The 288358-nt window shown below is 43.8% G+C and overlaps 2 protein-coding genes across 3 annotated transcripts; one reads left to right on the top strand and one right to left on the bottom strand.

Annotated features, from left to right (window-relative positions):
* Positions 1-64629: 64629 nt before the first annotated feature.
* GNAO1 (G protein subunit alpha o1) lies at positions 64630-239381 on the top strand. Of its 2 annotated transcripts, XM_063109162.1 has the most exons (9): positions 64630-65516; positions 65754-65796; positions 152772-152913; positions 209927-210087; positions 215965-216093; positions 218070-218199; positions 233080-233233; positions 236815-237030; positions 238058-239381. In XM_063109162.1, exons 1-8 carry the CDS (start codon positions 65399-65401, stop codon positions 237000-237002), a joined length of 1065 nt encoding a protein of 354 aa, XP_062965232.1. In that variant the 5' UTR covers positions 64630-65398; the 3' UTR covers positions 237003-237030; positions 238058-239381. The 2 variants fall into 2 exon arrangements, with proteins under 2 accessions (XP_062965232.1, XP_062965233.1); XM_063109163.1 differs by lacking the exons at positions 233080-233233; positions 236815-237030; positions 238058-239381 and adding exons at positions 222268-222421; positions 225048-225235.
* A 2351-nt stretch (positions 239382-241732) lies between these two features.
* AMFR (autocrine motility factor receptor) lies at positions 241733-287334 on the bottom strand. The gene is made up of 14 exons (XM_063111728.1): positions 286952-287334; positions 278935-279027; positions 276212-276376; positions 274755-274907; positions 272844-272884; positions 272544-272676; positions 270262-270395; positions 268841-268951; positions 263639-263829; positions 261052-261155; positions 249052-249186; positions 247514-247597; positions 244448-244632; positions 241733-243596 (listed from the first exon to the last, which is right to left on the bottom strand). The coding sequence occupies exons 1-14, from the start codon at positions 287204-287206 to the stop codon at positions 243449-243451; spliced, it is 1932 nt and encodes a 643-aa protein (XP_062967798.1). The 5' UTR covers positions 287207-287334; the 3' UTR covers positions 241733-243448.
* Between the last annotated feature and the right edge of the window lie 1024 nt (positions 287335-288358).

Here is a 288358-nt window from a genome sequence, read left to right as displayed (position 1 = left end):
GCAACAGAGCACCTGTGGTCACTGCAGTAGTGTTTTCAAGCTTTTGTTTCATTCTCTAGAGTTCCCAGAAATATGGACAAGATGTTCATATGTTTAGAAAATGTAGGATCAATTCTTTTGTTGCTAAATTAAGAACTAAATTGTCCCCAAACTATCCAACTTCACATCTACACTCACAAATTATAATATCATAGTTCAAAGCTTTTAAGTTTAATTACTGTGTCCATATGAGGATTATAATGCACCCCATTCTTGATTACTCAAAGACTAATTATCCAGACCAGGCACTTAAGCTTGTCCCTATTCCCTTGGTTTTTTGCAATTTGGTTATTTTAAGGTTCACTGGCTTCTTTACATTCAAGGCACTAGACATAAAAGAAGATGAAACTCAAGTCAGCAAAGTTTAACTTCCCACATGATCTACTGAAATTATGGGAGAGAGGAGGCAGATGAAATAAAGTTAAAATGAAAATTGAAGTTCACTATGTATTTGATTTATTCATAATGCCCTTTCTCCAGTGATAAACTGACCAGATGTCCTGAATCAAGTAAAGGAAACCTTAATTTTGACTTTTTGACCTTCTATTGTTTCACTTTATTGATTAATTTTGTCTCTCAGTTCTTCCTCCCTTTGTCCTTCCCTCCCCCTTTCCTGTCTCGATGTCAGCAGCAGTTAAATTTATATTCACTAAATGATGGTCTTTTTATTTCTGCTTTTGAAAGGGAATCCCTGGGATTTCCAGGTTTTTCATATCACACTTTTAACTGCCAGCTTTGCTAAGCTAGGCTGTCTGCTCTATATGCTTATATGTCTCCTCTACGAGAGAACGGGGTGCAACCAAGGGACCCCTCTTGGGGCTGCAAACTTTATCATGTCTTTAACCCCATATATGAAATCTTGTCACTTTAGCTACTCATGTGGATATTTAAGATGACTAACTATCCAGTCACACAGCTCTCCCCTCACTCCATTCCTACTATATTCTTCCGCAAATGACAAAATCCTTAGCTAAAAGGATATAAATCAAAGCATTACTTTTTTCAATCCTGTCTCCCCTTCCATTGGTTGTTCACCAGCCAAAGCCACAACAGTTCTTGCAGCTCAAATTGCTAAGGATTTGATCAAAAGCTCAGACCACAGGGAGGAAGGATCCCCAGGGAAGAATATGCCTATATGAGTAAGATCCCCCAAATTCCTAGGATTCATCTTCCATTAGCTCAATGGGGCACCAAAACCCTTGCTAAACCTTTAATTTTCTGTCCATCATTAGAAACCACAGCCTCCTAGATGCAGGCCCAAACACGAACGGTAATGACCAGCTGTCTCCTCCTCCCCTGACAAGGATTATAAAGGTGCATCATGGTTCCAGAATAATGAGGGAAGAGCAGAAGAAGTCCAGTTACAGGTCACAGGCTTATATTCTATCACAGTCTTTCCTAGTCTGGTCCATGTGATGTGATGTTTTATGTTATGACTGACATATCTATATGTCTATATCTAACAGACACTAAGTGTTTTATGTGCATCATCTCTAATCATAACAGCAACCCTGAGATAGGTACTATTAATATCCATTACATGTGAGAAACTGAAGATCAACTTGCCAGGAAATAGCAAATCTGGATTCAAACTCAGACTGTCTGACTCCAAAGTCCATGCTCATTCTACTAAGTTATTTCACCACCCCAGCCCCAGGCTTTTTGCCTATGTATACAGTCTTATTTCCCCATTTTTTCTCAAATCCCAAGCTGCCACCAATTGAATCTTGTTATGAGCCAGTCTGTAAAAAAGCCCTGCCTGTGTTCTTAGCAAGTCCTCATTCCTATGTAACTGACCTAGCCTTCCACTTAAAGCTACTCTAACTCTATCCAGGCCCTGCCAGGGAGGTTTTAGCTCTTGCCCAGGATTCCCCAACCCAAGCCATGGTCCCCATTAGTAAGACCCTCTTACAAGTGGCCTTTTTACAGAGTCTACTATTAAGAGTAAGGGGGAAGAAAATAAAATGGTTTTAGCTGCAGAAATGTAAATAGCATACAAGAGGACGGATGACTAAGAAACAAATAAAGATTAAGATGTCCAGATAGTTGACAGCAATAACAAGAGGCCAGTGAGTAATAAAATACAGTAAAACAATTGATTCAGCAATTAAAATACCTAAAATAAAATATTATATACACACCTGAAAGACACCAGCTAGACTTGAACACATGGAAAGATATCCTCTATTCTCCTCTATTCTTGGATAGGATGATTCAACACCATAAACATGTTGGTACTTTCTAAGTTAATTTATTAAATTTAACTCGATCCCAACAAAAACACCAACAAGCCTATCTATGGATTTGTACAAGTTGAAACTAAAGTTCATATGAAAAATCAAACATGTAAGAATAGCCAGAAAAATGCTGAAAAAGAGAAACTATAAAAGTGGCGGCGGGGGGCGAGGAGTAGCCCTATTAGACATTCAAACATACAGTAAAGCCTGTAAGTTCCTATTTAATCTACAGATTAGAGAAAGGCTTTTAACCATGACTCAAAACCTAGAGGTAATATAAGAAAAGATGAATAAATTTGACTACATAAAAGTGAAAATTTTTTTATGGCAAAAGAAAAAACCCTAAACAAAATCAAAAGACTTTGATTTGACAAACTAGAAAAAAATATATGCATCATATACCATAGACAAGGGGCTAATATCCTTAATATATGAAGACTCTTACAAATCAAAAGATAAACAACTAAAAGCTCAATAGAAAAATGGAAGAATAACATGAACAGACAATCACAGATATACACACACAAACCCACACAATCTAAAGTGGCCCTTAAACACATGAAAAGTGATAAAACGTACTCATAATTAGAGAAATGCAAATTAAAACAGCACTGAGATGCAATGAGATAATTTCTCATTTATTAGACTGATGAAAATTTTCAAATATAGCAACATGTTCTCTTGGCAAGGCTGTGGGAAAACAAGCACTCTCATGCATTGCTGGTGGGAAGGCGAAGTGATACAACCCTTCTAGAGGGGAATTTAGCCACATCTAACTACACATGCACATACCTTTTGATTTAACAATCGCACTTCTAGGAATCTAACCTGAATATACATCTCCAATGATACAAAAATATATATGCACAAGATTATTTATAGCAATATTGTAATTGCAAAATATTGGAGACACTCTAATTGCCTACACAAGAGAGTAGTTGAAAAAACTATTATACATCCACATAGTGGAGTACTGCATTATATGTAGCTGCAATAAAAGAATAAGGAAGATCTCTACAAACATATGGAGCAATTTCCAGGATTATTGCTAAGCAAAAAGAAAAAAAAAAGTGCAAAAGAGTATCTACAGTATTTTGCCCTTCATGTAAGAAGGAAAAGGACATAAGAAAATATATATCTGCTCATCTGTGCAAAAAGAAAAAAAAAATACAGGAAGGATAAACTAGTAATTAATGAACATGGTTTCTTTATAGTTGTGGGTGGGAACCGGGAGGAAACAAGAAGGCATGAGAAAGACTAAGAAAGGGGGAGCAACATTTTGTTGAGTATACTTTTTGCACAGATCCGACCCTTAGAACTAGAGCAGTGTCAATAGTAATGTATAGTTTGTAGATAATGAGAGCAGTTCTCAGACAGTTTTCCACTGTGCAAAAAGCAGTTACAAGTCAGGAAAGGAGAAAGGCCAGAACAAACCCTGTGTTGTTAAATTGTCATTGGAGGCATCATATAAACACAAGGATTTTAATATGTATAGGTATAGATGGATATACACAGAAAAATTTTTAAAGTGTATACATGTATTTGTATGCATATGTATATTTCCTAGTTTTGTTCAGTTGAGAGAGCCTGAAAAAATGACATCCAGTAGCAATAAGAATACCTAGTTCCCAGATCCTGGTTTCTAAATACCATGGTGAAAATTCAGAACAGCAGAGATAAAGAGAAAATCCTAAATGGTACCAGGAGAAAAGGCAGATTACCTACAAAGAAGAAGTCATTTGACTGAAAGCAAGCTTCTCTCATAGATGAATTGACACCAGCAGATGGTGGGGAAATAGCTTCCAAGCCATAAGGGAAAAATAATGAAAATTGTATATGAAGCAAAACCCGTATTTTTCTGACTGCAATGGGTCACGAAAGGGTACAGTTCAGCAAGAAGAAAAATGAACCCAGAAGGAAGGAGTGGGATATAAGGAGTATAATTAGCAAAGAAATTAACAAAATGTATTGGTGAATCTATTTAAGTATCGGTTGCTAATGAAAATAACAACAACCGATTTTGTGCCTTTCAAAATGAGTGAAACTAAATTCTACAAAACATAATTCTTACATAACAGGAAGTGGAAGATTGAAGAAGGAATTCTGTGAGTAATTAAATCCTGGTAAATGTCTTGTCTTGTTCATAAGGAGAAGAGAGAAACTGAAAAACTACAGATTTTAAGTAGAAAATTTAGTGTATATGTTAAAAGTGTTAAGAAAGATGAAATATTAGAATCTAAAATTTTCAGACCACTGGGGTAGAGGTAAGGGAAAGAATGATAAAAATGTATAAATCCAAAAGAAAACAAGAAAAGGTAAAAAAAAGAAGTCGGTAAAAAGCTTGGTAACTCTAGAAAATAACATAAGATGGTAGAAATAAGTCCAACTATGTTGTTAATCATAATCAATGGAAACAGGTTAATCTCAGTTAATCAAGAAAGTTACTGTAACTGTGAACGAAGTTCACATCAACAATTGACTATTTTCAAGAGAAACACCTAAAACAAATATAGAAAGGTCGAAAAGTAAACGATGGAAAAAGATATACCAGGCAAATACTAACCAAAAGAATCCTAGTGAGCAATGCTACTAGCAGATGAAATGGAATTTAAGGCTAAAAGCATTAACAAAGATAAAGAGCTTCACTTTAAAATGATTTTTCAAGTCTACAAGAAAATGCAACGGTTGTGAGCTTGTATGCCTCTACTAATACAGCTTAGGCATATATAAATAAAAAATTGATAGAATTACAAAGAAAATTGGATAAATCCTCATTCATAGTGGGAGATATTAATACTACTCTCTCAGACAGTGATAAATTAATCAGACAAAGAATCAGACAACACAATTAACAAACATGATTTATTGGACATACACATTGAGAACACTACACCCCCAAAATAGACAATACATATTTTTCATGTATATGTGGCATCTTTTCAAAAATTAATTGTTAAGTCACAAAGGAAATCTCAACAAAATTCAAAAAATCCATAGCACACAGTTTGCATGCTCTGATCACAATGCAACTAAATTAGGACCAACAAGAAAAGAGAGTAAAAATAAAAACACCCTTATGTTTGGAAATGAAAATTACACCCTTATATAACCAAGGGTTAAAGAGGAAATTACAATGGGAATTATAAAAGATTTAGAACTGAATAACAATGAAAATACTCATTTCTGAAAGTGTTCTTTCAAAACTTGTTGGATGCGGCAATACCAACCCTGAACCTTCCCCTCTGTCTATCTCCCAAACCACTCACGTGTGGCCAAAGCAAATTTCCTTTCTCCCTACCAGGAAAATGTAGGAGGAGTAGATTTTTTTTCCAATTTACTCACTGTATGGGTCACTTTTCAGAGTCCTAGATTTATCCGCAAGGTTTTTGATCCAATTTCCTACCTTGCTTGGGACCTCAGCTTTGTCTCCTGCTCCCCATTAATGGTCTATTAAAGTTGAAGCTTAAAGTATGATAACAAGGGAATCTGAGGCTTTTCCCTACTTTCTCTCCAAGTTCACAGTTCATTTTAAGATTTTTAAAAATGCTTCGTTCAACATTTTAGATGGCTTGTATTGGGAGGGTTTCTTGGGATATTTGTCTACCATCAGGCAAGTCACCTATCCCCTCTGTGTCTTAGTTTCCTCCTCTATAAAATGGGGATAAGAATGTAATCTACTTTATCAGTTTATTGTGGGGAATCAGTGAGGGATTGCCTGCAAAGCTCCTGGCACTAGTAAGTACTCAACAATGCAGACTACTAGAAGAAGCAGTTGTGGTGTGAACATGATGCCAATAAGTATAAAAAAATCAATATTATAGAGCAGTCTCATCTATGAATATGAGTGAGAAATTCCTAAGTAAAAGAGAAGTTAAACAAATGAAATCCAGCAGGGTTTAAAAGAATGCAAAATGCCCAGGTAGGTTTATCTCAGATGCCAAGGTAGTTCCACATTAAAAACAAACATTAAATCAACAATATGGTAGAATATATGTCAACCATATTGAAAGATTAAAGGAAGAAAGTACATGTTCATCCTAACAGATGTAGTCAAAGCAAAAGAATTTAGTCCTCATTCATTATAATTTCTCTCAGCAAAGTAGGAGTAGAAGACAACCTCCTTAATCTACAGTAAGTACAAAACACCAAGAGAAAACAGAAATAAAGGTGAATCTTAAGAAGGATTTCCATTGAAGTCACAAAACACGAAGTCTACATTCACAATGATTATTCAACATTATACTGGAGTTTCTATCCCAGTGCTCTCCAATAGAAATGTATTAAGTGCTACATATGCATTTTAAAATTTTCTTGTAAGCACATTTAAAAGAGTAACAAGTACCAGAAGAAATTAATTTTAATAATATGTTTTATTTAACCTAGTATTTCCAAATTATTATCATTTCAACATGTAGTCAATACAAAAATTATTAATGAGATATTTTACACTCTTTTTTCATATTAAATCTTCAAAATATGGTGTATATTTTACACTTACAGCACAACTCAGACTAGCTACATTTTAGGTGCTCAGTGAGCACATGTGAAAAATTGCTGAACCTCATATGTAATAAGGGAAATCCATCAGGTTGGCAAAAATTTTTAAATCTGAGAATGCCAAGTATTGGTAAGGATGGAGAAGACTCACAAATTGTTGGTAGAAGCACCATACCATTTGGAGAATAATGTCAAACAAATTGAAAAGGTGGATAATATTCAGTCCCGTAACTCCACTTCTAGATATACATACTCTAGAAAAATTCTCCCCCAAATGTAAATAAATATTTCTCATGGATTTCCTCTTCTGTTTTGTGTGTAATCAGAAAAAAAAAAATGGAAACACTCTAAATGTTCATAGGTAGAAGAAGGAAAGATAAATTGAGGTATACTCAAACAAGAGAATAATATACAGCACTTAAATGTGTATGCACTTAAATGGATCAAGCTCAGAAACAATAATAGAACAATGGAATAATATGATAGCATGTATATAGAATTTGCAAAATGTGTAAAAACAATACTACACATACTTTAGGCATATTCTATATCTAGTAAAAATATAAAAGATACAGTGATGGCTACACAGCAGAATCATAATAGTAGTGCCGCTGGAATAAAACAGAGGGAGGGAAATGAGAATGAGAAAGAAAGGGATAAGAAATTCATGAGTAAAGCATTATTTCTTCAATTTAAAAAATAATCTGAACCAAATATAATAAAGGTCATTTGGAAATTCCATTTGATGGCTACGTAGGTACTACATGGTAGTGTTCCTAGTACTTTTCTGTAGTTTTTAAACTTTTCGTAATTGTAATTATATAATGCTTCTTGCTATCAATGGTATATCGTGGATGAAAAATTCTTACTAGCTACACAGAAGCAGAATATCTGCCATTAAAAGGAAACTTAAAGGAAATGAAGTTCTACACATGAATGATCTGTGTGTACACCTACACATAGATGTACACATGTAAGTGACTGGGGTCCAGTCTAGTATCAGACATGCCTCTACCTGCATCTAGAAGAGTGTCTGGCACATAGCAGGCACTTGATCAGTACTGTTTCAATGAATGCATGAAGCGTGTTGCACTAGTGGCTGAGACCTTCAAGAGTCAATTTGCATGAAGAGAGGTTTGCCACTCATTGTGCTGCTATTGCTTAAGAATGAGGACTTGGTTTTGCAAGTACCTTCAAGGAGTGAACCGGCCATGGCGAGCTGAATACAGTACCTGACCCAGATGTCGATCTTTGATCCAACTGAGGTCTTTGCTTTATGAAAGGAGAAAGGCTGCAGAGGAAGTGACTTCCCCATATTACTCTGAACACAGAAATTCTACTTAAATAGCCCACTTACAGCATGTCGCAAGCTGGATAAGCAGGAGAGTTGGAGGAAGGATATTACCCTTACTTCCTCAAAACCCTCATGGCTCACCAAGAATTCCAGGATACTCTGAATTACTTTGGAACCCTAACAATTTGCCAGAGAAGGCTGTATATATCTCTACCAATAGAGCTCCACGGTAACTTAAGCTACCATTATACAGTTTTCCATGTTTCCAGATCAAACCACTTTTCCACGTAAAATATTTATGTACCGTAAAAGCTGATCTAGCAACAATTTATAGAGATAGATGAAAATATGAAAAATAGATGATAGATGGGTAGATAATTTCCTTTCCCATTTGAGATTTCCACTCTATTAGATAAAATTTAGCTGCTAAGAGATTAAACAAATATGCCAAAACACATGAGAATTCTGTTGAAAAAAAAAAGTAAGATCCTCAGGAATGTTTTGCAATTAACTATACGCCATGTATAACAAACCTAATATGAGAATTGACAAGGAGACCTGCAGACAGTGGAAAGAAGGGGGTTTTGAGCACTTTGCATTGTCTTTTTTGGCTCCAAGTAAAGGGGACCAGGATGTGGTTTCAATTTTGGATGTGCTAATTATGTTTGTCAATTGTGAGCTTTGCTTAATTAATTAGTCATGCAAATTTAACTTGAGTATTTCTTTGCACATCTAAATCATTACTATAGCAATTAAAAAGCTGCTTTGATTAGTTCCTTTCACAGTATGTAGCTCAGCATATTCTTATCAACTACTTTTGACAATCTAGCATTTGGGTACTGTTTAGAGAAAATACATTTAAATGTTTGGGGAAAAATAAAAATCAAGGCAGGTAACAAGAAAGGTGGCCTAACAATAAAAGAAAAGTGAGCAACTATTGGCACCATGAACTCAGTGAATATAGACTGGAAATGGTAATAATAACACATGTTCAGGAGGAGTTTCCATGGGTGGAGAGAGTTTAAGTGCTGAATAAACCAGGAATGTTTCTAAATTAAGGTGGGGAGAAGACAACAGTCAGAGATTTATGCCTTTGGCCCAAAATCAATGTCAAAACCTATAAAACACCATAAAAACCAAGCCTGTCCCTATATGGGAGACCTAGCCTGAGAATCAAAATCATTAACAAATACTGTGACCCGGGAGCTTGTGCCAAGTGACACTCTCTCCAGGGGTAATTTCATACTTTAACAAGTCTTACTGTCAAAACATAGTAAAACATTAGGATGAAGTTCCTTTTAATTGCTAAATAGGTGCTGCATTTACCTATGAACCACCTGTGGATGCTGTTTCACTCTCCTTTCTGCAGAGTGGGGACCTGATGCATAGTGGGATTTAATGTATTTCTCCCATTCCACACTGGAAATTAGTAGCAAATTCAAGAACAAATATAGGTTTTTAGCCCCCCATTCAGAGCTACTTGTCAACTGAATCTTCCCATCCCTTCCCCTAACCACCAGCCCTACAGGCAGGATGATAGCAAGCAACAGCTAATAGGTTATTATATACCCATAATGTTTTTAAAATGCAGAACCAACAGCAACTATTTAGAGAATATGATGCCATTACTCATTTTAAAGTCATCCCTAAGGCTAATAACTTCACACATCTGTTTTGTCTCAGAGGGTCACCAGCAACTCTGATAGAATCCAGCTGTGGAATAAAAAATAATATTTCACTTAAGAAGTGGATCTTAGTTGGCAAATAAAAAATCACTGTTGAATGTTGTAGGAACATTTTTAGACCCATGGAAAACTTAGAGCCAATAAGGATAAAAGAATAAAAAAGGTGAAAGAGGAAAGAGTTTCTTAAGGAGTCTCCAATGATAAAAATCTATGCATTTTTCTGACCACTCCCGAACAGACTAATAAGGTGTCAATCTCAAACAAAGGTGGCTTTGTTATTCATAAATTCTAATGTCCTCAATAAAAAAATTTTAAAAGACATAATTTAGATTTTGAAGTTCCTTGATACTCCTAAATCCTCCAGAACCCTGATAAAACTGAAATTAATTTTCAAACTTTCCTGAATAAATTTGTCCCCCCAAATTATCCCAGATATGTATATATGCAGATATGTACGCATATGTGCTGAACACATTCCGATTAAATTCTCATATTTAGAGATTCTCAATAAAGACCTGTGCTGGTGACTAGTTCCCTCCCACCTCCTCAGCAACCTCCGTTAGCAATTACACACAAACACACACACACCATTTTTTTCAGTTATCTATCATTATGGATTCCTCTTTTGTGCATATTGATAAACTCATGCCTCCCACTCCAGCAATCCTGCTCTCTCCTTCTGCCTTCACAGCCATTCTCCTAAAGGAGATGTCTATTCTCACCATATCTACTTCCTTGCCACTTACTCACTTCTCAGCCCACTACAATCTGGCTTCCACTGAAACTGTTCCTGCTGAAGTCACCCAAGCCTCTCCATTTGCCAAATCAAGTGAAGATTCCTAGGTTTATCTTACGAGGTCTCCCTGAATCACTGGACACTACTAATCTCTGTCTTTTTGAAACTCTGCCCTTGAGATAACACTCTTTCCTGGTCTCTCTCTGTCCATCTCTCTCTCTCTCTTAACCCCCCACCCCACTCTCTCTCTATCCCTCTTCCAAGCCTCTGTCACTGCCTCTTCCTCTTCCAACATGAGGAAGCACCAGAGGTGCTAAATGTGAAAGCACCAGAGGTTGTTCCTTATCCCCCTTCTCTTCCTCCTAGATTCCTTATGGAAGGTACAGTCATCTAAGCCAGAAGCCTGGGACTTATCCTAATTCAATACAATGTTCATCTCCACCTTCAATGTACCTCAAGTCCTATTGATTTTATACTTGCTTTTTTTGCCCAGCCTCTCTGCTCTCTTACCTATTGTCCAAATTGCAGCCAGAGTAAGATTTCTAAGAAATAAATCTGATCATATTACTCTCCTGCTTGCCACCCTACAGTGGTTCCTCATCATCAATAGCTGTAGATTTCCAACTTTTTAGAAGGTGTATTTTCTGCACTGGGAGGTAAGCTTCATGTAAAATATGAATTGAGTATGTCAGCACAATGCCTGGACCGAGCATGTGCTCAGTAGACAATGGTTGAGTTAAATGAAATCTTACTCTGAAGGATTACTCTGAAATCCTGCCTGCTTACCCTGATCACATCCCACTAACACCCTCAGGCACCTCTGAGAATCCCCTGGTGCTCTAGGGCATATCTGGAAAATCAGAGGCTTTTATGATAAAGTTCAGCATCCTAGAATGAGCTATAGGCCCTTGACAAACTGATTGCTACCCACTCACCAACACCATTTCCAACTGCTCTTCATCTTCACCCTTCAGCCTTGCCAAACTGAATTACTCGCCATGCTTGACATGCCAGAGCTTTGTACATGTAGCCTCTTCTACCTAGAATACTCCTACCTTCCTCAACAGCCTAGAAAACTCCAACTTGTTCCTCAAGACCATCTCAAAGGTGAAGCACTTCCAATTTCACATGAAGAATGCATCACTCTCTTAGTGCCATAAATATACCTTGTACATATCTTTATTATAAGCCTTACTACACCCTACTATATCAATTTTTGTTTATAGGTTTATTCCCTCTACTGGGCTATGAAGACAAGGATTCTTTCTGATTTATCTTTGTAACCCAGGGCCTACCAAAGTGCCTAGCACCCAGGAGGTACTCAATATATGCTTGAGTAATAAATGCCATTCTACTGGAGCAAATCATTCCTTTATCTCATATCCTTTTTGTAATGTCATTTTTCGTGTGTCCCATGTTAAAAACTGGACAGCTAATCATTTTACTATGTTTCAGCAGCACTGAATTGGGAATAAGCCTGTGGATTCCCATAAATATTTAGACAGAACGTTAGTTTTTTTAATTGAAATTGAGATGTCTGAGATCTAACAGGTTATATAACTACCCTCCTAAGTATCACTGAAATAATGACTTGCATCTTATGTTTTATATAATGAGATAAATAAGAAAGGAAAAACATGTGGGTCATATTTCTTTCAGTGAAAGTGAGATTAATACAGTACAAGAATCTGATCTCTTAACAGACTCAGATGAGGACCATCTCAATGATATCAAATCGGAAATGAGAAACATCAGATGTACATTAGTTAAAGAAAATTTGATGGCAAAATTTAGCTTAAGCCGTGTAAATGAGACTTTTCCCAGGCAATTTAAAAATGTCCTCTAATTCTCTTCAGTTTGTCACCATAGTCAATGTTTCTGCATCAATTGTTACATCAGTTTCCTTATGATTCTGAAATGTGTGGATTCTAAATGCAAACCAAAGAGCACACCCAGGGTCCTAAGGCAGTAGCTGAGGAAGCAGGCAAGAAAGCACATCTGGGGTCCTAAGGCAGGAGCCAAGGGCAGTCTCCTCCATCTGGAAGCAAGAAAGAGAGCACACCCAGGGGGTCCTAAGGCAAGAGCCAAGGGCAGCATCCCCTGCCTAGAAGCAGGCAAGGAGCATACCAAAAACACCAGTTCTGCATGGGTGGCCCACCAAAGAGACTGCCACAGCCACAGCTGCCACAAAAGCAGCAGATGCCACAGCAGTAGCCACAGCTACTGTGCAGGTGGCCTGCCAGACACTCAACCACATTAACAGAAGGAGAGTCACCAGCAGAGACTGGAAAAAGAAGAGGACACCTCTCTCCTCAAAGCCCACTCCAGAGTAATAGAATAAGAAACTGCTCTACGAAATGAATAGACATCAATGTAGATAGAAATACAAAAACCCAAGAAAATATGACACCACCAAAAGAATACAGTAATTCTCAAATACCAGACTCTAGAGCAGGAAACCTTTGAAATGACTAAAAAGGAATTTTGAGCAATATTAAGGAAACTCACTGAGATACAAAAGACTCGGTTAGACAACATAATGAGAGAAAAATCCAGAATATGAAGGAGGAAATTTACAAAGAGATTAATACCTTAAAAAAGAACGCAGCAGAACTCATGGAACTGAAAGATTCACTCAATGAAATAAAAAACACGACTGATAAGTTAAGCAGCAGGCTAGAACAAGCAGATGAAAGAACTTCTAATCTTGAAGACAGTCTTTTCAAAATAACCCAGGCAGACCAAAAAAAAAAGAAAGAAAGAAAAAAGAATTTTAAAAACTGAAGAAAATCTAAGAGAGCTAGCAGACAACCTTAAGTGCACAAACATTTGAATCATGAGTGTTCCACAAGGGGAGGAGAATGAAAAGGCATGGAAAACCTATTCAATGAAATAATAACAGAAAACTTCCAAGTTATAGAGAGAGACACAGACCTTCAAATCCAGGACGCTCAAAGATCCCCAAACAGATTAAACCCAAAAAGATCCTCTCCAAGACACATTATGGTCAACTGGCAAAGCTCAAAGACAAAGAGAGAATCCTAAAAGAAGCAAAAGAAAACTGTGAACTCACCTATAAGGGAGCCTTTATCAGACTAACAGCAGACTTCTCAACAGAAATTCCACAGGTCAGAAGAAAATGGGATGATATATTCAAAATACTAAAAGAAAAAACTGCCAGCCAAGAATACTATGTCCAGCAGGCTACCCTTCAGAAATGAGGGGAAAATAGTTTATTTTCCAGACAAACAAAAACTGCGGGAGTTCACTACCACATGAAGAGCCCTACAAGAAGTCCTCAAGGAAGTCCTATACCTGGAATATGAAAAACAATCTCTACCACGAAGACACAAGAAAGAACAAAACCCAGTGGTAAAACAAAAATGCAAAGAGCAAGAGAAAGAAACCTAATCTTACCACCACAAAAAAACCATAATGACAATGCCCCTGCTTTATTTCTGATTTTATTAATTTTGATCTTCTTTTTTTCTTGGTCAATCTAGACAAAGGTTTGCAAATTTTGTAGATCTTTTTAAAGAATCAACTTTCGGTTTTGTTGATTTTCTCTATTGTTTTTTAATTCCCTATTTCATATATTTCTGTTGTAATCTTTCTTATCTCCTACTTATACTTTTTGGTTAGTTTGCTCTTCTTTTTCTACTTTTTAAGGTAGAAGTTTATATTACGGGTTTGAGATTTTTCTTAGTTGTAACATAGGTGTTTACAAGTACAAATTTTCCTCTATGCATTGCATGAGCCCTGCATCCTATAAATTTTGATATGTTGCACTTTGATTTTTATCTCAAAGTGCTCTCTAATTTCCTTGTGATATTTCTTTTTAGCCATTGTTTATTTAAGAGAGTGCTGTTTAATTTTCACACATTAGTGAATTTTCTAAATTTCCTTCTGGTATTGTGGTCAGAGAACGTATTTTCTATGATCTTAGTCTCCTTAAATGTATTGACTTGTTTTGTGTCTGATAAATAAATAAATAAATAAATAAATAAATAAATAAATAAATAAATAAATAAAAATGCAAACCAAAAAATAAAATCCAGTGTGTTGGTTTCTTGGTAGATATTTTGTCTTACACTTCTGGGGCAGTCTTGCAATTATGTAGTAGAGAATCATATTCACCTTTGATATATATCTCTCAATCATACGAGTGGTAACGAGTAGGTTACCATATGATTGGTAACAAGTAGGTTACCTACCATCTTATTAACCAAAAATATTCTGTGTGAATCAAGACTTCTACACACATCAACATAATCTACTTGATGTTCACAAAGATGACAATGTAGGACCCTGAAGTATCCTCTGAATCATGGAAGAGAGATGAAATTAATCCCTTGAGTCTAACTTCAAATCCAAGTGTACTTTATTATATTCTAATTCTCTGAAAAATTATGATTCATGTACAGCATATATGGGGGATGGGTTTGCATGTATGGAATATTTGTTTGTAACACACAGTCCACCAACCACAACCCATAACTTACTCCAAATCAGCAGTCCTCAAAGTGTGGTGTAGAGACACTTGAGGAACCTAGAGAATTTCTCAGGAGTTTGACAAGGTCAAAACTATATTTATAATAACAGTAAGACATAATTTGTCTTTTTCATTCTCATTCTCTTGCAAGTTGGAGTTTTCCAGAGGCTACATAACATGTGATACTGGAACAGATTGATGTCGAAAGCAGTTAGGAGAATCCAGCTGTATTCTACTAAGCCAGACATTAAAGAGATTTGCAAAAGTGTAAAACAATGCCATTCTTTGCACTAATTTTTTATTTTGGAAAATCTAGCTATATTTCATTAAAATATGTATGCTAAAATGTATGGGAGAATTTGAGATTTATTGTGCTTCTCACATCTAAGAATTCATATCTTTCATCTATTCTGGAAAAATTTCACCAATTATCTCTTCAAATATTTCTCCCGTTCTCCCACTCTCTTTTATCTATCCTGGAAAATTTTCACCAATTATCTCTTTAAATATTTCTTATATCCTCCCATTCTCTTTTCTTCATCTAGAATGCTAGTATAATGTATGTTTGTCCTTCTCATGCTTACATATTCAACGTCATTTATATTTTTTATCCCTGTAACTATCTGCTGGACTTTGAGTACTTCCCTCAGATCTTCCCACTTCACTGATTCTTTTACAACTGAGTCTAATCTGTTTATTTAACCCTTATTGTATTCTTAGATTTGATTATCATATCTTTTATTTTTAGAAGTTCTACTTCATTCTTTAAAATCTGTCAGGTCTTGTTTATGTTGTGTTCTTAGTTACATCTTACTTCTGATATTATTTCCTTAAACCTTTTAAAAATATAAAAGTCATTTTATACTCTCTATCTGCTCAATTATCTGAAGATCCTAGAGGTCTAATAATCCTTTTTTTCCTACTTACATTCATGAATGAAAATCTGTTTTTTCCTATATGATGTAGTTTTGGATTGGGTTTATGTTCAATCAAGCTTTATATCCATGTGAATCTTATGCAGCCTGGGTTGAAGACATGAGTCTTTGGAGAGGATTTACATTTGCCTCTGCTAGGCCCCTAAAGTGCCTGAAGGTAGTATATCTTAGGAGGGCAGGCCTGTGGTTATAAATTCTCAGGACAAACTTTTTTCATGCTGTACACCCAAGCCAAACCAGACAATTTGCCCTATTATCTCCTTTTGCTGGCTATTTTCTTCTAGCCCATCTTTTCATGGCAGATGCAGTGCCTGAGGATTACAGTTTCATCTGAGCGTCTTGGATCCACTTTCCACCTTGCTGAGTCCAACGTCTCCTCTTCACACAGCTGTTAAACGCCAAACATCTTTGTTTTTTTTTGTTTTTGTTTTTGTTTTTTTTTTTATTTATTTATTTTTGATTTTGTGTTTTTTTTTTTTTTTTTAATTTTATTTTCTCGATATACATTGTGGCTGATTATTGCTCCCCATCACCAAAACCTCCCTCCCTTCTCCCTCCCCCCCTCCCCCCCAACAATGTCCTTTCTGTTTGCTTGTCGTATCAACTTCAAATAATTGTGGTTGTTATATCTTCTTCCCCCCCCCCCCGGTTTGTGTGTGTGTGTGTGTGTGTGTGTGTGTGTGTGTGTATGAATTTATATATTAATTTTTAGCTCCCACCAATAAGTGAGAACATGTGGTATTTCTCTTTCTGTGCCTGACTTGTTTCACTTAATATAATTCTCTCGAAGTCCATCCATGTTGTTGCAAATGGCAGTATTTCATTCGTTTTTATAGCTGAGTAGTATTCCATTGTGTAGATGTACCACATTTTCCGTATCCACTCATCCGATGATGGGCATTTGGGCTGGTTCCAACTCTTGGCTATTGTAAAGAGTGCTGCGATAAACATTGGGAAACAGGTATACCTTCGACTTGATGATTTCCATTCCTCTGGGTATATTCCCAACAGTGGGATAGCTGGGTCGTATGGTAGATCTATCTGCAATTGTTTGAGGAACCTCCATACCATTTTCCATAGAGGCTGCACCATTTTGCAGTCCCACCAACAATGTATGAGAGTTCCTTTTTCTTCGCAGCCTTGCCAGCATTTATCGTTCATAGTCTTTTGGATTTTGGCCATCCTAACTGGGGTTAGATGGTATCTCAATGTGGTTTTGATTTGCATTTCCCGGATGCTGAGTGATGTTGAGCATTTTTTCATATGTCTGTTGGCCATTTGTATATCTTCCTTAGAGAAATGCCTACTTAGCTCTTTTGCCCATTTTTTAATTGGGTTGCTTGTTTTCTTCTTGTACAGTTGTTTGAGTTCCTTATATATTCTAGATATTAATCTTTTGTCAGATATATATTTTGCAAATATTTTCTCCCACTCTGTTGGTTGTCTTTTAACTCTTTTAATTGTTTCTTTTGCTGTGCAGAAGCTTTTTAGTTTGATATAATCCCATTTGTTTATTTTTCCTTTGGTTGCCCGTGCTTTTGGGGTCGTATTCATGAAGTCTGTGCCCAGTCCTATTTCCTGAAGTGTTTCTCCTATGTTTTCTTTAAGAAGTTTTATTGTTTCAGGGTGTATATTTAAATCCTTAATCCATTTTGAGTTGATTTTAGTATACGGCGAGAGGTATGGATCTAGTTTCATTCTCCTGCATATGGATATCCAGTTGTCCCAGCACCATTTGCTGAAGAGGCAGTCCCTTCGCCACTGAATAGGCTTGGTGCCTTTGTCAAAGATCAGCTGACAGTAAGTGTGTGGGTTGATTTCTGGATTCTCTATTCTATTCCATTGGTCAGTGTGTCTGTTTTTATGCCAGTACCATACTGTTTTGGATATTATAGCTTTGTAGTATAGCTTAAAGTCAGGTAGTGTTATGCCTCCAGCTTTATTTTTTTTGCTCAGCATTGCTTTGGCTATGCGTGGTCTTTTATTGTTCCATATAAATGTCTGGATAGTTTTTTCCATTTCTGAGAAAAATGTCTTTGGAATTTTGATGGGGATTGCATTGAATTTGTATATCACTTTGGGTAGTATGGACATTTTCACTATGTTGATTCTTCCAATCCAAGAGCATGGAATATCTTTCCATCTTCTTGTATCCTCTCTAATTTCTCTCAGCAGTGGTTTGTAGTTCTCATTATAGAGATTTTTCACCTCCTTGGTTAACTCAATTCCTAAGTATTTTATTTTTTTCGTGGCTATTGTAAATGGGCAGGCTTTCTTGATTTCTCTTTCTGCATGTTCACTATTGGAGAAAAGAAATGCTACTGATTTTTGTGTGTTGATTTTGTATCCTGTAACTGTGCTGAAATCATTTATCAATTACAGCAGTTTTTTTGTAGAGGTTTTAGGCTGTTCAATATATAGGATCATGTCATCTGCAAACAGGGACAGTTTGACTTCATCTTTTCCAATCTGAATGCCCTTTATTTCCTTCTCTTCTCTGATTGCTCTGGCTAGTACTTCCAACACTATGTTGAATAGGAGTGGTGAGAGTGGGCATCCTTGTCTAGTTCCTGTTCTTAAAGGAAAAGCTTTCAGCTTTTCCCCATTCAGGATGATATTGGCTGTGGGTTTGGCATATATGGCTTTAATTATGTCGAGATACTTTCCCTCTATACCTAACTTATAGAGTCATGAATGAGTGCTGAACTTTATCAAATGCTTTTTCAGCATCTATAGAGATGATCATATGGTCCTTGTGTTTGAGTTTATTAATATGGTGTATCACATTTATTGATTTGCGTATGTTGAACCAACCTTGCATCCCTGGGATGAATCCCACTTGATCGTGATGAATAATTTTACGTATGTGTTGCTGTATTCTGTTTGATAGTAATTTAGTGAGGATTTCTGCATCTATATTCATCAAGGATATTGGCCTGTAGTTTTCTTTTTTGGTTATATCTTTACCTGGTTTTGGTATCAGGATGATGTTTGCTTCATAGAATGAGTTTGGGAGATTTGCGTCCGTTTCAATCTTTTGGAATAGTTTGTAAAGAATCGGTGTCAATTCCTGTTTGAATGTTTGGTAAAATTCTGCTGTGAATCCATCTGGTCCTGGGCTTTTCTTTGTTGGGAGCCTTCTGATAACAGCTTCAATCTCCTCTATTGTTATTGGTCTGTTCAAATTTTCTACGTCTTCACGGTTCAGCTTTGGGAGCTTGTGTGTGTCCAGAAATTTATCCATTTCCTCCAGATTTTGAAATTTGTTGGCGTATAGTTGTTTATAGTAGTCTCGAATGATTCCTTGTATTTCAGATGAATCAGTTGTAATATCGCCTTTTTCATTTCTAATTTTTGTTATTTGAGTCTTCTCTCTTCTTTTTTTTGTTAGCCATGCTAATGGTTTGTCAATTAAATCAAACATCTTTGTTAACGTCCACTTCCCACCCTTGGTTTTCAGCTGCTTCTTCATTTTTGGTCTCTGGGTATTTGCCTTACTTTTTTGCAGTCCTGGCTCTACATGTGAGATATTTATTATATATTGATTAATATTTTAGATGTCTTTTGGGGGAGGGTTTTAAGATTATCTAGTTTGCTATACTACCCAGGAATATAAATTGGTACAACATTTCTGAAAGGTGAAACACATATACCACTGTATTAGTCTGCTTTTGTTGCTTATAATAGAATACCTGAAACAGGGTAATTTATAAAGAAGTAAAATTTATTTCTTACAGTTTGGAGATTGTGAATTCCAAGGTCCAGGGAACATACCTAGCAAAGGTTTTCTTTGGCAGTGATGCTCTACAGTAATGCAGCGTGTTGCGTGGCTAGAATGGGCCGAGCAAGAGTGAGCTAATCTCCCCACTTGCTCTCCCTTTAAAGCCATCAGAACCATATCCATTACTCCATGAATGGATCAACCTATTTACAAGGGTACAGTCCTCACAATCTAATCACCTTTTAAAGGCCCCACCTTTCAAATACCATAATTGGATTTCCCACCCTTTCAACACTTTTACAATGGTGGCCAAGTTTCAAATACATGAACTTTTGGGGGACACATTTAACCCATAGCACCAATTGCCCAAGTAACCCTACTCCAAGCAATTTATCCTTTAGATGGAAACTTGGCAATATCTATAAAAATTTTAAATGTACATAACTTTTAATTCAGTAATTCTACTCTCTAGAAATTTATCCTACATACACTCATATACTCACACTTGTACAAAATGTCATATAAATATTATTTGTTGCAACAGGCTTTGTGAAAGATTGGAAATTGCAAACAACCTAAATGTCCACCATTAAGAGACTAGTTGAGTAAATTAAAATACTTCCCACAATGCTCTGTAATTGTTAAAAAGAATGAACAATTTCTATATTACCTGATATGGAAAGATGTTCACAGTGTAAGTTGCATGACTCCTTTACATAAAAAATATAAAATATGCTTATATATTCATTAAAAGCTTTGGAAAAGATAACTGCTAATTGTTAATAGTATTTCCTCTAGGGATTGGGACTGAACCACTGTTATATAAATACTGCTTCTAAATGACAAATGTGCTAATTTCAGATTATTCTTTACCCGTTTATTAGTATCAACTCTTTACTGTTATATTATCATCATCAGTGTTACTGGAGGCATTTGAAAATAGAGTCCTTCTCCCCAAACTGTTCTGCAACTCTTATCATCTACTTCCTTCTGTCATTCCTTACCTGTCAATTATTATTCCAAGTAATCTGGCTGTCCTCTGCTGACTTTACTAGGATACTTATTACCTAACACTCTCAATATAATTTTACAGACTGAAATAAGTAGATATCTTCTTCCCATCTGCCCTGAGAAGGAATGGTTTACAGTGTACAGGAAGGAGTTATATTTTAAATGCCATACCACTGCAGAGGGAAAGGAAGGGCTCACAGACAATTAAGTGAGAAGCCAGGCCTACTGTTTTGGCTGTGTCACAGTTTGATCAGCAGGAGGGACTGATTTCCACATCTGAGCCCAGATGTAGCTTCTGGCTAGAGCATGAATTTTCAATGAGCTGCTTATTTTCTAAGGACTAGAAGCTGAGTTAGGCATTTATACAGCTGAGAACATCTTCTGGCATAAGCCTGAAGGTTTTCCTTTGAACCTCTTCATTCCTTCATATGATGAACTCCTGGAGATGACAGTGCACAGCTTGAGTTACTTAATTTCCCATTAGATTTAGATATGCAAATACGACAGAGCCCATGTAATTTTACCTAGCCTTTCACATACTAAAATGCAACTTCCTTTACTTCATTCTCTTTGAAATAGGTGTTATGTTAGTGCTACAATGAAAGCTGGCCCAAATATTGTTCTAGATTTGTACTATAATTTTCACCATATTGTGATGCTAGGGCCTAAGTTATTTGTTTAAGATATTTTTGTAGTACTTGGTTGTTTTGTGTATAAGGATTTTTTTGTTGTTTCTATTTTTTGTGATTGATTGAGAAAGAATGAAGAAAAAGATAGGAGAAGAGAGAAATTTTCCTTTTAGGACAATGATTATTTCCCTTTTGAGTTTTTATTCCCATCAAAGTCCAAAGCATTGATGTTGAGCTCTTTGGAGGACACAGGTATGTTTTAATAAAAATAGTAAAGATGGCAGTTTCTGAGATAATGTGATCTATGGGCACCAGAAGAAAATACTGGACTCCTGGCCCCCAAAATATCTTTCATAATAGCCTTCTTCAATGCCACAAGTCTATTCATTCTTTGTATTTCTTAATCCTCTATTAAAACACAAACAGTTTAGAAAGGGCAATCTTTTGGGGCCATGTTCAGTCATTAAATTCTACGTTCATCATGTCACTTTATAGTGTGAGAAGATGAGAAGGACTTAAACACAAGATAATAAACATAAGGGAATAAGAAGGTAGTTGAAAGGCATGACAGGGAGGCCCACTAAGGGGGTGGGGAGGGAGGACAACTCTAGGCCATCAGCAAAAATGGAACAATACCTACACATTCCAAAGGTGTTTTGTTTACAAAATAGAGAAAACAGAGTTACAAAATATTAACATTCAACTATTTAATTTCCTAAATACGGCCAAACGTATAGTGCAACTTGAAATTATATTAGGAATTTTAAAAAATGTGTTTAGAAAAGAAGTTTAGGAATCTGACTCTACAGACATGGTACTCTAAATAGATATAAAATTATTTCTTACTCCAAACACATTCACCTTCTGGGTAGGCTATTACCAAAAAAAAAAAATTTAACACATAGTCAAGATTAAAAGAAAGTGGGAATTCCCCATGTGACAGAAATACATTGGAAATATAAAGCCAGAGCAGCAGGGAGCTGTATGTGAGGTGGTATCAAACCTAGGAACAGGTCCTAGAGGCTGGGAGCTGGGATTCCATACCCACACAAGGCAGGAAATGCTGCTTTGGGGTAGAAGGAGGAAAGGAGCTGGAACTGAGGCTTCCACATAAAGCCAAGGCCCTTGGAGGGCTGCTTAGACTGTGGCAACTGTCTACTGTCAACTAGTAAAACTCCACCTACCAGCTCAACAAATCAGTAAGGCAGTTGTCGTGCACCTAAAACACTGAATAGAGAAAATTCTCCTTTGAGACAGCAAGCCATTCAGATACCCTGACTGAAAGAACTACCTAAGGGTGTACTTCAGGAAAAAAAAGGAAATTGAACCCAGAGGAAAGAATGAGGTATAAGAAACAATGCGGAAACACAAAACTGGTAAAACAACACCACCAACAATAATAATGATAATGTCTCATTTCATGGCTATTAAAACAAGAAAGAACTTCAATACTGGACATGTGGAACTCTTGGGGTGGATTTAGAAAGGAAATCCAGCTATATGCTGATTCACAATTTAACCATAATGACCCAGAAAATTTAATAGATGAAAATATATATCAGAAAATGCTAACCAAAGGAAATTTATATTAATATCAAACAAAAAAAACCCAAAGGGACAAAACAGTATCATTAAGAATACATAATGGTAGAGAATAATTTACCAAAAGACATCATAATTCTAGCAATATAACCTCAAAATATATACAGGAAAAATGGAAGTATAATGATAAATGGAAAAATCCATAACTATGACAGATTTTTTAACATGCCTCTCTTCTTTTTGTGATGAATAGATCAAAAGATGAAAAACAAGTGAGGCTATAAATGATTTGATAACACAATTAACAAACTGCATCTAACAATTAGAGAACTCACATTCTTTTTCATACAAAAATGGAATATTTACAAAAACTCTCCACATATTAGAACAAAGGGAAATCTCAAAAACCACCTGTTTTAGTCCGTTTGTGTTGTATAACAGAAATACCTGAGACTGGGTAATTTAGAAGGAAAAGAGGTTTATTTGGCTTATGATTCTGGGACAGCTGCATCTGGCATGGTCCTCAGGCTGCTTCTACTCATGGCGGAAAGTGGCAGCCAGCCGGAGGGTACAAGGAGATCACATAGCGAGAGGAAGCAAGAGAGAGAGAGGAGGTGCCAGGGTCTTTTTAAGCAATGAGCTCTCCTGGGAACAAATAGAGCGAGAACTCACTCACTAATCCTCCCTCCCCCAGGGAGAGCACTAATCCATTCATGAGGGATCCGCCCCCATGACTCAATCAGTTTCCAACGCTGCCACATTGGGGATCAAATTTCCACATGAGTTTTGGAGGGGACAACACATCCAAACTCCATCACCACCAAAGAAAATATCACACAGACTGTGATATCTACTCAAAATGTAATATGTTTAGAAATCAATAACAAAGAGATATCTAGAATTATTTCATATATTTGGAAATTTTAATGTGCTTCTCAATAACCTATGAGTTTCAAAATACGTGAGGCTAAATGAACTAATTATAAAACAAGAAAAATTGGAAATTAATGACATAGGCATCCACCTCAAGATATTAGGAGAAAGTTGGTAGAATAAAAATATAAATACAAAAGAAGAAATGAATGAAATGGGAAACAAGGAAACAATAAAAACAAACCTTAATGCTGCTTTCTGAAAAGAAATAACATAGATGAACTATTTTATGATACAGACTAACCATGGGCGGAAAACACAAAAACAGATAAATAAATAAAACAGATCTGAAAGTAAAGGGGGATATAATTACAGATAGAGTAGACATTTTTAAAAATCATAAGAGAATAGGCTACATAACCTAATGCCAGTAAATCTGGAAACAAAAAAAATTTGAATCATTCTCTAGAAAAATATAACTTACCAAAACAGACTCATGAAAAATTGGTAAGTTAAACGTATCTATACCCATTAAAGAATTGGAATTGATCATTAAAAATCTACATCACCCCACAAAAATAAAAATCATACTGAGCTGAATGGTTTTACAGAACAGTCAAACCTCCAACAATCATTATCTTAAAGCTTTTCAGACAGTACAAAAACATAGAAACCTCCCCAGCCCATTTTAATGAGACTGACATAACTTGACACCAAAATTTAAAAAGTATAGTCTTAGAAAGAAAATTTATCTCAGCTCATTTATGATCATATTTGCAAAAGTCCTAAATTAAATATTAGTATACAAAAGCTGAAAACTTATACTTTAAAAAAATATATATTATTACCAAGTAGAGTTTATTCCAAGAATTCAAGGCTAGCTTAATATTAGAAATTACTTTAATGTAATTAAAAAACATAATTATCTTATTACATGTGCACAAGGTATTTATTATTAAATTTAATACATATTTATAATTTTTAAAAATCTCAGGAAATCAGGAATAAAAGGAAATTTCCTAAAACTGACAAAAGTATATTTTAAAACCCTACAGAAAATATGATAATCAATCATGAAACTTTATTAACATTTCCTTTAAGGCAAGGAAGAAGAGGAAGATGTTTGCAATCAGCCCAACTATTCCACATTGTTCTGATGGTATCAGCCAATGGAATAAGATAGAGAAAAAAACAACTTAAAGTAATTACATTAAATATATATGTATATATAAATAAATAAATAATTACAAAGTAATCATTGCTTTGTAGCCCTGTCCAAAATTTTTTTAAGGACTTGGGCTAATTTTGACATTTCTGTACAGAGTAAACCTACCCTCATAAACTAGAATCCCCAAAACTACATTTCCTGGACTCAGACTAGTATGCTATTAGGTGTAGATTTGTAACTTAGATTTTCCCAATTGGACATACCCACTAGAAGGCTTTGATCCAGAACACAGTTATGAGTAGGGTGCCCCCTTTCAGACTCAAAAGAGTCCTGATTTGGATGATAAATTGTACATTATATCAATTACATGGGTAAAAAGGCAACATGCAGAGATATGTTTGGCTAATTCAAATTATGACAGAAGTGGCATGGATCTAGAGCCCTTTGCTGTAGAAGCCTGGTTTTAGCAGCTTCTGTATTATGGCAGAGGATATATAGTTCTGGAGCCAGCAACCTGTCTTTTAATAAGCATTTGAGGTGATGCTGATGTGTGCCCATGTTTGAGAGCCACATCTCTAGAAAAATTCTTGCCCACATGCATGAAGAGAAATATATAAGGTATTATGAGGGGTCTTCAAAAAGTTCATGGAAAGATTCATATTATTTTTTAATTCCATTTTCTGAGAACTTTTTTAAGTACCTCGTATTTGTAATATCAAAATAAGTGTAAACAACCTTAGCATCCTCAGTAAGGGAAGGGAATAAATAAACTTGCTTAGTTATACAATTGATTCTGTATATCAGTTCAAATGAATGAACGAGGTCTCCACAGATAAATCTCAAAAACCTAATGCTGAATGGGAAAAACAAGTTGCAAAGGATATATATGGTATGATACCATTTATTTAAAATTTTGAAACAGAAAACCATAGAACACATTATTTATAATATTTACATGTATTTTTTAAAAACACAAAAACATTGAAGGAATCACACTCTAATTTCAGGGGAGTGGTTACTTCTGAGGAGGATGGGAACAAAATGGCTCGAGGGCATTACTTAATATTTTAAAGGGCAAATATGGTAGCATTTTAATATTTACTAATTCTGGATGACAGATTCATTGATTTTTGTTATATTCTCAGTACTTTTCTTCTTGCTTAAAAAATCATAGTTAAACAGTAAAATACATGTTTGCTTTTTAAGTTCACTTTCACTTAGTAAATTTGGTGGATAAAATGATTTTATAAAACATCCAGTAATGTTACAGTATTTCATTTCCAGAGGTCTACTGCCAGATAGAAACTCATAATCAAAGGTAAAACACTATATCAAGCACCTCAGTAAATATGTATTTTTAGGTTCAGTTTGTATTCAACTTGATCCCTGGAATTGCTGGCAATCATCAACTTAGGGAGGACAAAATACATCAATCGCAAATGAAAACTACAGGAGTAACACATATACAGGACTTGATTGCCTTGATATTGCATGAGATCTAATGTTCTTTAAGGAGTCTGAGTAAATCTTTTTGAAAAGTAAATAATTATGTCAAACCTATTTTAAAGTTCCCATTTCCAAATGTTTATTTTCCTGAAATATTACACGTCTATAAAATTTACACAGAAAACTTGGTTTTTCAGAATTGTTAACTTTCTATATCACTGAAGGGGTAAACTGCTTTGGGGAAAAAGAGTCAAAACCTGAGACTAATCTATCTATTTATCTATTTGTTTATATATCTACTATTTTTTTCCACCCATCCATTTATCTGATGCTCAGGTAATCACCTGAGATAACTTTCACATACTCATTCCAGACTGTGTCAGCATTTAGTATGTAAGTGAAAATGCATGAATATTAATTTATAAATTCTACATTAACAAGCAATAGGTAAGAAGTAACTATTCATAAAAATTGTATATATCTTAGGATTTTATTTACTTAATCATGAAAAATCAGCTTAGAATTTCTACTAGGTAACATTAAAATGAATCACCCATGTGAACTTAATAGAGTGCACAAAAGTATTTTTACTAATTTTATGTGTATAAAAAATTTATGTATTGTTAATATTTAGATACCTACTCCAATATTTAAAATTTTGAAGAAATGAAAATTGCTACAATGTTAAGAACTCTAAGAAATTTTAGAAAAAATGCTACATCAGACAAGAGCTCACAAAGACTAGGAGATTAAAATGGAGTTTTAGAAAAAAAGAAGTCAGGGAAGGAAGAAGAAAGGGAACTTATGAAAATGAGAAGAGTGAAGTGCCGAAGGGCTTATCAAAGAAAAGTACCAGATACAAATACTTAACTAGCTGCAAACAGTGAGGACAAGTGTAACAAAAGATGAGAACATTATTTTGCTGACTGTATTTCATGATTCTGGGAACAAAAGTTAAGTGCATCACATAAATATATTAAACATGGTTATGAGGGTATATTTCACAAAAACATCAACTCAGTTATGAGAGCTATTTTCACTGCATAAATGAGAAGCAAAAATATCTAGACAATCGATACATAAAGAGGGCACTAAGATGTAATACTGTCTGTATTTAATAACAAGTCATGTAACTTTCTCAAGTTTAACAATTGTACCAATTAAGTGTTGTATCTAAGATAATTAATTGTGTTTAACATGAAATAATAAATATAAACTAATAAAATATGTTGTTATTTTATGAACAAGAGCTGCTAGAACTACATACATTCAGAAGTTTATGTCAATAATCTCTTAAGATATCAAAAATAATAATGCATACTTTCACAAAGTATCACAGGTTTGAGTCAGAGACAGTAAAACTTCCCAAAACTTTAAAGTAGAAAGAAGACAGTATTATCACAAGTTTATAATCAATGTCTATCAGTAGTTGCATTTTAGCCCTAACCAGATTAGTATGTCCACTTAACTGAGGATATCAACTATGGGCATAACTTCATAGGTTTGACTGTGTAAAAACCTCATCTCCTTGAGTTTCATCCAAGATTAGATGGGAATTGAATGTGAGAGGCTTTGAACCAAGTGAAACATTAGGTTGGTTCACGTACAGTTTGTTTTGGTTTTTGTTTTTTGCCAGTTTAAGCCTTTAACTGCACACACATATTTGTTTGATTTATTAGGTAGATTTTAGTTTTTCTTTTTGTTGGAAAGAGAGTATTATTCAAAAAAACCACACACAAAAAAACTGGGGTTAGGGCCGACCCTGTGGCTCACTCGGGAGAGTGCGGCGCTGGGAGCGCCAATGCCGCGGGTTCGGATCCTATATGGGGATGGCCGGTGCGCTCACTGGCTAAGCGCGGTGCGGATGACACCAAGCCAAGGGTTACGTTCCCCTCACAAAAAAAAAAAAAAAACCCGGGGTTACATTCCACAACCTAGAGGCAAAATTTTTCAAATATTTTAGCTGTTTCTCTTTGTGGTTATCTTCATATCTCTAAATTACATGCTTAAACTGCTATATCTTGATTCATCAATTCTGAACGTTAAGTATTGACTTACTGTACTATTTTGATAAGTGAGAAGGTAGCTCATTTACATCCAGCTTTTTCTTCCCATTTTTCCAACATAAACATATCCCATATTTTCTTTTTTAATTAAAGAAATATTCAGAGTTTCTATTAACTGGACGTTTAAACATCATTCGCTGCTGAGTTAAGTGGTTGACTATAATTACCTCTCCTTTATTGTGTAATTTTTTTGAGTCAATAATTGTTCGTAGAATTGCTGAGATTTTTTGTTGTTACATTGTTCCAGTTTCTAGACCTTACCATATCCTTTAATAGTAATTCAATTCAACTTTCCATTAGTGAAACCAATCAGAAGATCATTTTTCCCTGAAGCCCTCCATCCTCCCCTTGGGCCTTCCATTCTTCCCCTCCAGTCCGGACTAGTTCCTCTCTAGGCCTAACATAGCTGTCATCCTGGGGTTTTCCTTCAGCATCATCCTGAGAATTCCCTGCAAATCTCTTCTGCTTCCTGAATCTGATGCCTCCTCTTTGTTGGTTTAGTGCTGCATTGTGGGGACAGCATCCTGTAGCTTCCTGAGAAAAGACAAATAGAGAAAAGAGGAGGCCTAGGGCACTCGCCATTTAAAATTCACATTTTAACTTGAACCCCGTTTTCAGTCCAGCATCTCACTTCCTGCCCCTCTTCCACAGTTGTTAACTTCTAACTTTCACAATAAATTTAAATAAAAATTATTTTGGAGAAAGTAACTGTTAGAGCTAAAGATTTATTTCATTTGCAAGAGCTAGGATTTGTTGTAGAAAAAAGGAATTTGTAGTCCAAAGCTTGGAGTGGTCAGAGTAAAGGGTCTTTACTATAAGTCATAGAGTAGGAAGGATATAATTTATGAGGTAAGGGCATTTCCCAGTACACAGAGTGGAAGGAAAAGCCCTTTCTGGACTGTAGGAGGGCATTTAGAAAAAAAAAAATTGAGTGAGTGGAGACTCAGTAAGAGCCTACTTTGTGCCATGCTATCTTAGAATCAAAATCCCAGGGGATGGTAAAGACTCAGACAGGTCTTGGGAAATGCGGGTGGGCATGTTTGTGCTCCATTTCTCAGAGCACAGCTCAGGAAGTTGCGATACACAGAGAAGCAAGGCAAAATGTGCTGAGAGAACAGTAGGTCTGAAGAGAGCTATTAATCAGGATGAGAAGGGCACAGTGTGCCGTGGCAGGAATGTCACTGTATGATACTTATGACTACCGATCCCCATCTCACCCAGCAGATGACAACACACAATGTCCAAAGGGAGAAGGGAGACCAGCTGGACCACTTCACTACAATTGGAGGTCAGAACACAAGAACCAGATACTTCTCCCCAGTAGCCAAGACCACTGGAAACCACCACGGAACTTAGATCATCCTGTAGGGATTCAGGGAGACAGAAGGAGAGGAGAGATGGAGAAAGTTCCTCCTCCAAGAAGTCTGAATTAATTTGGAATAGTTTTAATCCAAAAGTGACTATATTATCATAAATGGAGAATTACTAATGCAGAAACATGGGTTACTGGGCCAACTGAGTTCCGCTGTAGAAAAAAAAGAGAATAACATTTCTACACATCTATCTTGCAGTGTGTAAATTGCAAACTGCTAAATAGTATTAGTGGTTTAGGGGTCAGCAAAACGGCACTCTTCATTTCAATTTGTGTCCCTGGGATAGTTATAGGCTGTGTTTTCTTGTACCAGTTCTCTGCCTTTGAGCATGGGACTTTCATTCACAGAAAGGCGGAATGTAATGATGGGACTGCATCCTCTCTCCCTGTCAACCTATTTCTGTACACACTTTGCATCTTCACCAGGTCTGTAATCACCCAAAAGTGGCTGTATTTCTTACATAGCCCTCCCAAACTGAGATGATTACACAGGACTTGGGGTTATTGATAGAGATCTAAAGGGAGAGGCTGGTGGCTGTCCACTATTTTAGGGGGATAAAGGGCTATGAATAAGGTGCCTACATAGCAAATGTTTTAAAACTATGGTTCTCAAGCCTTAGTACGCATGAGAATCACCTGGAGGGCTTGTTAAAACACAGATTATTGTATTACACTCCCAGAATTTCTGATTCAATAGGTCTAGGGTAGAGTTTGCATTTCTGACTCAGGCAATATTGATGCTGCTGGTCTGGGGACCATAATTTGAGAATTACTGTTTTTAAAATATACTTGAGCCTCAGGCCAAAATTTCCCCCACCTATTCTGTCAGACTCCCAAGGCAAAGTGAATACAGTGCATTCTTCCCTTCTCACTTTCTCTGATCAATCAAGCTGCATGTAGCAGTTAGAAATGCATTCAGCTGCAAATAACAGAAAACCCTACTACCAATGTCTAATGCAGATAAGGAGTTATCTAGCAGTTAAGGATGGTACAGTTTCTCGAGGAGATCCTGAAGACCCCAGGTTCCTGCTAAATTTCTGCTCTGCCAGTGGCATGCTGCTATGTTTAAGAACTAGCTCTCTCAGGGCTGGGGGGCAGGGGGAAGCCCTAATCTGTAGCATCTGCCCATTCCCATGGTGTAAATATTCCCACAATGGTGATGTCACAGAAGTTAGAGATAGGAAGAAGTGTGCACAGTACCAGCTCCAACAACAGCTCTGACTTCTTTAGGATATAGCTTTGACTCTCGAGGTCTTCACTTCATCTTCTCAAGATGGCTGCAACAGCTGTTATTATTAGGAAAACCAAAGCTTTCCCAGCAGCCGCACCCACCAAATTATTGCTTATATCTTATTGGCCAGAAGATGGAAGATGGCTTGTTAGCTGGAAGATGGCTAAGGGAAGGGAAGTTATAAACAGAGGTTGGGTCAGCTAACAAACAGTGTCTACTCCACTGCTCTATTATGACTTTTCTCTTCAAGGTTGACCTTAATTTAAATTTGATTTCACTTACATAAATTTAGAGAGGTAAGGAAAACACACAGTGATATGCCTTGGTTTCTATTCCTTCCAGAAGTAGTCTTGGGTTACACACCACCTTGGAACAGCATAGTTACAAGCAATGTATTTCATGATGGTATGGTTAGGCTGAGCCATGGCAGGAAGGTGTGCCTGAGTTGACCATCAGCATTTTGAAGTTCTTGTGAGCTTTTTCAGGTTGATGACACAATACTGATATGCCTGAGGATGTTGAAGCTGAGCATGATTGAAGACTGTTCACAATGGGCCATTGTTCTGTTCAGATGATCCCTTTTTACTCTATCTAGCTAAAGTGAAAACTGAGTTATTCTAGGACACAGTGGGCCAAGAGCAAACCTGTCAGCAGGAATTAGGTAAACAAACTCCTTGCACCCTCCTCAATAAGTCAGACATCCTTTCCCTTTTTCCAGAGCCTGTCTGAGAAGTCTGAGACTCTGAGTGTGGCATCCAGTGATCATCTGACAGCAGAGAGAACACTTGGACTGAAGCTTGCAAGAGTGAGTTCCAATCCCATTCTCTCAATTACTAGCTCTGTGACCTTGAACCAGTCATATCTCTTTCCTCAGCTTCAGTTAGTTCATCTGTAATTTAAGGGGTTGAACGGTGACTTTGTCCTATGGGTCATCTGAGTGCTTAAGCAGGAAAAGCAGCTGAATATTTTTAGGTAGCTGAAATGGATAAAAATTAGATTTCAACCACACTCTGGTCATTATTAAATGGCTACCTAATCAGATCTCTCTTTCATTGCAAATTAATCTGTAATGATTTAAATTATAACTTACAGTTGCAAAGTGCTTGCTTCTACATTTTCCCCATTTTCTCTCTTCAACTCATTTGAGGTAAGTAGGGCAGGCATTATTATCTCCATTATTTTCCTCCTCAGGGTAATGTACAGTTCTCACACTAGGATCCCCATGGTCTATAGCAGCAATTTTCAAAGCATGATCATGGACCACCTGCATGAAATCTCTAGAAGACACCAGTGATAAATTCTTCCTGGACCCTATTCTACTACTAAATCAGAATCTCTGAGATTGAGACCCTGAATATTTGTTTGCCTTTTTTTTTTTTTACAAAACACCTCCAGGTAACTTTTATATAAATTTGAGAGTCACTAGTTTACAGAGAAAGGGTAAAGGGAACTTGTATGAGGCCTTATTATGTGTCAGGCACTATACTAGCTGCTTTATATATGCTCCTTCATTTAATCCTTATAACAACTCTGTGAAGTAGATATTATTTGAAAATAAACATTTTATTTTGGAGTAATTTTAAATTTATGAAAAAGTTGCAAAGATAGCACTAATAACATACCCCTCGCCCGGTTTCAGTTGCCCTATTGCAAAATTAAGAAACCAACATTGGTACATTATTGCTAATTAAACTCTAAAATTTATTCATATTTCACCAGGTTTTTTTTCATTAATGTCTTTTTTCTCTCTCTCTCTTTTAGGATTTAGTATAGCATACTACATTGTGCCTTTAGTTGTCATGTCTCCTTAGTCTCCTCTGGCCTGTGACAGTTTCTCAGTCTTTCCTTGCTTTTCATGACCTTGACAGTTTTAAGGCATAGTGGTTGAAAACTCTGTAGATTGTTCCTCAAATTGGGTTTTTCTGATGTTTTCCTCATGGTAAGACTTAATGTATAGGTTTTTGGAAAGAATACCACGAAGTGGATGTGTCTTCCTCATCACCTAATATCAGAGGGTTCATGATATCCATATTATATCACTTTGTGATGTTAACAAAGTATGTTTGTAATCCCAATTCAACCAAATAGGAAACAGAAGTTTAGCAAGCCTAGTGTTCCTTAACTACCAAGAGACAGAACTAGGGTAAAGTTTAATTTCTTTTTCTGCCATTTTGGTTGCAAGTAACCATCCTAGCTTTATCCTTTCCCCATAGATCTTCCATTTCAGCTCAATTTGTCATTCCCCTGTGATGTTTTATGCTCCACTTAATTCCCCAAGTTTTCCGAGTCCTTCAGTGCTCAGCTCAAATCCAATCTGCTCTTTGAAATCCTCTGTGATCCCCCAAACAGTCTTCTTTCATAAGATTCTAAAGCACTTACTGTCTGCCTCCCTAATTTTCCACTTTGCACATATTGTCTTAGCCTCTGTCTTTCCAAGCTGCAGTGGAGAGAGACCAACCTGCACGTGAATCCATTTGCTCCTGAGCTAAATGACCTTGGCATCCACCACCTGGTATCTTGCCCTCTTTAATCCTCCACGCTGTAGTCAGAGAAACACTTCTAAATTGCAAATCCAATTATAACATTACCTTCCTTAAAACGTTTCAATGACTCCCCATCATTAACAAAACAAAGTCCAAATGTCTGATCATGATATGTAAGGCCCTCATGATCTGAGCCTTGTCTGCTCTATCACTCTATCTCTCTCCATCACCTCACACTCCACTCCACAATATCCTGCATTTCAGTCATGGTGAACTATTGGTGATTTCTACGTGCCCTATGCCTTTCTGAGCCCTATGTCTCTGCACATTCTCTGTTATCAGTGAGTATACCATTACAGAAGACTCCACTTCACACCAGTTGATTCAACAAAGACAATTATAACATCACGTAACAGGAATTGAAAAATAGGAGGGCTGTCCAGCAACTCCACAACATCATCAAAGACCCAGGTTTGTCCAAAAAAACAACAAGACACTGTGTCTTTTTATCTCTTTGCTTTGACAACCTTAGAAAGTTCAATTTGCCCTTAGGTTGGCTTCCCTCATAGTCACAAGATGGCAGTGGTAGTTCCAAGCATCCCTTACAAGCACAGCAATGCCTAGAGACAAAAAAAGGGACTATCTCTTCCAGTGCTTCCCTCTTAAGGCCAAGAAATATTCCCTGAAGCTACTCCCCCCATTTCCCCCAACAGACTTTCTCTTATATCTCATTGGCCAGAATTGGTTCACCCACCCCCAAAATAATCAAACAAGAGAATGGGCCTAACATAATTGGCTTAAACCAATCAGCACTTACTCCTAAAAGTAGGGATAGGGTCACTCTCCCTTGAGTCAAGAAGGGGAGGGGACATCTGAGCAAAATGTCAGCTCTGCCAGAAAGAAGGAAGGTAATGGGTGTTGGGTGGGCAGCCAGCAGTCCATGCCACACTCTTGTTGTTGCTTTATCCTCCCTGCTTCCTAGGCAGACTCCTTCTCATCCTTTAAGACTCGACTGAAGTATTCTTCTGATATCACCTTCTTCTGAAAGCCTTCTCTGATATCACCAGGCAGAACTGAATGCTTCTTCCTCTGAGCCCCCATATTAACAGGTCATACCTCTACTATAGCACTTATTACATAGCTATAATTCTTCCGCCTTTAGAAAAAGTGAAACCTTGAAAGAAAGGCACCGTGTCCTATTAATGTTTGAGTCCAACCTTGTTGAAAGAGAAAAGGAAAGAGGGAGGAAGGTAATAGATCTGCAACATAACCAGCGCCATTTTAGACAAGCCCAAGTACAAAATGGCACCATCCACCTCCTCACCTCCCCTCCCCCGTTCTCTTTTACAAGAAGCCTCATGGTCTTGGAGAAAATGAAACTTTCAGCGTTTCTGCATTTGCAGAACTCTCCATTCCCATGACCTAACTCAATCCCCACCTCGGAATTACATCACCAGCTCTTGGCACCAACACACCAATATAAGTTCCCACCACCCTAGGTTAGCTGCTGCCCTCCATTTTCAGGGCAGCCACAGTCTGCTCCCGCCCCCACTTTCAGCACAGCCTGGCAGATTCTTTTCTCTTAAAGCTTAAACAGTAACTGGCGTCTAGGCTCACTTTTTTTCAGGATGGAGGGAAGAAGGAAGGAAGGAAAGAAGGAAGAAAGGAAGGAAAAGAGGAAAGAACTTAACTTCTCTCTTTGGTTATTCATCTGTAAAATAGGGATAATTTTACTTCCTAATAGTTGTTTTAAAAATTAAATAGATAATATACAACACAGTTCCTAACACAGTGTCTTATATATTTTTGGACAACATTCACCTCACCTTGTATCTTTTAAATACTATTCTACCCTTCATACACATTTCCTAGCACGATGCTTTGTGTAAGCACAGGTACTCAATAAATGTGTTAACAGTTCAATCTAAAAAAAATACAGATTACTGGACAAATTAAACAACCAGCTCAGTTGACCATGTCTTGATTTCCTTTATTAGATTGTCTAAAAGAACTTTTTAATAATATCCTAAATTCTCTATTAAGAGAATTCTTTATAGAGGCTTTCCTACAACCATCCAGAACCTTAAATTTGCACTCTCCCCTTTGGCGACCTTTAACCAGACGCTCTTTTGCTTCTCTGCTCCACTCTCTTCAGTATTCTGGGCTTTATTTCAGATCTGTCCTTCTGAGGTATGCCTCCCTCCCCTTCCTAACACTTCTTTGTTGCTAAAAATAGGTGATGTCCCTTAGGAACAAAAACACTTGGCAAATCATTTAGCTTTTATAGATACAGCTTTATATGGTCTCTGCGAGATTGGGGGATGGATGGATTAAATAAAGGAAGAAGCTTACCACCATCTCCTTCTCTCCTTGTACCCTTCCGTTCCTCAAAGGAGTTTGCAAAACCCACATAAAAATAACAATGCCATACTCATCAAAAATGTACAAGTTAAAGGATGTTAAGTGAGACTGCAGAACTCTAAAGAGTAAATAAAACAGCCAGTTCAAAAGATCACCAGAAAACATTTTGAGGAAGCATTTAATTAAAGGACCTCAGGCCCAACCCAACAAACTGGAGCTGTTGATGATAACAATTTAACAAACACACTTCTTCAAGGAAAATTGGAGCATACAATATGGCCAACTTCCTTTAGATTGTAATGAATATCTTTCAGACTTTTCTTACCTGTACTATCCCATCCCTTGGTATGATACTGTCAGCTTGGGTTCTGCCTGTACTTACTTCCTTATATATCCTGTGAGGCTTTGTGACATTAACCCTGAAAGAAGCATCAGTATATTACCTAAAATATACTTTTCATCCATTAGATATTCAACTGCTTTGAGATACTCTATTTCCCGGCAAATGAGAATTTTCTATTAATACAATATTTAATTCTTCTTACAACTGGTGTATGTGTGAATGAATACATTTACATGGATCGATCCATATCTTCATGGACATCAAGGCATGAACATGCTACATACATGTATACATTCATGCACAAATTTGTATATGTAAATACTTGAAAATAAATTTTTTTTTTGGTACAACTTTGTACTTCTGAAACTCATCTCTGGAGTTGCATTGTCCTAATGTCTTTGAATGAAAGTAGCAGTCTTGCAGCACAAATTAACATTGCTCAGAGGCCTAAACTTAAAGGTAACTAACCCAATTCAGTACTCAATTAAATCCTATTCTTTAATCTACTGGTAACTGTGCTAGCCTGCTTGTCTACTACTATCTTCTGATTCTTCTAACCTCAACTTGAAACTCATTCTACCTTTTCTTTATTCTCTAGAGTTCATGTCAAGTTCACTGCCTGCTATTCAGTATTTCACACATATCCTTAGGGCCACGGTTCTCATAACCTGATTTGTAGGCCTGTGGTCAACTGTCAAAAAGATTCTTTAGGTGTATAAATAGTGCAAAGAGTGAGTCACACAAAAAATGGATATGGGGGGATACATGAAGAATTACAAGTATTTTCTAGTGTAGATTGATATTATCATAGAATCATGAAGCATAAGAGTACATCAACATCCCAACAATATTATCACTGATGGATTATACAGCTATTAACTTAATATCTCCACTGTCGGGGAACTGAGAGCTCCCCAAGCATGCCTTCTAATCATGACAATGCACTCTCATACATCGAGGTTATACCTGTCTTTCTGTAGTTTCTACCATTCAAATATTTATTACAAGCCCTTTAAAGTGGTTAATCCATAGTGGCTAACAATTGAGCAACTGGCCCCTTTGAGAATCTAATGAAAATGGTGAACCCTCTTTATAGAAAACTGCACATGCAAAAAAATTTTTTTTTTCAATTTCAGGGAACTCAAGTCCTGTGAAGCCCCTTATCCATGGACATCCTGGTAAAGAATCCCTCACTACTGTTTTGTAAAGAGTAGAGAAATGGAGAAGAAATAAGCCATAGTTTCTTCCTTCAAGGAGCTTACTTTCTCATAGCAATTGCTTATGAAACAGTTAATAGTAATAAGGCAGTATACGGTTAAATACTAATCATATACTGGGAGACAGAAAACTGACTACATAGCAGCATGGAAGTCCTTGCAAATGACCACCGTGCACTCACATTCTATAATGAGGGCCTTTTGTTGTGCTCTCAGAAGCATCATATGATGGCACAGCACTAAAAGAGCAGAAGAGGGTGTTGGTCATGCTCTGGTACATGGTACTCAATAAATGTTTGGTGAATAAGTAAATAATCTAAGAATAAAATGCTCCCTGACCTTTCAGAGAAGAAAGTTGAAAAGAACAATAAAATTATTTTATTAGTCTCCAACCTTCCTTAGGAATAGCATTTCCATCCACCTCACCACTTAACCCAAAGGTCAAAGCATTTCTAAACCCAAAACAAAATTCTATGTGATATATTTTGGATGAGTTAATAAAGGTTTTTAAAAAATGTGTTCAAGGTTACACAAGCCCAACTGTGGAACAGAATCAAGAAAGTTCTCTATTACAATCAGATCTTAGGAAGGCAGCAGTGATACTTTCATTTTAATTTCTTAATAATATCTTCTGACAGAGCAACTGGACAGCTTTAAGAAGTGATCAATTTTCTTTGAAGTCCAGATGCAACCATGCTTTCTTTTTATGAGGGCAACCTTGGAGGTTCAGTAAGAAAACGTTATCAAATAAGGAAACAGGAAAAAACCTCTTAGCCAGTTCATAATCATTGCTGTTTGCTCTGTAAAATTGCTCTGTAATGAAACACAAAATATTTTTTTCCAGCCAGGACTGTTGTTGGTTAGTTCTTTATATGTATGTTATGTACTATAAGGATGGTTTTGTTTGGTGTGGTTTCTGCTTAAGTAAAAGGATCTTACTTGAAGACAAAATCTTGCAAGAGGGTCAAAGAAGTTAACACACTACCAACTACAAGTGAAATACATAGCTTTGTTAATTCTTATAATGCCTTTTCCCAGATAAATCAAAGAATTAATGTAATATAAACAGGAACCCGAATGTATGAGTTCAGGTCCTAGCTCTACCACCCAATAATTGTGTGGCTGATCGAATCACCTAGCCAATCTGAACTTCAGTTGTGTCACCAGTAAAACTGGAGTAATAAAACTTGCCCAGTCACCCTCTATGGTTGAAATGAGGTCTACATGAGATTAGGAACATGAAGACAGATTTTTAAAAATCTGTATCAGTGTTAAGGCAATATAGTTTCACTCAGAATAGATGCTTATCTGGTGATCACTGGGTCTACCTCCACCTGTGTGGTATTTTAGGGAAAGGTGAGACATTTAATTACTTGTTCCAAAGTCCAATGGCAGAGTAAAAAGTCAGCAACTGAATTCAGAGACTCCAGGGTTCCCAGTTTAACTTGTTACTCAATAGCCAATTAACAGTTATTAATGCATACTAGAACATAAGTACATCCTTAGGACAGAGTTGATAAATGAACTTGATAAAGGAGGAAAACAGTCCTTATTTTTTAAATCAACATATACAGAGTCAGACGAATTCAGAGAAAAAATTCAGAAGTGTAATCCTGAACAGATGGCTGCTCTCTACATGCTATCTCTGAAGGGGATTTTTTTCAAGGTAAATAGACACAAATGTTTTGGTGCATTGTGTACCAAAATATAGATCTAACAAGAAGTATTTTCCAGCATGAGATTAGTTTCTTATTAATCACATTTTTATGACAGAGACAAAAGCTGGTTTGTGAGCTAGTTTAAAGCATTCCATGACATTCCATCATTAAATTACTCTTAATAGACAATATGTCTAGTTACTTCTAAGACATTTCATTTTAAATTTGCCCACTCTATCCCCTCATTCCCTCTCCCCTCCTAGTTAGTTCCCCAAAATATGAAGCCACAAAGGTAGTTTGTCTCTTTTCAAAAATATTCCTCTAATATCCAATGAAATATGATTATGTTTAAGAAAACAATATATACAAGTATTGTTCTTCATTAACTCACTTGTTCAACACATATATTTTAGGGACCTATACTGTGACAGGGAAAAAAAACTTACAAGTCCCAACTGTGTCACTGATAATATGACACTGAAGATATCTCGTAACTACTCCTTGCCTCAGTGAGCCATTGTAATATTTTACTGGCCCATCTGACAAGACATTGTATGAATATGCTCATTCATTCATTCATTCATTCACTCATGTATTCAGGAAATATTCACTGAGTACCTACTCTGTGCTACACACTGGCATGGTGTTACCTATCTGGTAGTAAATGAAACAAACACGAGCCTGACTTCATGAGTTTAATCTATAAGAACAAAAAGAAACAAAACAAAAGGTCTTATTTGAACAGGGAGAGAGAAAGATATTCCAATTTGGAAGACTTTAGCCTGTAGCCTTCTTTTCTACAGAGCTACAGGTGAGGTTCCAGAGAAATGGTATAGATTACAAGAGAAAAATGTCAGCTATGTAAAAAGGGACCACCTCATAAATGGCTCAAAATATGAGCTAAAAATACAATCCAGAAGGTTTCTTCTTTCCTCCAGGTGAGCTTTTTTCCCCCCTAAAACTGCTCATACTGGCTTTGCTTTTTAAGGGAGGTGTTATAAATGTAAATACATGACTTTAAACACAAATGCACAAACAAAAGCATCATTCTAAACAACACAGGATGATGTGACAAATTCTCAATTCCAGAATTTCCCAAAATATGATATGTAGACGACTGAAAGACACAAAATTGTTTTAGGTAATGCATAGATAAAACTTTCTTGGTTATGTGTTTATTTTAATGTGGATCAGAAAAAAAAAACATACCCAGTGATATGGATTGAATTGTGTTCCTAAGTTTTAGTTATTAGCAGCTTGATCTTCATTGTAATTTTGGAAGGTGGGAAATCCTATTATGGTAATTAAAAGCTGGGGCCTTGAAGAAGTGATTAGATTCTGAGGACCATGTCCTAATGAATAGATTAATAATGGTGATCATGGGCACGGTTTTCAGGGCTTTTAAAAGACAGCACGTGAGCATCTCTCTCTTGCTGCTATCACCATCTCGCAATGTGATACCCTGTGTTGCTGAAGCCACCACCAAGGAAGACCCTCATCTGATGTGTTCCCTGGACTTTGGACTTCCCAGCCTCTGAAACAGTAAGCAACAAGTTTTGTTTTCTTTATAAATTACCCAGTTCCAGGTATTTTGTTATAAGCAACAGAAATGGACTAATACACCCAGCACAACGAAACCATGATTTCCCTGATATTTGGGCTTAGTATGAGCCTGAAGAAAGTAGCACTCTAATAGTCCACTTTATGTAGCTCATATGATTTACAAAAGCAGTGCTCAGGAATGCCCATGAATGTTTTCAACCTTCCATCAAACTTTAGAGACACAGGAAGTACAAGTGCTATTAGTACAAGAATACTAACAATTGAATCTCACATCTGGATTTCCACATGTATTGCTACAATCTAGCCTGAGATAGGCTAGGCCATATTGTTCCTGCAAATAACAAGTTTCAGAAGTAGTCTTGAGGAGGGACTCACTAGCTCAGTTTGGGTCATTTGCCCCATTAAAGCAAACGTTGTGGCCAGTGGGATGAGGTTCTTAAATTGTCCAGGCCTAAACTTGATTGCCCCCTCTGGCACCTGAAGCTAGGGGGCAACCCTAGCTGAACTGTATGGATAAACAATAGAGGGGATATGGTTCCACAAAAGAAAACTGAGGAACTGTTCCTCACTTGTATGTATGTGAATAGTAACTCTTACATTCAAGTGTTGTGGTGAAGATTAAGTGAAATAAAGAATGTTTGCCTGACGGAACCAGTGAATGACCCAAAATAAATGTTCAACAAATGGTGGTACTAGTAGTAATAATAGTTCTTATTATTGTTTGTTAATATGATGGTTTTTGCTGTTATAGTAGTGGTTTTCTAAAACAGTTTTAGAGTCATTTCTTATCTTTTTATTTTGTCAACCTACAAATGAAGGATAATTATTTGAATATAATCTTTGCAGAGCCATCAAGTGAAGGTGGCACTTCCTCCAATTATATTCTTAATGTGTTTATCATCTTCATGCATAATCAAGGTACTCTGAATTAGCACAATAAAATTTTCAGTATCTCACCAAATGGCTTTTTGTTTCACTCTTAAGTGACACAGTCTTATCATGACATAATCCTATCTAAATGATTACTGTACCAATAGAGTTAACAGTGCTATATCTGCAACAATAAAGTACAATGTATTTTTCAGAAGAGCCCATACAATTTTGTGAGTTAATTTAATGAAAATTTTATAAGTTTCAAAATTAAAAGTAGTGATAATAATAAAACAACAGTATTAGCAGGAACTTACTAATGTTTGTAGAATATTTACTTTTTAAAAAGCACATTATGTGGTCAGGGAGAAGAGTTAAAACAAACATGAAGACTAAAAAAATATGGACATAAATTCAGTTATCTCTCTGTGGATCAAGGATAGTTCCGTATGCATCCTTTAAATAACACAATTAATTGAGGTCTTATGATAGAGACTGGCATAAATTCAAAAGGTAACCAAAAAATTTCTAGTAAAACAATACGTGAATAAAATATATTTGGCTAATAATTTTATGAGTAAAGATTATCATGAAAAAATACATATAACAAATATAGCAGTTTCTTCAATATATTATGTCCTCAACAAAATATAAAAATAAATTAAATCGTCTTTGAAAATGTAGATACGGTATGTTTATTCTACCTTTATTAGTTCAAACCTTAACAAAGTTCAGGATAAATAAGATAAAGGTATGTGAAATATTATCTAAATATCATAAATAAAAAATATTCTAGAATAAGTTATAGAAGGAATTTTTAAATCCTGAACTAAGTGTGGTGATAACTTCTGATTTAAAAAAAAAATGCAAAAGTGATTTCGAAGGAAACAAAAAATTGAGCTCACCTTAAAGTTAAATCCTGTCCAGACTGTCGAATAAATAAGTGATATATAAGCAGAAATGACCAGTTTCTCATCTTTACATAGTGAAGGCAGCTATAAAGTTCCCCTGGGGCAAAGCCATTTTTGTTTGTGGCTTTTTTATGTTCTAGTGCTTCCTCACTGAATCAGTTTCTTAAGAAGAACATCAAACACCAAAATGTACATCTATAGTATATACTCTCTTAGAAATATAAATGCATGTGGCTTTCTACTAAAAACCTCAACTGAATTCAGAGAGGCATTGGTATTTTGCTTTTTTTTTTTTTAGTAAAGGATTATGAGTTCCTTTTTTAAAAATATTTTTGCATCTATGGTCATGACAGATATTGGTCTGTAATTTTCTTTTATTGTAATTCTTTGTGTGGTTCTGGTATCAATGTAATGCTGGCCCCACAGAATGAGTTGGGAAGTATTCCCTTCTCTTCAATATTCTGGAAGAATTTGTGAGAAACAGTATTATTTCTTTCTTTAGTAGAATTCCCAATGAAGCCATCTGGACTTGCCATTTTCTCCATGGAAAAATTTTTAGCTGCAAATTCAGTTTCTTTACTAGATATAGGATTATTCAGGTTATCTATTTCTTTTTTTTTTTTTTTTTTTTTAATTTTATTTTGTCGATATACATTGTAGCTGATTATTGCTCCCCATCACCAAAACCTCCCTCCCCTCTCCCTCCCCCCCTCCCCCCCAACAATGTCCTTTCTGTTTGCTTGTTGTATCAACTTCAAATAATTGTGGTTGTTATATCTTCTTCCCCCCCCCCCCGGTTTGTGTGTGTGTGTGTGTGTATGTGTGTGTGTGAATTTATATATTAATTTTTAGCTCCCTCCAATAAGTGAGAACATGTGGAATTTCTCTTTCTGTGCCTGACTTGTTTCACTTAATATAATTCTCTCAAGGTCCATCCATGTTGTTGCAAATGGCAGTATTTCATTTGTTTTTATAGCTGAGTAGTATTCCATTGTGTAGATGTACCACATTTTCCGTATCCACTCATCTGATGATGGGCATTTGGGCTGGTTCCAACTCTTGGCTATTGTAAAGAGTGCTGCGATGAACATTGGGGAACAGGTATACCTTCGACTTGATGATTTCCATTCCTCTGGGTATATTCCCAACAGTGGGATGGCTGGGTCGTATGGTAGATCTATTTGCAATTGTTTAAGGAACCTCCATACCATTTTCCATAGAGGCTGCACCATTTTGCAGTCCCACCAACAATGTATGAGAGTTCCTTTTTCTCCGCAGCCTCGCCAGCATTTATCGTTCATAGTCTTTTGGATTTTAGCCATCCTAACTGGGGTTAGATGGTATCTCAATGTGGTTTTGATTTGCATTTCCCGGATGCTGAGTGATGTTGAGCATTTTTTCATATGTCTGTTGGCCATTTGGATATCTTCCTTAGAGAAATGCCTACTTAGCTCTTTTGCCCATTTTTTAATTGGGTTGCTTGTTTTCTTCTTGTAAAGTTGTTTGAGTTCCTTATATATTCTGGATATTAATCCTTTGTCAGATGTATATTTTGCAAATATTTTCTCCCACTCTGTTGGTTGTCTTTTAACTCTTTTAATTGTTTCTTTTGCTGTGCAGAAGCTTTTTAGTTTGATATAATCCCATTTGTTTATTTTTCCTTTGGTTGCCCGTGCTTTTGGGGTCGTATTCATGAAGTCTGTGCCCAGTCCTATTTCCTGAAGTGTTTCTCCTATGTTTTCTTTAAGAAGTTTTATTGTCTCAGGGTGTATATTTAAATCCTTAATCCATTTTGAGTTGATTTTAGTATACGGTGAGAGGTATGGATCTAGTTTCATTCTCCTGCATATCGATATCCAGTTATCCCAGCACCACTTGCTGAAGAGGCAGTCCCTTCCCCAGTGAATAGAGGTTATCTATTTCTTGAGTAAGCATTAGTAGTTTGTGTCTTTCAAAATGAATTTTTCCATTTCATTTAAGTTGTTGAATTTTTGGCATATAGTTGTTTATAATATTCCCTCATTATGCTTATTAATATCAGTATATTTGTAGTAATGTCATTTTCATTCTTGATATTGGCAATCTGTGTCCTATATATTCTTTTTCTTATCAGTCTGACTAGATGCTTATCAATTTAATTTATCTTCATAAAGAACAAGCTTTGGTTCTTAAAGAACCAGCTTTGATTTTTTTCTATTGTTTTTGTTTTACATTTCATTGATATCTGTTCAGATCTGTTATTTCCTTTCTTCTGCATACATTAGGTTTAATTTATTCTTCTAATTTGTTGAGGTGGAAAATTAGGTTATTGATTTGAGACCTTTCTTCTTTTCTAGTTTAGTTATTTTAGTGCTATAAATTTCCCTTTAAGTACTGCCTTAACAGCATCCCACAAATTTTGGTACATTTTTACTTTCATTCAGCTCAAAATATTTTCTAAATTTCCTTTTGATTCCTTCTTTGACCCATGGTGATTTAGAAGTGTGTTATTTAATTTCCAAATATTTAGGGATTTTCCAACATCTTTCTGTTACTGATTTCTAATTTAATACCATTGTGGTTAAAGGATATACTTTGTATAGTTTGAATCTATTTAAATGTATAAAAATATGTTTTATGGCCTAGAATATGTGCTTGAAAAGAGTGTGCATGCCACACCTAGTGAGCAAAGTGTTTTATATCACTTAGGGAAGTCTGGTTGACAGTGGTTTTCAAGTCATTTATATTTTTATCGATTTTCTATCTATTTGCCTTATGAATCACTGAGAAAGGAATGCGGAAATTCCAACTGTAATTATGGATTCTCCTTTTATTTCTGTCAGCCTTTGTTTCATGGATTTTGAAGCTGTGTTATTAGGAGCATAAATGTTTTGAATTATTTCTTCTTGATGCAATTATCCCTTATATTATGAAATGACATTCTTTACCCATGCTGATATTCTTTACTCTGAAATCTACTTTGTCTGATATTAATTAGCCACTCCAGCTTTCTTTTGACTAGTGTTAGTATTGTATAACTTTTTCCATCCTTTTACTTTTAAACCTGTTTGTGTCTTTACATTTCAATTGTGTTTCTTGTAAATGGCATATAGTTTAGTCATGCTTTTTTTTTTTTTTTTTTTTTTTTTTTGTCTTTGTCGTGACCGGCACTCAGCCAGTGAGTGCACTGGCCATTCCTATATAGGATCTGAACCCGCGGCGGGAGCGTTGCCACGCTCCCAGCGCCGCACTCTCCCATGTGCGCCACAGGCTCGGCCCTTAGTCATGCTTTTTTATCCAACCTGATAATCTCTGCTTTTTTTTTTTTTTTTGGCAGCTAGCTGGTAAGGGGGACCGAACCCTTGACCTTGTTGTTACAAGGCTGTGCTCTAATAAACTGAGCTAACAGGCCAGCCTCTGGTTTTTAATTGGAATGTTTAGCCCTCTACACTTAAGGTGATTATTGATATGGTTAAATTTATATCTATCATCTTGCTATATATCTTCTATTTGTCCCACCTATTTTTTTCTCCCTTTTCCTCTTTTTCAGCCACCTTTTGGATTATTTTTTAGTTTTTCATTTTATCTCCTCTGTTTATTAGCTATAAGCCTTGTTTTGCTATTTTAATAGTTCCTTTAGGATTGATAGTATACATCTTTAACTTATCATGGTATAACTTCCAGTGATAGTATACTAATTTACATAAAAGAGCCTTAAATTGTATACTTCTATTGCTCCCTCCTACCCTTTCTTGTCATATATTTTAATTATACATATGCTATAAATCCCACAACACATTATTATTATTTGGGTTTAGACAGTCAATTGTCTCTTAAAGGGATTTAAATAATACAATAAAATCTTACATATTTCCCCATGTAGTTGTCTTTTCTGGTGTTCTTTATTCCTTTTTGTAGATACATATTTCCAATTGGTGTCATTTTCCTTCTGCCTAAAGGACTTTCTTTAGAATTTCTAGTCTATTGCTGATAAATACTTCCAGCTTTTTTATTTCTGAAAAAGTAATTATTTTGTCTTTACTTTTAAGAGTTTTTTTTTCTAGGCATAGAATTCTAGTTTGGCAGTATTTTTCTTTTAGTATTTTTAACATATTGTTTCACTGTCTTAACATTTGCATCATTTCCAAAGAGAAACAAGCTTTATCCTTATCTTTGTTTCTCTGTACACAATATATTGTTTATTCTCTGGCTGCTTTTAGGGTTTTCTTTTTATCACTAGTTTTGAGGAGTTTTGTTATGTTGAATCTTAGTTTTCTTCAAGTTTCTTGTGCTTGAGGTTCACTGTGATTCTTGGATTTATGGATTTGTAGTTTTTATCAAAATTCAAATATTTTTGGTCATTTCTTTATAAATTTTTTCTGATCTCCCTTCAGGAACTCTAATTATATACATATTAGCTGGCTTGAAGTTGTCCTTCATCTCACTGATGCTCTTTTCTTTTTTAAAAGCAGCTTTATTGAGATATAATTCACATACCATAAAATCCATCCATTTAAAGTGTACACATCAATGTTTTTTAGCATATTCAGAAAGCTGTGAAATCATCACCACTATATTATTTTAGAACATTTTCATAACTTCCAAGAAAAATTCCAGTTAGTTTTCTATGGCTGCCACAACAAATTACTGCACTAGGTGGTTAAAGCAGTACAGATGTATTATCTTAGAGTTCTGGAGAAGTATGAAATAGTCTGGGCTAAAATCAAAATGTCAAGGAGTTGCATTTCTTTCTGTAGGCTCTAGGGAAAGACCCATCTCCTTGCCTCTTCTAGAGGGCACCTACATTCCTTAGCTGTGGCCCTCTTCTTCCATCTGAAAAGCCAGCAACACTGAATCTCTCCGATCATTCACATTTCCCTCACTCACCAAATCTGGGAGAGGTTCTCTATTTTTAAAGATTTATATGATTAGATATTCAAGTGGATAATTCTAGATAATCTCTCCATCTCAAATTCTGTACACTTTACCACATCTGCAAAATACCTTTTGTCATGTAAAGTAATGTATTCACAGGTTCTGAGGATTAAAATGTGGATATCTTTGGAGACCATTATTGTGCCTACCACACTCATTAACAGTAACTCCTTCATCATCCTCCTCCCCCACCCCACTCTAGGCAGCCACTAATCTACTTTCTGTTTTTATAGATTTTCCTATTCTAAACATTTCATATAGAAAGAATTATATGATATCTGGTCTTTTGTACCTGGCTTTCACTTAGCATGTTTTCAAGGTTCATCCATGTCGGAGCATGTATCAATACCTAATTCCTTTTAAGGGTAAATAATGTTCTATAGTATGGATATGCCACATTTTGTTCATTAGTTCATTAATTGATGGATGTTTGGACTGTTTCAATTTTGAGGCTATAATGAATATTGCTGCTACGAAGATTAAGTTTTTGTGTGGACATATGATTTCATTTTTCTTGGGTATATAACTAGGAGTGGAATTTTTTAATTGCAAGGAGGAACTTTCTGAGGAACTATCAAACTGTTTTCCAAAGTGGCAGCACTGTTTACATTCCTACCAGCAATGGATGAGGTTTCCACTTTTTCTACATACTCAATAGCACCAATTATTGTCTGTCTTTTTTACTATAGCCATCCCCGTTAAGTGTAAAGTGGTATCTCATTGTGGTCTTTATTTGCGTTTCCCTACTGACTAAGGATGTTGAGCATCTTTTTGTGTCCTTATCGGCTATTTGTATATGTTCTTTGGGGAAATGTCTAATCAGATCCTTTGCCCATTTTTAAATTGATTGTCTTTTTATTATTGAGTTGTAAGAGTTCTTTATATATTCTGGGTACAAGCCCCTTAACACATATATAATTTACAAATATTTTCTTCCATCTGTGGGTTGCTTTTTTACTTCCTTGATGGTGCCCTTTACAGCATGAAAAAATTTAATTTTGATGAAGTCCAACTCACTAATTTCTCTTTTGTCACTTATACTTATGGTATTGTATCTAAGAAACCATTGCACCAAAACCACGAAGATTTAATCCAGTGGTTTCTTATAAAAGTTTTATAATTTTAGCTCTTACATTTAGATCTACGAGCTCATTTCTGTGTTAGCTGTGAGGTAAAGGTCCAATTTATTCTCTTAAATATGGGAATCTCAAGTATTTCTTTCTCTATTTGATTGTCTTGGCACCCTTGTCAAAAATCAATTGACCATAAAGGTAAGCGTTGATTTCTGGACTGTTAATTCTATTCCATTGATCTATATGACTCTATATGTCTATCCTTGTGCCAGTACTACACTGTCTTCATTACTGTAGCTTTCAGTATGTTTTAAAGTCAGGAAGTATGAATCCTCCAACTTTGTTCTTTTTCAGGATTGTTTTGGCTATTCTGGATCCCTTGCATTTTCCACATGAATTTTAGGATGAGCTTGACAATTTCTTCAAAAACAGCCAGCTGAGATTTGATAGGAGTTTCATTGAATATGTATATCAATTTGGGAGTATTGTCTTCTTAACAATATTAAGTCTTCCAATCCATGAACACGGCATATTTTTCCATTTATTCAAATACTCTTTAGTTTCTTTCAACAATATTTTGTAGTGTTCAACGTACAAGTCTTGAACTTGTGCTTTTATTTCTTTAAATTGACATAAAAATTGTACATATTTTCATGGTACAACATGATGTTTTGAAATATGTACACACTGTGAAATGCCTAAATCAAGCTAATAAACATAATACATTAACTCATATCATTTTTGTGTGTAATGAGAACACTTAAAATCTATTCTCTTAGCAATTTTCAAGTATTCAATACATTGTTATTTACTATAGTCACCATGTTGCACCCTAGATCTTTTGTATAAAAGTAATGCACAAAGATCAAGTGGGACTTATCCCAGGAATGAAAGTTTGATTTAATAACTGAAAATCAATACAATGTGCTCTCTTAATAGAACAAAGGACAAAAAGCACATGATCATCTCAATTGATGCAGAAAAAGCATTGCTGGATTTTGTCAAATGCCTTTTCTGCATTGATTGATCAAATCTAACTCGATCATGGCATATCCCTTTTACACATTGCTGGATTAGGTTTTCCAGTATTTTGTTGAGGATTTTTGCATCTATAGTCATAAGGGATATTAGCCTGAAGTTTTCTTTTTTTGTGATGTCTTTGACTGGTTTTGGTATCAGGGAAATACTGGCACCACAGATTAAGTTGGGAAATGTTTCTTTTTCTTCTTTTTTTTGAAAGAGTTTGAGAAAGATTGGAGTAGATTTTCCTCCAATTTTTTTTTATTGTGGTAAAATACACATAACATAAAAATTATCATCTTAACCATTTTAACTGTACAGTTCAGTGGTATTAAATACATTCATAATGTTTACCAACCATCCATCTTCAGAACTCTTTTCATCTTGTAAAACTGAAACTCTACACCTATTAAACAGTAACTCTCCATTCATCCCTCCCTCCAGTCCCTGGCAACCACTATTCTGCTTTCTGTCTCTATGAATGTGACTACTCCAAGTACCTTATATAAGTGGAATTATTCAATATTTGTCTTTTCATGACTGGCTTATTTTGCTTAGAATAATTGTTCTCAGGGTTCATCAATGTTGTAGCATATGTCAGAATTCCATTCCTGTTTAAGACTGGATAATATTCTATTGAATGTATATGCTACATTGTGCTTATCCATTCATCCATCAGTGGATAATTGGGTTGCTTCCACGTTTTAGGTAATGTGAACAATGCTGCTATGAACATGGGTATAAAAACTTCTCTTTAAAACCCTTTCAATTCTTTTGGGTATATACTGAGAAATGGAATTGTGGGATCATATGCTAATTGTATTTTTAATTTTTGAAAAGCTGCCATACTATTTTCCACAGCACTTGTACCATTTTACATTCCCATCAAGAACGTACAAGGGTCCCAATTATTCCACAACCTCACCAACATTTGTTATTTTCTGTTTTTCTTTTAATACTAGCCATCCTTTAGAGTGTGAGGTGGTATCTAACTGTAGTTTCTATTGTATTTTCCTAATGAGTAGTGATGCTAAGCATCTTTTCATATGCTTATTGTCCATTTGTATATCGTCTTTGGAAAAATGTCTATTTGAGACTTTTGCCCATTTTTTAATCAGGGTGATTTTTTTTTTATCGAGTCTTAGGAGTTCTCTATATATTCTGGATATTAATCCCTTATCAGATCTATGATTTGCAAATATTTTCTCCCATTTTATGGGTCGCCTTTTTATTCTGTTGATAATGTCTTTGGATGCACAATTAAAAAGAATTTTAATGAAGTCAAATTTGTCTATTTTTCCTTATGTTGCCTTATCTTTGGTGTCATATCCAAGAAATCACTGCTAAATCCAATATTGTAAAGATTTTTCCTATGTTTTCTTCTAAGACTTTATAGTTTTAGTTCTTACATGAAGGTTTTTAATCCATTTTAATTTTTGTATATGGTGTTAGGTAAGGGTCTAACTTCATTCTTTGATATGTAAATATCCAGTTTCCCAGCAGTACTTGTTGAAAACACTGTCCTCTCCCCATTAAATGGTCTTGGCACCCTTGTCAAAAATCATTTGGCCATATATGAAAGGGCTTATTTCTGGGCTCTCTATTCTATTCCATTCATCTATATGTCTGTCTTTATGGCAGTACCACACTGGTTTGATTACTGTAGACTTGTAGTAAGTTTTAAAATAAGCAAGTGTGAGTCCTCCAGCTTTGTCCTTTTTTTTTCTTTACAAGACTGTTTTGGCTAATTGTGGTCCTTTGAGATTCTATATAAATTTTAGGATGGTTTTTCTATTTCTGCAAAGACTGTCACAGGGATTTTGATAGGGATTGCATTGAATCTATAGATCTCTCTGGATGCTAATATTGAAATCTTGAGAATATTAAGTCTGGAATTCTTTCTTTAAATGTTTGGTAGAATTTACCAGTAAGGCCATTTGGGCCTGGGCTTTTCTCTGTTGGAAATTTTAAATTACTAATTCAATCTCTTTACTTGTTACAGGTCTGTTCAGATCTTTTACTTCTTCTTGAGTCAGTTTCAGTAATTTGGCCATTTTATCTTAGTTATCTCATTTGTTGGCATACAATTATTCAAAGTATTCATTTATACTCTTTTATTACTCTTAGGTTGGTAGTAATGTATGCTTTAAAATGTCTGATTTTAGTAATTTCAATCTTCTTTTTTTCTTGGCCAGTCTAGCTAAAGGTTTGTCTATTTTGTTGATCTTTTCAAAAAACAAACTTTTGATTTTATTGATTTTTCTCTACGGGTTTTCTATGTTCTATTTCATTTTTTCCTAATCTCATTATTTCCTTCCTCTGCTTGCTTTAGTTTTGTTTGTTCTCTTTAAGTTCTTTATTATTCACTTTATATATACTTTTTTTTTTTAAACAGGCATTCACCATTATAAATTTCCCCTTACGTACTGTTTTAGCTGAATTTTTTTTTTTTTTTTTTTTTTGGGATTTGATTTGATTTGATTTTTTTTTATTTTATTTATTTTTTTTTAATTTATTTTTTTTTTAACATTTTGAAATATACTCTTTTTTTTTTTTTTTTTTTAATTTTATTTTGTTGATATACATTGTGGCTGATTACTGCTCCCCACCACCAAAACCTCCCTCCCTTCTCCCTCCCCCCCTCCCCCCCAACAATGTCCCCTCTGTTAGCTGAATTTTGTAAGCTTTGGCACACTGTGTTTTTATTTTCATTTATTTCAAAGTATTTTCTAATTTTCCTTGTTATTTCTTCTTTGGCCCATTGATTATTTAGGAGTGTGTTATTTATTTTTCTACATATTTGTGTATTTCTCAAGTTTCCTTCTGTTATTGGTTTTTAATTTAATTCCATTGTGATCAATACTTTTAAATTTATTGAGGCTTATTTTGTGGCCTACCATTGGTCTAGCCTGGAGAATATTCCATGTGTGTGTGAGAAGAATGTATATCCTGCTGTTATTGCGTGGAGGGTTCCATACATACCTGTTAGGCCTAGTTGATTTGTATATTGTTCAAGTCTTCTATTTCCGGGCCGAGCCCGTGGCGCGCTCCGGAGAGTGCGGTGCTGGGAGCACGGCGACGCTCCCACCGCGGGTTCGGATCCTATATAGGAATGGCCGATGCACTCACTGGCTGAGTGCCGGTCACAAAAAAGACCAAAAAAAAAAAAAGTCTTCTATTTCCTTGTTGATCCTATGCCTAGTTATTCTAACCATTATTGAGAAAGTCATTATTGCTGAATTTTCTATTTCTTCCTTCAGTTCTGTCAGTTTTTGCTTGATGTATTTTGGGGCTCAGTAGTTAGGTATAAATGTTTAAAATTATTACATGTCCAAGGGTTATAAATTATTATATCTTCCTAATATCTTCCTTTTATCATTATAAGTGTCCCTCTTTGTCTCTAGTAATAATTTTTGTCTTAAAATCTATTTTGTCTGATATGAGTATAGCCACTTCAGCTCTCTTTTGATTACTGTTTCCATGGTATATCATTTTCCTCATCCTCTTACTTTCAGTATATTTGTATTTTTGAATCTAAAGTGTGCTCTTGTGGATAGCATATAGTTAGATCATGTTTTTTAAAATCCATTCTCCAAATCTCTGCCTTTTATTTGGCATATTTAATTCATTTACATTTAACATAATTACTGATAAGGTATTATTTATGTCTGCCTAATATAAAAAATTCTGTTTTCTCTTTTCAAATGTGTGTTTAATTTTGGATATCTTGTATTTCTATGCCATCAAGTTCCTAAATCTTTTACTCTTTAACATCTAATGTATTGTTGGTTCAATGTATTGTATTTTTCATGTCAAACATTGTAGTTTTCATCTCCAGAAGTTGAATTTGGGCCTTTAAAACAAAAACATAAACAAAAACAACAACAACATATTTTAAGTCTCTACTTACAGTTATAATGCAGTTCTAATAAGTTATAATGTCCTTGTCTGCTAATTCTAATATCTGTGTCAGTTTTGATTTAGTTTTGATTGATGGATTGGTCTCATTATGGGTCAGATTTTCTTTGCTTTTCTGCATCACTGGAATATTAGCTTGGGTGTTGGACATTGTAAATGTTCCCTTGTTGGATGCTGGATATTTTTATATTTATTTCCAGTACACAGTTAAGAGCCTTAAAAACAGTTTGATCACTTTGAATTTTGCTTATTAGGCAGGATGCATGTAAGATTTAGTCTAGAGTTGATAACTCCCCACTATTGAAGCAAGACCCTTCTAAATACTCTCTCCAATATTCCATGAATTATGAGATGTTCTGATCTGGCTGACAGAAACAGGCAGTATTATTGTACCTGTGTGAGAGCTGTTGCTGTTCCCTCTAACCCTCTTTCATGGTTATGTCCCCAGTCTTGGACAATTTCCTCACATGTATCATGTATGTGCCAATTAGCAACACAAATATTTGTCTTAATGGTTAGTCCTAGCCTATGAATGCTGTAGCTATTACTATAACAGTAAGATAATTCCAGCAGATAATTTTGCAGATATACAAAGTTCTCTCTCTGTGCAGCTCTCTCCTCTTCAGTACTTTATCCTGAGGACTCTAGCTTCCTTGGTCTCCCCAGACTCTCAGCCCCATCTCCTCAATTCAGGAAGTCTGCTAAGTTCCACCTGGGTTCCTCCCTCCCTGCATCACAACCTAAAAACTCCCTCAAGGCAGCTGTGATAATTGTAGGGTCACCTCATTTGTTTCCTGTGTCTTAGGAATCACTATCATTCATTGCCTGATGTCCAGGGTCTTGAAAACCATTATTTCACATATTTTGTCTGTTTTTCCTGGTTGTTTCAGGTGGGAAGGTAAACAGGCAGTAACTGATACTCCACCTTGACCAGAAACAGAAGTTATTCTTTGGGTTTCTTGATGGCTCCCACAGGCTTCAAATGGCTTAGAATTTTTCTAAGCCACTGGGAGCACCTTATGACACACTCAATATATAATAGGAAGCCCACAACAATGCTCTCTGAAGTATTCTTTCCAAAAATGTTTAACCTGAATCTGAGGACTATTGCATTTAGTTCAGGGTAGGGCTCACAAAAGCCACTATCCTACAACAGAGAAAAGTTCTCCTGCACTTGGACTCCTGCCTTCTAAGTTCCCATGTCCAGTTCCCTTCTCTTTATGTCAATATATACATGAATTTATGTTAATCCTATAATGGCATACATAGGCACGTTGATGAGGTCAATATTTAAACATAAATCCAGACCAAAGAGTAAGAAGATACTTTCCTCCATTGTCCTAAAATGCAGTCCAGAGACATTGCTGATGCATGCATTTCTAAGACTTTATGTTATCTTTACCACAGAGAAGACAGAGCCCAAAGCATGAGGCCAAAATAAGGATTCTTAAAATTGTGATATACTTGAATGACTTACTAGCCAGAGTTTAGCTAGCTAGGTATTAGAAACTCTGTAAAGTTTCCACAGTCCAAGAAGCAGAAATATAGAAACAAAAAATATTCTAAAATGTAACAACGATTATGATATTCAAAGATTCCTCATGGAAAAGTGATTTTTCTCATGATCTGTCAAAATCATTTGGTTGGAGATGTGCTGGGCCTGATAAGGAAGGATCAAGCCCCAGAGAATAGATAACTTTCTCAAGGTGTGGTTTTACCCAGGTACCTCAAAATTATTTGGGAGTACAGATTTAAATGCAGATTTCTTTTTTTTTTCCTGGCAGCTGGCCAGTATGGGGATCCAAACCCTTGCTTGGAATTACCAACACCTTGCTCTAACCAACTGAGCTAACCAGCCAGTACTAAATGAGATTTCTAAGCCCCATTTCAGAATTACTGAATCACAATCTCTAAGGGATCCCAAGAACTTGCATTTTTTATAAGCACCCTTGGGGATTTTTATACACATTAAAGTATGAGAATGACTACAGGCAATCCCACTGGGACTAGGCAGGATAACAGGTTCACTGGATAGGCGCCAAAAAGAAATCCAAATATGCGGGCAAGGCAAGCTGTCAAGGAATCTGAGAGTAAGCAAGGGATTCATGTAGGTCATTATGGGGATGGGAAGAAGGTCCCACAATGTCAACAGGTAGAAACCCAGAAGTGGAGAGATGTGTTAGGAGTTAGACATCAGCAATAAGCAAAGTACCAAACAGACCAATGATAGGCATCAGAAATGTGGAATCCTGTCGTAAGGATTTAGTCATGCAGACTTTGGTTTAGGGATTGACTTCTAATTTCCATAAGGTATAAGGATTAAAGTAGAACTCCAATCCCAAAGCAGGGTCAGAAGTGATATAGAAAACCTAAAAGAAGCCTATTACTAGAACTAGTCACAAGGACCAAGGTGAGAGCGTATTCCTTGTGGCTAGAGTAAACTCAAGAAAGGACCAGCACAGAGACTGGATTTGATGCTCAACCATCAAGCAGCACTTGGATTTTCCTTGCTCGTGCCCTAGCTTAGTCCAGGACCTGTGACAAAGGTTAGTGTGCCCTAGGGAGCTAAATGACCCTACTGAAAACACTGGAAAAGACCTATCTGACCCAACTACCCATTCCTTACCTAAACTCGGTTTCAGATGTGAGCCTCAGGACATTGTCATAGGGTGGATGGTGGTTTTTCTCAGCAGTTAAAATTATGGCAACTAAATGTGAAAGAAACTGATTACTAAACAGAGTAGCTCCCTGAGAGAGATGGGATGTGGGAGGGCAGCTGGATTCTGGAACCAACAGCAAATTGTCTCCACCCCTAAGAAATTCTAAAATGTCATAGCTTATTCAGTCTAGGGTAGAGAACCCAGCTCTTCTCTGTGTATCTCCTCTTATCTTTAAAATAGCAGATTACTTCTGTAATGAAATAAAAACTTTAAATTTTTGTGTGTGCATACATTAAGCATTTTATTTTAATCTAGAACATATAAATGTAAATTCATCAACCAGACTTTTGATGTAGAGCAAAGGTTTTTTCCTTGATGTTAAGTTCTCTGATTGGAGTTCTAGCATTCTCTCTAACATATACTACACCCATAACATATATTCTAGAATTTCTAAAAACCCTAATTCTTAACTCACTATTGGATAAACCCATAAATCTTTGGTTCCTTCATCCTTAGAGCACTGGTATCTCTAAAGCTGTGGAAGCATCATGCTGAATTCCTCTATTCCCTCAATGACACCCTTTCAGCAACTAGCAATCACTAAAATAAAGTGAAGAATGAGAAAAACTGTTAGAGCCAATGCCACAGAAAATCATAAGACAGAACTGAATAGATCCAGTAGAGGCTGCTGAGAAAAGGTAAACCCCTTGTCGAGTTCGAGTTCTTCGTCCCTTTTGTTAGTTACCACTGGCTGTCTCACTCCTGGATCTATGTACCTCCCTTGACTATCCTTTCCCAGACCCCTGGGATGTTCCCCAATCATCCTGTTCACCCACAAGGAAATACTCTCAAAATCAATTGGATAGTGATTACAAGCCATTATCTGCCTGCTGTGCTGAAAGGAATACAAGGCAATCTGGAGAAAACCTTTCAGAGTGGATTTTAAAAACTCCAGTATTTCTAGGAGTAGTGTTACTTCTAAGTTAGAAAATCAAAATCAAGCCGCAGTCTTTTCATAATATTGGCTTGGTATGTTTACAAAAGAGTTATATTTCTAAAGCAAATGCCATAAGACGTAATGAAAGGTTCATTCCTGACTTAAAAGGAGGAAAAAAGTAAAGGAAAACATTTTGACAGTGGAATGGACGTACCCAGATTTATAACATTTTTTTGCTTTGCCCTCTGGAGGGACTCCTACCCACTATAACTCTGCCTTCTAAAGTCTCCCCAGGTTCTTTGTCCACGCAACTCAGATTTAGACTTATGGAGTAGAATATAGGTGGCTAAAATTCAGTTCCTTGATTGAGGTCTGGAAAGTGAATTAAGTCTCCCAACATTGGCTGAACAAAGACTACAAGTCTTGTGTCTTTGTTCCAGTACAGTGTTCTTTTCACCCTGCTGCCTTTCTTAATGTTACTTCCCTTAGTTGTGAAAATTACTTTCATTTGTCATTTGTCCAAATCTATTTGGGACTGAAGCTTACCAATATTTTTTTTAGTAGTTGTATATCATCTGCTCCCAATGTCTGGGTGCCACCTTTATGGGGGAGGGCGTGCTGCAAAGTACGGAGAATATTCTGGTATATGTGCACAACAAAGATAATCTATTCTGTTTTAAGAGCTAGGAGCAATTTATTGTAATATATGTCATGGGATTATGAATTTATTAAAGTTCATTTATGATGTTATACAATAATATCTGAGAAAGAAGGGGAAGGATTACTGAGGAAACTAAAAACTCACTAAAATATGAATAACATACTTGGTCTCAGTGCTATTTAAAAGAGCAACTTAGAACCTTTGGATCTTAGGGAAGTGGCATGATGTAGTGCAAAGACCACTGCCTGGGAATTTAGAAAATTAGGGAATCCATCCTGATTACACATCCTATATTTACGAGCTGTGTGATCTTGGATAAATCACTTGAATTTCTCTAAGCTTAATTTTATTACGCATGAAATGAGAATAGAAACCCTGGCTATTTCAAAGAGCTGTTATAAACACCAAATCAAATAATGCATGAGAAATTGTTATAATTCACAGGTCAGACACTATATACACCATGGTGGCAGAGGAACATGTGTGTTATATTTAACTGTGTATTCCCAGCATCTAGCACAGTGTCTGGCACATGGTAAGTACACAATAAATATTAAATAAATTCATGTATTACATAAATGAAGATAATTATAGGGAAAATATCATTCTTATCACTATTTTCTTGCTGGAGAAATGTTTGGGTTGGGGTAGGACGAATAAGGCCAAGTATATGAGTAGAGCAAAAGTGCAGGAGGCAAAAGAGAAGAAGGTGCAAATGGTTGGAATCACTCCCTTCCTAAAACAGAAGCAGAGGTGGTATAATCCAAGAAAGGTTAATCGAATTGGCCAATCCCCAAATGTGCCCTTTTCCTTTCGCTGCCCTATTCACTCCACCTCTCAATCCCACCACTTATTTTTTTTTTTTTAAGATTGCCTTTGGGTTTCTACCTCAATTTCAGTCATGGTTAAACCATTACATTCAGTGTTTTTATTGAGATCTGTATTTGTCTTTTCTTTAGTCATTACCAACAATGCTGTTTTTCATTTATATTGAATATAACTTTTACAGTCCTTCTTTCCTCTTAGCCCTCTGCAAAGGCTACAATGGCTGGGGGAAATAGAGTGGACTTCAGAGACGGACAACTTAAGAAGAAAATCAGTGCAGTTCTTTTCTTTTTACTTCAAGCTCTGAATGATTCTAGCTAAAAGTCCTATGGGATAGGTGTCTGGCTGAAAATGTGTCTCTCCCTGAATTGTCCTTTTTCTATAGATGTGCTCCATCACACACATAGGAATTTCACAAAAATGTATTTCTCTGCTACAGAGGTTAGGGTTTCACAGGCCTTTGGGGAACAGATAGCAAGCCTAAATGTCAGCTCATCTGAAGAACCGTGTTACGTGACTAGAACGCCACATTCTTGGTATTTGGCAGACTCTAGGAAGACCCCAAACCACATGTACTTTAGAGAATACAGAGGAGTCAAAAAATTAAATCAGTTTAGTCTGGCCAAACACCCTCAACCCACTTCTAAGTCTGAACTAATTGATAACCTCCACCTACCTCCAGTCACACTTGTTACAGCCAATTCAAATTGGTTTTAACTGGACTCATAAAATTCACCTATAATTTGCTTTCACAAATATGACTGATAGGAACAACAGCAACAAAAAAAACAGTTCTATTTGTAATGTGGTAATAAGACTTTGGACCTTGAAGCTTACAAAAGACTAATGAGATAATGTCTAAAATGTGTTTGAGCTGCATGTGTGAAAAGCTCTATGGAGATAAAATATATGATAAATAATGCAAGAAACCTTTTTATAAGGAAATCTCCTGTCTTCTAGAGAACGTAATAAATATTAAATAAATACTTTACAAATATGTACCTGCTAATCTTAGCTGTCAATTCTAGCCCAGGTAGGTTGAAAAGTACTTTTATTCCCAAAACAACAAATAAAAAACTTTGTTTCTGATGAAAGATCTTCCAAGAAAATTCCAACAGGAAACCATTACTGTTAGGTAGCACCTTCATATCAAGCCAAGCTTCCAACTTCAATTCCAACTCTTGGTCAATCTTATTATTAACATGAAAGCATTAGTCCTGGCCCCCTCCAACTTTCCACTCTATTCAAACCAAATGCATCCCTGTGGGATACTCTTGCTATCCTAAATTGAGAAAAATCACAAAGCATACCCTCTTTGGGGTTCTTGAACCATCAAAATACACTCAGCAAATGATGCTGTCAACAGTGACCATCTAATAGACTGCAATAACTTAAGAGTTCAATTAAATTACCTACAAGATTTAATCTGCTCCTTCATGCAAGTCTCCCCATTTAAAAGTACACAAAAGTTTTATTTCTTCCCATGGTATCTCTTATCCCTAACAATTATAAATGAGGAAACCAACTTTTTTTTTTCATGACATCTACAGAATAACAAAATAGCAAACAAAATTTTTCAGCAAAAATTTTTCTGATGGGAATGTGAAAAACATTTAGCATACACTCTTCTCACAAGCTCCTATAGGCCAATAAATCTCCCCATTTGTTTGTTTAAAATCAGTATTATTTCATTTTTCAGAACTTTACTTGAAAACAAGTCATTACCTTTTTGAACTTGCCCAATCTTAAACATTTTGTAGAATAATCAAGTAACAAAATTTCTATCAGAAAAATCAAAAAGTCCCAGAGGTGGGAAAAGCTTTGATATATTGTCTGATTTAGCCCTTGCTTATAGACAGGTGAATTTAGTTAACAAATATTAAAATTGATGACCTGTGGGCAGTGGGCCATGCTTGACCTTTTGGAATAGATACAAGGTGATAAGACAACTCCCTTACCTCAAAGAAGTTTACAGTACAGTGATGTGTTTCCCAAAGTACATCAGTAATCACTTGGGGGAGAAGGCATAATTGTAAAATTAAAGATTCCCAGGCTCCATCTGAGAATTACTGATTAAGAAATTCTAGGGATGGGACCCAGGAATCCGCAATTTAAAAAGTATTTCAGGTAAATTTTATGCACAATAACATTTGAGAACTATTACTGTGGTCAATCTGAGAGATGTGCACAAAATATCAGTCAGGAAAATGCTAAATAGGAGGCTTGTCTTTTAGGGTCATAAATAAAATTGATCAGTACCTTCTCTCATTGATGCCATATATTTATCAGAAAACAGGAAGTCATCTCTTTAGCCTAATTCAGACATTCTTCTAAATTACATTCACCACTAAGTTGAATTGCGAGCTATCAATTTTATAATAGAAACAGTGCAGAAACCCAAAATGTCTAGTGATCTACCATTCTCCTTAACATGCCTAACACTTGACATTTAGTTTAGTTTCATTTAGTTCATGAAACACTGTTTAGCCTAGTTTCTTCCCATGATAGTAGTGTTCATAAGGAACAGCAATCTTCATAATTTTTTTCCTTTGACAATACGAAAAACTAGCAAACATAGAGAAAAGTTGAATTCAGAAATATGTGAGATATCTGGACTTTAAGAGTAAGCTCCTAGCAGATTAGCTGGCACATACAGATTCTGGACAAGACCAACAACACTTTGTGTATAGAAAAATCACCTGGGGAGTGGCTATCAATGCAAATTGCAGAAGAGTCTGACTTGGAAGAAGATGGATAACTGATTTTTTAACAAGTACCCCAGCTGAATCTAATGTGAGTGGTTTTGAAAAAACATTTCAGGGGTTTCAAGATTTCAAGATTCCAAGCTTTTATATCTGAACCTCCCTTTGAGTCTAAATCAGTGTATTAAACATAGTAGACTGTCAATACACGCATACTGAATTAAAGTAATAATATAAAAGGGGGCTGGCCGGTAAGCTCAGTTGGTTAGAGCACAGCCTCATAACACCAAGGTCAAGGGATCAGTTCCCCATACCTGCCGGCCGCCAAAAAAAAAAAAATAATAAAAGTAAAAAAATAAAAGGGAACAAATAGGGAAATTCAGTTCACTTAATCAGAGCTTACATTCTGTAAGTCAGAGCTGGGGAACCTTGTTTATATAATGAATTACTGTCCTCCTGAACTAGGAGCCACAAGTAGTAAAGAAGACACTTAATATAGGCTTTGCTGCTGTTCCATTTAGAGAGTATATAAAACATTCTAATTACCTACTTATAATATTAAAAATAGGCTGAAAAGTGTGTGTATAGCAAGGAGTATGGTTGACTGAGGGTGAGGTGAGAGTTATTCTCTGACCAACAGCAATAATCAAAGAAATATAATTCTGAGGATCACATAAAACCAAATGGAATCTGTCCTTGGTCTAAGCATCCCCACACCTAATGTGAGGGCTGTAATTTCCTCGTTCCCACAGGAATTAATTGTGGACAAATTAAACACTTCTGGTGTTATCAAATTACTAATAGTTCACAGAGAACTGAGGTACTCTCACCCTTACTTTGTGGGAACCAGAATATGTCTGTGTTCTGGGATTGTAAGCTTTTTGTGAGTCTGGAGAGCATGCCTTACATATATATATAACATGCTATTTCTCAGTCCACAATCCTGTAAAAGGAGCACTGGATTACTACCTAATGACTTCGTGATCTTGAACAAGTTATTCTTCCCCTCAGAGGCTCAGCTTCCTCAGCTGTAAAATGGGTACCCAGTTCGATCTGTATTCATGGTCCAGGCTCTTTCCACTCAGCCATGAAGCGTCGCACACCACAGTGCCTAACTGAGGTTTATGTGGGAGGATCACCTGAGATAATTTTTGTAAAAGTGCACTGTAAGCTGTAAAGCACTATACAGATGAAGCGGATTATTATTAGTCTTTTACGAAGCCCAGCTATAAAGACGCAAAGTGACCCAGAAAAAAAAACAGGGTAGATAGCCTAAAATACAACATCTATAGTGCCTAGAACATCTCCCCGTGGCCACTCCTCCCATGTTAGGTAGGTGCTTAATAAGTATTGAGTAGGTAAATAAAAACACAAAACACAGGTTTGTGCCTCCACCATACTAGGTCTGATACCAAGAAGTTATAAATACACCTAAAGCCAAAGATAGTTTCATTCAACCATAAAAACCAGAATGCCCAAAAGCCTAAAATCTTAAATTAAATATTACTTGATAAAAAAGAGCACTAAAACATAAAATATGACCCAACATCTGCAATGAAATGGTTATATTCTTACCTCTTCAGTCTTTCAAATGCGATCTTGTAGGAATAGCAGAACCTAGGTGAAGTTGTTGAATTTTTTCCCTACATCTGGTAGATCTGCATAATTGTCCTTGCAACCTCAAGAGGAAATAAATTCTATAGATTGTTGGGTACCTAAGCACTCTGTTTTGTATCTGGAAGGCTGATTTTTAGTAATACCCTGATTTTAAGCCAAACGAGATTTATTCCCTAACACCCCACCTCCAAAACACACAAAAGAAAGTTGTTGGGGGAAGTGGGGAGGTAGGGAAGCAGTCATTTACTTTATAAAACAATTCTCTATAGGGTTCCTTTGTCAGTTTCCCAGAGTATATAAAATGAGATTCAAATTTAAATACTTACATTACATACAACTTGACATAGACAGCTATTTGTAGAATGAGGCAAATCCATGCTGGGAAATACCAAACAAAAAAATTCATGGGAAAAATGTTTTCTTCTGGGTGGCCCTTAACTGCCTCTTTTTTCCTCCATTGCAAATGTATTTTTATGCTGGATAACATTTCCAAAACCGGAGTGTTTTTTCTGTTGTTGAAATGAAACAAACAAGTTTGCTTTCAGAGCCACAGAAATGCCCCACTGTTAGAAAAAACGTTTTCCACTGGCAGTTTGCCTCTCTTATCCCCATGCAACTTTGCTTATTGGCCCCTTTCTCGAGGAGGGCCCCTGGGGCTGTCTGGTGGACTGATTGAAAAACTACTTTGTGCAGTAAGAATTAATTTCTTCAAAATCTCAGAGGCCACCCAGAGCATATCCGAACTTTGGCAAATGTCTACTGGTCTCCTCAGTATTTGATTAGCTGTACACTGAGCAACTGACCAGGGGTTCAGGGTCTTTGAAAAGAGATGAGGAAAAAATGTTCTCAAAAGATGAAGGGAAGTAAACCTCTCCTCTCACCCAAAATCTATTCATAATTCATTTTATGTGTTTGTGCTTTGAGAAGGGGCAGGACAAGAGAAATTCAGTGCAGAGACAACCTCAACCAAGCTAAACCGTCCAACATTTGCAAAAACGTTAAAACTGTGTTCAGGGAGCAAGCTTTTGCTAGAAGCTCCCGGTCGCTTGAAAATCTGTCCCTCCATCTCAGCATCAAAGCCTCCCCAGGGTGGGAACCACGTCCTGCACTGACAGCGGTGGCAGGAATCTGGGAGCAGGGTCGACGACGGCCGAGGGAGCAGAAGCTCCTGGAGAACAGGCCCTGGCTGGGTCTCAGCGGGCTGCGGTTCCTCTCCCCACAGCCTTTGTCTCTCACATACTAGCTGCTCAATAAATGCGGACGCGGGAAGCGAGAAACCCGAATCTGCCCCCGTGCCCCAGAGGCGAATTATGGGGTGCGCGGGTTTATTCCGACCCACTGTCTCCTCACGTTTCCTCCGGTAACCCGGCCTCGGCTGCTCCGGCCCCAGCCGCTGGAGAGCAACCAAGGAGGCAAGCTGCTGGAGACAAGATGGAGAGCAATCCCGAGAGGGAAAGCGACCGCGCGGGGCGCCAGCCGGAGCCCACCTGCGGCAGCGCCGACTGCCCAGCCCCAAGCTCCCATTGACAAGGAGGCCCTCGCAGCCCGCGCGTGAGGCGGAGTGGGGTGGGGCGCCCCGGCGCGCGCCTGGTCCCTGGCTCCGCCCTCGTCAGCCCCGCACGCGCCCACCCAGGGGGAGCCGCGGGCCTGGAGGGCGAGGGCGAGGGGGGGAGGGGAGGTCGCGCCGCGCGCGTCGCCGCCAGCTGACGCGGGCCCCGTTGCGCGCTCCTCCCCCGCCCCCCGCCCTCCCCGTCCCGGGGGCCCGGCGCGCGGCCCTGCTGACGTCAGCGGGAGGCTCGCGGAGCTGTGTGCGCAGAGCCGCTGGCGCACTCGCGCGCTGCGCTCGCCTCCTCCCCCCGCCCGGCTCTGGCGCGCGCGCTCGCGTCCCTTCATTTTTTTTCCCCCCTCCCTCCCTTCCTCTCTCTCTCTCTCTCTCTCTCTCTCTCTCCCCCTCTCTCTCCCTCCAGCTCCCGGCTGGCCGCGGCTCCCTCACGCTCTCCCTCTCCCTCACTCTCCCTCTCTCTCTCTGGTAGGCTCTACCGAGCGATGCGAGCTCTGGGAGACAGCGACGCCGTCTCCCGCTAGAGACCTGCCCCCCGGCCCGGCCCCCTGCCCAGCCCTGCCCAACGCGCGGGGGTCGGCGAAGGCGCCGCGGACGCACCGACGGCTGAGGACCGGCGATGCACATGCACTAGCGGCACCCCCTAACTCACTCCCTCCACACCCCGCGCCGCCGCCGCCGCCTCCTCCACCGCCTCCTCCTCCGCCGCCGCCTCCTCCTCCTCCGGCAGCCGCGGCAGAAGGACCCACCCTGCCCCCCACTCTACCCTCCGCCGGCTCCGGCTGCGGCTCCAGCCTCGACTATTATTTTATTTATTTTGGGTCGTGCACCAGCCTCAGTGTCTGCAGCCCGCGCCTCCTCGGCTCCGGAGCCCCAGGCCCAGACCACCCTTTCTCGACACCCCCAGACTCCTGCCAGCTGCCGCGAGTCTCCGCTGCTGGAATCTTGTTAGCGGCAGTCTTTTCGGGGGGCTCTTGTTTCTCGACATTTTTGTTTCTAGCCAAGGAGAAGATATCGTGATTTCCCCCCCCTTTAAGCCCAGGCTCTGCTCTCTGGGGGGGTGGGGGGCGCGCCGAGCCGGGAAGCCGTGCCAGCCGAGTCGCGCGGGCTGTGGCAAGGAAGGGGCCACCATGGGATGTACTCTGAGCGCAGAGGAGAGAGCCGCCCTCGAGCGGAGCAAGGCGATTGAGAAAAACCTCAAAGAGGATGGCATCAGCGCTGCCAAAGACGTGAAATTACTCCTGCTGGGTAAGGATCGCGGCTACCACCCCCATACCCCGACCCCGGCCACTCTGCATCCCCAGTCTCCAGCTCCCCCACCCCACCTGCGCCTGGGGAGAGACCTGGTCCCCGAGTTGGCACCACCATGTGCCCAGGATCGCCCACCCCCTTGCATGCCTTAACCGCCCTCCCCCTCCGCCCCGCTCCCCCTGTTCCCCTAACCTGACACTCACCAATTTTTCTCCCATATCTGTGTCCTAACAGGGGCTGGAGAATCAGGAAAAAGCACCATTGTGAAGCAGATGAAGTAAGTCCCTGTGGCATTGAGATTTGTACTTTTATTAAGAATTAATTTTTTAAATCATTTTCATTACCTTGCTCACTACACATTGCTATCCAGGCCTGGTTTTTAATTCATGCATACACACTCTCTCTCACACACAGACCTGGATTTGACTCCCATCCCCCTCTCCCTACGTTGGTTCTGGGTCCTCCACCCTAACTCCCTGGCTGGGTGTTTTGGGGGGTTGGGGGGGAAGGGGAGCGCCTGTAGTTGTATGAATGACAGTATCCGCCATATTGATCAGAACATCACACATTATTGGCATGATTATGATCATTACTCTTTGCTCGTGGAGTATTTTGTGTTTTACTGCCTCCATCTCTGTCTCTCTCTGTGTGTCTGTTTCGTTCTGTCTCTATTTCTCTCTCCTCCTTCCTCCATGCCCCCCCCAATCCATAACCCCACTTCCCCCTGCTCTTCTCCTGGGGCAGTGATTTTGAACTTGGCTAAAACATGGAGGGGACCCAGCCCTAGACTGGGGTGGTGGAGGATCAGGTGTCTGCTGTTCATAGATTTGGTGCTGAACTGGAGGCTGTGGTTTCTATGCCCCTCTTCTTCCCCACCCCACCCCCCAAAAAGAGGGCGAGGGTTAGGGGAGGGGGCATTGATAGGGGAAGGGGTGGGTTTCCAAGCGTATGTGACTGGCATAGCTGTATCCAAAGCAGAAATGGAAGGGGGACGCTGGTTGTGAGGCCAAATGCCCCTGCCCGTTGCTGCCCCCCATACCCTCTTTTCCCCCACCCTCCCGGCGTTTGCTCTCCTGACACCGGCAGTTCTCGTTCACTGTGTGGTCTTTATCAATGTATTTATTTACACTCTGCATAGGCCGTGTTCCATGTAATGTACCCACAATGCAGATTTCAGGCCCCACTTGCCACCTCCCCCTTAGATATCAGTTTCCCCTCCTAATTAACTGGAGGTGGATTTGAATGATGGTTGAAAATTCCCTTCCACACTTTCTCAGTAAGGAGCCTCGCCCTTCCTTCCCACTCTCAGGCTCGCTTCTTGCCCCATCCACTTGGCAGTTCCTGGTGAGCCCACAGGCAGCTTTGCTAGGGGTGGGGGTGGGAGGCCCTCGGAGCCTCCCGGCCCTGCTGGTCCTGCCGCTTCCGTTGGCCGTCAGTTCGGGACGGAGGAGTTCGTTAAGACCGTTTAGCCAGGATTCCACGTCACTTTGCTGTGACACCTTCGTGCACACACAGCTTCTAATTAGGGGTTGCTGTGCAGTAAACAAAAATGATTATTTTTCAGCTTGACAGAATAGCCGAAGTAATTGCATCCCGTAGGAAAACAATGGAAAATAAAAACCCCTTCCGTGGGAACGTGGGTGGGAGAAGAAGCATGCTTGCCGTTTCTGAACCAAGATGCAAAAAATCTTGCATGTGTAACAGGCATGACAAGCGGGTTCTAGGCAGCGCCATGATGGTAGGGAGTAGTGACTTGGAGACAATTTCCCCATCTGGTTGACATGTTTTTATTTTTGTTCGAGAGCTCCCTGGGGCTTTCTTCGCAGAGGCCCCCTTGGCTCGCCTCACCCTTCTGAGCCACGGGTAATTTGGCCTGGGACTTCTCTAGAGCTTGCGCAATCCAAATGGATGGGGAGGGGGGCGCTGGGGAATTGCTCTTTGCAACCAGGTGCATGTTGCATCTGCCTAGAGCCCTTGTAGGTCGGTAAATGCGAGTCGCGCCACTCCTTTCTCCCGGGGTGTGGGGGGGGGGCGTTTCAAAACTTCAGAAGTCTGTAGTCTGCAGTGGCGGGCTCGGAGCCCCGTAGAAGCACCAGCCACGGGAGCTAGGTGAGGTTTCAGGCGTTGCGAGTGGTGGACAGCGCCTAGCCGAGGCTGGAAAAGTCGATGGGGCTCAGTTCGGAGGCTCTCGGCTCGGCTCGGCGCGGCCTGGGAGTGGGGCTCGGCAGTGTTCGGAGCTGAGTCGGGGCCCAGATGGAGAGAGCCGAGCTATTTCGGAGGTAGCCGAAGGCATTCGGAAACACTCGGGGTGGAGAGGACACAGGAGGGGAAGGGAGGAGGGGGACAGGGTAGAGTCTGCAAATTAACTTTGCAGGCGCCAAAGCAACTCGTTACCTGCTTTTCCTGAACACTCCCTAAAAATTAGGTTAATTTAATAAGAAGTTTAAAAATATATATTGAGTCTCCCAAAGGGTACCTCTCCTTTTTTATTCAAAGAGAGCTGAGCTCTCTGAGGAGATAAGTGTGCCACTTTAGAATGAAAATTCCTAATTATGTACTGGGTTAGGAAATCTTAAATGAAGGCTATATGAATACTTCCCTGGGAAAGTCCTATGTGTCTTGTATTTGGTTACACTGAGGAGAGGGGGAAAATGAAATGTTTAATGTTTGCGATAGTTAAATTAGAAATCAGAGGATATCTTCTCTTTTCCCTGCAATTCCCCCTTTTCTCACCCCAGGACACCTTTTTGGAGAAAAAAATGTTAGGCAAAACTGAAATATTGTAGGTAAAACAATTAGTATATCTTTTAAAAAGGCCAATACACCAAGCTTCTTTAGGAAATAGGCTAGGTGTGCACAAAAGGTCAGTCAGAAAGATTTTTGGCCCATGTAAATTTTGCCACAAGGGACCCTGGCGTCATGTTCTCCTGAAGCATTCGTGAATGGTAGCTTTTCTTGTAAGCCCTCTTGCTTGGCTTGAAATAAATCAAATCAGGGCCTTCTGCCAAGCTGAATGCAGGACTTGTTTTATTAACCACAAAATGTGGGATTGGTGTCACTGTATCCTTGTGACAAATTCTTTTGAGTCCTCCCTTGCAGAGATGGTTTCAAGATCTCCACTTGACTGAGAGAGTCACTTTGAGTCTTTGAACTGTGGGTGGGGCCAGGCTCGAAAATCTAGGTGGCATTCACAGAAAGCGATTTCTGACTTCCCTGTGTGATATGATTAGTAACAAAACTATCAGGCCATATGTATGAGTTAAGTAGAATGCTGTGTTATTTCACCTGGGCCAATGAAATTAGGAAGTCCTTTGTGTGTGCTGCCCTAGGAGAACCCAGTGATTTCCTAATGGAGATTGGGGTTTAATAGCTCGGCACATTTTAGAGGAAGCCTATTGATATTCAGACATCACCAGATCTCTTTTATTCAGCATTTCCAGAATACCAAAGAGCCATGCCATTTTGCCTGTGTTCTCATCCATATTGTGGTATGCTCACTAGAAGGAGTAGGCTTCCATATATGCCCGTAGTAACTAAAGTAAAATGATGAAGGACTGGCTGGCAGATAGATGCTGCTTAGAACAAAGTGTTAACACCCTCACCAGCCTAGGAACATTGCAAAGAGACTGACCTTTGAATTTCTTCTGCTTGACACATGGTGTAAGGAGAAACTTGCATCTGCTTAAGAGATGCCACAGATTAGATGGTAATTTTAAAAGCCTGATTCTCAACACTTTTATTTAAAATTTTATTTGAACATAGCTTTCCCAGGTTTTTTTCCATTGTGTATGTGACTGTGAATTAGAGTTTGGGAACTCTGTGGTAAACAATCCGAAACATATCAGTACTGAGAAATAAACAATGATAATTGAGACACCACCAATATAATTTCACACATACCATGAGTAATCAGTGGTTCTTTTTTTTTTTTTTTTCTGGCATTTTAAATAATTTTGCTTGTTAGGTGGTCGTGACCTCACCTGTGGCACAGCCTTACCATTTTGCAATCAGTGAGACTCTCAGTTAATTAAATCAAAAATTTTAAAGGAAGAATTTAAAGGAAGTGTCAATTTTATTTAACTACCAAACTCTTACAAAGAGATCTCTTAAAGAATTTATGAGATATAGAATCAACAGAATATCATTTTAAGTGACTTCCAAGTTCTGAACAAATAGTGATGACTGCTTGGACCATGAACCTGATGAAAATGTAAAATGAACTGTGGAGTTGCTCTGGATACTGCAGTTTGCCCTCATTTGAGGTGCCGAATTTTCTGTGATGTCGAGTTCAAGCTACTTGTCTCTGGAGCATTAAGCAGGTTTTTTAGGAAGATAGAGAGTCAGAAGATGGTAATGAGGCATGGCTTGCTGGCTGGTAGGCTTTACCTAAATGGACAGAGTTAACTGGAGCACTCTAGATGTGCATTCATTCCCAAGATACCTGCTCAGTGCTGTTATAAAAAAAAATTTAAACATTCGACTGATGAAGACATCATTGCTCATACAGATATTCTAGTTCTTATAAGTGGGATGTGATTTAGAGGGCAGACCCTACGCTGTCAGGGAAGGTAGTCTTAAAAGGTTAACTGCTGCAAAATACTGGTGGTTTACTTGTCCTAACTGACCCGTAATTTGTAATTAGGGTGTCTACTCTTTGGTTTGGGTGCAGGGCAAGCCTGCATTCTTTCAGCACACCACTGTTGGGCACCTACCAAGTGGCAGATATTAGTGGAGGTGAATGGCAACTTGCAGCCATTACTCCATGAAAGTGCAGCCATCTAAAAGGGCATTTCCCACATGTGCCCAAAGGGTCCCATATTGAGGTAGCATTCCTCTGAGAGCCTCTCTTTTAGATTTGTGGATTTGTTATTTCAGCAATCATCTTGTTAGCTGCTTTGCCTCTCTTCCTCCTGTCTCCATGTTTATTCATATGGATGCACCTTGCTCTCTGGAGACAGCATGAGTGTGAACAGAATGTCAGATCAAGTAGCAGATGAGTTCTCCTTTGCTGATGGATGGTGCGCTCTCCCTCCTTACTGTTCACTGAGCTGTAAATACCAGCAGACCTTCCTGCTGGAGGAGTTATAAACAGTCCACCTGATCTTCTCAGGAATCTGCTGTGGAATTCTTGAACCTCAGTTACCCACTGGATTCTGAAATGGAACCTGGATACTTGTTGAAAAGGTTGTTGCACATTAGATTAAATGGATGAAGCTTCATGTGGATTCATGTGGCTGGAAAGGACTGCAGAATTTCTATGCTGTATGTGTGAGGCTGTATTAGATTTACAACGTCCAGAGCTGGAGCACTGTCTTGTTTCTTTTAGCACAGGAATTCCCAGGTTACATCGTGCTTCTTAGTAATGCCACATCTGCTAAAGATAGGACAAGATCGCTCATGTTTTTCAGCTGTTCACAGTACCCTATCTCTGTTCACACTAGAGATTTAATATGAGTAGAATAAGGTCCTATTTTCCTAACATGTGCTCAACCCATCTGGATGCAGAAACTTGATTCCTTGTCTCCCAGAGTGTTTTTATTCTCATTTCTTATGAAGCCATATAGACTGTTATCATAAGAACACATCATGATCTGAAAGACAACAGACAAGCTGGTGAAAGGGATGATTTCAAACTGGAAAAACATTTTGGAAAGGGCTACCCCCAAAACTGACACTAGCAAAGACCAATTTTTAATTTTGAAAAAAGAAAAAAAAAATGTGTGTGTCTGTATACATGTACCTCATGGCCTTACAAACAGCAGATGCTATGAGAAGGACACTTCACCTCACTTTCTTATTGATCATATAATCATAAGAAGCTTAAAGGTGCTCAAATGAACTCCATTCTAAGAATTTGTTCAAATTTGTATCACATTCTTATTTTATTCCACCCCTCTCATTCACATATAGTTCCGGTAGAAAGGAAACCTCCAACAAATCAGTGATTAACATGGGAAGGAGAGAAAAGAGCAGTGAGTTGTTAACTGGTGCAAAGAAGTAGGTAGTTTCTTATTTAAAGAAGCAGGTTAGCATGCTTCTCTAAAATTGAGAGGTGTTAAAAGCATGGACTCTGCAACCAGGCTGCCTGGCTTCCAATCTTGGCTTTACCAGTAACTAGATGTGTGACCTTAGACAGGTTATTTTTGGTGCCTTAGTTTCCTTGCCTGTAAAATGGGGCTGATAATAAAAATGACTACCTAATAGAGTTGTTGTGAGAATGAAATTAGTTAACATATGAAATGTGCTTATGACAGTTTCTAGAACGTAGAAATCATTATACAAACGTTAGCTCTAGTTTTTATTCCTCTGATTGATTAGTGGGTGTTCCCTTCTCATATGGTGTTCTATTGCCAAGTATGTGGGACTTAGCCGCCCTGAGAGCCAGAAGGGGGGTGCCATGGCTCATGCTCATGGCTTCTTCCCCTTGCCTGCTCTGCAGCACCAGTTATATAACAAACTGTGCTGTCATAACTGATGTGACATTTTTGATGGTGCAGCTGCTTCAGCCCAAGAGGCTGGGACAATATTACAAAGAGTGGGAAAGAGCACTGAATCAGGAGTCCGTGACTGGTAGCTCTGTCTGCCCTTCTGAGGGCTCAGTTTCCTGAAAGGGTTGGGCCAGGAGTGTACTTCAAACTCCATTCCTATTCTAAACAATCTATGAAATTGGGAATTCCCTTCGTTTTCAGGGTCTTGAGGTTCTAAATATAAAAGCATCAGTTATGGTTCCATTCCATGGTGTGTGGTACCCATGAAAGTTCTTATAAGGCTAAGATAATTGCAGAATAGTGGTCTCAACCACAAAGCTTTGTCAGCCAGGAATGTTGTAGTTCTGAGAGGCATTTTGAGAAAACCACCTCTAAGCAAACTTCTCATGCAGACATGGTTCTCAAACCAAAGAGGAGGATTTGAAAGTATCCTGTTAGTAAGGAACAGGATGTATCTGGGAGGAGAGAGCCAGTGACATATTACCAAGAGTAGTGGTTTGTCTGTGGCTCCCAGGATGCTCAGAAATGGACACAGTCCTGCCCTGGCTTCTACAAGGGATGGCTGCATGTAAAGAAACTTTCCTGGGTGAAGGTGCCTGAGCTACAGGGAGTTGGGAGATTTGTAGACTAGTAAAAGGGAAAGATCAGGAGAACTGTGATTTGACTCATCTCTAATTTGACTTTGGGCAGATGATTTAGCCCGTCTGGGCCTCAGTTTTTTCATCCTCTCATTGGGATATGGGCTTTCACCAGAGAACTTCTCAGTACTCTTTCAAGTTTCCAGTTCTAAGATACAGTATATGCAAAGAGAAACCTAGAAGCATTAAGTGCAGTGGGGAACAGTGGGAGTATTTACCACCCACAGCTTTTATCTGCTAAGCCATCTTTAGTTCTAATTTTCTTTACAGAGAAGAGGAAAAACATTGTGCTTTTCGTAGCACCAAAAAACTAAAGTAAAATAAAATCCTGCAAAACTAATAGTCAGTGCCCTATATTTGTTCCCCTTCTCCCTTGATTTGTCAACCATCTTAGAAGCAAGTAAAATGGAAAAAAGAGAAAAGGAGGGTAATATATCGGAAGAGGACTCCATGGCCAAGGATTGATTCTGGACTCTTTACCTATGTCTTAGCCAACAGGTTTTCTGTAGAAATTGTTACTAAAGGGAATAGCTTCCCCGTGCTTTAAAATTGATTCTGGGTTACCTGCACCCTGGATCTCAAAGTACTAATGCATATTACATATTGTAAATTAATTGTTTATGTGTCTGTATCCCTTGATAATCTGGGTGACCCTTCCCAACCAGGGTTCCCTAAAGCTCATAATACTGCACTGAATCCAATGCCTGGCACAAAGGAGGTGCTTAATAAATACAAGTTGAAGAAAAGAGAAAGAAATGAGGTGCAGAAGGACCTTAAGGTGCACCTTACTATTCTACTTAAGCCAGAATAATAATATTGAAAGCTTTCAATAGCCATGAGCTGTGTTTATCATTTTCAGTCCATTATCATCATTTGTTTTTTTCACATAAACCTATGAGGAAATATAGTCATCAGTTCCATTTTATACATGAGGAAGTGAGGCTCAGAGAAGTTAGGTGGCTTGCTCAAGGCCACATAACTTAGTAAGTGACAGCGCTATATTCAGACAGTGATTCCCTAAACCTATGTCCTTTTCCTTGTAACCCAACATAGTTCTTACTAGACCATGACCAGTGTGGGCAGTGGAGAGCTGGCAGTGAGGGACAGTACCCATCAGTAAATGGGATGGCACCAGCCTTGATTAAGGTTGGTAGTTGAAAGAATAGCAAGTGCCTGATTGGTGCTGGGTTAATTCTGGAAGTGGTGGTGAAGGTCATCATCATTTATCACACTGATTTGGACACTAGAGTATTCCCTAGCAAACCTCTTGACAGCCCCTGAAATCATTTTCCATTCCTGCCTCAAAAGTGTGGGCCATTTTTGGAGTGTAACAAAGAGAAGCTGCCACTGAAGGCTCTGGGTTTGGTGAAGGCAGCTGGCTTGCAGAAGACTGGGGAAAGACAGGATAGTAGGAGAGCCATCCATCTATCCATCCATCCACCCACCCATCCACTCATACGCATGGTGTCATTGAGGTACAGAGAAAGGTCTCAGTCCGTGCCCTTGACTTCAGGTCAAGAACTACCATGATGTCTGTATGCACAGTATGCTGTGAGAGAACAGAGGGCACCTTCTCTAGGCAGGTCATTCAGGGAAGTCAACCAAGAGAAAATGGTGTGTGCACTGAGTTTTAAAACAAGTGGTAGTTAGCCAGTGGAAAAAAGGAATATCAGGCAGAGGGACCAACATGTGCAGATGCACTAAGATATGTCACCACATAGAACATATTGGGAATGTAAAATAATTTGGTTTGACAAGAGCAAAATGTAATGAGAAATGAGGGATGAAAGATGAGACAGGAAGCCAGATCATGAAGGGCCTTATCTATTTGTTAAGAACTTTGGATTTTATTCTGAAGATAATGAGATGGTTTTAAGGAAGTGGGTAGCAGAATCAGTTTGATCTTTAGATCACCTAAATGGACTTGAGGTTGAGAGACCAAATGGAAAGTTAATTCTGTGATCCAGCTGGGAAAAGATGAAGAATTAAAGCAGTGGTAATGTGGGTGGGAAAAGTAGACAGATTCAAGAGATATTTGGGCAGTGAAATAATTGAGCTTATTTGATGATCAGTTGGAAGTGCATGGAAGAGAAAATAAATTTCAGATGGTGTAGAAAAGAATAAGTCCAGGATTCCTGGTTTGTGCCCCTGGTGGGATGGTAGTGCCATTCTCTGAGATAGAAAAATGCAAGAGGAAGCAAGAAGACTTGGGGAGAAAAAAGATGCCTTCAATTCGTCATGTTGATAATTCTTGTGAATCATCCAAGTGGAGATCCCTGGTAGACAGTTGGTTATGTGGATTAAGAGATAGGATACACCTGGGGAGAAGAGTCAGTGGGGAATTCTCTGGTGTTTGTGGGCAGTGGAGAGCATGCAAGATGGTGACCTCACCAGGCTGAGTGCGAAGGGGAGGGAAGGCAGAGGATGCATCCCTCACCACATGTGCACACCCAGTTCCAGGAACTAGAACAGTTTAGGAAGAGGAGCCTAGGCAGGAAACTAAGAAGGAGTGATTGGAGAGATGGAAAAGCAAACCAAGGCAGAGCAGCATCATGAAAGCCAAGGAAGGAAAGAATTTCAAGAAGGCGAGGAAGAGGTTAGTTGACTCAGATATTGCAGTAGTCAAGTAAGATGAAGACTGGCAGGTGTCCATTGGGTCTGGGAAGTTGTTGGTGACCTTGGTGAGAGCAGTTTCGGTGGAGTGATGTGAGAAAAGCCAAATGCAAAGGGAGTTAAGAAGTTTGTGGGATTGAGGAAGTCAGTCAAGGCCATGAATGGAGACCCACCCCTGAAAAGAAACCTGGGCTATCAAAAGAAGTGGAGAGAGGTAGGGAGGGAGAGAGGGTGTGAGGTACACCCTCTATTTTTATTGCTTATTTGACTAACATGGAGGGACTTGGATCCATTGAGAAGCTATAGAGCCCTGATGGAGGGAGACATTGACAGTATAGGAAAGAGGAAGTGGTAGAAAGAACAGACCCCTGAAAGGATGGGCAGCTTGGTCTTGACATGAATGTGCAGCTCCTTCCCTGAGACTGACAAAAGGGCAGTAAGGAGGGGAGTGTGGAGAGAAATCTGGGGGTAAAATGGTGGGGACAGGAAGTTGAGGGAACTTCTGCCTTAGCATTTATTTTTCTCTCTGAAGTGAGAAGAATTAAAAAGTAACTGTGCTTGTTTACTGGAACACCAAAGACGGGTATCCTTTATTCTATTCAAACCACTCGTTTATCCATTTATCCAGTATTTGTCTAGCACCTATTATATGTTAGGCACTGTTGCAAGTGCTTGGAGTTTCCATGGTGAACAAATCAAGTCCCAGGGGAATTAGGCAATAACTTCACAAACAAACAATTGGATATAGTAATTGCAGACTGTAAAAATTTTTCTGGAGTTACACCTTTGGGAGAGATCTTATACCAATCACAGAAGGATCCAACACCTGCCTTCAACTCTCTGAATCCAGAATCCAAACAGGAATCCAGAATTCTCAGAGAGCTGAAGCAATTGGAGGAGATCAGTTGGAGCCATGAGGGTGTAGAAGAGGCAATGATGGAATTTAATTTTGACAAGGGCTCAGGATTAAGCTGGGAGGGAGTTAGGTGGAGAAATAAGAGTTCAGTGGACATCCTTTCTTTTACTCTGCCCAGTTTTACTCATTTCAGGTTGTTCAGTGGGGCTGCCTGTCACTGCCTCCTGCTGCTTGAAGATTAGAGGGGGCACATGACTCAGGCCTTGCCATTCACAATATCCTCCTCTCCTGGCCACAGTGATTGGCCCAGCGATGGTCATTTGACTCAAGCCAGGCCAATCGTAGTCCTCTGGAATTTTATAGTCACTATAAGAAAGAAGCTCTTCATCTGGGATCCCAGCAAGGTGCTCACTGGGCTGGAATGATGAAAGCCTGGAGCTGCCTATGGCCGTGTTTTCACATCCCCACTATGCTGTGCAAGGATGAAACTTGCTTATTATGAGAGAGACTGAGCCTTTGAGAGATTGGGGGACAGAGGCAGGAATGGAGAGAAGAGATAGGAATCTAGAAAGACATCTGATAATATTACTATAATCTCTGAAGTTGGCTCTACGGACCTGACAGTTATGTGAATCAATAAATCCCTTCTTTTATGCAAACTAATTTGAGCGGGGATTTTGTCGCTTATAACCAAAATTATGCTGATGAAAAGGATAATTTAGGAAGAACGAATAGTATGGACTAAAGCACAAAAGTAGGACTCAAACATGCTGGGGACTATCAAGGAGTAGTGGGAAGTGTCATGTGACTGAAGAGTTGGGGGTTTGTGGAAATGTGAGGAGAAGTGTTGGGAAAGGAAGAATAGAGTCCCCTGATCATTTTGCTAAGGGAGTATACTTTGAATATAGTAGTGTGCCAAGTTGGGAGAGCCTGGCGAAGGAAGACCAAAGCTGAGGCTTAAGAGCAGGGAGATTTTTGTAGTCTAAACTAGGGAATTGGTAGGAAAGGCAATGAGGAATTGGATGGAGAAGAGCTTTTTAGAGGCAGAAGGGTCAAACCTGGTGTATAGTTGAATGTGGGGAGAAGAGAGTAGATCAGAGAAGTCTTCCCAGGTTTGAACCTGTGTAATAGAGGTTAGTAATGCCATCAAGTTAGGAAGTGTAGGAGCAGGGAAAGAGATAGCAGAGGGCAGATAGCAAGTCGAACCACAAGCATAACTTTCTGGAAATATTCAGCAGTTTGCTTGGGAGGTAGTTCTGGTGTTTAGAGAGGTCTGGACTAGAAGGAAATTAGGCTCAGTTCAGCTGCCCTTCATGGTATGGCCATGAGAGTGAGGCCCCTGAGATGAGTATGCCCTACCATACCATGAGAGTGAGGCCCCTGAGATGAGTATGCAGACAGATAAGAGAGGGAGGGCCCAGAGAAGGAGCTCACCATTGTAGAAGTGAGTAGACCCACAGTTAACTCCAACTGGCAAAAGGGGCTGGAGGCCAGAGGAGCAGGAGGAAAACTTGGAGCACCTTGCCATTCGTGGAACCCCAGGGAGGGAGTGTACTTCAGGAAGTTCTGGATGATAAGCAGGGTTCTATTCCGTGGCAGTACCAAGTTAAAAGACGATTGTATTTGGTGATTGAAGCTATTTTTGGCTTTTGAAAGAGCAGTTTTGAAGAAGAGAGATAGAAGCCAAACTTAAGAAAATTATATGGTAGAAATAAGTCTGGACTGGGAGTCAAGAAACCCAAGTTTTCATCCCAGCTCTGTCCCTCTTTAGCTTGGTGGCCCCAGGCAAGTTCCTTAACTTCTCTAGGACTTAGTATTCTAACATACAAAATTAGGAAACTGGACTGAATGATCTATAAGCTTCTGCTCAAGTCTTGGGGTCATAATTTATATCTTGCTGTACAGCAAAACAGATGTTCTTGTGGCAAAGGAATTCCCTTTCTTCTCCCTTGGCCACCCCCAACTGACAAAATAAATTATAACAAAATTAAGCTTTCAGAACTGTAGTGCTAATTGAGAAAGAAAACTGGGACATCAGCTCAGGGAATTGTGGACACCAGCGCATGTTGCATCCACGTGTACTCTCCACTGAGAGTGTGGAGCCCTGTGAGATAGGAAAATGTCTTGTAATACTGTCAGGGTTACAAGACCGGGATCCTGTACTGCTCTTCCACAGGGAAGAGTTTGAAGATGCTTCCAGAGGACAAAGACAATACAAGTCCTGGGGTCCCCGTCTCTCTGAATTTGTGTGACCTTGGAGGGAAGGCTTGTGACCTTGGTCTGGCTATGTGGGAGAGCTCCAGCCAGGGCAGGCAAAGAAAAGCTGCAGGGACCTAGGCCTTAGGAGATGGACAAGCCTGAAGGACCAGTGGGCAAGGACAGAAGAAGCATCAGCTCTATCTCTTGGGCACTCTGTCACCCCATCAGAAGGGGACTTTGGGGAAGGGATGTTAGAATGACAGTAGGGAGAACCTAGTTCTGAGTTGTCACCATTTCTCCTACCCTCCTCTCACCCACCCTCCTCCAAGTGCTATATAAATATAAGGCCTGTTTTTTCTTTGAATCCTTTCCTTAGAATTTCAGCCACATGGACCTAACTATTCCCTAACTTCTTTGGCACCTGTTTGTTCATTCTACGAATACCAATGGAAGACCAGCCAAATTTTTGCACTTTCTAAGCTTCTAGGAATAGAGCCCTTAGTAAGATAGGCAAGGTCCCTTCCCTCAAGGACCTTACAGTTTTGGAGACAAGAGGTAGTAAGCAAATAAATAAAAGCAAGGTCATTTCATATAGTGGTAAGTGTTCTAAAGGAGGAAATCAGGATTAAATAATGGAGAGTGGTTGGAGGTAAGGGATAAGAAAGCAGGTCAGGAAAGATCTGAGGAAGAGGGAACAGCAGATGCAAAGGCCCCAAGGAAGAAATGAGCAAAAAGGATGCCAGTAAGGCTGGACAACAGGGAAGGAAAAGTGACACAAAATGAGGTTAAAGAGGCAGGTAGGAGACAACATGCAGGGCCTAGTGGCCCTGGAGAGGCATTTGGGTTTCCTACTGAATGCCATGGGTGGTTGAAACACAGCAACTAGACCTGACTTATGGATTAAAAAGATCCCTCTGCATTCTGGAAAAAGCAAAACCACAGGGACAGAAATTACATGGCTTCCAGGGATTGAGGTAGGGTGGGGGTATGACTGCAAACAGGCAGAAGGGAACATTTGTGGGTGATGGACATTTGAGTGGTGCTTTAAAGTTTATAAGCGGCTTCTACATTCATTGTTCCCTTTGAGCCTTACAACAATCTTGTCAGGCTGCACAGACATTACTATATCCCCATTTTATAGATGAAGAAACAGGTGGAAAGAAGTCAGTGTAGTAGTATCAGAGAAGCATGAACTTTGGAGATCTTGGCTTTGCCATTTGTTGGCTACGAGTGTGATTTAGGGAAAATGATTCAATCTCTCTGAGACTCAGTTCCTAATCTTTAACGAGAGACAAATACATTGCAGACACACTGTGAGGAGTAAATGAGGTAACACAGCTAAAAAGCACTTAGCACATAGTTGCCATTCACTTAAGTGGTAGCTAATTGTATCATTTTTACTATCAAGAGAAAAAAAGTGATTTATTGAAGATGCTGTGGCCAGTACATGGTGGAACTAGATCCTAGTTTTTCTGATTCCAGGTGTGTCTCTCCTTCCATTGCACCACTCGGTATCTTACTTGTTATCAATTGATTGGTCCAGGGCTAACTACTTTTTACCAGCTCAGATGCTTAAATTGATTATTCAGCACATATTTATTGAGCACTCACCATGTGCTCAACACTGGGTAGACACGTATAATAGTGAGGCAAAGTAGTCTCCATTTGTGCCCTCGAGGCAGAGATGCCCTCACAGTTAATGAGCATTACAGCCAAGTGAGAGGTGGAGGATGCTGAGGGAGCATCTCACCTGATGTGGGCTCTAGGAAGACTTCCCAGAAGAGCAATATTGAAACATATTTTTATGAAAAAAAAATATTGCGACATAGATCAATACATATGCAAAATGTGTGTTAATCTTATAGCGTTTACAAATTTTTAGAAAAGCCAGCACTTGGGTAACAATCACCAGGTGAAAAAGTAGGACATCGCTAGCACCCAAATATGTCCCCAAATATCCCTTCTTGATCACAACTCCCTACCTCACTCCCCATTACTTTAACATTCTTAGTAAGTGTTCACTTGCTTTTCTGTAGTTAACCACCTATGCATGCATCCTCTAATCAAATAGTCTAGTTTTGCCTGGTTTTGATATAACTGGAATCATACCATTATATATTGTCTTTTATCTTTCCTTCAATATTGTGTTTGTAATTTTCATCCAGGTTGTACAAGGTTCTTCAAAAAGTTTGTGGAAAAATAGAATTAAAAGAAAATACATTCCGTACTAGCCAGCCACCAAAAAAAATATATATATATATATATGAATCTTTCCCTGAGCTTTATTTTATTTTATTTATTTTTTTTTTTTTGTCTTTTTGTGACCGGCGTAAGGCGCTCAGCCAGTGAGCGCACTGGCCATCCTTATATAGGATCCGAACCCGCAGCAGGAGCACTGCTGCACTCCCAGCGCTGCACTCTCCTGAGTGCGCCACGGGGTCGGCCCTCCCTGAGCTTTTTGAAATACCTGCATATGTACCTATAGTTTGTTCATTTTCATTGCTATATAGTATTCTATGGCATTTATTTTATTATTTAAACATTTTTTTCTATGTAGCAATTCACAAATATTTGTGAATATTCATGAATATGCTGTATATCATTTATTTCATTTCTATATAGTATTTATTGTTATATAACAGCTATGATTATACTGTAATTCATTTATCTCTTCTGCTGTTGATGTGCCTTTGAGTCATTTTGCGTTTTGGGTAAGTGTGAAGGATGCTGCTATGACTACCCATGATTATGCAAGGGTACTTCAAAATGTTCATGGAAAGATTCATATTATCTTTTAATTCTATTTTTTCACAAACTTTTGAAGTACCCTAGTTATATGTATTCTGGGGCACATGCATTTATGAAGAGTTCTCTGAAGTGGAATTACTAGTAGTCTTCAGCTGTATTAGATAATGTACAGAATTTTCCAAAGTGGCAATTCTATTTTTACACTCACACTAGCAGAGAGAATTCATGTTGTTCCAAATCCTTGCCAGTATTTGGTATTGTCAGACTTTTTAAATTTTTGCCAAACTAATAGGTGAGTAGTAGTATCTCACTGAGATTTTACTTTACGTATTCTAGATTACTAAGGATGGTTGAACAGCTTTTTGTGCGTATATTTAGTGGACAGTTGGATTTCCTCTTTTGTGAAGCACCTGTTCCTTTGCTACTTTTTAAATTTGGTTGTAATTTTCTCATTAATTTGTAGAAGTTCTTTGTATGTGATGAATACTAGTCCTTTTCATTTTTTTTTCTTCATTACAAATATTTCCTCCCATTCTCTGTCTTTTCTTTTCACTTTGTTAATAGTGTGTATTGTGATAAAGAGATGTTCTTATTTTTAAGGTAGTCTCTTTTTTTGCATCTTTAAACAGTTTTACTGAGATATACTTCACGACATATAATTCACCCATTTAAGGTGTAAAATGGTTTCTAGTATGTTCACAGAGTTTTGAACCATCACCACTGTCTAATTTTAGAACATTTTATTACCCTCCAAAAGAAGCCTCTATCCATTGGCAGTCGTTCCCCATTCTGCCCCTTCCCACCTCCCCATCCTAGGCAACCACTAATCTACTTTCTTTCTCTATAGATTAAAAGATAGAATTTTGCCCCTTTAGGAACTTTTCCAGTATAGTCATGTTTTTAGTCTTCCTCTTTTTGGTTAGTGTTTTTTGTGTCCTATTTAAGAAGTCTTTCTTTATCTTGAGGTGACAAAAGCTATCCTTCTTATCCTCCCACCTCAAAAAGCTTTGAAGCTTTGTTCCTTTCCTGTTTAGGTGTTCAATTTGCCTGTAGTTGATTCTTGTATATGGTGTAAGACAAGGATCCAATTTCTTTTTTCCCCTAATTTGTCCCAGCACCACTCATTGAAAAAGCCATTCTTTCAGTCACTGCTCTATGGGTTCATCTCTGTCATAAGTGAAGTGTTTATATATGCAAGGACCTGTTTCTTGGCTCTCTATTCCATTCAACTCTCATTTTTATGTTAGTGCCACTCTGTCTTGATTATGATAGCTTTGTAACATCTTGATACTTGGTTTAGTAAATCCCCCTTACCTTGGTCATTTTCATAGGTGATTTGGCTGTTCTCAGCCCTTTGTGCTTGCATGTAAATATTAAAATCAGTTTTCGTGACATACACACATGCCCCCACACCTCCCATTAGGATTTTGATTAGTATTTCCTTTTTTTAAAATTTTATTTTTAGTATTTCTTTGAATTCACTAATTTGTTTGGGTGGAATTGGCATCTTATTGATTGATTGATTGATTGTTGTGGTTTTGTTTTGGCGGCTGGCTGGTATGGGGATTGGAAAGAATTGGCATCTTTAAGTCTTGAGTCTTCCTGATCCATGAACATGTTACATTTCACCATTATTTAGGTTATCATAATTTCTCTTAGGAAATATTTATAACTTTTCCCATAGAGGTCTTACATACTTTTTGTTAGATTTATAGCTAGATACTTGATATTTACAATGGTCTTGTAACTGCTTTTTTTTTTTTTAGAGTAGTTTTAGGTTTACACCAGAATTGAGAAAAAGATACAGAGATTTCCCATATTCCCCCTGCCTTCACACATGTACAGCATTCCCATTATCAATGTTCCTCACCAGAGGGTACGTTTGGTATAACTGATGAACCTACATTGACACATCATAATCACCCAAAGTACATAGTTTATTTTAGGGTTTATTCTTGGTGTTGTACATTCTATGGGTTTGGACAAATATATAATGACATGTATCTATCATTACAGTATCATACAGAGTTTTTTTATGGCCCTAAAAATTCTCTGTGTTCCACTTATTCATCTATCCTTCCCAACCACTGACCTTTTTACTGTCTCCATACCTTTGTCTTTTCCAGAATATCATGTAGTTGGAATCATGCAGGATGCAACCTTTTCAGATTGGCTTCTTTCACTTAGTAATATGCATTTAAGGTTTCTGCATGTCTTTTCATGGCTTGACCACTAATTTCTTTTTAGCACTGAATAAAATTCCGTGTCTGGATGTATCATAGTTTTTTATACATCCAAATTTTTGCAATTATGATTTAAGATGTTATAAATATCTGTGTGCAGGTTTTTGTGTGGATATAAGTTTCCACCTCTTTTGGGTAAATACCAAAGAGTGCCATTGCTGGATTATGTGATAAGAGTATATTTAGTTTTGGAAGAAACCACCAAATTGTCTTTCAAATTGGCTGTACCATTTGCATTCCAACCAGCAATAAATGAGAGTTCCTGTTGCTCCATATCCTCTCTAGCATTTGGTGTTATCAGTATTCTGGATTTTGGCCATTCTAATATGTGTGCAGAGGTATCTCATTGTTAATTTGCATTTCCCTAATGACATATGACATGAAACATCTTTTCATATGCTTATTTGCATCGGTACATCTTCTTTGGTGAGGTGTCTGTTACAGACTTCAGCCTACTTTTTATTAGAGTTGTTGTGTTGTTATTGTTGAAATTTAAGAATTCTTTGTATATTTTGGATGACAGTCTTTTATCTGATGTGTCTTTTGTAAATATTTTCTCCTAGCCTGGGGCTTATCTTCTTATTCTCTTGATAATTGCTTCTTTTTTTGAGTTGCATTTTGTATCTGTTTTTACATAGAAATACAATTGATTTTTGTATATTGATTTTGTATTCATCAACCTTAATTTTTCTATACATTCTAATAGTCAATTTGTAAATTCTGAGGCCCAGAGGGGAAAATGACCTGTCTAGTTTCCCATGATTAGCTAGTAACAGAACAAGAATGTGGTCCTATTTCTCCTGACTTCCAAAGGCAGAATATTCAAGAAGGGTTGAGGGAAGCCAGTTAGGGATAAGGAAATAACATTTATTGAGCACCTGTTATTTAAGATGCTTAATATACATAATCAGCTTAACTCTCATTGGAGGTAAGTTACTAATATCCCCATTTTATAGATGAGGAAAGTGAGATAAACTTCAGAGAAGTTATCAGAAAAACTTGTTCAGGGTCACACCTTTGCTCATCACTGAAAGAATATTCCAGGGATGGAGGATTCCTGTTGCTCTGTCATGTGTACAGCACAGTACATGCCTTGTCCATTTGGGTTTGGACACCCACAGAACTCTCTGGGCTTCCTACTCCACTGTGCTGTCCCCCACCCTGTACAGATCTGGGGCTGCCTCTCATAAAGCTGTACTAGCATCTCTAGACTCATGCAGGCCTGGTTACTGTTAGCTCTTGAGTTGAGTTCCTACCCAAAGTTTTGAGGTCAGGCTTTAACCCTGCCCCCCCTATAGAGTTCCCCCTGAACTGAGGAAATTAATTCACAACTTGGATTCTGGAAACCAAATTAGGAATTACCCTGCACATTTTGTTCCAGTCCTGACTTGAAAATATGGTTGGCGTTTTACGACCCTGCTTTGTTATACAGTGGACTAGAGAGAATTTATGATTGCAGTCCTTCCCAGCAATCCCCCCCCACCCCCCATCTTGTTGATTGTTGGGAACTGCCTGCATACAAGGAGGAGGTTTGCGGCTGCTGGCTGTGCAAAGGAATCGTGAAACACTGTGTTTGTGAACACAGCCCAGCAGTGCTTTATTCAGCATGACAACTTCCTACTCTGGAACACACAGCTCTTCACAGGGTGACTATAAATTATGCAACTCCGGAGTTAAACAATGAGGGAAAAGGAAGAGGCAAACTGGATTTCAGCCTAGATTTGACATGGGAGGGTGTACTTAGGCTACTTGGCGATTGATGGGAGGAAGGTCCTTAGCCATTGAGAAAAGCCAGGAAGTCCTGTCACGGTGTTACTTGTGAGAGTGGGTTTTACTGTTTGAAAAATGTAAATGTTATTTTCAAACTCTGTTTATCAATTCAGGGAGAGTTTTAGAAACTAGGAGGGACATATATAAAAAAGAAAGTAGTCATATGGTGTTACCAAAAATAATTGAATGCCATACACAGTTTAACCTTTGTCCTGATGGCCTCAGTTGTCATTTTTTTATTATTGCTTTGTGCTAAAAATCAGTGCCCCTAAGGGCAATTGATGTGCAGATTATTTGCCCTTTGCCCCCAACCCCAAATGGTTGTGGAATGCAATGAACGCTGCTTTGATATGCTTTGTATAATTTTCCTGTCCCTTCACTTGCTGTCATCTGTCAGGTGTTGCTGCTTTTAGCATTCCCAGCTCAAGCGTTATTCTCCTTCTCTTGTTCTGCTCTGCATCTACAATGGCCCAGAAAGCTAAATGGCCAGGTTTGTCACAATATTGTGTAGGATAAAAATAAATAGAATATAAGTGCGGACCTTGGGAACTCTTCTAAAAGTAGACTGTGCTTTAGTGCTTGGACATTTCTGCCTATTTATAGTATGGGATTAAGTATGTAAAAATGAATTGGCAACTGTGAAACGCTGTACAAATGTAAGTGATGGTGACTGGTTTACAGTTCTTGTGTTATCTGGCTGCTCAGAGCTCTTCACTGTCCTTCCTGGCTCCTGGCAGGGTTTCAATTTCACAGAAATTGCTGGGCAAGTAGCATCCAGATAAGAGTGAGTGATGTACTGTAATTTGTTAGAAAAGATGTTGGACTGGCTCTAGAAGCAAGGAGGCTGGTATGAAGAATCTGTAGAGCACAGGACCTCTGCTGGGCTCTTTCTGTAAAATGACATGGGCACACAGGGTCAGGCCGCCTGATGAGCAGAGACATCTCCAGGAACCCTGCCCAGTGGCTGGCACCATGGGCATCTGCTCACCTGTGGGAGAACTAAAGTCTCACAGCTAAGCCAGGCCAGACCCAGTTGCTACTTTTTGATCAAGATCCACACTGAGGCTCCGAGTCACAAGTATGCTTGGTATGTGTGAGGAGCCACAAGGAGGTTTGTGTGGCTAGAGTCAGATGAACTGGAAAAACGGGCACATTCATGGGGTCACTGATTATTTGGGATGTGGGGTGTGTGTGTGTGTGTGTGTGTGTGTGTGTGTCCTGACTTCCATGAATGAAGTGGGTTGACTCTGGCATAACCTAGAAAGAATCAGTCACTTCTGGTTGGTCTCTGGGAGACAAACACTCAGAGAATGCTGGGCTGCCTTATCTTGCTGCTCTCTCATATCGCCATTATCAGATAATGAGCACTAAAGCTTATACAAGGACAAGGACACTCGCCTCCAGACCTCATTCAGGGTTGCTGACCCACGGGTGACTTTACCCTGGATATGCTCAGCAAGCAAGTTTGGGGTCTGGGTGCAGATCCCTTTGAGTCAGATCCACGGGGCAGGTTTCCCCAAGTGTAGCCTGAAAGTTTAGGGGTATACAAGTGAACACATCAATATGTTTATTTTAATGTGTTTTAGGACAAAAGGTCCCTAATACATCAAAATCATGGTTTTACAGATAATTGTTGTTTAGGATGAAGTTAAAGTAAGCAGGACATTTTTTAGAAAACAGTAAGAATCATGCGGGTGGCACAAAAATGATGTTTGACCAATGCTAACCTCAAGCCTACCCTTGGCATGAGTGCTGATTTCTGACCAGGGGTTTCTCCCCTCTTAGGGACAAGAGAGTACCTTGGAAGAGATCCTCCTCTGCCATCTTTGGGATGTAGTAGCTGTCTCTTTGTCCTAATCCCAGGTCCATGAGCTGCCCCATAATTCCCACCCTTACTTACCGGTGTATCTGCCCCAGTGCCTGTGCTTGGCCTGGGTCTGCTCCCTGCCATCTCCTGCTCAACCTTTCTCTGGGTCCAATTCGTAGAGTCTCCTCAGCTGTCTTCCAGAAATGCTATTTCTACCCTTCAGTGCTCTGCTCAGCCACTTTAAGTGGTTTCCTTTCACCTTCTGCATTGGGTCTGAAGTACCACCATAGTTGAGCAACGACATTGATCCTGACCTGTCTCCTGTTCTGTATAATGCCTTCGCTCTGGCATCCACCCACACCTGTCCCCTCCCCATATCAGCCTCCACAACTGCTAGATGCTGGGGTGTTCCTTCTCTCTCCTCTTCATCTGCAGATCTGGCCTCCAGGGCCAGCTCCAATCTCATCTGCTCCATGGAGTATTCCTCTGGATGCTAACCCACACTGGTGTCTCTATTCTCTCAGTTATTTTATATATGATATCTGCACCACGTCACTGGAGTTTTTCATAATGCTGTCATGGTCCCATAGAGAGGACCCTTTTGTCCATCTGGGTGTCATACACCCAGATAGACAAGTATGTATGCAAACATGTGCTACTGACAGAACAGAATAGTCCTGTTCAGTGTGAGCCTAGCACAGGAGCTATTTGAAGAGAAGCAGTTTCAGCATAATGGTGAATTGTACCAGCTCTGGTGGCAGCCCTGCCTGGTTTCAGTCCTGCTGTGCTACCTTCTAGTTTTGTGATTTTGGGTAAGTAAGTTTGAGGATGATTTGAAACAGTGTAGAAAGTATTTAGCCTGGTACTAGGAACATTATAGTTGCTATTATTCACCAATTGGCAAACATTTGTTATGCATAGAATTTGTTTCCTCATCTAGGCTGTAAACCTCCTGTGGAAGGAATCTCAATTCAAACTCTTTTCTACGCCATAAGCCCAAATAGGTCCATGATGCATAGTGAATATTCAGGATAAATTTACATAACAAGTAGAGTGGCTCATTTACACTGTTGCGGGTTTTCTCACAAATTGGCTGTTAGGCATAGAAGTTTTTGCAAGCTTAAATGAAACTTCAGTATACATACATGATATGTAGGATTTGTGTATTTCAGTCCCTGGTGGATTAAGAATTGTTGAGCCTGTCAAACCACAGCTCTTTATTGAGTACTTACATATGTGGGGAGAGGGAAGGGCATACTTCCTCTCCTCCTGTTGAAGAGACTTCCATCTCTGACTGCCCCATCTCCCTTCTCCATAGTCCAGACCTGTACCTCTGCTCCCTTTTTCTACAGATCTTGGAGTTTTCAACTCTTTCCAGCAGGTGCTAGGGCCAGGTCTAAGCAATAGATGAGTTTGTGGCAGGACTAAGCCCATCTTTCCTTATACGTATTTCTACCGCTAGGGGCGAAAAATCTAAAATATTATCTTGATATAGGCAGTGGTTACACAAGTTATACATCTATAAAATTCCATTGAGCTGTACATGTGAGATTTGTATGTGTATCAGTCTGTTTTCTGTCACTTAGAATATCCGAAACTGTGTAATTTATAAAGAAAAGAAATTTATTTCTTACAGTTTGGGAGGCTAGGAAGTCCAAGGTCCAGGAGGTGCATCTGGGAGAAGGACTTCTTCCTGGTGGGGACTCTGTAGAGTCCTGAGGCCAGACAAGGAATCACACGGGGAGGTGGCTGAGTGCATTAAGGTGCTCCCTTTCTCTTCTCATAAAGCCACTAGTGCCACTCCCATGATAACCCATTCATCCATCAACACATTAATCTATGAATGGATTAACCCATTCATGAAGGCAGAGCCCTCACAATCCATTCACCTCCAAAAGGCCCCACCTCTCAACACTGCCACATCAGGGATCAATCTTCAATATGAGTTTTGGGGGGACATTCAAACCATAGCATTTCACTCCTGGCCCCCCAAAACTCATGTCCTTCTTGCATACAGTATGTTTTACCATATGTCAATCAAATCTTAGTTTTTTTAAAAGTAATAGTAGTGCTTTATGTTAAGCAAAAGTAGGCCCAGGAAATTAAGCAATGCCCCTCTGAGTTCACCAGCCCCAGGAGAGTTCAATTCTGCAGGGAGGAAGGAGGGGTGCTCTATGGGGGGAGGCATTTGAACCCTCAAAATAAGGATATGCCCCAGACAGCCTAGTTTTCCCTACTCAACTGCTAAGCACTGGCCATCTGTGATCCTCCTTCATCCTTCACATTTGAACCTGGGAGTGAAGATCTGGGAGGAGATGCCCCAGCAGCCACTTCAGATGCCCTGAACTGCCCAGCACATGAGTTCATGGCCACAACCCATTCTTCAGCACAAACCTGCCTGCCATTGTGAAGCACAGGGGTTCAAGTCTTACCTCTGTGACCTCAAGGGTTTTTACCCTCTCTAAAATGGAGATAAGACCTGCCTTATCAGTCTCATGTGGTTGCTAGGAGTATCAGATGAGATAATGGATGCGAAAGTCTTATAGGGCCATAAAATATAAGCTGTCAACAAAGTGCATCTCCAAGCCCAGCTTAATTCCACCAATATTGGAGAGCCACAGGTTTGGAGGGACAGGAAAGCCTAATGGTTCATTGTGCAGGTTCTGGAGGCAGGTCCTGGCCCTGCCACTTAGTAGCTATATGACCTTGGCCAGCTGCTTATCCCCTTGGTGCCTCAGTTTCTTCAGTTGTAAAGTGGATGTAATGACAGAACTGACCCCCACAGGATTGTCTAAGGATTAGATGAGTTCATCCAAGTAAAGCACTTGGTTTAGGGCTCAGTTATGCAACTCATACTGCCATGGGCAAGGTTCTCTGCAAAGCCTTGAGAGGACATCTTTGTCGGACAAAAACAAAAAACCAGAACAGGTCTAATTTGAGTATAACTGCTTCATGTGCTGGCTATATTTTCCATGACTTGGGGCTTGAGATTGATTATTTGCTGTATTTGGTAAGTTTTTCCATGATGAAACCTTTAATCTTTCAAGTTTACCTAATAAATAAATGGCCCCTGTGAAATGTCCTTGCCTTCAGAGTTTTGCTGCAGCATCAATTGTGAGCTCTCTGATTTACAATTCAGCAAAAAAGTGACAGACTTGGTATTCTTGTTCAATACAAGGTGATTGCTGCATAGTCATTTTTAACAGGACACCAGATTTAGCTAAATGCTTGCAACAAGGTACCATGCGTATTAAATTTGGGACACTGACTATACAGGTTGAGCCTCTGCATCTTTCTGTTATGAGTCATGATTCTAAAAAATCATATACAAGGAGTCCTCAGAAAGTTCATGGAAAGATCCGTAGTATCTTTTTGTTTGTTTATTTTGTTTTTGTGTGCATAGGTTGTCCCTTTTTCTTTTTCTTTTTTTTTTTTTTTTTTTTTTTTTGTCTTTTTGTGACCGGCCGCACCACGCTCAGCCAGTGAGTGCACCGGCCATCCTTATGTAGGATCCAAACCCGCGGCGGGAGCACTGCTGCTCTCCCAGCACCACACTCTCCCGAGTGCGCCACGGGGTCGGCCCCATAGTATCTTTTAATTCCATTTTTAACATGAACTTTTTGAAGTACCCTCATACAGCTGACATAGTAGCTTCTGTGCTGTCTAAGGGGCAGGTGACCCTTGTCATTAAAATCAAGTGTTGACTCTTTCTTCATCTTGTTTTTTGAATGTGAAGCCCTGGGCTCGACACTGTAGGGGAATGCAGAGAAAGGGGAAGGGGGTTACATTTGCTGAAGGTTTGCCAAGTGACAGGTGTTTTAGATGTGTTAAAGTTATGTAATCATCAGACACTACACTGTGAGTTAGCTATTGTGACCCCCTTCTTACAGATGAGGAAACTAAAGCTAGAGAGATTAAGAAAGTTGTCCAAGTTCACTATCTTGGTGTAGAGTCAGGATGTGATCCCAAGAGTTTCCTAGACCCTACATTGTACTATTCTGGGGTTATCGTTTTCATTGTGTTATATATGAATGGCACCCCCAAGATCTTATTCTTGAGCAGCTTGATCAAATAGGGGAGATAAAACATATAAGTTAACATTAGCACATTGTAAAGTCCCATAATGGACAAGAACATGACATGTGTGTTAGTTGGAGGAAAGAGGCATATACTCAGATGGAGGCAAGGAAGATGTCAAATAACTCATAATCTGAAATCAGTTGTGTTAGGCTTTGCATTTTGATCCAAATGTCCCAATGTGTATTTCTGATATTCTAGAAATTGCTAAAAATAATTATGAAGCTGTGCCTAGCCCCAGGTGGGCCAGGAAATCCTCTCAAATGTCCCACTGTAGTGTTCTCTTTCTTTTCTTCACTGAAGGTGAAAAATATCCCATTATGCCAAGTAGAGCTGCTCTCTTCCTAAGTTTGGTGCCCATCTGGCTTATTCCCTCCTGAATGAAGAGGTGATTTGCATCTAGACCTCACACGCCTTTCCTGGTAGGCAGGGATAGACCATCACCCACCAGTCTTCTGGGTCTTGCAGGGGCATGAGCTATAGGGAAGAAGTTGGAGATGAGGTGACAATACCAGTGGAGAAAACAAAAATGGAGCATTAATGCTCTGCTCCAGCAGGCTTGGCAAGAGATATTTTCAGCAGATAATTCTCCCATAAAATGAGATGATGAGACCTGGTGAACTTGGGGTCCAGCTGCAGCATCCACCATGATACCTGGCTTCGTGATCCAGGCCTTGAGAAGGGCATTTGCTCTGCTTCCATGAGAGCTCGACAGCAACTTGCTGGCTCCCTGCTGCCTAGTTCCCTAGGACAGCCTCAAGGCCCTGCATGGTCCAGCCTCTACTTGTCTCTCCCGCCAGTTGTGTCGCCTCCTTCTGTGCCTGAATCACACTCATCTTCCTTCAGTTTGTGTAGCATACTGTGTGTGCTCTCTCTTTCATCTCCAGGCCTTTGCTCATGTTGTTCCCTATTTCTGGAGCCCTTTTAATCTTGCTTTTTGCCTGGCCAAATCTTACTCACAGTTCAGGCCACAGTATAGATGTCCCTTCATGGAAGCCTTCTCTGAATCCATAGACCATTGGTGTTCCAATTGCACATCGAACAGACTGACCCTTGCTTTACTCTGCTCCTCCTATTATCTTGTCATTGTGGGCACGCACCCACACATTTTTTACAATGTAGAAGATACCACTTTGAGGGAATGTGCTTTGTTGGAGCTGTTCCTGCTGTTACCCTGCAGCTACACCTCTGAGCTGACTCATTGCAGAGAGAGGCCAGTGCACCCTAGGGACACCATGGAGCATGGTGCTGATGGAAGTGTTGGTGCACTCAGGGAGTGCACTTGTGCCCAATTACCAGGCCTTTTCCATCCCACTGGGTCTTGGGTTTGGAACCACCACATTGGGTTTAGGTCGGCTATTGTTAACCCCTCCTATTCCCCTGCCTTCCTAGAGCTCCAGAGACCTTCTAGCAGTGAGTACTCACCTAGCCTTCCCCTCTCTGGCAAAACACCAGCTCAGGGAGGAAGTCCCTGTGTGGTTGAGAAGCCTGCCAGGCTTGGAAAGCTAAGGCTCTGTTGCTCTTGCATACACTTTTTCAAAGCAAAAGCCTTCTGGGGGTCTCTGTTTGTCAAATCATCACGACTGCCTTCCAGAAAACCAGGGTTCTTTAAAGACTTTTTTCTTTTATATCAGGTATTAGGAGATCTAACCTTCTTCTCCCCTAAATCCCATCCCTCAGATAAAGACATAATACACAAAAAGGAAATTTAACTTTTCCTAGTTCACACAGCAAACCAGAGGTCAAGATTTAAACCCTCATCTCTTAACCCTTGATGCAGGCCTTTATCTATTGCCATATTCTGCTTTTTGTGTGGTTCCTTTGTGGCCCTGACCTCCCCCATTCTCTGGAAGAATCCTGAAACCCCCAGCCCACCTGGAGGTGTGTGCTGAAGCTCCCAGGGCAGTGGGGGATGTTACCATGTGGCTGCTGTTGGTAGGGTAAAGTCCTGGTGCCTTGGGCTCTCCAAACCCTGAGAATTTGAATTCCTGGAACAAGAGAAGGCCCTCGTTAGTCCAAAAGTCCAACAAAGCAGAGGAAAATTCCCTAATACCAGCCGGATCCTGAAGAACAGAAGGAATGGTATGGTAGCCCCGGAAACCATGACAGAAATAGCAGAAGATGGAAGCAGGCGGTTGCTGACAAAACTCCTCCACACCTGTTATTATTGTGAAATCTCACTACAGCTCCTTGGACAGCCAAGCAGGACAGATGTCTTTGACCTCTTTTTGCAGGTAAAGAAGCTTAGGTTGGAGGCAGACCTAGGACAAGGAGCCAAGCCTCCTGAGTCCTAGCCTACGGTCTGCCATCATACCCACCTGCCTATAAAAATCACCTCCACCTCTTCCATGCCCTCTTTCCTCGACTCAAGAAAAAATCACCTGGGAAGGTGCTTTCAGGAATCATTCTTTCAAAAATAATTTACTAAGACCCTACTATGGCCAGGTTCCATGATAAGTTTCAGGTTTCCACTTGGACACTTGGACTTTCTCCTGCAAGCATTCTCAGTCTCCTGGAAAAGTATAGTGCCTAAAATTGAGATTCTTAATATTCTTTGGATCACATACCTCTTTGAGAAACTGATGGAACCTATGAAGAATCTCCTTAGAAAAATGCTCCTGCATTTTTGAATTTGAAAAAAAACAAGTGTTTGCATACAGGGGTTGCTATGACTTGAATGTTTGTGTCCCCTCCAAAATTCATGTTGACACATAATCCCCAGTGCCACAGTATTAAGAGGTGAGGCCTTTAGGAGGCAATTAGGCTATGAGGGCTCTATGCTCATGGATGGGATTAGCGCTTTAATAAAAGGGCTTGAGGGGGCAAGTTTACCACTTCTGTCCCTTTTTGTCCTTTTGCTTTCTGCCATGTGAGGACACAGCAAAAGGGCTCTCACCAGACACTGAATGTTGGAGCCTTAATATTGGACTTCCCAACCTCCAGAACTATGAGAAAATAAATCTCTGTTCTTTATAAGTTACGCAGACTCAGGTATTTTGTTATAGCAGCTCAAACAGACTAATACATAGGTTAACAGTCTCCTAAAGGCAGTCTAAAGACTGACCACACCCTGCCTCAGATGTTCTTGGGTTGCAGATCAAGAAACTCTGGACCAGATCAATGAGATTATCGTCTTGTTCTTTGAAAATGGTTGTTAATTCTCCAAAAGGCATCTTGTCACAGTGAACAGAGGATGAGAGCAGGGATGTGATTATTGTGACAATTGTTATTGTTGTCTCCGCAAAGCTGTACACATGCCAGTGTCCTATGGTCTTTAATTTTTTTATCTCAGGGTTGGGGAGGAAACCAAAGCAGAGAGAGGGGTGACCAGCACCAGAGCCAGCCGTGGTACTCTGAGAGAATGTAGCCATCTGACCCAAATGCTCTCCTTCTATGGGGGGATGGCAAGAGGCCAGGTGGGATGTTGCGGAAACTTAGGAAAAGAGCTGGAAGTCAAGCACAGAAGTTCTGTAATGGGATTTAACGGGATATTTAAGAGAGCTCAACTTTGAGATTAACAGGAGGTTTAGAAAGCCTTTATAAGGTCTTCCTAAATGATGCTGACAGCTAAGAGTGGCATGCCCCTGAGAGTCTATGATTATCTCGCAGGAGAGATCTTTATGGGAGCCTTATTAAGAACAGAGCATGTCAGTGGGAGGGAGAGAGGGAGCAGCAGCATGTTCACAGTTCTGTAGGGCAAGTGAGGCAGCCTCCTCAATTTGCAATGTGCTTTGCAGTCCTTTTTCATTATTTCTGCAACAGACCCAAAAGGTTGATGGAAATCCCCCTGTTCCCTCCATATTGTAGAACACTAGGAGGTAGTGGGCTGCCTGTCTAAAGGTATCCTTAAAATAAATACCTGGTTGGACCTGGGGTTTGCCCCTCTACAGCCAGGATGATGTGATAACCTAGATTAGAATATCTCACCCATCCTAAACCCTGGAGTGCTGTGAGCCCCTTTATTGATGGCCTTCTCAAAAAAAAAAAAAAAAAATGTACAAGCCATTCCTCCTGTGAGATCTTATCCCTCTCATGTGTGCTCACCAGGTACAGGAGATTCTGTCTGCTCCACTGAAGTCTTGAAGCTCATCCTGGAGCCTGGTAGCTTGAACTTCTTTTAGGCATGTGTGAGGAAGGACATGAAGAAATGGAGTGGGTCAAGGAAAAACCCAGGAGAGACAGATCCTGGGGGAGCATTTAGTCCAGTCCATTCATTTGACACCTGGGGAAACAAAATGGTACAGCTTTGCTACTATAATGGGAACTGGTGCTGAGGTAGTTTCCTATTGCAGCTGTTCCAAATGATCACAGATTTTATGGTTTTAAACAATACAGATTTATTATTTTATAGTTCTGTTGGTTAGAAGTCTAGTACAGTTCTCACTGGACTAAAAATCAAGGTGTCAGCAGGCTGCGTTCTTCTCTGGAGTCTCTAGGGGGAGAATCCATTTCCTGCTCTTGGAGATTGTTCGCAGAATTTAATTCCTTGCAGTGGTAGGAGTCCCCCTTTTCTTCCTGGCTGTAAACTGAGGGCTGCACTCCTTGGCTGGCAGCCCCTTTCCTCCCTCCTCAAAGCCAGAAATTGTGAGTCTTTCTCAGTCTAATCTTGCCTATCCTTCTTCTATTGTTGCATCTCTCTCTCTCCCTGATCCAGCCAGGAAAGGTTCTCTGCTTTTAAGGACTCATATGACTAGATCAGGCCTACCCAGATAATCCAGGATAATCGCCGCATCTCATAACCTTAATGACATCCACAAAGTCCTGTTTGCTGTGTAAAGTTCCAGGGATTAGGATGTGGACACCTTTGGGCGGCCATTATACTGATCATCACCATGACCTACAGAAATTTCCTTGACTTATTGGTTTTTTAAGTGGAGAAGATGATGTTACCCATTTTTGGGTTGTGGGGCTTGCATGTGAAGCCCCTCAGCATAGCTCTTGACACACTGGTAAATATTTAGTTGATGTTAGCTATAGGAGTTGTTATCAAACCTGTTTTACTGTTGAGGAGACGGGCTTGGAGACACTAAGTAACTTACCCAAGGAAGAAGACTCAAAACTCCTTGAGAGAAAGGACTGCATTTTATTCATCTTTCATCTGCCAGAGTGCCTTCCACAGTGCCTGGCCTGGAAAAGATGCTCAATAAATGTACGTTGAATGAATGATTGAGAACCAGAAAAAGTAAATGACTTGTGTGAGTGCAATTGGGCTCAGAGAATGTCACAGATGGAGAGACTCTTAGAAGAGGCTGACAGTTCAAGCCTCTCACTTTACACCTGAGAATCTGAGGCTCAGTGGGAAGTTACTTGCCTCGGGTGACAGGTAATGGCAGAGACCTGCACAGTAGCCAGGGCCTCCCTGGCTAGTACGTCTTTCTCTCCACTGGGTTGTATTCAGTTCTGTGGAGGTCTCTAGACTCTGTGGTCTAAGCCAAGCCAGAGGCCTGTCTAGTGGGATAGAGGTATTGACTCAGGCCCTGGACCCTGGTGCAGCCTTGGAGAGAGGAACTGACATAGAAGAGTGAGTGCCCCCACCCTTTCTTCCTAGAGGTGGCCTTTGGCAAGGCCTATCTGTAGCTTGTTCTCAGGCTTCTCTAGATCTCCTGAGGCACCTCCCCAATAGGACAGCAACCACATGCCTGCTGCCCACTCACGCCTGTACTGATCCCCCTCTGCTGTGTCATAAGACTGCATGGCACAGGGGACTTCGGTTTTAGTCCGCCCATTTACATTTACAGCTTTATGGTATTTAGGACCATTTGGCTTTTGAGGACTCAGTTTTCCCATCTGTAACCCATCCGGACACCTTCAGGGTCCCAAGTGACAACCTTGGGTTCAGGTCCCTTTCAGAGGGATTGCCTGAGAACATTCATATCAACTTCAGGAACAGAGATGTGCTGTTATTCCTAGGGCTCCCTGATCTGCTGAGACTGAACACAGCTTGGCAGCCAATGAGATCTTTCTGGGCAGCTGGTAGTGGCTCCATCTCCATGGGAGACAGCTAAGGCAGGAAGGGGTGGTGCCCAGTGTCTCTGGGTCCTGAGGCTGTGCCAGGCTGCTCCTGACACGAGGCAGCCACAGGAAAAGTCATTATATCTCTGTAGAGCAGGATGTGGCATTTATGCTGTCTCATTGGAATTAGGGCTTTGTTGTGTCTGAGGAGGGCTGAGCAAAATCTGAACTGGCTCTTTCCTAGGCAAGAAACACCAAGTGTCATGATGTCAGGGGTACCAGGTAACTGATTGGAGGAATGGAATATATGGGTGATACCTGGGAAGGGAAACTTGTGTGTGTTCCTACTGTACACCAGCCCGAGAGCTTGGCACTGTTGTGCACTGCTTACTTTGATTTACACTGATCTCCCAAGGCAGGTGTGATTTGCCCCGTTTTACAGATGAGGAAATGGAGGTTGGGTGGGTAGTGACTCTCTCTAGTCACCCAGAGGGTACTAGCAGGAGTTACTTGGACTCTAGCTAGTTAAATCTAAGCTTTGTTTGGTTGGCGGGTCGATGTCTGTGTGTGTGCACCCTGTCCAGATCTGATGGGGCTGGAGCCATCTTCTCTGCTTTCTGGTAGGAGGATGGAGTTCATTTTAGCAGATAGGAAATGAGTAAAACAGTGGCATAATAATCAATAAGACTAGTTATTGAGTGTCTGCTGTGTGTACAGTTCTAGGCACTGGGGATATTCCTCTGCCAGGGAGCTGCCATTCTAGTTTCAAGAAGAAAGATAAACACACAAGCAATTAACTAAATGGGATCATTGCATGTACCAAGTGCCATGAACAGAATAAAGTAGGGAAATGTGATTGTGGATAGCTGGGGAACTACTTCAGCTGAGGTGACACACATGATGAGAAAGAGGCAGCCATGCAAAGCTCTGGGGAATGAACTTTCCAAACAAGGAGCAAGAGCACAAAGCAGAGGCAGTGGTGAGCTTGCAATGACCTGGAGACAGGAAACCTGCAAGGGTGGCTGGGGCTCTAGGAAGGGGCCAACGTGTAGGAAAGGCCTTCAAGAATTTTTCTGAAAGTGCTGAAAAGCCATTGGAGGGAGTTAATGAGGAGAGAGAGAGAGGATCTGAATTATACTTTGAAAGTTCACTGTGGCTGGGCTGTGGAGGGGCAAGACAGGAAGTGGGGAGACCAGGGAGGACACCATCATAGTCTTTTAGTTGGGTGATAACTGGGACCAGGGTTATGGTAGGGAACTGGGAGAAATTATAGGAATCAGGCAATGTTTTGCAGTTACAGTCAATAGGGCTTCTGATTCAGACAGTGGTGTGCTGGTAAACCAGTGAGAGGTGGGAGGGAAGCCCTTGTTTGTGGAGTTTGCCAGTTTCTGTGGTGTTGTATTGCCACCATGGCTGATTTCAAGCTGCCGATCTGACCGGTGAACAATGCACACAGTTAGCTCTCATGAGCTAGGCCGAGCAAGCTCTAGCATGTCCCTGAGTTGGGCTGTGAGGGTGAGGAAGCAAGAAGAACTGATGAGCATCCCAAGGTCTCTGGTCTGAGCCCCTGGGAGGATGGTGATGCCATCCACTGAAGTAGAAAAGACTAGAGGTGGAGAAAGAGGACAGGGAAGTGGTTTCTGTTCTGGCTATGTTAATTTTTAGATGCATATGAGATTTCTATTTTATAAGTTCTGGGCACTTACATACTTTATGTCATTTATTTATGGAAAGAGAAAACTTTATTAACTGATCTAAAAATAGCTATTAAATTCATGTACTGTTGCTTAAAGAGTAGTTACAGAACTATATCACTTCATTGTTTCTTTGCAAAAGAAGTAGAAATCAATAATCCATAGGTCCATTTTAAGAAATAAGCCACTAATAAATGTAAAATATTTATTACTTTTACAACATTTCTTTCATGTTGGAAATATTGTAGAGTATAATACATGAATTGATTTTCATTAGGCTTTCTGTATTACTGACATTTATAGGATTTCACTACAGTGTGAGTCTTCACATGAGTTTTAAAGTATTTGTTAAAATTGTAAATTTTCTGCATTTTGAAAACTAATGAATTTCCAATACAGTATGCATTTGTACATGTCTTTGTCAGTACATGAGGCAACTAAAGGCTTTTTCACATTCCTTACATTTAGCATTTTATCCACTATGAATTTTTTTCATTCTTTTGAAAGGAATTGGAACAAACGAAAGTTTTACCACATTGTTTGCATTCATAGTGTTTCTCTCCAGCGTGAGTTTGTTCGTGTATTTGAAAAGAATTGGACCAATTGAAAGCTTTGCCACATTGTTTTCATTTATAGAGTTTCTCTCCAGTGTGAGTTTGTTCATGTTTTCGATAGGAGCAGGTTTACCACATTGTTTTCATTCACCAGTATGAATTCTTTCATGCAATCAGAAGGAATTGGACCACCTGAAGGCTTTTCCACATTCCTTACAGTCATAGGGTTTCTCTCCAGTGTGAGTTATTTCATGACTTTGAAATGAACTAGGGTAGCCAAAGGCTTCCCCACATAACTTGCACTTATAAGGTCTATCCCCAATGTGTGTTATGTCTCCAGATCCTTCTGAGAGAAATGAAGGCTTTCCCACATTCCTTACAGTCATAAGATTTCTCTCCAGTTATTTCATGAATTTGAAAGGAGTGGTAACTGAAGGCTTTCTCACATTGCTTATGTGTATATGGCTTCTCTCCATATTTCTGATTCTCATATGGCTTAGATCCAGTGTGAGATGGGATGTGCCTATTAAGGGATAAATGACACATGCAGACTTTTTCACACAAACTACATTCACATGATTTTACTTCAGGAGTACTTTTCTCATTCAGATTAAGATTTAGTATCTGACTGAAGGTTTCTCCACAATAACGACTTTCTTTACTTTCATTGACTTTGTCTGTCATATGATTGCTATAGAAGCCACATTTGTAAAGATTTCCCCCATGACATCTCTGTAGAGTTTTTTCTGGGAATGATCCAGTATAGCCCACTCCTGCAGGGTGAAGTTGACAGCCACATCCTCAAAGGCCACTGAATCCTAAAACACCCATTTCCCAGCTTCCAGGTGTCCCAGCATCCAACCTAAAGTCACTGCAGGTCACAGCGGGCCAGAGGTTGCTGCACAGGCACCTGAGCTCCTTGTAGGCACATGAGCCTTTGTGTCATTTAAATGGTAATACTAATAACTGTGAGTTTAGCGGTTTCTTCTCCATTTACAGAAAAATAAAGTGAGATGAAAGGGGCTAAGAAGTTTATCTAAGGTTGCACAGCCAGTAAGTGACAGAGCTGAGTTTGAACACAGTTGGGTTTGACTCTACCCCAAGAGCCTGCCCCCCAGAAACCATCCCCTCCTCAGCTCTATGCTACATTTTTTGGATTTTAAGAGTGGATCTTTAGGAAGTTTGGGAATAGCCTTTAGACTGGAGCGGAAATTACAGAATCATTGTCCAGAGACCGTAACCTACCCTTAGATGTGTTTTTTTTGGGGGGGGGTGGGGAATACAAGACTTTTTTTGTTTTTTTCATTTTGTCTTATTGGCTTATACAGTGTTTTAAAAAAGAAGAAAGAAATGAAATTGCGTTAGATAGCATGTATTCTCCTGTCACCACTCTCAGGCTCCTCCATTCCCTACTGTCTCACCACCTGCCCGCTTTACACACATATTACTTGCTTGGCCTGGGAGACATTGCAATGTCCCTTGCTCTACAGGAACCTGATAGAGTGGCCTCTGCAGGCTGGTTCTTGGCTTGGTACTTGCACCTCAGGGAATGAGCTCTATCCCCAGACCTGAGCATGCCACTGGTCCTGGGGTGTGTTTGATGTGCCCTCTCAGCTGTTGCCTTCCTGACCAATGCCAGGTACCAAAGGGTACCACAGTGGTAAAGATGTGGTCTTTCTGACAGGAAATACTGAAACTATCCCACCTCTCTCCTTAGCTGTATTATTGTTATTATTTTGCTAACATAATGAGGTATGGAGGCATTGTTTTTCTCTCTCTGCAACCTTTTGGCCTTCTTTCTGGTGACATAATCAATTTAATGGTGCACTTCAGTGTCACCAGGCATGGCTGGAGCTAAGTGAAATGCTGCCATCAGGGAGTCTGAGAGGAGTGCACAGCCCGCCGCAAAGCTGCATCTGCCTGACTCCCTTGGACTGAGAGGCCTCCATTCCCTGTCTAGGCGATGCTGGGCTCAGTTGCTTGAAGTGGCATAGCAAGATTGACAGGAAGTTCTCACTCCGGAGTTGGCATGACGAAGTAGCCCTGAGCACTGTTGCAGGGCTGATGGTACTTTCCAGAGCCAGGGAGGGAAGATAGCCTGCCTCCATCTGGATAGTTCGTGTTCCAAGTGTAACCAGAAAGGTTTCCCCAGGCTTAGTCAGGGCCACAACCAGGCTGAACTAGGATAGGTAAAGACACACCCTCTCTAGATGTTTCCATTTATGTACCTCTTTAGTAAAAGATATTTGAGCTTGTACCCCTGTACATGTGTGTGTATATATCTTTAGATTATGTGTATTACAAGGCATAAGGACAAATAGAAAAGCATAATAATTAACTAAAAGTTACTGTAACTAGAAATACAATGTTTTCTTCCATGCCCTTATGGATCATGGTGGTGTATCCCTCACATTCCACTGCACCCCCAGCTTGAGCCTGCTGGCCTAGAGCAGCAGTGCAGCAGGAAGAACATTAGGCAGTCAGAAAACTGGGTTCCGAGTCCCAATTTTGCTAACTAATCTGTAGCATGCTGTGGGCACATCCCCTCACCTCATGCCTCACTTGCTTCAGGTCTGCATAAATGTCACTTTCTTAGGTCCTTCCAGACCATCCTATGTAAATTTGCACCCTACTATTATCACCTCTTCCCTTACCCTGCTTTATATTTCTTAAAAGTACTTGGTGCTACCTGACAAGTTTACACATATTTTTTGTTTGCTAGCTGTCTTCTCCCATGTATGTTCCACAAGAGCAAGGATCATCTGTGGTTCTCTGTTGTGTGCCTGGTACATAGGAGGGGCTCAATAAATATTTGTTGATTGAATGAATGAGTTTTTTCTTTATGTAACCTAATGCTACTTAGTAAACTTTTGCCATGGAGACAAAGTGAAAAATGACCTTAATGCTTGAAAGGAGGATTTAGAGGGTGAAGGTGGAATAATTTTGAAGAATATCTGCTTTGTTGAAAGACACCATTGATGTCCTTACCCATGGTTTGGGGCCAGGAGCTATAAGTAATTGGATCTTTACTGACTTCCAGGCACTGTTCTAGTATAGCTAGCTAGGCAGATAGAAAGAAAGGATTTAATCTTCACAGTAACCCAATGAAGTAAATTTCATTATCTCCATTTTACAGATATATTTTAATTTTTAACATTTATTTGTACGTATTTGTGGGGTTTCAATACATGCATATACTTCACAGTGGATTCACTTAGGATATTACAGATTTAAAGGGGAAAAAAAAAAAACTTGAGGCCCAGATACTCAAGTATATCTAATTCCAAAGTGCCTAAAACCATGGCAAACAGATGGCAGCTGCCTAGTGAGTATCTGTGGAATAAAAGAAATCCTGGTTCTTTGCACTCCTAGAGCCTCTCAAACTTTTCCATTAGGTTTCCCTGGTGGAGAAGGCTAGTGAGTGTGTGCCTAATGAGGCTGAATGGCATTGCCTGAAGCAGCCCACCTCAAGTCCAGAATTTCTTTGACATCTGGCTTTTTATTTTTAAAATTTATATAGATTTTTGCATTCTCCTTCATAGAGTAAAACAAACTCCGCCTGTTTGTTGTATTAAAAAGAATGATGCTTTTGATTATTTAGCCACTTATATTACATAACTTGTTTTAAAAAGTTTCAGTTAAAGCTGCTGCTCTGCATTTACCTCATGGGTGGTATGCTCCTGGTGTGAGTTTTATGCACCCAGGGGTCATGCAACCCAGTGTGCAAAGGCCGCAGTGGAGGCTGATGTGGGGCCTGGTCCCTTCCCTGCCCCACAGTAGGATCTCATGCCACTCGTCCCCTGTGCAAACATGGCTTGTCCAGAGGAAACGGGACGTTCACTTCCAAGCCTTAACCATCTGTTGTTTCAGACCTGGATGATGATTGCACCTGGTCAAATGGTGCCTTCAGCAAACAGGACCTTGCCTGGCACCCTGATAAGGAGTTACCTCTCAAGCAGATTTTACAGCTCTGCCCTTCATCCCCAATCAGAGAGTGGGCGGGGAGAGGCACAGAGTATGAAATATCCCTGAAGCTGTTGGAATAACCTTTATTGTTTGTTTTATATAAACCAGAGGTCCAATGTGGTATGTGAAATGGACCACTGAGACTCAGCCATAAGGCTTTGATGTTGGATAGCTAAGGACCTCTTTTCGGGTTAATGCGTCAGTGACTAAGTTTCCAAACATCTTTCTAAGATGGCAGTAAAGGCTCGAGGATTTCCACTGACTCTTAGATAAGGTTTCTTCATTCTTTGTGTCTTTGTTTGCCTCTTCCTGGAAAGCCAGTCCATGCATGTCCAGAGTCATACAGTGGTTTAAAACTGGAAAGGCTTTAAAGATCATCCAGCCCTTGCATTTCCCAGATGGGAAACTGAGGCCCAAAGACAGAAAGCAAGGCCCTGTCCCATTATGAACTGTCAGTCTACAACCTCACAGCCCGGGACTGTGTAGTTGGTGCCCTGGATGTCTGTATCTGCTGAGAAACAGTTGAGGCTTTGTTCAACTTTTCTTATCTGGTTAATCCCTATCCCATTGATACATCATAAAACAAGCACCCAAAGACACAGGAAGAGGTGAGGAGAATGATGTACAAGTCCAAAACCAGGACGGCACCATTACCTGGGCAGTTGGGCTTACCCTCTATATGAAAAACTTGGCTGGTCATTGTTCAGGCTCAGCCAACCCCTCCATGGCAAAGTCAGGACCTTGGCTGGCAACTCACTTCCCACCCCTCTGAAATCTAGGGTGGGAGGTGGGCTCAGAACAGACTCATTCTTACCCAGAGGAAGGACTCCCTTCATTCAGGTCTCTGCCCAAACGTCACCTCTTCCCAGAGGCCTTCCATGACACCCTATCTAAAGTAGCAGTCCTTATCACTCTCTGTCCCCATACTCTGCTTAATTCTTCTCCATTTATCACCACCTCTAATATATCTATTTGTTCATTCTCTGTTTTCCCTTTCTAGAATATATGTGAGAGCCAGGTCCGGGTCTGTTTTGTTCACTGCTGTATCCCAGCACCTAGAAGAGTACTTGGCATGTTCTCTGTGAGCAGAGATTGGAGAGGTAGTGGGACTTGGGAGAACAATGGGGACACTGGGAGAACTGGGAAGGTGGGAGGGACTGGGTCAAGGAATAGAGTGGACACCCCTTTCTGAAACACTTAAATAAATCTAAATGCAGACAGTGTTAGAAGACCTACTTCAAGGGGCTCATCTGTGATTCCTTCAAAAATCACCTGGCTTGGTGCTAGGCACTGGCACCTGAAGTCAAGGGTTTTCAACTCCCTGGCAGTCCAACCTATATTTCCCAAGGGGCCTCTGCTCCTTTGAGGCTGAGTGTCCTCCCTACCTGACAAGACAGTGCCCTTAATGAAATGGAGACTGGTCCCAGGAGAAGGCATATCTTGGCTACAGTGTCATCACCATGGCTGCCTGCCAGCACTTTCCAAATCTGGTTGGCAGATCAGAGAAAGAAAGAGAATGTGGAAGCTGGCAGAACCCCCAGACTATCCAGTCCATTCCCATCTATTGCAGATGGGAGTGTGGGGACTGATACCCAGAGAGGGTAAAGGACCTGCCTAAGGACACACAGCAAGGCATTGACAGATGCCTGCTCTTTTTGTTGTTTAAAATGTTTATTGGAACAGAAAGATAAGCATAGATAAACATAAGTCCTAAAGAAAAAAAAATGATGATACTTTATATTTAAAATATAATTTCTCTAATTAATATAATTAATTTATGTTCATGATTTATTAAACGATCCCTGTTTTTTTGCTATACCTTTGTGCCATGTGTGTACCAAGCACAAAAGTTTTAGCTGTGGTTATGAGAATACAATAATTTTGGGGGAATTTATTTATTTTTAATTGAAACTTATTGGTTGTACATATCTATGAGGTACAGAGTTATATTTTAATACATATATACAATGTGTAATGATCAAAACAGGATAGTTAGCAAATTTGTCACCACAATTCATCATTTCTTTGTAATGAGAATATTTGAGCTCCTCTCTTCTAACCATTTGAGAAAATACAATAAATTATTGTTAGTTGTAGATGCCTAGTGCTACTGTACACCACTAGAACTTATTTTTCCCATCTAGCTGTAATTTCGTATCCATTAACCTACCTCTCACTACCCTCTCTCCATCCCCTTCCTAGCCCCTAGTAATCACAATTCTACTCCCTTCTTCTAAAAGTTCAACTTATTATTTTTAGCTCCCACATATGAGTGAGAACATGTGTTATTTATCTTTCTGTGTCTGACTTATTATAAGTCATACTAAATATCTTCTTATGAAGATATTTCATAATATCTTGCAGGCTCATCCATGTTGCTGCAAATGACAGGTTTTTTTTTTAATTCTTTCTTTACTATTGCTGATCTTTTGATGTTTCCTCCCTCCTACAGACTCCCCTACCAAAAAAAAAAATCCCCCAAAGTTTAAGGACCTCCTAATGCTTGCTCTTAACATGACTGACCATCTTAAGCCTTGTAGCTCTGAGGTAGTTTCTGGAGAAGTTCACGCATCTTCAGAAATGTGTCCGGTGAGAGAGACAAATGGTGTTTCTGGCTAGAGAGAGTGACTCTAATGAGTCAAGCATTTCCTAGGTTCATATTCCTTGGAATTCTGGTGTTCTACACCTCCCCCCAAAAGAGTTGTAAGGTCAAGTAAGGGTAGAAAATGCTACCTACTATAAACACTATTGGAGAGACACAGTGGACTTTAGCGTATTAAAGGTTCTGAGAAGTTCTGTAGTTAAAAAAAAATCAAGCAGCTCTTTTTGTATAATTCAGAGTTTCCCACATTTGTTTGACCTCAGAACTCTTTTTGCATGAAAAACTATTGGGGCCCGCCCCGTGGCTCACTCGGGAGAGTGCGGCGCTGGGAGCGCCAAGGCCGCGGTTTGGATCCTATATAGGGATGGCCGGTGCGCTCACTGGCTGAGCGTGGTGCAGAGCGCACCGTGCCGAGGGTTGCGATCCCCTTACTGGTCAAAGAAAAAAAAAATTCAAAAACTATTGGCCTCTCACAGAGCTAGTTTTCCTCCAACCACAAAGCAACCAGATCACTCACATAATGGAGTACCCAACTTTTACTTTTTATTTCATACAATCCTAGTATTTCTTTGTTTTAGTAGTAAAATATATTGGGAAAAAATATGACATAGAGGCCTCCTCAAAGGGGTTGGGGGTGAAGTGCCCTCTGACCAGCTTTTTACTTCTTGTAACCAGAAGGACAAAAGAAAGACAGCTTCACAAAGACATCTCCCCTCTTTATAGTCTTGTGATTCTGTTTTTATTGTCCTAAGAAAGCCTACGGGCTCTTTCCATTTTGTGAGTACAGCAAAACACGCCCTCTGTACAAATGGCTTTCAAGACAGGCCAAAAAGAATTCACCATTAGGAGATTGCATCAGTGACACTCACATAGCTTGGGAGGGAGAGTATCATTGAGCTGAGTGGATCTGAATCCTGCCATTACCAGGGAACATTACTTAATCTAGCTGTGTCTCTTTCCTCACCTGTACAATGGCATGCTCATAGTACCTACTTAAGGTGGTTTTGAGGATTACGTGATATCCATGTTTAACATTTAGAATGGTGCCCAGTGCAAAGCCAATCCTTAGGAGAACTTACCTAATACTGTTATTATCACTAGAATGAGAGCTCTGTGTGGGCAGCAACGTTGTTTTGTTCACAACTGTGCCCCCAGTGTCTAGAACAGGGACGGGCTCGTAGTAGATGCTTAGTAAAGATTGGTTGAGCGAGTGAGAATATGGATGGAGGGTCTACTTTTTATGGAGAACAATGCACATTTCTGAGAGTCAGGTTCCAGCAGAGTAGGCACCAGGTTAAAATGAACTGCTTTCTGCAGGGCAAGGATTTTGCTTCCTCTGCCCTGTCCTCTCTGTGTGTGAATGAGAAGCCAGCCCCCACGAGGATGCAAGTCATGGTGTAGAACTTAGAATCAGAGCACGAGGTGATTTCCTGGAAGGTGACAGTGTCATCTGGACGTTTCAGGCCTCAAGGTTTCAAGCCTTGTGGATTTCTATTCCTGGTTACTACATGCAAGTCTGTCTACCCTAGCAAGACAGTTGCCTTTGTGAGAACCATTTACCTCTGGATTCTCACAGGGAACATCCTGCCTGTGACACTGCTGTTGAAGGGGAAATGCCCCTAGCTGTCTAACGGGGATTGAGAGCCCCCCGGCCACCTTGACATTCTTGTCCCCCAGAAGCTCCACATCCCTTCTTCTGTGGGTTGGCACCATGGAATGGCATGTGCACCACTGACCTGCTGATGTTGATTTTACCCTCTCTTAAGGAAACATAACCTAGGCACTGGACCAAAATAAGCAGCCCAGATGCTGTGCTGACCCACTCTGCTGGGAAGCATGATATCGATTTGCCCCTGGCCTTTCTTTGCTTCAGTAACCTAAGCTCTGCCTGGGGCTCCTGCACTGGGAAACTGATTCCATTCCATTCCATGGCAGTGTGTTCACCCACACACCCCCACTCACATTGTTTATATTCCTGAAGGAGCCAGAGTTAGGTATTTTTAAAGACTGTGACTGACCCTAAATGCCCAGTCCTCCTGATCTGGCTGGAGGTGGGAGGTGACACCCAAAGGAGAGTTTACCTGTTTCACCCTCTCTGGCTGGAAACCCAGTAGCAACCAGCCTAGGGAGTGGCAAAGGCCTGACCAAACACTGGTGCAACCAGCCAACCCCATAGCCTTGGCCCTCTGGCCCAGAATGTCTTTAGGCTGGAGATTAGCTGAGATTTAGCCAGGCCTGCAGTTCCTCAGGCTCTCCCATGAGGTTCTGGTAGCCAGTTTGAGGATATCTCATTGAAAGGTTGGATAAGCCTGTGGACTATTTCAAAGCTTCACAGCTTCTCAGTTCTACAGCTTCCATTTCCCCCAGTCCCCAGTTCATTTGCTTCTCATATCCAGGGGATCTTCTATGAGGGTATAAGAGTTCTTGAGGGAGTGTGGTTCGGAACAGGACCAGCCCTCCCCCCCTTCCTTTTCCAGTGACCACACTGGGCATTCAGAGGGCCCTTTCCAACACAAAGATCCTCCAAGAGAATACATTCTGGCCCTGGAAATTGAGGAAGCCAGTCTACCTCTCTCCCCTTGGTCATCTGTTTGGGTCAGAGGACCTGTTTCTCTTGGGTGTGGACAGTGCATAGCTATCTGCAGCTGTGCTGCACCTGGCTAGTTAATGTTCAGTCACCAGCTTCCCATGAAAATGTTATCCCTGTCTCTCTCGCCCTGCAGCTCCTCTGGGTGTTTAAATATGGTGCCAGAGCACTTGAGTTCCACAAAAGACACCCATTCTCTGACCAGGCAGAGATGCTTAGCCACAACTCACAACTCTCAGGGTGCAGTTGGAAGGGAAGGAAGCGGGGTATAAAGTTTCCACCCCCTTGATGGCTGATGATTGAGACAAGTTATTTCTTCTGGCAGTTGGCTCCCTCAAAGAGATTTCAGGACTTCGCTCTGATTGCAGGTGGCTCAGTCCACTTAGATAATCCAGAAACTTCTTATAGATTGAGAATCTTAGAGAAGACAGGAGCTTAGAGAGAGCATATAGCCCAGCCCATTTACAGATGAGGAAGCTGATGCCCACAGAGAATACAAGGACGTAGGTAAGGCAAGAGAAATTGAAGGCTAGCTGGAAAACAGGCAGTCCAGGTGAATGGCCTCCACTGTTACAGCTTCCGCCCAACCACCATTTCCTTTGACTCCTGGCACCTGCCTGATCAGCTCTCCTCAGCATCCCCTGAGATCATGCATCTATCTAAAACTTGTCTGTAAAGGAAGTGCTCATGGTGGAATGCTTGCTAAGAGAGAGCCTACCGTTGTCCATGGCACTTGGATGGAAGTGTGCACTATGCCCTGCCCTCCTTGGCCTCACTGGACAGTCTTCCATGGCTGTCCTGCTGTGCAGGCTGCAGCCTCTCCTTCTCTTACTCGGCTGGTATCATCCAGCTCTATCCTGGGACTAAGAGTGACCTTGCCTGGTTTCTAGCCACTGCCTGTTGAATTAAGATGAATGTGCAGTGATTCTGGCAGGAGATAAGACATATATCTCATTCATTTGATCTATGGATCTCATGGTTCTACATAAAATAGAAAGGGAAATGGAGCAGAGGGAGTTGGTAAAATATGAGCATTATATGTATATGACTTGGGTCTTTATTATTTGAAACCATCACAGAGGGGGATCAAGGCTCTCCTGTTTTCGCCTGAGAGGTAACTCTGAGTCATAGCCAATTTTGACATGGGGAAGCTAGGCATCAGTCTTAAGGTAAGTGCTTTGTCAGCCCAGGTCTCCCCTTGAGTTCAGGCAGTCATTCTTGATTTCACTTCTTAGGTAAAGAGGAAACAGTGTTCTCCCATCATTACTTCCCAGACCTTTCCTGAAGTTGGCAAGCTGATTGACCTTTTCTGGCAAATGCACACTGGTCTACTTTGGGAAGAAAGAATGAGTGATACAGGCAATTCTGGCTGTAGTTTCAGTTGCAGAATCAAACCATAGGCATCATTTTCAAAGTAGGATGTATTGGAGAAGAAAAGGGCCTAGGTTAAACTGTATCTTTTTTATTCCCCTCACAGCGCGTGCGTGCACACAGACACACAGACACATACACACACACACACACACACACACACACACACACACACACACACACACACACACACGAAATATCAGTCCATTTGAATCTGTAGAATTAACCATCAGTGCCAGATTGGAAGAGAGGAAGGGAAAGTGGAGGTGCTCTTCTTAGGAACCTTAGAAATTTCCAGGTATGACTTCAAAATAGGTATTCCAGGCCAGCCCAGTTTATATTGGCCAAGGTCAGAAAGATGAAGAGTTAGTCTTTGGTCATCCTGCAAACAAGCCTCCTGACTCCCAGTCCAGTGCTCTGTTTCATTACACCTTGATACTTCTCTCCTGGAGTGACCTTTCCAAGCTGGTCCATGACTCATCAGAGCAAATTGTCTCATAGCATTATAGTTACACCAGCAGCTTTGTTCCCAAAGTGATCAGTGATCCTCTGTAATCATCAAATACCTTATGGCTTTGAATAACTTTTGATTGTTTCACAAAGTCAGACTCACCAGTAGAGAATGAAGTTTTTCCATCATTAAATATTTTCGATTCTGAAAGCATTCTGAAAAAGGAAGTCAGAAGTACTTTAACCAATGGCAGTGTTGCTGGAGTGTTTGGGTTTGAGCATTTGGATATCTCTGTCTAGTTCCACCACTTATTGCTGGGTGATCTTGGATAAGTTTATTTAATTTATCTGAGCCTCAGTTACCTCCTCTGTAAGATGGGAGTAATGATAGAACCTAATTCATAAACTTGTGAGGATTAAGTGGAATGCTATACATAAAGTGCTAGCATATTGCTTGGAACATAATAAGCATTCAAAAAATATTTATCATCATTTTACTGTTCTTTTGTTTTTAGGTCAGTCTCTCTTATAGTTGTAGATGGTATCAACCAATACAAACTAATACAGTACAAAGAATATGAAGAATCAAAGGACTAAAGAGTAATGACATTAGTCAGTGGAGTTATGCCATCATCCAACAAAAATTTATTAGACTCTTACCATGTACCAGACATGGAGCTGCATATTGGGGTGAATAACACAGATATAGTCCTACCTTTGTGAACCTTACCTTCTTGCAGGGCAGGCAGGCATTTAACAGGTAATTACCAGCGTGCAGAGAGTGTTTGTTACCACCTGGATGCGCTGCATCTGAGAGGAAGGCAAGAGGAGAAACCATGCATTCTGGTGGTCACCCCACTGCTCCAACCAGAAGAACGCAGCCATCTCCCTGGAAATCAGTCTGTGTAAGTTTAACTCTAGGGGGAAGAACACAGCCATTCCATTTCCAAACTGGAATTCTCCCCCCATGTGTTTTTGGGAAGCACAGATGCTTAGGCGTTTTCCCTCTAACAATAACAGAGATTGTTCACAATTATGAATGGTTTGGGTTGACTTCAGCTGTAACAAAACCATGAATCATTTCATAACTTCTGAAATTGCAAAAAAATAACAAACATTCTGGCTCCAGAAAAAAAAAATGGACACATTATGAAGCACAAAGTCATCTAAATTAAAACATGAATCCTTTTTTATTTAACAGCTGCGCATTGCAAAGCCAGATGGCAATGGATAAAAAAGCCACATTAGTATCTAGGTACCTGGAGTACCACTTGTACAGTTCTCATCTGTGGAATCTATAGCTGGCCATGATATAACCTTCCTTCCCCATCTTTCTCAAAGCTTTAGTCCAGAAGCATTATTTCATACATCTTACTGCATTCTAAGGAAGTGAGGTGAGAGGAGATGCATAGCCTGAGGCACATGCAACATAGGGTCTCCATCTCCCATCACGCACATACACCCTTTTGTGGGGCCACTTCTCAGCACATCTGTTGGATCCTCCTGATATCTGGCCACAAGATGAGATTCTCAGAACGTGGAACTAAGAGGATCAGGCTCCTCCCAATCTGTGACAGCCTGTGAGGTACCAACAGGGCCTGGGATTGGATCAAAGGCTGGTATCCTTCTCTGAAAGCTATAGGCACATAGATATCCTTGGTTGCAGTCCAGCTTTGCCCATGCCTGTGGTCAGAGGCACAGCCAAGCTCCAACACCTTGGGTCTGAGGCCAGACTGGGAAGTAGGAGAGGGCAAGCGCATGACCATGGGCCCACAGTCTCTAAGTCTTGCTTTCCCATCCTGCTGCCATTCTTTTTTCATGTTAGTAATGTCAACATAGCTATAAATATTTGTTGAAAAGATATTTCTGTTGGAAAATAGGCTCAGTGGAGCAGTTGTTTCCCTCCAAGTCTGCTTCCACTCCTGGTCTGTTTCCACACTCTGGGTACAGAACAGACAACAGTGGACCCAGACACTTTGGCATAGCAGGCCCTTCCCACACACACACATTTCTTAAATAGTATTTTTTGTTACACAATTAATGGTTATTTATTATAGGTAATTTAGGATATATAGACTTTTTTTTAAAATCATTACACAATGAAAACATTTCTTGTTGCTGCAGTGGATTGAATTGTGTCCCCCAAAGTTTAATGTGTTGGAGGCTTGGTCCCCACTTGACAGTGTTAAGAGGGTAGGAAATCCTATTATAGTAATTGAAAGGTGGGTTCTTGAAGAGGTGATTAAGTTGCTTGTTTAATGGTGGTCGTGGGCATGGTTCTGAGGGCTTTAAAAGAAGAGCCCATGAGAAGTTCTCTCTCTCTCTGCTCCATCATCTTCTGCCATGTGAGACCCCTGCATTGCTGTAAAGCCACCACCAAAGAAGACCCTCATCTGATGTGTTCCCTGGACATTGGATTATAGCCACTGAAACTGTAAGCAATAAATTTCATTTTCTTACAGGTTACCCACTTCCATGTGTTTTGTTATAAGCAACAGAAATGGACTAATACAGTGGCCCTTTACTAATTTCTCCCTAAATCTTCCTCCTGCTTCCTACCTCTGGTGGCCTCAGTTTCATTCTCTCCTTTTGAAAGTTCAAGGGATTATTATGATTGTTGTATCTTTCTTTCTTTTTTTTTTTTTTTTTTTTTTTCCAGCTCTCACTTATGAGTGAAGACATGCAGTGTTTCTCTTTCTGTGCCTGGCTTATTTCAGTTAACACAATTTTCTCGGAGTTCATCCATGTTGCTGCAAATGGCAGAATTTCATTCCTTTTTATGGCAGAGTAGTATTCCATTGTGTATATATACACATTTTCCTTATCCAGTCATCCGTTGATGGACATTTAGGTTGGTTCTAACTCTTAGCTATTGTAAATAGAGCTGTAATAAACATGGCGGTGCAGGTATCCCTTCAATATGATGATTTCCATTCCTTTGGCTATACACCCAGCAGTGGGATTGCTGGATCATATGGCAGTTCTATCTGTAGTTGTTTGAGGAACCTCCCTACTGTTTTCCATAATGGCTGCACTTCTACCAACAGTGTAGGTTTCTCCTTTCTCCGCATCCTTGCCAGCATTTGTTATTATTCTCTGTCTTTTTGATAATGGCCAGTCTAACTGGCATGAGAAAATATTTCAGTGTGGTTTTGATTTGCATTTCCCTGATGTTTAGTGATGTTGAGCATTTTTTCATGTGTCTGTTGGCCATTTGTGTATCTTCCTTTTTTAATCAGGTACTTGTTTTTTAATATTCCTTGTATATTCTGGATATTAATCCCTTGTCAGATGCATAGTTTGTGGATATTTTCTCCCATTCTGTAAGTTGTCTTTTCGCTGTGTTAACACCGTTTCTTTTGCTGTGCAGAAGTTTTTTAGTTTGATTTAATCCTATTTGTTTATTTTTTCTTTTGTTGCCTGTGCTTTTAGGGTCTTACTCACAAAGTCTTTGCCCAGTCCTGCTTCCTGAAGTATTTCCCCTGTTTTCTTTTAGTAGTTTTATAGTTTGGGGTCTTATATATAAGTATTTAATCCATTTTGAGTTGATTTTGGTGTATAGTATTTGGCACAGGTCTGGTTTCATTTTTCTACATGTGGATGTCCTGTTTTCCCAGCACCACTTACTGAAGGGGCAGTCCAGATATATAGACTTTAAAATGGAAGAAAATAAATATAACCTGTATTCCCAGTACTGAGAGGAAACTTTAGTTAGCATTTTGGTGTATATATTTCCAGACTTGTTTCAATGTATATGTATGTGTTTTTAAATAAAAATTAGTATCAAACTGAACACATAATTTTGTTGCCCCTCTTTATACTCAGTATACACTCTGAACATTTTCCCACATCAATGCCCTGCAGACATTTCTGTGGATCTCTTGGAAGGTCTTTCCTTTTGTTTTTCTCTTTTCCACCATCAGAGACAGACAATAGAGAATACACTTTACCATTGCATCTCAGACTCACTTCTTGGGCACTGTTGAAAGTTTTGTACTGGCCCACTACAGACATTCAGCCTGAGACTCTTCCTGCTTTGAGCTGTAATTATGAATATGCCCAGTTCATTAGCCAATACACTGCCAAAGTAGAGGCCAGTTCTGTAAAGTGCACCACCAGCTTTGGTGCTGTGGAAACCATGGGCAATTGCCTTGGTGCCACTCAGAAGCACTGAGTAGGTTGTCTCAACAGAGAAAAAGGAATTACGTTTTCCCAGAACTCCCTTTGATAATGAGGTGCTTTAATAAAAAGCAGCCAGGTCAGCACTCCCCTCCCTAGCCTAGGCTTCCTGCAGCTGGGAAAAACCCTCCAGGGACAGAGACGGTTCTAGGGACATACTGGGCAGGCCCTGTCCCCCGCTGCTGAGCCGACAGGGACTGATAAGTTACCACCAGATAAGAATATCTGTTCCCTTTTGTAGCCTACATCCAGAGGTACAGAGGCATCACATTCTTCAGGTTTTAATGAAGAATTGTTTCAGTAATTGGTCTAGAGACAACTGCTGGGTGTCTATTATTCTGGGGAAAAGTTAATAATTTCTTTATCTAGAGCAAATTGGCAAATGTGGGTACCACTGCATATAATCCAGATGCTGGATCCTTGTAATGTCATGGTTAATTATCACTGGGGCCTTCAGCCATGAATCTCTTTCCTGAGATAGATGAATAGGATTGCCATTTATTCACTAAAAGACAGAAACAGATAGTCTACCACATTTCTTAGGCTAGGTAACTGGGCAGAGGCGATGGTGGTGCCTTGAGGGAGCGGTGCAAATCTCAGCAGCTCTCCTCGAGTCACTCAAAAAGTAGTCCTATCTCTACAAAGATGCTCATGAGTGAAGCTTTTGAGTCAGAAGAACAATTTGCAGTTGTCCTCTGGAGCCACAGAAGATGAATGGGTGAGTTGTCTGGAAAGTGAAAAAGCAGGAGGAAGGAAGCATCATATGCCACACCCTGGATTCAGGGTAGTAGGCGACATAGCCAGCCCCTGATGTAATTTTATAAGGAAGGTAGGAATTCGCCCTCAAGTGCCTCTGAAAGCCACTTCAGCTGCCTGGGAGTGGTAAGAGGCAGGCCAGTGTGGACACCATTCCCTGGACTGTGCATGTGCGTCTGGTCATGGAAGGCATTTTGCTGCCTCCTCATGTCTGGATTCAATTTAGCAAACTGTCATTGGGCACCCCTGCTAGTGCCTTACCTCTAGTGTCTGGTGGAGGAGGAGCGTGTGAACATCAGTAGCCTCACACACCCAGGGTGGTAACAGTTTTCAACCATTCCCTAAAATGGCTTGTTTTTTTGTCCCATCGATCCGTTGTGGCCCTGTTTAATGCTTCTATTGGGTGGTGTATCCCATATGTGTGCACACTTGAACATATCATTTTGATGGCATTTCTTCTGTTGTCTTGAACTTTTATCAGAATCTAATTTTTCCCATTTCTGCAGATCTTTGCCAATTTCTCCATTTAATGCCTACACAGGATCTTAAGAGGAGCTCTGTGACTTGGTCTGGGTTTGATTGATTGGTCTTAGATCGTGATTTCCTCTCCCTCTCCAGGCTCAGGGCTACTTATGGCTTTGTGCTGAGGGTGACAAATTTGTGAGCTGTGAAGCAGGCCAGGGTGTTCTCCTGATGCAGGGTCATCCCTCAGAGCCGAGGTAAGGGAAGGGTGCTTAGAAAACTGTAACAGGATGAGTTCTTTATGGTTGTGGTTTCATTTGTCTTAGCTCAGGAAGCCTACCCTTGTGCAGAGGGAAAAGGCAGGTAGAAGCCACGGGAGAGATAGCCAAGGCCAGGATACCTTCAGGGTAAGGAATGTTCCTTCTAGGAGATGGCATTGGCACCATGCTGCTCTCTCTAGGACTCCATACTCTCTCGACCTCTGTGTACTTGGTCGTCTAGGCTCTGCTCACTATTTCTGGAGTGGGACCTGAAGAACCAAGCAGCCCTGCTGCCATACACCAAAGGGGAGAACTCTTCTACAGACCCTGCAGTTTTCTGATGCTGCTTCTATGGAACTTTTCCCAGTGAGTTCAGGGCACTTTGGGTTGGCAACAATGCTGCGAGTCTGCATTGTGATTCCCACTTCTATCCAGGGAAGGCCAGTAAGAATGAGCACAAAGTGGGAGGGTGAAGCCCACTTCTCAAGTCCCTTCCCCAGCCTCATGTGCAGCACTGGTGGTGCAAGGTGACTGCACATAGCATGCCACCCAGTCACTAAGTGGGGGAAGTAAGCCCCTTTCAGTTCTCTCTGTCCTTCTGATCAGGTTGAGGAAAGAGTTTCAATTGGACACTGGATGTCTTAACATCCCTCTAAGAGTTTCAAATCTTTTTAAACAAAGAACTTTTTATTCTATGGTTTTGTTTCCACTGTATCCTATTTAAAGCATGTGATACCGGTTTTCCACTTAAGGCAGTGATGTAAAATTTCCTTTTTAAGTAATAAGATATTTTTTTCCAGTATGTAGAAGTAAATTAAACTACTAAGCAAAGTAAGTATGGTGGTGTATGGTTATGGCCAAAAACCATGAAGGTGGTCCTTGAGTGACCCATGTTTGAGAAATGCTGACCAGACCTGCTCCTTTCCTTACTCTGTGGTCTGATGTCCCTTTTTGCTGGGGCATCTGAGAAGGTGTTTTGATTGAGTGTGTGGTTTTGTATCACTCATAGGGAACTCCCAGTTACAGGGCTGTGGGAGCTGAGCTGAGCATGAGCAGAGATTGTGCTGTTTGCTGGCAGAAATTGGCCTGAGCTTCAGTGGAAGCTATGCTTGAGAAGATGAAAAGCCCTAGACTTGGGGGCACATAATAAGCAGGCTGTATTCCACATGGTAACCACCAGAGTTAGAGGGTACTGTGTTGGTCACTCAGTCCACTCTGCTGCCAGCCGAGGGCAGTCTCTGGGACACAGCAATAATAGCAAAAACACCAATAGCAAACATTCATCAAACTCGTACTACATGCTGATCATCTTATTTACTTCTCATAATGCTAAAAAGTAATAGTAGTAGTAGTGGTGGAAATAAGAAGAGGATGAGGAGGAAAAAGAAGATGAAAAAAATTATTAATATTTACTGAATACCCCCCCCAAAAGTGAGTTATGGATTGAAGGCAATCCATATCCCGGATGCCTTCTTTGTAGAAATTGACAAGCTAATTCTGAAATTCATATAGAATTTCGAGGGACCCTGAATAGCCAAAACAATCCCAAAAAAGATGGATAAAGTAAGACTCACACCTCCTAATTTCAAAACTTACTGCAAAGCAATGATAGTCAAGACGGTGTGGTGCTAGTGCAAAGATAGGCAAAAAATCAATGGAATAGAATTGAGAGTCCAGAAATAAACTTATATACCTATGGTCAACTGATTTTTGACAAGGGTGCCAAACCCATCCAATAAGGAAAGAATAGTTTTTTCAACAAGTGGTTCTAGGACAACTGGATAACCACAGTGAAAGAATAAGGTTGGACCCTTACCTCACACCATATACAAAAATTAACTCAAAATGGATCATAGACCTAAGTGGAAAAACAAAAACTATAAAACATAGTGGTAAATCTTCATGACTTTGGCAAAGCTTTCTTAGGTAGGACACCAAAAGCAACAAAAGAAAAAAATAGATAAATTGGACTTTATCAAAACTAAAAACTTTTTGCTTCAAAGGACATCATCAGTAAAGTACAAAGACAACCCACAGAATGGGAGAAAATATTTGCAACTCATATATCTGATAAGGGATTTGTACCCAGAATATATAAAGAACTTTACAGCTCAAGAATAAAAAGACAATGTAATTTTAAAATGGGCAAAGATCTGAATAGACACTTTTCCAAAGACAGTATACAAATGGCCAATAAGCACATGAAAAGGTGCTGGACCTCATTAGCTATCAGGGAAATGCAAATCAAAACCACAATAAGAAATCACTTAGCACCCACTGGAATAGCTAGAATCAAAAAGTAAGGTAACAACTAATGTTAGGCAAGGATGTGGAGAAATCAGAACCCTTATACACTACTGGTGAGAATATAAAGTGGTGCTGCTTCTTTGGAAAACAGTCTGGCAGTTCCTCAAATGATTAAACATAGAGTTACCTTATGACCCATCAATTCCACTCATCAGTATATGTGCAAGAGAAGGGAGAACATATATCCATACAGAAACTTGAATACAAATGTTTATAGCAGTATTATTCATAATAGCCAAATAGAAACAACCCAAGTGGACAAATAGATAAACAAAATGTGGTATATCCATGCAATGAACCTTGAAAGCATTATGCTCAGTGAAAGAAGCCAGCCACAGAAGGCCATATACTATGTGATTCAATTCATATAAAAGTCCAGAAAAGGGAAATTGATAGAGACAAAAAGTAGATTACTCATTGCTTAGTAAGAGGAAGAGCACGGGCAGATGGGGGGCTGACAGCTATAGGCTACAGGGTTTCTTTTTGAGGAGATATACATTCCAGAATTGGCCATGGTGTTGGTTGCACATATCTGTGAATATACCAGAAACTATTGAAATGTATACTTTAAATAGGTGAATTGTATGGTATGTGAATTATATCTCACCAAAGCTGTTAAAAACATTTGTTGAGTTCCAGGCACAGTTCTAAGCACTTTACCTGTATTAACTCATGTTATTTTCATAGTCACCTAAGGAGGTAGGCTTACCTCCCATTATATGAATATTCCCATTTTGCAGCTGAGGAAACTGAGACAGAGTTGCCCAAGGTGCTGTTGTTATCCCCTTGTAGCACATAAGGAAAATGAGGCACAGAGTTTGTGTTCTGTCTGCAGTCACACAACTTGTATACATGGAGGCAGAATTGCAGTCTGATACCAGACCCCCACTCCTGGGCCCTCACTGTGCCATGATACAGGGAAAGGAAAAGGTCCTGTCCTTGGGAAGTTACAATGTACTCGAGTGCATGTACATAAAGGGAAAGAAGTCTGAGAAACATTGTCTGGATGACCATCTACCCTAATTCACTCTGAAACTAGTTAAGGCAAAGCATTCCTGGGCTGGATGCAAGAGGGCCCCATCCTGGGGTTCTTGAAAGTAATAATTCCGGTCTGTGGACAACCCTTAACATTAAAAAAATTTTTAGTAGGGATCCTATTTGTGATTTTCACAAGCTAACAAGACTTTGGGACATCTTTGGTCTTGGCTGGAATTACATCCAACCAGGGCAGTAACCCTGGTTACCTCAGGCTGATGAGAACCTCTGATTAGCAGTTACATATCTGACTCTGCTTACAAGAATAAGAAATTGGACCCTTCATTGCTTGAGAAGTGCTGTGTGGTGGAACAATCCTTCACAGCCTGTGTTCTGGAGCTGCGTGGTAGGGAAAGCCAACCTCAGACCTTGGAGCTCCCACCTCTTTGTTAGACTCCAAGGTCATTTGACCCCCATGGGACTTGCCCTCCCTTGGACTCCCCAGCTTCCATGGGTCACTCAGGTCTCAGCTAAGAAGGCCTTTCCTCAACACCCAGGAGTTACCTGTGGCAGGCCCAAGCCAATGTGGGCAGTAGGTGGGCTGGCCACCAGAGCCAGGCTGGATAACACCCACGCTGTCAGGATAATGGACAGGGCCCTCAGTACTTACAGCCACCACCACTTCTTCTCTTTCTAGAGACAAAAGGCAAGGCCCAGATCCCACTCGTTAGCACCATTCACAGTCATGCCTGGAAAGCTCTGAAAATAAGCCACACCAGCAATGATCAGGTTATAGGCTGAACTGATGGCCCCTCAGGTCTACTCTAGTACTAGTTTTCTTTGGCACTAATTTTCAAAAATGTTTTCAAAAAATGTTTTACATTGAGTAAAATAGTGCCTTTGGGATCAACCTACACTAGAGCGTTAGGACAACTGAGCCAGGAAAAAGCCCAAAATAATATTTATTTTATAGATGAGGGAACTCTGTTAGTCTGTTTAAAAGATTCCTCATCTACCACTGTTGATACAAGGAGATGTAGCCTTAGGTAGCCTATTGCGGCTGGGCTGATCATCAGAATAATTTATCCATTTGTAGAAATCGGGTGAGTGCTGCTTCAGCTTTCTGTAATTGCTAAATTCAGTTTGTATGGATTTCTCTTGGAATCACAGCCTTGATAGTCCAGTGATTCAGCTTGGCTGGGGTGATGCTCAGGTCTTTTGTAGAAGAGTTCACAGCCTTGGCCAGTTAAAGGGTGCCTTAGAGCAGTCACAAAATCTTGTTCCCTCACTAACTCACACGCATAGCAGGCATTGCCCTAGGAATTCGGGGAGTATGAAAGAAGTTGATATGGATGTGTTCCTGACCCAGAAGGAGCTAATGGATGTACCCCAGAAGGTAAATGTTTTATAGATATGTGCACCAATCACCCTGGTGCAGAGGCAGAAAATGCTTGGGCCGGATGAAGAGCTGGGCACTTTAAAAGAAAGAGCAATTATTGGGTGCTGGAGGCCTAAGGGAAGTTTTCTGGAGGAGGTGGCATTTGAGCTGACCCCTAAGGAATCATTAAGATTTGGGAACTGATATGGTGTGCTTTCTCTCAAAAACAGTACCCACTGAAAACAAAAAATATAGCATTGAGACATTCACAGTTCCAAGTCTAAAGTGTAAACTTACAATAATCTTATAAATTGTGAAAAGTGCTAGAAAGAAAAATGCAGACATTTTAGGAGAGACTAATGGGAGGTTTATAATTTAGGTTGCATGTGTAGGGGGTAAGAGGGCACGAAGATTCAAACTCAGATCTCACTCTAGAGCCCATTGCCATAATGACTGCCCTCCTTCTTTTCAGCTGAGATCTCTGCAGGGTCCCTGGGTGAGTCAGGGACAGAAATCAGGTCTCCCAATCCCCTGGGTCAGCCTTCTTTCCTCATGGTCTACCTGCTGCTTGGGTTGCTAACTCGGGGCACATAACCGACTGCTTCACTAGTGGGAAAACATGGCTGACAACCACAGTTCACTCTTTGGGGTGATGTCAGACATCCTAATCCTCCCTCCCATCCAGGTGCTCGGGGCTTGCAAGGCTCAGGTCCTCCCAAATAGTTGTTAAGCTTTCTTCAAAGGTCATGTTATGGAAAACCCCTACTTAAATCTGCCAGCTGTAATCACAAAAGGTATATCAGTGAGAAAACCTCTTCTCTAGAATGGCTGTGTTCATGGTAACATGCCCAGGTCACAATCTGGAACATCAGAGCCTTGTACATAGAAACAAGGATCCTGTTGCAGGCACAGCAGGCCCTGCCATTTCCTGTACCTAGAGGGTGCTTCTGGATGCTGGATGATCTGTGTTTCCCAGCTACATGCAGCTCAAGGAAACTTCCCAGCTAGGGGCTGAGGACAGGGAACCATGTGTGTTCATGAACCAAAGATTCTTTTCCCCTGCCCAGGATTTTCCTTAAGGAAAAGCTCATGGCACTATTTTCCCTTAGCTCCCTGCTGTGCGCTTGTTTTCTGTGCTTCCGTATTCTCCCTCATGTCCCCTCCCCTCCCCGCAATCTGCTGTCATCATTTCTCTCCTGCCCTCCCTTCCTTTCCTTTCATACAACCCCTTCCTCTAGTGCAGGCCTCTCATCTCTCTTCCCTGGACATGATTCTCTTCTAAAAGATTTTTAAAAGGGCAAATGTTTAATTTATGATTTTTGACAAAATGAATTAATCAATTAGGCCTTCTTATTATGTAATATTTTGTATATATTTTTAAAATGACATCAATATAAGGTATTAAGAATAAAATGTCCACTTTGCCAAGTTAAGTCCCCTATGAGGCCTTCCCCCAGAGTAACAACCTTTTTAACTGGCCATGTTCGCTATTCTCTCTCCAGTTGAATCCACTGTCCACGTGCCTGCTGGAGTAATCTTTGCCCAGCTCAGCTCCCCTCAGTTGCTGTCACTGCCTCCCCGACTCAGCATGGCCCTTCCACAGAGCACACAGTCTGAGGCTGGCCATCCTGGGCAGAGCAGAACCATCAGCCACACTAGGCTGTGCCCTGCACCTGCTGTCACCCTGCCTTAGGGGGCACAGTTTCTTTTACCTGGAATAACTGCCACCCACATTTCCCACATCTCTGCCTGTCACACCCACCTTTCCTTCTAGGCCCCAGGGTGTCATGGTTTTCCTGAAGCTGCACCTGATTTCTCCAGTTAGCTATGCTTCTCTGAGTCCTTTAAAACATGGGTGGTTTTTCTTTTTTCTTGCAGGATATCTAACATTTTGCCACCTTTTTTTAGGGGTTTTTTTTTTTCACATCTTATTACATACTAGATTATAAGCTTCTTGTGGACATCCCCATGTCTTTGAATTTCTAGAGCACATTGTACATAATAAATTCTCTATAAATAATTGGACTAGAATGAACAATCCTCCTCCAAAGCCCAACTGACATCATCTTCCCTGAAATCTTGTAAAAATAGACACCCATTTGTTTCCCTAGGGAGACAGGGGCTCCTTGGGCAGGAATGTGGTTGATACTTGATAAATACTAGCTGGATGAATATTTGCCAGCAATCTGTCCAGGATAGAGGGTTGGACTCAATGCGTTCTAAGGCAGAATGCATCACTTCTTGATAAATAACCCCCACATAATGATATTTGGAATTGCAAACTAGATTATCATGTAGAGGCAAAACAATTATGATATTGAACGTGAATTTTTACACACATGGTTGAGGATTACAGTTTTCAGAAAGTCGTTTGTGAAGTTTGAAGTCTCTGTAGGTATCTTTGGGGATGAGGGGTTCTGACGAAGATTTTGTCTACCCAGTTTCAGTTGTCAGTGCCTTTAACAAAATACAGACTACTTTGCTTTAAACAACACTAAGAAAAACATGCACAATTCTTTGAAACAATTTTTAGCAGTGAAGCATATTTATGCCTTTTAATTGTACTGTCATAACAACATTTAGAGAAATTAACATACAAAATTTTCCACCATTCTTAAGTGTCATTTCTCTTTTTCTGTGCTACTTTCCAGTCCTTGCCCATATAGTTGACCCTCTGTGTCTGCAGATTCCGCATTCATGTATTCAAACAACTGTGAATTGAAAATATTTGAAAAAACCACCAATGAAAATAACAGTACAGCAATAAAAAATAATACAAATAAAAATATTATGGCATAACAACTATTTACATAACATTAAAATTTACATAACATTTAAATTTATTAGATATTTTAAGTAATTGAGATGATTTAAAGTGTATGGGAGGATGTGCATAGGTTATATGCAAATACTATGTATGCCATTTTATATAAGGAACTTAGGCATTCATGGATTTTGATATCTGTGGGTGATCCTGGAACCAATCCCCTGCGGATACCAAGGGACAACTGTATGTATCAGAGAACCTTTCATTTCTACCAGAAATGAAATCAAAGTTCTGATGTTATGCTATTATAAACATCAAATCTAATAGACAAGCTTTGTGAGCACCTACTGTATGCAAAGCCCTGTGCTGAGAACAGCGGGAGATACAAAAAGAGTTTGTTCATTGAACAAGTATACTAAGTACCTGCTCTGTGCCTGGAGCTCTTCTGGTCTGCGGAGGACAGCAGTAGATAAGACAGAGCCCCAGCGTTCAGGAATGGGAAGGTAGACACCAAACAAAAAAATAACATGTCAGTGGCAGATAGGCTGCGAAGGAAAGGTAAAGCAGTGTTGCACTTTCTTTGTCCTCACACGGATTTGTCACCTCTCACCCCTGGGTGACTGAGATGCAAAGGATTACTCAAAGCCCATTTCTTCTGAGCAGTGAGACACCCCAAAAGGGTTAACTTTCCAGAACCCTCAAGAGAGAGGCATTCCTCCTTGGAAAATTAACACTGGACTGGGGTTCTGTCTCAGTCTTTATTCTCCAGGCCAGAAAGTTACAGAAAAGGAACATAGGTGGAGTTAACATAAGTATAGTTTAACAATAGAAGCTGGTAACATCAGTGAAATAACAAAGTGACATTGTATAATGCAGTTTGCAAAAGGTTAAGTTGATCTGCCAACAAAAGCTTGTTCTTAGCAAATACTGTTTTTTCCTACTGCAGTTTCCTCAGTATGTTTACATAACAAGTAACTTTAGATTAACCTGCTCCAAAGACATCTGTCCTTGAGCCAGCAATTTTGCTGTATTACAATTCTTTATCTACATCAGAGACTTTAGCCTGGGGAAAGTTTCCTGTCTTTTGAAAGCTTAACATTTCCATATGTAATTTTTAAAAGTTAGGTTATACCTGAAACTACAGGTCTTTGGAAACTAGGCTCTGTGAAATACATTTGCTTTATAAATGTTAGTATACTCCACAAAGCAGAGTAAGAGGGTTAGAGGGAGCTGCTATTTTATGAGAATAGTCAGGGACATCTGCTCCAAGGTAACATTTAAGCATAGATCTGAAGGAAGTGTGGGAGTTAGGGAAGAGTGTTCCAGGCAGAGGGAACAGCAAGTGCAAAGGCCCTGAAGTGCCAGCATTTTGATGTGTTTAAGAAACAGACAGGCCTATGTGGCTGTAGTGTAGTAGAGGTGGGCTGAGGAAATAGGGGGTCAGGAGAGGGAGCAGGAGGCTAGGGTTGGACCACATTTGAGGCTGTGGTAAGGACTTGGGCTTTTATTCTAAGTGCAATGGGACCCTATGGGAAGTATTGATCTCACTATGGAGAACAGCCCAGGGACAAGGAATAGAAGCAGGGAGATTGTTAGGGGACTGTTGAAGTCATTCCGGAGAGAGGCTGTGGTGGCTTGGACCAGAGCAATAGTGATTTAGGGAAGTGATAGAGCAGTCAGTTTCTGGATGTATTTTGAAAGTAAAGCTAACAAGATTTCCTTTCATATTGGTGTGGGTGTGAGAGAAACAGAGGACTCAAGAGTAAATCCAAGGTTTTTATCCTGAGTAACTAATAAAATAGAGACAATGCTCATCGAGAAATGGAAGAATAGGGAAAGAACAAATGTGGGTGGCAAAGTTAGGAGTTTTGTTTGGATTCATGAAGCTGGATATGCTTTCTCCTCAGTTCATGGCAGACACTGTCATAATACTCTTTCCTGCTGAGCCCAAATGTGACCTCAGCATCTCCTCAACTGTGCCTTAGAAACCCATTCCTAGAATGGAAACTGTTTCACTTTCCTGGCATTGATAGGAAGTCTAGTGAGTGTGCACTGGGGAGGGTGGTATTAGGGAGGAGGATGGCCCTATGGAGTGGCATGATCAGGGAAATCTCCAAGGAGGAGAGGAGCTTAAACTGGGCTTCTGTATCAGTTAGGGAGCCACTGGCTGCAAGTAACAGAAAACCCAACTCAAAATGGCTTAAGCCATAAAGGAAGTTATTAGCTCACATATCAAGAAGTCTGGAAATTAAGCAGTCCCAAGGTTGCCCAATGAAGCTATCAGGGTCCAAGTCTTTCTGTCTTTTCATTGCGCCATCCTCAGCACATCAGCTAGCTCCTCACTTCAGCAACTCCAGGCATCATGATACCACACACCTAAATCCAAGACATTAATCTCTTTGTTTCAGAAGCCCCACTGGTAGACTTGCCTTTATGTCTCATTGGTCAGATTTGGGTCACATGTCTCTTCTTAAGCCAGTCACTGCTTAGGGCAATGGAGTTATATGTTGACCTCAGACCAATCTGGAGGAGTTATGGACACCAGATCACAGCTGGGACTTCCAGCAAGGAAGAGACAGAAACCTGATTGACGGCTTTGCCACCAACAATGTCTGCCCCTGCCTTGAACCATCAGGAGGAATTGGTTCTGAGAAGTGGGAAGGGAGGGTGTTCTAGGTGGGGTGAAAAGCTTGAGCAGAGTCACAGAAGCATGAAGACACAAGGTATGTCCATCAAACAAGTGGGCTGAGTTGATGAGTTGTGTACATTGTGGCAGGGAATGAAGGCCAAAAAGAAATCACACCCACAAAACTTGTTGAGGACCTTCTTGGATAATCAGGGGTCTTCAGCCCTAGAAAACCACAGATCTAGAAGATCAATCCATCTCAAAGAAGGAATTCTGAAGAACTTTGAGGCCTAGCCAATTAGACAAGGAAAGGCCATTGTTTATATTCCCCTAAGCAGTTCCACTTGTGAGGAAGATGGAGTGTCATCAGCTTAGTCCCTGTGCTGATGCCAGGTTTAGTTGGGTGGCTCTCAGATAGACAGCAGAGCATGCAGGACAGAACTTTCCTTTGTAAAACACAGCCAGAAATTGATAACGATCATTGGCCATCCCCAGTTTCATTTAGGTTGTATATCAGACCCTTTTGGTTGAAAATGATAGAAATCCTGCCCCCACCGGCATAAATAAAAAAGAAGCTTAGCAACACCTGTCACTGAAAAGTCTGGCTCCATGGGCTCCAAAGATGTCATCAGGGCCAGCGTCTGTCATCCCTGGGCTCTGCTTTCCTCTGTGTTAACTTCACTCTCAGATGGGCTAACACCTTAGGGCTACAAGATGGCTGCCTCAGCTTCAGGCCACACATGGCCTTAGCTGCAGATCCTCATGCAAACTGTGAATTTCTTTACTGGATATCCCAGAAAAGTTTTACTGATTCTCGCTGATTCTGGTTGGCTTATATTCCCAACCCTTGTGGCTTTGGGGAATGCAGTGTGCTAACTTAGACCCCACCTTAATGACACTTGCCAAGAGTTGGGGAGTAGTGGCTCTCCAAACACCTGATGCTAGCAAAAAGGTGAAAGAATGGGTACCAGGTAGTCCCAAGCCACAAATGTTTAATCTAAGATTTTATTTCCAAGTCTAAGAAATATATGACATATTCTGTTTCAACATCTCTTTATGTGTTTTACGGTCTACAGTGGGCTAACATAGACATCTGACTTAATCATCATAATATCCTTATAAAAGACACTGGGTGGGAATTATCTTATTCTTAAATGAGAAAACTGAATTGTCAGAGAATTAAATGATATATCAAGAGTCATCTGGGTAGAAATTGGTAGTTATGGCCTTTGAGCCTCAGACTTCTGAACTCCAAGTCATGTTTCTGCCTGCTTTGCCAATAAAATTGTCCATTACATTTATGACTCACTGTAAGTCTGCATGCATAGTTGAGGAGAATTCTTAAAATGCACAAATGAAATCAAGTTGAAGAGTCAGCTCAAGGAATTACCAGCACTTGAAGTTTTGTGATATGTAAATGATAAAGAACACCATTAAGCTCAAGGGTATGTTTTAATAACGGTTAATTAACTTTTACAAAATAGTCAGCAAATATTTTCCCCTTCTGCTGAGATGGGTCCTAGGAAGAAGGCTTGTAATACAAAACCCCAGGTGGTCAAGTGTGAGTTGGATTTTCCTAACAGCCTCCTTTATAAAGAAGAGCTTGCCTGTGGAGTTTCTCCTCACACTCCCAGCCTCACCCTTCCTTTTGCCAGCACTCAAACCATTGTAAGCTAATAGTCCTGCAGATCATGTGACAGAAGTTAATCAGCCAACTTCGTTCTTCCTTTCAGGAGTCATTTCAGTACCTAGTGAGAATGTCCACCCCATCCCACCCCCTCTCCTGTCTCCCTCTCATCCTGAACTCCAGTAGTTCAGCCAGGCTGCCATTTTCTCTGATAAACAGGTGGCCCCAAAGAGGACTCTAAAGCACTCCTGTTGGATTCCTGAGTTTTGTAAGTACCTTTTCTGGGACCCAGCCAGAACCAGAGGCTTCCAGCCAAAGGTACCAGCTACTGTCTTCAATCCTCTGAGGCTCTGTCATGTGGACAGCAGATTGGATTTATTTCCAACAGAAGAAGGAACAATGGGCAGAAATTATAGGAAGTGTAAGGGATCATCCTCCCACCCTCAAACTAGGACCATATGAGGAGGGGAGAGAGAATTCTGCACCAAGAGAGCCGATCAGACCAGAAACAAGCATTTATGACTCATTGAAAACATATATGCAGGTACAAGGTAAATTATAGATACCATACTGTGTCCCCCTTGGTTATTAATTAGTCTCTGGAAGGCAAAGCAATTGCAGTACAGGGTGGGATAGCTCTGTGAGCCCAGGTCTTCTGATTCCAGATCCCCAAGGCTGCCCCCAGATGCCAGGCTGCTGGACGGTACTGTCTCAGATGAGGGCTAGGGGAGCAGTGAGTTCTGTGCTGCACTGGCCCTCCTCATCAGGGCGCGAGGCTGCAAGGATCATAGAGCCAACCCAGCAGGGAGCTCAGATGAGGTGGGCAGGCTAGTGCCTTGGTAAGAGCACAAGCTTCTGAGTCAAGCAAAAGCTCATCTCTGCCACCTACTACCTGTGTGACCATGAGCAAGTGAGTTAATCTCTCTCAGCCTCCATTTCCTCCTCTGTAGCAATACCTTCCTCGAAGAGTTGTTCTAAGGATGAAATGAGATGGTGCATATAAACCACTGGGCACAACATCTGGCACATAGTGATTCCTTAAGGTGATTACAGGGTGAGGCTGCTCCCGTCTCTGTCCTGCACCAAAGGCCCCAGTCCTCCCCAGCATCTTGGGAATGTTGCTTTGGGTGCCAACCCTCTCTGAGGCTACATAGCCTCACTGAGTCGTCAGACAAGGAGCAGCTCATCCACATCCCCTCATCGGGAATCTTCAAGTGCACTCACAGATCCACTCCACAGCCTTCCTCTGGGCCCCAGCCCAGTCCAGCTATACCTTCTAGTGGGCAGTAGGTGGTGCCTGTCCTACTGCCTTTGTGTGTCCTGGACTGCCCTCCCACAGCTCACAGGGCCATTCTGGCAGGTGGAGTCTGAGTCACCCCAAGGAGGATCCTGAGGCTGCAATGGGGCTGGAGCCGGATCCTGAGGCTGCAATGGGGCTTAGGCCTAATGGGCCCACATGCTTGCCTCCTGTTGGGAATTCTGCTAGGGAGGTGCTCTTGCCTGACCTCTGAGTGTCCGACTAGATAGCAGCAGCAGTAGCCATCTCTGGAGCCAAGGGTTTGAGCAGGGAACAGCCTGTGCCTCTGGACCCCCCTCTAGCCTGGCTAGGTTCCAGCCAGCTCTCCCAAAAAGACTCTAGAGGACCCTGGATCTGGTGCCAGGACCTGTCACCCCATCATTCCTCCATCTCAACCACAGCAGCGTTTGACTCATCCTGCCACTTTGTCTTATCACAAAGATTTGCAGGGAGGAAGCCTGTGATATGGAATCAGAAGAACTGGGTTGGAGGCCAAGCATGGCTGCTTGCTGGCTTGTGACCTTGAGCTAGTCACATCATTTCCAAACTTCTGCTTTTTTGCCTGGAAGATAGGGGTAAGAGAATAGCATGCTTTCTCCTTACTAGGGTATGTGTGAAGGTTGAATAAGATGATAACTATAATGCAATGCTTAGTTGCTTGAGAAGCTTTTAAAGCAAGCCAGGGGTGAATTTGAGAAATTAGAATATTCTTTACAGCCCAGTGGGGCAGGTATTGGCCACTCTTGTGATCCATTCGGTGTTGGTAGGTGAAAGCAGGCACTCTGGACCACTCTTCTAGTTTCAACGCTGAGCTGGATGTTACCCTGCTGGACCCCTCTGGGGTCCAGTCCCCACTAGTAGTTATGCACACACAAGGAAGGTCAGGCTCTGGCCTAATGAGCTACACGCTTCTGTCATCTGTGGAAGCAGAGCTGGGGGATGTGTGGGTGGCTGTGTGGGACAGAGGAGCCAGACCTAAGCCTCCGCCTCCTCCCCAGGCTGAGGGTGGGAGGAGATGCCAGCTCTCCCTGGGATTGAGCTTCCAATTAAAAAACCAAACCAAACCAAAAATCCTTGATGAAATTCTAATTAAAGTTTGTATTAAATTCCAGTATACATGGGGCAGGGGCATTTTTTTATAATGTTCAAGTGTTCCCATTCAAGAATATATGTCTTTTCTGTAAGTCTGGTTTTATGTCCTTCAATAAAATTGCTTTATTTGAAGTATAACATACCTATTAAGAACACACAAATCCCAATGTAGAGCTCGATGAATTTCTGCAAAGTGAATACTCCTGAGTCCTCAGCGCCCCTGTCAAGACACGAACATGACCAGCACTGTTCTCTTTTCTTCATCATTACTCCCACCTGGGAAACCAGTAGCCTGACTTCCAACAGCATAGATTAGTTTGGCCTGTTTTTATATTTTATATAAATGGAATTGTATCATATATGCTCTTTTGTATTTGTCTTTGACTCAGCATTCAGGTTTATCCCCCATTACATGTAGTTGTAGTTGTTTCTTCCCATGGCTGTGTAGTATTCCATTTAGGGACTAACCACAATTCTATTCATTCCTTCTCCAGAGAATTGATGGTTTTGAGCTATTGCCAATGACAATGCTAGGAACATTTGTACACATAGTTTTTGGTGGACACATGTACACATTTCTCTTGCGTATGTACCTAAGAATAGAAATGATGGACAGTAAGATTTTTATAGTTCTCTTCATTGTAGGTTCTGTAAGTTTCTTGTATAATTTATCACTAGATATTTATAATTTTGTTACTGTTGTGAATGGAATATTTTCTTTATTTCTTTTTCTTGAATCTTTTTAAAATTAATTTTTTAAATTGGCGAATAAAAATTGTGTATAAATTAAAATTTATCATGTACAACATAGTGTTTTGAAATTGTACATTGTGGAATGGCTAAATTGAGCTAATTAACATACCTTTTTTAGATTCTTATTGCTAGAATGGAAGAGCTATTAACTTTTGAATGTTTATATTGGATCCAGCCACCTTATCAATTCTCTAATTAATTATAATATACTTTTTTTTTAACAACAGTCTCTTAGGTTTTGTAGATATCCAAAAGTCATCAAAATGGTTATTTTATCTTTTGTTTTACAATATTGATACTGTTTTCTTGCTTTAATATGCTAGTAAGTTGTAGATCATGATAAGTAATAATGATGATTACTGTTGTCCTTATCTAGTTCTAGATTTTAATTGAAAAGGTTTTAGAATGTCGCAGTTTACAGTCATATTTGCTCTTGGATTTTGGTAAGTAGTTTTTATTTTATATGAGTAATTATCTTCTATTCCTGGTTTTTAATTAGGAATGGTCTGAATTTTAACAAGTGCCTTTTCAACATCTACAGGGGTGATTGTATGGTTTTCCCCCCTTACTTTGTGGCTGTCATAGATAATGCTGTTGAACTATTTCACATTCCTGAAATGAACAGGTTTAATCTTAAGATGTTTTTTTCTTTTGATATTTGGCTAGATTAAATTTCATAATTTTTAAAAATAATTTTTGCATCAATTTTAATAAATGAGAATGGTTTGTAGTTTCTTTCTTGTGCTTTTTCAGGTTTTAGTAATTAAACTTATGGTGGCTTCTTAAAATTAAGTGGGAAACTCTTCATCTTTTAGTGTGACGTAGAATCCTTAAGGGCTGGGCAATTAGCTCAGTTGGTTAGAATCCTTGAAATAATATTGGAATTATCTGTCATTTAAAGGTTAGATAAAATTAACTCTGTCTAGTCCTAGTGCCGTTCTCAATGATAGATCTTTGAACACCTTTGCAATTTTTTTTTAAATGATAATTTGTCTATTCAAATGTTCCTTTTCTTGGGTCAATTTTGGTAATTTATGTTTGGGTATGGAATTATATTTTCAGGTGTGTGGCCATGGGTCTGCATGTGGTATTTTGTAATTTTGTTTATCTTTTCTGCAGCTATGGTTAGATTTCCTTTTTTGCTTCTGACCTTTGAATATTTGCTCTTTTTCTCTTAACCAGCCTCGTTAAGATTTATTGTATTTTATTTACTTTTAGTTTTGTGCATTTATTTATACTTTCTACTATTCTCCTGTCTTTAATCTTATTAATTTCAGCTTTTAACTTTATTAATATACCAATTGTAGGTTCTTTTGTTTTAGTTTGTTCTTTTTGCAATTTTTTAAGAGGGCTAAGTTCTTCTATTTTTTTGTATTTCTCCTTTAATCATAGAGGCTTTGAATTTCTTCTAAGCATAACTTTTGCTCTGTCTCATGGGAATTGGTATGAGGTGATCTTTTTAACTGCTTTCTAGATAGTTTGTAATTTCCCTTTTGATTTTCTCTTTAATCCTGATTTATCTAAGAGTAGATTTCTTAATTTCTAAGCCAATATTTTTCTTCTCACTTTTTTGTTTATTTCTAATTTCATTGATTGTGAACAGAGATTGTAGTCTGTAAAAGCTTTCCTTTGTAAAATTTTTAAGGTTTAGCTCTGTGACCCAGTGCATGATCAATTTTTGTAAATGATCCAGATCCCTAAAAATAGTCTGTTCTGTATTCAAGGAATGTAAAGCCCTACATATTTCTAGTAACTTGAATTGTATTATTCATTTTCTCTGTTATCTTAATTAAATTTTGCCTACAAGATACGTTAATTTCTGAAATAGACATCTTTGAAATTTCACACTAAAATTTTATTTATTTCTAATAATATGCTTTATATATTTAGCTTCTATGTTTAATGCTTTCAGATTGTAACTTCTTCATAAAGTGTTCCTTTTATTATTACAAATATCTTTATCCTCTGCATTGTTTGCCTGTACATTTATTTTCAATATTTCTCTATACCTTTATTTCTTTATTTTAATTACTTTTCTTATAAACATCATGTACCTGGTGCTTTTGTTTTTGTTTTTTAATTTTTTAACCTGATCTAACATCTTTTTTTCTCGCTCTAAGCAATAGATTCTATTTTTTTTACATCCTCTTTTTTTTAATGAGAAATGTAATCCATTAACTATTGTACTTGACTGTATTTCTTCTATCTACGGGTATGTTTATAATTTAATTCCATCACTGTTTCTTTTCCCCTTTTATCGCTGGCTTGATAGAGTTGCTTTGCATTTCATTTTTTCTTTATGTGAATTTGAAAGTTCTCTAATTTTCCACTTCATTAAAGGTTACATTCTTTTTCTCTTAATGCATAATCAAATACATGTTGCTCTACTGTTATCTGAAAACAAGGCAGCACAAAATAACTATTTCTTCCTCTAAGATGCTCTGTTTTCTTCCTGCTTTTCCTTACTTCAATGGTGTGAGACCTTTCAAATTACTTCCCTGTCCCCTACTTAAGATGAAACCTTGGAACACTTGCTCTCCTCCTTTTCATCTCCTTGATTTTCTTAGGGTCATTTAAAATTTTTAGCTTTGGGCTGTTGTTGGAATTTCCCTTGTAGTAAGACCCTTCTATTTTCAGAGTCCTTATTTAGCAGTTCTGTTTGTTTGCCATTTAGATTTAGGAGAAACGGGAGGGAGCAGGTGTGTGAGCAAACTTTCTTACTCATCCTGGTTTCCTGACCTGTTCATTTCCGTTCACGTGGAAGTATGTGTTCTGGTGCATTTGTTATTTGTTGCTTTAAGTATTTTCCATAGACAGAATGTGTGAGTGATAAACTCTGAACTCTGTGAATTCTTGCATGTCTGCAAAGATCTTTTGCCCCAAAAAGTGATGGGCAAACTATTTGGGGGGCTTTGGTTGTCTTTTCGGAGTAGTCTATAGATGATAGTCTACTGTTTTTGCTTATAGTGTTTTAGATGGGAAGTCCAATGTCAGTCTGATTTTTTTTTTTTTTTTTTTTTTCCTTATGGGTAATGTGTTCTTTCTGTCTGGAAGCTTTTAAGGTTTTATGTTCATTCTCAAGTTTAGGAATTATACCAGGATAACCTATGTGTATGTATTTTCTTGTCATCCTTCTTGGAACTTTGTGAGCCTTTTCAATCTGCAGACTCAGGTCTTTTTTCAACTCAAGGGAATTGTCTTCTATTTGTTATTTAGATATTGGCTGTCCTCCATCGGTTCCTTTTTCTTTTCCTAGAACTCCCAGTATTCTCAAGTTAGATCTCCCTAGATCTGCCCTCCAGGTCTTTTATCTTTTCCCTTATAAAGTCTCTCTCTTTATGTTTCTGCTCTGTACTTGGAGATAGTTTTTCCTTTTGGTCTTCCAGGCCACTAATTCACATCTCAACGGGGACTCATCTACTATAGCCCAGAAGACATTGTTTTAATATGTAGAAAGTACTGAATTGCTCTAGGGCTGGTGTGATTTTTGTTTGGGTTGCCCTTTGTCTCCCAGAGCAGCTGTACTTCACCAGGCAGTGCACTGTTTGTTCTGACTGATCTGCTGCTGCTGGCACTTTGAAGCATGTTGTGAGTATTCTTCGTTGGTACCTCTGGTTGTGGAGTCCAGAGGGCAGCACTCCCCAGCTGGTAGGGGCGCAGCTGCCCTTACCCTCTGGGCCTGTGGTGTCAAGGTAGGCAAGCCATCAGTCTGTTCCTAGGACATCTGGAGGTATCTTTTCTCCCTCACCTGCCTGTTTTCCTTCAGCCCCAGGGGCAGGGGGTTGCAACCCTTTGTTCAGCTACTTGGCCTCCTGGGGCCCAGGGAGGCCTGAGCCAATATGGCAAACCCACAGGGCGTCCACAGATCTCTCCTGGCCAAGCTCTTCCCAGTATCTATGGCTTTTGATCCTTGTTCTAAAGCTCTCTAAAGTTGGTCTTTAGAGAAGGGAAAGGGAGAGATCTCCACACCAGTTTTCAGCCTTACTTCCTACATGTACCTGCCCAAAAGCCTCAGCAATTCTCTGACTTAGGATGGACAGATAGATTAGAGATGATAATCTTTTTCAGGTTGCCATGTTCTCAAGATCCCTGTCATCTTCTCTCAATTGCGAATGGATCAGCTGAGACTATAGAATTGTCTCTCTGTCTCTCTCTCTCTGTCTCTCTCTCTGTCTGTCTCTCTCTCTCTCTCGTCTGTCTCTAGGCAGGCTGTTTCTATGACTGACATCCAGAGCCACTAACATCCCCACCAGCCCCACCATTCTTTGTGTACTTGAATCAAATTAGACACTGGACTAGATTCCAGAATCGTATACTCAGAATTCCTCAGATTGTGAGCTGGGCACTGCCGATGACCCCCAAGATGATTTACACTGGTACAAGGACACAGTATTCAATAACAAATCCCATGGTGGAAAAGTTGTTTTTTTCAGTTCTCTCTCAGTTCTTCTGATTGTCACAAATAGAAAGTCTTGAGTTTGGTGTTACTATGTCTTTGACACCTCTTTAACACTTTTTTAAAGTGCCTTTTAATGAAAAAGAGAGGAAGACATGCTCAGAGTCTTTGATAGGCAACAGTATTTTCTGTGGTGGGGAAGGCTGATGGGGGAGTAGGTTTGAATGGAAAATCAGTAGTTCAGTGAGGAGCCCATTTATTTTGCAATGCCTAATGCATATCTAAGTGGAGATGTTGAGTCAGTCGTCCAAGGTCTAAGCCCTGGGGCACTCCAGTGTTTAGAGAGTGGGTTTCTTCCTCATTGCCAAGCAGTGTGGCTAAGTGCCTTAGCATTGGCTAGCTCAAGAGGTTTGCCTCCCATCATTTCTGGGCCACTTCCCAGCAGCTAAGGCCACATGATTGTCATTAGTGTTCCATGTATCTGACCAAGCAGCACTTAAGTGCAAACATAGACTGTGGCCAAACTTCCAGCTGGGCAGAGCCTTCTGGTTGGCCATGCATCTTGTCAGATCCTTGGGGTGCGTAGTATCCTCCAGTGAGGCTACATGAAAAGATGGAAGCAAGCTGGGCATGTTTCACAAGTTTGAACATGTTTCACACTAAATGTTCCAGAGTCATTGGACCTGACTACTGCCTGTATTTACTAGTATGACAAAAAAAAAAAAAAAAATCTGCTATTAGTTTAGCACTTTTCCTTCCTACCAACATGACGGAAACATTTATTCTACCAGTAACCTGTGGCTAATGCCATTAATTGGCTCTGTGCAGGGGTCACAATGCTGACAGGGCCAGCAGGCCAGGAGATTGAGGGCTGTGGATTGGTGGGGCCTGTGGATCACTGGAGAACATGTTCATGAACATGACGATTGTGATAGTATTTCCGAAGAGTGGGACTTGCCATTCAGGAAGAGCCGGAGTCATGTCCCCCAGCAACTTCTCCAGGGACTGGTGCCAAAGACAGAACTGCCACTCTCCCAAAGCCTATGGGTAGCCCTTGCCTATCACAGAGCCCCTCCCAGGATTGAGGGGTGCTGAGGAGACAGGGAGAGTTTCCTTCATCTCCTTTGGGAGAGACAATGGATTGGGGCTTGATGAGAGTAGGACAGGGAGAAGTTTTAATCTGAAGTTATATGGGGGAGCTCCAGGACACAGCCTTTTGTTCTTCATGGAAAGTGCCACCAGGCACAAGCCTAGCTTTAGGTAGTCTGTTGTCCAACCCTCAGAGTATGATAAGAGACTTCGAACAACAGAGCCCACACCGGGAAGGAAAATATTTGCTTACGCATTCTTATATGACCAGCCAAAGAGCCCCAAGAACATTTTGTGATCAGTGGGAGTCAGCAAGTCTGTGTTCGAGCTGGAGAAATGTGGGAGCCAGTGCAAGAGGACCTGCCTGGTCTCAGAGGGCCTGGGCAGCACCAGTTGAGGAAGGCCCACCAGGCACTGGAGTAACGCACCTGAAATAGAGCCATGAGCACCTTCAGGCTTGCCTGCTGCCTGAATGCCTCTGCCATGCCTCATCAGGGAGCGCCACCTGCACCAAAGAGGCAAATGCCATGCCTTGCACTTAGGCAGCATTGGGTGCATGTTTATTGAGTTGAATTCCACTCTTGGGAGCCTTATTTGTGCTACATCTCATGCTGAAAAGTGTGTGTATTCTCTACCTCCTCCCACCATCCTTCCCAGTTCTCACCACCCTGCTCCATAAAACTTGTGTTATGGATAAACTTGTGTTGGATGCAGAAGTGTCTTAGGACAGTTGTCTCAGCAGAGCTGGCCATGCTAATAGTAAGCAAATATGAATATGAGGGTGATAGCAACAGTGTCAGGGATCTCCCTGGACAGCCTTCATCCACCCATTTATTGTTCATTCCTTCGGTAACCATGTGTCTGGCACTGTGCTGGAGTGCGGCAGACAGTGCTATTGAGTGGTCTGCACAAAGGGCAGCTCGGGTTCATCTGATGAGGATTAATCTACGAAACTGGATAAGTATTTAAAGAGTATACAATATAGAGGCCTGTATGACAATAGAAATCTGATTATGGGGACCCCTTCTAAATGTGGAAATTCTAAAAATGCCTTTCCCCTTCTTTTCCAGTTGGTCAAAAGTCTTATCCCTCACCAGCCTGGTCTCTTTCCTCTGATTATACTTGAGGTCATCAATATCCCTTGGAGATTGTAGTCTGCAGGCTGTCTGTTGAGAAGCTAGGAGCAAGGGCTCCTGAAAACACCCATGTTTACTAGCCACATAACCTTAACTTCTCTGTTGACCAGTTTCTTCATCTTTAAAATGGAGCTATCACTAACACCTGTATAGCTTTTACCAGGCTGATGCTAGGAGCTGAGGTCCAAGCCTACCTCAGAGGCTTGTTGGGAGGATGAAATGTGTGAATGTCCGTGCAGCCCTCAGCACAGTTCCTGCACCTTCAGTGCTTCTTTACCATCATTCCCAGGACCCAGCTCTCACTGCTCAAGCGTAACTGAGTAGTATGGATTAGAGAAGGTGTAGACAATAGGCAGTGCATGTGTTTTCTTTCATCTCTACCTGAAAACCAAATGAGGAGAGTCTGACAGAGTGGACAGATCTCAGGATGGCAACTTGAGGGACCTGCCCGCCTCAGAGTGCTTGTCTTCAGCATGAGCCAATGTCAGGTTTGGTTCACATTTGAAATCCTACAGCTGCCAGCCGCTGGACCAGAAGTGGGCCTAACTCTCTGCAGAAGGCCCAGAGACCATGATGAGGGATGAGACACTAACTGCCCTCCAGAGCCACCAACTAAGCCCCAATTTTGTGGTAATGCTGAGCCCAGCTGCGGCAAAAATGGGCTGAGAGTGCACAACTGGGCTCTCAGCGGGATCTGCTAGGCCTGCAGCCAGAGTGCATGCCTTTGGCCTTGAGAGCCAGAACACACTGCACCACCTGAACATCCCTAGAGAGGGGAATCAATGTGGAAGCCCACGTAGTGATTTTTATGGACCATCTTTTTTTGGCATGACCCACCGTGTGGTTAATTATTAATAAGGAGCTACAATCTGCTTGAGAAAGGCTGGGTGGGAAACCCAGGAGGCCACTGCGTGGCTATTTAAATACACCACACAGAGACTGGTATCCTTTCTGGGCCACATCCACCACTGGAGAAGGAAGACTGGCTGGGCTGGGTTTTGCTATGTCTTTTTGTGACTGTGCTTCTTTGGATCTGGCAAGACATGCCCTCACCTGATATGCTTTTCAAAGGCCCAACAAAGGGGTAACACAGAGGGAACCAGAAGAATGTGGCTCACATCCAAGCAATCAGAGAGGTTCAGGGGCCTGGCCAAGTGCAGACATGGCCCTCTGTCCAGCGAAAGCTGGTGTGGCAACTGACCACTGCTGTTTCTTTTGGGGGAGACATGCGTTACCCTGGAGAGGAATGTGCATTCATACTTGCTTTTGGAAGACTTTACCACCAGCATTTCCCCCAGAGGGCATGAGAAATGGTGATTTCCCCATTTGGAGTGATCTATACCTTTTGCCTTGAACTCTTCTCAGCAGGAACCTGAGAAGGGCACTTTATGTTCGTCTCTGTTTCAGAACACTTCACCTAAAGCAGTCCACCATCTGGGTCAAAGCAAGGAGGCTCTGTGGCAAATCTCAAAGCTGTCCCCATGTGTGTGCCAAGCAACCTGAGAGCCACAGAGAACTAGGGACTCTCTTCATGCCTCTTTGTCTCTGTAGGTGGGTGGTGGTGTTTTGATGTCCTTCCCTGCCCAATCATGTGGCAAAAAAGGAGAAGAATAACAAGTCTTCATTTAAAAACAACAGGAAGAAGAAAATCAAGAGCCTATGAAAAGCATTTTCCAGGCTGCTTAGGTCTGTGATCTAGGAAAGAAATGGGAGTGAAGTTCCTGATTTGGGGGAAAGGGGGATTGGTGGAGGGGAGGAGCAGACAGTACTTTGGGAGCAGCTGATCCCTGAAAACCTGTAAGAGAAAGTTACCTCCAACCTGGGCCAGCCACTGTAGAATGGGGCTGGAGCAGATGCTGTCCTATACTGTTAGAGCCCTCAGAAGTTATGCAGTAATCAGCTACCCCTTTCAGATCATCAAGCCTACATGACTAGTCTAGTTCCCTGCACCATCCTTCTAAACAAACTTCCAGGGACTATGTTGCTTCACTGCTGTCATCAAGACTCCTGGTTGCTAAGAATAAAAATCTGCCCCCGAGTGACTGAAACATGGTAGCTCATATAACTGAATAGCTGAGGGGTATACTAGCTTCAGGCATGGCTGGATCAAGGTGTGTGCTACACTGATGGACCAGGTGTGGTCAGGGGCTCACCCTTGGAACTTAGGCTAGAAATGGGGAGAGTCCCTAAAGTTTGAAGAAGGGTGACTCCCCAAAGGAAAGTTGAGGTTCTGTCTCCAAAGGAAGGGAGAACAGAGACTGGGCAAGCAAAAACAGCAGATGTCCACCACAACCCTTACTTGCCATTTACAAGGCTCATCCTCACTTATAGGCATATTCTGCAGTGAGTTACCACCACACCCCACGGCGAGTAGTGAGGAGCCTGGATAGGAGCGCTTCCACCCACTGTCAGGGTCTGCTTGGATGACAGAGACTTTGGGGCTTGTTGGCCAGGTGTCAGAAAGGGAGACATTTAGGTGACTGGGGTTTCTAAAAGCATTGTCCATGAGCTGTCTGCCAAAGACAGCAGGCTCTGGTGGTCTTTTCTCTCTTCCCTGTGGTTCATGAGAACACATGCAGGGGCTAATGAGCAGGGAACATAAATAATGAAAAAACATACTGTAGACAGGAAGGAAGGAATTTTTGTTTTGTTTTGTTTTGTTTTTCCCAAAGACTGAACAAGATGAGCAAAGCTCTGCAGCCTCATTTGTGCATTCTCCACAAAATATAGTAAAAAAGCTGTGCAAACTGCCCCCAATGTGTGATACTGTTCATATATTAAACATAATGTATTAATAAGAATACTTCACCTTATTATGTCAGTAGCAGATGAAAGGGCAATCTAGCAGCTGTCCTAATCAGGCAGATGGAAAACCAGAAATGTTACTCAGATCTAGGCAGTAAAATCGACATTGTACCAATTTGCCTCACTCACAGGCTTTTACTGTGTTTAACAAAAGCTCATGTCTTTACATAAGGCATTGTAAAAAGGGCTCAGAAGTCATAAAGCTCTCTGTGATGTCTTTGCAACATAACAAGTGAATTTAACAGTTGGGTTTCAAAGAACAGTTTTGGGCTTTCCCAGCAGTGAGCACGGGGAGGATGGCGTCAGGTGGCTGTAGGACCAACTCCTAGGAACCCCGTGAGAACCGGGATGTTAGGGCTAAAGGGGCAAACATGCTGGCGAGTGAGGGAGCAATTCTAGTCAATATCACTGAGATTCTGGGCCCTAAGAGGGAAGACTAGTCAGCACCCAGGGTGGAGATGGGATTGACAGCCAGGGATATGAGTTGAGGTGGGTAAGGGGGAGACATACATGTTCGCCTGGCCAAGCCTCTGAAGGCTACCTACTTTCACAGAAAGGAGTTACATGTAGGTTATCCTTTTAGAGCTGAAGATGTCCTAAGCAATCACCTGCTTCATTCAGCCACCCAACCAACATTTATTGATCCTTCACTGGTGCCAGGCACTGCTCAGGGCATTATGATCAGTGAACAAGACAGACAAGGTCCCCGTCCTCATGGAGCTCACGTTGCTATGTGGGGAAACAGGACTTGTATTACGTGGTGATGCAGGTTATGAAGGAAAATAAGGAAGGGTAAAGATGGAATAATGGAGGGAAGGGGCCTTAGGCAAAGTGGTCTGAGGAGGTGACATCTGAGCAGAGCCCTGAAAGCACAAGGTTGTGCAGGTCTCTGTTTCAGAGCTCCTCAGTCTTCTGTCCACCAAGAAACCCTTTGATTATTTGTTTCCATGAGTCTGCACATTTTGTGAGTTGTTACATCTCTCCAAAAGTCAGCATTTGGCAAAAGACATAGATGTAAACATGACCATAGAGCTTCGTCTACCTGAGAAACAGGGTGATCACAGGGAGTTGACACAAACCAACCCCAAAGCTGCCACCAGACCTGTCCAAGAGGCTGGGCAATACACATAGGAAATGAGTCCAGAGTCCCAGTGACTTGACCAAGCTTATGCCAGCTGGGCAGTGACAGAGCCAAGACTAGACCCCAGGTCTCCTGAGTGACAAAATTGGGGAGTAAGCTGCCACAGAAAATGGCGGTATTTCCTAAACATGCAGGCATGGGAAAGGCCAGTGGCCAGAATTTGAAGGTAGGTCAGGAGTCCAGAGGTTTCCCAATAGGATGCTGGCAGAGCTGCTTCAAAGGATTTCCTCTTAACACCAAGGTGGGTTCTGAGGCCAAGGCCGATGAGGCTGGCCTAAGAAGGGCTTATTCCACCCTCTTCCTCTGGGGTTGCAATGCTGCTTAATGGTCAATCTGCATAAGAACCTGGGTCTTCTTCCTCCAAGTCCAAGGCACGATGTCTCTAATCCAAGGCCGATTCAGACCAGCCATACCACCAAGAAGAAAAGAAATGGAGCTCTGGAAGGCAGTGCTCTGAGCATCACACCAGCATGGGATGAGAACCGGCATGTGCACTCTCCACCTTCCCCAGCACCATGAGCCTTGGGAAAGGGTAGGGTCCGTGTTATTTTCCACATAATGGCAGCAGAGGCTCTGCATTAGAATCACAAGTCCTGGCCTTGCCCCTGGCTCTATCTGATAACAATTGGCAGCTGACATCTTTACCTCTGGCCAGAGTTACCCCTTATTAAAAATGGCATCTTTATAATTGATTTTTGCAAGTCACTGTCAACAGGACATACCCATTGTTTTGTACCAGTCTTTTCCCTGGGGGATTGATTTGTCTGTTACTATTATTTTAGAGCTCCTTAGGGTACCCTTCTAATCTGCATTATCCTAATATTAGAATATCAGGTTTTAAATATAGTATTAATTAATAAACAATCCTTATTTTTAAAATAATTTTTCTCATGCCATACCACTTCACAGTTAAACAGCTATGTTTTTAATTGGGTCTTCTCTTCTTCTCAGATAACTGAGGGATCTCATTTGAGCTCACATGCTTCACATGAACCCAGCCTATAAGGCCCAGGGATCACCCAGTCTCTGTCCTGTCCTGTCCTGTCCAGGTTTTGTAGCTTTCTGCCTCCCCCAGGAGAAGTAGGCGTGTGGTCACATGGTGTTCCCACATCCCCAGCAGCTGCATCTGAAGCTGGGAAGAGCTCCCATTTGTTAGCAACCCAAATGTTCACTGACAGAGGTTTGGTTGAATAACTCACAACCCATTCAGACAATGGGAAACCAAGCAGCCAGTGAAGACTCTGGGGGGACACGGAGCCACATTGATGACTTCTTCCTGAAATCTTCTCTGGCCAGGCTGGATTGAATTTGGTGCCCCTCCTCTATGTTCCCCCAGCTCCCATACTAGACAGTGCTGCTGAAGTCAGGCTCAGCTATCTAGGTCCAGTTCACTGCTCTGTACCCAGCGCCTGGCATGAAGAAGGAACTTAATAAACACTCCTTAAAATGAACATGGAGTTCAGTGTAAAAAAAAAAAAAAAAAAAAAATCTACAGTGTGATTCTGTTTCAGGAAAAACAGTACACATATGGACTCCCAGGTAAAAGGACTGAAATATCCACCAACAGGTGGACAGTGATTCCCTCCAGGTGGTGGGATGATGGCTGATTTTTTTTTCTTCTCTTTTGCTTAGCCATGTGGGTTGGAATCCATAAGTGTTCCAAGTCAGGGCTGGAGAAGTCAGCGAAAGGAGAGGGAGAGCTGCCATTTTAAAATGATCTTTTAAAGAAAGTGATTAAAGCATCTTGGTGGGAGTCAAGATGGTTTGAGGAGGTACACAGTTGAACATTTTTTATTTTAATAGGCAAGTATTTGTTTTAAGTGTAGATAAGAAAAAATATAAGGACTACATTAGTCATATATGATCTGGCCCCTGCTGCCCTCTCTGACTTCATCCCCCCACTCTCCCTGTCTCTCACTCCATTCTAGCCCTGCTGGCTTCTCGCCATTCTTCCAACACACAAGGTGCCCCATGACCTTTGCACTTGCTGTCCTCTGTGCCTGAAATGTTCTTTCTCATATATATGCAAGGTCCACTCTTTGCCATTCAGGCCTCAGCTTCACATGTCACTTTCTGGCTCTTAACTCTATCCCCATCCCATCAATCTACCTGTTTTGTGTTTATTAATCTATAATATTTATTTGTTTATTTTCTGTCTTTACCTATTAAACTGTGAGTCTTTTGAAGGTAGGGGTTGTGTCTGTCCTGTTCACTACTGTCTCCTGGGTGTGTGCCATGTGAACTGCACCTTGCACATAGTAGTCAGTTCTGTTGGATAAGAGGAGGAGGAAGCCTTTGGTGGAGGGTTGAAGGAGAGAGTAACCTTGGGAGGGCCCTGGCTCTGCCAGTCAAGGAGCCAGTCTTTATGTCTAGAAAAGAGCGAAGCTTCTGACCTCCCATCAGGGGCCTCCAGGTCTCGGTGCCTCTGCTCTCTTGGGATTCTGGGAAATCAGAAATCAAGGGCCCAGTATAATTGCTTTGCAAAACACACACATCTTACCTCTGCCCAGCCATTGGTCTCTGAGCCAGTCATTCAAAACATTGATTCCCCCTGACCCCCCAGCATCCCATTCAGTTGGGTTAATGCACTTTTGCACTGGGTGGGAGAGGGATTCATGGCTTGGGAAACAAGACTAATAGTCTGTCCCTGCTTTGGCACTGATTTGTCTGTGACTTTTAAATAATACTAGCAGCTGACATTTATTGAGCCCAACTGTGTCAGGCTCTCCCCACACATTATTTAATACTGCCAGCGGCCCTGTTAGGGACAGAGTCATTGTCCCCATTTTACAGGGGAGAGACTTAGACCCAAGAAGGTTGAGATTTTACCCGCAGTTCACACTGTGAATAGAAGAATCAGGGTGTGCCCAACTCTTAACAGGAGCTCAGTATATATTTGTGGAATGAATGAATGAATGGTGTCCTCTAGGGTTTTGGGGTTGCTGCAGTTCCTAGAAATTCCTACCACTCACCCATCTCTTTACCCTGCACACACCCTGTGCCCTGCGAACCACTGTAGACCTTTGCTTCGTCCTTATTCTTGGTGATATCTACTGAGTCAGGGAGCCAGGTCTCTCCTGCAGGTCAGACTCCACCAGCCACAAGACATCATTCAAGTGAAAGGAAGTGTAAAAATGGAGTCAGTGGGAGCTCCGCAGGGAGAAGAGGGATGGGATTTTGGGGAGGCCCTTTTCATCCCTTCTTGGGTGCCTCCTCTCTGCTGTGCCCGCCTCCAAGCTGGTCTGCTGTTTCCTGCCAGTGCCTTTAGCCTGGTTGGTGTTTGTGACATTTCCCCCATTGAATTCACTTACTATTTACGCCTTCTCTTTGAGACTCAATGGAAACCTGCCTCAGGAGGGAACATCAGATCTATGCCAGTGCAGCTCTCCTGACTCTCTGGTTTCCAGTCCTACCAGCCATCACGTGAACCACCTTCATTCACTGAGCACACGCTTCCTGAGCAACCTGTGTGCCAGCTGGGGGCTTTGGAAGACACAAAGAGACCACACAGAGTGGCTCTCTAGGGTGCCATCTGAACATAAGCTTTTCCCCTGTCTGATGTGCTCTCCTCATCCTTGTCTGTCCAGCCAACTCTTGCTAAACTTTAAATGCTATTTCCTGAGAGGTTGGCCCTGCCCTCCACCCTGTGCCCACACTGTAGGTCCCTCACTTGTATGCTCTTCCAGGTCATATTTTTCTCTTACCCCCATTATAATTTACAAAATCATTTGTGAAATTATTTACTTTATCTATCTTCCCCCTTAGAATACAAGCTCTACGAGGGCAAGGGTTGTGTCTTTTGGTTCACTCTTATATCACTAGCACTTCATACTGTGCCTGGCACATAGAAGGTAACCAAATAATATATGAAAAATGAATCAGGAAATTATCGAATAAAGACACTTACAGAATGCTCCCCAAGAGGCCATATAAAAAAAAACCTTTCTGTTTTGCAATTGATTAAGTGTTTTTCTCACCTGGTGTCATCCATCACCTCCCCTACCCTAGTGGAGTACCAGGAGAGATAAGAAGTCTGTGGCACAATGGAAAGGCCTCTGGGGATTTTGTCCCTTCCTTGCTACAAACTATTTGCCTATAGGCAAGTCTTTCCTCTGTAAGTCACAGTTTCCCACCTAGAAAGTGATTATTGTGGTGTGGGCTTCAAGAAGGATCATTTCTCTGGCCCAGGTAGAGAGCAACATTGTGGAAGTATAATTTTTGTTATTGGACAGTCCCAGAGTTGGTTTGGCAGTTCAGCAGTATCACCAGGAACTCCCTCTACCCCTTTGATCTGCCATCCTCAGGGTGACATCTAACCTCATAGTCACTAGATGGCTACCAGGACTCCAACATTTACTTCCTCACACAAGTACATAATAAAAGGCAGGAAGCCAGGGGATGGCTGGTAGAGGGACAGCCATTTTGGGAGGGGGGATAAGGAAGGGGGACAGTAAAGCAATTTTCAAAGGCCTTTTCCTTTAAGCCAGGAAGGAAAATGTTTTCACAGAGGTGTTTCTAGCCATTTCCCCTTCAGGCTTGAACTAGATCACATGGGCACTCTTAGCTGCAAGGGAGGCAGGGAAAGGAACTCTCCATGGTGAGAAGGGAATGCTGTTGGGTGGCAACTAACACACCTAACACATGGGCACTTCAACTGGCTTTCCCCTCCCCCAAAAAACAATCACACGCAAACATAGTTTTATATTTATTTATTTTATTTTATTTTTTGTCGTTTTTTTTTGTGACCAGCACTCAGCCAGTGAGTGCACCGGTCATTCCTATATAGGATCCGAACCCGTGGCGGGAGCGTCGCCACGCTCCCAGCGCAGCACTCTACCGAGTGCGCCACAGGCTCGGCCCAAACATAGTTTTATAAAAATGGCTGCACAAGACACTTTGTCAGTGATCACAAGAGTGAAGCACCGAGCCCTGACTCTAACCCAGACAGCCATATTTAGAAATATGTTTTATAACATCAACACAGCCCTAAATCAGGAAATTCAGCTTCTCAACTTACCTCCATTACCAAGATGTTCCTGTAGTAAATGAGCAGATTCTCTGCTCTAGGCCAGAGAATGGGTCTCTGCCCCCCACCTTCCTTTCTCTGCTGTGGCTTGTTAACCCTTCCTCCTCCTTCTGGCAGGCAGTGGTCCTCTCAGGGCTTCTCAGCCTTCCCTCCCCATGAACCCACTTCATGTCCTCTTCCTGAAGAGGACAGACACAGGGCACCTGAGCGACTGTACTTTCTCCTCCCAACCCCACTGCTGCTCTATGTACCAAGTTCTGTGTAACAATAACGACAACAATAATAATAGTAATAGCTAACACTGATTGAGTGCTTGCTCTGCCAGTGCTCTCCTTTACATGTATTCATTCTTTTGATCCGAACCACAAAACAGTGAGGATCACTACTATACCATGCCCGCCTCCAGGGAACAGTAGAGGAAACAGAAGCCCCACGCAGTTAAGGGAATTACCCAGTCACATGCTAGAAGACCCCTCCCCCCTTAACCTGAGTGAAAAGGACTGTGGTGGAGGGTGGAGAGACAGTCCCAGTACACAGGAAGGCATTTCATCCAGTCTGGAGATGGAAAGAAAAACCATATGTCCCAGCATCATAATGCCTGTGAGTTCAGCAACCTCTAGAAACTGGGCGGAAAACCATGTATGTTGGTACATTTGTCAGAGGGGTCTGTGACTCAGAGAAGGAGAAGAGCTGCTGGGCCAGATGCTCCTCCAAGTTCCCTTCCAGCTCCCAAGCCTGTGGTTCTGTGACCATATAAGGCCACTCTGGGGAGTCTCACTGTAGCTAAGTGCCATCCTATACTGTGAAGGGGAAGCAGAGAGCAAAGGGAGCCAATGTGCAGGCTTCCTGCAGGGTAGCTAAGGCAGCAAAGTGAGGAATGGAGCATGGGGAGGGTGGAGGGCCCTCCTCAGTTGCTTCTTCCCAGGAAGCTCAGACCTACTCAGGCAGGCTTGGCTGCCACCCTCCTCACTCCCCATTTCCACTTGAGATTTCCTCTTGCAGCAGCATTGCCAGGTTCCCAGAGTCCAGCTGGCGGCTTCTGTCCAAAGTCGAACACTCGGGCCTGCAGAGTTAGCCCTTGCCTGTGCAGACCTCCTGCTGCTTATGGTGCTTCTGATTTGGTGGCCTGGTGGCCTGGAACAACACCACCAAGAGTTCTGGAGTTTGGGGTGGGCATCAATGCAGATTCCATCTTGGCTTCCTTTTGATGACCTTGCTCTGCAGGCTAAGAAATCTGGTGGATCCCCCCCCCGGCACTTACGCATGCACACACATGCATGCACATGCACATGCACACACACCTCTCTGCTTCCTTTAGTGAGCTCCTTGGAGAGGTACAGATCATGTGCATCTATGTATGCGTGGCTCATGTTCCACTTTCTCTATTCACTATCTGGAGCCCAGCTCTATGCCAGGTAATATGAGGAGGGGAAGCTGAGGTGGAAAAGACATAGTGCCAAGAATGGGTAGGCTGGTAATAAAGACAAAAAATTAATAAACAAGTCGACTGGGAAATGATCTCTTTACTGTTGGTACTGAAGTACAGAACATGTTTTAGTCATGACTCTATTGGTTATAAGTGGCAGATACCCAAGTCAGCTTAGCTTATGCAGAAATAAGAGGAAATTATTAGGCTCATATCACTCACAAGTGTAGGGATAGGGTTGGCTTCAGGCATGGTTGGATCCAGGGGCTCAAGTGATATCTCTGGGACTTGATTCTGCCCTCTGTCACTCTGCTAAGTAGATGAAGAACAGTTTATATGAGATGCTGCAGTGTGAGATGCTCTAGAGTTTCTCATGGAGCCTCACTCCTGCTTTCCAAATCCTGGCCTTGTCACCTCCGGGACTCAGACCTGGGCTGTCACACAAGATTGAACTTCCTTGGGCTTCATCTCCAACCCCAACCCAGAGTCCTCTTTTCCTTGCCCTACCCTCTGGAGCATTGGGCAGATGTTGCAGGGTAGTTCTGATGTTTGCTTTTTGTATGAAATCTCTGGATCCTCTGAGAACCTGAATATAGGGACCCAGGGTGGAAGAAGCAGCCCTGCCTCTCAACATCTGCCTAGTGGTCACAAGCAGGCCCTCTAATGCCACTCTACCCCTTACCAGTTGTGTGACCTCAGGTAAATGGTCTAACCTCTCTAAACCTCAGTTTCCCCACCTGTAAAGAGAAAATTTTTTTTAATCTCCTAGGATTATTTTGAAGATTAAATAAAATGATTCATGTAAAGCTCTTAGCACAGAGAGTAAATCCTCATCAAATATTAGCTACAATTATTATTCTGCTTTTTTTAATACTACAAATGAAGAAAATTATGTTTGAGGCATTTTGTAAAAGGCGAAAGATTTATGCGATCTGAAGAGAAACCAGAGTATTGTTTGAGGCATTTTGACTTTAGAAAGAGAATAGTTTTACTAATAGCTACCATTTATTATATACTTACTATATGATATAGGCACTTCACATCTATTCCTCATAACAACTAGCAGATGAGGAAACCAAGGCCCAGAGGTCAGGTCAAGAGGTTGATTCAGTGATTGAGCTGGGGCTGGCTCAGGCCTGTCTGATGCCTACACTCTAACCACTGCTCTACTCTGCTTCTCTGGAATGATATGGGGAGACAGAAAATAAAGGAGCCTTATTTGATAATTTCAAGGATATTTGCTTCAAATCAAGGCTGGGGTAAAAAGAAGAGGAATGTGGCATAAGAAAAAAAATGCTGTGGAAGGACTTATACTAAAAAATTCAGTGTTTTTCTCTGAGTGGTAGAATTATGAATAATATTTCTTGTTGTTCTGTATGGTCCAAGTTTTCTGGTATTGATTACTTATTACTTTGTAGTGGAAGGGATATAAAATTCTACCCTAAGACAGGAAGCCCAATTTTAAGCTAATGTAAGCCGATTTGAACAAGTTATAGGAGTAATAATCATGATTTGAGCAATATTCCCCAAATTGCATCATTTCTGCAAAACTCAAATAAAGCTTCTTTATTTTGGGACACCCAGGCACCAGGCTGAGACCTGCCAGGCAATATTCTGCCTAGTCCATCCCGTGGATTGAGGTGTGATAGGAAGGACTGTGAACTTGAAGACCAACCTCTGGCACTGACCTGCTGAGAGACATTGGGCCAATTATTTAACATCTCTCAGCCTCAGTTTCCTCTTCTGTCAAATGAGTACAATAAAAACCTACCTTTTCTACCTTGTTAGGTGGGTATAAAGATTCATGATACTAATAAGTATGAAAAATGATAGTCCCATCCCCAGGGGGAGAGAAATCTTATCAGCAGGCAAGGGTCTAGAGTGCATTCCCAGGAGAGTGGCAGGACCTGCCAGTGAAAAATGAAGCAGGAGAGATTCATTGCACTGGCTTTTGGGAAGGCATATAACATCTGGGGACCAGCAAATCCCACCTGTACCTTTCAGATCCTGCCCTCTTAAAGGAGTCTGGTCATGGAATCTGGGTAACAGTTGCCTTTCTTTTATGGTTTTTGAGTGATTGCTCTACAGTTTACAATGTGTATCTTGACTTAGCATACCTTACTTTCAAGTAATATTATACCCTTTTCACATGTAATATAAGAAACTTTCTACAATATACTTACATTTACCCCTCCCATCCTTTATGCTGTTGTTGCATAAGTTTTACTTTTACATATGTTATAAACATCATAATACATTTTTAGTCATTTTTCTTTCTTTACTTTGATTTGGATAGTTTCTATTGCTGTCTTTAAGTTCACCAGTCTTCTGTGTGTGTAATCTGCTGTTAATCCCGGCCAGTGAAATTTTTATTTCAGATATTGTATTTTCATCTTTGGATATTCTATTTTGTTCTTTTTTACATCTTCCATTTCTCTCCTTATTACATACATGGTTTCCTTTAATTTCTTTAAAGTATTTAAAATAGATGTTTTTAGGCCAGTCTGAAGGCAGTGAGTTTTCTCAGTTGATCATGGTCAGTTACAGATTGAAGTCCTTGTTCTATTCTTTCCCCACTTCTCACTACTGCACTTAACTAGTCTTAAAAAAGAAAAAAAAGTAGTTGTTTTTAAATCCTTATTTGATAATTCCATCATCTCTGTCACTTCTGAGTCTGCTTCTATTTACTGATTTTTCTCCTAGTATGGGTCACACTCTCCCGCTTCTTTGCATATCCAGGAATTTTTTTTATTGGATGCTGTAGTATGAATATTATATTGTTGAATGTCTGGATTTTGTTGTCCTCATTTAAAGAGTGTTGGACTTCACTCTCAGGCAGTTAAGTTACCTGCAGGTCAGCTTGATTTTTTTTTTTTTTTTTTTTTTTTGAAGCTTGTTTTTAAGCTTTGTCAGAGCAGGTCTAAAGTAGCCTTTACTCCACGGCTAGTTTAGCCCTAATACCATGGCTTGAGCCTTCCGGGGTCTCTGCTAGATGCCCCCAGGCATTCAGCAAGGACTCTGCACTCTGGCTGGTCGGAACTTGAACATCTTCCAGCCTTGCATGAGCTCTGGGACATGTTCAGTTTGTAAGCTCCCTAGTACTTGTTCTTTCTCTGGTAGTTGTTCCTTGCCCTGCTTGGAGAGTCTCATCCTCTTCAGCCAAAGACTCAAGGAGACCCCTATGTAGATGTCTAGAGCTTGTTCTCTGCAGTTTTCTCCTTTCTGGTATGCTGCCCTTCGAATTCCAGCCACCTTAGCCTTCCTGATCTCTGATCTTCATCTCTTCTGCTCAGGAGAAGGCTATGTTCTGCTTGGGTTCTCCCTCTCTGCACTGTGATCTGGTAAACTCCTTCAGGCAGAAAGCCCAGGCAATCATGGCACTCACCCATTGGCTTCTCTTCTTGCAGGGATAAGAGTCCTGCACTGCCTATTCTGAAAACTAGTGTCTGAAAACACTTGTTTTGTATATTTTGTCCAGTTTTCTAGTCGTTTACAGTAGGAGCAGGCAGTTCACTTTGAGATCTCTTTGGGGTAGTGCACCAGTGGTTTGGACTGGTTAAATGCACTCTCAAGGGACTTTACAAAATGGACTTAAGGCTAGTAAAAGTCAAGGAAAAGTCAACAGGGTCATTTTGATCTGCTTCTTAGAGAAACTCAGGGTGAAGACCTATAACCAACACCAAATCAAATTTTGTAACAGGAATCATTAGTATCCATCAGCTGGATAAATAAAATGTGTTATATCCATACAATGGAATATTGTTCAGTAATGGAAAGGAATGAGCTATTGATACATGCTACATCATAGATGAATCTTGAAAACATTATGCTAAGTGAAAGAAACCAGTCACAAAAGACCATATATTATATTCCATTTATATGAACTGTCCAGAATAGACAAATTTATAGAAACAGAATGTAGATTAGTGGTTGCTTAGGGCTGGGGTGGGGAATGGGGAATGACTGCTAATGGGTGCAGATTTCCTTTTCGGGGGGACAAAAATGTTCTAAAATTAAATTATAGTGATGGTTGCCCACCTTTGTGAATATACTGAAAAACATTAAATTGTATACTTTAAATGAGTAGATTGTATGGTATGTGAATTATATCTCAATAAAGATGTTTTTTAAAAAAAGAAAAATTGTTAGCAATTTTCTCATATACCGACGGTGGTGAAGGAATGGAAAGGGGCTGTAGTGAGTGGAAGGGAACTGTTATATTGGTGTACACATATGTTACAGGTAGATTTAATCTTGGACTGAAAAATGTAACCACAGAAGGGTTTACACAATTTATTGAGGAATGACTAATGTTGGATGTTAGTCTTAAAATTCATTTGCTCTTTCTTGATTACTTTAATAATAAGAGGATTCTTGCAAAGTTTTGGTGTGATTCCCCTCTTTCTAGATTTCTCTCCTATCCGGACCCTTGTCAGCAATGAGCATGTACTGAGTAGCAGCCAGGGAGTGTCACATGGCCTCTGAGAACTGTGATGTCCTCTTCGTGTCCTCTGTGTTACCAGAGTAAGGGTGGCGTGGTTAAATCCCAGCCAAGGTTGGAAGAGTAGGCCAACTCCTGTTGACTTCCATTGTCAAAGGTAGAGATGGTTATTTGTTCCTTTTAAGTGAGTCATCCTACCTTCATTAAAAGCACTGTGGGTTTTCTGTGAAAGAAACGTACATTATTCATTTGCAGACTTCTTGGAAAGATTTCTTGTGCGAATCTTCCACAATATGCCCCTGGGTGTGTACTTAAGTTAACACCCTGAGCTTTGCTTAAAATGCTCATAGCTAACTAACATTTATTGAGTGCTAAGTGTGTGCCCCTCCTGTTCTAAGTGCTTTTAGTATTATGGACAGCTCCTTGACTGATATTTCTTTCACTGTATATAGGGAATGTGAAGACTACATTTCTTTTTTCCAATATATTGTTTTTCAGATTATTTTTAGTAATTCTGGTAGATTTTTCCTTCATATTTATAGCATTAATGCAGCAGCTCAGTAATTCAGCATCCTAATTGGAACTAGCCCTCAGCCAGCTAAACCAGAGGGTTGGCCTGGAGGCTCCACAACCTGTGCACTCTGTGTTGAGTGAGGACAGTGCACTCATCAGGTGTGGTATGTGTGGTTTTTCTCTAGGATCATCCATGAGGATGGCTTCTCTGGAGAAGATGTGAAACAGTACAAGCCTGTCGTCTACAGCAACACCATCCAGTCCCTGGCAGCCATCGTCCGGGCCATGGACACTTTGGGCATCGAATATGGTGACAAGGAGAGAAAGGTAGGCTCCTAAGCCCATGGGCACAGTGAAGAGGACTGTCTCTGTTACCCTACTGCCTCCTCTTTATAATGCAAGCCTGCCTTAAAGGAGCAAGACGAGACTATGTTGTATACAAGAGATATATGGTGGTATAGTCACGAACCTAAACCACTGTACCAATCCACCTGGCAAATACAAAGGGTCCCGTGACAGTCAAACCTCCACAGCAGTCACCAAGACAGGCAACAGCCACAGAATTCCAGGCTTTATTTTGCAGATGAGAAAGGGTTGGTGACTGTTCTAAAGTGGGGCTGCCACAACACTGTATAAATACCTGTCCTTGGGCAATTAACTTGAACAGGAAAAATATTTATTAAACAAAACCAGCCTTACCTAGCCACCATCTCCTCTCCTTAGAAGAATTTTTCTTGCCTTGTTGGGGGTGAAGAGCAGCCATTTGAATTGACTCTCTTTCCTCCTTTATACCGGGGGACATGTTTCCTACCTCTCCTGGGTAAGTCTGAGGACCTAAGGGGCTCTCCTTCCTGTAAGAAGTCAATGTCCTAGAACAGGGACTGTTTTTCAGTTGAGTTTCCAGGCATGTGATAAGTGGTGAATGGAATAAGTAAATAAAAGCCTCTTATTTGCAAACGTTTGCATTAACTGTAAGACTAAACTGTATACAGCTACACTGGCAAAACTAAATAGAAGGGAGGGAGAGGGAGAGGGAGAGGAGAAAACAGCCTCAGAGAATTCAATCCAGAAGGAACTCTTTATCCTCTGTTGGGACTGTGAATCCTAGAGATCCTTTCCCTGTGATGTGGAGTGTGGAGAAGGGGAGTAAGTAGAGGCCTCATCTGAGCACTTGGGCTCTGCATTGGAGCCCCCAGATGGAGAGCATTAATCTAATTACTGTGTGATTCAATTGTATATTATACACAAATCCTGTCCTTACTAAAAATTGTCTCCCTCATAGAGGAAAACGATCCTGGCCTTCTCTGGATCTGATAAATCAGCTGTGACAGATAGCCTCAAATGTTAAATTTACTGTTTTATGCACAAAATCCTAATTCCATGGGGCAGAGTCATCCTGGCTCAGGCATTGGCTCCTGCAAGTACTGGGGAATTGACTGACAGAGTGTGCCCGGGGCCAGCCTGTGGTGGGAAGACAGGTGCTGGTAGGGGGTCCTGTTGCTCCTCTGGGAAGCCAAGTCAGGAAGCTAGTTCTACAAGGAAGCTCTTCTCCCCTGGGAGACCAGCTTTCGTTTTGGTCATTGAGCTAGGGCCTATGGAAAGTGGGAAGGGGATTGGAGGGGCACCATTAGTTTCCCTGTCTTGTTTCCATTAAGCATTCACTGTGGGCTTACAGTGTGCCAGTCATGTGCTAGGTGATGGTGGTACAGGAATGAACACAGTGGGAATGGTGTCCAGAGAAGCCAGACACTCAGAAAATACCTCCTCATATCATCAGAGTTAGCCCAGTTAAGCACAGCACTTCACTCATCTTAATAATAATTGTGACATGAGAATAGAAATATTCTGTCATTTGTTGAGCATCTACTCACTGCCAGGCACTGTGCTACACACTTTACGTGTATTAACTCATAACTTACTTAGCCCAGGGCAGGTAATGCCTGGTCTGATCTTCAGACATGACATAGTCCTTTGGTCTGTCTCCCTTTGGCCAGGGAGGGAGCATGGTGCCTGAAACTCAGTTAACCAGATGACAGACACAGTGCGAAAGGCACACCCTCTACATACAAATGTACACACACGGCACACAAGATCTTCCAAGAGTGTGCGTGTTCACTGCCATGCCCACCTCCCCACCAACTCTTCCTTCCCCAAAATCTCCTGTTCTGGTCATAACCCAGAAAAGTCCACATGACTTTGGAATGCTTCTTTCCTTCAGTTTTGGAAAACATTAATTGTTCCTGTGGGATTTTTTTTTTCTTTTTTTCCCATTTTATTTATTCTGCCTAGAGAAATGACTGTTTGGGAATTGCTAGGAATATGATCTTAAGGATTATACTGTGGGGTCAGTACGAAACAGAGGCCCTTCTCTGGCTGCTTCTTCTCTGTGGGATTTCCCAGTCTAGTCGGCCTTCAAGTCAGAGGAAGGGGAAGGCTACAGTGGAAGGGGAGACTGAGATCAAAGTGGGGCCTCCCTGGAGAGTCCACTGGACACAGTAGAGTCCCAGGCCAGTTATATCAGGGCAGGTTGGCATCATGGCAAGTGCCTGGCCCCTCCCCAGTACAGCAGGGGCTTATCAGGCACAATCTTCCTGGCTGGACAAGGTCTCCCTGGCACTGGGGCACCTCCCCACTCTGTTCTCACACCTGTGAGGAACAGGAAAGTGAACCCAAGACTCAGGCCAGAGTGAAGATTCACAGGCATGTGAGTTGTGGCCTTAAGGAGCAGGTCTTCTTCTTCAGGAAGATAGGGCTCAGGAGTTGAATGGGCACAGCCTTTCCATGAGGTGGTCAGGGAAGCTTCTTAGAGAAGTGAGGCTGCACAGGTATGGTTTGATAAATGCTGGTGTGGGTGGGGAAAGGTACTTGAAGCAGGGAAAGAGTACGAGTCAAGGCAGTGGTTGATGATGACCAAAGGAAATTTATTGGGTGGAGGAAACCAGTGGCCAGATAAGAGGGTGAGAGTATGAGCAAGGCAATCAAAAGTCAGAAGGTACAGTTAGATCCAGATTTGGTGAGGCCCATTTTTGTTGCTTATAACAAACTACATGGAACTGGGTAATTTATAAAGAAAATGTAATTTATCGCTTACAGTTTCTGGGGCTTTGAAGTCCAAAGTCCATCTGGTGGTGGGGACAGCAACCCAGGGGTCTCACATTGCAAGATGGTGGAAGCAGAGAGAGCAGAACGAGCAAAAGACAATCCCTTCTTTTAAAGCCCTCAGAACCACCCGCCTGACCACCATTTTTAATCCATTCACTACATGGTGCTACAGTCCAATCACCTCTTCAAGGCCCCACCTCTCAATTACCATAATAGGATTTCCCACCCTCTTAACAGTGAGTGGGGGCCAAGTTTCTAATACATAAAACTTGGAAGACACAATTCAAGCTTCAAGGAGTTTTGGGGGACATAATTCAATCCAGTACAGAAGGTATGCCAAGGAGTTTGGGTTTTATCCTATTGTCAGTAGGCAGCCATTGATAGATTTTGAGCTTAGGAGGGGTGAGATGAAAGTGATATTTTAGGAAATGATTATGATGGCATGTGCAGAATGGATTAGCAGGGGCAGAGACTGAAAGTGGGGAGGCAGGTTTGGAAGCTACAGCAACAGACCACGAGTAAAGTGAGGGGTCAGAAGGAAACGGGCAGAGTGAGGTGTAGTGACAAAAGAATCAAAGGAACTGGTGGTTTACTGGCTATTGGGTAGAAGGGTAAGGATCCAGAAACAGACTCTGGTTTTACCAGCCTGGATGAGTGGGAACAAGCTAAAACCTCAGGCAGGAAGAACCCAGGAGGCGATGCTGGTCTGGGCCAAACACACCACCAAGTCTGATTTCAAACCTAAGGGATTTCCAGGTGGGAGTGATCAGCAAGTAGATGATGGATTCAGAGAACTGAAGCTCTAGGAATTAATTAATAGAGGTTTTTAAGTTTTATGTTCCGAGGCCTGTTTTAAACAATTTACATTATTATTATTTAACAACCATTATTTAATGTTTAAATTACTTAATCCTAACTACCTGTGCAGTGGGTGCTATTGTTATCCCCATTTTTATAAGCTGAAAAAAATGAGGCACAGAGAGGATAAGTGACCTGCCCAGGGTCGTGCAATACAAAATATATATGTATTAGTATAGCTATGTAACCCTAATAAAACTATAATTCGTGTGGTTTGGGTTCAGAGCATCCCATTTAAATAGGCACAGTACAATCAAGCAAAACAAATCTTTAAAAGAATCCCATTCTTTACCCTAAGTGTTTCTAAGAATATGAAAAGAGATCTAAAAGACAACTCCCACTGCTTTTCTCATGTATCCTTTCCTGTCTTTCTCCTATCTGTCCCACCCCCATTCCTGTGAGCCCCTCATCTCCCGCACTTCCCCAGAGACCTACCCCCAGCATGCAAGGCTTTCCCTCCCTCTCCCCTACCTCCCTCAGTACCCAGCACATGGCAGGTGGACATGCCTCTACTTAGCCTCAGGTTTGGGCAGTGGGACTAGGAGGTCTTCATCTGTCTCTTCTACCTCTTACTCCCTCTCCCCCTCCCTCCCTCTCCCCCCTCCCCCTCCCTCCCTCTCTCCCTCCCTCTCCCCCCTCCCCCTCCCTCCCTCTCTCCCTCCCTCTCCCCCCTCCCCCTCCCTCCCTCTCTCCCTCCCTCTCCCCTCCCCTCCCTCCCTCTCTCCCTCCCTCTCCCCCCTCCCCCTCCCTCCCTCTCTCCCTCCCTCCCTCTCCCCCCTCCCCCTCCCTCCCTCTCTCCATCCCTCCCTCTCCCCCCTCCCCCTCCCTCTCCCTCCCTCTTGCTCTCCCTCCTCTTCCCTCTCCCTCCCCCTCCCTCTCCCTTCCTCTCCCCCCTCCCTCTCCCCTCCCTCCCCCTCCCTCCCTCCCCCTCCCCCCTCCCCTCTTCCTTCCTCTCCCCCCTCCCTCTCCCTCCTTCTCACTCTCCCTCCTCTTCTCTCTCCCTCCCTCTCCTCCCTCCCCCCCTCCCCCCTTCCTCCCTCTCCCCTCCCTACCCCCCTCCCTCTTTGCCTCTCCCTCTCTCCCTTTTTCCATCTCTTCCTCACTTTCTCCCTCTCCCTGCATCTCTCTCCTTTTCTCCTCCCTTCTTCCCTCTTTCTCTCTCCCCCTCCCTCCTTCTCAATCCCCTTTTTCCCTTCCCCTTCCCTCTCCTCCTCCTTCCCTCTTTACCTCCCCAGCTTATTGTTATGTAAATTGCCTTAACCTTTTATGCTAAGTTTTTCTCTCCTCCTTCCTCTATCCTTAGCCCTAGGCCTGTGTCTAGATCACAAAAGCAGAGGAACTTGTCTGGCAGAACTGGCCAAGCTCAGACACTGGAATAAAGGCTAGGAGAAACTGGACAATTAGGGGATTAACAGGTTCATTTTGACAAGTGGGAGGATGAGGAAAGTCTTGGAACAATCCCATGTTAATAAATTTATCTCACACACACGTGCATATACATATAAAATGTGTGTATATGTATATATGCTGGCATACATAAACTATCTTGTAAACTAATGGAACAATAGCAAAGTAATACCTTGAACTTGTATAAGGCTTTATTCAGTTGAAAATACTCTCATTTTCATTTTGTCGTGATTTGTACGTATGCCTATTTTTCTCATTTAATGTAAACTTTTTGAGAACTTAACAGATCCTATTTATCTAGCACAATGCTTGGCACAAGAAGCATTGGGTACTGAGTTCAAACCCCATTTTGCCACCAGCTATATGGCCCTGGGTAAATTATTTAACCTCTCCAAGCCTCAGTGTTTTTGTCTGTAAAATATTCGTAATCCTGATACCTTCCTCATTCATCTGCTGTAAGAATAAATAGGATAATGCATGTAAAGTGTGTGAGATAACACCTGACATCGAGAACGTTCTCAGCACGTTTTTAAAATTGTTGTTATTATTGTTAAAGTATTGATTAATTATACTCACAGCAATCTAGTGAGGAATGGGGAAGGTTTTATCTGCATTTTTCACATTAGAAATGGAGGCACTTGGCACTTAATTGGCTGCCCAAGGTCACTGACCTACACAGGACTAAAGATCCATGCCAGCTGGAACTGCTGCCTAGGGCTCTTCTGTCCCCCCAAGGGGCTTCATTAGAACTGTCCCCCCTAGAGATACTGGCAGCTCTTTGGGGAGGCAGAATCAAATTTCACACTTAGTTTCCAGAATGTCATTGGATCTCCTCTGGTAAAAGAAATCTTGACATTTAAGTCACACAGTAGACCTCAGACACTACCTTTTTTTTAATCATGGAAATATTGCGGTGCCATCTGTACCTCACAGTGCTGTCCACATTGCGGTTTACATGAATTCTGGAGCAGACAAAAACAAGGATGCTATCTGGCCTGTGTCTGCCTGAGTTCCCTGGGGCCTGGAGATACTTCAGTGGTGGTTGTCAGGTCTGATGGAAGATATGGGAAGAGACAGATGAAGACCTCCTACTCCCACTGCCCAAACCTGAGGCTAAGAAGAGGCATGTCCACCTGCCATGTGCTGGGTACTGAGGCTCTCCATCTATGCCAGTTCCAGAGCCTGGTGCTGTTCTGACCCTTTGCCTGCCTAGACTAACAGAGCTTGAAACTGCTCCATTCATAGCCATCTAATTCTGCTGCTCCATTTTGCAGATGGAGCAAAATAAGTTCTGTCTGGCCGAAACAGGGAAGAGGCTTACTCACGGGAGTATGTGGCCGACCCAGGCCTAGAACTGAGGGTTTCCTGAATCACTGTTCAGTTCTCTTTCCATCCCAGCAGGCTGCCTCCAATCACCCACCCAACTTGGGGCCTTGTTTTCTTTCATTCAGTCTTTCAGTCAGTTGATCATTCCACAAATACTTATTGAGTGCTTACTTACTGGGGAGCAGTGCACAGGGAGGCAGGGATGGATGCAAAGACCTTGAGCAGAGATGGCATGCCTAAGATGAGCAGAGGGATCCTTGATTTCCAAGGTTTCTTCCATCTCTGCCATTCCATCTCCAGGATTCAGTACAGCCAGGTCAGCCTGCTCCCTGGTGTAAGGCTGAAACAGGCCCCAGGCTCCTGGTTTACAGAGAGAGACCCAGACCTGGTTGCTGGTACCTTGGACCAGGGTGGCAGCACCACCCTGGCCCTCCTCTAAAAGGAAGGACTAACTCAAAGGAACAGCAGTTTTCAAGATGGGCAAGAAAGAGGAGAAAGTAAAGTCTGGGGGTTTTGAGATGTCTCTCGGATGCCTCTCCTCCTTAGAGTCTTGCATTTCCTCAGCTGAAAATGATTGTTTCCTCCTCTAAACCCTCTTTCTCAGGCTCCACTCCCAGCCTCCCCCAGCACTCCTTCAAGGTTGTGCTACCTCTGCAGCCAGACAGTAAGACTGGAAGGACCGGTTGGTCTTGTTTATCTGCCTGTTCCCCACATCATCCTGCTCAGTGCCTAGCAGGGATCAGTGAATTGATGAGTCCCTGGGTGATTCCATTCATCCAACAGGTGTGTGCCTATTCAAGCCCAGTGCTGGACTAGGTGCTAGGGATATGCCTGTGAACAGGACAGACACAGTCTCTGCTCTGAACAGATGTGTCCAGGGAAGAAAGAATGAAAGATGCAGAATACGTTTCTTTTTATACCTTCTTGATCCTCTCACAGCCAGAGCAAAGGTGGCTGGAGCCGCCTTCTGCATTCACCCATTCATTCTTCCATTCATGCATTCATGAGGTGGTAGGTAAGATGCAGTCCGGAGGGGCGCAGGCCAGGGAGGCAGACAGGTCAGTGCAGCAGTGGGATCCCCAAGGCTGTGCCCCTCGAGCAGCACCATGAGGCAGTGGTCAGGGCATGGCTTTGGGGCCCAACTGCCCAAGTTGAGTCCCAGCTCCTCTACTTCCTGGACAAGGTCTGTGTGCCTCACCTTCCTCACTACACAACTGGGTGGCGATGATGAAGCAGTGATAGTGACCTACCTCACTAGGTTGTCTGAGAATTAAGTGACTCAACAGTACAAGCTCTTAGAGCAGGGCTTGGCACATAATAGGTACTCAGGAAAGGTTCGTTAGTGTCAGCATCATGTGCCTCAAAGCAAAGGGACACCTACCCTCATTTGAAAACATTGATTAGGCAACAAGGAAGGTGTCCTCTCCTGGCAGAAGGTACATGAGCTAAGTAGAGATGTGTACAAGAGGCCTGAGAGCACACAGGAGAAATGCTGGGTTTTGGGGGGCTTTGGGGGCTTCTGTCCTGTTGTGAACTGTCCATCCTAGAGAAATGGCAGGAAGGCCTGAACAGGCTTGGGCAAGTCCACATCTTGCATGACTGGCAGTTAATGAGAGGTACTAATGAGGGGAAGATAGTGCCCATTTGATGACAGTTCTCATCAACTGAGTTTTGGGGTTTACTCAGGACTAAGTAGAAGACCTTTTGTCTGACCTTTAGCTTTCTGAATCTTGATAAAAAACTGTACCATTTCCTGCTTTGGTAAATAACACAAACTAGGAGCCTATTTGGTAAATAACCTTCTTGGTGGAGGATCACAATGAGCCTCTGGGTCCTCTCCATGGACATCAGATCAGAGGTTGGGGTCCAGGCCCAGAGACGAAGGACATTCCTTTAGGAGTCCAAGCTGAATATGCTACCCCAGGACATTCTGGAGAAGTCACCTTTTGGACTAAATTGCTGGAAAAATCAGTTCTCCTAGGAGAAAGCCACATCCTTCCTGCCTTGAGGCCTTTGATCCAGAAGCTCCAGGCCAAGGATGGACATGCTCCCTGGCTTTGTTCTTTAAGCAGCAGGGGACAGTTGCCATTACAGTTATAGAGGTTTTTCGTGTATTCAATTTTTGTAGTTGAGGTCTTAACTGTGAATAATAAGTGCTTTCCCTTAAGCAAGTCACTTAACTCTTCTGAGTTTCACTGTGTAAGTTAGGATGCATTTGGTTGCAAGCAAAAATCACCCAACCAGTAGTGGCCTAAACCATAGGGACAGCCGTTGACTGAATAGGCAACGCCAGTTCTGTTCTGTAGCTGTGCAGCCTCAGGGCCTGGGCCCGCACCTCACTGGCTCTCTGGGTTGGGTGCTCACGTTTCCAAGTCAGCAAGCACCACTCCCTCATACAAGGAGTCCAGAGCCCAAAGGAGAAGTGGGCAGCCCTAGACCTCTAGACCCACACGGTCCTAGCAACAAGGGGGCTGAAGAAAGCAAAAGTGTGGCTTTTGGGGCCCCTCTAGGGGGACACACAGGCAAGAGAGGAGGGGCTGAGAGAGCACCAGTCACTGCCCGCCACACTCCACGTGGACTATCGGGGGAACTAAGCAAGAACACAAAAGTAGTTGTGCTAAGTCAGTGGGAAGCCCTGTCCAAAGATCAGGAATGGTGATGGGTACTCAGGCTATTGGCAGAGGTGAGTCCTAATTTCTTCCTCAGTTTTTGCATCCCACATGGGCTCAGAAACAGTTGTCCCAACGGGCATCAGAGACAAGAAAACAGTTCGTGGCAGGAGTGTCTGGACAAGAATGTCCATCCAGATGAGCTGGGACAGAGCCCCATGGGCAGAGCATAGTCAGGCCTGGCACCCTAGCTTCAACTCCCCACCTCCCTGTGAGTCCTAATTACTCTGCTCTGATGATGGAAAAATGTTACAACTATGCAAATAGATATTCCCAAGCGTTAGGCCTGGGGTGGGTCTCTACTAGTGGCCTTTCCCTTGGGTGTCTGGGAGGCGCCCCCATTACAGCCCTTTCCCTACCCCATGTCCCCCTACCCCCTGCCTGGCTGCCCAACAGGGGGAACTGAGAGCCTTCTCTTCGGAGAGGGAGCATTGTGGGTACATTCTTCGGGCTCAGAGTAGTTGTTTTGAGGTTGCAAACAAGCTGGCAAGCAGACACACAGCCTTAGAAGATGCAGAGAGCAGCTGAGAGGGGCCTGCCTGGCCAGCGCCATATTTGAGGCTTCTGCGATATTGAAAAATGAAGAACTCCCAAAACAAGGTCACAAAATTCTGGCATATTTTATGTGCGTATATTTAACAAATGAATACTTTGGACCCACCACAAATGCAATGGAATATAATTTTGCTCCTTAAAAAAAAATTACAGGATTTACAAAAATACTAATCCTCAGTGCAGTGCTGGCCATGTGGCCCTGAAATTGGACACAGGTTAGAGCTCTGGGATGAGCACTGCCGCCTTTCACCCTGAGAGGTCTCTCCCTGAATAGATCCAGTACCTCATTTTGTCCAAACCCCATACTTGAGCTCTTTGTGAATGAACAGTCCTTTCCTGGCCACCAGATGCAATGTGGATAAGCCTGGGAGACCAGTAGGGTAGATGTTAGATCACTGAAGGGGTCTATGGACATACCACCCTGAACGCACCCAATCTCATATCCCTGAAGGGGTACCAGGGACTGAGGAAGGGATTAGGTCTATTGAGAGAGTGGCTCCATGTGGATGAGGCCATGGGTCCCAGGCTGGGTGGGGATGGCCAAGGTGGTATCTGTGTCCTTCCCTAGCTCGGATGCCCGGCTGTTGGTGTGTGTGTGGTTGGGGGATTGGTGGGGGGTGGGGGGGTTACAGTACAACACATGGGGTGTGGCTGGCTTCCCCAGGAAAACCAGACCATTGTCTGTCATCCCTACACACATGTCCACCTGCTTCTGCTTTACTCAGCTCAGTCTTCCCTTCTCTTTTATTTGTGGGCAACCAACAGTGGTCTTGTATCACTGCCAAAGACCCCTCTTTGGATAAGTTAGTACACTTTGGGCTGCAAGTGATAGAAGACAATCAAACTGGCAAACTGGCTTATTAAAGCAAAACAAAAACCAGTCAGCTGTCCCAGTGACTATGAAGTTCAGAGGTACAGATGTAGGCAAGGCTTGATTCAGCAGCTCAGGTGATGTCCCTGGCTTCCTTCCAGCCCTCCACTCTGTCCCACTGTGTGGTCTTCACCCTCAGACTCCACAAAGTCACGCCCTCATTCTGCAGGAAAATGGCTACAGCAGTTGTCATCACACCTGATCTGCGTGCATCCAGGATATCACAGAACATTAGGTACACCTGTGAAGTCACTTCCCTGAGCTGCCACCCAAGTCCTGGGAGTCCTTTTTCTCACTGCCAATTCACCTGTCCCTGAGAAAATCATTATGACCAAGGGGTTGCAATATTCTGACAGCTGAAGTGTTCCTGGGACAAGAGTGGATTCCCCAGAGGAAAACCAGGAGCCCATGAAAAAGGAAATGGAATCAGAAGAAATGGATGCCGGGAAGGCCACCACAAGCCATTCACAACACTGACGTTAGCCCTGCCAGCTGTGCCTGCCCTGTGTAGGAGATTCATAGCAGCCACGCTGAGTCCAGCACACAGGATCATGAGACAATCGAGCTGGCCTGCAGCCAGCGCTGCTGTTCCCATGGTGGCCCCTGCCTCAGTGTACATCCAGGGCCGTATGGGACCCCAGGGGGCAGAGCACATGGACACAGCCCCCAGCCCACCACACACCCCTGGTCTTGCCTTTCCACTGGGGCTACAGCAGGGGGAGATGGGAGAGTTGGAGGTGAAGAGGCAGATGGCTCGTGGCAGGGGTTGTCTCCAAAGGAAGACTTGGCAAGTCTCCCTGCTCACCTGAGGCAGCAGGGACCTCAGGGATGAGCCCATCAAGACCTCATTTTAGAGCTGGGGAGGTGAAGCTCCAGAGGGCTGTGTCCCAGGGAGGCAAAGTGGTTTAGCAGGGGTTTGAAACAGGCTTTGGAGTCAGAGACATGACTTTGAATCCTGGCCCTGCTGTTTGCCAGCTGTTGGACTTTAGACTAGTCACTTAGCTCACTAAACCTCAGATTCCTTATCTGAAAAATTGAGATAATAATAACGATACCTACTCACAAAGGTGTTATGATTAAAAGAAATAATGCATGTTAAGAGCTAAGCAAGGTGCGGGGCACCTAGTAAGTACTCAGTAAACAGCTACTGTTATCACCTTTCTCTTACCTGCACATCACTGTATAGTGAAGGGCCAGGACTAGAAGCCTGAGTATAACAGTGGTTTCAAAACTAGGGTGAAGGGTCAATGTCAAGGCATCTGAGCTACTGCAGTTCAGAGAGATGGCATCATCCCCTCCCAGTACTTAGCTGGCAGTTCTGGCTTCAGGCTGGGAGACAGGATGCTCCTCAGCACCTGCCCTCTTGCTGGCTTTGCGGGAGTGGAGCTGAGGAAAGCTCTTCTGAACCAGGGCTTGGTAAGGCCTGAGAGAGACACCCAAAGAAGTAGAAACCAGGAGTGGTCACAGAAGGAAGGGGGCACAGAGAAAGGAGGAGGGCAGCAGGCCATGCAGTGTAACCTGGGAAGCACAGGAGACAGTGCTGCATAAATGGGAAGGGTGTCCCGTTGGGTATCCCATGTCGGTGGGGTGCTTAGCACAGTTCCTGGCACAGAGCAGATGCTCCTGAAATGGCAGCCACTTTGTTCATTTGTATTAGGGCTACCTGTGGCTCTGTGAATGTCACTCCCCAGCCCCTCCAGCTGACAGTGTCTTCTCCCTCTCCCAGACGCCTGCAGCATCAGGCTATCTCTCTCATTCACTCACTGGTCCATTCACTTGAGAAATATGTATTGTGGCCTCCTATGCGCCAACAGTGTGAGTACCGGATACGCCATACTGAACAAAAGCAAGCAGGTGTGCTGTCATCCTGGAGATCAGCTGGTGAGCAGGTGGACATCCCTCAGTAATCCCAGAGAGCTCCAAGTGTACTGACAATGGATCTGGCCTGGCCTGTGCTGAGCACGAGTCATCTGACAAAGAGCAGAAGGGACTGGCATTAATAAGGCATATGATGAGAGGGAGAGACAAGGAAGCAGAATGTTTCAGGCAGGTGGAACAGCATGTGTAAAAGCTTTTAGGTTTGGAGGCCCAACCAAGTGCCATGGTCTAAAAGGAGGCCAGTATGGCTGGAGCCCGAAAGTCAAGAAGGGGAGGGGAAATAGTGGCAAGAGATGGTGGAAGCATGTGGCAGGGGCCAGCCATGTGAGAAGAGCTTCTAGGCTATGGAAGGAATTTTGGTTCTGTTCCTAGCTCAGCAGAAGCCACTGAGGTTTTTAAGCAAGGCCAAGCCATGGCTTGCCTTTGGAGAGGCTCAGTGTGGCTGTGTGGAGAATGGACAGATGGGCAGCCAGAGTGACCAGCCACAGGGAGAGGAGCTGAGAGGTTACTGCAGGCATCCAGGGATAGAGATGCATTTGGTCCAGAGAGAGAACTGGGCCTCACTCTGGGTTGCCCATTGTCCCCCCATTATGGAACCCCTATGTCACATCACCCTGCTGGACCATGAACTGTTCCAGGCACACTGTGTACCACAGAGTATGCTAAACCCTACAGAGGTCTGTTGGGTGAGTGGTTGTAGTTCCACCACCCTTAACTGATGCAGATGGGCCCCCAGGCTCTGAGCACAGCAACAGCGATGGCCTCCGTACACTGTAAATCCTCTCAGGAACCGCCACCAGACTCCATGTATCCAGAGAGCCACCACTTTCTCTCCATCAGCCCCCAATCCTGGCCTCAGTTTCTTCATCTATAAAATTGGGATAAATTATGTACTTATGATGATCAAATAATAATGGATGGGGATCCCTTGCAATGTGACATGCTCTACCACACACAAAATGAATGTGTTACTACCCACACAGCCTTTCTGGCCCAGACAGCAAGTCTGCATTGCCCAACACAAATGCTGATGGTGATAGCTCTCCCTCTTCCCTGCAGAGTCACCCCAAGAGCTGCTGGTGGCTTCTGGAGGAGATGTGGATTAGGAGCATTTGCATAACCAGACTCCCCTCCTGCAGTATCTCTGGTCTGAGGTCTCAGGACATAGTCCTAAAATAGCTCACTGCTGAATTAGGTCCAGCTTTTCCAGCTCTGTTGGGTCCCTCCCACTTCTCTCCCAGCCCTCTGTCTTCCTTCCTTTCTCCTGCCTGCCGCACTTTTCATAGCAGCCCTGCTCCCTGCCTGGTGCCAAGACCAGCTGGCTCCCCTGATTACAACTGGCTGAGGAGAAGAAGGGCAGCTCTCGGCACAGTCCTGCAGCCAGGGCGCCTGCTGACAGCCTGGGCCAGGCTGGGGCTGCATCACTGTTTCCAGTTGTGGACCTGAATGATGAAGTCCTTGACTCCCAACACTTCACTCCCTGGATCAAGTCCAAGAGTTCCACTCCACAGCAAGAAGCCTGATGATAAAATCACAGACTATTGTATCTTCCTATGGAGAACCACAGCGCACATCCTAGAAGTGAAGCTCTGTATGCCGTGGGGCAGAGCACAGGCTTTAGAGTCAGACAGGCCCAAGGGCAAAAGCTGGCTCCCCTTTTTTAGCTTCGTGACCTCAGGCAGGTTCTTAAACTGTCCCAAACCTCAATTTGTTCATCTGTAAAATGGAAATAATGACTTATATATCAGTCAAGACATAGGCTCACCTGCTGTAGCAAAGACCCCCAAAATAATAGTGACATAACTGGTAGAGATGCATTTCTGTCTTTCCTGAGCACCCCAGATGTGGCACAGGGCTGGGCCCTCTGTCTTGTGGCCTGTCACACTCAAGGCCGCTGCTTCTACTGCAGGTCTAAGTGGCTGCTGCACCGACCCCATACAGCCAGCAGCACAGGGAGAACAGGAAATGGAGGGCTGACTTTGGCAGGAGAGGGGTTGGATTGTAGAAGGCCTTGAGTGTCAGACCAAGGAGTATAGATTCTCTGTGGCGTGGGCCAAGAGATGCCTGAGGTGGGGGAAGAGCCAGTGACGAGCAGCGTCCCACTGACATGGTGGGCACTAGGACCAGTTGCATCCGGTCAGCCTCTGCTCTAGATTTGCTTCTTATCCATGGCCCAGTGATTCTTCTCTGGCCCAGAACATCAGAATCTTAGAAGCCCTGCCACGGCCATGAGGGGCAAGCCTCCCTTTCAGGGACAAGGACCCCTGCCTTGCCCAGCCCTCCCCGTGGACCCACACCAGGGCTGCGCACCTCATGTCACGGCAGCTTTGCCAGAGCCTCTCGTTCAGTCCACTCGTCTTTCAAGGCCCAGTGCTCCCCGCTCCCCACCAGGGAAACCTCGCTGACAGTCCAGCTCTTGTGACACCCCCTTCATGGTGCATTTACATCCCTTGTCACCTGTGGCAGCACTGTTTTTCACAGACACTTTCTTAGTAAACACTTTGCTGTGAATGTACAATTTTGTGCTGGAAGAATTATTGACCCTTTTCTAGCCCAGGATTCCTCGAACATCAGTCCCAGGATATGATCAAGCAAAACTCCTATTTCTTGTCAAATAAGTTTGGGAACATGAGCTGTATCTCCTCTTGGAGGACACAGTGCACGTTACAGTATCCCGGCACTTGGAGTCTTGCAGTATAAGGAAGCCTGTTGACATGTGTCTCACCCAGTATTTCCCAAAGTTTTTTTCTTTTTTTTTAGTAATCCTGTTGAGTTATATAACCATTCTCTGATACATGCTGCCCTCCCCCAGGTCCTTCTTTTCAGAGATAGGGACGCTGAGGCACAGCATGAGGAGATGTGCCCAAGATCATACTACCTGGTAACAGCATAGCTGTGACAAAGGCCTGGTCTCCTGTGTTCTAGGCCATGGATTTTCCTGCTTGTGCAACTGTCTCCTGTTCCATTGGAAGCCAGGACCACACTCTCAGTTTCCAGTTGCCACTGTAGGTCTGCCTGCTCACCCCAGAGTCCCCCACGCCCCTTCGGCATCTGGTCTCCCCAAGCCATCAGAGGGCAGGGCTACCACCTTCTACGGCTCTTGCTGCCACATCTGCCCCACAGCGTTCAGCTACCTGGTGGGGCACATCAGCCTGTGACTAGAATGAAGCCCCCACGTTTGGGCAAGTCCATCAGTTAGAGTCACTCTCAGACTTTCACCCTCACTTGCACTCTGCTTGCCTCCAGGAGTCTTAGAAAGGGCAGCCTGGGCACCTCTATGTGCCCTGCACTGTTCTAAGTGCTTTCCATATGCTAACTCATTTGGTCCTCTTCTCTTCTCCTTAGAGGGCACCATATTTCTTGGCAGGACCCTGCTCAATATGTAGGTTCTATTATCCTCATTCCACAGATGGGACAACTGCAGTTCAGAGAGACTACCAGCCCAAGGTCACACCACTAGTAATTGGTGGAGCTGGATTCAAACCAGGCAATCTGGCTCCAGAGTGTGGCTTTTAACCAGTCTAATGAGGATGTAGGCCCACGTCATCCATCTTGACTTCTCCTCCCCAGGAAAATCATTGGGAACTACAGACTTGGACCAAGCACTGAGTCGTGTGCGTAGTTGATAACCAATAAGTACTGAGAAACCAAGGAAAGGCCAACCTCAGCTAGCCGCCAAAGTGACTGTGACATCAACCATGCCCACAGCTGGCCAGCCAACTGGCAGATGAGGCCAAGGTGCCAACAGAGCAACAAATGCCTCATCTGCTCCAGTCAAGGCTGATTCCACCACCTTGGCTGGCTCCTGGGGCTTTGCCAGCCACCAAGGTGGGAGGGTCCCCATCTGAGACATGCCAGGAAGCAAGCTCAGAGCACATCCTTGGGCTCCACATCCTAGAAGTTTCCAGGCTGGGTGGGGAGAGGAGAATGAGGCCTGGCCTCTGCAAGGAAGCTGCTTTCTTCTGGGGAAAAGGGGGAGATGGTGGGAAAACAGACTCAGTGCTTATCTCACAAGCCACCCAGCCCCGATGGGGAGAGTGGCCAGTGTGGGGGCCAGTCTTCCCTCATTGTGACTTTCTATCATCTAGGGGACAGGAGCCCAGGCAGCCTGGGGCACCTGGGAACTCAGCAGAGAGGAGGTAGGATCTTTGTCAGGTGAGGGTCCACCCTGAACCAGAGGCATGCCAGGTCTTAGCTCAACAGGCAGTGAGCAGAACACTGACCCTTTGCAGAAGAGCCAGGCTCTAGGCCCTGCCCTTGGCTGCCCCTGCTAGCTGTGACTTCAGGCAAGTCCCCTACCTGACAGGGTCTCAATTTTTTCATCCATTACATCTGAGGAACCAGATCTAAGAGCTCCCCTCCCCCATCCATCCCCATTTTAGTTCTATAAATTCTAAAAAGTTCTATAAATTCTCCTGGTAGAACTTAATTGCTAAGTTGAGGTGATTGCCAAGCTCAAGACTCACTCTTCCTTTGTATCCAAAAGAGAAAGAAAATCCAGAGTTTCAAAGGCAGGACACGTGTTTCAGTTGAAGATTGACTTTCTCTCAAGGAGGAGGGAGTTGATATTCCGACAGCCATCAGACTGTTAGCAGCAAGAGCAGCCCAGCAGGAGAGAGAGCCCTCCATGAGCACCCAGTGCACGTAGCTTGGGAATGTGGCCTGGGACAGTGAACTGCAGATATGGGCACGGTTCAGTCCCTGCCCAGTGGGAGCACCGGTGTGGACTGGCACACATAGGCCATGGAGCCATCAGGATGAAGCCACTAAATCAGGCAGAAAAACACTGTTAAGTGTTACCGTTGCTGCATCTGTGTCAAGGGTAACCATGTCTTGGGGACGCAGGAGGAGACGAGTGGCCATGCAAAACTGTCAGTTTTAGTCTGATCAATCTGGAAGGCTCCCAGGGTGGTGGGAAGAGGGAGAAGGGATTTCAGTAGCTATTTGCCTGATGAGAATGAGATGGCAGATCATAGGGATGAAGGCCAGGGAGGCCTTTCGGCAGTGGTGAGGCCACTGTCACAAACATTTTGCACACATTTCATTGATTGGCTCACACTCCAAACCTAGAGCACACGGGCAAGTACCATGGCGCCATCAGGGCACCTAGAGCTCAGAACAGAGGGAGATATTGCTACAAAATGTTCCTGCCCTAGTTAAGCCCCCAAACAGTCTCCTCCCCAGCCTCCCCACAGCCTCTCCTGCCCCCATTCCATAATCTGTGCTCCATGGAACAGCCAAAGTGAGCTTTTAAAAATGCATATCTAATCTTCTCAGTAGCATCCTTTGCTCTCAGGATAAAGCCCTCCCTTATCTCCTGCAGCTCTTTCCACCAGCTCTGCTGCTGAGTTTTTAAATGCTGCAACCTCCTGGCCTCAGGGTTTTTGGGTGAGCTATCTTCTCTGCAGGGGACATTCTCCACCACCCTGTCCCCCCAATCCCAGACCTGGGCTCTACTATCACCTCTTCTTGAAGCCTTTCCAGGCTCCCAGATGGACCAGGCCTCTTGCCCTGTCTCTCAGAGCCCTGGGAGCTACTTCAGGGTCTTGTCACAGTTTGTAAGTATGCATGCATGTGTGCATGTGTGTGTGTATTTGATCAATCACTGTACCCCTTCTAGGCTCTAACAGAGAGGGACAGGGCTATATGGCTGCAACTGGAATCTACAGCATCTAGCACAGTACCTGGCCCAGAGCTGGTGGGTGCTCTATTAAAGTCTGTTCCCTGGATGGGGTCACTGCCCACAGTGTACTGAATTATCTCCTGGGGTCAGAATGCACATTTCCCTGGCCCACTTTCCAAAACTGAGAGGTCCTCCCCCAACCACTGTTGCAGTTCAGCCCAGGGAATAGCAACTGGTAGGCTCTGTCCTCTCAGCCTACAAGTCTGGCTGCATCTCAGGTGCTTTAGCCTCCAAAAGCAGCCATCATACTACCCTGCTGATGCCTGTGCCCTGCCCTTCAGGCTTGGTGGAGTTGGAGTCTCAGATATCCAGCTGGGCCCATTCCTCTTCCCCAAGTCTTGGCCTGAGAAGAGTCTATTGATGGTGTGAGAAAAGTCGGGACTACTGGGTTTGAGATCCAGCTTTGCTAGTAGTTAGCTATGGGGTCCTTTAAAAACCCCAGAATGCATGCTCTTACCTGAGAATCTTGGCCAACTAAATGTGTAGCTCCTGAGGTCCAAGGTGCCACTTTATCTTCTGATGTCCAGGGAGATGGCTCCCATGGGTATAGCAGAAGGAGTCACTGAAAGAATCAGCCAGAATAACTTTGAGAAGTGTAGCCCATTGACCTGGATTCCTCATAGCACATCACTATTCCCCAGTCAGAGTTTAAAGAACATTCCAGGGTATGGGATAAGAGGATGGAGATTGTGCTCTCTCTGTGTGGGAACCAGAAGGACCTAGTGGCCCTTGACTGTCACTGCCTTGAGCCTGGACATTTTCTCCATCCTTCCCCCCAGGTTTATGGAGCACCAGATAAGTGCTGGGCCTAGCAGTGGACAAGACCATCACAGTCCTTGCACACAAGGAGCTCAAACTTCCTTCCTTCATCCCAGCACTGAGCAAAGGGCTTAGTAATTTCCTCCCAGGGTCCTGTGCTGCTGCTTGCTGACAGGTGTGGCCTGGGGGAAATGACTGATCTGCTCTGTGCTTCTTTTCCTTTACTGTAAAATGAGGATAATAATGGCACTTGTCTGGTGCTTGGGACAGTGTAAGGGGCTTGAAGACTGCCCAGCACATCATATGTGTAAGCTCTGTGTATTAGTCTGCTCAAGCTGCCATAACAAAATATCACAGATTGGCTGGCTTAAACAACAGACATTTATTGCTTATGGTTCTGGAGGCTGGAAGTCTGACATCAAATTTCTGGCAGAGCTGTCCTTGTACCCAGATGTTCGAATACCTGGCCCATTACTTTCTACTACCTGGTGGCCCCCTGGGAAGTCAAAGCAGGGAGCTAGTAAAACTCAGATCATGGAGAACCAGAATAAGTTTGGAACCTGCATTCGAGAGCCAGCTTGCTCATAGCCCTCTCAAAGGCCTCAGTTTTTTCAGCTGCTGAATGGATACAACATGCCCTGCCCAAGCACTGTGAAGGAAGAGGGAGCAGGCATTGCACGGGTGACACGTGCGAGAGGTGAAGCCTACTGAGCGCTGGCTCTGCACCTGCCACTGGAACCTGGCCCCTCATCAGACAGGGCACAGAGCATAGCCACCCCCAAAAGAAACCTCATACCCATTAATAGTCACTTTCCATTTGCCCATGCTTCACCCATGGCAACCACTAATCTCTGCTTTCTGTCTCTATGGATTTGTCTATTCTAGAAATTTCATATAAGTGGAATCCTATAACGTACTCTTTTGTGTCTAGCTTCTTTCACTTAGCATTGTGTTTTCAAGGTTTATCCATGTTGGAGCTAACTAATATTCCATTGTATGGATATACCAAATTTTGTTAATCTGTCAGTTGATGGACAGTTGGTTGTTTCTACTTTTTGGCTATTATGAATAATGCTGCTATGAACATTCATGTACAGGTTTTTGTGTGGACTCATGTTTTCATTTCTCTTGGGAATATAATTATGAGCGGAACTGATGGGTCAATTACTATATGAATAGTAATTCTATGTTTGTCTTTCTGAGAAACTGTCAAATTGTTTTCCAAGGTGGTTGCACCATTTTACATTCCCATCTTCAATGTATGAGGGTTCTAGTTTCTCTCCGTTCTCACTAATACTTGTTATTGTCCATCATTTTTATTATAGCCATCATAGTGGGTGTGAAATGGTAACTCATTTAACTGGTTTTAATTTGCATTTCCCTAATGACTAATGTTGAACATCTGTTCATGTGCTTTTGGTCATTTGTATATATTCTTTAGAGATGTCCATTCAAAATATTTGCCACTTTTTTAGTAGGGTTATGTGTCTTATTGTTGAGTTGTAAGAGTTCTTTATATATTCTAGATACAAGTCCCTTATCAGACATATGATGTGCAAATATTTTCTCTCATTCTGTGGGTTATCTTTCCACTTTTTTTTTTTTCTTGGCAGCTGGCTGGTACAGGGATCCAAATCCCCGTTACCTTGGTGTTACAACACCATGCTCTAACCAGCTGAGCTAACCAGCCAGTCCTCTTTCCCCTCTCTTGATGGTATCCTTTGAAGTCTCACCCCATTCTGACCCTGCTGCTGCCCCCTTGCCTGGAACTCCCTTTTTGGGGGGCCTCCTCGTCTGTCTCTGTCTGTTCAGGTTGCTGTAATAAAATATCTTACTAGATAATTTATAAGCAACAGAAATTCATTGCTCATGGTTATAGAAGCTGGGAAGTCCAAGATCAAAGCACCAGCACATTTGGTGTCTGCTAAGGGCTCCTTCTCTGCTCCATAGATGGTGCCTTGTTGCTGCATCCTCATGTGATGGAGGGGGCAAACAAGCTCCCTCAAGCCCTGTTATAAAGGCACTATTCCCATTCACGACAGCAGAGCCCTTATGGCCTAATGACCTCCCAAAGACCCCACCTCTTGATACTATTGGCTTGGGGGTTAGGTTTACAACATATGAATTTTGGAGGGACACAAACATTCATACCACAGCATCATCTCTCTCACCTGCTTCTCAGTGCCTTTGGGACTTAAACTCTTCTGGGGCTCCAGGAACTGCCTCTTTCTGGCTTCATGGACAACGTTCTCTCCCAACGTTCGCCCAGCAGATTCTTGCCCAGCAGGCAATCTGAACTGCACCCAGACTGCAGATGTCCCTAGGTTTGGGGATTCTGGGGCTTTGTGATGAGTTGTGCTCACTTTTCATGGGATGAGTGTGCAGAGGGGAAAGAGTCCACTCTTCACTGAGCATCCTCTGTAAGCCAGATGCTTTGCATGCTCCATCCCATTGCATCCCCAGAACAATCTCAAAAGATACTAGTATTTTTCTACATATGGATCAAATGGAACCAGAATTTAAATTTGGAATTTAAAATGGGGCCATCCAGTTTGTCTTACTGCACAGCATATACTGGCTTGTGGGCTACAGGTTTACCTCTGCTGCTGTTTGTCTTTCTGTTTGCTAACTGTCTACTCTGGGAGGTGCCCAGTGCTTTTCAAAAATACTAGAGAAAGTGTTGATACCTCCCTAGGTATAAGCCCCCGTGTGGCAGCAATGGAAGTTCCTTTCCAAGAAAGTTCCCTGGAAAATGCCTAACTTCACCTGCTGTAGCAAACAACCCCCAAATCTCAGTGACTCCACACAGAAAAGGATTATTTCTTGCTCACATCACAGTCTAACATGAAAGTGAGGGAGGGTGCTCCATCCCGCACAGGCAGGAGCCAGCTCCTTTCTGTGGTCAATGGCTTCACTGTTCCCCTCAGCCTCTGCTCAGCATCTTCTGCTGGACTCCTGATCTCAGGCCAGCAGGCAGGGAAAGGAGAATACACAGAAAGTTGCAAAGGATGTTTTGGGGGCCAGGCCACATTCCAATGGCCAGACCTTGGTCCCATGGTCATACCTACTGCAAGGGGAGTCTGGGAGATGCCTACCTGTGATCTCAGGAAGAAAAGACAAAATGCTTTTGCCAGCAGGGAGCCAATCTCTGGCACAGTGCACGGGTGTGAATTTTAGCCAACTCACTGCCAGCCCATTGAAGCACTGCCTCTGATGTGGTGAGAGGTCCATTTTCTTGGCTCCTTTGGCTGTTTCCTGCTCCTCAGGTGGACCCAGCTGAGTTGTGAGGGCTAAGCAGGTAAAGAGCATGGCTTCTCTGTGATGTGAGGGAGTAAATCTGAAGAGTCACTTGTTGGTGACTGCTGTGGTGGGACTTCCCCCTTCTTACGCTGTCTCCTGTATCCCAGCTCTGTAAAAGTAGATTGCCCTTCTGATTCTGACATGCACGATAGCTCTGGGACTTTTGTTCTAGGAACTTCTCCTGTGTTATGTCAGTGTTTCTCTGGTATGGCACACATACTTGGGTAGAATATGAAATTAAGTGGTATGTGGATAAACCTTTTATTTCTACTTTTGTAGTTGTATGTCTATTGTAATATGTATTTGAAAAAAAACACTAACATTTCCAACCTGTCATTTCACATTATTTAAAATGAGGCTAATTTCCAGGCTATACTAATGTGGGGGAAAAAGTGATAAGTGAATGACTGAGCTTGGGAATGTTGCATGGGGTAAAAGGGCTCAGATGCCAGACCAGCTGCCTTGTTTGAACTGTGGTTCCAGTGCTTGCCAGCCATGTGACTTCTCTGTACCCACCTTCCTCCTCTGTAGCATCCCCCATGGTGTATATAGGGTATAGGATGGTTGGCATGTTGAATGATTAGCAATACTCTGGCACATGTTATGTGCTCAGTAGGTGGTAGACACTAATGTTATTAGGGAACACTGCCTTGTATATTTACTGTGCCAACAATCCTGTGATAGGTATTATTACTACCACTTTATAGATGAACAAAGAAAGCTTAAGCCACTTGCCCAACTAATAGCAGAGCTGTGCTCTGAGCTAGCTGTGCCTGACTCCTAGGCTGGGCTCTGCAAGCAGAGTCCATTTACAGTCCTGGCTCTGGCACTAGCTTAAGGGGCCACTCCAGGCAGGCCTCGTCCCTCTCTGAGCCTCAAGTTTCCCATGTGCATGAGGTTCAGGACCAGCTTGGTGCTTTGTGCAGGACGAGTCCTGCAGAACTTGTGGGCTGCTATCTTTGCTCCAACCACAGCAAAAGCCTTTGCTTTAAAAAAAAAAAAAAAAAACAGATAAAAGAGGAATGGGCATAACCTAGGTGTCTACAAGCTTTGCCCCTCCCAGATCTTCCAACTGGCTCTGGGTTCTCTCCACGGTCTCTCTCCGCAACACCCAGGTGCTTGATTGTGGCCAAGCTTCAAACTTACCTAAAGTGTAGACCGCCATTTGCTTATCTGTTTATCTGTTGATGGACATTTGGGTTGTTTCCATTTTGGGGCTCTTATGAATAATGCCGCTGGTACATTCACACACAAGTTTTTGTGTGGCCATATGTTTTCATTTCTCTTGGTAACCACCTAGGAATGGAATTGCTGGGTCATATGGTAAGGGTATGTTAACTGTATAAGAAACTTCCAAACTGCTTTCCAAAGTGGTTGTACTGTTTAAAACTCCACCAGCAATGTACGAGTATAAGAGTTCCCGTTGTCCTACACGCTCATCAACATTTAGTCCTTCTCACGTTAGCTATTCTAGTTTGTACATAGTGGTATTTCATTGTGGTTTTAATTTGCATTTCTCTTAAGACTAATGATATTTAGCACCTTTTAATGTGCTTTTTAGCCATTCATATATCTTCTTTTGTAAAGTATCTGTTCAAATTTTTTATTCTCCCTTTTTATTGTATTGCTTTTCTTCTAATTAATGAGTTGTAAATTTTTTTTTAATATCCTCGATATAAATTCTTTGTCTGATATGTGTACTGTGAATATTTTCTCCCAGTCTGTGGCTTGTTTTATAGTTAACATATTTAGATGTATTAACTAATGAACGTTGATTTGTCGACTCTTGAGCTTTCACCTCTAGCCCACACCTCCCTTTTGAGTGTTGGGAACCCTTTTCCAATTATTTCTGTTTGGCTGTGAGATATCTTCATCTGCAGGTAAAGTGGTGGCATTGCATTAGAGGTTGAACTGGTGGACCTTGTGGTCAGACAGTTCTGAGTCCCAGTCCCAGCCCCATGCCTCACAGTGGCCAGGCCCTTCACTTCTGCTCTCTGAGCCTTGCTTTTCTGGTGCATAAAATGGGGATAATAAATCACCTGATTCCTCAGACTGTTGTGAAGATTAAATGAGATGATGACTGTAAAGCACTCACAGGGGCCCAGCACCTAGGGAAGGCACACAAAGCTGAGCTGTACCTCAGCTTTGGCCTTGTGGAGGTCCATCGGCAAGCCCCAGGCCATGCAAAACCAGGCCGCACAAAGCAGCCTTCCTTCCTCATATCAAAAGCACCACCTTACTCCCAGTTATTCAAGCTGAAACCGTGGGCTCCTTCTTCCCCTTCTGAGTCCCACTTCCTGTTCCAGAATGGCTCTTGAGTCAGCCCCTTCCTCTCTCTGCCCAGGCCACTGCCCGGATCAGGTGGCCTTCTTACCAAGCTCCTTCCCAAGGTGGTCTCCCTGCCTCTGCCTCCCCCATCTTCCACCCTGCATGCCCTGTCATAATTTCTAAAGGCCTGTTTTCTGAATCAGAAACCTGGAGCTCCTGGGGTGGGTGTGTGGGGGAGACCACTTTGCAAGGGCAAAGCTTGGCTGTCACTGGCTTCTTCTCTGGTTATAAATAACAGGCTCTATTCTTAGCCAACCAGCAGCTATTTCTCCTCCCCTACCTTCCAGAGCCTCCATTAGAGACCTTGGTTGTCCTTACTGGAGACAGGCCATTCCTTGGCCTTTGGCACAACCTATTCCTTTGATACGTGATCAGAAAATTCAATTATAAAACCAATTACTAATTTCCTGAGCTTACAAGGGAGACATGAAAGTTTGATTAAGTTTGAATTCCTGCTTGGCTGATTGCCAGCCAAGGCCAAATGGACTTATGGGAGATTGTTGTTGTTGCTGATTCTGTTTTTCGTTTTGTGGCAGCACTCTTGGGGTTGGGGAGGAGGCACATTGGTTTTGTGTTATGGGATTTTTTTTCACCCCCCCTTACTTGTTGAATAGCTGTTCCCCGGTTATGATGCATGAGATGTAAATCCCCCTAAGATCTGTTGCCAGGACTACGGACTCCGGAATTGAGCACAGCTAAACAAAGTCCTTCAGCTTTGGAGGGAGAAGCGTTTGTTTCCCATGCGGGGACGAGTTATAGTGGCCCTCGACAAAGCTGTATTCAAGGACGCCTGCATGAACAGGGGCACAGAAGTGGTTCACTGGTCACGCTGGAGTGTCTTCAGCAGTATGGCTGGACTCTGGCTGCTTCCAGTCCCTACCCAGTGGGACAAGCAGATGCTAATGCCAAAGATCAAGGCTCCTTAGGGTACCTCTGCCCAGGTGGTCACCTCTCTGTACAACCTGCAGGGCTGGCCCTCAACCTGTGGCCACATGCTGGGCCCCAACAGCATGTCCCAAGGCAGATGGAGGTTTGAAAGCAACCCTTTGTCTTTAGCCAAAGCACCTTTCTTTTCCAGATTCTTCTGGGAAACCAAACAGAGCCTGTCCCAAGAAGGGTGGGACTCCAAGTCAGAGTCTGAGTTGGTTTGGAGAACCCAAGCTTCTTCCCTAGCAATGAAGTGAGAGGATCCCATTCTCTGGAAGCTGTAGCCATCCCAGAAGTCTTCCTACAAGGTGCACATTATCTAAGAGTAGTGATGGGGCCCCACTCAAAAGTGTCTCCCCATGCTAAAATTCTCCAATCAGAGATATAGCCCTTTGGATTTTAGGTCTCTAGGAGTCCTAGTTGAACTAAAACCCCTGGAAAGAGAAGCATCTACCAGTTGGGATAAGCCACCAGCTGATTAAGAAAATAACCATTTGGGAGTAGGACATGGGATCCCCAGTACCCAGGGAGGGATCAGATAAACTCCACCTGCCTCCCAGCTCATTCAAGTCCAGGCCCAAATGTGACCTCTCATACCAGAAAACATCACATCTCTAATGTGTGCGTGGTGCACCACACCTCACAAGGCACAAACCCCCCTCACTGTCCCCTCATCCACACAACCTCAAAAGCCAGTGCCACCTTGACCCCCAGCTGCACACAAGGAAGCTGAGGCTCAGGGAGGTTAACTGCCTTGCCCAACATCACACAGTGAATGAGTGCAGATTCATACTTGGACCTGGGATGTCTGAATCCAAACTCAAGTCCATTTCCTCTGTGCGCCAGCTTCCAGCTGCACTGATGCCATGGAAACAGAGCACCTGCTTTGATTGGCGTGTGTGTGTGTGTGTGTGTGTGTGTGTGTGTGTGTGTGTGTGTGTTTGTTTACAAGGTGAGAATTTTTTGTAAGGTTTGAATTTGGGTTGTTGTTTCTTTTTTTTCTTTTCTTTTTTTAACGAAACTGTTATAGCTTCCTTGTGGAGTTGTAATTAGGAAATTCAGGGTTAGTCAGCTAGGCAAAATTGAAAAATAACCAAGCAGTGCTGGATGTAGTACTTTTTCCCCTCCTTAGAAATTCAGATTTTGCCAAATTGGGGGGTTAGGAGTTATGAAGATGAGAAAAGTGTGTGCAGCTGGGTTGGGCCACAAAGGGTGTATTCCCACCTTTATGTTGAACTAAACAATAAAAAAAGCTCTCTTTGTGTAGGATGCTTTTCTATATGTGCAGACATAAGGCACTATGGAAAAGGTAAGGAGGAAAGTGGTGAAGGAGGAGCTCAGGTTGGGATCCAGGCTTTGGTAGGACAGGGATTGGAGCCCCAAGTGGGGGAAAGTTCTCAACCCAGGTGCCTACATGGACCCCATTGTCACCTCCCCTTCAGCTTGCACTTATCATTGACAGTGATGACGGTGAGGGCAGTGACCACTACTCCCACGTATTGAGCACACACATATATGCCAGGTTCTGTGCCAACACTCATCTATTTCTAGTGTTAACTTGACAGTCTTCATTTTAATAGTGATATGTTTATTGTAATATGAAGCCAAAACATACATATGTAACCCATCTAGCTCATGATTGCCCAGATATTAGAATAAGGCCAAAGAAGTGGTTTAACTTTTTTAAAAGTGAGCTAAGTAAATGAAGCACATTATAAACATAAGGGTGGCAGCATCACACAGACTGGAAAGAAATTATGAAAACAAAATAGGAAGGACCGAAGTTTGGGAAGGCTTGCCTTATCCTTATGAGTTAGGTAATATGATTATCCTCATTGTACAGGTAAGGAAACTGAGGCTCAGAAAGGTTGAGTGCCTTGTCCACGGTCACAAAGGTGATAGATGGCAGGGCCAGCACGAAAACTCTGGCCTGCTTGACTTTAAGACAAAGCTTGGGCCCACAGTCCAGGTAAACATTCTCAGCTTCACTCTCCAGGTGAAGCCCCCAACCTGGTGTCAGGTTAGCTAGTCTTCCCAGGGCTGTCCACTGGAGAGAGGCAGCTTTTCTCACTCCTTACTGAAGCATTAATGGAGGTGAATCCCACTCTGGGGAGGGAGGACCCTGGGGCCTGCTTCCTCCAATCTGCTGCATCTAATTCTCTAAGATAAAAGCCTTTTCAGAAAGGGCCTGCCATGATGCTGCATGTGACTGGCAGAGCTGTGATTGCCAGAGATTCACTGTGCTGCCTGCCCCTGCCCCAGCCCCAGAGGGCCCTCCTTTTCTCCTCTTCTCCCTGTCCTTGCTTCCCTAGTCTCTACCAGCCCTTCTTTTCTTCTCTCTCTTTCTTGTCTCTGAATCACTTTTTCCAGTAAGCTGTTGACTCAGTATATCAAATAACTCTCTGAATGATTTCTGAAAGCCTCTTTCTGATAGCTAAAGCCTCAAAGTTGGAAACACATTTATATTTATGTGGGACAGATATTTCAGAACATTATTAAATTTGCATGGGGAGCTAGCAGAGAAGCCACTTCCACACTATATAGATGAGGAAAGGGCATCTTCAGCAGGGTAGAAATAGTTACACAAGCAGCTTTGCCAGGTTTATTACTCTACTGGGAAAGATCAGCACAGTTTACCTGGGGGCATGGAAGGCCTCATTGACCCAGACAATCAGAGCTAATGGTGTGGCTTAGAAACCATTTAGATGCCTGTGTTTTATAATTGGCCAGATTCCTAACCTGGGATTCTGGGGTTACAGCCCCAGAAATAAAAGGCAGATTGGTGTGTGTGTGTGTATGTGTGTGTGTGTGTGTATGAATGTATGTGACTGTGTCCCTTCTCTAAGGAGAGGCTCTAGCTTCCATCACATCTCAGTGGGGCCTCCTATAATACTAAAAAGGTTATACTATAAACCTACTCTGTGCCAGGCATGGTCAAGCAGTGCAGAGGATTTAAGTAAGTGCGTGTCTGCTCCAAGTCAAGGTGGTTCTGACCACAGCTCACCCTTGGCCAACTGTGTGACATGGTGACAACTAACATCTACTGACTGCTAACCATGCTCCAGGCACTGTCCTAAATAGCTTATACATGTTCCTTTAATCCTCATAACACCCTGAGAAGTTGGGACTATTGAACAGGTTGCAATGCTCAGATTTGGCAAGGTCACACAGGCAGTTAGTGGCAGAGTCAGGACTAAAACTGACTATGGTTAACAGTTAAGTTTTGTATATTACATAATAACTGGAGGAGAGGTCTTTGAATGTTTTTGCCACAAGGAAAAGAAAAATGCATGAGATGGTGGATACAGTAACTACCCTAACCTGATCGTCATATAACATATGTATGTAACAGAACATCAGGTTGTACCCCATAAGTATGTGCAATTACAATGTGTCAACTAAGACAATTCTTTTTAAAAAAGACTAAAATCTAGGGTTACCCACTTCAAACTGCCTCACTGGGTAAAATACTTGCCCCTCCAGACTACATTTTTCTTATTTATAAAATGGGTTGATTCCTAATTGGCTTATACCTGAGAAGCAAATAAGAATATTTTCAAAAACAGAAACTTTTTATACAAATAGATCTGAAAATCAGATTCCTGCTCCTGTTGGCTCTGGAGCCTTTGATGGGGCTGATGGCAGGTCTGTGGCAGTGCCTGAGATCTCTGGGACTGCTTTAGTGCTGCCAGTTGAACCACCAATGTGAGGAATTTTACTTAAACCTCATTTACACATTAGAGAGTTTGACTTGTCTCCCTCTAACTTGTCAAAGTTCCAGCAAACAGCAGTTTTAGTTCCAGAAGCCACCACTGGGAGCTGGCTGGTTAGCTCAGTTGGTTAGAGTATAGCCTTATAACACCAAGCTCATGGGTTCGGATTCCCAGTACCAGACAGCCACCTGGATAAATAAAAGAAACAGAAGCCACCACTGGTTCCCTGACATGGTGGTTCTCACACCCACTCACTGCCAAGTGGCCGAGGCCCATCTCTCTTAGCCCAGTGTAGGGCCATACTCCCCCACACTTCTGAGAGCTCTGGCATTCACCTGGGTAACCAGTGTGAATACAGGCCAGCTGATGCTGATAGTGGACACTGCTGAGCAATAAGAATAGCAGATAGCCATAGTGGTCAAGAAAACAGAGCTTGGGCTCACTATAACAGTACAGTTGATAGAGGGTTGGGGGCCTTTTTTTGTTTCAGCCCCCCAAGAGTATTAATGGACCATGTAACACACCCCAGTAGGTATATTGCAGTGAGTTGGACTTTTGACAATCCAAGCTCTTACAGAAGGGATGTGGGAGAGCCAAAAGCACAGGCTTCAAGGATCAGAAAGACCTAGACTCAAACCCCAGTTCTGCATTCCTGCTCTATTTCCTTGGGCCTTTGTTTTCCTCTGCCTTGCTCTCAGTTGTTTACATGGGGAGTGAAGAGGCTGTGGAAGGTAAGGCTTTCCCTGATGACCATCTAAGCACTTATCACAGAGCTGATAGTTTTTTTCATTGTTATTATGTGTGTGAAGGGAGATTGGGTTTTTACTTTTTTTTTTTTTTGGTTGCAATTTTTTGTTTTGTTTTGATGAGTTATTTTTAACCAAATCCCTGATTCGTACTTGTTTTATTGTGCTTTTCTTCCAAGTGGAACACAGCTAAAACTGTTCTGCCTGGTTGAGCGATTCATCATAGAGTTCTATATATGTGTGATTAATAAGCTGTAGTAGCCATGATGTTCAATTCTTATTATGTGTCACTTGACTGCACTACCCCATTAAAACTCACAACCACCCTACATGTTGTTACCATCCCCATTTTACGGATGAAGATACTGAGACTCTGAGAGGCTAGTAGGCCTGGTTCCAAAGCCCAGTTACTGCTCACAGCATTGCTGTCTTGATGTGCAGATGTGGGCAGAATGTCCTGGGTCCTGAGTGTCCCTGCCCATGGATCCTGCCAGTGGGTCATCCAACAGTGGCACTGGTGTCTAGTCTCATGTTGATTTGAGCAGTTCTCTGATCAGCAGCTCAGAATCTGCTCCTGCTAGCCCCAGTGACATCCACTCCCCACCTGCGGTGTTCAGTTCTTAGGAACCTCAGTGCCAGCCCCGGGAGACTGAGGTTCCCTGGGCCCCAGGAACTTGATGGCTCAAATTGCTGGCCTCTCCCTGAAGGATTTCCTTCACCTCCTGTCCCTTCTCTGCCCAGCCCCTGCTCCCTGGCCAGCCTGAGCTTGTTCCTACCTTCCTCCTGGGAGCTATCAGCTAAGTCACCAGTGATGCAGGAACTTTAAGCTAGCCCCCTCCTCTCTGTGCCTTAGTTTCCTAACTTCTATGATGAGGGAACACAGATGGCATCAGTTCTACAGGCCCTTCCAGATCAGACATTCAACAAACCTCCACCATCTCTGCTCTGATGACTGCAGTGACCTCTTCAGTGTTCTCCCTGGGGCTACTCTTCCAGCTCCCTCAGCCCACAGCAGCCAGCATGAGCTTTTAAAACAAAATATTTCTCTTCCCTCTTTAAAACCCCCCATGACTTCCCACCACACTTGGAATAAAAGTCAAACTCCCTCCTGTGGCCAACAGTACCCTTCATGATTGGGGCACACACTAGCTGATGCTCAGAAGGTGCTTTGAACGCAGCCAGCCCACCAACCTCCTGGCTGTTGGGACCCGTTACCCGTGTTACTGATATCATCACTGTGTATAGTGATTCCTCACTGAACCTGTGTCCTCAAATGTATATTTATGGCTTACCCTGACATTTCTCTTTTCTTACACATTCCAAATTATTAAAAACAGCTGCTTTATAATTAATTGAATGAATCATGGAAAAACACTTTTTTTGTCTATAAATAATTCCACTTAAATTTTCCTGGGAGGATAAAGTGCTATGACAGGCACCCAGCACACACCCGATGCATGCCGTCTTTCTCCACGGTCTGGGCTCTTGTACATCTGAACCATCTCTGGAACTCCCCTGGCCAGAAACAGGACCTCCAAGGTCAGTCAAGGTGAGGTCAGTGGAGAAGAGCCACGGGAATCATAATCAGCCTTCGACTACTAATTGTGCCCACTGCTGAATGGTTTCCCATGATTTCACCACTGCCTTTTGTGTGCCCAGCTCTGTGCCCCATCCCATAACTGGGGTGGGGCATACCAGGGGAAGACACAGCTCCGCCCCAAGAGGAATCACAGTCTTGTTTCCAGACCGACACGTGGAAATGCATTCAGCAGTCAACTGTTGGGATTCAAAGCCCAGAGTGTGGAAGCTGGTGCAAAGCCTTCCTGAAGCAGACCTTCACCAGCCTGTGCTGGCACACATGAGTTACAGGATCATCTCCCTGTGCTTACTGCAAGGTGCTTTACAGATGCCATCATTTTCTATGTGGATGGACCCTGACATGGAAAGGGTTGGGAAGCACCATCCAAGAGGGGGCAGAACTTGCGTTGGTACCTGTGGTGGTGAGGGCTTGCGTAGAGACCTCACCCTCTGCAGCAGCAGAGCCCTCATGACTGTCAGACATTGTGAGTGCTTGTGTGCTTGTTGCAGCGTCACAGTGTGATGGTGGACAGCGACCTCAGAGATAATCCATTGAGGCAATCACATTCAAAGAAGCTACACATGTAGCTTGTGTGCTACCGTTGACCACCAGCTCTTCCCTGGTGGTCACTGTTTATCAATCACTGCACTGAACCTGGCCTTTAGAGTCCTCTCAGAGCAGCCAGTGCCCCAGGCACCCACTGCCAGTTGATTGGAGTTGGCTCTCCAGTTGAAGTCAGTTTCCCGTCTCTGATCTATTTAGAGCAGTCAGATCACTGGCACTGGCACTCCTGAAATGTTGTTCATCCTTTGTTCAATGGGTCCAGGAAGACACAGTCTACTAATGAAAATTGTTTCCTTATTGTTCAAAATAAGGGATATATTAGATGCACTGAACTTAACATCACATTTTAACTTTTTTGGGAGCCAGCTTTCATGCCCGCCATTTGTAACAAGAAAAGATTGGTTCCTCACAGTTCCTGAGGGGAGAAGGGGCTAATGTGGACCTAATTACACAATTAGGCTCGAAAGTCAGTTTACAAGTTTCTTTTTTTTTAATATAGGCCAATATGCTCCACTTTTCTGTATAGTTCACATTCTTTCTTCTGTTTTCATTTGCCATATTCCAAACCAGGCAACTTCTTAGGAACAATATTAGAGAGTTTGAAATTTAAATAATAGAACAAGTGCCTCCACCCCTGCAGATAGCCCTGGACCATTACATGACTCTATTTCGTGGTTTTACTGACCACCCATCTTGGGCTGGCCTATAGCTGGTGACCTGGCCTGAGCCTACATGTGCAGTCTGCACATAGGTGGTTGTGTCAGTATTTAGCTGACATAGGTAGGTGCCGAAGGAGGACACTGTCCACCTCTGCTGGAACACAGCAAGCACATGTTCCTCCTGTTGCTCAGGAGGCATCCAGGACAGCCAGGTTAACCGCATCATATTTCTGCTTCATCCATGACATTTCAGCTCCTGTCATGGCTGGTCTGCCCATAATCCGGCTCCTTTGGGCTTGCAAACCCCACCTTCAGTTCACCCTCGTGCTGCTGGGCCTTCCAAGGACAATGGCATGGCATCTGATACCCATCTCAGCTTATAGCCTGGAATTCATTCATTCCACAAGCAGCACTTGTAACCGAACAAAAAAATCATCAAAGCAGATGCCAGACCTGCCCTCACAGAGCTCACTATCTCCCCAGGAAGATAAATAGTCAACAAGGAAACAAACCAGTCTAATTCCACATTGTGATAAGTGCTATTAGAAAAAAGAAAAGCATGTTGGGGTGAGAACAACAGGGAATGCCTGCTTTAGAGGGTGGTAGGGGACAGTCAGAGAAAGCCTTCTCTTAGGGGTTATGTTTAAACTGAGAATAGAAAAATAAGAAGGTGCCAATCTTGCAAAGACTTGAGGTCCAGGAGAAGCAAGTGCAAAGGTCCTGAGGTAGAAATGAGGTTGGCGTGTGTGCAAAGCCTAGAAAGGGGAAGGATGGCTGGCAGGGGGTAAGTGAGAGGAAGAGTGCCTTTGGGTGAGGTTCATGGAGAGGCAGAACCCAGGCCCTGCATGGCTCGTAGACAGAGTTTAGAATGATGGAGAGAGAACCCCTACTCCCAACTCCAAGGAGAGCTCCATCTTGGGCACTATATTAGTTTCCTAGGGCTGCTTTAACAGAGTACAACAGATCTGGGCACTTAAACAACACATTTTTTTTCTGACAGTTCTGGAGGCTAGAAGTCTAAGATCAAGGTGTCGGCAGTGTTGATCTCCTCCGAGACCTCTCTCCTCAAATTATAGGTGGCTGTCCTCTCCTTGTGTCTTCATGTGGGCTTCCCTCTGTCTGAGTCTGTGTCCTGATCTCTTCTTATGTCATCAGTCATACTGGATTAGGGACACCCTAATGACTTCCTTTTAATTTAATCATGCCTATAAAGATGCTGTGTCCAAATATTCAGTCACGTTCTGAGGTATTGGGGATTAAGACTTCAACATATAAATTTGGGGGGGGATATAGTTCAGCCTGTAAAGGGCCCTTCTCTGACATACCGTTTGAGGACCAGGTGGGGATTGTTGCTCAGCATATTCAAAATACCACAGGAGGCCAGAGGAGACCAGTCCCAATGCTACCTGCCCCCTCGTTGAAATGGATGATTAGCAAGTGGTTAGGGATGTCAAAGACATATAGCACCAAACTGAGACTTTCTTTCCCACAATTAGTCAGAATTCTTGGAAAAGAATTGAAAACCTTCCTGGTGTGATTCAGTGGTGGTAAGGCAGGGTCCCAGAACCACCTGGAATCTTCAGTGGCCCACCCTGGGAAACACTCTTTATCCTTTGGAGGACTCCACAGTGGTTAGTCAGGGAAGTGAGTGATGAGCTGAGTGAGGAAGGCAAGTGGACTGGCAGGTGCAGGAGAGCTGACCAGGCCACTAGCATGGGAGAGACGTCCAGAAAGCGTTGTGCTGAATTAAGTGGAGCAGACCTTCCCCGGGACCCCTCAGATCAGTTCTTCAACCTCCAGAGCTAGAGGGCAGCAGCCTCAAACTGCTAAGAACTGAGGTATCTGCAGACCCACAGATTACCTCCAGCCAGTCCCTCCACCTTATGCAGAAGATAAAAATAACTACAAGGAGGGAAATATCCTAGATAAATTACCTTGAAATTCAGAAAACATGAAGCCAGGCTCCATCTAATTAAGATGACATTTTAAAAAGGGGAGGGTAGGGGGAGGTCTGGGTGGCATTTAAATTACAAGGTGATTGTGCAGCCTCTCCAATTTTGGTTCTGAGCAGTTTCCAATTAGAACAGAAAACAGGACTTCAAAGGCACTGCCTACTGCTGGCCAGGCAGAGGGAGTGAAAAGAGCAGCATGGGGCTTCTAGGCACAATATGGCCGGGGGCCACAGGGGGCCACAACCCATGGGAGCCTGCTGTGCCTTTGTGGGGGGTGATCAGTGGAGCCGCTCCTGGGAGGAGAGCTAATTGAGGCAGTGGCCTTGTCCTTGGAGAGTGAGCTTTTGTCCAGCCTGGACCATCTTGGGGGCAGTCGCTGGGCAGAGCTCTGGCCTGGGCTGGTCCTAAGCGTCCTCTCACCCCGGTCTCACCCTAGTGCTATAGAAACAGGCCTGGTTCTTGTGTAACAGCACGCAGTGCCTCTTGGGGAGGGGGCTACTCCCTCCAGGGGACTTTTCCCTGTCAGCTTCTAAGGCTTACCAGGTAGAGAAGACCTGCTCCCTTCTTTCCAGAATCCTGGGGGAGACAGCCCCAGTCCATTCAACTTGGAAGACAGGTGGATAGGCCTCCAAGTTGATATGGAGGTGTGGTGGCTGGCTGGCCCAGGGAGATGCCCAAGGCTGAGGATACTGCTCTCCTGCCCTTTAGACAAAGCAGGACAAGTAGCCCCAGGGTGGTATGAGGAGTCACCTGACCTCAGACACTGCTGCATATCCCTCCTGTTGTCCACCCCTAGCTTATCTCACAAAGACAGCTTAGCTGAGCAGATTTTGTGGTTATTGTCATTATTACTCATACTACTGACATCAATCTGTGCACACACACATTGTACACACACACCCTGTGATTTAAGTGTTTCACAGTGCAGAGAGCACACCCAGACCCTGGGTTCTTGGAGAAGCCCTGAGAAGAGAGCGTGGCATGGAGAACATCACCGCCTACAGGTAAGGAAATTAAAATGGCTTGCCCAGATCTTTGGAGGCCAAATCCTGGCATTTCCACAGGTCTGGTGGCCTTACTCATGTCACTACTTCCCACTTTGTTGGGAAAATAGAATGGTTTGGTCAGGACCCTTGCCTCAGGTCTGGTTGGGTCTGGTTCAGCACATCCTTTGTAAGCAAATTGTGTGTGTGTGTGTGTGTGCGCGCATGTGTGTGTGTAGTTGGTGCATATATGCGCCAATGTATCTTTTTAGTTTTGTTGCTATTCTTGTGTTCTTCAGAGTTGGTGAAGCAGGCTGGCTGGTGGTTTACTGCCTCGGGCGGCCACCGCTGCACAAGCAGCTATGCCTTTCCAACTTGCAACTTCCAAGGATCTGTTTGCTGGTTACCTGGCTCATAGACCTGCGTGTAAGGGGTCTGATGACTCATCCTGGCGTGTGAAGGGTCTGGTGACCCAGCCTGGCATATGAAGGGTTTGTGACCCAGTCTGGAACATGCTTGAGGGGTCTATGAGCTCCAGACCCAGCCCTAGCTCGACAATTGGCCCAGTCAGGGCAGGATTATGGGCAGGTAAAAGAGCCCGACAACTGATATGGTTGTGTAGCTTTACAATTGGCGTCACGATCAGGATTAAGTAGCCAGACACACTTGATTCCACTTGACCTTAGCCATCCATCTGGCTCCTGATTGGCCACGAAGTTGTCTCACTCTGGTATCTCATCAGGAGATACCAGACCACTCTTGGTGTCTCACCAAGGTATCTCACTCTGTCTCAGCACAGGTCTTTCTCCACCCCCTCCATAGGAAAGAAGGCAGGATGGCGAGGTGGCGAGTGAGTGTGGGCTAACAGATGAAGGAGTTATAGTGGGTGGAGGGCAAGGTGGCCTTGGTTCCATGCCAGGCAGTGGGGAGCCCTGAAGGGTCTCACTGTGGTGTGATTGAAAGCTCTCTCAGCAGTAGATTAAGGGGAGAGAGTGGCTGGAGGCCAGGAGACTGGTCTGGAGTCACCACCACCATCCCTGCAGGAGAGGGGGGGTTGGGGGTGGCCTTGGAGGGTAAGAGGAAGGGACAGAGTTCAGCCCTTTCTGGGGGCAAGTGAGAGTTCTAGGGAATCAGTTGGCTATAGGAACAGAGGAAGAGAAGAGAGTGGAGCCAATGCTGAGGTCCCCAGCCTGTGTGATGGGAAGCACAGAAATGCCATTAGAAAGGGGATATGTGCCCCCAAAGAGTGGTTGTGCAGGCATTCCTGGGGACACACAAGTGACCTAGTGGTGCATACAGACCAACATCGTTTATTTTAGTAGTTTTATGTATTTTAGTATATACTAAAAATATTACCACAAAAACCACTGATTTCATATATATTATTGCTTGGGATAAGCTGATGTTTTAATATGAGTCAATTTAATGTCTTTTTAAAAAATATTAAGTCAACAGTAGCAGTGGTGTGCTGATATGGCAGAAAGCAGGAGAATGGGGCCAGAAGGAGTGTGGTGATGGAGATGGGATGGGAAGACCAGGAGGGGGGTGTCTAACTGGGGACACACTGAGCTGATTCTATGGAGTCAGTGCCCAGAGGTCAGGTAGGGGTCACTCAGACACCCCCTGCACAGAGAAGAAGGTGGCTTAAGAAAGCAAGGAGGGGATTGAGGACTGAACCTGTGGGAACATGGGCCTAAATGGCAGGTGGAGGGACGGAGGCCCACAAGGGACACAGGAGGGCTTGCAGTGGACTAAGGCAGACCAGAAGAGAGCACATTGCCCAGGAAGCAGTTCCTCTACGGCTGGGCGGGGGACACAATTCAGTGAATCTACAGCATTCCACCCTGGCCCCCAAAGTTCATGTCCTTCTCACAGGTAAATACCTTCATTCCATTTCCAAACTCTTAACTTGTTTCAACTCAAAAATCCAAGGTTCAAAGTCCCATCTGTGAAATCAAAACAAGTTATCTGCTGCCAAGATACAATGGTGGGGCAAGCATAGGGTCCCCAAGTCCTCAGACAGCTCCGCTTCTATGGCCTTCCTGGTCTGAGGCCATGCTTTAACTCTTGCAGGCTGATATTTCAGGTTGGTAGCTCCACAAGACTGGGGTCTCCATGGTGGTCCCACTCCCACAGGTCCAGTTGGCATGGTGCTGTTGGGAATGTCTGCTAGGTATTGCTGTAGTGAAGGCTGTCTGCAGTGACTCCGCCACTGTGGCAGATTTCTTCCTGTGTCCCCAGGCTTTTCCATACATCCTTTGAAATCGTGGTGGAAGTTCCCAAGCCTTCAGATCTCTGGCATTCTGCAAGACTGCAGACGTAACACCACATGGACATCTCTGGGGCTTCTGGCTTGTATTTTCCAAAGTTCTGGGTCCAGCCACACCTGGGGCCAATTCAGCCATGGCTGGAGCAGCCAAAACAGCTGGAGTGCTGGTATGGGGAGCAGCATCCCGAGGTGGTCCTAGGGAGTGAGCCTGTGGAGGGCACCTCAGGCCTATTCCTCAAGACCATCCTGTCTCCCTAGGCCTCTGGGCTTGTAAAGGAAGGGTTGTCCCCACAGGCTTCTGCAATGCCTTCAGGGCCTTTACCCCTTCTTCTCTTGATAACCCTTTTCTTTTGTACTAATTTTCTTAGCACCATTGCATTTTTCTCCTGAAAATGCTTTCTGCTTCTCTACTACATGGCCAGGCTGCAAATTTTCCAAATCTTTATGCTCTGCTTTACTTTTAAATTCTGGCTTTATGTAATGCCTTTTCTGCCATAACCCAGTGTAGGCTGTTACAAGTAGCCATGCAGCTTCCTTAATGCTTTGCTGCTTAGAAATTTTTTCTGCCAAATATCCTCGTTCAGCACCTTGAAGTTCCACATTCCACAAAACTTTTGGGCATGAACAGAATGCAACCAAGTTCCTTGCCAGTTCATAGCAAGGGTGATCTTTGCCCCAGTTTCCACTAAACTCCTTATTTCTATCTAAGACCTCCTTAGAATGGTCTTTAAAGTCTATGTTTCCGTAAGCATTCTGGTCACCGCCATTTAACCAGTCTCTAAAACATTCCAAACTTTTCCTTGTATTTATGTCTTCTAAACTCCCACCAGCATCTAGACTTTTTCTAGCCTGCTCCTCCAAAATCTTCCAGACTCGCCTCAGCACCCAGTTCCAGAGCTTTTTCCAGATTTTCGAGTATTAGTAACAAGCAACACCACACTTCTGGTACCAATTTTCTGTATTAGTCCATTTCTGTTGTTTATAACATAAATACCTAAAACTAGGTGATCTATAAAAAAAACTAAAATTTATTGCTTAAAGTTTCAGAGGCTGGGAAGTCCAAAGTCCAGGGAACATATCTGATAAGGGTCTTCTTTGATGGTGGCTTTATAGCAATGCAGGGATCTCATATGGCAGAAAATGGCAGAGCAGAGAGAGAGAGACTCTCATGGGCTCTCCTTTTAAAGCCCTCCGAACCATGCCCCTGACCACCATTATTAATCCATTCACTACAGCATGTTCCTACAATCCTAGTCGTCTCTTCAAGGGCCCACCTTTCAATTACCATAATAGGATTTCCTACCCTCAACAGTGGCAGTGGGAATTAAGCTTCTAATATATGAACTTTAGGGACCCAATTCAATGAATCCACAGCAGGTGGTATATAAACATATCAAAAATTTAACAATCATTTACTGAGTGCCTGCTATGTGCCATGCAGTGATCTGTGGATACAATGGTAAACAAAAATTACGTGAGGGGTTGAGGCTTAGGAGACACTACTGTGGGACCTGACTTTTTCCTTTTTGGCACAGATTATTGGAGACTCCAGAAAACTTATATCTGCCCTTCACAAGTTTACAATCTTATTGAGCGGGCAATCTCCTGCTCATTGAAGTAGCAGGAGAGGGACAGTTCCTCATAATCCATAATCTAGGGCTAAACAGAGGCCAGATGTCACATAGGGATAAAAAACGATGAGAGGAAAGACACTAGCAGGAGTTATTAGTAAGGGTATCTCTAGCTATTATAACAAATACACACAGAATGTTCCATGGCTCAAATGCAGTAGAAGTTTATGTCTTGCTCATGGGATAGTCCAGGGCAGGTGCTACATGTGGGCAGGTGGCTCTCTTGTACACAGTAATTCATAGACCAGCTCCTTCCATCTTATGGCACCACCACCCACTAGGACTTTATCATTATCTGCATTCAGGGACATACTCACATCTTAAGAGCCCTGGCCCCGAAGTGGTGCACTTCACATTCACATTGCATTGACTTCAACTCAGTTACTTGCCAAGTTGTGGCCTGCAGAAGAGTTCCTAACCAAGGCACCATGAGAGGGCTGAAATCCAGCCCACCTTCCCCTGCTAAGCCTTGCAGCCTGGAGGAAGGAAGTCCTTTTTTTCTAACTTCAACAAAGGTGCTATATGGGCTAGCTTCTACCCTGCCTGGTTGGGCGGGGGGGGGGGGCAGGTGGAATGGGGTGGAGTCATGGAAGGAGGTGGGGGTGGGGGTAATAGGAGAGAGAGAGGGGGGGGGCAAAGGAAAGTTAGAAGTGCCTTGGAACCTGAGCCCAGGTGGCACCTGGTGGCCTCCTTGGTGGCCCTGCAGTTTCAGAGAGTGAATGCCAACTTCAGCCAGTGCACCCCCCTCCAAACTGGGCAGGGGGTTCTACTGCTGGCCTTCTTGTTTGGGGAGCCCCATGCAGCTCTTCTCCAGTGTAGGGAGGAGATGACACCTCAAGCACTGCCCACCACCCTTCCTCACCCAGGTCTGACCCCATGCCCATGGTCACCAGTGGCAGGGATGATGAGGATGGCAGGGGCTAAGTGGGGAGGGGATGCCATGCACTCTGATCCCAGGCTGGGAGAAAGCTATCGGGGCAGTAACACCCAGGATGGGGCAGCTCCATCTGCCTAGCCCTGAACCAGACTCACACCCTGCAGGGTGCAGCCTTTCCCTCTTCCCTCCCTACCAGACAGGCTCCCAGAGGTTCTGCTCAGCCCTGAGCCTCCCCTACTCTGTGCTCCTCTCTCATGGCCGAGTGCCAGGAGTCAGGGGAGCTCGCATGTAGCCCTGGCTCCACTGTCTCTCCCACCTCACACCCTGTCCTGGGCATCCCTCTGGGACCTCTCTGCCTGGTCCAGCTGGTGCACAGCTGTGGGTGCACTCTGTCTGACCTGTGTTTTGGTGGATGGGAGTATTTGTCACCCTTGTTTTTTGTACCTGTCACCATCCCACCTGCCTCACATAAACACTGCCGGCAATAATATGCTAATGTGGGTTCCCAGGGCACCACCAGCCAGGCCCTCTGGGAGCTCCTTCCCACAGCGGTGGTGGAGGAGAGCAGGTGATGGCAGCAGGAAAGCATCCCAGGTGCTAGCCGTACCCAGCCCTCAAGGAAACAGGCTGGCAGGGCCCAGCCCTGTTCTGCCCTAGGCATGCTGGATGGCTTGGACACCTCCTTCACCCAGTCCTTGCTTTTCACCTCACAGAGGGGATTACAGCGAGGGCTCTGGAGCACAGGCTGGAGCGCAGTTCCCTGTTTTATCACCTACTGGCTGAGTGACCTTGGGCAAGTCTTGTAACCCATCAGTGCTTTGGTTTCTGTGATTATAAAGTGGAGAATATGATTATTCTTCTGAACATTAAATGAAGTACAGCCCATGGTGAGTGTTCACTAAATATGAACTGCTGTTACTCTCCTAGGGCTCTTCCTTGACCTCCAGGCTTCTAAGCATGTGTGCACGTGTGTGTGTCTGTCTGCTTTGCCAGCTCCAGTGCTCACAGTAGACACCAAGGAGGCCACAGCTTAGGCTTGCTGGCCCTCTGGGCTGGTTGGCTCAGCCTGCCCTGACTCCTGAATCCAGAGGTCCCTCCTCAACCCAACCCTGACAACCTTCCCACCACTATTAGCCTTTGGCAAAAACTTGTAATTCTTAACTTTCTAATTGAGAGGTGTTGGCTGAAGCTTGCAGCCTCACTTTTCAGCCCATGAGAGGATCTACTGTGAATCATTCATACCTCAGTAGGTGGAGATCTCATTAACTGGCCCTTCCACGTGCCAGTTGGAGGGCCCTGAGAGACCATCTGCCCAGGGCCCCTCCAAGCAGGGGACATATGCCACCAGTCTGTGAGATGAGGTGGCTTCAGTGGCACAGGGTCATGCCATTTAATAACATGGATTCACCAAGTCAGAAAGTGATTCCTTCCTCTGTTTCAGCCTGAGAACCTCAAGAAGAAAGTCTTAGGCTGGTGCTAGTACATCCTCAACACCTCTGAACTTATCTCCCTTGTTAACAAAGAAAGAAGGGCCACAGGCTGAGAGACTTCAACAGGCAACAGGACCCCACTAGAATTTTATGATAGTGTTGTGCTTTCATTGTGGTTATTCTTATGGTATCTTCTATTTAAAATACTTTATACAGGTTTTTCATTTACCATAGGGATATGGCATTTATGAAGTACAAAGATGTATCTAAGAAAATAAGTGTTAGTCATCAGCTGATGCAGGACTTTGGCAGAAGTTATGAAGGTGTTAGAGAATAATTGGGAAAGAATGATATGTTCCAGAAGCTCTCAAACTTTTTGATTTACATTCCTAAAAATTATTTAGGACCCCAGTAAACATTTTTTATATAGATTATATCTATAAATTTTTATTACATTAGAAATTAAAAGCAAGAAAAATTTAAAATATTCATGTAAAAATAACTGTATACTGGCCAACCACCAAACAAAAAAATATATAATAAACCCATTACACATTAATATAAATAACATTTTTATGAAAAATTACTGTTTTCCAAAAATATTTTAATAAGAAGAATGTGATTTGTTTACATTTTTGCAAATCTCTTTAATGTGTGCCCTAATAGTAGATAGCTCAATTCTCATACATGTTTCTGCTTTCAGTCTGTTATGATGTGCTGTTTTGGTTGAAGAAAAATTTGGCCTCACACAAATAATGTAGTTGAAAAAGGAAGGAATATTTTACTAGCCTTTTCAGATAATTATTCTTTGAAACTCACCAAAACTAGACAAATGGTAACTTCTTAAAGGATAGTTGTCATGTGGAATCTGAAACTGTATCAATGACCGTCTTCTGTTCCGTTACACGAAAATCCACTGGTCTACCCTACACTGTGAATGGATCTCTTACCCATGCATGATTTTGTAACACCATTTTGGTCCTTTATTTTTTTGGTGGCTGGCCAGTACAGGGATCAGAACCTGTGACCTTGGTGTCATAAGGCTCTAACCAACTGAGCTAACTGGCCAGCCCAACATTTTGGTCATTTGGAAAATATTGGTTCACTGAGTTACATAGATCTTCCAAATGTTGACAGATTTGGCATATAATATCAAACACTCATACCTGTTAATATCAACACTGATCTTACCAGACATTTTTGTAGGTACTGGGAAGTTGTCAAGCTTACAGTAGTAAATACAACTTTTCTTAACTTCTGGTTTTTAACTTGAAAGCTGGAATTTTATCATATTGGTAACAAATATGTCAGTTGTTTTTCTGAAAATGATAGGCTCCCTTGGTTCATCTTTGAGAAAATGTCTGCCAAAGACCGAGGTTTGAATTCTCGTTGTCTGTCTGCCTGGTGTTCTTTCAAGTAAAAGTAGTGTCACATGGAAAAAGGAACTCGTCAGCTGGCCCATCAGCCTTATGAGTGCCTTTCTGAAGACAGCCATCACTCTTTGGTTTGCAGCACAAGTACTTTCTGTATACTTCCCATTTCATCACACAGAAAATTAAGACATATATTCGAGGGTGGAGATATTTTTTAAATTCAAAATCTTTCTACTTTATCAAGGATATTCTTAAATAAACTGTCATTTGTTTTGCTCGCTTGCCTGGTGGCGAAGAATACAGCGGCATCTAGTACAGCAGGTTCATTGCCATGCTTCCTGCTAACTGAACGTGGTTTTATCTGCTACGGCTTTTGCACCATCAGTGCAAATGTTAACACTGTTAGAAAGGCAGATAATGTCTTAGTATTGTTATGAAAACAGTTTTGATCTTGTGGATCCCCCTTAAAGGGCCTCAGAGACCCCAAGGGGTCCGCAGACCACCCTTTGAGAACCTCTGATCAAGCCAACTCCTTCCTTGTGTAGTTGGGGACACTGAGACTGAGAGGAGAGGAGACTTGCCCAGGGTCCCAGAGCCAGTCAGAGGCAGACTGAAGCCCAAGTCTTCTCAGATCCTGGAAGCAAGGTGACTGCTCCTTTTCAAACAAAAGCAGTACCTGATCACTCTGATGAACAGTGTGGGAACTAATGTCCCCAGTGAAGGGATGAGGAAACAGGAAGAGGTGTCAATGAATGAGCCTGGGGAGAGGCACCAATCAGCCAAGCCTGTCAGCTTCAGGACTTGTCTCTCCCCACCCCTGCCATGCGTGTGGTGTTCCAGCGTCCATCTTTTCTCCTCCATAATTGTGTGGCTAATATCTCCCAGCCGAGCGGCTCTAATTAAACTATTCACTATCGTCACTTCATGTTCTGAAGAGATGAGGTTGGTCATTATCACTTTTCTTTCCCTTTGACTAAGCTCTGTGTGGATAATTTCATTCTGCCCTTGTTCATTTCTTAGAAATATGCTCTATCCAGTTTTAGTCCTTTTCCCGTATCTTAGAACATTGAGCTCAGGAAGGCTGGCCAGTTAGCTCTGTTGATTAGAGCACAGTGTTACAACACCAAGGTCAAGGGTTCAGATCCCCTTACCAGCCAACCACTATGAAAAGAATATTGTGCTCAGGAGAATGGAGGCAGAGGGTGAGGGCATCATGAATTTGGAAATTCCTGTCTAATTAACCTTAAAGTTTATTTGTGGCTGCATAGTGCCTACTTGGTGTTTCAGCAGTCCACAGAGCCCCCTATCAAGGAGAGATAACCAGGAGGTGTACACTGGCAGGTCTGGACTCACCAAGGGGAAAAGGGCACCAAGAGAAAGTGGTACCACACAAGGCTGTCTCTAAGGGAGGTAGTGGTTGGGGCTTTGGACGGGTGGTATTCCCACTCCATACTCAGGAAACTGGGGCTGTCAGAAGCCTTGGTGACATAAGCACACCACTGCTCCTGAGGGCCCAGGATAGTTCTGTGGCTGAAGAATACGGGCAGACCCTCTACCCGCAGGAGGCAGCCAATGCCCTGAGGAGTCCGGGAGCCGTGGAAGTGCAGGGAAAGAGCGAATGTCTGGGCTCCACACTTGGAGGTTTAGCATTTGCTCTGTGAGACTTCCTGGAGGAGAGTTTTCACTCCGCCAGAGCTGCCTCATGAGGGGCAGTGCACAGGGTCACACTCTGAGATGTGGTCTGTGTGCAGGCAGGTGGCTGTCCTGAGTTTAGGAGCTACATGGACCTCAGAGCCCCACCATTGTCCCCAGACCCCACTGGTGGCTGGAAGGGCATTCAGTGCCCTCCAGAACCCACTGCTTCTAGGCAAAGCCTTTGGCTTTGCCTCACGTCTCTGTCTCTGTCTATCCTGTCATTCCCTCACCTCCTCAAGAGCCCCCAGGGAAGAAGTGTCCAGACTATGCCCTGGCCTCAGGGCACAGCTGGCCCACAGCTGCCCATCTCCCAGGCATACCCATCTCCTGCCTCACACCCATACACCTATTCCTCCTTGAGGCCCAGACCTTCCTCTGTGGCCACCTCCTTGGAGGAGCCTCCTTGACTGCAAGTTGGTGGGTGGTGTGTCTGATGCCCCCACTGGACTGCAAGCTGGGGCAGGGCAGGGTCCAGGTCCTGCTAGTGACATCAGCCTATCTGTGGTGAAGGAACACTTACCACTCTAGCCCTGGCTCCTGCTTAAGTCGGGCGAGGGCAGGGGGTGGGAAACCACACCAACTGCAGGGGCTGGCAGGTGGTTTCTGAGTGGAAGCTGTTAGGTGTTAAGTGCGGGACCAGTGACAGGGCCTCAGAGCACTCAAGCCACATCTACCCCCAACCCCTAGTTCTTGAAGACACATGATAAGCCAGCTTCTCTCCAGGAAAAAGCTGCTTCTAAACAATTGGAAGATCCAAGCATTCTGAAGCTGGAAAGTATGTGATCCTTCAGCAAGTGAGGATGGGAAACCCAGGCCTCATCCACCTCCACAGTAGGCAGCCTGGGCCCAAAGCAGGGGAGGTTCTCGGAAGGGCTTAGGACAAATCCCCAAGGAATCCAGAAAGTTTGAACTACTTTCTGAACCCAGGTGGAGACGTTAGGAAAGCCTTCTTTAACAAGGCCGGAGGCCCCTGACGAAAATGGGACCATTGGGCAGAGAGAGGGAGAGTCAAAGGGGCAGTTTCTCCCCTGATGTGTTCAAAGCACCAGCTAATGGGCTGGGGAGATCCGGGCAGTGTGTTCCTTTTATGCCAAATATGAATGTTCTTAAGCCCAAGAACCCACTATATGTCTGTAAAGGAGAGGATGAATGGATGAGTGGCTAGAGAGATCAAAGAGGAATGAGTGAATAATTGAGAGGTAGACACTATGGAAGGACAGAAGGGCAGGTGAAGGGGTGGTGGGTGGGTGTGGGAGGAAGTGGATGGATGGACAGGGGTGGCTTGTGGGTAGATGATGTAATGGGTGGGTGGATGGCTAAGTGGGCAGATGCATGAGGCTTGATAGGTAGGTATCCTGCACAGGAAGTACAAGGGATGGATGGATAAATGGATGGAGAGGGGATGGGCAGATTTGAAAGGAGGAAGTGGGAGGATCGTCATCCTCACTGGGGAAGGAAAGCAAGATTAGAAATGGCACCGAATCTTTGGTTCTGCAGGATTTGGGGGGGAACCAGAAGGTTCCCTTCCCTAAAGCAAATGGTGGACCCACGAGGTCCCACAGCTCCAGAGACCCTATGAACTGACAGCAAGCTGTGGGCACAGGCCTTGCTCAGACTCCTAAGCCCAAGTGAGGAAAGAGTCCCAGGCATGCCTGGCCTCCAGCCTCTAAATGTCTGCAACACCCCAATTATTGCCACTGCCAAAGACACATCACAAATGGCTACAGTGCCCCTGGGGTGGTGGGTTGGTACCACTTCCACTGAGAGTCACAGTTAGGGAGCCATCTGCCTGCCCAGAGCCAGGAAAGCAGACCCTGCCCAGGTGTGAGGTAACAGGCACCTCTTTCCAACACTGCTCCCCACTGTTCTGAGGCCCAGGTATAGAGAGGAAGGAGGGGCTCTCTCCTGTGTGTGAGAGAAAACATGACCATGTTTCCTCAGATGTACAGGCCTGGGTTGGACGCCCCCTGCCATCCTGCACTTGCAGAAATTGCAGTGGCCAGGTAGGCCTCCAGCAGCTGAGGTCTCTCTGCCCATTCCCTTTGAGGAGCAGGTTAGCAACCCAAAGAAAGCAGTGATGGCCACTGGGTCTGGCCGGGCCCTTCCTGGTCTCTGGCTCAGAGTGTCCAGCTCTCACTGCCTCTCCCATTGGCCTGTGCACTTCTGCCCCCTGGTGGGTGCAGGGACAACTACAGCACATGGGGCAGGGTGGGGCCGGATGGAGTCTTCCTGCAACTGGAAGACTGGGGTGTGCGTGTGTGTGTGTATGTGTGTGTGTGTCCACACCCACACTTCACTTAGCCTAAAAGATTAGAAACGGAGGAAAACTGAACGATCCAAAGCAGCTCCTCAAATGGAAGGGGTTATTATTACAAATTACTATGATTATTGTTATCAAGATCATCGTGCTTGCCTGGAAAGTCTTGTACAGAGCAGGCTATTTTATGTCAGCTTGTTGTTTGTGTCTGAGGCACTTCATCTTTGCTTATAATAACCAACATTTGCAGGGCCCTTCATGTTGCAAAGCTGTGTCACATCCTCAGTGCATTTCATCTGCACCAACAGCCCCATGTGGGGCAACTAATGAGAGAACAGAGGCTCAGAGAGGTGAAGTTGTCTGTCTAGGGTCACACAGCTGAAAGGGTGCAGAGCCAGGATTTGAACCTGGGTCACCTGACTGAAAACCCCTGTTGACTTCCCCGCTGTGTCCTTCTCATCTCATCTCTTGACAGGGAGAAGGCCCTTTGTTATATTTTAGCTCCATGCCTCTTTGTCGCTGATCTTTATTGAAAAGTCCACATTGCCCAGAAGAGAAGGGAAGAGTTTTGAAGACCCAAGTGCTGAGAGTGCGGTTTTCCTGGTTTCAGATAGTGAATATACCTGGGCGCTTCCAGGTCCCTGCAGTACCTGGCTGTGAGTGGAGAATGTGTTTTCTCCCCGTGGCTCGGGGGAGCTGCTGCCAGCGTATCCTGCTCACCACCACCCCCCCCGAGGTGTGGCACAGCACAGATAGGCATCAGCTGCATCTCTGAGGAGCGTGGGAAGGAGAGGCTAGGGCAGGAGAAGTCGGTGCAGGGGCTGTCTATGGCTTGACAGGTAGGAACCAGGGTGGGCAGGTGGGCGAGGCCCTCACTGGGTGCTGGGAGCCACGCCCCTCCTAACAGAATGGGTTCTAGCTCCGGGGACCAGCTGGATGTCTGCAGATAGGTGTCCCACTGATTGCACCCAGATCTTGGTGCTGCTTCCTAGACACTCATGACCAGCCCCCAGCAGCACTTGTCCTTGTGGCAGGAAGCCCCTGGCCTCTGCATCACAGTAAGTAACCCCTGTGTCCTGCAAGTTCAGGTCACATCTACCCTCTCCACCACCCCGGGCACCCTGCTTCCCAACAATGGCCTAAGGCAGCCCACTTCAAGGGGACACTCTGCACCAAGCTCGCCACCCTCCAGATGCTGAAGATGTCCCCTAGGCCCTGTCTCCATATGTCCCTTCTTCTCCCTGCCCACCCCTTTCTCCAGCTCTCAGTGATGCAATGTGAAGGTTTTCATAGCGGGTTCTCCAGCGTCTTGGTTCTCCAGAGGTTCCTCCAAAGTGCCTCACTTCCACCTCAAGCAGCTTCAGGCCATTTATATGTCAACATTATGAGTAAAATATCATTTAACCAGAGAGGTTATACTGGCTGTAATAAAAAAAAAATGTTAATGTTGTTTTTAAATCATTGATATGATATAAAGAATACTGCAGGTGAGCTTGAGAAGTACAACCTCTCGCAGCCTCCTGATCCTCAACCCGTAAGAATGGCATCTTGTCTGCTGTTGATATTCAGAAATGCACAGCCCCAGCCATGCCCCAAAGAAGAGTCCCATATTTCTTCCATGCCCCTGATCGTCATGAGAGCTGGCAAGATGGCCCCTTCATCTCTTTTTGTCTTTTTTATGACCGGCACTCAGCCAGTGAGTGCACCAGCCATTCCTATATAGGATCCGAACCCGCTGCGGGAGCGACTCCGCGCTCCCAGTGCCGCACTCTCCCAAGTGCGCCACGGGCTCGGCCCGACCCCTTCATCTCTTGTGAGCCTGGGCAGCTCAGGAGGTGGGGCGGGTATACTCATCCACCAGCACAGCCCACCCAGGTACCGTCCCTGTGCTAAGTGCTCTATGTTTGCTCACATGACAACCCTGAGAAGAAAATGACGATGCTGTCATCCCCATTTTTGCAGATTAGGACACTGAGCCTCAGGAAGGTTAAGGCCCCTGCTCAAGCTGGGAGCCCAGACTGGAGCCCAGGACTGGGTGGCTCCCAAGTTTATGCCTGAAGGCCCCAGAAGGCTGCATGGAGCAAAGCTGTGAAGCCCAAGGAGGGAATGACCAAAGGAGGTGGTCAGAGGAGGCTCCTCAGAAGGGAGGGGTAGCAGAAGAGCTGGACATTAAAGCATGGGCAGTCCTAGCAGGAGCATGATGGGGTGGGGGCATTCTGGGCACTTAGTAACTGCTGACCCATCCCACAGAGGCTTGTACATCTGAGGAAAGACAGTCATGTTCTCTCTCACACACAGGAGATAGCCCTCTCTCCCTTTCTCTCTGCAGCTGGGCCTCAGAACTGTGGGGAGCAGTGGTGGAAAGAGGATCCCGCCCCCTCACTCCATAGGCAGACATGCATGTCCATGGTCTCCTTACAGCACTGTCTACTGAATCCCACCAAACTGCCTCTAGTGTCCAGCAGTGCTATTGGAGAGAGAGAGGCCTCTCCTGCAGGAAACACAGTACAGCATGTGGGCACTCCATGCAGGGCATAGTTCAGACAGTAAGAGAGGAGGGGACCCAGGTGCTTGAAGAACCATGCGGGCTGCAGTAGTGGGAGGGGTCTTCCTGGAGAAGGTAGGTCTGACATTAGCCTTGGCAGACCAGGAGGTATAATAGGACTATTTGGGGCATAAGTACAAAAGTAAACCAAACAAACAGCATATCCTCAAACTAGATTTTTAAAAAATCAGGAGATTGATTAACTCAAGTAACTAGAAAGCCCAGAGGTATAAGTGGCTGCAGGCATAGCTGGATCCAAGTGTTGGCGTGTTATCATAACTCGGTGTCTCTCTCTCTTCTCTGCTTTCTTCAGTGGTGACTCCACACTCAGGGGACCCTCCCTTTGAGAGTTTTTCTTTCCTAATAGTCCCTACAAAGTCCTGGGGCTGGTTGGGGTGGTAGGACTGATTGTTAGTCTTATTTGACAAGTATGGATTCTTTGTTCCCCCCCAAGCTGTTCACAGGCCAGCAGGATGGATTGGCCAGGCCTAGAGTATGTGTTTGACCCTAGAATCAGGAAACAGAGTCATCCCCACCCAAACTGCTTGGACTGAGTTGGGGACAGGTGGGAAGCTTGGGCTGTGCTGCCAGAAAACCAGGGGATGGAAGCCACATAAGAGGAGGGGGCAGCCACCCAGTAGAAAAGGAGTGGGCAGAGAGGATGGGGCGGGCCTCTCACTGCCACCTTGAAGCTAATCACTGCCATCTCTCCTGCAACACTGCCTGGGCGGGAGCACGCAGTGGGTTTTCTAGAGAATTAGCTCCAGCATTCTCCACTAAGTAAAAGTCGCACAGGTCAGACCTGGTGTCTTCATCTGTTCAGGCTCCTATGATAGAATATGACAGACTAGATAATCTAGAAAGAAAAGAAATGCATTTCTCACAGTTCTGGGGATTGGGAAGCCCAAGATCAAGGTTCCGACAGATTCTGTGCCTGACGAGGTCTTGCTTCTTCATAGACAGTGCCTTTTTATTGTGTCTGCCCTTGGTGGAAGGGGTGAGGGTCTCTCTGGGGTCTCTTATAAGAGCCTTAATCTCATTCATGAGGGCTCCACCTCCATAACCTAATGATTCCCCAAAGGCCCCACCTCCTAATACCATCACTTTGGGGTTAGGATTTTAACATAAGAATTCTGGAGGGACACAAAAGTTCAGACCATAGCACCTGGTGAGTCTATCTGGAGTACATGCGTGTGTTTCATCATAGCTCATATTGCCTGGATAGACAGCAAGAAGTGGCCATGCCATGGGGGCAGTAGCAGAGAGAAAGTTTCTAGAAAGTGCCCCCGCCATTACTCAGGAAAAGCCATGGACAGGAAGATTGGGCCCAGTGTGAGCCTTGTGCCCCAGGTCCCCGAGGGCAGACAGACCAAGGGGCAAGGGCCTCCTCTGGCTCCATTAAATGCATGTTAAGCTTGTCACGCAAAGCTGACCCAGCCAGGCACCCTCCACAGTCCTCCAGGGCATATTGGCAAAGCTCTCCCTTGCCCTCTAAGCCTGGCCCTTCCTTCTTGCCCAGCCCTCTCCCCTTTGCTCAAGGGGCAGGGCTGGGCACCAGTGAGTCCTCAGCCCTGGCCTTGGGTGGCCAGGCCTTGTCTGAGATGTCAGTCCAGGGTTGCTGACTGTAGCACAGTACAGAAGGTTGACTTGAGCCCAGGCTGTCCTACTTACTAGCTGCATGATCTTGAGCAAGTTACCACACCTAAACAGGATGCCTACCTGGTAGGGTTTCTATAAGGGCTAAATGAGATACAAATATTGTTCAAATTGACAAGACAAAAAGAGTTGGTGGGTAGATAGGGTGGAGTGAGAAACTGGGGCCGTGGCTGATACTCAAATGCCAGGTATCCATCCATCCCTCAGATGTTGCTGAACAGCAGCTGTGTACAGAACACTGTTTGAGATCCAAGGCACCATGAGAAATCAGGAAAGTGCCTGCCCTGAGCAACAAGGACATACAGTACTAGATGTAATACGGCATGGTTGGTGCTCTGTGGGAGCTGGCCCTGCCCAGGAGGAGGGCTTCCCAGAGGAGGTGACCTTTGAGATAGGGAGGGGCAAAGCAAGGGTGATCTGGACAGATGGAGTACCTGAGGTGGGATTACCGCAGATTATTGGGGGAACAGAGAGAAAGGCTGTATAGCCGGAGCCCGTGAGAAGGGAAAGGTGAGAGGATATTAGGACAGAGAGGTAGGTGGAGCTTTGTAGGCCATGCTAAGGAGTTTGGAATTTAGGAATGATGGGAAGCTATTGAAAGAGTTTAAATAGGAGGGTTATTCTATCCATTGGGACTAGATGTCACTGTGAATACCAGAGACCCCCAAAATACTGGCTTAAATAAGATAGAAATTTATTTTAACTGTTAAAAAATACAACACACACAGAATGGAGTTAGTATGACTCCAGATGGTAAAGAATCCCCACAAAGTTGTCAAGGACCAAGGCTGTTTTTAGATCACTGTTCTGCCGTCCCTAGGGTGTGGATCTTGTCTTCATGATCCAGGTTGGCTGCTAGAGCTGCAGCCATCACATCCAAGTTCCAGGTATTAGGAAGGAGGAAGGGTAAGAAAAGTGGCGCCCCTTTCCTTTAAAATGACTTTTCCAAAGACCTCGCTACACCTCAGCTTACCTCTGGTTGTATGGAACTTTTCATACGGCCACACATAACTGCAAGCAAAATTAGGAAGTGCAGTCTTTTCGTTGGATGTCGGTGTGCCTGGCTAAAAATTTGGGTGTTCTTTTTCAAACAGAGAAGGGGAGAATTGATGTTAGGAGGAAACTGACGGTCTCCTGCTGTAGGGAAGACTGGAGAGAAGCAAGATGGAGGCAGGGAGCCCTTGGCAGGTAACTATGGGCGTCCAGGAGACATACGGTGGTGGCTTGGACCCAGAGGTGTAAGAGAGGAGATGAGGAAGAGCAGACAGCTAAAAACAGATTTGCAAACCAACAGGATTCTGGGCATGGGAGGGGAGCGGCGAGGTCAAGCAGGACTCCTGGTCTTTGGGTCTGAGCAGCCAGGCCGATGGGAATGTCATATACTGTACTGAGAAAGATGAGGAGAGAGCAGGAAAGGTGAAGGTTGCTGCCAGCACAGGACTCCCCTCCCCAGTACACCTTGGTAAGAATGTGAAGCTGGGAGGAAGGCTCCAGACCCTGGGCTGTCCACTGGAGAGTCCCAGGAAATCATCTCGTCCCGCTTTCCCCAAGCTGTAACATACATCCCACTGGAATGGAGTTCATTAAATTCTGGGTCATACATGGAGGAACAAACATGGAGATAAAAAGTGACTTTACAGGGCCCGCGGTTAATAAATCATATCCTCTCGGGTGTCACCTGTGTCCTCGATGCAAGGTGTGTTGTGACTCGGGGGTGCTCAGATCAAGTGTGATTCTCATACCCAGCAGAACGTCTTGTTCTGACTCTAGTGATCCCCAGATCTGGCAAAAACTATGAAGGTGGGGCCTAAGGAGGAAGTTTGGAAAATTCAGACCAGGTCCACCCCCCTCATTCCACAGATGGGAAAACTCATTGAAATCCAGGGAAGAGCCAAGATTTCCTGAGGTCTGCCAGGCACCAGGGAGCGCATCAGCTGCAGGCCTCTGACTCATAGGCCTTACCTTGCATTTAGCCCCAGGTGGAGGCACCACCCCTGTTCCCTGCCCACTACCTCTCTGAGTCATCACTGCCTGTCTGGGGCACCCAGAGCCTAGGCCCCAAGGCCTAGGTTGCTGCCTCCAGTGGAGGCTCCAAGCCCAGCCCTGAACCTGGGGATCCAATCTCCCTCGGTGGGCAGCCCTTCCTGTCAAGTGAGAGTGGGTCAAGAATTCAAGGGCTGGGGTGTTTAAGACACTGTCCCTGGGGAGCTAGGTCTGGTTAGCATTGTGGACTTCACCTTACAGCCTCCATGCCAGTGGTTGGTCCCTTCCCGAAGCAGGCAGTGGGGACGGGGCCCAGCTGCCAGAACTTTACCCTGACCTGCAGTGGACAGGCTCTGACATGTAAATAGCTACTTAGCCGAACAGCTCAATTCTGGGAAAGTCTCCACAGCAGGCTCTGGCCCTACATACCTTTTGTACAGAATCTTTTGTTGACCGCAAACCTTCCAGGTGCTGACCTACTTCCTTTGTGTCTCTCCCACCCCAAAGGGCACCTGCTGATTTTCAGTACCTCCCACTCACTTCCTGAGCCATGTGCCAGGGGCTAGGTAGTCTCTCTCTTCTGGCTTAATCGGAGAGTTGAGGTTGAAAGAGCTTACAGCAGAGTAACCGTCCAGTACTAACAATCACACCTGTGAATAAAAGACCCTGATTCTGGAGGACCCATGAGATCAGGGGGGTGGTGGGCCTGGCGCATCCACTCTTAGCCCCCAGCAGGGGTTCAGTCTCACTGGGGCTGCAGGACTTGTGCAGGCTGAGCCCAGGGGGAGAGGCAGCTGGAAGAGGGTTCCAGGGAGTGCTGAGCACTGCCTGCCTATCATGGGGTCTGCCATAACCCTGATCTGCCTCCTGCTGTGCTGTGAGTCTTGTCTGTGGCCCAGGGTTAGTCAGGGCCTTTGTATGCGTGAATAGCAGAAACTAACCCAACAAGGCTCATGGGGCCAGACCACAGACAGTGTGAGGGGACTCAGCCTCAGAGACCTAAATGCCTTGTCACTTTCCTGCTTCTTTCTGGTAGCTTTATTGTTAGAGGTTTCTCCATGGTTGGGGGAAACAGGTCTGGGTGATACCAGTGCTAGGTATCACACATCTTAAGCTTGCTCCATGTGAAAAATCCCAGAGAAAGACTACAGATGGCCCAGCTTGGGTCACATGCCCATCAGCCACCTCATCCAGTGGTTGACCCTCCTCCTTGCCATGGCTTCACATACTTGCCTTTCTAGACTCCTGGTGTGGACCGGAAACTGGCCTGGGCCCCGTGGGACTGGGGCTTCTGGACATGAGGATCCAGTGTACTCTTTGCCTGGCCCTGTGCTCCCAGCCACCCCTCTTCCCCAGTGGTCATAAGGCAGAGGTATTCTTCGGGCTTGTGGGATAGTGGCAGGGAGAGAAGGCCCTCTTGGGCAGTGGCCACCATGCTTGTTGGTCAGGACAGATAAGCTGTGGCTGATGCCTGGGCTCAGACAGGGACCCTGTTGTCAGGTTTGGGTCCCTCTAGGAGCTGACCCTCAGAGACAAGGAGTTCATTTGGGAGGTCATGTCAGGAAGTGCTGAGGGAATGGGAAAGCAACACAAGGAGGGAGGGGGAGTTAATGGGTGGGCTACCACTGTGGGTGGCTGGGGCTTGGTCCCCTGGGGATCCTCTAAAAGACTGTGTGAGCTTGTCTCAGACTATCTACCTGGGAGGCAGGGAAGCCAGGGCACTAATTCCCAAACTATGTAGGCAGCCACTCCCCTGAGAGCAGAGGGCCCCTCAGGTAGAGGCAGAAAGCCCATGGGTGTATGGGAACCCTCCAGAGGACCTTGAGGGCAGGCAAAGGGTGTGAATGGGCTCCAAAGAGCACCTGCTCCACACTCACCTGCTCTAATTTAGACTTTAAAAGCAGCAATCATTTCAGACGGAGCACAGATCTTTCTGGGTAGTGCCATGTCACCCTTGGTCTAGACTCCTCCGTCAGGTAGCATTTGCCGTCAAAGGTGCTATAATATAGTCGGTGACTATTCTTGGCCCGTGTGGGTCTGACCACAGAGCCCAGCTGTGGAATCAGAGGCTCCTAATCTTGAGTCACAGCTCTTTCACTCACCACCTGTGACCTTAGATGAGTGCTTTCCTCTCTGTGGCCCTCAGTTTCCCCACCTATAAAATGGGGATAATGATACTTAACAGTGACTACTGTATTAATTAGCTGTGGTGTGGCCACAACAATGCTGTCTAAGAAGACTCTTCTAAACTCAGTCACTTGGGTCTGCTGAGGGTTGGCTCAGCTCTACCGTGTGTCCCAAGTCCTTTTCCTGTGATGAATGAGGAAGCCAGGACGTATTAGTGGTGTTGGTAGAGGCCCAAGAGGACAAGCAGACACACAGAAGGCCTCTTGAGGAACCAGCACAGTGCCACCACCACACCATCCTGTGGCCAGAGCAAGTCCTGCAGGCACACTCAAAGTCAAGGAGACGGGAAATGTGTCCTGCCTCTGTGGGGAGGGACTACCCAGATGCAGGGCAAAGGCTGTGGGCATAGGACAGGCGGAGATGCACTCCCACGGCTCCCTCACGGGCGGCTGTGAAGTTCCAAGGAAGTGGCACGCATGCACACTAAAGTCCTTTGAAAACTGTAAAGTGCTACATGCGTGTGCAAGGTGGTGGTGGGGGGGTGCAGTCCTAGGACTTCTCCAAGAGCCTTTTGAGTCTTCAAAGACCACTACTCTCCTGGTTTTGATGTTACCTGTATTTGGCTGTTGCCTTTGAAAATGAGTGACCCCTGTTTGGTATCCAAGATGAAGGGAAGGGGGAAGAAACCTGTTAAGTATGCATTACTTTTTCTGTAATTCCAGTGGAGTCTCCGCCTACACGTGTGTGTGCCTTGAGCAAATTCAGCTACACCCCCTCAGATGAGGAGGAGGGGGAGGCAGGCAGAGAAGAAGAGAGCTCCCAATTTCATCATTTTCCCCTTCACTCTTCCCTTGTTTATCCAGGCCTGGACGTCTCGTCTCCTGCTCCGTAGGACACAGACAAATAAATGGAAGTTAATAAAATTAAGCTTTAACTTTGGGTCGTACAAGGGCCTAAGTTCTTGAGATTTAATATTGGCATAAGGACTTTTCACCACCTGCACTAACTTGACAACCCGCTTCTCCCCTCCCCGCCCCTAGGGCACAACTCCTCTGTGGCCCAGTCCCTCAGCTAACCAGAATTCTCAAACAACCAAAATGCCCCACTCCCTGTTACAGCCCAGTTCCAGGGACTTTGCCCCATGTTGGGTAAAAAGTTTAGAAAATTATAACTCTAACCAAGAACATTGATTTTTACACTTTTTCCCCAAACAAAATACTGTGCAAAACCCGTTTTCAAAGCACATGAAGGCAGAGTTGCTGTGGTTGAGTCAGAGGGTGGAGGACAGAGCCTGCCACTCTCCCTTGCTGCCTACAGAAAACCCTAGGGCTCTGTGGGGTATGGTTTGAAACTACTGCTTTAGATCTTCCGTGTGATAGATGGCCCAGAGGCTGGGACGCAGGCATGTGTCCCCCGCAAAGACCCTAGGAAATGAGACTATGCGTGTGTCCCAAGGCATAGGGGTGCCCAGATAGTGGCCCATTCCTCTTGAGCAGTCTGTGGGCTGAGCCCTGGTGCCCTGGCAGGGGCCTTAGCCTAGCACCAGACCACAGTCACAGCCAGGACACAGTCCTTGGCCAGCCAGGGGCCTCTGTCTGCACCGAGGCCTCAAAGCTCACCATCCGTCTCTCCTCCCAGGCCGACGCCAAGATGGTATGTGACGTGGTGAGTCGGATGGAAGACACCGAGCCCTTTTCTCCAGAACTGCTCTCCGCCATGATGCGGCTCTGGGGGGACTCAGGAATCCAAGAGTGCTTCAACCGGTCTCGGGAGTATCAGCTCAACGACTCTGCCAAATAGTGAGTGTCCCAGGCAGGACGGAGGCCTGGAGGGGCGTGATGCGGGATGGAAGGGATGGGGATTGGTGGGGCAAGGAGGGATTCTGAGTCTGTACCTGCTGTGAGATATTCTAGCACAGGTGGGGGGTGTCAGGAAGGAAGAAGAAGGGCTTCTCTTCCTGCCCCCAGGATGAGGAAGAGGCCAGGGAAGGCAGAGGGCGCTAGAGACAGCCAAACAGCAGAAATTCCCAGGGCCAGGACCTTGTCACCTGCTTGACTTGGAGCGTGCCTGGCACTCCAGAATGTAGGTTTTCTGTGTATCAGCTTTTGTTTTCTCTGGAGAGCCCTTGACCCCGTAAGTACAAATCAAGAGCCACAGAGGCAGAAAATAACTTAAATGGTGCCATTTTGTTTTGTTTTAGAGAAAATAATAAACTTTCCATTCTTCTATCTTTAAAATTAAAAATAAGGAATATGTAACTCCATTCAATAAATATAATAAATAATTAAACACATACTTGAATACTGTGTTATAACCAGATAAGAGGGAGGACGGAGGAAGGTAGAGGGGGGGCAGGAGGGACAGAGAAGACAAGAGGAAGGGAGAAGTGGGAAGCGGTAAAAGCCAGAGCACGGTAGAAGGGATAGAAAGGGAAAAGGCATAGCTCTTCACGTGACAGTGGGGTCTCGGTCTGCCAGCTGCGACTTTGTCACTTGAAAGTGTCTTCATTGATTACATGCCCTTGGCTCCTAGACTGGAGGCTCCAGAGCCCTGGGACTGTTGGTCTTTGTCAGGGACATATCTTCTGTCATGGAGATACTAGGATTGTACCTTGGCTTTCAGGAAATGCACCCATTTTTGCAATCTGGTACCCAGGCTTTCAGGGAGGAGCCCCACTCTCTGAGGGCGCATGTGCTCTGACCTGATCTGATTCAGCCATTCTTAGCAGAGTTTTTCAGCCAGGGCCATTTTGCAATGTCTGGAGACATTTTTGATTGTCACGACTAGGATGGTGCTCCTGGCATCTAGTGGGTAGAGGCCAGAGATGCTGCTAAATATTCTACAATGTACAGGACAGTCTCCACAATAAAGAATTATCTGGCCCAAAGCATCAGTAGTGCCAAGATTAAGAAACCCTGATCTCCACAATGCTGATGTAACAGAGGCTAGGGCCAACAAAACAGCATGCACTAGTGGACATTTAGACATTTTCATTGACTGTGTTGGCAGCCAACAAACTAGAGACATGAGTAAGGCCAGGAACATTTTCCCATGTCTATATACCTAGGTTGTCCATGGGCAAATGCCTAAATCCTGTGAGTCCCAGGTGGTGGCTACCAGGCCCCCAGGCCCTGATGAGCCAAGGTCCAAGGTGTCCCTAACCAAGACCTAGGGACACCTTTGTGGACAGGTATATGAGCCAAGAGGCTCAGTGTTCACAGCTCCCTGTGCATACTCAAATCACAGACCAAGAGCCAGGCCTCTTCCCCTGAGCCCAAGTCAGGCCAGGAAAGAGTACTTTTCATTGGGATCCTTCCAGGATCACCCAGTGTAACAGGGCAGGTGGGCCTTCAGAGCCCTGAAGCCAGAGAGGTCCTCCTTCCACCTCTCCCTCCCTGCCTCCTACTGGCCCAAATCCAGGACCCTGCCCCCACTGCCAGCTGTACCCTCTGGGGCCCCTCAGGGCCAGTGGCCCAAGTCTGTCTCCTGGTGGTGCATCAAATCATGCTCTCCACTGACATTTTTGGCTATTTCACTAATTATAATATGAATCCGTTGCAAAAACTTTTAAAAAATAATACAGAGGAGTGTAAAACAAAAAGTAATCTTCTACCCCTCCCAGTCCTGTTCCTCTCATTTTTAACCATTTCCATTTATGTGTCCCAGTGGTGTGTAGAGAAACCTGGTGCTCCAACTTTAAATAGTATTTACTGACCCCCACTATAAAATCTGAGAAATTCAGCTCACCTTCCTTCCTTTCACCTCTCTCCACCTCCATCGTCAATTTTTTTCTAGTTACAATATTATCTTTAGTTCTTCAGTTGGTTACCTTTATAAATTTAGGTAGGAAACTTGAGTCAGTATTTGTCAATTCCTCGCCAAGTTTGTTAGTCCATTTTGTGTTGCTATAACAGAATACCTGAGACTGGGTTATTTATGAAGAAAAATGAAATTTATTGCTTACAGTTTCTGAAGATGAGAAGTCCAAAGTCCATCTGGTGGTGGCAGCAGTGACCCAAGGGTCTCACATTGCAAGGTGGTGGAAGCAGAGAGAGCAGAGAGAGAGGCAGACTCTCCTCTTCTTTTAAAGTCCTCGGAACCACGCCCCTGACCACCATTTTTAATCCATTCACTACTGCATGGTCCTACAATCCAATCACCTCTTCAAAGCTCCACCTTTCAATGACCATAATAGGATTTCCCACCCTCTTAACAGTCACAGTGGGGGCTAAGTTTCTAATGCATACAACTTGGGGGACACAATTCAAGCTTCAATGAGTTTTGAGGGGACACAATTCAATCCACTACATTGAGTAAGCTGAGGAAATTCGCCTGCCTCTCTCTCTTTCTCTCTCTCTCTCTCTCTCGCTCTCATCTCTGCCCCCTTCCAAATTTTCAACTAATTTTCCAGTGGCAAGGTTTATGATATTGACATTCTCTTCTGTTATCCATGATTAGGTCTTCTGCATTTCATCTCTGGGAGAGGGTTCCATGGCAGGAAAGAGAGGAACACACAGATAGTCAGGGTGAGAAGGACCTTGAACGTCTTTTAGTCCAGAGCTGTGTTGTTGTTGTTTTAGCAGTTAGATGTCGTCTTCTAATAAAATACATAAAATAGATGAATGTAGAGTTGTTGTGATAGAAGGGAGAGGGAGGCCTAGTAGGGCTGTCACATTACACAATTCCAAAGGGTGCTATTTACATCCTGATACCCCAATCGCCATGTGCCCCCTAGAACAGCCCTTTGCAGGGGAGGGACGAGAGCACAGAGAGACAAGGTCAGGTGTTGCCAGGCTCCTGAGTCTGCTCTTGCTGTCTCAGTGTGCCTTGACCCCTATTAGTAGGGCTGGCTCTTCCCCTCTGACTAATCACTTTGAGACAGGTGCCAGAAACCCAGAAACCCTGGGCAGATCTAACCAGGAGCTGTCAGAGGCAGTGTCGTGGCTTAGTTTTAGCTTTGGTTTTTCCCAAGTCCCGTTCCCCACTGAATCGTCCCTGCTCTATGTCCACGTTTCCTCTCCTTGCCTGCTCTTGAACCCACTCCCACCAGGTTCTTGCTCTTCCACCCGCCGAGACTGCTCCTCACCAGGTCACCAGTGGCAGCTGCTCGGCTCCAGCTTCTTCTTACTTAGTGCTCGGTTTCCTCCTGGAGGCTACCAGCCTCCGCCTTCTCACCGGCCACCCTTCTCAGACTCCCTTGCTGCTCTTCCCGGCTTTCCTGGAGGCCCCAAGCTCTGTCCTTTTACCTGTTCCAGTCAAGCCTGGGTTATCTTCTCCAAGCTCATTGTGTGAAATTCCTTGTACGCTCAGACAACTCTCAAATTGACATCTCCAGCTCAGCCCTCCCTCCTGACTCCTGCCTGCTCAGTGTCTGTTTGGGCATCTAAACACATCTCACATTAACATGTGCCAGGCTGGCCGGTTAGCTCAGTTGGTTAGAGTGTGGTGCTGATAACACCAAGGTCCAGGGTTTGATCCCTGTACTGAACAACTGCCAAGAAAAAAAAAAAAATGAACATGTGCCAGTGGAACTCCTGGTGCCCAGCCTCCCAGAAACCTGCTCTGCCTCACTCCCCCTCCTCCCAAAGGCATCTTCCTTCTACCACACGGAGGCATCTTTAACTCAACTCTTCCTCTCACATCCCACATCCAAGCTACCAGCAAGTGTGACTCCCTTTTCAAATACATCCAGAATTCTGACCACTTCTTGTCCCCGCCCCAGCTACCACTGCTAAAACAACCCCTCGATGGGCCTCCCTGCTCCACTCTCATGGTCTGCTTGCATTACAGTGGTGCAGCCTTGACTTCAACACTCTTCTGGTTAGAATCTTCCAGGGGCTCTCATCTCACGCAGTATAAAAGCCCAAGTCCTTACAGTGACCTCTAGGGCCTCCCTGCTGTGCCCCACCCCCAAGTCCTGCCACTCTTGCCTCCGTTACCCACCCAGTTTCCCCCACTGCCTGCTCCCACCACATATGCATCCTACCTCACTACTCCAGGTGCAGGTCTGTGTGCCCGCTGGTCCTTCTGCCGGGCCACTTGGAGCTCACTCCCTCATTCCCCTCAGCCTTCACCATGTCATATAGCAGCCCCCAGCCAGCCTCCCCCATTACCCAGCCCCTGATTCTTCCCTCTGGAACTTACTACCTCCTGACATATTACATACCCTACTTGTCTGTTTATCATCTCCCACACATATGCACACACTGACACTCATGCTAGAATGCAGGCTCTAAGAAGGTGGGAGGTCGTGGGTCCTGTTCCTCGCCCATCCCCAGTACCTGGAGCAGTACGTAGGTGGGAAGTACAAGAGGTGCAGCTTTGCTGCATCTCCACACCTCACCCCACCCTCCATGGCCATCTCCTTGCATGAGGCTTGGCCAACACAGGGAGAAACCAGAAGACCAGGTTGTCTATCTAAAGGGAGTTTGCTCTGGCTGAGATAGGAGGGGCAAGACCAAAGGCCTGGTGTCCAGCTGGAGGTTATAGCAGGGTTGTCTTTTCAGGACCAGCACAGCTTATAAGAAGAGGCCATGGGAGCTTCCACAGGGGCACAGTCAGGCTTAGGAGAGGAGGCCTGGAGTCCTATTTAAGCACATGGGCTCTAGATCCAGTCAGCACGCCCACCTCTCATGCATTAGTGAACACAGTCCCACCAGCAGCTGGCCCCCAGCAGGTCCTGGAGCAGCTGCAGCCTGGGACCCTACATCATCCCATGGCACAGACCCTCAGGGTCCTCCCTGTGGGCTGTGTGCAGTTCACCCTGGCACCAGTGATGGATGTCCTGGCTGGCCCCATAGATCACCGAATCTTCCTTCAGGCCTGGCCCCCCACTCCTGGGTTCCCAGATCCCACCATGGTTTTAGGTTCAAACCTAACCCATACAGAACCCAGAGCCCCTGCAGGCAGCATCCTCTGAGTGCTTGGCTTGAGGCCTGGGCGGGTGTAGTGTAAAGGTCAGGTCTGTCTCCAGAGCAAGTGGTGGCCTGGGGAAAGAGCCCTGATCCAGAAGCCCCAGGGAAGACCAGCCACTGTCTGGCTGTGTGGCCCTGGGCCTCTCTCTAAGAGCATCAGATGGAAAGGGACACACAGACCCCTTGGTAAATGAGAAGAAAGTATGGAAAAGGCAGGCAGATACTCAGGGGCCTCTCAAAGCACTACAGAGTACTAGGAGCATGGACTCTGGAGCCCTGGCTCACAGCTTGTGCAGACTTGGACATGGCACTTACCTGCATTGAGCCCCAGTTTTCTAATTTATAAATGGTACATTTAACTCAGGGGGATTAAGGATGAAATACGATCACACTTGTAAAGAAAAGAACCTACTGTTTTATTATTTTTAAAATGAAGAAATGACAAAATTGTATTACAAACATGGTAGTCTCACTCAAAAGTTTGGTCTGGTCTGTGTGCCTGGAGCTGCATGCACAGGCTTGCTGCATACACAGCCCCTTTTAGTCTGAATTAGAGGCTTTTTGAGAATGTGAGGCCAGGACCATAAAATCCTTTTCCTCGGTCACCCCCACTGGCCCTGGAAGGGAGTGTTGTGTCATCATTTCCACAGTCGGCCTGCGAGGGGCTCTGGCTGAGGCTGGACTCTGAAGATGGTGGCCCAGCAAGCCCTGAGCAGTGCCCAGGTGTTTGGCCCATGGTCCCTTGTGTGTTGCCATCCTCAGCTACCTGGACAGCCTGGATCGGATTGGGGCTGCCGACTACCAGCCCACTGAGCAGGACATCCTTCGAACCAGGGTCAAAACCACTGGCATCGTAGAAACCCACTTCACATTCAAGAACCTCCACTTCAGGTGAGGCCCAGAGAGACACCCAGGCCCTGGCGGGGGTGGTTGAGAGACAGGAGACACCAGCTTCCACCTCATCTGATCTGGAGCACCCAGACATTGCCCTGCCTTGGGTGGCTTTCGCGTTGGGGCAGGCAGTTAGATACCGGGAGCCTGTCTGAGTGTTGTTTTCTACCAAGTTCAGGGACTAGGGTGAGCAGAGGGGCTTCCTGGAAGAAGGGTCCTGCAGTGGGGCACTGTGGAACAGGGAGGATTTGGATGGACAAGGAGGGAAGACCTGTCCCTGAGGAGACTGCTGAGGGGGAAGAGAAAGGTCACCCAGGTGGCCCCTTGAAGGTTGGGGGTATAGGGAGGAGTGGGGAATGGGGGCAGGTAAGCCCAAGCAATATCTCTGAGGCCCGAAGGACCCATGTAATCCCAGAGCTGGAAGGGGCTTGGAGAGCAGCTGCTCACCCTGTCCCGGTACGTATGGGGAGGCTGAGGCCTGAGAGGAACACAGCTTTCCCTAGGCACAGAACACAGTGAGGACCCAGGGGCTCTGAGTGCATCAGAACAGGGGGCCTAAGGTACAAGGCCAGATTTCTCAGGCCCTGCCTGAGAGTTGTTACACCACTAGGGGTAACCTCCAGGCACTGAGGCCTGGGAGCCCCTACCTGCCTTGCCTTCCAGGTGTGGTTTCTGGGTGTCAGGTAGAGCAGGAGAGGCCAGGAGGGAAGAAGAGGACTGGGGCCTCAGGCTAGTGGACAGGGGCACAACCCTATTTCCTGGCCCTTTGCCCTGCCTGGGAGGGCTGGGTTCTAGGATTCCTTGTCTCCCCACATCCCCAGCCCTTGTACAGACTGAGGGGGCTGAGGCTCTGTACTCAGGTTCCTAGGCTGAGCAGGTAGGCTCTCTGCAGTAGGCAGCCTCTCTGCAGGGCTGTGGGAGCTGCAGTGGGCCCAACAGGAACCTCTAGGCCTCCACTGAACTGGGGAGCACAGCGGTAGGCTGAGAGGCCCCTAAGATGCCTCCCCTGCCTTCCCAGTCTCCTCAATCTCTCCGGCTCACCTGTTGGGAGTACAGGACAGGGACCTTGGCTCAGCCCTGCCCAGCAGGCAGTCTGAGAATAAGCATTCTGGAGGGGCTGCATAGGCCATCGGCCAACCCCCCTATATTTCAGATGGGGAAGCATGATCCACAGACGAGGGGATGAGACACAGACCCGTTTCCTTGCTGCCAGCCCTCTCTGATCTCGACCTACAGCTGCTCTCCTCTGTCTTGGGGGCCAGGGCTCCTGCCCACACAGGGTCAGGGCCGAGCCCTTCTAGCTGCTGTGTGCCCGCAGGTTTTCCAGGTCCAGAATGCTGCAGTACTCCTTGCTCAGGGGGTTAGGGTGTGGGGCTGGCCTCTTACCTCCAGGACATAAGTCCCACTGCAGGAATTGCAGAAGGGGAAGAGAGGCCAGGGGGCTTCAATCTGCTGGGGATTGCGAGGCAGGCACTTCTCTGTCTGCAGCCAGACCTGGGTCAGCCCTGGCTCCCCCACAGCTGGTCTCACCAAGGGTGTGGGCACATCCTCAGCCCTTGGTGCCTCACTTTCCCCATCTGCATAACGGGACAGTCCCAGCCTGCCTCCCTCCCCATGCTGGTTTGGAGTTTGCCTAGCGCACACACTTGGAAAGGAACAGCGTGTGAATGTGACATGAGAGGAGGACCTCTCAGAAGCATTTCTAGGGGGCCAGCTGGTATGCACCCCCTTAGTAAAATTCTTCAGATGCAGGGCAGGTCTTCACATCACTAAGTATGAACAGCCCAGTGCTGAGGCAGACTCCAGGGCAGTGATGGCTGGCCTGATACCGGGGATGGCAGTGGTTCATCTGTCAATCAGTCAGTACCTGAGCAAGGGCTCCTCGTGAGGCATCAAGCACACTTGCAGCTAGACACCCAGGTCTGCCCCCACCTGCCTGTACCCCACCGCCCACAGCTCCCCTGTCTCCCTGGCAGGCTGTTTGACGTTGGGGGTCAGCGATCTGAACGTAAAAAGTGGATCCATTGCTTTGAGGACGTCACAGCCATCATCTTCTGCGTCGCACTCAGCGGCTATGACCAGGTGCTCCATGAAGACGAAACCACGGTGAGTGGCCCTGGATTAACCCAGCCTGAGGTGGCACTGGCCGCAGACAGGCCAGCCCAGTGAGTGCTCAGGCCTTGGTTGCCCATGGTCGCCCTGGGGCCCCACTAGCTGTGGTGGCTGGGGGCTCCGTGGTACGGGCCACACCAGTGCATTCTTCTGACTCTACATTGCTGGGGCAAATGCCTTGTGGTAGCAGCACAGCAGAGGGAGCCATGGGCCACCCGGCTCAGAGCCTGATGCAAGCTGATCCCACACAGCTCTGCAGGATATAGGTTTGGGGCAGTAAGTGCCTATTCAGTAAACTCAGCAGTCACAGAGACCATCAGGCTGGAATAAAACTAAGAAAATCCTAAAAAAAAATTAGGGTCCAGCCAAGCCAGAATGTATGTACAGCAGTCTTGGCCTTCAAAGACTTCCCTGGAACACTGGCCAGAGATGTGGGACAGGTGTTTGGGGCCAGAGGGCCGGGACCGGGAAGGGCTGTGGGGATGAGACATGCTGGTGAGTGACACTTGTGGCTCTGGGCTCCTTTGTGGGATGCCAGATCAGGCTCTCACCTTTTGTTTGTGCAGCCCATTCAGCCTGGGGTCTCTAGCTTTGGCCTCTGAAGACTGCCAGAGTGGCTTCGGAAGGCGGACACTCACCTGGAGAGAGGTGCGTCCTGCCTCTGGGCCTGAGCCTGGCTCTGCCACTCATTGCTTTGCTGCTGAATTTAGGCAGCACTCTTTGTGCCTCAGTTACAGTGATTTGTAAAAGGGAATAATAATAGCGCCTGCCTTGGAGGGGCTGTTGACGATGGGATGAGATAATCCACATGCAGTACTTGCAACCATTTCTGGCACAACAGCACTGAGCTGGTATTATCTTGTGTCTGGTGATTGCCCTGAGCTGGCTGGTCCACTAAGCAGTCCCCATCTAGGCTACAGCCCACAGGGCCAGAAGCCTGTCCACAGAGTCTGCAAGGGAAGCCAGGCCTTGAGCCTGGTCCAAAAGGTCACTGGAGACAAGCCCCAGCACTCCTGGGAGCAGAGCTCACAGACTGTGGGGTCACACCCTGGCATGGTCTTCTCCTTCTGTCTGGAAATGCTCAGACCCTTTGCCCTGGGCCTCTCTAGGTCAGCATGGGGATTTGAGGCGAAGCCTGTCGTCATGCTGGTCCTGAGCAAGGCCCGTCTTCTCTCTGAGTCTCAGTTTCCTCTTCAGACCCAGCCCCGCTGGTCCCACAGGGCTGCTGTGATGATGGGATGAGCTTTGGGGTGTGGGCTACAGGCACAGTGCTATGGAGAGGAGGACCCGCCACCCTGAGGGGCTAACACAGAGCAGTAGGGATTTCAGCAATTTGGGGCCAGTGCCACTGGCTGGGTGGGTGCCCTGGACCCGCGCCATGTGCAGCTTGCACACCTTGCTCTTCCTCTTTTATGCCCAGCTGCACCCTTGAGTTGGGTTTCAGCTGTCATCTTTCTCAGTGGCCTCAGCAGGCTAGTCCTGACCCTGAGGGGTGATGGGGTAGACGCGAACCCGGGCTGTGCTTGGACCCAATTCAGTGATCACGCAAAGTCCAGGACGCCCCCCTGGCAATGTGCCCCACACAAGCCTGCCCCAGCACTGCCCTCATCTTCTACTGCTCCGCTGGTTGACACTGTGCTTTAGACCCGTTGCTCACCGTCCCCTTGGCCTCCTGTGCTCTGAGCTTCGCTTGGATCATCTCCCGGAGTGTGACACTGCACCCGGCATGGGCTTCAGGGAGAGCGAAAGTGCTGGAGCCTGGAGGCTGGAGAGTGGGAGGGCCCCTCTCTCTGGAGCACGGCCTCTCCTGGACCTGCCTTGCCAGGCCTGCAGACAGCTTTAACCCACATCCTAGGCCCACCAGCCGTGGGTTGGGGCTCTCGCTCGCCCCTGGAGCATAGTATAGATGCAGAGAGAGGTCTCAGTGGGCCTGGCAGCCTTGGTCACCAACCTCCATGGCCCCTCGGGTCCTTTGTGCATGTGGGGGCTGATATGGTGCCAGGTCTCACCGTGGAGCAACATTCCCAATCTGTTCCTCTCCAGGCTGCCAGCCCCTGTAAGCAGCGCCCAGGTCCTGAGCACTTTCCCTCCAGTTTCCTTTGCCATCCTCTCTCTACTGTTCCTCTCTCACCCCTTCTCTCACCCCCCTTCTTCTTCCGCATTTCTCCCACCCTTCTTCACAAGGGCTGGAGCCGAGGGCCTTGGGGAAGAAACAGCATATGGGGCCAAGGTCAGGAAGGGGCTCTTCCTGGGTCCCTCCCTCCCCAAAGCTGGCACCTGCACAGCCCGGGGAAGAGCCGAGCCCCCCTCAGGGGGTTGGCTTTACCACCTGACAGCCTACAAAGGCAGGTCATTGCCACCAGGGCAGCAAGGACAATGCCACTGCCATAGAACTAAGCAGTTGCCGGTGTGTTCAGGGGACACGTACTGAGTCGGGCAGCTTGGGAGTCAGATGCACCTGGCCCAGGGCCTGGCGCCACCCTGCCAGCTGTGATTGTGGGAAGTCACTCCACCGCCTCTTCTGTAAATGGTGATGATGGTAGACCAGGCTCGTGGGCAGTCGTGAGGACCGCTGGGCTGGGAACTGTGAGGGCCTGCACGCAGGAATCATCGCTAATAAATGGCAGACACTGCTACTCCATCCACACGCCGTGGCTAGAGGACAGGTTGTAGGATGTGGATGCTCTGCCCCAGAGAGGCAAGAGCTAGGCACTGGTGACCCAGTCCTCAGTCCTCAGCCTTCCTCTCCGGTCAGCCCTGCACTTCCTTTCCTGGCCTGGGGAGAGTTGGGGCTGCCTAAGACAAAGGTGTCTAGAGGCAGCTCCTGGAGCTAGGCCAGGAGAGCCCTAGGGCTAGTGGCTGCCGCCCACCGGATCAGCCACACTATCTGCCGCTCCCTGGGACCCTGAGGGCCTCATCCTGTCCTCGTACCTGCTCTCAGCACCGCCCAGCCAGGCCTCCGGCCGCCACAACTTCTCCACCACCACTACCGCCACCACCGCCTGCAGGGCCTAATCTTGCCAAACCAAGGCCAAAACCATGAGCAGATTCTGAGAGACCCTCCAAGCCTGGCAGGTATGAAGCTCCTCCCTCCAATCGAAACTGTCAGCTAAGAGTTGAAAGCAGCGGGTTCTCAGGGCACCGCTGGGTGACTTTGCTGTGAATGCCTGCCCCAGCCCGCTCCCTCACCCACCTCCTCACCAGCCAGCCGCTTGGCTTCGGTTCGTCCTCTCTACCCTGGCCTTCCGTCTCCAGCCACCAGCCCATAGCTCCAGGACCATGTGGGCCTCTATGGGCCTGCATGGGGGCCTCAGCATGAACTGGCCTGGACTTCCTGGCCCTGAGGCTGGTTAAAACAATTTTTCAGGTTTTTTCTCTCTCTTTCTCTCTCTGTTTTAATGTTTTGCTGTGTTTCATCTTGGGGTTCTTCTGGCCCCTTTACTGAGAAACCAGCCCCAACAACCAGTTCTTCCAGAGCTTCCTTCACCCCAGCCACAGCCCAGCCAGCAAATCACTCACTACACCAAGGCCACAGCAAGATCACCCCCGAGACGCTGTCCCCCTAGTGTCTGCTTCCAACTCTGGATTAATTCGAGGATCTCTTAGTCCTCGGTTAATGTTTCCCAACTGAATGCGTGCACCCTCCCAACCTTGCTGGCAAAACCAAATGAAACCCCGTAGAGAAATCTGCATGACCCGCAGTTCCATGTAGATGTGTTCGATGGTGGTTGCGGCCCTGCCCTCTACGTGCATGGTGCATGTCCTGTCCATGAGCTGGGCCTCTCCGGCAACATCACTGCCCAACCCAGGCCAGCTCTCTTCAGAAGGGAGCAGCATCTCCCCCCGACCCCTGATCCTGCTCTGCCCCACCCTGCCTGCGTGTGGAATGAAGCAGGGACCACGTCTTGTTTGTCTTTGTGGGTCCTCCCGTCTCCATTCCCGGTGGTGCGCGCAGCCACTGTGGTGGACCCTTCCTTTGCTTGTCCTGCTGTGTTTTTTGGCCGCGGTGGATCAGGGCCCTAGGCACTGCCAACCCTCACTCGCCTCTCTCCTCCATTGCAGAACCGCATGCACGAATCTCTGAAGCTTTTTGACAGCATCTGCAACAACAAATGGTTCACAGATACATCCATCATCCTATTTCTTAATAAGAAGGACATATTTGAAGAGAAGATCAAGAAGTCTCCGCTAACCATCTGCTTTCCTGAATACACAGGTAGAGACCCTTCCCCAGGAGAGCAGGGGCCTGCCCAGCCCCTTCTTACCACAGGAATTCTTGAAGGAGCATGCCCTTTCTCCAAAGCTCAGTCTACCTTTACTGTGCTTCTACCTTTACTGTGCTCTGCAGATATACCGGATTCTACCACGGAGAATCCAGCACAAAACAGGACCCCACCTCACCTCCAGAATGTGCTGCAATGAGGGGGTTAGGGGCAGCTAACAGGGAAAGCAGGGCTGGGATCCTGGCTCTGCACCTGCTGGCTGTGTGATCTCGGCAACCTCTTGGAGCCTGAGATCTGTCATCTGTAAGCAAGTTATCTGTGAAGTGGGAACACTGAGATGATGAAGGGGCAACAAGCAGTAGCTTTGAGTCAGGTGGCTCAGGGTTCATGCCCCAGCTCTGGGCAGCTCACGTGGCCTCGCAGAGTTGCTGTGAGTATGAAATGAGCTCATAAACACACAGAACTTAGTACTTGGTACATAGTAAGTGCCTACTGTGTGCTTGTTCTTATTGTTACTGTTGTGATTATTACTAACAAGCAGCTGAACAACACCTCTCACACGGGGTTACTGCAAAATTCAAATGGCCTAGTGGATGTGACAGAGCTTTGCAAGCAACTGAGCCCTGGCTACCTTGCAGAGGGTGCCAAGGACAAGAGGCCTGCTCTGTCAGTGTTGCAATGGATTTACCTGACCATAGGGTGGGTGGGCAGCTAGGAGGCAGCCTGATCAGGACCTCAAGGAGCTGTGAGGGTGGCAGCTCTGGTCAGGTGGCAGCAGTCATAGCAGGGCCCCAGAATAGCCCATGTGCTCATCAGCTCTTCCCAGATGGCCAGGCCCTGGCCAGATGTGAGTGGGAGAAGTGGGGCATCCTCAGCCTCACCGGCCCTTGGGCCTGGAGGGCACAAGAGTGGGGACAGGCAGAGTCCCCGTAGAGTGGGAAGTGCCTGGGCTGAACTCCACATCCCTGACAGTGGGCTTGGGGCCAGGCAAGCAGCACAGCTCTCTCCACCTCCTGCCCCTCCACTCCACCCCATTTCTCAAAATCAGGCTGACTGTCCTGTAGGCCAGGACTCCAGGAGCATCTAGCCAGAGGTGGGCAGGGCCCAGCCTCTCTCACCCCTGCCAGCCACCTTCCTCTTAGCTATAAGTTGGGGGCCTAAGGATCCTACCCTAGATGACCTGGACTTGTGGCCTGTGGGGCAGTGGATGCAGGCAGGGTGGGTCAGTCACCAATGCCAGTTTACGGCTGGGGCGGGGAAGGAGAGGACCACTAACCAAGGGAGTCTGAGTAGTAACCTGCAGTCCCAGGGATACTCCCCTTGCATTCAGCCCAGATTTAGCAAAGAGCTGTGGTCTGGTAGGCCCTTGAGGCCAGGCCTGGTGTCCTGCACGCATGTGCCTGAGTGACTGGGAGCGCTCCTCTGGGTATGCCCCCCTGGGCATTCTGCATGGCAGCCCACCCCAGCTTAGCATTATGGCTCCAAACTCCAGCCCCCCTCCCTCAGCGGGTTGTCACAGCCCTGCTGGTGCTGGATCCAGATTCCTGGAGGCTGCAGAGGCTTCAGTGCAAAGGCAGGATCCGGTTCTTCCGCTCCTCCCCGGACCAGCAGCTTGTCTCCTGGACTCATGCGGGAACCAGACCAATATGGTGCACCCTGGGCTCATGCGGGAACCAGACCAATATGGTGCACCCTGAGGAAGGCAGCAAATAAGCCAGCCAGCCAGTTTTCAGTCTCCTGAGAATGGCCACCAGAAGAGTGAGGGAGTGAGGAGAAGGAGGAAGGAGGCCAGGGCGTCTCACAGACACCAAGCAGACCACAGGCCACGTTCCTCCCACCTTGTCCAGCAGTAGCCATGGCCTGCTCTGCAGGCTCACAAGCAGGGGAGCCTTGCCTGTGTGGTGCACGTCAGACAGGGGCCCACCTGCACGAGACCAGTACTTCCACACTTCTTTGCATGTGACACATGGTAAGATACAGTAGTACCCTTATGCGCAGAAGATATGTTCCAAGACCCCCAGTGGATACCTGAAACTACAGATAGTACCAGACCCTATGCATACAAGGCTTTTTCCTATATGTACATACTTATGATAAAGTTTAATTTATAAATTAGGTACAGTACGAGATTAACAGTGATAACTAAAAATAGAAAAATTATAACAATATATTATAATAAAAGTTATGTGAATGTTTATTTCTGGAGTTTTCCATGTAATATTTTCAGTATGCAGTTGACTGCAGGCCACTAAAACCACAGGAAGCAGAATCATGGATAAGGGGGAGCTACTGTGTAAAGTTTGCATGAGGGGTCAGTAGGCGCATATATAAAAGGAAAACAAGCTTCAGGAAACAGTTCTCACCCTCAATACAGGTGATGCCTGGGAGAGCTGATACTTTGTTTCTTTCATGATTTCTATAATGGATCTGAACTACTGACTGGATTTCATGACCCTCTGTGGATTCAGCTGAGCTGTCATGTTTCCCCCGCCCCCAGCAGGGTTCTTCCTCATGGTTGCCTCTGAGCAGCCCTTGGCATCTGCTCCACAGCCCCAGCCCGATGCTCATGCTGGCCAGGCCGGGCCGCACTCACCCACGCCTGCCTGTTTCCTCCCGCAGGCCCCAGCGCCTTCACAGAAGCCGTGGCTTACATCCAGGCCCAGTACGAGAGCAAGAACAAGTCAGCCCACAAGGAGATCTACACCCACGTCACCTGTGCCACGGACACCAACAACATCCAGTTTGTCTTTGACGCCGTGACAGACGTCATCATCGCCAAAAACCTGCGAGGCTGTGGACTCTACTGAGCCCCGGCCACCCTGCCCAGCCACCCACCACCCTGCCCAGCCAGCTGCCCACCTTTCCCCTGGAACCAGAGCTCCACCACCTCTCAGACCACTCTTTGCACTAGAGGAAGAGGAACCCAGAGGCTGGCAGCAAGCAGGGAGGGGGCACAACCCACCCCCTACCCCCACCCCCCTACTCCAAGCCTGTGCTGCTGCCCAGACACCGGAACACGCGGTAACGCGGGGGCGGGGCTGGGGGGCGGAGTGCCACACAGCACATGGCCAGGAGACGCTGGCCTCTGCTTCATCTTTAAGTGTTTCATCTGGAGGTTGGGGGGTGGGAGGGGCAAGGCTGCTGTTGGGCCCAGAGTAGGCACGCCCTGCACTGGATGACTCACATGCCAAGCCCTGGGGACTTCTCCTGTCACCTGGGGTTGTGCAGGTGGCAGAGACAGCCCTGCAGCAGGGTGCGGGCAGATCGTGGGTAGTAGGAGCCATCTCTCAGCTTTGCCTGGGGTCTCTGTGATTGAGGGCAGCTCCGTCACCAAAGCCAGTTGGGACCAGCTTGGAGTGGATCTGAGGGCTCAAGCCTCGGCAAGAGCCTCCCCTTCCCTCCCCTTGGATCTCAGTCCTTCCTTCCCTGGGTCATCCTTCCTTGGCCATCATCCTCCCGGGAAGCCCCATTCCCTGACTCCTCCTAGGCCTGGAAATACTTCTGAGACTGACTGATTGTGAAGGTAGGAGGTGGGAGGGGTCGAGTCCTGCGCCTGTACAGAGCTGGGGAAGGGGTGGGAAGCGGCAGGCGGCGGGGGGGGGGGGGGGGAAGCAGCTCTTGTGGTGACTGGGCTGGGGCCTCACCCCCAGTCTTTGCAGGCCCAAGGGTGACCCATCTGCTCTCTCAGTGGCCTGGGACTCAGCAGCTGCTCCAGGGTGTGGCTGGATGTACTTTTCCTTCTCCACTGCACAGCGAATCCAACTCAAACCAGCAGGGGCAGGCAGAGGCCTTTGGGCTGGGCTTTCTGTAGTTGGGGAGGCCAATGTGTGGCCCAGGCCCCTGTGGCCAACCCCTGTGTTTTGCTCCATCTTCATGAAGAAATCGAGGAGTTTGTTTGCAGCCGTTGGTGTCCTCCCAGCTCCTAGCTGCAGGCAGGTGAATGGAACCAACACCCTGGACTGCGAGCTATGAGGGGCTTGGGCCAACTCAAACACAGACCACCGCCCCCCCACTCTTGGGGGTGGATCCCAGGATCCCTTGGAGGCAGCTTTGCTACAGAGATCCCTGAGCAGAAAGGGGTGGTGTGTCCTCTCCTGGTGACCCTGGCCCTGGCTGGCCTTGGGTAATCAACACACGACTCTCACTCCTAAGCGGCTCCAGTTGCTGATGCCACAGCGACACCCCAGGCAGGCCCTGTGCACTTGTGTGGCAGGCTGTGCCTAGGGACCCAGATGTGCCCCTGGGAGGAGAGAGGGCTGAAGGCTGCCCCTTGAGAGGCCTCTGCCTCCTTCCTTGAGCCCTCTGTTCTCCCATCCTCCACACTGGGTACAGCTCAGTCCTGGGCCAGGCAGGACCCATGGACTCCCACATGTAGCCCCCCTGGATTTCCTAGGGGCAAGGAAGAGCCCCATGCCAACAGCTCTAGGCTTGTTGGTTTGAAAAGGCACAGAGCTCAGGGTGGCATGGGAGATCCAGGGACCTTCCCTCATACCACATGCCTGCAGGGATGGGTGACTCAGGGGAGCCCCTCCCCAGCCTGGCTGTCTTGCTACTGCCTCTGGCAGCTATGCTGCAGGAGCCACCCCATCGGCCCAAGTCCACTAACATTTTGTTTGCCTCTCTCGTGTTCCGGACCTTGCTCCAGGTGCTGGGACGTGGCAGAGGACAGGCCCTTGGGGCCAAAAATCTCAATGTCCTGCCATGGGCAGCCAGGGCCAGTTAAGCCATTTGCCCAACTTTGAGGACATTGTTATTTCCTGACATCACCACCCTCATGAGGCCAGCTGTGCCCTAACTGTGCTCCAGACTGTGACCAAAGACTCAAAAGCAGCTGGTGAGATGGGGGACACTAGCCAAGCTCCACCTCTAAGGCTGTCACCGTGGAGGTGGAAGCCACTGGCCCTCAGTCCCAGGGTTCTCCATCTCCCCCTGCTGCCTCCCTCACCCCACAGTGGCCCCGTGGCCAGAGCAGCAGGCTGGTGTCAGGACCCTGGGTTCAGCCCTTCCCCTTCTGTAGAACTGGGGGGCAGAGGAGCCATTGCTTGGGGCCTTCCTGCCCTTCCAACCCCAGGCTGCCTTTTTCTTCTCTCCACTGCTCGGTTTCTTGCGCTGCTCTCCTCTCCCAGCCCAGCCTGCTGAGGAGAGGGTTTCCAGGGAGAACTTCTCCCCCTGGGCACCACGTCTCCCATCCTTGTCATCACCGATGGCTCCACTGTGGGGAGGGACAGCTGAGGGTAACAGATGACATTTGGCTCCGTCGTGGATATGGGTGTGGGGGGAAATGCTGTGAGTGACCGGACATGGGTGGGTCTCTTACCCACAGGGTGTACCCCCAAAGGGCCATGTTGAGCTCTCTGAATGGCTGTAATGTAGCAGCCCAAGGGGAAACTGATTTCTAGGAAGGGCGCCTTTGCCAAACTTGTCAAAATGTGCCTGCCACTTAGAAGCCTGTGAGCAAGTTCTGTGCCCTGAACCACATGGCCATCACTAGAGCCGGGTCTTGGCCCTTCCTCTGAGCTCTGATAGAGTCCCCAAGGCTCTCTGGCCTGAGCAAGGGGCAGGAGGTGCCTGAGACCCAGGAGAGGTTCTGTTGGACTCTGGCTTGAGGAAGGTGTGGCCTGCCCAGCCCTGAGCAGAGAGCACAGCCTCGGTTCCTTGCCAACAGCTGTGGCGTTCTGGGTTCCATAACCACCTTCCCTGGAGGTCTGACATGCCTGGTATCCCAACCCTTTCCCTCCCCTCTGGCCCCAGCAGAGCCTAAGGGCCTGTGGCTACATACTCCTACATGGGGTGGTAGACAGAGCCCAGGCAGTAGGCCACCACCATATCTGGTGCCTGGAGGCAGCTCTGCCTCCTAGCCCCCTCCCCAGCTCAGCTCCATGCCCTGCTGGTGGGGACTGGAGGCGCTCCTGCCCTCCATGGACTGCACCAGGCGTCACTGAGTGTCCCCAGGAGCAGCCAGCAACCTCAAGTGCCCACTCCCCATAACCAGGCTGTCTGCAAACCCCCAACAGGGAAGGCACAGGAGTCATATCACTGAAGGCCTTCCCTTCTGCCAGCCTGAGTGAGTCCTGCAGGGGGGAGATTATCCCATTGCTCCCACCTAGCACATTTTACAGCACATTTTTACAACCCCAGTGGTTGATTCTGGAACTTCTTATCTCTAGCCTGTATCCATGCTGACCCCTCCCCACCCCCTTTTTTTCTCTTGGTCTGACCTAGCACACTCTTCACCCCTCTTGGCGAGTAAATCCACCACAATCGGGGATGGTTATTAAATGAGCCCTCACTCTCTTTCCTGCAGACCAGGCAGTAGCCTGCCCACCCCCTTCTTGAGAAGTCAAGGGCACAAAGCCTCTTCTAGCTGCCTCTGCTCTTGTCTGAGCCTTCTGGGAGCCTCACGCACAACCTGGCTGTTCTCAGGAACCCCAGACCTGAGGCTCTGCCTCCATGGCCACCAGAGATTTAATTTGGGGTGCTGAAGGCAAGCACCTGCAGACAGTTTCCCCTTCTTGGGCCATAAGCCTTCACAGAGTGAAGGGTCCCAGCAGCCCAGGAGGCAGGGCCGGGAGTTAGCTGCTGTGATGGGGTCTGTGGTCGGTCTCCCCATCCCCCATACCCTTAGCAAGAAGAGTCCTAAACCCACCCTGCTCAGGGACAGACCCCACTCCAGTTGGAGGCCCCTGTCAGGGAAGGGGCAGGTTGGGGCAAAAGTAGAAAGAATGGCCCCCAATCTGAAGTCCTGCACCCTCTCAGTGAGAGAGGTGCTCCTGCTGGAAGGGCAGTTCTCATCCCCAGGCCCAGTGAACCAAGACCACCAGCATAAACCCACAGGCTTCCCAGCACAGCCAGCAGCTCCAATGCACCTGCCCCTATGGCCCATTCTCTCCTCAGCCCTCCTCCTCACATCCCCCATGTCAATTCTCCCAGCACTGGGCAGCTGGGCCCTTCACCTCCTGGTCACCTACTGGTTCTGAGCTGTCCCCTGGCTCTCCCCAGTATACACCCCTGCTGCGCATCCTCTTCCTCCCCATCCCAGGCAGAGGTGGGCTCGGGTGCCCTATTCCCTCCTTAGCAAAGCCTTTTTTAGATGCAGTCGTCCCTACTCCCAGTCCCACCGCCGCCACCCACCCCATATTAACTGTAATTTTGTTAAGAAGATTGACTTGTTGGTTTAATAAACCTCTAGTTATTGTAATAATTTATTGGCTGCCATAATGTATTTATTAGTCACCTACCATTAATAAAAAGTGCCAGCTTTTTCTAGCGTGAGTGTGATGTCTTGTGTCAGTAACCAAGGAGATTCTGCCAGGTGCACATGTCCTCGTGTCCTGCCTGGTCCTGGTCCAGGGACTGCAGGCAGCCTGGCAGAGTGGGCACAGTTCTGCTGGGGCCAGGATTCTGCGCAACTGGGTGCCCTGCCCACCTCTCAGGAGTGTCCTGGGGTAGGAGGCCAGTCTGCCCTGCACTGAACCTTCCTTCCTGTCCTAGCGTGCCTGGTGCTGGCCTCGACACTGCTGTGGGTGATGTGGCAGTGGGACTACGGCCGTGCTGGCACAGCTTGCCTGCTGCTCTCAAGCTCCACTGTAGCCTGAGGCAAGTGGAGGACTTGGAGGAGACAGCCCGGGGTGGGTTCCCAGTGATTCTGTGGGAAGGTGACAGCAGGCAGGTGGCTGTTGGCTGTGACCCCTGGCTTTCTCTTTTCTCACATGGTGTCGTCTCCATTTCTAATGTACTCTAGTGCCTGTTTCCTCTTGGGAAGCTTGTAAGGACAAGCTGTGCTCTCAGCTCCGTGGTGATGGGTTCCAGTCAATGTGCGGAGGGATGGCAGTCAGACCTGGAGGGTGTGGGGGGTCTCAGTGCCGGCACCTCCCCCACCCCGCAGCAGCACCCATCCTCACTGCCTTCCCCAGTCTCCAAGATCAGTCTTCCTTTCAAGGCCCACTCCGAGGCCCTCTCCCCACAAAACCAGGTCTGACTGTGCACGTCCTCTACTGCATGGATGCCCCATCCCCACTCTGTGCCACTCCCAGGACCTCAGGCCCTGTTAATGTGTGCTCGCTGTCTCTCCCCAGCTAGACTGTGAGCTCTCAGAGAGCAGGGGCCTGGCCATTCCCACACCCCTGTAGCAGCCTAGCAGAGGGCCTTGCACAGAGATGCCAGTCAGTGTTGGCTAGAAGAACGAGTGGGTGAGTGTGTGAGTGCGTGAGTGCGTGCTCTGCAGCCCTGAGGCAGAGGGGCTGTAGAGGGGCCGAGCCTCAGCAAGTGGAATTGGTGGACCTGGATTTCCCCTCCAGGCCTAAGCCCAGTGGCCTCTGGAGGAAGAGACTTTCAGCCTAGGCTGTGCTCTGCTCAGGTCACCCTGGTGCTGCTTTTGGTCCTGAGAGTGCCCACATATTCCCACGGCATCCTGCAGCATCTGTAGACCAAGGTGGGGCTTGGGTGAGATGTGCAGTGGAGTCGGGAACTTGCCTCTGGCTGTAGGTTTTCAGCTTTTGGTTGAGCAGCTGTTGGATGTGGTGCCTCTGCAGGGTGGGGAGGCCTTTTCCCACTGAACCCTTGGGAACTCAGAGCCTCAGTGCTCTGCCCTCGTAGGTGGTCCAATGAGCCTGAGTGCTCACACTTCTAGGCCCGGAACACAGGTTCACTTGGACTCCTAGGAAATCTCCACCTGCCCTTCTCTGAGCAGCCTCCATTGAAATGGCACAGGCAGTCTTGCTCCTCCCTGAGTGGGACCATGCAAATGACAGGAAGACTTTTGGGGAACTGAGAATGAAATTTGCTGGTTGAAGCTAGGAGAGTGATGAGATCATATGAGTTTACTGAATTTGTTTAGCAGAATAAAAGGACAATACCATTTACTGCAGATCCTAGAGGCGGTCATAAAACCATGTCAGTTGTCTAGTTGCTTCCAAGGGGCAACTTAGAACTCAGTGCCCCCGCCACCCACTGGCTTTAGCCAATAAGAGAGGGATTGGGCTGATGCCCTGTACAGGTCACTGGTACCATAATGCAGGCATGGAAGAGATTACTGAAGGAAGGTTTGGCTATAAAATGCATGGAGCCAGCCAGGACCCTCTTTTTTTTTTTTTTTTTTAATTCATTTATAATATTTTTGCCACTACAAACCCATGGTCTTACATACTAATACCTCTCTTTCTGTGGAATAGAGTCCAAGGACTGGAATTGCTGGGCCACAGGACCCTCTTAGTGTTAACTTCTTGAAAGGCCACAGACTACCAATATTGACTGGAGAAACCCACTGCCTAAGTTCTAGATCTGGCCCAGAGCCAGCTGCAAGTCTCTGCTCTTTGGGTCCCAGCTGTGTCACCTTGGTGTTCCATAAGGGTGGATGACTTTTAGTGACACTTGGCAGGCAGGCAAAGGACTGGGCATGGCACAGGCACAGAGTGGACTGGTTGACCAGTGCTGGTCACTTCGTCATCTTCCTTATGCTCCTTCTGCTCAGACAGGGGAAGCAGCAACTTACTCGGCTGCCACCATGTGCTCCTCCCGGGGACTGCGTCCGCCTGCCATGAGCAGTGTCCCCCAGTAGCCATCCACTCCCGTCTCTTTCTGTTGCTTGTTTCATTCAGTCTCCTTAGTCCAGGGTAGATTTTAGCCTCGATTACCTCTGGGCCTGTGCTTCAGACCCACCGAGCAGGTTTGCCGTGGACAGATTCCCAGGGCTAGGACAGGGATCTTGGGGAAAATGAGAGGTTGTCCCCCTTCCTAGCTTCCAGTGCAGAAATGGGTTAGTTCACAGAGAAACATGGTCCTCTGTACGGCCAAGAAGCAGATTACCCAAGTGAACGTGCTTGGCATCCCAATGTAGAATCAGTCAGTCCTTGCCCAGGGCAAAAGGCTGTCCTCCTCAGATTCGGTTTTTTTCAGTGTGCCCATAATATTCATCCATTTGCTAACACACTTCTGTGAGTAAGACAGCACTTCCCATCAGCCTTGCTTAAAACCCCTTGCAGGGTCAAACATGGCTGAGTTGGGCTTGGCTAGAGGAGGTATGGCTGGTCCCCCAAGCACTTGTGGAAGCATCCCTGGGCAGGAGCACCTCCCCTGAGTGGCGGCCCCCCGAGGATGCCAGCAGGACCTGACTTCTCCTCAAACCGTAGAAGGGGCCTTGAACCCCTTGCCACTCCCAAAGTATATCCGTCACCCACAGAGTGGGCGCAGGAGGAAAGGTCCAGACCAAAAAGGCCAACGCCCAGTTCTCCAGTTCCAGTCCAGTGCCACCACCACCTCAACACATATGCGGTACACGTGCACACATGCATAGGACACACACGCATACACCCATGCCAGGAGACCTCACATGGCTGGAGACTTTGCAGTGGGGAGAGCCTGTGTCATCCTGTCCTCACCCTCCCCTAGACAGCCATGGTTGGTTCCCAGCCAGCCTGTACCATTAGTCCGAGACACCTCTGCTGCTGAGGTGCTCTGAAAGCTGAGACTGAGATGCACTGGGATGTGTTGCCGACTGCAAGTTCCATCTATCGGCCTGTCAGTGGAAGCCCCTCCTGAGCTGCCGAGGAGCCCAGCCCCCTTCTCTCAAACCTAACTCTTCTTCTCTTTCTCTGTCTCGTGTCCCCCCTCTTGCTGTCTGTCTTGCTCTCTTCCTCCCCGCCTGGGGCTGCAGAACCGCATGCACGAGTCTCTCATGCTCTTCGACTCCATCTGTAACAACAAGTTCTTCATCGATACCTCCATCATTCTCTTCCTCAACAAGAAAGATCTCTTTGGTGAGAAGATCAAGAAGTCACCTCTGACCATCTGCTTCCCTGAATACACAGGTGGGTGTCACGGCAGCCCTCTGCAGGAGGAAGCCCACCCCAGCATGGACCTGGGTCTCCCCCAGAAGGCGTGAGCTAGAAGCCGCCTGCCTGTGGGCTCAGGGAACATGCTGCTTGGCCAGCCAGCAAGCGGGAGCCACTGCAGGAGTCAGGCAGGGAGCAGAGAAAAACGCTGAGGCACTCCCAGGCTCAGCCCTCCCCTGGACGCTGCCCTGAGCATGGTGGGAAAGAGCCCCTCCTGAGCCACATGTGTTGTGACCAGTTGACTCAGGAGTGGTATGGCAGGAATCAGGGGACATGACAGGACCACAGGCCCCATTTCCCCTTTCTTCCTGTCACCCTCTAGAAGAGGTCTCAGGACCTCACAGGAGAGCCTCCTGCAAACTCGCCAGTGGCCTCCCCTCCCCGCTGCCCAAGGCCACCACTGGGCCATACAGCACCTTATCCTGAAATAGAGCCTGGGCTGCATTTCAGCCGCCACCTGCTTTCTCTATTACCTGCTTTGGTGCCCTAAGCATGCTGCGCCTCTGTGTGGCAGCCCAGCCTGGGCCCAGCCAGACCATTCCTCCCACCCCCACCCCCCACCCCATGGCACCTGCTCTCCCCGCCTTCCTCTGCCCTTGGTCTTTTTCCCAAGTCAAACCACTCCAACTATCAGCAAGCCTCCTCCATCCCTGCCTCCTTTTCTTCTGCCATCTCTGGGGGTTTCTCCCTTCTGGCTCTCAGGGGAATATATCACAGGCCCCCCATAATGAAACTCTTTCCAAATGGGTGGGTGAGGGAGGGTGGATGCTGCAGGACAGACCAGCCCTGGGCGGCTGCTAAAGGCTGGAAGCAGTGCCAATGGAATGCCAAAGCCCAGCCCTTGTCTCTCTAGGGACTGGGCAGCTTTCAGGGGTTCCTGGGGGGAGTCACCTTTGCATACTGAGGAGAGAGAGCCAGCACCCTGCCATGGAAGCGGGTGTACTCTCCAGGTAGCGGCACAGGTTGGCTCAGCCAGGAACACACTCACTGACAGCCCCAGAGCAAGACTATGGGCATGGGCTCAGGTCCCCAATCCCAGCCAGAGGGCTCCCAAATTCCAGAATAGATCGATACTGGCCTCTCTACCCTTCTCCACTACTGGGTATAGTAGTGTGGAGGATCAGGGCCCATTGGCTGTTCTGAGCACAGTGGGCCCATCTCCTCGTGGATACTTCATGCTGCTTGTGAATTTGCAAGGCTCCTGCCCATCCCAAGCTACAGAGGGGAGGTGGGGCCAGGGGCTGTGCCCTGCACTCCAGGCTCTCTCTAGCCTGTCAGACGGACGTCAGGAGCACAGAGTCACCAATAGGGCAGGTGGCCCAAGCAGCCTCTGGAGCCAGACCACCTGCATGCAACTCTGGGCAAGATACATAATCTAAACCTGTGCCTCATTTCCATCTGGGCACCATAGGATGGCCATAGGGATACATGACTGCTGGCTATCACTGTCCTTAGTGTTATTCAGAGGATGGGATCTAAGGAAGGGGAAATTGGCCACAGAGGAGGTGCCCTCTTCAGGATACAGCGAGTGCAAGAAGGTAAAGGACAGCCCTCAAAAGGCCCATAAGCCGAGGAGGGCCCTGCCTACAGGCAGAGCTGAGCTGCAGCCCACCCTCATGGCATCCACTGCTGGCCTCTCCCAGCCTTAGCAGAGACTTTCTGGAACAATTCCCATCTTTAGAAAGTTGTGGTGATAGAGGACCAGCCCGTGGCTCACTTGGGAGAGCGTGGTGCTGACAACACCAAGTCAAGGGTTAAGATCCCCTTACCAGTCATCTTTAAAAAAAATAATAAATTGTGGTGACAGGATCGGGCTCACGGCCCTGCAGACCCACAGGCCGTCTCAGGCCAGCGCCACCCCCGGGCAGGCCCACCCCTAAGGCTCTCCCTTGTCCAGTGTCCCACTGACACCCGATTTGGGAGGTGGCCCGAGGAGTGGTGAATCTCACTGCTGTGTAGTGTGGGGTGCTGGACGCCCTCAGTAGATACCCCCAGCAACAGGCAGTCTGAATTGGGGGAGCGTCTGAGTTCTCCTGGGCCTTCAGAGGGATCCAGTTTGAGTTCAGACAACATGATGGATGACCAATGGTCACCAATGCAGTGGCCCCAGGGGGTGCAGGCCAGTGAGGAACACGAAACAAGCTGGAGGGTTGGGGCGAGAGGTGGCTGGCTGTGGGACTATGGGGCAGCAGTGGGCTGCGTAAGGACACTGGGCTCAGCAGACACGGAGAAGGCATGGGGAGGGGGCACCCGCCATCTGGACGGGATGCCTGTGGGCACTTTTCACCATGGTCTGGGGCTGTCTTGGCTCTCTGGACAGGAAACTGCTTGACAGGGCCCACGTCTGCCACTTTATGTCATCTTTGGTGGCTTTGCTGTGAGCTGGACGCTCAGGGTGCTTCTGCTTGGGGCATCCCTGCAACGGTGGATCAAGGACAATGCTCGGGCCTGTGGGTCTGGGTGGTCCGGTGGGGCTGCCCAGAGCTGGTCTCTACCATGTCCCCACCCCTTACCCCTTTCTCTCACATTTGCTTATCACTGGCCTGGAGTCCAGGGCTGGAGTAGCCTTCTGGTTGTCTTTAAAAAAGAGAAATCCTTGCTTCAGAAGCCCTCCAGCAGCCCATGCCCCAACTGCCCCCTTCTGGGGCTCACACCCTCAGCCTACAGTTGGAGAGTGAGGCAGGGCTGGGTGGGGCAGAGGGAGGGATCGTCAAGCATCCCCAAAATAATATACTGCTTCCATGCTGGGCTACATCCTGGTAGCACTGAGGAAAACGGGCATCTTCCTTGTATTGGGTTTTTCCAACACTTCTGTGTTGGTTCACATTTATTGTATTTAATTGAAAGCTGTCAACAGGGAAGAGCCACAAGGGTTTGGGTTGCAGCTGGTTGGAAAACTGTCCTTACATCATCCACAGTATGCCCCATTATCCCCACTCAGGATCAAGAAAACACCTAAGGAATTGGCCCAGTTGGTATTACACACGATGATATCCCCTTACACTTCCCACCTTAGAGATACCAATGCTCCCCACACACACTCAAGAACTGGGACTGCATAGAGATGCTCCCAGCACCGTGGAGTGACCTCTCATTAGAGGGGCTGTTAAGGAAGTACAGGACTCAGTGCCCATCACACCTTCAGAGTTCTGGGTCACTGCACTGCTGAGCAGCTCCCCTATCAGAGTTTATTTTCTTGGTTTATTAGAATCAGCAGGCTTGGTTTAGACTATGGGGAGGTGCCTGTTTTGCTCATCTAGAAAGCAAAAGGGATCATCTGTGGCCATTGTCCTCCCAGGGCTCCTGCGTAAATCTAGTGTGAAAACAGTAAAAGACCTTGAAAAGTCAAAACCCAGGCAGGTGCTAAGCTTTGGGTAGTTTTTAATCTAAAGTACTACTACACTTGGAAAACGAATGCCCAGCCGTTCCCACTGTTCCCTTCCTGTTTCCTCCCACTTCCTGGGACATGCCACATCCATTTCTCTGCCTGTGTGTCCCCAGCCCCGTCCACCTACAGCTCTCACCAGGGATTCTCCCTGTTCTGTCTCTTGTTACAGGCCCTAATACCTATGAAGATGCAGCCGCCTACATCCAAGCACAATTTGAAAGCAAAAACCGCTCACCCAACAAAGAAATTTATTGTCACATGACTTGTGCCACAGACACGAATAATATCCAGGTGGTATTCGACGCCGTCACCGACATCATCATTGCCAACAACCTCCGGGGCTGCGGCTTGTACTGACCTCTTGTCCTGTATAGCAACCTACTTGGTAATGATTCCAGCATTCACAGAAAAGCTTGCGTGCACACACACACACACACACACACACACACACACACACACACCACTAACAAATGCAAGTTGGTAAATAAACTTTAAAGAGGCATAAAAAAAACATATATATATATATATATATATATATATATATATACACACAAATATATATTTAAAAAGTCTTTTTAGTTTGTACTAGAAAGAGCTGCGGACAGAACTGACCACCACCCCATAGCTCATCGAGGTTTTCCTGGGACAGCACGTGTGGGTGCACACACACACTCACACACACATCATGGTGGGAGCCTGGTTTGGGAGTCTGTCTTTTTAAGGATGGCCCCAGGGTTTTGCTCTCTAAGACCCATCTCTGTGAATAGGGGGAGGGCAGAGGAAGGCTTGGCCCTAGTCCAGCCTGGCTCTTGCGTTCCGCCCACCGAGGCTGTGTGCTCTCAGTTCTGTCCGGCTCTTGTGCAAATTCCAAACCCTTTACAAAAGGGCCAACATGCTGAACATCTTCCTACCCCAGACCCCCAACAACAGAAAAACTTCAGTACGCTTCTCTTTTGGGTGGTGGTGGTTGTTAATTTCAAGAATTTAGAAGAATCACTGCTCCAACCAATCCACTGTCTCCCAAGGTTTCTTTGCTCATGTTAACGAGACAAGAATCAGAGAAAAGGGAGACTTAGTCTGTTTTCTAAAAGCACCTGAGGGAGAAGCTGTGGCTCAAATTCACCTGCAGAGCTGAAGCCAGCCCCCCTTGAAGAGGGCATGTGGGATGGAGGGGAGAGTAGGGGACAGGAGTAGCCAAGGGGAGGGCCAGACTTGTAGACCTGACTGGGGTCAGGGGCCCGTGGGGTGAGGCTTCCCAGGGCACTTGGCATGGGGTTCTTGATACCCTGTGATGCTGCCTCATTTGGCCCCACCCCAACGTTAGTAAAAATGTTATAGTTTTTTGGTTGGTTGATTGGTTTTCAAAAGCAAAGAAAATGGTCAGACCGGACCCCTTATCTCTCTCTCTACAGACTGCTTCACGGACTCTTTGCTGTTGACGTTGATCTCCTGGTAGCATGACCTTTTGGCCTTTGTAAGACACACAGCCTTTCTGTATCAAGCCCCTGTCTAACCTACGACCCCAGAGTGACTGACGGCTGTGTATTTCTGTAGAATGCTGTAGAATCCGGTTTTAGTTGAGTCTTTACATTTAGAATTTGAAAGGAAACAAAGAATATTTCTCACGTGCTTTGTAGCTTTAAAAAAAGAAAAAAAGGAAAACTCACCAGTTCATCCATATTTCTTTTTCTTTTTAAATAAAGAAACGTCCACATCTACACTCATGCCCTCCCCATCGCACCTTGTGGCGTGGCCCCCAGCGCACCTGCAGAGGCGCTGGCCCATCTGCCACCAAGGGCTCCTGTGTGATGCACTGGCTGGCAGGAGTGTGCACAGGCCGGGATTTCCAGAAGGCACAGGCCACTGCAAGCCCTGCTGCCTGTCAGCCTCCCAGACATGTCGGACACTGAGCAGTGGCAGCTCCCACTGTCCCAGCCAAAGCCACTCCAGCCACACAATCCAGGTTTGCAGAGAAAAAGCACAGCTCTCACTGGCCAGTAGCTGCCAAAAAGAATTCCTATTGTATGTGGGTATAAAGAAATAGAGCCCTACGGAAAAGGATTTTCCTGCCAACCCCCTTTCTACAGATTTCCTTTGTTTTTTTAAAAATTTTTGTCCTGTGCTATCTAGTACATACCAGATCAGCTATCATAGTCTTGAGGTGATGGGGTTGTGGTTTTTTTCCTTTGCCATTTTAGATTTTCAGACTTTGAGGCGGATGCCCTCCTTTCGTGTGTGTGCTCCCCCTCCACTCTTCCTTTGTTTCAGTGACCTGTGTTCGCTCTTTCTCATGTGGGGATGTTTGTGCTGCAGATAAAAAGAACAACAACAAAAAATTTTTAAATACCACGTAATGGAAAAAAAACACAAAAAAAAATTTAAAAAAAAAAAGATGGAATGTAGTGTTTACATTAAAGCCACAGTTTTCATGATCAGTTCTATGTCATTTCTACTTTGTCTAGTATCCAAACCCCAAACCTCTTCACAGTTTCACTTTTAAGAAAATATTTGCTGAAGACCAGTCACAGCCATTTCAAATAAAGAGGAGGCAAAAAGAGAAGACACATAAAAAATTAAAAATACAGAAAAAAATACTTGAAAAAAAAAAAAAAGTAAAAAAGAAAAAAAAAAGCCCACGGATCTTTCTAAGCCTTTCTACTCCCAGTCGGTGAGGTCTCTGTGATATCTTACACACTGCCAGTCACTTCTCTAATGGAAAAGTCATGTGCAGCTCAATAAAGAGAATGTCTGTCTGTATTCCTGAGTCTCTCACCCTCTGCCTTCCAGACGACGGTTGTTTGGGGTGGGCTTCATCATGACAGGACAGGGAAGGAGGAACTTGGCCACAAACACTGGGAGTCTGGTGGGTAAGGGTCTCCCCACAGGACCTACTCCTTGTCCCCCTCAGTGCTGTCATCTGCCAGCTTAGAGCACTGTCAGTGAGACCGTCAGTGCCCCCCAGGGATGAGGGCAGGAGAATGGGCCACTTTCCTGCCTGCAGAAGCCCTGCTGCCAGCTCCCAGCTCCTCCTCCCTCTGAGCTGGTTTCGTTTGTTTTCTAGGGTAAGGTGGGACTGAGGACCAGAAAGGGAAAAAAGGAGAGGGAGAGCAGGTAATCCCAAACCTCCAGCTAATACAAGGTCCTTCCTTCCGTACCCAGTGGTCCTCCCACAGTGGGGCATGGGGTGTTCCCAAGAATGAGGCCAAATTGCTTGGGCCTTCTGCACTCATGGGGTCACATCCACTCAAGTGCCAAGGACAAGCTCAGGACCAGCCAAACTAGCCAGGAAAACTTCCTTCAGCTTTGCCTCCCCTACAGCTCCTGGATGCCTTGAAGCCCCCTGGAGGCTAGACACACACAGGGTAACAGGACAACACAGACTGGCACACAGATTGACCTCTGTCTCTGCCAGGCTGTAGGTCCTACACCTCACCCCTAGATCGCCAAGTTTTTGCTGTAACACTCAAGCAAATCAGCTGAGACTAGGACCCAGAGGGGCCAACAGCCCACTACAGTCCTTGCATCATGTTGATGTGCTGCTTGCTAGCCAGGCAGTCAAGCGCAGCATCGTGCCGTCTTTAGTGAGATGGAAGAGCCTCAAAGAGAGCTCTACATTCCAACAAATGGGAATCATCAGCTCAGAAAGCCTCCTCCCTGGCAAGTTCCAATGGTCTTTTGAATCTAGCGGGGGTGTATGTAGGGGTCGATGTTTAAGAAAGTAGGGAATAACAAGAGGCACGTTCCCTATTGTTGTAAATACCCAACCCATCCACGCACCTGTTAGCCCTCTGCCAGGCCACGCCTCTTTTCCAACTCTTTCCCCAGCAGCTCCCCTCGCCCCAACTTGTTCAGAGGGAGGCACACAACCAGCCATCTCTACTGACCAGAAAGTTTGCAGTCCAAGCTACTTGACTTCATAACACTGGGCTCAGAGGACAAATCAAGATCCAAATGGAAGGATGAAGGAAACGGTGCCATTTCCTACATATGCCACATCTGAATTTCTCTAAAAGTGAGAATATGTTCTAATAGGATTCTTTCCCAACTTTCAAATGAGTTTTATAAATAAAACCAGCAGAAGTTTCTTTGCTTTATCTTTCTTAAGGGAGGTCAGGAGGATTTTTTGGAAAGGATGCAGGGAAAGACCAATTAAATCAGAACAAGGAGCATGGGGGCAGAACCTACACATCGTATTTTTCAAAAGCTCCACAGGTGATTCTAACATGCAGCCAGGGTTAGAACCACTTCTAACAGACAGCAGGAGCAATGAGGGGTGGAGGATCCCAATGACGAAGGGCATTCGAGGGCAGGCAGGCGGGCAGACGTTACTCCTCGACAAGGCCAAGACTCCCTTTTACATGTGTGCCCTGCTTCAGCAGAGCTCTGATTCCTCTCCCACAGTGGGGAAAGTCACACCACACAGAAGATCAAGTCTGCTGGCTACAGATAAAAGAGCACAGTGTCTTCACAGCTCAAGTGGGAAGTCAGGTCCAACAGGCTGCCTGAGCACCTAGGATTCATAAGTAGAACATCCACACAGACCTTATGTCTCTATGGTACATAAAAGCCTCAAAAGCTGAAAAAAAAAATCAGAAATAAGAAAACAGAGGAAGTAACACAGACTAGCTCCAGAAGAGCCCAGAGAGGGCAAGGGCAACTCAGCCACCATTTTCCAGCGCACCAACCCCTCCTTGGGCTCTACCACCGTGAACCAGCAGCCCAGTGGCAGCCCTGCTGCTACAGGGGCTGAGCAGGAGAGTGAGTGGCCTGACCTGCAGGCAACCAGGACAGAGGAGTCATCGGACAGGGACCCTACCCAAGGCAACTGCAACTGACCTTAGCACCTGTCCCCAGTGCCCCCTGAAGTGACGATAAGCCAGGAGACTTCTGTACTGCCTGGAATCCTAACTGTCCAGGAGTAACATCTAAGGGTGAATTTAGGACTTCTCTTCTTGGGTCATTTCAAGCTACTTAAGGCATTGTTCTTGCTTTGGACACTGTCCTATCGCCATATTCCAATGTTTCAAGACACTCTAAAACTGACTTCAAACAATCCTCTTTTCACACATCTGAAACATAAGGACACGTGGAATCAATGTCATCTTTAATGTGTGCAACGTGCAAAGCATGACATAATTCAAGGAAAGTAAAATAAACTTTTTCTCCCCACTTACCTTGAAAAAAATGAAACAAACATGAGGGGAACATAAAATTCAGTTCTGCCTTCTCCAAATAAAATATTAGGAAAAACAAAATTAGGATTAAAAAAACCCTCCAACCAAAATGGTAAAATCAAATGGGGATTCAACTCTGGCACCTCTGAAAAAAGCTTCTGCAGCCTCCAGTCACACACCACACACTAGAAGACTTTGCTTTTTATTGTTGTTACTGTTTTACAATAAAAACAAACAAATAGCTATGCTCTCAGCAAAACAAAACAAATTTTCTAAAAAATCACAGAAATTTACTAACAACATTTCAAGGTAAGGCTTTTGAAAGATTTATTGAAATAAATTATCTCTGCCTAAATATTTACCTATCACCCTTTTTTCAATTACTTTTCAACACTCTAAAAACTTTCAGTTATATAAAATACATTTAACTTTGCCAATTATTTTAGATAACACTGAATTCCTCCCAAATGGACTACCATAAAACTATGCTTTGAAACATTAAAAAAAAAATTAATCCAATGGGACATAAAACTGAACTATGTAACCTATGATTGCATGTTTCAAATCCTTAAAGTATACAAAGAGTTTGAAGAGACTTGGGACCTGGGTCTGCTCCAAGGCATGTGGATTCAACACCTTCCCTTTCTATGTTTAATCAAACCAATAGGAACAAAGTCATGAAAATGAAGGGCTCCAGAGAAGAAAGATACAAAAGACATCTTTTATTTCTTCAATAAAGCCCTCCAAAATTTACTCTCCCATCTTGCAAGAGCCACATCTTCTCCAAAGACCAAACCCACAGGCTTTGGCATTACCTAATTTACCTGACCAAGGAATTAAAACCATAAACAAAAGTTTGCTGCTTAACCCTTTCCCTCACTCAGAGGGGCAAGGAAATGCAGAGAGGAGAGACACAGAGGCACGCTCACGAGATGCAGGAGCACCAGAGTTAACGGAAATAAAGCCAGCTGTGGATTGGGGGGTCAGCAAATCAGTCCCAAATGTAGTGGGACAGCAAGGGGTCACCTCCTCACACTCCACAGGTCGGGCTTTCCCCTCCTCTGCTCCAGATATCGAACCAAGAGTTCTCTCCCCAGCTGTCCTGCTGGCCCAGGGGTCCAGAGCCTGTGGGTCTGGCCTCTGGAACACTATGCTTCCCCACTAAGGACGACAGTTTGACAATAGATATTGCCCCACGGTGGGGGTCAGCCTCATGCCATGCATCTCCTCACCACTCTATACGCATCCTCCCCCCAGCACACTCTCTCCTAGCCAGATGTGGAGCTAAGGACACTAGCAGTTGTTGTGACTTGGGCATAAAGCAGTAATCGAGGCAGGTGGGCTGCCCACTTCCTCTTGATCATCCCCCACCCCCAAGAAGTCCGGTCAATGCCAGAAGAGATCATGCCTAGAGTTAAAATGTGCAGTGTTTATAAGGGGAAGAGAAATGTCACATAGAAAGTATTACAAAGAAGGATTAAATTTGTCAGCTGTCCAAACACTATTAAGACCACATGCTTTTATACAGCGGCAATGCAGTCAGCCCACTTCTTCATACAGCAGGCAGAGCTGGGATAGGCCTCTTCCGGTCAGGCGCAGGAGGCAGCGGTGGAGGAAGGCGCGGCAGCGCTAGGAGGTCTGCTGCTTCTGGAGTCTCCGTTCAGCAGCAGCAGCCAGCATCCTTCGACGCAGGGTCACAGGGTCAGAGGACGTGCCTTCCGAGGGGAAGAAGCTCGCTGAGGCCGTGTCATCTTCAGAACTTTTGTTCAAGAAACGCCTACAGAAACAAAAGTCACATGACAGAGACGGAAGCTCTGAACACAGAGAATGTTTGTTTTAAACCTCCCATTTTCCAGGCACCTTCATGAAGCTGTCACTCAGCACCCTCCCCTGAGAAACATCCATCCCTGAACAGATGAGTGGATACTGTCTCTGCACCAGGGAGGAGGCCCTCAAGTGGCTGTTCAGTGATCTCTCCTCTGCCACTCCCTCCCCACAGACACAGCGTGGAGTCCCCACGATCACCAGGTCTGTGGAGGGCACAAAACCCAACCAAAGCAACACAATATTGGCCCTGTCCTCCAGACATGAAATAAAAAAATCCTGTCCATCCACAGGAACACTACATGCTCCAGCTGCCATCAACCATGGGGATAAGTGTGGCACACAGATGTGCAGGTGGTGTTCACGAGGGTGGGCAGAGTGCACAAGGGAGGACTTGGGAGCCAGACACTATGCCCAGGCCAGTGTTAACCTCTCTAAGCCCCAGTTTCTTCAGCTGTAAGTCTGTCAAATGGGTACAACAGCTGTCCCTCTTAGAGTTGTTAAAAGAATTAAAATAATTAATAAAAAAGGGCCTAGCACATGTTGGCACAGAAGCACTATCCATGCAAGTGTGTCAGAAGATGTCCACGGTACCTGCCCACTGGAAGTTACCAGCTGGGCCCAGAGTTGCCACATCCTCTGTTTTTCTGACAGACTTGAAATCAGAGTTTTTGGGTGACGTGTAATGGTTTTTCAAGGTTGCCATCTATTTAAAGAGAAGATGTAGGTGCAACATGACAACGGCCTTCAGCCACTGGTTCCTGACCAGGATTAATGTTAACTCGGGCTGGAGAATCCACTTACTTGCGAGCCTGCTGCAGAAGGTCGTCCTTCCGCTGGACTAACATGCGCTGCCTCTCGTCAGCGGACTTGGAGAAGCGGCTTCCCCGGGCCTCAAAGTCTTCCACCTCGCTGGGCTCTACTTCCACCTCACTGAAGTCCACTGTCTCCTCCAGGCGAGGACTGAGGTCCAGCGGCACACGCTCGGTCTGGATGTGGGGAGGAGGCAAGGAGGCAGCTGTGGGCACAGGTCTCTCTCCGAGGCAGATTCCTCAGCCAGCCAGGGTGCCCCTAATCAAGGTTCCTCTGGACCCAAAGGGAGGACTGTTGCCAGGAAGGGAGGCAAGAGGGAGGAGCCACGAGCACATGTATAATTGAGACACAAGCCCCTTAGGGGCAGGCCGGCTGCACGTGGCTTGTGCACCAAGATGGGACCTGACACACGGTAGATGCTCCATGTTGGTGGAATAAATAAATGATTACCAGTGTGAAAACACAGGCACCTCCAAACTGTATTCTTGGAACATGGCAACAAAGTTACTGCTAGTTTGCATTCTGGGAATTTTCTGTTCAAGTCTAATTGCTCAAAAATTTAATCAAGTCTTATCACATCTACTGCATGAATTTTATACCCTCACTTGACTCTGTCAAGCAGGTTAAAAGAGTAAATGCTAAGGATCTTTTTTAAAAAAAATGTAAGAGATTATCTGGTTGCTTGTGTAACAGGATGTTAAAATGGGATGCTTTCTTGGTTTTGGCTGAAGCTCTGAAGGCCAAGACAATGCCCAGGAACCCCCACAGCCTTAAGCAGGTGCCCGACCACCCAAGCTGCAAGTGCTACCAGACGCAGACCCAGGCTGGCCAGTGCCAGCCCGTCACCCACCTGCAGGCTACAACAGGACTGAGGCGGAAGTGCTGAAAGGTGGGCTATTTTACTTAAGAGCTCCTGGTGTGCGGGACTCTCCTGTCCCTCACCTTCACCACCTCTTCCTGCCTTCAGCCAAGCACAAGAGGGGGCTTGCAGAGAGCCATGTGGAGACCCTGACTTGTATTCCCTAGAGTTATGAGGATACAGGGACTGGTGACTACAGACACCTAGAAATCTAAAAGAAACTGGTCACAGCAGACCAAAAAAAAAAGAGGGGAGCAGGGTATGGGAGGGGCTGTGATGAAAGCAAGGTCTACTTCCACTGACTGCAGGCAATAGTGTGTGTCCCGGGGCTTAGAGGGGCATCCTGCAGGAGAGAACCAGCCTAAGGTTATTGAAAATAGACTGCCCAAAAGGACCACTTGGAGGGGTGTTGTGACCCCACAACAGTAGGTCATAAATAGCCAACCCAGGTTCAAAAGAAGTCTATTTGAGGAGGTTTCTGGTGCTAGATGGGGCATGGGGACAGCTGAGATAACATTTACATACACACACACGTGTGAACACCCACACGTGCACACACACACTCTCACACACACATGCTGCTAACCCTCCTAACCTTCTCCCCTGAGCCTGACCCTAGAGGGACTATGAGAGAACAGCCAGTGAGCAGAGGAGAAGACAGAAGGCCATCTCAGCCCCTGCTCTGCTGCAGGCCAGAGATTCGGAATCCAGGGAAGAGGGAGCTGTTGTGATAATTGGGCTAGATTGAGGTTCTTATTAACTGATTGTCATCCAGGGGCTTTGCATTTCCTGAGAATGACCAAAAATATTACAGAGCAAGCTTCCTTATGAAAAAAGTGCTTCCCTCCCCTATATTAAAAAATTCTGAAATCTTCTCACTAACTAAAAACAGAGCTAGGGAATCGATACAGAAACTGAACATGCTGTATCCACAAATGCCCTCAAGCCAGTCCAGCATTCATATCTCAGCTAGGCCAGCTATCCAAAAACTGGAAATGCAGAAGCAGACTCTTCTCCAGAAGCCACGCACCATTTTTCAAATGATGCACAATCCAATTATGGATTTGAATATGAACATTTTAACCTAGCAACAGATTTGAAGAAGTCTTAGTAGTTTTTACTGTTTCCTATTTGCAAAGAAAAACATAAGAGGTGAAAGTAGCCCTCCCTGTCACTGCTTCCAGAAGAGTCCTGGCCCATACCTTAGAACCAAGCCCCGCATTCAGGAAGCCCTGCACATCACAAACAGAAAACAAAGACAGGGTTGTTTGGTTTTTATTTTTGGTCTCATAAGAAAGTGTTTTGAAAGTATGGTATTGATTGGGCCGGCCCATGGCTCACTTGGGAGAGTGCGATGCTGATAACACCAAGGCCACCAGTTCGGATCCCTATATAGATATGGCCGGTTGGCTCACTTGGGAGAGTGTGGTGCTGACAACACCAAGTCAAGGGTTAAGATTCCCTTACCAGACATCTTTTTAAAAAAAAAAAAAAAAAAGAAAGTATGGTATTGATTAAGTAAATGGGAATTACAGAAGAGGGCCAGGAACTGGAGCCCCCAGGGTGTAGGCTAAGACCATGGGAGAGAATGCCTCTGCCCTGGACACCAGACAGAGGAGCTGCTTTTGGTTAGGGGGAGCTACTCCAAGTCATCTAAAGCGGGTATCTAGACAGATCTGGTTCCCAAGATACCACACTTCCTCCACCCCCCACCTGGCTCAGGAGGTCTCATTTTTGCAAACTGCATGGAAGCACCTGAGTTAGACAAGTGGGGGTGGGGGGAGTAACTCAATAGCCTCAGCTCCCTAGAGAGCTTGCCCTCATCCATCCACAGGTTTGGATGGGTACATTCACCCTCACAGTCCTGGGCCCAGCTTCCTTCTGTCCGTCCTCATGTTCCCACTCAATCCTGAGGCAACAGGGCTGGCCCAGAGAAGCACCACTCCTTTCTCCTCCAGTGCATGAGGGCAAATCCCAGTGAGTGGGCTGCAGGCCCTGAGTGGAAACACAGGCCACACCATGGGCACAGCTCGATTTGTTAACTTTAACACTGAGCCGGATAGAGCACACGGCCTTCTTTTGTACTCTTGCCCTAAGCCTCACAAACTCTGGGGCAGGACTGAAAAGGACCATTGCCAGGAACCACACTACTCCTCCACAATCCCATGTACTCACTCTCTTTAGAGTGCACATCTTACCTGATTGGAAGTTTCTCCCTCTTCCTGGTCATTGTTTGGCCTTTCCACAGGACTGTTCAAGGCAGGTCTAATGCTATCTGACCGCTGAAAGAGAAACACAAACAGTACAGAGTCGTTCACAAATTAAGTAACAGGTACAAGGAAAACCTCAGCACAGCCTGCAACTTTAGCAAAGTCCAGAGCCTCAAATAAATTAAAATGTTACAAAGATTGGAGGGCAGCCCCCTCTGCCCAGAGGGGGAAAAAAAGTGCTACAAAGATTAAAAGGCAAGACAAAGGAGCCTGAGGCCTAAACTAGAGTTCCAAGTTTGAGAATTACCACCAATTGGCTCCACATTTAGTTTCCCTTTCAACAAGAGAAATTGCACAATGAAAACAATGACAACAGCAGATAACACTGACTGGACACTTAGCTGTGCATGGCACCAGGGAAAACCCTGATATGGCTGTCTCATTTATCTTCACATCCTACGAAACAGGTACTGCTGTTACTCTCATTTTTAGCCAGTTTAAGATCTTGACCAATGCTGCAGATACTTTGGGGTCCTGCCCATATCCCTTCAGGTCACCGCCCCCACCCCCACCCCCACCCCCCACCAGTGCTTGCTGGCTAGTTTGTTATGTCATTGCCTGAGGACTTTCTCTGGGCGCATGAGGTAACTTTGCCATTCCCAGAGGCAGACCTTAACCAGTGACTGACGGGAATTAGTATATAAACACCCCAGTTCCTCATCTCTCAGGAGAGATAATATGTTCTACACTGGATCCCAGAGGTCCCAAATGGGGTCCACCTTCAGTAACCCACAGTGGTAACCTGCTTGGTAACAAACCCTTTCTTGGCTGGCTTCCCTTCCCTAGCTCACATCCCTAACCAGCTACCAGTGTTTCCTGGGCTCACTTCCCAAATTAACTATTTGCATTCAAATCCTTGTCTCAGGGCCCACTTCTAGGAAAATCCACGGCTAACAACCAGGTCAAATAGCTGAGAACTGGAGAACCACATTCCTAGAGCAGGGAGTTGGCAAACTGCTGACTGAGGGCCAAATTCACCCCTCCACTTACCTTTGTAAATAAAGTTTTGTTGGAACATAAGTCTTGCTCGTTCATTTATATTCATTATACTTATATATTTATTATATTTATTGTCCATGGCTGCTTTAGTGCTATAACAGCAGAGTTGAAAAGTTACTACAGAGACTGTAATGGCTTGCAAAGCCTAAAATATTTATCTGCCCTTTGTAGTAAAAAGTTGTCAATCCTTGTCCAACAGGAACTGATGGATGCTATGACCTCCTAGGCTAGCAAGGGCAAGTGGGTTTGGGGTATATGTTTGTACAAAAAAATTACTGAAATACATTTATCCTTTCTTTGGTGGATCTGTTCTTGGTCACAATCTGGTGAATGACAGGGTGTTTATAGAAAACTTTCATCAAATCATAAATGATATTCAATTGTTAAGTAACTAAAAATGCTATTCTAGAGAATTAAATTTTCTGAAGACAGAATCCATTTGTCCTGCTTAAAAACCCCAGTTTTACCTGTGTGGGAAAAGGTACTTGAATCCGTCCTTCTAAAATGTTGTCTGTTGTTATCTCAACTGAGCGTGTCAGCTGGAGGTCCTGCAGCACCAGGTGGTATGGAACCTGGGGAAACATCTCTTGAATCTGATGCGCCTATGGGAATACAAATATAGAGGTCACAGAAACGTTAACTCTCAGGCCCAGCCCGTGGCTCACTTGGGAGAGTATGATGCTGAAAACACCAAGGCCATGGGTTTGGATCCCTATACAGGGATGGCCGGTTAGCTCACTTGAGAGAGTGTGGTGCTGACAACACCAAGTTAAGGGTTAAGATCCCCTTACCGGTCATCTTTTTAAAAAAAAAAAAAAAAAAAGAAATGTTCACTCTCAACAGTCACTCAGGGAGGTCACAGTGTATGGCAGGTTTTGAGCACTGAATCTGACATCATACCTTGAAAACACAGGTAAGGAGGCCACCTCCATTCTGCAGATCACTATCAAACTGCAGTCCCTTTAGTATTTTTCCAGGACACCAAACAGGCAGCATCAATTTCAAAATAAAAAGAGCACAGAAAACCAGCTGGATCCCAAGACAGGCTCAACTGGAATATTCTAGTTTTAAAAAGTGTTCATTTTAAAGCTCAGTATACCCTGAGTATGAAAATGTGTTCTCCTTAAAGCTATAATTCCTAAAAGGAACAAACTTCTGATACACACAACATGGATGAAATTCAAATGCACTATGTTAAGTGAAAGAAGTCTGACTCAAAAGCCCAACTGTATGATTCCACTTATATGGCATCCTGGAAGAGGTAAAGTTATAAGGAAAGAAAACTGATAAGTGTTTGGCCAGGGACTGGGAGTGGGGTCAAGGAAGTGACTGCAGAGGGGCACAATGGAATTTGTGGGGAGGAGAAAAGGAACTGTTCTCTATCTTTTTTTGGCCAATACAAGGATCTGAACCCTTGACCTCAGTGTTATCAGCACCACGTTCTACTGAGGGAGCTAACAGGCCAGCCCCCTATTCTCTACCTTGATTATGGTGATGGTTACACAACTATATGAGTTGGACTGGATATTAAAAAGGGTCAATTTTTACTGTATGTAAGTTATATCACAATTTGAAAAAAAATAAAAAAGATGATAAAGAATGCAAATTCCTAATATTGCCCTGGAGCTGTAGTTTTCAAATTGTACTGTACAGTCATCTCAGAGTCCACTTAAGGCTCCATGGTGGGCGTGTCTGTGTAGGGGAAGCAGGCAGAGGTCTGGGCACACCACCATCCATACCTTCATTGAAGCAGCTCCAGATTTTTTTTGTTTTTCACATACATACATTTATTTTACAAATGCTTATATTCAAGGCTTTATTTGTGGAAAAGTCTCAATGATCAAAAGAAAAAAGAAAGAGGAGGAAAAAATAACTGTTTTAGGGGCACAATAAAGTCAACCATTGAGATATTAGCTCCTAAGGAACGTATCATGATAAACTATAGAAAATGGGGGGACTGTGTCTCAATGTCAGGGCCTTGAAAAAAAAGATGGGGTGAAACTTGCACAGAGATTTGCTTAGAGTCATTGCTGGGGTACACTGGCAAGACAAGCAGTGCCCCAAAGGCCCCAGGGCCTCCACGTTCCTGTGGTCCCCTTATTGCTTATATAAATAGGAGTTGATCATTTATTTTCCAGGACAAGTCAAAGCTAAATGGGGAAGAATTCATTAAAAACCTCTATAATCAGATAAATTCCTATTTTTAACCAGCTTCCTTCTCACCCCTGCCCCCCGCCCCAAAAGCCTAAGATTCATTTTACTAGACCAAAGCTTTTCTTCCAGAAAATCTAGTATGTTAAATATTGCATCTTAATAAGAAATGCATGCTTCCAGTAAATTAGCTGTGCTAAAAATAGTCTATTCCAAACCATCACAGAACTAGAGAAAAAACAGCCAGGGCCTGCCTGAGGATTCTAAACACGCCAACTCCAAGAATGCAATTCTCATTCCTAGGGGCATTACATGGCCATGAAGTCTGGTTTTTTTCCAGAGGCAGGTGAGGTGATCCATCTGCAGAGCTTCAATAACTGCCTGGCCCCCAAGTACCCATGCAGAGCCTGCCATGAGCCTGGCAGTGGCCACACTAGGCTGCCACACTCCCACCTTGATGTCACCCTCGCTCTCTGCCAACGATGTGCTGAAGATTTCATGGAGAAAGCAGGAGCAGTGCCTTCTTTTTTTATTGTGGTCAAAAATCAGTAAAATTTACCATCTTAATGATTTTTAAGCGTATAGTGTAATAGTGTTAACTATATGCACACTGCTGTGTGCAGAAATTCTTGGAACTTTTTCATCTTGTAAAACCAAAACTTGGTACCCACTGAACAGCAACTCCCCTTTTCTCCCTCACCCCAGGCCCTGAAACCACCACTCTAGTTTCAGTACGTAAGAGTTTGATCACTTTCGATACCTCATGTAAGTGGGATCACGCAGCATTTGCTTTTTTGTGACTGGCTTGTTTCACTAGCATAATGTCTTCAAGGTTGTAATGTAATCCATGTTGTAACATATGACAGATTTCTTTCTTTTTTAAGGCTTAATAACAGTCCACTGTGGGTGTATGCCACATCTTTGGACATTTAGGTTGCTTCTATCTCTTGGCTACTGTGAGCCATGCCTTCTTTTTAAACCAAATCTCAAACAACCTGCCTGTAGCTACTACATCCATCCCTCCTCCTAACAACAGTGAATCCCTCTCTCCTGGTTCCCAATCCCACTCTCTATCTTAAGGATTTTGCTCTTTCAGTTAATTCTTCTATTTGTTCTGCACCATCCATCTCTGCCCCTCTAGAGATCATTCCTATCACATACCAAACATGCTTTGGAATACATCTTTAAGAAAAGACCCATAATGAAAACCTGAACAAAACTAACAAACTGCTGCAGGCTCATGTGAGCAACACCAAGATTTAAGAACTTTAGGGGGACTCAGTCATAGGGAACCCCCCCAATATTGTGAGATTTACTTCAGGAGCTCAACCAGGTTCCAGCAGTAAATATCTGATAAAAAACCCTTCATGCTTCTGGCAGGGGAGGGGAAAAGGAAGCATTGTCAAATAAGCAACAGCACTATGTTCTTAACAAAGCCTACCCTTAGGAGAAACCAGTTAACCAAAGCCTAACTTGCTAGGGTTTTATCAGAGCCCAACTGACCTGGGAGAAGGGAAATACCCAACTGCAGCCCACTCTAGCCAGTCTGTTTCACCTAAGAGCAAGAAAACATTCTGAGAAGCAGATGTGAATTTCACAGTCTAGAGGCATTTCCCCTCCCCCCACTGTCACTTTACTACAGGCCTATTTACCACAGTCCCTTTCACATACTACGTCATGTCCAGCAATCAAGAAAAAATTACCAGGCATACTAAAAGGCAAAAAATATAATTTGAGGTGACATAACAAGCATCAGAACCAAACATGGCAGTGATGCTGGAATTATCAGACTCAGAATTTAAAACAACTGTAGTTAATATGCTAAGGGCTCTAACGGATAAAGTAGACAGAATGCAAGAACAGATGGGCAATGTAAGCAGAGAGATGGAAATCCTAACAAAGAACCAAAAAGAATGCTAGAGATCAAACACACTGAACAGAAATGAAGAATGTCTTTGATGTACTTACTAGCAGACTGTACATGGCTGCAGGAAAAATCACTGTGCCTGAAGATACATCAATAGAAACTTTGAAAACCAAAAAGCAAAGAGAATTAAGATGGAAAATAACAAAGTAGAATACCCAAGGACTATGGGACAACTACAAATGTTATAAACACATGTAATAGGAATGCCGGAAGGAGAAGAAAAAGAGAAAGAAACAGAATATTGAAAACAATGACTGAGAATTTCCCCAAGGATAAATGCCAAAAAAACTATACCTAAGCATATCATTTTCAAACTACAGAAAATCAAACACAAAGAAAAAAATCCTGAAAGAAGATGGGGGTGGGGGTGGGGGTGGGGAGATTTACCTGTAGGAGAGCAAAGACAGAAATTACATCTGACTTCTCCTCAGAAACCACAGAAGCAAGAAGAGAGTGGAATGAAATATTTTAAAGTGTTGAGAGGAATAAACACCAAATTTTGAACTCCACAAAATTACCTTTCTAAAGTGAAGGAGAAATAAACACTCTCTCAAACAAAAACTGAGGGAATGTGCTGCCAGTAGACACCCCTTGCAAGAAATGTTAAAAGAAGTTCTTTAGAGAGAAGGAAATTGACATAGGTCAGAAACTCAGACCTATGTAAAGAAAAGAAGAACATCAGAAAAGGAATAAGTGAAGGTAAAATAAAAACTTTTTTTCTTATTCTTAATTGATCTAACAGATGACAGTTCATTCAAACTAATAATAGCAACGATGTATTTGATTTTGTATGCTTGTATATATAAATACACACACATATATGCTTATGTACACATATATAAGTGAAATGAACAACAACAATGAAAGACAGAAGGGGCAGAAGGGAGGAATTAGGATTGTTTTGTTATTATAAGGTACCCACACTACCTAAAAAGTTGGTATAGTGTTATTTAAAAATGGAACTGAATTAGTCATAAATGTATATTGCAAATTCCTAGGGCAACCACTAAAAAAAGTCAGAAAAGAAGTATAACTGATATGCTATGATAGAGGAGAAAATGAAATCATATAAAATGTTCAATTAAAAACACAAAAAACAGAAAAATAGTAGAAGACAAAAACAGAAACAAAAAACAATGTGAACAAATAGAAAAGAGAAATAAATGTGGTAGATATTAATTCCAATACATCAATAATCACTTTGAACATCAATGGTCTAAGTGCACCAATTAAAAGACAGAGATTGTTAGAGTGAATCAAAAAATAAGATCTAGCTGTATGTTGTCTACAAGAAACCCACCTTAAATATAAAGGCACATACAGATTAAAAGGAAATGGATGGAGAAAAATACACCATGCCAACACTAATTAAAAGAAAGCAGGAACAGCTATATTAATTTCACAGAGCAGACTTCAAAGCAAGAAAAGTTATCAGGGATAAAGACGGGCATTACAAAATGATAAAGGGGTCAACTCTCCAATAAGACATTACATCCTTAGCATTTTTACACATCACAATAGAGCATCAAACTATATGAGACAAAAACTAAAAGAAGTGCAGAAAGGAATAGATAAATACACTATCAGAGGTGGAAACTACAACAGTCCTCTATCAGAAATGAACAGATCCAGCAGCCAGAAAATCAGTAAGAACATATTTGAACAACACAATTAACCAACGGAACATAATCAACACAATTAATCAACTGAACATAATCAACATCTGTAGACTACTTCATCCATCCAATAACAGCAATATACACATTCTTCTCAAGCTCATATAGAACATTCACCAAGATAAAAGATTACATTCTAGGCAATCAAGAAATATACTTTAACAAATTTAAGAGAATAGAAATCACACAAATGTTTGCTCTCAGACCACGATGGAATTAAACAAGAAATTAATAACAAAAAGAAAATTGGAAAATCCCCAAATACATGGAGATTAAACAAAAAAATTCTAAATAACATGTAGGTCAAAGAAATCTCAAGAGAACTTTAAAAAATATTTTGAAGTAAATGAAAATGAAAACACAATTTTTCAAAATTTGTGAAGTACAGTAAAAGTAATGCTCAGAGAAAGATTCATAGCACTGAATGCAGATATTAGAAAAGAAAAACTAAAATCATTAATCTAAGTTTCCACCTTGAGGAACTAGAAAAAGAACAAACTAAATCCAAAGTAAGCAAAAGAAAAACAAATAAGAATGAGAGAAGTCAATGAAATTGAAAACAAGAAAGCAATAGAGAAAAATCAATGAAACTAAAAACTGGTTCTTTGAAAAGATAAATAAAGTTGATCTCTAAGCCAGGCTAACTAAAAAAAGAGAGGACCCAAATTACTATTATCAGAAATATCACTACAGATTAATTTTTCTAATTATAACTGCCAAAACTCACACAAGAAGAAACAACCTGAATAAGCCTGTATCTATTAAGAAATTGAATCAATAATTAATAACCTTCCAAAACAGAAGGCACCAGGCCAAGATGGGTTTACCGGTGAATTTTACCAAACATTTAAGGAAGAATTGTACCAATCCTCTACAATCGTTTTCAGAGGTTAGAAGCAGAGGGAATACTTCCTAACTAATTCTACAAGGGCAGCATTACCCTAATACTAACACCAAAGAAACACATTAAAATAAAAGAAAAATACAGACCAATATGTCTCATAAACACAGATGTAAAAATCCTGAACGAAATATTAGCAAGCCAAATCCAACAATGTATAAAAATAATTATACACCACATCCAAGTGGTATTTATCACAGGTATGCAAGGCTAGCTCAACGTTTGATAATCAGGGGCCGGCCCCGTGGCGCACTTGGGAGAGTGCAGCGCTTGGGAGCGCAGCGGCGCTCCTGCCGTGGGTTCGGATCCTGTATAGGAATGGCCAGTGCGCTCACTGGCTGAGCGCGGTGCGGGCGACACCACACCAAGGGTTGCGATCCCCTTACCGATCACAAAAAGACAAAAAAAAAAAAAAAAACCATTTGATAATCAGGACTGGCCAGTTAGCTCAGCTGGTTACAGCATGGTGTTATAACACCAAGGTCAAGGGTTCAGATCCCCATACTGGCCAGTTTCACTCTCTCTCTCTCTCTCTCTCACACAGACACAGACACACACACACACACACACACAGATATTAAATCAATTAATGTAATACATTATATCAGCAGGTTTAAAAAGAAAAATCACACGATCATATCAATAGATGCAAAAAAGCACTTAACAAAACCCAACACCCAATTCATGACAAAAACTCTCCATAAACTAGGAATAGAGGAAAACTTTCTCAACTTGCTAGAGAATATCTACAAAAGACTTACAACTAATATCATACTTAATAGTGAGAAACTTGAAGCTTTCCCACTAAGATTAGGAACAAGGCAAGGATGTCCCTCTACATTGCTTTGTCTACGTAGACAATCCAAAAGAATCAACAAAAAATTCCTCGAACTAATAAGTGATTATAGCAAGGTTGCAGAATACAAGGTTAATACACAAAAGTCAATCACTTTCCTATATACCAGTAATGAACAAGCTGACTTTGAAATGAAAAATGCAATATCATTTACATTAGCATCCCCCCAAAATAAAATATTTAGGCATAAATCTAACAAAATATGTATGAGAGTGTACAAAAGTCTTATGAAAGAAATCATGGAAGAATGAAATAAACAGAGAGCTATTTCATGTTCATAAACATGAAGACTCAATATTGTCAAGATGTCAGTTCTTCACAACTTGATGTATAGAGTCAATGTAATTTCAATCAAAATCCCAGCAAGCTATATTATGGATACCAGCAAACTGATTCTAAAGATTATACGAAGAGGCAAAAGACACAGGATAGCCAATACAATACTGAAAGAGAAGAACAGAGTTGGAGGCCTGACACTATCCAATTTCAAGACTTACTATTAAGCTACAGTAATCAAGATAGCATGGTATTGGTAAAGAACAGATAAAATAGAAATAGAGACCTCAGAAATAGACCCACATAAATACAGTCAACTGATCTTTGACAAAAGAGCAAAGGCACTACAATAGACCAAAGATGGCCTTTTCAACTAATGGTGCCGGAACTAAACATTCACATGCAAAAAACAAATCTAAACAGAGACTTTACACTATTTACAAAAACTAACTCAAAAATATCATAGACCAAAACTATACTACTCCTAGAAGATAATAAAGAAAACCTAGATAACATTGGGTATGGTGATGACATTTTAGATACAACACCAAAGGCATAATCCATGAGAGAAATAATTGATGAGCTGGACTTCATTAAAATTAAAAAGTTTTGCAAAAGACAGTATCAAGAGAATGAGATGACAAACCATAGACTGAGAGAAAATATTTGCAAAATGTATATCTGATAAAGGGCTGCTACCCAAAATATACGAAGAATTCTCAAAACTCAACAATAAGAAAACAAATAACTCGATTAAAAAATGGGTTGAAGATCTTAACAGACACCTCACCAAAGAAGATGTACAGATGGCAAATAAACATATGAAAAGATGCTCCACATCATATGTCAAAAGGGAAACATAAATTAAAACAATGAGATACCACTACACACCTATTAGAATGGCCACTATCTGGAACACTAACACCACCAAATGCTAGCAAGGATGCGGAGCAACAGGAACTCTCATTCACTGCTGGCAAGAATACAAAATGAGACAGCCACTTTGGAAGACAGTTTGGCAGATCCTAGCAAAACTAAAAATATGTTTACCATTTGATCTAGTAGTCATACTCTTTGGTATTTACTCAAGGGAGTTAAAAACTTATGTTTACCCAAAAACCCACACATAGATGATTATAACAGCTTTATTCATAATTACCAAAACTGGAAGCAACCAAAATATCCTTAAGTAGGTGACTAGATTAATAAACTGTAGTACATCCAGACAATGAAATATTACTGTGCTTAAAAAAAAAAAAAAAAAAAGTGAGCTATCAGTGCATAAAAAGACATGGAGAAACCTTAAATGCAAATTACTAAAGTGACAGATGCCAATCTGAAAAGGCTACTACATAATGTATGATTCCAACTGTATGACATTCCAGAAAAGGCAAAGCTATGCAGACAATGAAAAGATCTGTGGTTGCCAGGGGCTGGGGGGAGAGGAGGGATGAACAGGTGAAACACAGAGCATTTTCAGAGCAGTGAAAATACTCTGTATGATACTATAATCGTGGATATGTGTTATTATACCTTTGTTCAAACCCACAGAATGTACAACATCAACAGTGAACCCTAATGTAAACCATGGACTTTGGGTGATGACATTTCAATGCAAGTTCTTCAGTTGTAACCGGTGTACCATTCTGGTGGAAGATGTTGATAATGGAGGAGGCTATGCATGTGTGGGGGTAGGACGTATACTTGTATAGGAAATCTCTGGACCTTCCTCTTAATTCTTCTCTGAACCTAACACTGCTCTAAAAAAAAGTCTTTAAAAAAAGATCCATGAGTATTCAAAGAATTGAAAGCAGAGTCTCAAAGAGATAGATATTTGTATACCCATGTTCAAAGCAGCATTATTCACAATAGCTAAAATATGGAAGCAACCCAAATGTCCATCACAGATGAATGAATAAACAAAATGTGGTATATACATACAACGGAATATTATTCAATTTTTAAAAGGAAATCCTGGGCCAAGCCCATGGCGTACTCGGGAGAGTGCGGCGCTGGGAGCGCAGTGACGCTCCCGCCGCGGGTTCGGATCCTATATAGGAATGGCCGGTGCACTCACTGGCTGAGTGCCAGTCACGAAAAAGACAAAAAATAAAAAATAAAATAAAAGGAAATCCTGACACACGCTACAACATGATGAACCTTGATGACATTATGCTAAGTGAAATAAGCCAGACACAAAAAGAAAAATACTATATTATTCCACTTATATGAAGTACCTAGAGTAGTTAAAATCAGAGACAGAAAGTAGCACGATGGTTATCAGAGGCTAGGGGGAGGGAGGAATCAGTAGTTACTGTTTGTTGGGTATAGAGCTTGTGCCTATAAACATTCTGGAAGAAGAAAATACAGAAGAAACTAAACTAAGTTGTTATGGGGGGTTGGGGACTGGGAGCATGGGGAAAGAATGCAAGCATGACTTCACTGTGTACTCCTCTCTAGGTTTTGAAACTTGTGAATAAATGACCTGTTCAAAAATCTTAAACAACAAAACACCCCTGAATACCACATCCCTATCAAGCTACCACCTCTATTGTCTGCCTCCTTTATAACATACTTCTAGATACTACTTATTTCTTCAGGTCCCATTCATTTTGCAATCCACCACAATCTAGTGTTCAGCCCTTAGGGCCACAGAAAGTGCTTGTTGTCCAGCTAATCAATCACCTTCACTCTACAAATCTAACATGCACTTTTCTAATCTCATCTTACAAGAATTCCCACATGCTTGATTCCTCCCTCCTGGAAACGAACTCCTCTAGGCTTGTGCTGCCACCTTCTCCTGGTTTCCTTCTTTCTTAATTGACTGTCATGGCTCCTTCTCTCTGTGCCAGACTTCTGCAACCTGGCAGGACCTCACAGCTCAGTCCTGAGGTTTCTTCTCTTTGCAACCTACATTCTCTTCCTAGAAGAGCAAATCCTGTCCATTACTTTAGATATCACCTACAAACTTAAAACTCCCAAATGAGCACATCTCCAGCTTGCTGTCTTCACTGGGGTCCAGAATTACATACATGACATTCCAAACCTACCCAGCCAGACAGAATGCCGAGTCCTCCCCAGTCTTGCTTATCTTAGTACATGGTACCACCATCAACTCAGCTGCTTAACCAAAACCCAACATGTCAGCTTTCATTCCTCCACTACCCTCACCCCATCACTCGCACATCCAAACCATAGCATCATCAAGTCCCGTCAATTCATCTTACAAGCATATCTTAAATCTCCCACTTCTTTTCATCATTTTACTAACACCCTGTCCAAGCCACTATTTTAGTTTGCTTGAACTACTGCAACAATCTCCTAATTGGTCTTGCTGCTTCCATTTTTGACCCTCCTATAATTTATTCTCTCCCCAGAAGCAAAATCATTTTCTGTTCAATGTTCTGTCAGTCCCCAGGGAGAGGGTGGGCAGTGTTTATAAAAAGCTTTGAGTGGCCATCTAATACTTTCATTGTAAAATCTAAACTTGACTGTGGGCTACAAAACCCTGCATGACCTGGCTCTGCAATCTCTATATCACAGTCTCGGTCCCCTACTTGCTAGACTCCAACCACAATAACCTCTCTCGGTCTCTAGTACTTTCTCACTATATGGCCTTTGCACCCACTGTTTCCACTGCTCCTTCGCCCTGATCTAACTCCATCTGGTCCTTCATGTCTCAGCTTAAATATTATTTCCTCAGAGAACTTCTCTAAATGTCTCCTCTAAAATAGCCTTTACCCACCTACTCTACCACACCACTTGCCTTACTGTCTCCAGAACACTCATCACCATCAGCAATTACCTTATTTGTTTGTATTTATAATGTTTTGCTAACTAGAACTTACTCTTCTTGAGAGCAGAATTCTTGTCTACCTTGTTGACATCACAGGTGCTATGCTCAGCATGGTGCCTGTCACAGCAATAGGCTTTCAGTACAAATTTGTTTGTAAATAAAGATTAATGAATAAATGAACAAATGAACCAAAGACATTCAAAAGTAGTAGCCAAGCTTATTCAGGTCAGCCAGAGGTCCTAATCTAAGCAGGACTAAAGTGGTTTGTATTTTAGGACTTCTAAATTTATTCTAACAATGAACACTAGATTTAAAAAATGGTGAAACGTGTTTCTCCAGCATTGTAGAATAAAAACACACACCTTTGGAAAAATATAAAGAAATTTGAAGTATTTGAACAATATCCTTGATCCGGCAGCACGCATCTACATCTCAAGGTGTGCGCACGCACGCACACACACACTCACACACACTTATTTGGGGCAGGATGGGGAAAAGGGCGGGGACAGGGAACAAAAAAACAAATTTGGTAGGCCTCATACAAATTTTTAAAAAGGCACAACATTCATTCCAGTTAGTAACTCCCCCAAAATCAAGGAGAGGCCTAAGGTAAGCCTATATCATAATAGTGAACCTAGTACTACTCAGAAAAGGTTAGATTATCTGCCACAGAGGTAAAATGAAAGCTGGCTTCCAAACTAGTTTCAAATTTTAAAACACAGGAATTTAAGTGGTCCCAATGAATTTTTAAAAAGCTCCTGAAATCCTGCTACTCTGCCAGAGCAGGGTGAAACCAACGAGGTCATAAGTACTACAGGCACATCCCAGCTTTTCGTTCCCTCCTAATCATTAGCTATGTTTTTAAAGCAGTTAGCGGTCCTTACCATTGCATTAAGCTGGGAGTTGCTTGCCTGCGTAATGCCAAGAATATTGGTGGTGTGCATCACTTCAACGGAAAAACTCGGCAGCCAACTCGCGATACGGGACCCTGAAACAAACGAGAATCCAGCACAAGTTTTAGAGCCCTGACTCTTTCCCCGTGTCATTGACTCTACGGTAGGCCACTCTATAACAACAACTGGTATTTAGCAAGTGCTTACTTTATGCCAGCCTTTTGTGTCAAGTATCTCACATGGATTACCTCATTCGATCCTCATTAAACCCCACATGGAACCTATTATTATTCTCATTTTATTCTTCTCAGAGATATGACTCTAGTCCCCTTGGCCTTTGGTCCTTAAGGTACTTAGAAGTTGGGTAACCTGTCCAAGATCACGCACTTTAATGATGATGGCCAGGATGTGAATCCAGACAGCCAGGTTCTGGAACACTTTGCCACTGGCCTTTCCTTCTCTCTAGGGGCCCTAGATCAACATGACCCCCAATCCACCCTCTTGGCCTAGAATGTAAGGAAGGTGTTCATGGCTATAAGATGCTACAACAGATGAGTTTCTCTTTCACACTATACACAAATCACTACTCATTTGGCGACATCATTTTCACAATTACTTTCATGAAATTTCATTAATTTCTCCTTATTAATCTGACTTAAAGACCTTGGTTTTCTGACTCAAAATTCTTTTCAAAGAGTTCTACCACACAGGCTTGTGGACTAATGGCACTGAGAAGTCTGCTGCTTCTGTCATTTCTCTAAGAAAAGGGGAGCCCAAGATACAACACCACCAAATATTAGCTGTAAAATAATTCAATATCAAGCCACACATTTAAGGGTGCTTTTTCATTCTTTCACAAAGAAGCAATGAAGCACGGAATATAAAACTGTTAACAAAATTTTACTGAAAAGGAATTTGGAAACAGAGAAACTTTATTTGGCAATCTGAAAATCAGAAAGACACAGCCTTTGGTATAAAATGGAAAGTGTGTTCCACCAGAACAAAGAGAGGGATTGTCTTATATAGGAAAAGCCTGTGTCCAGGTTCCCACTCTGGCCCTCTATGCAACTGAGGAATTCAAGCTTGCTCAGTCCTGAATGGTTTGGTCCCTTACGCAAAAGAGGAATTCTGGCTTGCTGAGTTCTAGCCAGTTAACACTTGGCAGGTTACAGTCCATAGGTGGTGAAGTAAGGCTTCCCCATAGCAGTGGACAGCGGCACAAACAGGGACAAGTGAGGTCCAGCCCGTGGCTCACTCAGGAGAGTGCGGTGCTGATAACACCAAGGCTATGGGTTCGGATCCCTATTTATAGATGGCCGGTTGCTCACTGTGGAGAGTGTGGTGCTGACAACACCAAGTCAAGGGTTGAGATCCCCTTATCGGTCATCTTTAAAAAAAAAAAAAAAAAACAGGGACAAGTGGCTTATGAAAGTCTCAAACAGGGTACGTGTATGACCTCTAATCAGCAAATAGCTACTTGGCTCCATTCAGAATTGAGACCCAGTTAGCCACCCAGGGGCCATTTCAAGGAACTGGCTCTTCCAGCATTCACAAAATCAAATTAAATGGCCATCTCAAAGGTTTCACCAAACAAAACGTACCCATTAAAAAAATGGATACTTACTTCATGCACTTACTAGGGAGAAATAAAGATGACTTTAACATTTTGACTATGTTTTTAGTAATAATAATTCATAAAATAATGATTACACAGACAGGATCCATCTCCAAGATCTGCTAGTATACTTCAGAAGTTTTACCTAGTAGAGGCCTTAATTAACAGCCACCAAACTAGCCCCCTAAACCCCTCTAGAGTCCTGGGCCCAGCTAGCCCAGCAGTCCCCCATCTACTCTTCTGGGAGGCTTGACTCTATCCCCCTTGGTCCTTTCTTTCAGGGATTTCACAAACATGCTTCCATTCTCACTGTATTCGACCCCTGGAAACTCAAATCAGAGATCTGACTAGCACTCCTCCAGTTATGCCTGTTTCACAGTAATAATGAGAAACATGAACTCACAGAATTTAGTGGTATTAAAATTGATGAACATCTACAGTTCAATGTAATGTGAATTAAGGAAGGATGATCGATAACGTACCCATGGCCTTATAATTTTAAGTGTGGTTTTTATTACGACTTTCAACACTGCTGGGAGGAAGAACATTCATATTTTATGGACAAAGCAACAGGGCTCCAGCTCTGATTTTGTTTCTGGTACTCAATGGAAAGGCTACTCAATGATCCTTCATTATATACTTAAATCACACCAATGCAATAAATTATTAGCAAAGATTAATTATTAAACTGATGGTGTTCTTTGAAGTCATGGTTGATTCAATTTTACTACCTCCCCTTCTCCGCCCCCACCCCATCCTTATTGACACAGAATCTAGCAAAATGCCTGGCACAGAATAACCCCTCAGTTCTACCTGTCTATCTGTCCATCCATACTGAACACTTTCAAATAAAGTTGAAATACAATATTAAACTGGTCCATACAGGGCAATTTATAATTAAAATAGCATCCTCTTAGGGGAGAAATATCTTGGGTATAGTTTAAGAGGTTGAAACCAACTAACCATCAAAGTGGAAGAAGTGATTGTGTTGGTTTAAGCGAGGTCTGCCTTCAGCTGCTGCTACAGGAACCAAATTTTCATCCAAGTTCTCGCCTTGATGGTCTTCCCTGACACGATTATTGTCAGCAATATTAAGAGACATTCTGCATGTTGGACAGGAGGTGTCTTGTTCTAGCCAGGAACGAAGACAGGAGCTACCAAAAAGTCCAAAATAAGATATGTGAACACAGTCGATTGTTCCTTAGCATATTTTGTAAGAATTCACCAGAAGTATTCTGAATGTATCAAATGTGTCCCAATTTTACTTTCTATTTACGACTAGCAAGATTTAAATGTTGAGAAACATTTGTGGACATTTCCTCTTTACTCTTTTCAGTCTAGTACACTTCTAGCATGTTCTGCAGTGTACATTAAAATCCTTTACCACACATAGTCATCCACCAAGCTCCTACTCATGAGCCCTCTTCTTCAATAAGACTTCAGAGCACAGCTCACCCGCTTCCTTCCCAACTCTATTCGGCTACTTCAAAATCCGTGTGACTGAACCATCCACCCACCCTGGCCTCTCTGAGTCCTCTGTTCCAATGCTCTTTTCTTCATTCTGCTTTAGCTATCTACCAGCATGGCCATAACCTTGGCCTTATCTACAAAATCTTGACTTCAGAGATCTCACTCACTCACTCACTCACTCACTCAAGCCCATCCCTCCAGCTCCCTTGGCTGGGACCTAACTTGCCAAGACCACCCAGCCACTTTTTCATCCAGCACTCAGTCCCACAGGCCTGTCTTCCCTCCATCTTCTCTGTAACTGCCCCCTTGCACGCACCACCTCCACTTCCTCCATGCACTTCTCTTTGCATTCTGCCTTCCCAATGAGGCTGACTGCTGCTTTTGCTCTCTCAGGAGATGATAATGCCCTAATTATGGCAGACATTCAATAAATACTTCTGGTGTCAACTAAAGAGAAGGGAACTAGAACAAGAAGTAGAAAATGTGAGATCTGGTCCCAGCTCCACCACTAACTAGCTGTGTGACCCAGGCAAACCCTTCAACCCCTCTGGACTAGTCTTCTCCACTAAAAAATGAGAAGGCTAGATGAAGTGATCACCAAGGTCTCCTCCCATTTTCTGAAAATTCTTTATTTTTTTCTAAGAGCTCAAGGAGACACTGAATAAAAATGCCCACTGTTTGTCTTTCTTTTTTAGCTTCTGTGAACACACGCACATACAAAGTTTTAAAGGAGAACCTTGCCATGTTTTGATCCATGGAGTCTCTAGCAAACTAATGGTACTTAAGTAGCAAAACTTTCCCAAAGACTAAGATGGAGTTACTTCTTACCATCTCTGTGTCATAAGAGTGTGACAGAAATGTTCCAAAATAATGTAATCTGTCCATATATGTACATCTAACTCTATCATTTTTAAATAATAAAGTACCTATAATTCCTGTTGGTGATAATTTAGTTAAATAAATGATTATATTTTTTTAAAAGTTCACTTTCCCTAATGAACGCCCTTAAATCACACCACAAGTAAAATCAGCCTTGTGGAAGATTACAAAAGTGTGTAAAATCCCCACCCTCCAACAATGCTACACTGTGACACTTTTCATAAGCAAATCTAAGTTTATTTCACAGACTGCAAAAACCTCCCATATTAAATAGTCTAAAAACTCAAAGGTGAGTACAACTAGTTAGATACAGCTGCCTTTCAAAAAAAAATGCTAGGGGCCAGCCCGTGGCTCACTCGAGAGAGTGTGGTGCTGATAACACCAAGGCCACGGGTTCGGATCCCATATAGGGATGGCCAGTTAGCTCACTGGGTGAGCGTGGTGCTGACAACATCAAGTCAAGGGTTAAGATCCCCTTACCGGTCATCTTTTAAAAAATAAATAAATAAAAAATAAATGCTAGACTTCTACAACTGAAAGAAACCAAACTTGAGAGAAAACATGTTTTTCTATATAACTATAATATTCTTGAAGGAGTTGCAGAAGGATTTCTCCTTCTAAGTATGACCCTTCAATGAATAGTTACTGGATTCTGAAATCTTGCAAAAAATATCTTCTATAACAATGAATTACCTCATTATTGCCTGCTAGAATCTAGACACTTAGCTTTATCACAAATTAAAATGAATTTGCTTTAGATTACCATCACACAATCCTGCTCCCACTCTGTTACCAATGCTACAAAGTAAAGCAAACCGAGGGGATGTCCACACAGTGATTTGCTCACTCAACCCAAGGCAGGCAAGTGTTTTAAAATTCAAACCTAACTCTTAAACAACCACTGTGTCAAAGAAGAAATCATGAAGAAATCAGACATGTTGAGACAAATGAAAACAAAAAGACAACATACCCAAACTGATGGGATGCAGCGGAAGCAATGCTCAGAGGCAAATGTATAGCTAAAAATGCCTAAAAAGAAGAATGCTCTCAAATCAACAACCTAACTTTCCAACTATGAAACCAGAAAAAGAGCAAACTACACCCAAAGCCAACAGAGGTACCTAGAATAGCCAAATTCATACAGACAGAAAACAGAATGGTGGGTGCCAGGGGCTGGGAGAAGAGGAGAATGGGATTTACTGTATAATGGGAACAGAGTTTCAGCTTGGGAAGATGAAAAAGTTCTGGAGATGGATGGTGATAAAGGTTTTACAACAGTGTTATTGTACTTAATGCCACCAAACTGTACACTTAAAAACAGTTAAAATGGTAAATTTTATGTTATGTATATTTTGCTACAATAAAAAAATTACATTTGAGAATTATTACTAAAAAAACAAAACAAAAACCAGCATAATGAGATACCACTTCACATCCACAGGATGGTTATAATAAGAAAAACAAAATAACAAGTTTGGCAAAGACGTGAAAAAATTAGAACCCTCATGCACTGCTGCTGGGAATGTAAAATGGTGCAGAAGATATGGAAAACAGTTTGCCAGTTCCTCAAGAAGTTAAACATAGAATTATGACATGATCCAGCAATTCCGCTCGTAGATATATACCCAAAAGAAGTGAGAACAGGTCCTCAAACAGGTACACGTTCACAAATGTTCACAACAGCATTACTCACAATAGCCAAAAGGTAGAAACAATCCAAATGTCCATCAATGGATGAATGGATAAGCAAATTCCTTAATTAGTATAAAATTATTCAAATTCAGCCACAAAAAGGAATGAAGTATTAATACGTGCACAACTTGGATGGTCTCAAAAACATTATGCTAAGTGAAAGAATCCAGTCATTAAAGGCCACTTGTTGTCTGATTCCTTTTAAATGAAATGTCCAGAATAGGCAAATCCGTAAAGACAGAAAGCTGACTAATGGTTGCCAGGTGATAGGCGGAGGGAGGACAGGGAGGTGATTTCTTAGTATGAGTGTTATTCTGGGGTAATAAAAAATTTTGAAACTAGAGAAAAGGGATGTTGCACAACATTGTGAATACACTAAATGCCACTGAATTGTACACTTTAAAAGTTAATTGTATATTATCTGAATTTTGCCTAAAATAAAAAAATTAAACCCTAAAATTAATCTAATCATATGCTTAAAATTATTTCTTCTGGGCTAAAATGTACTCTCTGAGTTCTTCTTCCCAACTAGCCCTCCCAAGCTCCTCTGGAACCAACTGAAAGGACTCTGAGAAATGTAGGTAAACTCCCTGGTCTTCCCAACCTCAACCAACAGCACCAGCTGCAGAACTAGGAGAATCCTTGGCAACTCTTTTATTCCTCACTTTCCCACAGCCAGTCTAGCACCACATCCTTCCTAATCCTTCTCAAATCTGCATTCTCTCCAACTCCACTTCCAACGCTGTAGTCCAAGCTACTCTCAATGCACCCCTGAACCACTGCAGCAGTTATTAACAAGTCCCCAGTCTTTTCAAACTACAAATCTTACTCACCAAGTGCTACTTAAAAACCTTCAATGAAGAAAGAAAAAGAAATAAAAACCTTCAATGGCTTCTTGCCCCATCAAAGGGCCCTCTAGATCTTGCCTTCTTTTCCTGCCTCAGCAAACATCCCTGCCTCTTACACACCAAGTGCTAGTCACGCAGGTTCTCTTTTAGTTCCTTCAACATACCACATTCCCTCTTGCTACAGAGGTGCTCCTTCTGTTTAAATACTCTTTTGCCTGATCCCTCCTTTTGCTGACTTAATTCCTCTCAAGAATCACTTCCTCTAAGTTTGAGTCAGATCTCTGACTCCTTTTATAAGCTCTGAAGAACCATATGCCTTTTCTTTAGAGACTTGTCTCAATTTGTACTCCCACATTCATAAAAGTGCCTGATGAATTCATGTTTGTCTCTTCCGTCAGACTGTAAACTCCATGAAAGTAAAGACCATATCTGTCATTGTCATTTTATCCCCAGATCCCAACACAGCACCCAGCACATAAAAAAAATCTGCCAATAAATTTGTTGAGTTACTGATACTCCAGCTCCAAAGTCCTTCTAATATTAAAAAGAAAAACTACTTCAGAATATGAAATAAGGAAAGAAAGATTAAAGATGTAAAGATCAGAACTTTCTCAATATACATAACTGACCATAAATGCAAAAGGCCAAAAGACACCTCAAGGTCCATCAACATCAAAACATCAAATCTATAAAAAGAACAATTTAGGTTAAACAGAGACCCTATGATATGTCTGAAAATAAATAACAGATCCAATCATGAAGGTTTACATAAGAGCCTATTTTTGTAATCCTTGATAACACAATTTTTACACTGTTTAGTGGTCCTGGTCTAGTCCAAATTTCAGCCCACTTCTCTAGTGTGTTTCTATGCTTCTTTTGAGCATGTGCAAAATGCAAAAATATATACTCTCTCTCCCCATTTAGGTAATAAACTGTTTACAAGCCAGGATTACCCCCAACACTGCCTTTTAAAATCTTACAGGCATATTTGCTGTATCTCAGAGCTTAAATGGAGAAGAAATATGAAGACAGCTAACGCATTCACAAATTAAGATGGTAAATTGTGGGTGGGACACAGTCCTGCAGTAGAGGGAAGAGACTAAGGGATAAAGAAGGGCACCCAAAGCTTCCCATAACACTCAGTGTCAGCAACAAGGCCAGTCTGAGGTAATATTTCCACTCCACTGCTAGCATCAGCCTTGAGCCTGGGTACAAAAAGCACCCACATGCTCCAGACAGAACACCAGTATTATGTGACCCTTCACAAAGCTCCTACTTGTGGAAAAGATGTCCACAGGGCAGTTTCCTTGCAGCCTGCATGGAGTCCCAGCAGATCGCACAGTCGTCATTATTGACAGCCAGCTCCTCTGGAGTTGCAACTGCAAACCTACGAAAAACAAAACAAGCGTGGCAGGAATCTCTGTCAATTCCACACACTACTCTGAATACCACTTTGCAGACTTCACTTTTATAACAGCACAGTTACAGAGAAATCTTGTTCAGTAAAATATTTTTCACAATCAAAAACTTCATGCCTGCCTTCTCTTCATCACCCGTTAAAAAACAAGTAAGGGCGGCCCGTGGCTCACTTGGGAGAGTGTGGTGCTGATAACACCAAGGCCACAGGTTCAGATCTCTATATAGGGATTGCCGGTTAGCTCACTTCAGAGAACGTGGTACTGACAACACCAAGTCAAGGGTTAAGAACCCCTTACCGGTCATCTTTAAAAAAAAAAAAGTAAGGGCCGGCCCTGTGGCGCACTCGGGAGAGTGCAGCGCTTGGGAGCGCAGCGGCGCTCCCGCCGCGGGTTCGGATCCTATATAGGAATGGCCGGTGCCCTCACTGGCTGAGCGCGGTGCGGGCGACACCACATCAAGGGTTGCGATCCCCTTACCGGTCACAAAAAGACAAAAAAAAAAAAAAAGTAAGAAACTTACACACAGAAATTAACTTTGTCTTAATAACAGCTCTTGTTAGTGATGACTTCAGAGAACATTTCTGGGCAAATCTGAGGAATAAGACCCCCAGAAACCCAAACTGTCCCCTGGGCACAAAGAGGATACCCATTAATCTTGCACCTTCTGCGTGGTTTAGCGTCAGGTTGGCAAGTGAGTGCCTCCTTCAATGACACTGAGTGTGTGAGAATGTGTGAGTGTGTGTGTGAGTGTGTGTATGTGTAAACATGCATGTGTAAAGAATAACTGAGACCCATCTTTACAAAATAAAGAGATGGTAGAAGCCCAAGGAAGTTTCTATTTAATAATAATAATGAAAAGTCAAGAGTTTGGATCCCTGTACCGGTCAGCTGCCCAAATAAACAAACAAATAAATAAATAATGATGATATAATGACATAATAATAAGAACCTAATACTTACTGCTTAACTAGGTGCCTGGTACCATTCTAAGTACACGTATTACCTCACAAAATTCTCCCAACGGTTCCATGGAGAAGGTCCTATTATCATCTCTATTTTAGAGATGAAGTAATTAGGACACATGGAGTTAAGTAAATTGCCCCAAATCACACAGCAACCAAGTGGGGATTCATGCTCAGGCAGTCTGACTCCAGAGTAGATACTCTGTACCATTCTGTTAATAGCTTACAAACACGAGTTCTGATACAGTCTGGGATTAGTTATTATCAAAGAGCTAAAATGAGTAAAACTTCAACAACACCGACTTTCGCTTATTCACCTGGCTTCCATGTTCCCAACCACTCGCAGATAGTTCTTGTGCCGCCGGATTCGACGCTGCACCTCATGAAACAGGTAGCGCAGCTGCATGAAGATGACCAGGCTGGCCATGGATAACCAGATGTTGCCAAATAACTTACGCACAGAGAGAGAGAATAAAAAACACAATTAGAGTGAAGGTGAACTTGCTAGTCGTGAAGGTGCGGTGTGTAACAGAAGTCCTTAATTGGTCAAGGTGAACTAAAACAATCTTTCAGAAAGTAAATACATATATTTATCTCATTATCCTAAACAACGTACATGCTCTTCAGCATAGTTGTTCCATCACCAGCAATCTTTCCTGAGAAACTAATCAGAAATTTAAAAGCTTTATGCTAAAAATGCCCATCCATGCAATTATAAAAAATATGGAAATGAACAAAATGCCCAGTAGAACAGCTAGTAGAAAACTCATATAATGTAATATCATATAGTCATCAGTTATATTTACTATAATATATAATTACATATTATTATATTTTACATATGATAGTTTTGAAGGTTAATTACATAGGAAAATAATATTTGTTAAGTAAAAAATTCAGAATATAGATACCTTGAAACTAATACGTGACAAAAAAAATTATGTAAAAATGTGAAATAGCAAATGACTAAATATAACCTAAATCACCCACTATGGGGTTTGGTTAATTAACTCATGGTACATCTATATGATGAAATTTTTATCCTGAAGATATTAAAATGGTCCAGAAGAATTGTTGCGAGCATAGAAAAATGTTCATAATACATTAGTTTAAAAAAAACCTAAACTATGTGTCCAAAATATGATCTCAATTTATGAATGTATGTATTTGAACATATAAATAAGTAGTTAAGTACAATAAAATGTTAATAGTTATCTCTGGGAATTTGTTTTCCCCTTTTTTAGGAGAAGGGGCTCTTTTTTTAAAACAAAAGAATTACATGCATTTTTATTCAAAGTATGTTTTCAAAGTTGCTTTCAAAAAGTAGACAGAAATGTGCTATGCCTAATCCAATAATTTTTAAATGACTTTTATGTAATTTTTAAATAAATTGCCCACCTACTATGTTGATTCTCATCATTATTAGGTCACTTAACGTGCTAACCAATGAAGCAGATTTACAGAACTGTATGTTTTGGCACACCAAAGTAAAATGTAAACAATGAGGGTAGTAGGAATTAGGTATAAGGGCTTTGTTTTTAATTACAGAGATGGAAAATGTATGAATCCGTGGAGTAGTTAACACTGCAGGAATTCCCATTACCACCTACAAAGTAACTGCTAAATATTAGAAGCCATGGAAACTATGAGGAGAGGTATCCCCTTAATTTCTAACAAATTCCCAATCAGTGGTTCAACCTTAACTTATTTTGAAACTCAAAAAACTATCCACGTGGTCAGCAGAGTTAACTAAGTCCCCTACGACAGTAAAGACCTCCTGAGCTGGACAGCAGCCAATGCAGTTCCATGACATTGCTTTACACCCATTGGCAAAATGAGGGAGCCACTGCAGGCACAGCTGCATTCGTTTCCACAGTCTTCTAAGTGGTCCGTCCACAACCTTATTCGAAATGTTTCACTTGTCAATGTACAAACCAGGGTTCCTGTAGTGGATTGAATTCTGTCCCCCCAAACTCCCCAAAACTTGAACCGTGTTCCCCAAGTTTTATGTATTAGAAACCTGGCCCCCACTGTGACTGTTAAGAGGGTGGCAAATCCTATTATGGTAATTAGAAGGCAGAGCTTTGAAGAGATGATTGGATTGTAGGACCCTGTAGTAGTGAATGGATTAAAAATGGTGGTCAGGGGTGTGGTTCTGGGGGCTTTAAAAGAAGAGCACAGTCTGTCTTTCTTGCTCTCTCTGCTCTTTCTGCTTCCACCATCTTGCAATGTGAGTGAGACCTTTGGGTCACTGTCACCACCACCAGATGGACTTTGGACTTCCCAGCCTTAGAAACTGTAAGCAATAAGGGCCGAGCCCGTGGTGCACACAGGAGAGTGTGGCGCTGGGAGCGCAGCAACGCTCCCACCGTGGGTTCGGATCCTATATAGGAATGGCCGGTGCACTCACTGGCTGAGTGCGGTCACAAAAAAGACAAAAAAAAAAAAAAAAAGAAAGAAACTGTAAGCAATAAATTTCGTTTTTCTTTATAATTACCCAGTTCTGTGTACTTTGTTATAAGCAACACAAAATGGCCTAATACAGTTCCTGATTCTGAAAGCTTTACCCTCTGTTAGAGCTCCTTTACAGGGCACTTACCAACATGTGTATGTGGTGCATGAGGTCCAGGGACAAGAGAGTGAGCTCCATGACAAAGTCTGTGTAATAGACATATGTTCCCTTTCCTTCCCAAGTCCCTTCATGGTTGAGGTCCCAGAGGTGAATTACGTATCTGCAATACAGATGTAGAAAAAAGAGAAAAACACCTTAATCAGGTACTGTTAAGACTGAATTTGGTTTAAACGTGTTATAGTTCAGTCATATGTTTTATACCTGTTACATCTTAAAATCAACTGTATGAGTGGACCTCAGTCACCTCCCTCCCCAATTTCTACTCACCGTAAAATCACATGAGCAGTCCTCACTGTCACAAGAAGAGACTGTAATAAAAGATACAAACATTCCTCAGTTCAACTGAAAAGCATATTGTTCAAGTTTACTAACCACTTTATTTCCTCTGCTTCAAATTTCCATGGAATATTTTCATAACCTAGAAACCCAACTTTCATTGAGACTTTTCCTGTTAATAGGTGACAACCAATTATACCTGCACACCTCCTGGAGATGCCTTCTACAATCTTGAGATTCATCCTAGAAGTCTGACAATCACTTTTTTTTATATAGCATCAAGTCATAATAATTAATTACCTAAAAGGAGGTTTGACTACTTAGCGATGCTATAATTTTAAGTATAGTTTAGTACTACTGTCCTAGCTATGAGTACTTTCCCTCTCCCTAACGCTTTGTGCAGTCCCTTTATCCACCAGAGGAAAAGAGAATGGAGAAAAAAAAAAACAAAATAAGGCTCTCATGTTATTTTTTATTACAGAAATTGATGTGAAGAAATATTTCTTCTTAATCTACCAGAATAGAACTGTTACATTATTTATGTTTGAGATTATAATCCCATTTATAAGTGAACAATATTTTACCCAAGAAACACTACGAATATAAGGAATATAATTTAGTTCAAAATATCAAATCTGTTACATGATAAATTATCCCAAAAGGAAAAACAGCAATGAGTTAAAATAAAAGTATGTACTACAGTATGACCCAATAGGCCTAATTCAAATGTGTTTATTTTTAGGTGTCTCTTTTTCAAAGTTTGGACTAATATTAATTGAAAGTTAGAGAACCAAAAGGCAAACATAAGTATCATTCAAATAGTGGTTTATAATAAAATGCATCTAAAGTAAACAAATTAATGTCAGTGTAAACAAAGTTTTAAACAGATCTTATCCAAGAGGAAATATAGTTGTATACCTTTCATATAGAGAAAGTAGTCAACTAGGATTGCCCGTGTTTTTATTAAGCATTTAAATGTTCCCTTTCTAATTTTACTCACATTTTAAATATTTTTTCTAATACTCTGAAATGAATGCTATTAAGCAAAAATAAATTTTAACCCTGCTCTAACAAATTTCCAAATAGTGGTTCAAACTTAACTTGTCATGATATAAGTTAATTCAGTATATCTAATATTTCAATTTTTAAAATTAATAATAGTAATTATGGGTAGTTTGCCGTTGGCCTGAGAAAAAAAGCAAATAAAGACACTGTAAATAAGATCATACAAAAAAACTGGATTTCTACTAAACAGAAATTGGTATTTTCAGAAGGTTTAAAAAAGTAGAATTTTTAAAAAATTTTTAAATATTCATGGATGGCTGAGATTTTTCCTTCCAAATAACAAATACAGTTCATGTATTACATTGTTCATATTGTTCTGTAAAATCTTAATTTATACCCTAGCTTAAAAAAATTTTTTTAAATCAATTATACAGTATTTCATTAATAATCACCACCAACCATTGTTTATAACATCTTAAGGGGAATACCCTTCCTGCTTTGGAGTAAAAGGAGTTGGACTGTACCACTTGCCACCCTGGAACTTTAAGCAATTCACTTCACCCTCTGTGCCTCAGTGTCCCCATCATAAACAGAAATAACAAAATGAGTCAATACATGGAAAGTATTTAGAACAATCCCTGGCATACAGTAAGTACTATACAGATGTTGGGAAACATATTTATTTATTAGGTTGTAGCAAGGATTATGAAATACTACACATAAAGCATTCAGTACCAGTATCCAACACACAAAAAGGAATTCAATAAAGGCTTAAGATGAAAGACCAAATATCCATCCGTCACTTCATGGGTGAAAAATAATCTGTTGATAATCCTCTAGCTTCCTTGGAAATATACAGGAATACAGTCAGAGCAAACCCTATGTCTGGCATCTTACCTCTGCTGCCATGAAAGCCAAGGTGTGCGTTCCATGGGTGTAGCCTGTGACACAGCAGACGACGGCTAAGCCACAGCAGGAAAGCAACATCGCAATCAACAGAGACAGTACTCGACCATGGCTGCTCATGGGCGTGGTGGGAGAAAAGGAAAGCTGAAACAGACAAAATAGGAAAGCAGCTCAATCTCCACGGCAGTGTTCAACTTCACTGAGAAATTTGAGGTCAATCATGGAGTCTTTGCTTGGGGGTCTGTGCTAAGCACAGAAAAGCATCGCATGATCATATGGTCCAAATTCTCTAATGACCTGAATATGCCTATGAGCTGATATTTAGAGATCTGTATCATTTAATTTACCAAATATAACAATATACATTATATTTTCATCCCATATTTTCAAGGATCCTGCTCCCACTGGGATTGGAAGCCTCAGGAAGCAATCTTCCAGGGGTATGCAATTCTCTCTTGTGACATTCCACAGGACTCAGGACAGAGCCATGTTCCCTTGTGCCTCTTTCTCAATCTTGCTCTAGTCCTCCTTCACTTGGAGGACATTCCTAGGTATATTAGCACTAGGACAACTGAAATGTAATCCAGATGCTGATTTACTACTATTACAATGTTATGTTAACATTATGTGAGGAGAGGCAACAGCTGGAAAAGAAGGCCTGGGGCAGTGATTCCTCAGGTAGTAGGTGTAGATAACAAACTAGTTTGGGAGGTTAGAAGCTCCTGTTTGTGACCTGGAATGGGGTTGAATTGTGAAAGAAATACAGGCGTTGAGAGTGAGACTGAGTCACAGAGGTGCAAGGGCCACCTGATCCACGCGGACTGGGTAAAGACAGGGCAAACAAGGCCTTGGAGTGGATTCAACTAAGGGGCAGAACCGCAGGTACACGTTTACCTGGGACCCATGGGATTAGTGTAGGTGCACTAAGGAGTTGAAGGTTCACCTGAGTAAAGCCACGAGGCAGATCTGCACCCAGACAGAAAAGGGTTCACTTCTCCCTCACCCAGGAAGCTGAGAAAGCTAATTCAGTCCTAGCCCGGGAGTGGAAACAGTATAAAGCAGTCAGAAAGATGAGCTATGAGAATCAGGGTAAGAGGGGAAACAGTGGAAGGAGACATGAAAAGAAAATAGACCAGACTTTATTCAATTTATATGTCAAGGTTTCCTTGCACTGTGATCAAAACAGTCCATGTAGATGAACTCAACACATGTGGGCTATAACATAATAGACCACAGGGTTGGGGAGGAAACCTCCCCAGGAGACAACAATTCGGCATCCCTTGGCTGCTGCAGAAAGTTACTCATGAAACAGGCAATGCGCACCTGATCCAGAAGTCTCCTCCTTGAGAGCTGCCCCACACATGCCTGCTGTGGCTCAGTCATGTTACACAAATTCAAACCTGGCAAACGTGGGATGAAGCAAGCAAAGAGCTCAGCTAAAAACTCACATATTCAAATCGGTCCTTGCAGAGCTGAACCATCAGATGCAGAAACACAAGTCCAGCAAACCAGAGGCACCACATGACCACTTCTTCCACTGTCTGCACATTCAGCACACCAAAAATGAAAATGAACTTGTAGAAAATAAAATTCCAAAACTTGTCTTTGAGGTGCTAAAAAGAAAAATGTTTATAAAGGTGAGTACCATTAAACCTAAAAGCTTAAGAGAAGTTAACTTAACAAAAGCTGGCTTCTATGGAGGAGATATTCTGTACTTAGCTTTCTAACACTTGTTCACAAGAAAACAGAAGGCAAAGAAAAAAAGAAGCCCTCTGATAGAGGTGGACACCCAGAAAGTAATCTGTAAACTTTGGACTGTGACACTGAAAAGCATATGGAATTTTAGCCATTAAAAGGGTAGTAATACTAGTCTACTATCCAATGTATTAAGAGATAAAAGTTTCACAGCACAATAGAAAAGAACAGTAAGGATTATCAGTATCATTTTTAATACATCTCCTCTATGGATTTTTAAACAATAGAAAAGATTAGACTTTTTTAAAAAAATATTCTTCAGATTAAAAAATAACACATTTGCCAGCCCATAATTTAGTATAAAAAGTACAAAGAAAAATTTTTTTTTTTTTTTTTTTTTTGTATTTTTCGTGACCGGCGCTCGCACCGGCCATTGCTATATGGGATCTGAACCCGCGGCGGGAGCGTCGCCGCGCTCCCAGTGCCGCACTATCCCTAGTGCGCCACGGGCTCGGCCCCACAAAGAAAATTTTTAAAATGATGCCTTAACATTTTTATGCATTTATCTTGTCTTCTTCCTTCATGCAAAACACATTAATATGCTACTTTCTTTCACCTATCACATTGTGAGGACCTGACCAATGTAAGTGAACATTTCCTGAATATACCAACATATCATTTTAATGGGTACAGATGGACACCGAAACTGTACTTAATTTTCAACATTCAGAAAACATTGTAATGAGTATCTCTGTATGTATCTTTGTATGAGTTCCTTCAGCGTTATCAAATCAAAGATTACAAATGATTTTATGGTTTATAGTAAGTTATATCCATCTGATTTCCAAAGAAGTTGTGTAAGTGTATACTCTCATGAGCACTGTATAGTTATGTTTCCTTCACTGTACTCTTTTCTACAATGAGGACCTCTAGTTTTAATAATCTTTACTATCCTGAAGGAAGAGGAAAAAAAGGGCAATAAGGGGGCTCTAGCCCCACCAGATATTCAAACATATTCTACCAAGGGTGGGGGTGGGGAAATCGGGTGAAGAAGATAAGAATGGAAGCATGACTTCTAAGTATTCTTCCATGAATAATTTTGAGCCATACAAACATTTTAAAAATTCAAAAAATAAAATTAAAACAGAAAAAAGCAAAATTGAAAATAATTGAGCCTAAATGTATAACAAATAATAACATGACTATTTAAAGATAGGAATTACTTTGAGAACTTACACATATTGTACTCTTCCTGTATAAATTTTGTACAGAGAACAAAATGAAGTGGAAAGAAAACCAAAGAGTATTCCCTAACTCTGTCTACCAAAAGGGCAGAAACACCCCAGTAGAAATGAGCACAGTTAGCTCATGTAGATCTTGGCTTCTGAACACCAATCCCCAATAAAATGAACTAGAAATCATTGGTCAGTGTCAGTCTTCAGACCTGGGGCAGGGAAAGCACTAGGTAAACCTAGGACATTTTGTGCCCTGGTTTTGAATCATGGCTCCGCTTCCACTTCATTGCCTCATGACCTTGGGAAAGTCACTTATCTTTGTGCTTTGGTTTCCCCATCTATGGAATGGGTCTTATAACAATAGCATTTATCTCATAGATTTTGGGGAGGGTTAAATAAGTTAATATATGACGGTACTTCAAAAAGTTCATGGAAAATTAGAATTAAAAGATAATATGTATCTTTCCACAAACTTTTTGAAGTACCCTCATATGTAAAGTGCTTAGACAAGTGCCATAGTAGGCATCAAGTGCTTAAAACAATAAAAAATAAAAAACACTTTCTTCTTGTAAATCCCCACTTAACATTTTAATATTTGTTCCATCCATGCCTCTAGCGCTACTCTATCTCTTGAACTTTAGGCACCCACGGAGCAAAACCATGTCAATTCTATAGTTCTAACTCAAAATGGTTCTTAATAAATGTTACTGGATGACATTATTCATAAAATAAGCCAACATATAAAATAAAAATGAAAGATGTAATCTATTACCTCTAGATATACTAAAAATCTCTGAAATACTCCAAGGTTATGTTTTCTATAAATTTTGACCTGGTATCTAACATTTCATGAAAAACAAGGCCCATTTCATGAAAAACATTTCATGATAGAAGGCCCACTGGTGCCAGATCAATCCACCAGCAATTAGATGGCCTACCTGATCTGACCAATTTCTTGCCCACAAATCAAAAATTTGAAGTTAAAAATTTTTTGAAAAAGAAAGAAGTATCAAAAGGAGCTTTGGTATCTACAAAAAAAAATAATCTATCTATTATTATATGTAAATAAAAAGTGAATATTAAAACAAATGGGACAAAATATTAACTGATGAATCTGGATAAAGGACATATAGAAATTCTTTGTAGTATTCCTAGAGCTTTTTCTGTAAGTTTGAAATTACACCAAATACAGAGTTTAAAAAAAATCATCACAAGAATCCATCCTTGCTGTCTGGACTTACCTGTCTCTCGCTCACTCGAAGAGGGCCAAACACAATACACTGGATAAGCTTAGCCACCAACATCAAAACACAGCAAGCAGTATTTACCAGAACCTGTACACAAATCAAAGGAAGGAAGTTTAGGGCTGGCCCATGGCTCACTCGGGAGAGTGCGGTGCTGATAACACCAGGGCCATGGGTTTGGATCCTATATAGGGATGGCCAGTTGCTCACTGGCTGAGCGTGGTGCTGACAACACCAAGTCAAGGGTTAAGATCCCCTTACCGGTCATCTTTTTTAAAAAAAAAAAAGAAGAAGAAAGTAAATAAATAAACAAATAAAAATTAGCAGGACTAAGAAGGAAGAAAAAGGCTTGAGAAAGCATACCGATACTAGAAATGGTGTTACTAAAACGAAAGAGATAAAATTTTGTTATCTGCCACACTGTTTATAATAGCAGAAAAATGGAAAACAAATGTCCATCAGGGAGACTTAGTTGAATAAGCTGTAAAACATCCATTCAGTGGAATACAAATGAAGCCAGTAAAACCAACTCAGCAGCTCTGTATTTACTAGCATTATATAGAACCTTCAAGATAATTTATTCACTGAAAAAAGCAAGATGCAGTATGTGTGTCCGGTACTGGCATAAAAACAGACACACTGATCAATGGAATAGAATAGAGAATCCAGAAATCAACCCACACACTTACTGCCATCTGATCTTTGACAAAGGCACCAAGCCTATTCATTGGGGAAGGGACTGCCTCTTCAGCAAATGGTGCTGGGATAACTGGATATCCGTATGCCGGAGAATGAAACTAGATCCATACCTCTCACCGTATACTAAAATCAACTCAAAATGGATTAAGGATTTAAATATACACCCTGAAACAATAAAACTTCTTAAAGAAAACATAGGAGAAACACTTCAGGAAATAGGACTGGGCACAGACTTCATGAATACGACCCCAAAAGCACGGGCAACCAAAGGAAAAATAAACAAATGGGATTATATCAAACTAAAAAGCTTCTGCACAGCAAAAGAAACAATTAACAGAGTTAAAAGACAACCAACAGAGTGGGAGAAAATATTTGCAAAATATACATCTGACAAAGGATTAATATCCAGAATATATAAGGAACTCAAACAACTTTACAAGAAATAAACAAGCAACCCAATTAAAAAATGGGCAAAAGAGCTAAGTAGGCATTTCTCTAAGGAAGATATACAAATGGCCAACAGACATATGAAAAAATGCTCACCATCACTCAGCATCCGGGAAATGCAAATCAAAACCACACTGAGATACCATCTAACCCCAGTTAGGATGGCTAAAATCCAAAAGACTCTGAACGATAAATGCTGGCGAGGTTGCGGAGAAAAAGCAACTCTCATACATTGTTGGTGGGACTGCAAAATGGTGCAGCCTCTATGGAAAATGGTATGGAGGTTCCTCAAACAATTGCAGATAGATCTACCATACGACCCAGCTATCCCACTGCTGGGAATACACCCAGAGGAATGGAAATCATCAAGTCGAAGGTATACCTGTTCCCCAATGTTCATCGCAGCACTCTTTACAATAGCCAAGAGTTGGAACCAGCCCAAATGTCCATCATCAGATGAGTGGATACGGAAAATGTGGTACATCTACACAATGGAATACTACTCAGCTATAAGAACGAATGAAATACTGCCATTTGCAACAACATGGATGGACCTTGAGAGAATTATATTAAGTGAAACAAGTCAGGCACAGAAAGAGAAATACCACATGTTCTCACTTATTGGTGGGAGCTAAAAATTAATATATAAATTCACACACACACACACACACACACACACACACACACACACACAAACCGGGGGGGGGGGGAAGATATAACAACCACAATTACTTGAAGTTGATACGACAAGCAAACAGAAAGGACACTGTTGGGGGGGAGGGGGGAGGGAGAAGGGAGGGAGGTTTTGGTGATGGGGAGCAATAATCAGCCACAATGTATATCGACAAAATAAAATTTAAAAAAAAAAAATTCTAAAAAGTAAAATAAATAAATAAATAAATAAATACACACACACACACACACACACACACACACACACACACACACACAAAACGGGGGGGGGGGAGAAGATATAACAACCACAAATACTTGAAGTTGATACAACAAGCAAACAGAAAGGACATTGTTGTGGGGAGGGGGGAGGGAGGAGGGAGGGAGGTTTTGGTGATGGGGAGCAATAACAAGCCACAATGTATATCGACAACATAAAATTAAATAAATAAATAAATAAATAGATTTTTTTTTAAAAAAATGCAAGATGCAGAAATGTGATTACTAAGCTGCACTCTGTATAAAAAAGAATATGTACACATACTTGTTTGTGTAATATGTAAATGTGAATTGTGTCAAGGGCTCGATCAATTTGGATATTTCCTGGTCTCTTAACACCAGCACTAGTTACAAGAAACTGGGAATGGCCACTTCTGGCAGAGGGAAGCAAGCAGCAGGAATCGAGGGAGATTTACTTTTCACCGTATATCACTCTCATACACTTTAACTTTTGTAACATGAGCACATATTATCTTTTTTTTTTTTTTTTTTTTTTTTTTTTTGTCTTTTTTCGTGACTGGCACTCAGCCAGTGAGTGCACCAGCCATTCCTATATAGGATCCGAACCCGCAGCCGGAGCGTCGCCGCGCTCCCAGCGCTGCACTCTCCTGAGTGCGCCACGGGCTCGGCCCCGTATTATCTATTTTTTAAGTTAATTTTTTTAAGTTTAGAATCTACCAAACTAACCTTACCAGTTCTGAAATTCCATTATTTTTCTCACCATATGATGACAGACTGATGAGTAACAAACTAAAACTGGGTGGCCTAAGTCACAAGTTAGCCTGTTACAACACCCATTAAATTAAAAGTTTCTCATATCTATAGCACTGTCAAGACTTTAAATAATTTTTTTAAAACCTTACCAAATGCCTTTATTTTTTTATTAATCTACACAAAATAAAAACAAGTTTTGCTTGTTCCTTAGCAGTCTATAACATGTCAGATAGCAGTGATCCAAGCAACCTCTACTTAATCAAGCTTAAAGTAATTCCCTTTAATAAGGCCCTGAAAGAAAACTTCCCTCCTAGAATGGCTCTACTCTTCTACTTGAGAAAGCAGAGACTAAATTATAAGACAGTTGGGCCAGGCTGCCAGGAAAAGGGAAGAGTGGTAACAAATTCCTAAGCTACGTTAGTAGCTGTGGAGGCATATCTGACCCTGTAAAATGCTGGCCACCAATGGGGGGTTATTTATGAGCTTGTGATGACATGTGGTTAAGCTACCAGGAACTGTTTCAAGGAAATGATCAATCTGGATATTTCTTAGACTCCTACCTAACATCAGCACTAACTACTTCTCCCTACCATTTGGTGGTCTCCTTTTTAGGACAATTCACATCTTGTTACCTCTCTGCAGGCACCCAGTGACAAGCATAAAATACAAAGATGCATACTTCTTCCCCTTATTACATCACTGATTATCGTGTTCCTCTTTTTTACAACATTAGGGAAATAAACGAGATTATGTATGCAAAGCACACCTAGCAGGTAATCAAATAGCAGTCCCCTTCTCCCTCACCAGGAAGGTGTTCCCCATATCTTTACGTTATCTAGGCTTATATCCAATTATTTACAAGTTTAGTACTTCTTCCTACAGCTGCTCCAACATTTCTGGAGCTAATGATTTTCTCTCAGATTCTCTGGAACATTCAACTCATAAAGATCCAAACTTAGTAAGTCACTTTCAGCTTTCAAATTTTATAACTATATGAAAATAGACTCTTTAAAGCAGAAGCAAGCTGCCACTTTTTCTCTAAAGGGCTATCAGATAGCAAATATTTTAGGCTCTGTATTTTTCCTTACTTATTTAATTATTTTTTACAACTCTAAAAATGTAAAAACAATTCTTAGTAGTTAAGACTGTAAAAAAAAAAAAAAAAAGGCTGAGCCAAATAGGCCACCAGAGTTTGCCAACTCCTTGTCTAAATGGCCAATTCACTTTTATCCATTTTCATCTTCAGTGATATTTTCTCTTAAGGCTTCTATTTAATAAAATTATATTATTTGCAAATAATTAGGTCAGAACCTTAACAAGTGTTTCATACTTCTATTTCTCCATTTACATGTCCTGCTCTTACAATTTTAGAAACAAATCTGTAAAAAAAAAAAAAAAAAAAAGCAAAGGGAAAGTAATGAAAATAATTAGTAAGACTAAAGAAACAGAAAAGCCCAAACACCTGAACAATCTGAAACAATGCTGGAATAGATCAAGAGGTAGTTTAACAGAAGCTACAACTGAACAATGTAAAATAAGCCTAGAAATGAATAACAAAACAAAAATTTATGTGGAATGAAACTTTGGAATGAAAGTTCTAAAAAGATATGGGGAAACAAGTGATCAGATCAAACCTGAGTATCTGTTGGTGTAAAAACCCTGGTGCCTACCCCAAACCTGTTCTCACTGTCATGCCAGAGGGCCACTTGGAGAGACCAACTTGGGAAGAAGAGGTTTTAGGTTACTAGATTTGGCCTCGTCCCACTCTATATAAATCTATTCTTCACATTGCTTCCATAGACCGTCCCCTGAAAAAAATCATCTCATTGTGACAGCCCCCCCCTCCTCCACACCCTACCCCCACTTAAACCCCATCAACAGCTTCATACAGTCCACAAAGTAATGTCCACACTCCTTGGTAGAGCAAGAAAGGTCAAGGTTACATGACCTTCACCTCATACCCCATCCTCTTCCTATGTCAGTTTCGCAACCACTCATGTGCCTAAAATCATCTAGGGCTCTACCCTTCTCCCTGAAATGGATCCCCAGGTAGAGTCTGGGAAACTACACTTTACAAGTATCCCAGGTGACAACAAACCAGGTTGCCAGAGAGCTACACATTGAGAAATAAAACTTCAAAGGGGTTGCTCATCTCTCCTTTTCTCTCACAGCAGGGGCACTTCCCTACTTCTTATCACCCCTGGGTCTCCCCTTCACCTCCTGAACTTCCCTCTTAAGTCAGAAGACCCAACCGACTTTTAATTTAACAGCCCAGCTTAGGAACCACTTTACGTGTGCCCAGCACTGTCCTTCCCACACCATACTGAGGTTCACATGCTGTTTTCTCTACCTGGAATACCCTTCACTGTTTGGTGAGACCCTTCCCACCTTCCAAGGATAGATTCAAACACCACCTGCCATGAGTCCTTCTCTAGGCAGAACTCCCTTCTCTTTCCTCCAAACTCCACTATATTTTGTTTATATATCTCTTATCACTTATCAAATTTTGCTTTGTTATTAAGGGTAGGTGGAAATTGTTCACAGCTATGCCTTCTGGAGTACCTCAAATACCACCACCTTTTCTTTTTACCTTTTTTTTTTTGCAGCTGGCCAGTTCAAGGATCACCATGCTTTGAGTGAGCTTAAACAGCCAGCCTTCCAAATACCATCTTTGAAAGGTTTTGAATTGAGTTTGTTAATCAAAAACCTTCTGAAAAGCTATAAGACCTACACTATTCTAAATTGTGCTCTACAAAGACATATTTTAGAGATTCTTTTTTGTTTCGTTTTATTTTGTTTTGCTGCTGGCTCAGAACCCATGACCTTGGGGTTATAAAGTTGCGCTCTAACCAGCTGAGCTAACTGGCCAGCCCTAGAGATTCTAATATGCTAAATAATAGCAGAATTTGAAAACTGGTAGAAGTATCAGCTTTTGTTTTATCTTGCTTGGCCCTAGCAGGCAGTGTTTTTTAAAAAAACATAAAAACCCAAAAAACACTGAATCTGAATTCAATTGAGTTTGGGCAGAGTGCAAGGAAGATCCATTTGACAAAGGCCCCACCACGGTAGTCACTCAATAATGTTACCTGCCAGGCCACTGGAGAAGGCTTTTTTTTTTTTTTTTTTGTCGTTTTTTCGTGACCGGCACTCACCGGCACTCAGCCAGTGAGTGCACCGGTCAGTCCTATATAGGATCCGAACCCGCGGCGGGAGCGTCGCCGCGCTCCCAGCGCAGCACTCTACCAAGTGCGCCACGGGCTCGGCCCAGGAGAAGGCTTTTGAGATTGTGACTTCTACTCAGCTGCTAAAGCAGAAACTATGTAGTGGGTAATGAAGAAAACTTACAGTGCAAACATGGTGGGTCTGAGAAACCAAGGAAGGCCAAAATGAATATGTGAAAACTCCAGAGGAAAAACAGTGTGAGTGAGGATCAACTGAGCAATGAAAATATCATCAACAGATAGGAAGAAATGATGCACCTGCATGAGGCAAGATCTCTACCGAAAAAGCTGGGAAGAAAAGAAAATTTTCTTAAAAAAATAATTTTCAGAGAAAAACAGGCTTTATGTCATCTTCTATGAAAAGATATTAACCTTGGAATTTGAACATGGGTTTTGTAAGAAGAAAGTCCTAAGGAAAGAATAATTAAATAGTATCAGTAGTTGTTATATAAATACAATAGTGGTTCCTTCTCAAAGGCTTATTTATATAATAGACTTTAAAACCTATATCAAAGACTACATTATAATCTTAACATTTGGCAAAAGCACTCTTCACACTGCTTTAAGTTGTTTACCTGTTAAGTGAAATACAAAAATAGATTTGAAATTAAACCAGATATGTGAGTTGACTTCCCTCTCATCTCCCTTCTTTGGTAAGGTTCAGCTTTATATAGCAGCAGAAAAACAAACTTCATCCTTCACTGCCTTCTACTAAACTCTTCAACAGAAAGACCAAGAGACCCAATCCACAGCCCACAGAGTTCATAAATCCCACTGCTTCCTGATGAAGCACAGTGGGAATAATTATAACAAATGAGTTGCATACCATTCTATAAACTTGGAATATTAATCTCTCAGTCATTTACAGCCTACTCTCAATCCCAAGTGGGAACTTGCAGGAGAAGGAGACAAGATCCAAGACGCCACAGTAAATCCTGGTGACTGTGAATCCTGGAGCAACTTTTCCGATCACTGTGGGATTTATATAAGAGGCATGCAAGGCCAAGATAAAAGCAAAAATTCTTTAGCCAACATACTGTTGATCTGCCCAGCCTGAAACTATCTGTTCTAATAAACGAAACCAGCCATTTATGCCTTGTAAATATGTTGCTTATCTTGCACGGACAGACAAAGTGAAAACCTTGTTTCAAATGGATCACTAAAAGGGGAACCCTGCGTTAAAGTGATGAGGGCTTCCGACCGAATGTTTTACTTCAGACATCAAAGGAAACCTTCAGGAATCATCAGGTAAAAGCAACAAAAAAGGAAGCACAGTTTGTTTGTTGTCTGTCTCATTTAATAGCACCCAAAGAGGCCCATCAAATACTAAATGGCAAAAAAAAAAAAAAAGTTGTGGGAGACAGGAGCGTCCAAACCAATCCAAATGCCTCAAATCCCCCCATACTCAACATGTGAATTCTCTCTCGGCGCTCTCCTCCGAGTCCGAAACCCGCTAACAACATTTCCATGCTTGACCGAGTCAGAAAAGCACTTACACTTCATCAAACACGCGGGGTAACGCGCTCGCGGGTCCCAGCCCGCCCTGAGCCTGCCCTGTGAGGTCTCCCGAGCGAGGGTCCCTCCGAAACTCCGACTCCACTCCCCAGCTTTCACTTCGACTCCTTCTCCCCCTGCTCCCTCGCACTTTAACCTCCGCCGCCCCCGGGCCATGCGCGCCCCCCAGCTGCCCTCCCCCGCCTCCCCAACCCTCGGCCCTGCCCCTCGGGGGCCTCCTCCTCGCCACCCCCCCATCCCACCCGCGGGCCATCCCAGCCCCTCACCCCTCTCCTCCCGCGGAGACCTCGCGGGCGGGGCCCCGCCCCCCCCCCGAAGTGCTGGCACTCGGGGGTGCCGGGGAGAGGGGACCCCTGGCCCCAGCCACGCCCCCCACGGATAATGGGTGACATGGCGGCCCCCGCTCCTGCCCCCTCCCCCGGCCGCGGCCCGCTCCTGCTCGGATGGCCCAGGGCGGCCTCGCTCACCCACACGAAGAGACTGTCCGAGAGCAGGTACTGGGCCACGTCGCGGGCCCGGGGGCCGCCGGCTCCCGGCCGGGCGGGCGCGGGCAGGTCGGGCTGCAGCGGGGCCGTTAGCGGCTCCGGCTCGCCTGGCCCGGCGTCGGGCTGGCTGAGGGCGCGGTAGGCGCTGACGATGGTGCCGAGCAGGGCCAGGCCGCTGAGGCCCGTGTAGGTGCGGAGGCTGGGCCAGGGGAAGCGCTCGAGGAAGAGCAGCGGCATGGCGGCAGCGGCGGCCTCCAGACCCCCGGCCTCCCCGCGCTGCGGCCGGGCTCTTGCGGTTGCCTCGAGAACGGCGCCCACGGGCTCTGGCGTCGCTGCCGCCGCCGCCGCCGCCGCCGCCGCCGCCGCGCCGGGCCGGGCCGGGCCGCTGCTGGCTGCTCGCGCCGCTCCGCCCCGCGCCGCTCCCGCTGCTGCCCCTGCCGGCGCGGAAGAGCCTCGGCGGGTTCCGGGCGAGCCGCCACCCCCAGCGGGACGCGGGCGGGACGGTCGCGGGGGCGCGGCCTTCGTCTCCCGCCCCCAGCGGTCGCGTCGCCGCCCCGTGGGCGGAAGCCCCGGCCTCAGGACGTGGGGGCCAGCAGCCAGCATCCTCCTCCGCCCATACCCCGGCTCGGCTGGACCCGCGGACGCAGAGGGCGCCCGTTCCGGCCGGGACCCAGGCGTCACTCGGGCCCTCTGGCGCTGACGGGCGCTCGTGGCCAGGCCGCGTGGTCAGGACGCGGGATACTCCGCCACCCGGCCTGTGGCCACTTGCCCTTTCGTTTCCTTTATCCTCTCCTAAGACAGGTTACCCTCGAGCATCTATGTGGACCTAGCAGCTTCCCTGGTGTCAGAAAGGGGAGATAGTGCTTAGGCCTTGACCCCAAAAGAAAGAATATTAATCAACAGTCTTAAGTTTCTGCTGTTGACTAGTGACCTCAAGCAGAATCTAAACAACGAACCCGATTTAGCAGGACATAAGAATGTTCCCTAATAGACCGCAACCAAGAATGTAAAAGTGGTGCAACTACTTTGCAAAACAGCCTGTCAATTCCTCAAAATTAAACGTAAGAGTGGCCATTTGGCTAGCAATTCCACTCCTAGTTAATAGAAATGAAAGCATACAGATACATCCACACAAAACCTATACACAAATGTTGATAGCAGCGTTATTCACAATAACCAAAAGGTGGGAACAAGCCATCCATCAAGTGATGAGTGGATAAATGTGGGAAATTCATACAAAGAAATATTATTTAGCCGTAAAAATGAAGTACTGTCACATGCAACAATAGGGATGAATCTTTAAAACATGCAAGGTAAAACACGCCATGCACAAAAGTCCACATATTGTGATTCCATTGATAAGAAATGTCCAGAATAAGCAAATACATA

The sequence above is a fragment of the Cynocephalus volans genome, chromosome 10, assembly GCF_027409185.1.
Source record: "Cynocephalus volans isolate mCynVol1 chromosome 10, mCynVol1.pri, whole genome shotgun sequence".
In the NCBI taxonomy this organism is placed as follows: domain Eukaryota; kingdom Metazoa; phylum Chordata; class Mammalia; order Dermoptera; family Cynocephalidae; genus Cynocephalus; species Cynocephalus volans.
The sequence above is the reverse complement of the archived record's forward strand: the minus strand, read 5'-3'. Positions and strand labels throughout refer to the sequence as shown.

Bases quoted from the DNA above. Each gene is read 5' to 3' on its own strand.
- AMFR (XM_063111728.1), bottom strand. From the start codon at position 287,206: ATGCCGCTGCTCTTCCTCGAGCGCTTCCCCTGGCCCAGCCTCCGCACC. The intron at 261,156-263,638 runs GTTAGTTGGTTT...CGTTTGTTTCAG, and splicing joins TCACTTCTTCCACTTTGATG to GGTCCCGTATCGCGAGTTGG. The intron at 247,598-249,051 runs GTAAAACTGGGG...TTTCTCTTTCAG, and splicing joins AAGTACCTTTTCCCACACAG to CGGTCAGATAGCATTAGACC.
- GNAO1 (XM_063109162.1), top strand. From the start codon at position 65,399: ATGGGATGTACTCTGAGCGCAGAGGAGAGAGCCGCCCTCGAGCGGAGC. The intron at 65,797-152,771 runs GTAAGTCCCTGT...GTTTTTCTCTAG, and splicing joins ACCATTGTGAAGCAGATGAA to GATCATCCATGAGGATGGCT. The intron at 233,234-236,814 runs GTGGGTGTCACG...CTCTTGTTACAG, and splicing joins CTGCTTCCCTGAATACACAG to GCCCTAATACCTATGAAGAT.